The 288358-nt window shown below is 35.4% G+C and overlaps 3 protein-coding genes across 19 annotated transcripts; 2 read left to right on the forward strand and 1 right to left on the reverse strand.

Moving 5' to 3' along the window:
* Positions 1–20154: 20154 nt before the first annotated feature.
* On the forward strand, positions 20155–172569 carry LOC149085162 (uncharacterized). 17 transcript variants are annotated; one of them, XM_089233018.1, is made up of 18 exons: positions 20155–20482; positions 52151–52273; positions 90143–90802; positions 94302–94577; positions 104744–104818; positions 105442–105534; positions 109839–109928; positions 111559–111660; positions 115244–115374; positions 119413–119516; positions 120202–120240; positions 121393–121464; positions 145927–146083; positions 147112–147232; positions 148361–148709; positions 149768–150552; positions 163415–163551; positions 171199–172569. In XM_089233018.1, the coding sequence occupies exons 3-18, from the start codon at positions 90149–90151 to the stop codon at positions 171422–171424; spliced, it is 3411 nt and encodes a 1136-aa protein (XP_089089144.1). In that variant the 5' UTR covers positions 20155–20482; positions 52151–52273; positions 90143–90148; the 3' UTR covers positions 171425–172569. The 17 variants fall into 17 exon arrangements, with proteins under 17 accessions (XP_089089144.1, XP_089089143.1, XP_089089148.1 ...); XM_089233017.1 differs by lacking the exon at positions 20155–20482 and adding an exon at positions 42109–42304; XM_089233030.1 differs by lacking the exon at positions 20155–20482 and adding an exon at positions 42115–42304 and having other exon boundaries at positions 90143–90193.
* Positions 172570–176348: 3779 nt separating this feature from the next.
* Positions 176349–217319, reverse strand: sud1 (Prolyl 3-hydroxylase sud1). The gene is made up of 12 exons (XM_089233031.1): positions 217021–217319; positions 216580–216728; positions 208695–208741; positions 200483–200583; positions 197260–197373; positions 196239–196330; positions 195831–195965; positions 195501–195611; positions 183300–183379; positions 181679–182400; positions 177411–177469; positions 176349–176652 (listed from the first exon to the last, which is right to left on the reverse strand). The coding sequence occupies exons 1-12, from the start codon at positions 217184–217186 to the stop codon at positions 176494–176496; spliced, it is 1935 nt and encodes a 644-aa protein (XP_089089157.1). The 5' UTR covers positions 217187–217319; the 3' UTR covers positions 176349–176493.
* Positions 217320–251436: 34117 nt separating this feature from the next.
* LOC149085164 (transcription factor RFX4-like) lies at positions 251437–283612 on the forward strand. Its single transcript, XM_089233889.1, has 19 exons — positions 251437–251496; positions 254608–254674; positions 257290–257413; positions 257640–257701; positions 258844–258921; positions 264868–264898; positions 264994–265092; positions 266481–266558; positions 266773–266936; positions 267058–267158; positions 267685–267897; positions 269016–269110; positions 269745–269862; positions 274029–274172; positions 274308–274478; positions 274955–275009; positions 276732–276831; positions 280090–280166; positions 283459–283612. The coding sequence occupies exons 1-19, from the start codon at positions 251448–251450 to the stop codon at positions 283610–283612; spliced, it is 1980 nt and encodes a 659-aa protein (XP_089090015.1). The 5' UTR covers positions 251437–251447.
* The last annotated feature ends 4746 nt before the right edge of the window (positions 283613–288358 follow it).

Genomic DNA, 288358 nt, shown 5'->3' on the forward strand with positions numbered 1-288358 from the left:
TGCTTTGACGGACCAGAAAAGGAAATCCTAGGAGAACATGTCGGCCGACGTCGGGCTCGCGATTCAATGAACGTCTGGAGACATGACTAATTTGTGAGAGAAGCCGCCGAAAGAGAACAGACAAAACAAGGCTTCCTTGTCTCGGTGGCCACCACGCATGTGGCCTACCGAATAACATCGGTAGTAAAAAAGGTGTCTTAAGAGCGGGACACGCCACTCATTTCCGCGTCGATCCTAAATGGGCTAGGCGAAAGAGCTATGCAAATTATGCACCATAACAATGTGGTCAACTGTTCTCTTTGTGAAGCCAAGTCGAGAAGAAAAAAAACTTCACACATGTTGGCCATTACCACAAGTACCACTAGAACCGATTCGTTGATCCTACGAGATATATTTCTTTCAAAAAAAGTTGATCGCTCATCATGTTTGAATGTACAAAATTATTATACAGGGTGTTTCACGAAGATTGTCCGAAAGTTAAAAAACTTCCATTAGGTGATACATAGCCACCTTAATAAAATGATAATTGAGGAAATGTAAATATTAAAATTTTGAAATACAGCCTTATAAAGTGTGTCATGACCACCTCTAAAGCTTCGAAAAGTCGATTTTTCAATAATGCCTTCGAAAAATACTTCCCTTGATTGCAAAGCAAATGCAAAAAATTTCGTGTTAGCAGGTTAATTGTTTTTTCAAAACAAAAGAAAATAAATGAATGAAAGTGTAAAAGTATTCCAGAAACAAACTTTGAACGTGTCTTTCTTAGATCGAATTTCTGAAGGTTTTGCTGCTTGTCCATAAGATTTGAAAAAAAAAAACTATCCCATCAAAAATCCTGAAATTTTGTAGGGATGTTTCTTCGACTTGTGTTAGTGAAATGTGGATACAAAATCATTTGTTAACATTTTATGAATTTTAAAAGTAGGAATAAAATAAATTTCAAAAATTAAAGTTCAACGTTCTTTAAAAAATGCTTCCCATCGATCAATCGCTAAATCGAGGTCCATTTTATTAACACATGAGGAATAAATATTCGTACAAAATTTTTCAGCAGTTTGCTTCTTGGTTATGTTTACATTGTTATTCATTTCTTTTATTTTGAAAGAACTAATTAAATAATTAACGTAAAATTTTTTGCATTTCATTTGTAATTAAAGAAAATATTTTTCGAAGTCACTTTGACGAATCGACTTTTCAATCCTCAGAAGTCGTAACACTCCTTAATCGAAAAATTTCAATTAGTAAAATTCATGTATTTCGTTAATATATCGAAAGAAATTCACCCAATAAAAATTGGAAAAAAAATTATGTCGAGATATTGGTGATTAAAATTCTTGATTTTCGCCACTTTTTGAAATCTTAAATATTTTAGGTACTTTCTTATTTTTGCACGTAAAAAGTAGAAAAAAAATCAATAATTTCAATCACTGACATCTCGACGAATTTTTTATTGAAATATTATGGGGTATATTTTTCTTAGTACAATATAAAGAGAGGATAATTTTTATATTTATCTTTTAGCTTTTTTTTGATTTAGAATTTTTATTCCTTTCGGACACGCTTCGTGAAACACCCAATATAATTCAAATATGTGAAAGAAATTAATTACTACAGTTCATATTCAATTAAAATCAAAATATACCGAATATACCGTGTCTGAGGATTCAGTTCAGGAATGGAAGATGAAAATACATATATATTTCTCTACAGCTTACTCTAATTACTGTTCGTGTGTGGTGACTCAGACGTAACTCAGACGTAATGGATGAATAACGTGTGGCCTTTCTTTGAAGAAATAATATAAGAGACTCTCTCTCTCTCTCTCTCAAAAGGTAGTAACCATTTCAAAAGAAATCTGAAGAGGTCAAAAAACGTTTAGTTGCTATTCTTCCCTGTGTTCTGATATATATTTCTTTTCTTGTTGGAAGATGAAGAATCTTAAGATCTTTTTTTTAAGAATAGGAAATGTTTATTAGATTATTTTGGAATGTCTCTCTCAACGCAGCTTTTCTCTAATAAAAAACCATAATCATTTGAAATCGTTTTGGAGTCTTTAAGAACCGGTTCCTACGGATTTTTGTATGAAAGACATTTTTGTTGTTATTATTTCACTCAGACTTTATCTTTTCTTCGACTATTTCCTAATTTATATAACTTTCGCATCAATTATTAATACAGACATCCACGAATAAAAAAGAAGACGGAACTTATAAATAACATTTCAAGGTTCATTTACATGTTTTAAGTGTAATGACCTAGAGATCAGAAAAAAGTGCAGCTTAGAGAAGAGATTTGGAAATGTAAATTTCACACACAAAAAAAAAAAGATTGCCTTTGAAAACAATGATAATATTTCTTTATCGAAAACTAGAGTGAAGCCAATCATCCTCTGAGATCGATTTATTGAAGAGCCATCGAACGCATTTAAGATAATCTTTCAAGGAGCATGTATACAACAATAATGTCGGAATGTAAGCTATCAATCAGACGGAAATTGGGATGGTCGCATCATATCAGTGATTCTAAGGGTCACTTTCACACTTCGGTAGTGACTGATACACTAAAAATTGTGTCTGTCAATTATCCTTTAATTGAGTGTCGTGAAATGTTAACAGCAAAGGGATGTCAAAACATGACCTAGTATTGAATTCTTGAACTGACACTTGAATTCTTTCTAAGTGTTATTGTAATTTTGTTATAACATATGCACAAGGATGTCCGTTAAATGACTACAAATTTGAAAGTGAAATAGCGGTCAGCAATCCTTCGCTTTACACGTTTTCGCTTCACGCGATTTCACTATAATGCGATTTTGAAAAGTCAATTTTAGAAATTATGACCAGCAAAATTTTTGGTCTGTAGTTTGATTTTAATCCTGAAAATAAACTGTTAAATTAGAGGTATGACATTATTAAAATGACCAAATCCGTTAGACTTTTTTATGTAACTGAGACAAATATGGAAAGAACGTTCGAATCCATATCACCAGATCTCACTAATGAGCATCTTTTGGTAACACATCGACAATGCCATCAAAATTTTAATCGAAGAAAACGATCTTAATGAATCTAAGATTGTCATATTTGCGAGGGATATTCTCAGAACTCTCTAGCTTTGCTCCCAAAGTTTTTATAAAGAGACGAAAAATGCTGTTTGTCAGCTGAATCTCGACTGCTGTCATTAAAAAAGTTATCAATCTATCATATCAGACTCTTCAAGAAAGAAAACATCCACATTCACACTAGAATTAATCAGAAGTAGTAGAGACAAAGAATTAAAAAGTATTAATTAAATTTATTCATATAACCTAAATTCATGAGATTTATTTATAATTTTGAATAATTAATTCATTCGAAAAACATTATTTTGCTTCTGTGAAAGTTGGGTTTACTTTCTTCTCATCCTTCTTGAAGAAACCTCCACCTATCTCTATCTCTTACCCATGTTAAATTCAACTCACTTTACACGATTTCAAATTACGTGATCATTTTGAGGAACCAATTAATCGCGTAAAGCGAAGGACGCCTGTATACTGTTTTCTGTGGAACCAGTAAGTTTAACTTTGTGAAATTTCTAAATTCGTTACATTTTTGACGATAGATGGAGCTGTAGGTGATCTTTCGTGCAGATAGAGATACAGTAGGTTAGTAGTTCTTAACCAGGGGTCTTTGGAGAGGTTTCAGAAGTTTCGTGAGCTTGGATGAGAAAACAAATGACTTGTTTTTTCATTATTATGCGCTGCATATTATTCCGTAAAGATGTCCGTAGCTTTCGTCTAATTGTCACAAAAGTCCGTGGAACACAAAAGGTCAAGAACCCTTGCAGTAGGCCTATTACAAATAGTGGCAGTTTGTTCCCTTTCTGTCAGTGGTGTCTCAATGAATGGGGCAACGGGATCCGAGCCCAGAGCTTTAAATTTTTATCAATTCTGATCTTTTTTCTCATCAATTCTGAAATTTTGTTTACTCAATTCAGAAATAATTTCTTTACTCACAATTATGAAATTATTTTCTTATCCAATTTTGAAGCTATTTTTTCACTTAATTCAGAAATTATTTTTTCAGTCAATTTTGAAATTATTTCCTTACTTAATTATGAAATAATTTCTTTAACTAATTTGAAATTTCCATTAATTGTTAAACTATTTCTTTTATTAATTCAGATTTAACATTTATTCTCAAAAATTTTCTTTCATTTATTCTCAAAAATTTTCTTTCATTTATTCTTAAAAATTTTCTTTCATTTATTCTTAAAAATTTTCTTTCATTAATTCTAAAAACTTCTTTCACTAATTCTCAAAAACATTCATTAATTCTCCAAAAATTCATTAATTTTCAAAAGTTTCTTTCATTAAATTCTCGAAAGTTTCTTTCATTAAATTCTCGAAAGTTTCTTTCATTAAATTCTCGAAAGTTTCTTTCATTAAATTCTCGAAAGTTTCTTTCATTAAATTCTCGAAAGTTTCTTTCATTAAATTCTCGAAAGTTTCTTTCATTAAATTCTCAAAAACATTCATTAATTCTCAAAAACATTCATTAATTCTCAAAAACATTCATTAATTCTCAAAAACATTCATTAATTCTCAAAAACATTCATTAATTCTCCAAAAATTCATTAATTTTCAAAAGTTTCTTTCATTAAATTCTCGAAAGTTTCTTTCATTAAATTCTCGAAAGTTTTTTTCATTAAATTCTCGAAAGTTTCTTTCATTAAATTCTCGAAAGTTTCTTACATTAAATTCTCGAAAGTTTCTTTCATTAAATTCTCGAAAGTTTCTTTCATTAATTCTCAAAAACATTCATTAATTCTCAAAAACATTCATTAATTCTCAAAAACATTCATTAATTCTCAAAAACATTCATTAATTCTCAAAAACATTCATTAATTCTCAAAAACATTCATTAATTCTCCAAAAATTCATTAATTTTCAAAAGTTTCTTTCATTAAATTCTCGAAAGTTTCTTTCATTAAATTCTCGAAAGTTTCTTTCATTAAATTCTCGAAAGTTTCTTTCATTAAATTCTCGAAAGTTTCTTTCATTAAATTCTCGAAAGTTTATTTCATTAAATTCTTGAAAGTTTCATTAAATTCTTGAAAGTTCCATTAAATTCTCGAAAGTTTCATTAAATTCTCGAAAATTTCTTTCATTTAATTCTCAAAACTTTCTTTCATTATAATGAAAAAATTTCTCAAAACTTTCTCTCTTAATTCCTAATTTCCGTCTATTTTTGTTTAGTATGCAAGTATTGTATTTATTTCAGAATTTTTGCATAAATGTATACAGCACGCGCGTTGGATGCTTATTTTCCCAGAAAACAAATATGTACCTAAAATTCGGATTAAGATACAATAAAATCCTTCAAAAAATGTTTTGTGCCCCTCAATTCGTTAAGAAGACCCTGCCTACTTCCTGTAGGATGACTTGAAAGACAAAGTCTACCATCAAAATTCACATACTATCCGGGAATAGAAACATTACATCTGTAATGCATATATCACATTTCTTGTCGAAATATTGTCACAGGTATCAGTGAATTTTGTACGTGATTACGACATGTAATTGCTAAAAATGGTAGATATTATGGCTGGGAGTCGGTTAAAATTTTTAACTGGTTAATCAAAAAATTTTAATCGATTAATTGAATAATTTTAATAGAAAATTTTCAAATCCTAACTAAGGTGTGTTCTAGAATGATAAAGCCAATATATATATAATTCAATATTCAATAACTAATAGAATTTATTTTCTTAAAGTGAAAATTCTTTTTTTATTGGAAAACCCTGAGTACAAAGGAACAAAACAATAGTGATAATTCAATTTAGAATCCGCATTTTCTGTAAAAAAAAGTCGAACAATGAAATCAATTCTTGTTCCAAAATAATAAAGCCACTCCAACAAACTCAAATTCAATTATATTTTTCCTTTGCTCTTTAAAATGCCAAACACTCGTCCAGGAATCGATTCTACAAGTTTTTGGTAACGCTGCAGTGGAATATCTTGCGACACTTTGAAGATCATCCGTTCAAGTTCGGAAACATTGTTGTATTACTTACCATTCTCATATACTTTACGTGTGCCACTGTAGTTCAAACGTTTTCTATTGGATTGAGATCTGAAGAACATGTGGAACAAACCATCACCATTTGCAAGAAACCACTCCCAGGTCGAATTTCCATTGCGACGGGATGCATTATCCTGTTGAAATTGAGTTGTGGGGCCATTTTGAAATTCAAAACAGGGAATTAGAGGCTGATTCAACAGCTCCTGATATGTCTGAGCATTCAGGCCGGTCGTCCACTGGAAACTACAACGAGCTTGAACAATTCGCGGAATCTACGTTTGTTGTAGATTCCAGTGGACGACCGGCCTCAGACATGCTGATACAACAGGTAACTGCACTTTTTCACCAGAGTTGAACATAGTCCATATGGTAAAACTTCCGCCTTTTTGTTGACACTTAAGGTAGCTTAGTTCTTCCTTTCTGATATCATACCGCAATAATTTTCAATCATCTGGACCGTCCAAATTAAACTTTTTTTCATCACTACAAATTACATCATACCACTTCGCCGCTCACACCAGATATTTCGTCCAACGAAGTCTTTCCTGTTTGTGATGCAAGATTTAGACACATTTTCACGACAGAAAATAATGCTATTTGTCTTAAAATTGTGGAAGAGTTACTTGGCGTCGAATCACACTTTTATGATGTTTTGTCAACACAAAAGGACGACCTTCGGCCTTTCTGGTGCCCCATAAAGTCCCTTCAATTTCAAACAATTAGAATCGTTTAAATCAGTTATTTTCAGTTAGTCACTGATTTCGAAAATACTTTCGATCTTCATACTGTTACTCGTTTCCCTAGAAATTGCACCCAAATGGTACTGAGGAAGGGGAAAGCTGATGTTTTTCGAATATGAAAACTGCTGTTCATAGTGATAACAATAAATTTTGTAGAAAGATGAAAACCAACGATTATAACCCAAAATAGGAGAATTAAGACACCAAACAGAGCTATTTCGAGGCTAATATAGCCCCTTCTTCATTCTGTTGAAATTTTTAATTTTTGTCTTGTTTTTCTCAAACTTGCATCAAACTCAGTTGAAACTAATCATGACCAGTTTTTGTTGAATCTAGTTGTATTTACCCCATGTCAAAATTTTATCATAATATCGATAGAAATATTTGAAAATATGGTCACATATCTGAGATGTTGTATGTAGGAACAGAATTCAAGACATCTATCGGTTTTGTCAAACAAATAAAGTTAAACAAAAGAATTTCGATGGAAATTTTAATCGGATTGAATCGTTTAACTCAACTAAAATTTGCTAAAATTATCAACTACGATTAAGAATATCGATTTACCTGCCCGATTAATCGATTAATCAGACCAGTCCTAGTGGATACTTGAAAATATTATATAATTTATTGCTCCGTCAGACTGTAGCATCATCTTTTGAGCGAAATTTGCAACAAATCTAGAAATTCGGCACGATCTAAAATTTACTACCACCCCCAATAAAATGCAGCAAACGGTGCGTTTCTGTCGCTAACAGTTTTTCCGTTATTTGCCTTACAAACTGCGTAGTCATCATTTTACAGATTTTTTTTCCTGTTTATATGCATTGTGATTCTCAACTCATAGTACAAACTCCGAGAGGTGATAGAACAGACTAAGACAAACATTTTTGGTCACAAGTAATGCGTTTAGGCTCCAAGAACCACTATTGAATTAAAGTGCTTTAAGGTAAAACAACATAAGGGAATTGGGACAAATTCTTCATTTACAAGGCATTTCTTTCCCAGTAGAGGCCACTTTTTTGGTTGACATGCTTTTTTAGCTCTATATATATATAAACGTTAGGACTTTAATAGTCTCTCAACACAGACTCAAAGTCCTGTGTAAGCTTCAAAGTCATCTGTAATGAATGCCTTCATTACAGGTTATTTGATTCCCACGTACGCTTATATTCAGGATAAAGATTTACATATGTACCAGGGCCGTAACTAGGATTTTTGCCGCCCCCCCCAACTTTAAAATTCGATAATTTCGTAATGGTGTTCTTTGTTCCCACCTAAAACTGCCGCACCTAAATTTTTCCGCCCGGGGCAGTTGCCCCCCCCCTCTTTAGTTACGGCCCTGATATGTACAGTGTGATTCATAGAGAAGAATACAGTTCCCAGTTATTGTAAAACAGTAACAGTTGAAGACACGGATCTTGTGGATCTTATAACTGCCACGAAGCTGGGCTGGGAGAGATCTCGGCAACGGGATAAGTCCAGTGGAAAAGTTCTGTGGATCTTATAAATCGCCATCCTCGATTGGCATCATGATTGTATCAATAAAATACTAACTTACTATCAGAGGCGCCGACATGACGAAAACATTAGAGGGGCTGGAAGTTGCTGGTCGTCCCGTATATACGGAACTCAAGCGTGTGCGCAGGAGTAGGAAGGTGCATTGCATTGTTTCTTCAGAAATTATTGGGGGGGGGGGCACAGCCCCTTTACAAAATTTATTAGAGAAGGGCCTCAAATGGCCTCAGCCCCTAGGTTCCGGTGCCTATATGCTTACTATACTATACAGTATATATTTCCAGTTGTAAAACAGTAACAGTTGAAGACATGGACCACAACTTCCTTTCAAACCGAGCAAAACCAACACCATCTATAGCAGAAGGCTTCCGCGCGAAGCTCGTGACGTCGCTGAAGGAGGTCATCTCCCCTATTGCCACTGGCTATAGCAGGCTCACGCATGCGCCATCTTTATTCTTTTTTGTAGTATATCCATCACGAGCTTCGCGCGGAGGTCTTCTGCTATAGATGGTGTTGGCACAACTCAGGTCTATCGCTATGGGCAATTTAATACCTAGCGAGTTGTTTCGGAAGTGTAAGTGTATGTACCTAACAGTCTGAGTGCGTATCTAGTGTTGTGTCGGATTTTTCAGTGCTTGCCATCTATATTTCAGAAGTGTAATGATTGAATATTTGTGTCGTTTGTAGGCCCGTTGCTCTCTGTGCCCAGACTTTTTAAAAGGGAAATCGGCTCGCATCGAAGCTGGGAACCACAGAAAATCAACTTCAGCCGACCACCACTGTGGCGACGGTGGGGTTCGAACCCGTGTCCTCGTAATGCGATCTCGTCACTATGATCACTGCACCACCACCACAGTGGCACGGATCACAACTGCAATCCGTTAGGTAGATGTATTCATAATGTTTGTAGCCCATGTGCCAATATGGACGGTGAACAGCGCATTGCGTACCCTCGTTCACGTCGGAGCGCGATCCGCAAGCAGTCAGTAGGCCTACATCAAAGACATTAACTCATTCATGCTCATTATGTTTCAACTGCGTTTTCTTCTTCTGCGCGATGATCGGTACTTCGCTCCACATGGATCAAGCTCCTTGACGACTCAAACCTCACTCCGTTGAAAGTTGTTCTGCAGTCTTCTGCTCTGTTTTGAGCCGCTATTAGTTTTTTTCGGAGCGGCACGCCGCGGTGTAGCGCTGCGAGTGTGGACAAGGCCAGGGGAGGCTTAAGCGAAGGTGCAAGGGGTGCGGTGCACCCAGGTGGCAAGTTATAAATGGCGGCAGCTTAAGCTTTAGTTAGAAACCAAACTTTTTAAAAAATTCTAATACTAAAAATGTACATGACCAGAAGGCCGATTTATGATTTAGCTGATTATGGGCTACTAAAATTTTTCCGTCCTTCTCTCATCCTAGTTTAATTTTCTTGACCATTTATTTCTTAAATCTGCCGTGCTATAGGTCACTCAGTACAGGCCTATGTTTGCGTAGGTTTCTCAGTTACTTTCATAGGCGGAGATAGACTTAGAAGTCTGAGTGGCATGGTCATTATTGCTGGGGGGCACGATGATGATGATGTCAATTCATCTATACATATATGCATTAGATCAGTCGACTTCACCTTTGCTGTTGGGGGGCATGCCCCCCCCCCCCCGTATCTCCGCCCATGGTTACTTTTTCGTCACTTTCCCTCTTCACCTGGGGGCCCTTGCTCTCTCTAGGTCACTCATTTTGTCGCTCACCGATCTGGGCCCTTGTTCTCTTGGTCATTTTTGGTCACTCACAATGCTTGCAAACTTTCTAGGTCACTCATTTGGTGGCATGACGACAAGGGGTATTACTGTATAATCGCCTTGATCAAGTTTGACAAGGACGTGTTGACAACTGACGTGACGTGATTTCACGTCATGTCAGAGACGTTGTGAATTCTGACGTGACGTAATTATCACGTCAAGTCAGTATAGTGTGTTTTTTCGTTCATACTATCGTGTCAGAATATACATGCAATAAGTGTTTGTTAGCTACATCATTTCAAGCATTCGAGTAGATGAAAAGTGTTATTTCCCCTCTCTCACCCTATCCTTTCTAAATAGGAACATAAAAAATGATGGCCGCAACACAAGCTTCAATGGAACCTTCGACAAAATTTAAAAAAAAAGCAGCATGCACGCATAGTCTAACTCGTTCCCAACGATATCTAGGAAACCTTTCGCGCTGGTTAAATTTCCTCACACATGCCCTAGATTCAAATTTTCTACTCATCTAAAACTCAATAATGCCCTGGTAGAAGAAAAGATAGATCTTCGTAAAGTTGGCAAGAAATATATTACGAAACTGCAAGGAACTATAAACTGCTACGTACAATGCACAGATTCTGTCCGCTCTTGTTCAATATGAGGTTTATTAAGGTTTCTCGGAGCTTTTCCTTTGTATGAAAGGCGATACTGTTTGCATAACGACGATAGACAGCGTTTGAGAGTAAAATGAGTCTCCGTTCTTGTTGTCATCAACCGTTGGAGTGGCGTGAGAATGATCCGGTCGTGACTAACACCGGCGGGCCCTTAAAGAATGCACATTGATTTCCAAGGCCAAATGCTCCGATTCTACCAATTAACTTTTGTTTCTCGAGCACGAAAAAGTTAATTGAAATAAACTTAAGAGAGATCATGTTCAGTTGCATGAAGAAGAACAATGCGATGGATACACACTGTATATAAATGCATGTTTATGTGCGTTTGAGACTATGGCGTTCATTCTTTGAGCTTCATGAAGTTTGAACAGTAGATAAATCAGAGGAATAATTGGAAATGATGAAATATTCGAGTCTACAGATAGCTCGGTCATTTTAGGTGTGAACAGATCAATAGAGGACCCCGTTATGCATTTTGCTTTCCCGAAAATTCTGAAAATTTGTCGGAGTTGCATGTTTTAGTTGTTGACGTGTCTTTGTATAATATTGAAATGAGCATTTTATGGTAACACGAATGAAGTGGGAAATCTACCTAGATGTCTATTCCAGCTTCTATCGTAATCGATGTATTTCGAATATTTTCGCATATAATATTCACACATTGATCGTAAGTTCATTTTTCGGCACTTGATGTTATTGTTACTTTTTATTTTGAAGGTAATGTTTATGAAACTTTTATTAATTTTAACATTTCTAAAGTCTGTAGTGATGATTCTTCACATGAATCAACAGTTCAGTGGTTTTACCAAGCCAAGTCTAAGATTTACAGCGCAGGGACGCCGGAACATATATGCTCATGTTGCTAAAGCAACACCAATCATTTGAATGGTATTGCTCAGCAACCCCAATCATCATTCCAATATAGCTCATTCCCCCCCCCCCCACCCCCCAGTTCGGGCGATGGGAAATTTACCAAAAACGGGCCATTTTTGTTGAATGTGTGGCGTATGGTCTTCATACATATCCAAGTGAACAATTTGTTCATTACTCGAGCAATATTTTTGACTTCCGGCGTCCCTGTTTACAGGTCTACAATATGGGTATCGCTGTGAATGACTGTCTTAAAGGTAGAAATGTAATATAACCCGAAATTGACCACCAGTATTTGGTGACACAAAAGTTTCGGACAGGTATTCAGTATGCGACATGCTTCTGGAACGCAACGAAAATGACACATTTTTCTTTGGTCACCCAAAACAAATTCCATAAGATAGATTAAGATATTTTATCTTATTCACCGTACTCTGATCAGACATCGCAACATCTCTTTTCCATTTGTTTCACTCTCGTCAAAATTATCTTTGTAGAAAATGACAAGGTAACGTAATGCTGTCTGAAGGCCGCTACACACTACTCTGACGTGACGTGGTCCCACGTCACATCAGGGACGTTGTGAATTCTGATTCATGGAAATTCTGTGACGGGGGGATTCCCACTCCACATAATTTCTTAATTGAGCTTTTTATCTCAAAACCAATAAATTCTACGAGGACGGAATTTTGAAAGTGATAGAAAAATAACGAAATATTTTACTATATAAAAAAATTGAGCGTATAAAGGCCGAAACACACTACACTGACATGACGTAGTTTCACGTCATGTCAGAATTCATAACGTCTCTGACGTGACGTGATAATCGCGTCCCGTCAGTGCAGTATATTTCGGCCTTTAAGGTTATAATGAAATTTGTGGTGATGCTAGTGCTGGTGGATGTCTGGTTGTTATTTCGGAAACATACAGAGTCATGACTCCTTTTCTTTTTTTAGTTATTTAATAGAAGACATATAAGATAGAGAGATTTTTAGCACATGTTCGGTCGACAGTTGGAGCCAGACTGAACTCCAATACAAGAACACACTAGATAATGCCTTGCTAGTGAGTGGCATAAAAAACATAATAAAAATATAAAAATTGTGCAAGACAAGTAGCGCCACAAATTCATAATGAATAATTAATGTGAATACACACGTGATTGTTCGATTTGAAAAAAATGTATACGTGTAAAGGTGATAAAATTGCAACGATAATATTTGTTGCCGAAGCAGTTGCAATTCTGAAATACAAGTCCAATCTAGACATATTTTAAAATTGCCTGAAATTTTTCGAGTTGAATGTCCCACGACATTCAGTGTTTAACAAAGTTTTATTGTTAAACCTCTTTTCATTGAAAAGATATTCGAGTCTCAGCTCCAACTATTGAGTTCTTCTGTCCATATCACAATAAACGCTGATTTGTAACTTGAAATAGGATAGCTGTTAATTAGCCTGAAAGGTCCAAGTTCAAAACGTGGATCGAAATATGACGCTCGATCACCCGAATGAAACATTTTCCAGATAGAATGTGAAGTTTAGCTGAGTTGGAAAATTCGTGAATAGTTTTCAAGTTAGTGTGATTAAAACAGTCTAAATTCTCTGTGTATAGATTGCCACTTTTCTCGTTTGTTTAGTCTACGATCAGAGGCCGAGAATATAGTATTTTGTTACTGAAAAATACCGTGAATTTTCCCTCGCTATAAAACACTCACCCATTGGAAAATCTCTTCAAGAGTTGTACTCATTACAAGCACTTGGAAATGGGGATTTTCCTTAGAGTTAATCCAGAGGGGAGAGAAAAAAAATAAAAATTTACGAGCTAAAACTCTTATCAGTGAAAGAAGCGGAGCCATCGTGACCTTTTAAACTAAGTAAAAAAAAAAAATCCGAACACAGCCTCCACGATGCGGCATGGGATAGGCTTTTAGTAAAATTGCGCGCAGGTCGCAAGCAGAGAAATATACACGTACGTAGACTGAAGAATACGTAATACACTGCATACAGACAGAGCATAGAGAGAATAGGTGTTATGGTAAAAAAGAAAGGGCGTCGGAGGAATAGAAAAGAAAAAGGCAGGTACGAAATCTCTTCCCCTTGCTGTCACAATCGTCTAGAATAGATTGATATGAGGCGAGCAATCGTGTTCACTGAGGATGAAGGAGAGAATGTATCATCAGATGGTGGAAAAAGAGAGAGAGATATGCGTATGAATGCGTGTGTGTGTGTAGGATGGTTTCGGAAAGCCAGAGAAATTCAGCAGAACTGCTGTCATCCGCCCGCCATCCTCGATCAGACATGACGTCATCCTGCTGGTCCCAACTGGCAGTAATTCTTTTTCCTCTACCCGTGAATTCGAACGACCGCGACCCCGTGGCTTTATATGGAGCACAGGGTAGGGGGGGGGGGGGCTTTCTATTTTTTTTCTTCTTCTGTTACAACACTAACATACGGATTTTTAACTCGTGTAGGAATTAATATCTAGTATGAACTTTGGACTATCCGAGACGTTTTATTGAGCGTGTCGTATATTGGTTAATCAGATGATACAATTACAGTAAAAGCCCGTTATAACGAGTACGTCGAATAATGAGAGTTTTACGAGTAATTCGCAAGTGATTGTCAAAGAGCTGATGTTAAAAATACAAAAAATATCCCCGCTTATAGCGAGTTATCTATGAATGAAAATCAGAACACGATCGCTATAACGACAGCGGAAATTCCAGAAAAGCATGTTTTCCTTTCGCTTTCTTTAAGAATTATACATAAAATGGACAAGAAAGTGGTATTTTTTTAAAAAATCTCTTCATAGGTATATGAATAGTGGTGAGTCTGTTTTCTCAGTCACCTCGCTGGGCATTTTGCCTGTTCTGGTGTTGTATTTGTATTTGTATTTGTATAAATGGGGAATGTCAATACCTCCCCATAGATACGACCACATGCTGTATCTTATCTTCTTGTTTTCTATATAGGAGGTAGAACAACGTACCATTTTATCTGTGAGTGTGTTGGTTGGGCAAGTGGGGCACCTTTAGTTCTGACATCGTTATTATTTCCCTTGGAAAATCCTTCCCACCCCCTTCTCTCTCTCCTTTCTTGGAATCTTCTAAAACTGGACACAGGGCAAATAGGTCTTAAATCATTTTATAGTGCAACGAATACTCCAGTTGCAGAAACTGCTGCATTCCACAAAGTGCAAAATTTTATTATGCAATCAACATTGTACATGCATAAGCAGTCAACTTTAGATACATATTTCATCGATAATAAAAGGTAAATGTATCTGGTTTCTTCTACCCCCCCCCCCCATGTTACCCCAGTGCAAAAGAAATTGTTTTTCATGAGAAGTCCGTTATAACGACAATTTTCCCTCTGATCGTGAACTATCAGAGGACTTTTGTATCAGAGGAACTATCAGAGGACTTTTGTATCAGAGGAACTATCAGAGGACTTTTGTATCAGAGGAACTATCAGAGGACTTTTGTATCAGAGGAACTATCAGAGGACTTTTGTATCAGAGGAACTATCAGAGGACTTTTGTATCAGAGGAACTATCAGAGGACTTTTGTATCAGAGGAACTATCAGAGGACTTTTGTATCAGAGGAACTATCAGAGGACTTTTGTATCAGAGGAACTATCAGAGGACTTTTGTATCAGAGGAACTATCAGAGGACTTTTGTATCAGAGGAACTATCAGAGGACTTTTGTATCAGAGGAACTATCAGAGGACTTTTGTATCAGAGGAACTATCAGAGGACTTTTGTATCAGAGGAACTATCAGAGGACTTTTGTATCAGAGGAACTATCAGAGGACTTTTGTATCAGAGGAACTATCAGAGGACTTTTGTATCAGAGGACTTTTGTATCAGAGGAACTATCAGAGGACTTTTGTATCAGAGGACTTTTGTATCAGAGGAACTATCAGAGGACTTTTGTATCAGAGGAACTATCAGAGGACTTTTGCTTCAAGAGGAACTATCAGAGGACTTTTGCTTCAAGAGGAACTATCAGAGGACTTTTGCTTCAAGAGGAACTATCAGAGGACTTTTGCTTCAAGAGGAACTATCTAACGGACTTTTACTGTATATTGACGGGGCGGCTCGAAAGAAAACTCTACCCGTGCGGGACCTATTTCTGATGCCCCCGATCTCGTATTTTTGGTCAACAAAGCTTTTTTTTTGCCCTTTTCACTCGGATTCGGTACCCCTCTTAGAGCGGCTCCCCGTGTGGCTACACGTATCACACCGGCCAAGAGCAGCCTCTGTACATTAGTTAGCTACAGTTCCCACGACTGTAACCAGACCTGTTGAACTAGGCGTTGGTATGATAACATTATGCTATAATAGTGTTCCCTTAACCTGTGTTGCACGTACTTCCGGACGGTATATGATTGGTCATTTATGTAGTACATTAAAAGTAATCCGTTACGATAAAAAAAAAAATGAAATAATGAAAAATGTAAAATTAGTTATTGTTAAACATGCAAGGTGATGTCCCGTGTGGGAAGGAAACATAGCATGGAAGGTTGGAAATCATTGTGCTATAAGATTGCTTTGTACAGACTGTCCCAAATTGTTTGCACAGCAGATATCTCTGCATTTAGAAACATACTTTCAACTACAAAAAATTTTCAAATCACTTGCAGTTACTTGAAATCTCAAAATTTGTTTGAGGGATCGTATACATAAAAAATTAAGAAATTAACTTTTTATACAGTCTCCCAGTGTGCTCAAAAATCCATTTGAAAGGGGAATCCGGAAATTTCGCCCATGACATCTCCTCCAGTGCATTTCGCCCCCGGACGTTTCGCCTGCCCTGAGCGTATGAATGACGAAGTGACTGACTGCGTGAGTGACCGTATGATTGACCACTGTATGCCTATAGGGGCGGGACAGCAATATATGATTGATTGATTGACCGTATGATTGACCATGTGCGTGAGTTGCCGTATGAGTGACTGAGTATTTAATTGACTGTATGAGTGAGTAAGTGACCAAGTGATTGCATGAGTGACCAGGTGAGTGATTGTATGATTGACAGAATAACCATATGAATGATGAAGCGAATGACCTTATGAGTGACTGAATAAGTGATCAAGTTGGTGACCGCATGAGTGACCAAGTGCGTGGGGCCGTATGAGTGACCGTTTTTATGATCAATTGTTGGCCGTTTGAGTGACCACACTCACTTGGTCTCTCATAAGGTCACATGCTGTCGCTCACTCATATGGACACGTATCCAGTCATTTGTTCACCCCCCCCCCGTTCAATTGGTTCTTCATACGGTCACTCACGCATTCACTTGGTCACTGACACGGTCAGGGCAGGCGAAATTTCAGTGGCGGAATGTCCGGGGCGAATTGTACCAGGGGTGAAATTTCCGTAAACCGTCTAAAAGTTGTCGCCCTGTGCAAAAAATTCTACGTTTTCAACTGCAATATTCGTTGAGATATTCAAATTTCAAATTCAAAGTCAATTCTAAAGATATTCCGATAATTCAAAAATAGGAGAAAAAGTGGGAAGGAACATCATAAAATAAGTTTGTCCGTTAGTTTATGCTGTTCTTTCCCAACTTTGCACCGATTTTTTAATTCAACTATCTCAGTGAATATTGTACTTAGAAACGTGGATTTTTTGTTGGCCTCAGAAGAGACAGGACAACAACTTTCTAATTGGGTTTTGAGCACACGAGTACTGTATAAAAAGTTAATTCCTTTATTTTTTTTACGTATACGACATATACCCCCCTCAAACAAATTTTACGATTTTAAGTAACTGCACATCATTTAAAAACTTTTTTTGTAATTGCAAGCATGTTTCTAAAGTCAACGGTTACAGAGGTACCTGCTGGACAAACAATTTGGGACACCCTGTAAGTACAGGTAACGATCGGACATGGACTGCAGATAACGCAGGGCATTCGTTCTTATTACCTTGTGGAATTTTCGGTTGGTTTCTGTCGCTGAGATATTCTGTCAAAATAAACATAACCTCGATAATTTCAAGCAGGACTGGACTCGAATAGGTGCGAAAGATGCGGCCATGTATTGGTTGACCAAATTTTAGTTACTCTAAACCGGATCAAAATGCATTTACTACGTATATCGTTTTGACTTCAACTGTGCTTAACACAAAGCCATAGCCAGTTCCTATCCCTCAAAGTTTGGGCCATGGTTAAACATGATTTTTTGGGGTCCCCATAGCAGTCTTTGATACAGAGGTGTAAGCGGAGGAGAAGGGCATGGAAGGCCTTTGACCCCCCCCCCCCGCCGCTGTTGTGGTCGAGGGGTCATAGTGACGGACTCGCATAGTTTTGTAAAAATTAAAATATAAAAAGAAAGTGCCAATTTTGGGGCCCCATTTGCCCATGCAAGAAACAGGTACAGGCAAATATGAAATTATATCAATTTCTAGATATTGAAAATTAAGTCTTACACCTTATTAGCAAACACACATACAGACAGAGACCCCCCCCCCCCCCCAGGACAGTAGTCTTGAACCTTTCTCGAGTGGAGAGCACTGTCTGTAACCATCATCAAACGAAGAACCCCCTTACGGCAACTTTGTGACACACGTATACCTAAAATCTGCATTCACTTGCAATCCTTGAATACGATTTTTAAAGGGTGTTCAATTGAAGCGTTGATCAAGTGCTCGCGAGCACGAAATCAGGAATAAGCATTGAGCACTCTTAGCTCTTCGGGCAGCACCATGGTGCTCGCGAGCAACTGGTTGAAAATGGCTGCCCTAAGGCCTAGGCGTTTTTGATGCACACCAATGTCAAGACTCATGTGTGTGTGTCTTACATTTATCTTCCAGTAAATGGTCAAAAATTAAAATAAAAAAATAGTTGAAAAACCCGGTCAAAATATGCCAAATCCCTATCAACCTCTTCCTTGTGGAAAACCATGAATAAGCAATTTTTTAACCCCGGTGCTGTTTGCAATAATCGTTTATAAATTTAAAAATATAAAAAATATTTACAGGGTGCATAGGTAACAGCACGCACGTCATTTTACTGGCGAACCGAGGAACCTAGAGGCATACTTCCAGTTAGAGGAAATATCCAAATAACGCGTAGAACTCAGATACGGCATTCGTATTACAAAGGATTTTATAGTTATTAAAAAAACTTTTTATACAGTCCCCGTGTGCCCAAAAACCCAATTGGAAAGTTGTTGCCCTGTTTCTGCTGATGCCAGCAAAAAGTTGCCCGTTTCTAAGTGCAATATTCACTGAAATATTCCAACTAGAAAGACACAGAGGAAAGTTGGGGAAAAATATCATTTAATGCAGGAAAACCGTTTTACCCGTATTTTAAATGCTATTTTTTCCAAACTTTCCTCCGTTTTCGAATTCGAATATCTCCCTGTATATTGCACTTAGAAACGTGCATTTTTTTTTTTGATGGCATCAAGAGATAAATGGCAACAACTTTCTAATTGGGTTTTTGAGCACAGGGTGCCCATGTAAAAAGCAAACATATTTGTTGTTTTAGTAACTATACAACTTGCAACATATCTGAGTACTAGCGTTATTTGGATACTTTTTCTAATTGGAAGTACGTATGTCTCTTGGATGAACGATCCACCATTAAAATACCATACGCCCTGTTACCTATGCACCCCGTATAGTTCCATCAATACCATCGTAGAACGTAATTCCCGCTTTCAATATCAATTCAACTTGAAAATGGAACGTATGAAAAACTAAATTGTTTTTCATTAAGAATTTTTAAATATTTAAGGACGGTTTTTGTTTATACGTCATTAGAATGCATAGTGAATGAATGTTATTTTGTGACTCATGAATATCATGATTACATGCCTACACGGGACTTTTTTTTTTGGCTTACGTTTCCCACATTAGACGAATTTACATAAGATTGCAATATTCAATTAGTATTCAACGACCGACATCGAATAACTGTGATTGCAACAACCCTTTAAGAAGTAACAAACAAATAAATAAAATGAGAAGAACAAATTTATCGCGTTTTTATTAAGATTGGCTCTTCACAGCGTGCCATGATATAAATTGGGCGGCGCGTTTTTCTTTTTTCCCGCCCATGATGCACATGTCTAAATTTATTTATATTCCACTTTTATACACGCATAAATACATATTTATAACGAGAAAAAAAAATTCTATACAATCCCAATAAAATCCTTAAAAAAATCTAATTTATCAATCATCCACGGATCACCGAAATATCTAATCAATCAAATCTAACAGCAGAGGGGTTTTATTCTATCAGATCTCATTATTTTAGAACTAAACGGAGACAATTACGTGTTCACTTTATTTCTTCATTATTACCCGCACCGAATGTTAAAAATGCTGTTTTTTTTCATTTATGGTACAATAACGAGCTTTTCAGATGCGGTACATAATACCGTACAAATATATTAATAGAACAAAGAAAAGTGTTAAAGAGTAAAAAATAACACTAAATAACCATTATTGTGTGCATGTTGAGCCTCGAATATAGTAGGCGTGGTTGTGATGGCTGGAGATAAGATGATTTCCTCTTAAATCATAAATTCTTTTTCTTATTTTTAGTCTTCATAAGAGGCTACCGGTTCCATTGTGGCAACCCGGATTCGTCGCCATCAAACCAGGGTTGAGAGTTTCTCTGGTTATTGTTAAAAATGATTCTCTCTCTCAGACTAGCATTAACACTTTTGTTACTTGAGCTGGTGTCGCTTTGACTGCGGGTTGCACTATTATTTGTTTGTTCTTTTCTATATGTATATGATACATCGATTTATTTAATGGTAGTGTTTGAAGTGTTTTTGATGAGTGTATTGACTCCTCGCGTGAATCAAATTGATCTATAAAATTTATTCGAAGCAATTTATTTGTACATATTACGATTGGATTTGAAGGTGAGTTTTTGAAATGAAAATTTGTGTGATTTATTTATAATTGATCTTAAAATAATTACTAGCATAAAAATTAATAAAACTGAGAATTATTATGATTAAAATTAGTATATTTGAGGATGGAAACCGCAAAGAAAATTTAGTTTCGGTATTGTCATTTTATATATAAAATGATGACAATATGTAATTTTTTTTCCTTCCCTCAGACTAGTATTAACACACGCTTTAGCTACTTCAGCTGGTGTCGCTTCGACTGTAGGTTGCACTATTATTTGTTTGTTCTTTTCTTATATGTATATATGTGCATAATACATCAATTTATTTAATGGTAGTGTTTGAAGTGTTTTTGATGAGTCCATTGACTCCTCGCGTGAATCGAATTGATCTATAAAATTTCTTCGAAGCAATGTATTTGTATGACGGCTGGATTTGAAGGTGAGTTTTTGAAATAAAAATTTTTGTGATTTATTTATTGATCTTAAAATATTTATTAGTGTAAAAATTAATAAAATTGAAAGAGAGATGATTATTATTTTTTATGATTAAAATTATCATATCCGAGGATGGAAACCGTAAAGAAAATTTAGTTTCGGTGTCATTTTAATATGTATTTTTTTTATTAGTTTCTAATAACTCATCAATTTTGGAATATATCCATGAGTCCATTATTATTATTTCTCTCGTTTAACTGCTCTGGAATTCTACGAGTCATTTCTACGTCATTAACCAAAAAAATATTCTCGATAGAACGCATTAATTTCTTTTAGTGCATTTGCCGGAACCTCATTAAAAATTTAGTACCGATTAAGGATTTCGTTAGGGCTTCTTTTTTTGACATGATGTTAATGATGATTATATGGCGCATGTGTACCAGTCATATGTCGATAATGACCGTGAATTCCGTTATTACTATTGGATTTTCAGAGGGTACTTTCACACCTCGTTTGTAAAATACGATATATATTGCATTTTCGCTGTCAAATTACTAACCGGCAATGCTAAATTGAAATTTAGTCTTTATTTTATGTAACGTGCAGTCAAAATGTCGAAACCATATTCTATAAATACTTTAAATTATGAAATAGTTAAATTTTAGTCTATCTACAGGGTGATCCAAAAGTCACAAGTCTTTTGAAAACTTAATAACTTTTCAACTATGTATAATGAGAAGATACGGTTTTCACAGATATGCTTAGAAACATCTAGGATTTTATTTTCCACAATAAAAAAAAATTCGGAATAGTTACATATTTTTTCAACTGGTGGCACTGCAGTTTAACTAATGAAGCTTTTCTCGCAAAGATGACATGTCTACAGATCAAGATGTATCGAACTTTTGAACAGAAACGTTTCTCACAGCAAAATCTTAATGTGGAAAAAAAAATCGTAAAGAAATGAAGCTTCAAGTGAAATATGGTGGGAAAAAAGTGTAAGTGCTTTTTAAGAATGAAGCAGAACTGCCCATAGAGCCAGGGTCGTCTTAAAATATGCGCCCACCCGGACACAGCCCGGGGCCTTGAGAGCATAGGAAAGCCCACGATAATGAGATTTGATACTTTTTTTAAAAATAAGTATATGTACAGGTACTCCCAGCCAGATGGGTTCCCCTAATGCTTCTAAAACGGCCCTGAATAGAACCAGGGCCATCTTTTCATATGGACCTATCCAGGAATGGCTTCGAGCCTGATGTTAATGGGGGGGGGGGTCCCACATGATGAGGTCTGGTACCATGATTTGTGGAAGTAAATAAAACGTAATGTGTTGCTTCCAGCTAAAAAGTAAGGGACTCCAGAACATCTTTTTGGCAGAGAGTCCATGGTGTTGAGACGCTCTGCATAGAATTCCTGATGAAAAAAAACCCTCACTGAATCAGGAGTCGGCCTTACTCATGGAATTTTTCTTCAAAATGAATTTGCTCATGAAATCAATTCAATAAGTAAGAAAGGTAGCGCTCCTTAATGGGGGAGGGAAACATGGATAAGACAAAGGGGGCCGAGGGGAAAAAAATATGGTCCAAAGCCATGGGCGAGAAAAGGATTAAGAAACACTGATACATCATAATTTCTCTTCAAAATATGATGTTATTGAAATCATTTTTGAGCAAAAAAAAAAATTCACTGCGTGTAGAATATTGCACTGTCGTGTCGTGTTTCTGTATTATGTTGATTCTATATGGACAATCGGGCTTCGTTTCATTGTGAGCCTGAACAAAACGTGATTCACTATTGTATCGGGCTCGCTTCAGTTGTTTGCTTTTGTCACCATTGCTATAGATAGCAATGTTTTACTCTTGGAAGTCTCGCGTTTTCCATGTTTCAGAGTTGAACCGAACACAAGGCTCACACCAATGCGAACTTTCACCTCGGTCATTTGTTATGAACTCTTTTAATTCTCTGTTATCATCCGCGCAACACTCGGACTCTTTTTCTTTTTTCTTTTACAGATTAAATAGATATGATTTTTCGTCAGTTTATCTCGACAATTCTAATATTCTGATTCCGTTCGGCGTGAACTGAACAAAAAGAAAACATACTGTTCCTCATTCGTGACAAGGCTCAGAGAGTCTCTTCAAGACTCAACATCATGAATCGCTGAAGTTCATAAGAAAATGAATTACTTATGACTTGCGAGACGTGGAGTCACAGTGGTTGCAGTTGACGCATATTTTTAGTCATTCTACGTACTAGCTCCCTAAAAATTGCGTAATTCAGTTTTTTTTATGATGGTGTCTCGACAGCGTTAAAGGAAAAAAAAAAGTTTTATTGCTTGGTGAATGGCCCTGAATTGAGAAATGTTTGACAGTAGTAAGAATATGGTAACAATAATATGAAACATGTGAACTGTGAACTTTATGGCCACACTGTATGGAATAAATGCAAATAGCTTATAGCAATAAATCAATTTACAGGCTGAATATTATTTTGTACTGATGAGAGGCTCAACTAGAAGATCAATGGTGTGGGTCAGAAACAAAGGGATACAAGTGAGCGAAATTAAGTTTCGAGAAAATTACCTTCAAAGATATTGTAAGATTAGAAATTTTATATAGCAGATAAACGAGTGGCTGTTGGAAAGCAGCAATAATATATAATGGGTCTGTCCCCGTCTGCCAATAGTCAAATGTTGGGTAAAGCACACTTAAAAATTATCTTCAAGCACTTAAAAAAATTACTTCTGTTATATTTATGGATAATATTCAAATTAAACAAAATTAGATCGTTTGACTTCAGTTGCAGTGTCATTATACGTTCGTTTCGTTCTGCGATTCGAGTGTGAGTGATATCGAATCAATCAGTCATGAAATACTTAAGTTAGTTATTGACGGTCGGTGCAAAGTTAGATATACAATTTCATCGTTGAAGGCTTGGCACTAACAGAACAAAAAGCGAAGAGTATAAAATTGATAATAATAATGAATAACGGGATTTGTGTTCATGATGTCTTGAGAATAGTTATGCTTCAGCGCCCCTTTTCGTTAATCCAACTGAACGTCTATGTACGAAAATTTACGACTTATATACTGAGTGAGTCTTATGGTCCGGAAAATACGGCATTTTATTTCCATATAAATTTGACGTTAAGAAGCGTATGCAAATTGAATTGCTCTTATATTCTATATTTCGTGATAGTTGATCGTTATTTCTCTTATAAACGATGGTAATAAATTCTTTTTTCTTTGCTCCAGCTAACGCTGAGAATGTTTCTCATAATATTAAGGATTCTTGTAGTTTTTCAGTACACTTAAAATCACGGGAGTGCCATTTATGAGTTCACAAAAGTTTCTTTTACCTCGCTTATTGCGATCGTTATATTGGTCAGCGTCTTTAATAAAACACTATTTGACGACTGTTTGGCATTTTGGGAGGCCAACGAATTTTTATTGTCAAAAAGAAGTTGTTTTTTTTTGCAATATTCTAAAAGAAAAATTGCAAAAAAAGCTTTCATTGAATTATTTTTTGTGCTATCGCTCACAGTGTAGATAGTGTTATGGATTTTTTTTACATTTTTCTACTGTTGTGAGATTCAATTCTCTTCTGTGCTCTTGTAGAGTTATTATCTAACTAATTTAATTCAGTGAACGAATCTATTCAAAACGACAACCAAACTCCTGTCGTTTGAACTGCTCCGAGGAATCCGTAAAAAGGGCTCAATATTTTGGCTTTGATGGTGAAGAAAATCTGTCAGTTTCACAATTTCTGTGAATTGTGTATTTATGACGCTTTCTTTTATTTGTAGTGAAAAAAACTACAACATTTACATGCTCAACTTGGCACACGAATGAAGTGTGGAGACTTGAGTAATCCCTGATTTCTCAAAAGATGCGTTCATTTTTCGTTTCAAACGAAAGCCTGCCTGTCTCTGAAACAGCCATTTCAGGAAATTTACGTATTATTGAAGGTGAAGCAATCGGTTGAATCTAGTATGACCTCTCGTGTGTTCTTCATTTGCTATATAGAGTTGTATGAGTTGGATTGAACCACCCAGGCTTAACCAAAAAGGTACGATCAAGGACGGCACATCATCGTCGTAATAAAAAGGTTATAGTAGTTTTTATGGTCTTTTACCCGCAGCGTGCGATAGGTGATCTGATCATTCCGTATTATATATATTCTTTCATTTTATTTTTATTTTTCGTGGATGTTTTTTTTTGGAATATTGCGCCATCCTCTACCTGAAGCTGAGGAATAGCCTTCTTTGGATATAATAAACACTCTGGCTAGGGTTGTTGCTAGATTTTTTTTTTCTTTTCCTTTTAGGCCGATCGTTGAGACTAGAGCTTGCTGAAATGCGAAGGAAAAAAAATGAAATTGGTTGACCTTAACCGAAAGTGAGAGAGAGAAGGATAACCTCTTTTTTTTATATATTGAACCTTCTCGCTTAGAATTTGAGCAGTATTGAACATATAGGGAGCATAAACGATTCTATTGGAGATTTCCGAGTTTATCGCAACATGTTGATGCTTAGAACGTGATGAATTTCTGAGATCGAAGTGTGATCCGTGCGATATGCCAACAACAATCGGGATCAGTGTATTGATCTTGTAACAGTTTCAAATTATATACGATATAGCACAAAAATTGGACGTTGAACTTTCATAGCGAAACTATACAGTTTTTGTATAATTTCATAAAACGTAAAGTAAGATACTCTTGCGGTAGATGTTTGTGGTGCATGTTTTATTGTCACATTTTCCGTTCAATTGTGCAGTATACGGGTTTGTGTATTGAAAATGATCACTGAAACGAATGTTCAATCTAGTGTTGACAATTTAGCGCAATTAAAAGCACTTATACGAGAAGAAAGATTGCGTATCAGTTGACTGCTTAAGTATCAACTTGACGTGACTGTTGAACCACTGTCATTAGGCCCGAGGTCTTTACAAGGCAAGATTACAGTCAATTGCATTTTTTTTTTTCGTCTTGTCATATAACGGACTGGCCATATTCAAAGATAGTAGTAAAGGCATGCATTACAGGAGATAAGGTATGGACATTATTCTATTTTTTTTTCCACTTTCTCTTGCAAATTCTCCTATCTGTAACAACCCTAAGCACTGATTTTTCTTCACAGTTTCTTTGAGATTTCTGATGGAGCCAACAGAAAGTATTTTTTTTATTCTCGGGAGGGATATTGTTTGGAACTAAGTATTTATTCAGTTATGAGGGAGCTGATGTCAGAAAAGAAAGACAGAAATGTTCCAGACTTCTTTGGTAAAACAGCTGTCGCCACTTTCCAGACATAAATGGTTGGAAGTGACAAATGCCGTGTGTATGGGAGAGATGGCGAGTTGCTTTTTTGCTCTCCTTTCCTTTCTTTTTCTAAAAAAAATTCCTAGAAGACAAAATTTTCTCAAAAGAACGACTTTACTAGAGTATTGTCTTGATATCTATGCATTTCTTGGCGGAACAAAAAAATTTATATTTTAGGCATTTAAAAATATCAATTTAAGAAGAAAAACTCTGATATTATACAAACTTTGATATCATACATTCATGAATTTGTCTGGAGAATAATATTAGTTTTTTTCTTCAGAATACATTTTTCAACGTCTATCAAAGAAAGATTCCATAACAGGCCAATTTGAACATGATTTGAAAATTTGGAGAAATAAACGAGGTACCGAAAGTTTTTTTTTTTTCCTTTTGGAATATACAGTATCTTCTAATCTTAAGCTGGTTGTTTTTCCAACTCGACACCTAAGGACGAAAGCTCAGATAGTGGTTATAGTCTCTAGACGCCACTAATAAGATCTCCTAAGCCTATTTGCTTTTTACTTTCTATCGACCCCATGCTGACAGCTTGTTATCTTCCTATATTTTTTCGCCTCCTAGACGACATACTGAAGCTTTCGAACTGTTAGCCGTTGATGGTTTATGGCGTTTGAAGCTTCAATTTTATCAGTCTTTTTCGTTTGATGTGTTTTCGTACTTTGATGAGTCGAGTTTATCGTTCTTATTTTTGATCGGAAGACATCGAAATCGACTGAAATGTGATTCATTTCTGTCAGTGCCTTCAGATTGTCTATAATCGAAAGGAAAACTGACTTTTCGTATCCTTTTTCTGCATCTACGCCTGAACATTTGATGCAGGGGTGTAATTAAGTTCGTAATTATTCAAGATAAATGTATATGCACAGCTTTCCAAATTTTTTAACGGGCAACACCTACCTGAACAACGAGGCTTAACTTAAACAAAGAAAAGAAAGGTTCAAAAATAACATTTACTTTTCGGTGTGTGATATCATAGTGTTGATTATGCCTGGCGGGAACGGAAATCGCAAAGCTCTTCTTCATTCACCATCCTCTACCTTGACCGTTTGGTGGCTTTGCCGCCATTGACCTTCGCGATGTTGATGATGATATAAAACCGGAAATCTACGGCCGAATAGCATAGAAATGTAGAAAGAGTAGGAGTTGTCGCCGTCCATCGTCTTAAGGAGAAGATTTGGGTGGAAATAAATGTTAAAAAGAATCGTAAGAAAAAGGGAAAGAGCAATGAACATGTGGAAGACACATTTGAATATAAACGATAGGAACCAACAACGCGCTTTCGAGAATCACTCTTCTTTTCATTATTGAAAATGGAACTGCTAGAGTTCTAGTCTAAAAAAAATTATTGATTTCCATTGACATTGTATTCATTGTTTGTATTAGCGTGAAAGTCTAATATTTTTTTCACAAGTTTTTAGAAAGACCATAGCCAGACCATTCTTGTGGTATATAGAGAAAAATGGGGTTTATAATGGCCAAATTTCAGTATGCTATGTTTTTGAAATATTTCTTTCACATCTGAATGACTAAAATCAAGATGTTGTCATTAATGACATGAAATGAATCATTCCTGATTAAGAGAAAAAGAAAAGTGAAAACCAGTTTTTCATCCTGAATAGTAAATTTGATGTTGTTTTTTTAGTTTGAATGATTTTGAAATACTAAAAATTTCTTTACATTGGTGAAGATACTGCTAATTTATATACCTTGAACATTGTACTTTTTCATAAATCTCAGTTAAATTTTCTTTTCATAAAAATGTGCTGTTAAATTTCAAAAACATAGATTTCTAGCCTTTGGGGTCTGATGGGACATATAATAATGATTTAGGAAAGGTGTTTCTGGTTTACTTGGTGTATTGTTTTTTAGATTTTCAACAAGCTGTAGGCTATATAATGTATGTATAATATTATATATATTATATAATATTAAAAAAAAATAAGGGAGGAATATTTGTCATCACTCCGAGACCAATCCCTAACAAAGTGTTTCCTCTCAAGCACAAGGCAACGAAGTTTCACCATAGCTTAACAACAATTAAAACTATGACTTTTTCAATTTAATATAATTTGGTCTTAGACATAAAAACTGAAAAAATTATCTTAAAATGATATTTCATAGTGTTTATTCGGTTTTTTGTGGGTCTATTTTTCCTATCCCATTAGACCACAAGGTTGGGGTTTAATAGGACAAAAAAGGTTGATGTATGAAATTGATCATCACTGCAAAAGCAAGTGAAATTATTTGTTTTTAATATTTTCATTAATTTTTGTCAATAAAATAAAAAAATAAATTTAAATTTGTTTATTTCTCTTTGAAAAAACGAAAAACTAAAATTTATCCTATTAGTCCCCACTTTTCTCTACCCTAAAAAGTTTAAGACCTCGTTGGAAAATTCGGACCGATACCACAAATCACCAGCAGTGACATTCCTTTGAAGTGATGAGTCAAAAGAGCAGTTGATTTTTGAATTGATGGTGAATATGATTAATGAATCCTTGTGTAAGGATTCGTGTTTTCCCGCCATTTGCCTTTGTCATTGGTTTTCTTCCTTATTGTGTTAGCATCGGGTAAATTCTTTCTATTTCTTTGCAGTTTTTCTATGTCAAGACTGTTTTCGATCGACAAATATTTCGAGATACAACGAATTTGATACATTCGTTCTCATTCACTCGCCAACACATCTAATGTCGGTGATTGTGTAGATATCGTAGTTTGTTTTGACTCAGGGTCTGGTGGAGCTTTCAAGAGATATACGTACTATAACATGGAAATCTCGATGAGGAACTTCTAGAAACTTGGATCTGCTGGTCACTTGGGACGAATCGAGAGTCCATTCATCGACACCTATGCGTATCCTTATTAAGTAGTCGAATTACTGCGCAACGAAGCGTGATCAGCTGCCCCGTGGCTTGTTGCTGTATATGTGAATACCCTCTATTTCACCCGCTTTTTTTTTCAAACATGTTGTATACAATGGCGGCACGTCGTTGATGCTTCAAAGGATCTTTTATTTTCTCCCATCAATTAAGGAACCTGAGCACGTACTTAAATAGTCAAGATATGGAGGATATGTGTATACATTCGTATCTTCGAGACAGCAGAGTAGAATATTTTAAAAGGAAACCCCTTTCATCGTTGATTTTTATTTTTTATTCACGTTCAACGTTAACGATGCATGAGAACATAAATTCGATTAAGCAACTGCGAAGGACAACGGACCAGGCATCAATTAGACATTTTAGGCAATCGTCCGATCACTACATAACATACAACTACATAAAATATTGGTACATGATATTTCGACTGTATTTTCGAAAATCTTAATAAAAGATTAGGGTAAGATGTCATAGACACAACCGCAAGTTTTAACGTGAATATGTTTTTTATGCCTTGAATTGCGTGGTAGGTACTGACACAATGAAATTATGTCATTATCATCGGCTTTGTCTTCGGAATAGCTAACGAACGATACTAATGTCATCTATTTTCATTGTGAACTGCTCGAGATATAGCGAAAAACTATTTGTTACGAATCAGAGCAGCAAGTCTGGTGCCTAGACGGGAAGAGATATTAAAACCGGAGTTACATCATTGAATGCACCTTTGCAATATGCACCTGATGATACCATTGCTTTTGACATGCGTTGCGTATTTTTTGAGATATAGCGTAAAACAATTTGTTATGAATCAGGGCAACGGGCCTGGTGCCCAGATAAAAAAGATATTGAAACCGAAGTGATATCGTTAAATGCACCTTTGCAATGTGCATCTGACGATACCATTGCTTTTGACTTGCAATAGGTACTTCTTGAGATGTGAGCGTTTAAAGAATTTCATCACACAACTTTTTGCGAATGCTCCTAGTATCATCAGATGATTTAAAAGACGCATTCACGTCAAAATCATACGGCTAATCAATCAAGATGGAACTAATAGAAATTAATGAGAAGGATATGCTTATTTAGAAAAGTTTTATCACGAATAGAAAAAAACCCCCACCAAATATGGCTGTTCCTATATGGTGACCCTATTCAAAAAAAGAACATAAGCTTTTAATTTCAGATTTTAACACTATCCCATCCCACATAATTTACTTCAGCCGCTTGTTGATAATCAGCTGTATTATGTTACTCATACTATAGCTAACCACGATAACCGAAACGGAACCACAATTTCTAGGAACAACATTTCCTGAAGTAGAGAAACGGAAATGCTTATTGATACTCATTTCAAATTGTTATGGAAATGATATTGATGTGTGTGTATGTATGTAGTCATCATATTTCTAAGAAAATAGAAGGACCATGAGAAGGGCGAAAGATATTCCACGATTACTCAGTTTATATAAATTCGATACGTTCGTCGAAACGATATTTCTTTTTTTCTGGTAATCATATCAGGAGCTGATCAGCTGACAGACAAATAAGTGGGTGTATCGGTTGTTACTCCAACAGTCTCGGTATGTTCCGTTACGAAGACGAATCTTTAGCGTCTCGGGAGCAATCTTAGTGTATTCTTATCTATAGAAGAAGCAATAGTCTTATCTGATTCACGCATCATCGTGTCAAAAGCGGCCGCCTGTGAACATTACTGTTTAGCTGGTTTCCAATAAGAAAAAAAACTTCGGTTGTAAAAAGTGATTTTTTATTCCCAAAGCAGTTCTCGATTCAGTTTTCTCGAGTTCGTGCTGGAGTCTCAGAAATAATCACAAAAATTTCAAGGACCGAGATATTTTCTTCTGAAATGAAATTGTCATAAAAAGAACATCTTCCACATAAAAGTGTTTCATATACACTCGAACTTGTTAATTCGAAGTCCAAAGTCATTAGAAAAAGTTCAAATTATCCAAAATTCGAATTATCTCATTAATCTATCCTGCATTTGTACAATGACTACAAATTGCAACTTAATCATTAGCATTCACATAAGATAATAATTATCGATTATTAAAATTTTTCATCATCAGTTACGAAACTGTTTCCCAAATTTTAATAATTTATAATTATAATAATTGATCTTAGCTGCTCCCATTGATCTGGAATCAGCATCACTGCAGAATTTCTCGACCATACTCAAAGCTTGATTTACGGAAACAGTTCATGATCATCCGTTATGAAACTTTTTCCCAAAGTTTGCTTATCATTCTTATGCTATTAAATAAATATACTTTCATAACGTATTACAATCTGAACTTTCCGACACATTCTTACTCTTAATGACGACAAAAAGATTCAGATTTTGAATGTTACACCTTGATCATCCGTTGAAAAGCATTATCGGTATTAAGTGGTAACAAAACCTCGATGCACTTCCAGCTGAACAATGTTAAAATGGGCATTAAATTATCAAAGAAAGAGTGGAGAGAAAAACAAATTTTTATACGTTTATTTGTCTTCAAAAATTTGTTGTTTAATAACTTGATCGAGAGAAGCCAAGTCTGGATTCTTGTAGAATTTTTTCAAATTAAATTTGCCCAACAAATTCGGGATTTTTTTCCCTCCAGTTAAAAGTTCGAATTACGCAAGAAATTTTAACATTAAATTACATAGAAAACTCAAGGGATGTTCGTAAATGTTCGAATTAACCCAGTTCTACCGTATTTCAGCGTCTGCCCTTGTAGATGTAGTTTTCGAGAAAGCCAATATAAAGCACAGTTTCTTTATTAATCTCTTTCTAGATCTCTTTTCTTATTTTCAAGCAAATAAAAACCAGACAGAAATATTATTTATCTGTCTCCTTCCAGAAATCCGACATGCCGTCAAACTCACATATATCAATACTTTAACTGTGCATGATCTAAAGTTGCATTTTTTTTAATGGAAGTCGTGTGTAATAGAAAAGAAATTCTTCAAAGACCATCATCACCATCATTGGGATGTGTGTGTGTACGAGATGGACCTTTAACTATCAGTCGATTAAACAAAGCATCCTTTGAGATGCGGTCGTTGGCTGTCATATAGTCCTTATCCAGCAGCGGTATTTAATTTCCATTTCGTGGGAAGCCATATTTTCTATCGCCAGCAGCTGCAACAGAAAGTTATTTGCAACACACACACACACACACACGCTAAATTCTTTTAATGGCTACTCGTATAAGTTAGTTCGACCCTCTCTCTGCCTACTCCCATCCTTCTTAGTTACTGGTTTGGAAATTTGACGGAATACAAATGCTGCTATTTATGCAAATTTGACAATTTACAGTTTTATTACTGATCGTTTCTTTCAAAGAGGAAAGAAAGTTGCTTTCAAAAAAAAACATTGTTCAAAGCCCTCGATGATGTTGAGATGGAGCATGGACTTGATTCATCGGGTAGAGAAATACAATTGATGCGCCGCTTAATGTGATTACATTGAAACTCGGGGGTTTTGATAATAATAACCAGTTGATAATTATATTTCCGAAATAATTCCTGGTCACAAGTTTGAAGACCATACGTCCCGTCTGATTGAATAGGACGTATGGTCAGTGTACTTGAGGCCGGAAAATGGGACAACACTATTTTTCTTTCCCAAATAACTCGTTGCAAAATGTTATTTACAAATACAAATACAAGGCCACAACAGGCAAAATGCCCTACGAGGTGGCTGAGAAAAAGATGGCCATAACAAATATGGATGTCATATATTTCTAAAATCTTCAATCGTTCCGTTGAATTTTTCTCCCCCTTTAAGATAAAACTCTGCGTTTGTTGTTTTATTCAGTCACTGTGAGGAGTTAGAATATAACTTTCTAATGTGTATCCCGAATTCCAGTAGTTTTTATAACGTACGGTACGTTCCATGGATCCCGAGAAAGTCTTTCAGGCGAAAATTGTGAATCTGGGCAACTAAAAGAAGTAACCAAGAACTAAAGAAAAGGACTTTTGGAATCATCAAAGATTTGTTTCACTTTTGGAAGGCCATTGCAAAAGCAGCTTCACAGTATATGAATCATAGTGAATACTACGGCCCAATTACATTAAGTACGGAAATGTTTATCAACAAGGGAGAGGAGAGGATACTTTCTAGCTTCCTATATAGTTTTTCAGGCTGATAATGATAACTTACAGGGAAAAAATTAAAATGGTGAAACCTTAGCTTTTCGAAAAGCACGAAAAAGAATTTCCGACGAAAAAAAAAGGTAACATAAATCGAACTCCCGACGATAATTATAAACGAATTTTTTCCCATGTTATGGTATTGGGCCGTTCCGTTCGTTGCAAAAGTGATAACCAATGCCCGGATGTTGTTGATCTTTAAATGTCCTGAAAAATTACCATAAAAAATGGCCCAAAAACTCCAAAAAATGCACTAAAAATAAAAAAAAAATGCCTTAAAAACTAAAAGAAAAATTCCCCAAAATGTCAAAAAATGCTATTAAAATAACTCAACAAATTTCTTCAGAAACTGAGCCAGTCATACATAAACTGGAGGTAAAAAAAAGATCTTATAGTGTCTATTGAACTTCACCATCGTTCTCAACAATAAAATTTCATTGAAAATTGCCAAAGGGATTTTTCAAATAAACAATTCGTAAGTTAGGAAATCGGGAGGTTCGGGAGGAAATCGGGAGGAAATTAGGAGTGTGTTAGGAAATCTACAAGACAAAATAGAAATTTCTGAAAAGACAGGATAAACTTTCTCTCGACATCAACGGATGTTATTGGGGATATTTGGGGGCAGGGGATCTTATCTACTTACACAGTATTAATTTCTCTTTTAATTTCAAAACTTTTAGACCAGTGTTTCCCAAAGTGGGCAATATCGTCCCCTGGTGGGCGATAGAATGGTTCAGGGGGCGATAAAAGCTACGGGTATAACATAGGATCCTATGGGTTCGCTTGAGTTGGGGAGCGATGAGACAAAAAATTCCTGAAGAAGGGGGTGATGGAACAAAAGGTTTGGAAAACTGTTTTAGACGTTCCCGTGAAGACATCAAACATTTTTCCACAGGGAATATTTATATATAAATCTGCTTTTTTCACATTATTTTTCAAGTTTCATGATAGCAAATTGGCCTACCCCTTTTAGCACACTGACTTTATTGATAACATCAATAAGCTCCATACTTTTCTGCAAAGACTGAATGATGGAAACCAGAATGTTGAAGATTGATCTTATGTACGTCATCAGTTTGATGATCTTATGTTAAGTTCAAAGCTTACGAAATCTTACTGCATGCAGCATTTTTACGGATCGAAATCGTTCAACACAAATTTGCAGATTTCAAAATTCCCCCTGAAGTACATGCAAGTACTATACTATGCTCCCTTTCATAATGAAAATTCTTCTCTCTCTCTCTCTCTCTCAACATCCCATATATGACCAGAATTGCTTGAATTCACTTTCATTTATTGTTTGGTTAAGTGTGGCCAGTCCTTGAAATTTTTACTGAATACTAAATTAACCTGAAATTGATTCTATACATTTTGTTTGTCATCTATAAAGGGAGATAAAAATTAATTGATGAAAGTAATGCATTTTTTTTGTTTAAAAAAATTTTAGCCCACTTTTTATTTCGAAAAAAATTTCAAAAGTAAAAACATATCCTAAAAATGTCTTAAAACCTGAAAAAATGCCTTGAAGAGTAGAAATAATGGTAAATGCACAAAAATGCAAATGCGATCAACATCCGGGCTCTGGTGATAACAATACCCGAATGATAGCATTATCCATGATTTTAATGAGCGGCGTCGACTGTAAAAGAAAAGGGAAGAGCTATCGAACCAAAATGTGGTCCATAAAGGTTAGACATGCGCTTTCCTCAGCAGCAGAGATTCGGTTTTCAAATCGATCTCTGATGGCATGTGTATCCTGTCTCAAAGGCATCAAGAACTTGCTTGATGCCTTTTCTTGAAGAATCTTACAAGAAAAAAGGAATATATGACGCGAAAACAACAATATTTCATTTTATTCAGCTTCCCTATCGAGTCTCCAAATCGAATTTCTTATTTCTCTTACCGACGATATCAGTTCTAAAACACGCTCTAGTATTATTAACTTATCTGAGAGATAGATCATCACTAATAATACTACTGCATTAACACGGGATTGGAAAATGTGTCGGAAAATTAGAATTTAAATAATATTTCTGTCTTTTTTTTTCAATTAATTTAATATTTTATAAATCTAATAATATTTTGATTCGCGATTTGAATTTTTTTGAAGTTTTCGAACTGTGAATGAAAAATGAAGAGGGAGAATGAGATGTCAAGTACACATAATGAATGTTGGGAAAGAAAATCTCATTCGACCGAAATGGTGTCATCTATAATAATGTTCAATTTCCCGGATAAGATTGTACGTACTCAAGTATGGCTCTTGGGCCATGTGAGTAGGAGGGGCACCAAATCCGAGTTGAAAGGGCAAAAACGCTTTATCGACTAAAACCGTGGTCACACAGGGGCGATATATGCCGGAAACTGTGGGCTGATGCTATTTGAACCCCCGCAATAAATTTTCCGATGGAGCTTAGCTCCCTCCCCAATAATAAATGAATATAGTACGTACAATACAAAACACTTCTCCTCGTCCTACGCACGGGCTTCAGTCCCGTATATGCGGGACGATTAGCAACTTTCAGCCCCTGGGGCGGATACAGGGATATGCATGGCCCCCACAAGGGGGAGGCTGACAGGGCTCCAGCCCTGGGGCCCGGGACGATTTTCATCATTTTTTTTGTTTTTTCACGCCATAAATTCACTATAAAGGGGCCCATGAAAAGTCTGGTCTGGGGGCCCGCCAAAAGTCCCATCCTAGGGGCCCTGCTCTAGGATGTGGGGGCCATGGGGATATGCATTGGGAGGGGCGATTCATTGTGTATGTTTGTTACATCGTCCGTTATTTTACGGGATAAATGAATTTTTACTCATATCATTCGGCTCATGGGAAAGTCAATCGCTCTCATTGCCTCCCTCAATGCTGTCTTCATGTCGGCGCTTGTGGGGGGGGGGGGGGGGAAGGTAAAAATATGTCTAGCACATGGGTAGAGAGATTTTCCTTGAGCCACCTCTGTACGTATTAACGTGTTTTTTTGTTACCAAGGGCGCGGTAGCCCAGGTGGATAAGATACTCGCCTAATGTACCACAGGATGTTTAGAGGTGTAGCGAGTTCGATACCCGGGGTTCGTCCTTTTCAGAAACTTTCCTGACGCAGGGGTACATAAGAACCGGTGACATGACCACAGAAAAAGATTGCTACCGCAAAGAGCCCCATGCCGAGGGGTTAGCGCACCAACCTCTCACTGAGTAAAAAAAAAGGTGCCGTTCGGAATCGGCAATAAATTGTAGGTCCCGGTCTAATTAGCCCTCGTGTGCAGAAAATGACCGTGGTGTGACAAAAATGATCGAATTAACAGAAGGGTTACAAACTTTTCAGCGTGAAAGAAGCAGCGACTGAGTGTGCTAGATAACTTTCACACAAGAAAATGCGGGGGCGCGGTAGCCCACGTCGATAAGATACTCGCCTAAAGTACCAAAAAATGTTTACAGGTGTTCGATACCCGGCGAGTTCGATACCTGGTTCGTCCTTGTCAGAAAACTTTCCTGACACAGGAGTACAACAAAAACGGTGACTTGACCGCTGCAAAAAATTGCTACGGTGGGGAATCCCCCATCGAGGGGTTAGCGCACCAACCTCTCGATGAGTATAAAAGTTGTTTAAAGTGTAAAAACAGTTTAAGCCTGCCGTTCGGAATCGGCAATAAATTGTAGGTCCCGGTCTAAAAAAAAATTAGCCCTCGTGTGCAGAAAATGACCGTGGTGCGATAAAAATGATCAATGATCAAGAAAATGCGAAATTGAGCAGTGGCGTCCAGAGGCATATTTATGGTTTTGCTTCCTGTGGGATACACAAATTTTGCCATTCTTCTCTTATTCTAGTCTAATTTTCTTGACCACTCATTTCTCAAATTTGCCGTTATAACCTGGTCACCCCCCCCCCCTCTCTAAATACGCCTCTGTCTCGAAGTTACCTTTTTCGTCACTCACATGCTTGCACATTTGCTTGACCACTTTTTGGTCCCATTTTGGTCGATGTTCTCCCACCTGGTCCCTCATCTCTAGGTCACTCTCACTCCCTTGCTTACGCACTCTCTAGGTCACCCATGCTCACATACTCTCTAAGTCATTCTTTTGATCGCCCACATGCCTACACACTGTTTTTTTCACTCACTTGCTTGCAAACACGCTAGGTCTCTCTTTTGACAGTTCACTGACCTAGTCCCTCGCTCTCCAGCAGCAGCGGATTCATGGTTTTACCGTCTGTGAGCCAAAGAAATTTTGCCACCCTTCGCCCATTCTACTCATTTTCCTGACCACTCATTCTTCGAATTTGCCGCCCTTTGCTATAGCCCACCAATTCGCCCTGTAAGTTACGCCTATGTTAGCGTCTAGACGTTTGGGCTAACGGGTCCTCGTCCCAAGGTCCCGAGAAAAAAACAAAGCATCCCAGATATAACTATCTGGATGCTCTATCTAGGAGGCTTTGGTAGAAGCCCCATTATTGAAAACTTTTATTCATTCTTTGTTTTTCTCAACAACTTTTATATATTTCTGTTTTTTTTATATAATATTCATTTTATTTTATTATTAACCATTTGATTCAGTGTTCCACAGTAAAAAGCTATTTTTTGCAGAAAGTGAAAAGAGCTCCCAAAATATGATATTGAGTGAAGTAACCTGATGAAGAGACCCCTGATATTGAGTGCAGCAAAACAAATACTTTTCAAATATTAAAAATTTTCGCAAAGTTTTTGGGATGCGAATCTTGTATAAATTGATGGGATTGTTTTGTACTTGAAATAAGTTTTCTAGTTTTCGTTGCAGAAAAATGTTTCTCGTAATGCACGTGTGTTTTTTTCTGTGCAATGTAAAGTCATTCTTTACATTTTTTACATGCAAAATATCCTAACTAACGAATAGAGTTTTTCGTGCTGCAAATAAACCGTTTATAATAATGAAAAGATTCAGTCATCTGAATAATTTCTCGCATTTTCCCTTTTTTCTCAAGTTTGAAGCTAATAAAATATATTTTCCCGATTAAATTTTTTTATGAATACGTTAAAACTCTCTGACTCTCTTTCTCTTCATCATGTTCTTAACTGTGTTTTTAAATCGTAAACAAAAAAAATTATAGTAATTTAAATAATTACGGATTAGTTTTCAAAAATTGAAATTAGATTGAAAATTGTCACAACGGCCTAGCCAGATGACTGGTGAAGAAGTCCAGAAGCCGCTTACAGGGGGAAATATAACAAGATGAAACAAATTTTCATTTTTATACAGTCAGACCTCGGTATAACGTCACCCCTGTGATCGTTAAAAATGATACACGTTATGCCAGAGGTGCCGACGTGAAGAAAACATTGAGGGGGCTGAATGTTGCCAGTCGTTCCGTATATACGGGACTCACGCCTATACGCGGGAGTATGGCTCCCACAAGGGTGGGGCTGAGAGCACTCCAGTCCTGGGTCCCGGGACAATTACCATCATTTCTTTTGTTTTTTCATGCTATAAATTCACTATAGAAGGGCCCCGAAAAGTCTTTCTTGCGGCCTGCCAAAGATCTCAGCCTAGGGGCCCGTGCTCCAAGATGTGGGCCATGCGCAGGAGAGGGAGGGGGAACTTATCATTCTACATTCATTAATTTATTGGGGGCCGAAATAGCCTCAGCCCCCTGATTTCGGCACCTATGCGTTATTACAAGGTCTGATTCTACTTAGAGGCACGAGTTACAATTGGAAAAAAGTAGGTAGTTTTCGATGAAATTTGCAAAATGTCGATGCAGTTCTTCTTGCACATTGCATCCACAACATTTTTCACAAATTCTTCTGCCTTTCTTGTACCACATGAAATCTTCTTGACCGAACTGTGGAGCAATAGGAAATGGCTCCTATTATATAAATCTTTTTTATAGTTCATGCTTGGATGTCAGTATCGAATTGCATTTGACCGGTTAATACACAGGGGTAATATAAAAATTCTTGTCAAACACTTTTCAATGGATTTCTAATGCAAAAATTGTCTGCTTTCGTAGTCTCTTTTGCATGTAATCATGCCCCCCTACATCTTACAGCAGGACTCTTTGGCTGAATCTTTTAAGGGGCCCCCGATGAGACTTTTCACAGGCCCTTCTATAGTTAATTTATAGCGTGAAAAGACAAAAAATGATGAGAATTGTCCCGGGTCCCACGGCTAGAATCTCGTCAGCTCCGCCGTTGTGGGGGCTCATGCATGTAATGGTGGAATTTCAGTCGTTTTTAGCTCTTCATTAGGCTAGTGCTTGTAAGTTAGGCAATTTGTATAGCTAGTAGCACCTTTGTTTCTTCAACACATGCCCAACAGTACACTAAGGAACAGGCATAGCGATGATTACCGACATGGACGGAGATACGTTGGAGACGACACATGGTGGCAAGGCACCCCCCCCCCCAATAACGGAGCTGGCTGATCTAATGTATATGCATATACAGGCAGGCAGTCCCAAATTGTTTGCACAGCGGATATCTCTGTAACCATTGACTTTTGAAACATACTTTCAAGTTTAGTTATTTAAAACCACAAAATTTGTTTGAGCGGTCGTATACATGAAAAAATAAAAGAAATTAACTTTTAATATAGTCCCCGTGTGCTCAAAAACCGAATTAGAAAGTTGTTGCCCTGACTTTCAGAAACAGCTCTAAATGCGGATAAACCGTTTTACCCGCATTTAATGCTGTTTTTTTTTCTCCAAAATTTCCTTCGTTTTTCGAATTCGAATATCTCAGTGAATATTGCACTTGGAAACGTGGAGTTGTTTTTTTTTGTTGGCCTCAGAAGAGACAGAGCAACAACTTTCTTATTCGGTTTTTGAGCACACGGGACTATAAAAAGTTATTTTCTTTATTTTTCATATATACGACCCCTCAAACAAATTTTGAGGTTTTAAGTAACTGCATGCATGTCATTAGAAAACTTTTTCTAAGTGAAAGTATGTTTTTCGAAAGTCAATGGTTAGAGATATCCGCTGTGCAAACAATTCGGGACAGCCTGTATATGAGCCAGGTTCGGATCTTTGGCGGGACCCCAAGCCAGACTTTCACGGGCCCTTCTATAATGAATTTATAGCATGGAAAAAAAAGGTAATTGTCCCTGGTCCCAGGGCTGGAGCCTTGTCAGCTCCACCCTTGTGAAGGACATACCAACTCTCATCACTCAAACGAAACAACACCAGGGCCGTCTTACGAGCATCATGTGCCGCCGGGCCAAGTGATTTTTCTGAGCCTCTTACCTGGTAAATTCTCGAAAATTTCAATCGGTTCTCATTCCTGTGAGGCCCCATTCTCTTGAGGCCCCCCGGGTCATGCCCGGGTTGCCCCATGCATTAAGATGGCATTGAATAACATTAACGCTTTCTGCTAACTAGACGTCATTTTACTTCCTCACCAAAAAAGGGGCATAAACGACACTCTAGCATATTATATATATATATCACCGATTGTTAAAATTTAAAATTTGTAAATTTTTCTTAATATTCATATGTTAATGATCATACCGTGTTTTTATCTTTGAAAAATATCTAATTTTAAAAGCGGATGATTCTTTCTGAATCAATCACTCTATACACTCATCTATTGAAAAATTTACGGCAATTATCGATTGTAAAACGTACGGTATTATTTATAGATCAATATGGAAGCCGGGAAAATCAGAAAAAAATAAATTTTAAATACACCTTTTTTGTAAAATTTTAAATACACTGTTGCGGTACAGCCGATTTTTTTTATTAACGGAGATTCAACCGTATTTTTTACGGTTATACATGATCCTCTTCAAGAGCAGTCCCTTCCCTAGGGGTGTGCGATAGGTGCGGCCGCACTGTGCTCCCGTGGTTTGGGGGGGGGGGCGCCCGCACTTTCAGAAAAAGAAGTAGAAAAATATACATATACAGGGAGTCGTGTGAGAGTTGCTAATCCGGCCTCTATCTCAACAACCGTCCATCGTAGAGGTATACTTTTAATTTGAAAAATGCTCAAAAGGCGTTCAAAAAATTACCGTGTACCAGTTTTGAGAGCGAAAACACAGTGTGTCACAAAATGATAAATCTAAATTTTTATCGTCCCCCTATCTTCTAACTTACAATTAGAAAGTTGTTGCTCTGTCTTTCTTGAGGCCAACCAAACAAATTCTGAGTTTCTAAGTGCAGTATTCGCTGAGATATTCGAATTCAAAAATCGGAGAAAAGTTGGGATAGGAACGCCCCCTCCAATGGTTGTGCCCCCCTCCAAAGGTCGATCCTGCGTACGCCCCTGTTGGTGATGGATATTTTTTGCCGCATCCTTCAGTGCCGTCTTAAGGCATGGGCCCACCCCGGCACGATCCGGGGGCCTCACAAAAATGAGTTCGGATTGAAATTTTCAAGAATTTGTTTGGTAGGGCCTCAGAAAAATCAATTGGCCCGGGTGCCCATGATTACTCTTAAGACGGCCCTGGCATTCTTGTATATTCTGTGATAATGCATGAATCTCTCTGGATGTCCAATTCTCGTCCCAATCGGGGCTAAAGAGCCCCGAAACTATTCTCGCACCGGGCCCCCGCGTCCGATAAGGGCGGCCCTGTTCTCTCTCCCACCGCCACCCCGGATAAACGAGAGAGGTTCTACTGTATATATTTTTTTTAAAGTTCCGATCACACATTCGTGTCAACTCCCATCTCCCAACCGGATGCCAAGCCTATGCGTCACACACATTTTGCTCTTGCTTTCTTCCTCACACACACACGCGGGATGCTTGCTCATCCATCCCTTCTTTCGGGATAACGTTGTTTTCATTCGGGAACACTAGATGGCGCTGCAATCGGAATGGTTACTTCCCCTCCTCATCATTCGAGGAAGATTTCTGTTCTAAAAACTTATTTTTGTTGTCGGGTTTGGTATCTTCATGTGGGGGAAACGCCAGCCGCAAAACCAGACAAGGAAAGGCTAACGAACGATAGACACAGCAGCTTGTTGGTTGCTCCTTCATCATTATTATACTAGTATTATTATTACTCTCGTTTATCCGGTGATTGTTGCCGAAAATCTAGGAAAAAAAAGGTAAGAGGATCCAAATTCCGTATTATTATTGTTATTACTTATCATTGTTGTGATGATCATTTCTATAAATAATCGTGTAGGCTCGTGAGTAGCCCTGATCATTGTAAAGCCGGTGATATAAGCGCGCCCATTTAAATATACATGTTATTATAGTCATGTTTATCATGTCAATGTTCTAGTGGATAACGATTGATTGATTCGACATGGTTGTTGATCGTCGATGTTATCCGTCATCGATCCCATTGCCCTTGGTCACCACGTTTGTGTTTATGGTATCGGGTTCGAATCCAGGATTGTTTCCGGAATTAGCTGTAATGGATGTTTTGGTTTCGCCCGTTTTTTTTTAATTATGAAATTTTTTTTTAATTTATTTTGTTCAATAATAATCTTTGATCCAAGTCTGATAGTTGAATCTTAAGGGTTCTCCATAGATCGACATTGTACATTTTTTTCAATTTTTTTTCATTGTGAAGTTACTATAAAATCTATATAAGGAGCCCTCTAAAAGCAGGGATTGTTTCTCGCATGGACAAACAGGGTCCCAAAATTTAAGAGCTTGGTCTGCATATTTACTTTATCTTGTTTAACTTCGAATGTAGAAGTGAATATCCTGATGAAGCAAAGCAAGCTAGTCATAGCATACTTCAGAATTTGTTTTAATAGTAATTATATACATAATAATATGTATACCCTCAAAAGCATATTAAGGTCGATTGAGGCCTGGGCGAGAAGAAAATTTGGACTCCTTATTTAGAAAAAAAAGTAAAGTTGTGGTTTGTCGGGGCCCAGGGCGTACTCCCGTTGGGCCCGTTATTAATTCCGCCTCTGCATACCCTGTAACTCAAAGAACACTCTAGTCTATATGAAGAGGCCCAATAATTCATGTTTGCCCATGGCCTCCACATCGTGGAACAGGACCCCTAGGCTGAGACTTTTGGCGTACCCCTCTATATTGAATTTATAGCGTGGAAAAACAAAAAATGTATATAAATCCCTGGCCCCAGAACTAGAACCGTGTCAGACACACCCTTGGGGGGGGGGCGCCATGGCCCGAACTTATGAGATACGGGCCCTATGTATGTTCTAACCTGGCGGCCACTCATGAATGTGGGGATTGTTGATACCCATATAGAAATAATTAATGATTTATTTTTTTTGAAGAATTAATTGTTTTGCATTCTTTTATCTGTTTTTTATCCCGTTTTTTTAAAGCTTTGAACGTCACGATTATATTCTCACAAAATAGATTTGTCACGTCAATGAAATATCTTCTCGGACATTGACCCATCGAAACTATATATGCGAAAGTGCTTCAAACCGTGAAAGGATTTACAGACAATTTTATGATTCCACATTATATTCACCATCTGAATAGATGACTCCTAACCAGATCATGGCCATGCTTGAAACTGTGAGTGTATGTGTTGTGAACCTAACGTGAAGTTTGTTTCTGTGTAATGTTTCCTACATTGCTGCTATCTATATTTCGAACTGTGAATGAAATTAATGACTGAAAATTGTACCGTTGTGGTCCTGTTGCTCTCTGGCGAAGACTGAAAAGTTTTGAACTGAAACAGTGTGGGTTCTTCTCTCGAACACCCATAATTTTGTTTTTCTCTGCCAATGCTCTCTCCGTTAGAGGGATGGACTCGGAGGCGGAATAGACTTGAAGGTCTGGAGAGGAGCACGATGATGTCAATTCACATATATGTATTAGATCAGTCTGCTCCACCATTGATGCTGGGGGGGGGGACGCAATGCCCTCATGCTCCCCGTATGTCCGCCTAGACTGACGTCACGATGACATGCAAACAAATGTGGCATCTGACATTACAGATCCTTCACTCACAACTTACAGATCTATATCGACTTCATCATTTCACTCAAAATTAAGTATCCGAAGTTCATTGCGGTGACCATTAGGCAATCGGATGTCCGAAAGTAAAAAAATGTTTGATTTCTATATCTTTCGCACCTCAAATAGATTATGGTTAGCTTCGGGTTTTGTTCGTAGCCAAGAGACTATGAATAAACGGTCTCTTTCCAATACATATTAGTACCATTGAATGAGCTATTTTTCAAGTTGCCGTTATTATTATCGGTTAGGGCTGAATGCAAGACTTGAATAAGTAGTTCCTGTCAAGGATGGTTGATTTCTGTATGTGTGTCTGGAGCAGTTTCGATCGCATCTTTATCGTTTTACAGTAATTAGCCAATTCAGTCATGGAAATGGAGGTAGAAATGAAAAGAAAAAGATCAGTTTAGCATGGTTGCGCATGAGTTACCATCTGTCTGTTACCTTTCTTTTATTAGTTGTGTGCGAATCATCGTGTTCTGTTTCAATGGGTCAGTCTCAACGCATTACACTTTTTTTCTCCTGTCCATTCGATTGTTGCAACAATAGTCGGAACGAGTTTTAGAGATGTGTCTTATCGTTGTCCCACGCGGTTACTGCCCACTCTTTTACATAATGTCTTACGTCTTTATACGTCGGATTTATAACCTGTGTATATAAGAGTTGGGGGACAATGATGAACGAAGATAGAAGGGATGTTAAGGACATTTTAATATTTCGTCAATTGTGGAATTAAATTCTGAGCAATTTAATTCGAATCGATCTAACCAGTTAGAATACATAAACCAATGACACATTTGATCATTTTTGTCGCCCCACGGAACACGAAAGAAAATTAGAAGCAAAGTACACAACGAATTAGCTGGAAATAATAAAAAAAATATATATAGTTATGAATGATATCTTTCATCGGGACTTGACAAATCGAAAATAAAGTTAGGTGCCAGTCAAATAGAAGGTAAGCTAGTTCACTTGTTTACGTCTCTGCTACAAAAAGCAATTCTCTGCGATTCTACAACGCGGAATCAACAACCGATACTGCTGTCTACTTGTTGAGCATCTAGATTTGCGGTGTATAACTACTAAAGGTTATTAACTCATGGTCCATCCCATTGAGGAATTATCAACTCTTCGATCCATAGGTGTAAACTTGTATCCGGCCCATGGCTCGGCCAATATTTGCCATTTCGATAATACCTATAGAAATACAGTGATACCTCGGCTTACGAATGTTTTGCTAACGAATATTTTTTCGTGATTTTTCTGCCTCGGCTAACGGAAATTTTCGTTTATATGGATACACACTCGCTAACATGTAAAAGCCGCGTCGTGAGCATAATTTTCGCACTAATCATCATCAGAATTACTGTCACTTGGGAATGACGTTCCTACGTCACAGAATCCCCTCGAATCATAATTCACTACGGCACTGAAGTCACGTGGTCTCACGTTACGTCAGAGTAGTGTGTAGCCGCCTTTACTCATGTCCATCTCGAAATCCTTCTGAAAGTTTTTGCAACATTTCATGTAGAATAAAAGATTCAGCTAATAGAAAATGCATTAAAAAAAAAAAGAAGAAAAAAAAGAGTCCATGTTTTCAAAGCATGCATTCTTTCAGTGCAAGACTCTTCGCATCAAACTGAATAGTATGGGCATTTTAGGAGCTCATCTTTTCAATCTGCATGTATCAGACACAGAAATGAGCTGACCAAATTCCAAATGTATGAGGACACCTACGAAATCGATTGGGATGTGTTTACACCCAGCTTTAGTAGACTAAAGATGGTTGTGTACATTAGTGTAAAATAAAAATATCTTCAATATTTCATCTTGTAAATTCTCATTTATCTAATTCGCCTTCGGTCAGTTTTTGTCTTTTTTTTTATAATGCTCTTTAGTGTTTTAAAACCTTATCTTTAAATTTTTGGCAGTGCCTGGTACGAATTAAACTATTTTCCATAGAAATCTATGAGAAATCATGTTTCAGGTAATGATTCCGGCTAACGGTTAGCCGAGATATCACTGTGTATGGGGTTTTAGCCCTCCTAATATATTCCTAATAACTTGACGCGTTTATGCTTCGATCCCATTGAAAATCTTTAACAGTCGATGTTTTACGAATAATATTCGTACATGCAAACAAATGCATACGAATCGATTCATGCTGCAGCTGCCCCGAAAACATGAACGAATCGTGTCAGTATCGAATATTTAGTTCGTATAAAAAGCAGAACTAACGACAGCATCATTGAACTGTGTTCGATTCGTTCCTGCTGCATAGTAAAGAGGGTTTTTGTTCCAGTGACTGTATGTTCGGCATTCGATCTGGAGCAAGGACAGTGAGTGCCTCCGGCATCTGCCACCCAAAGGCATTGGAATCTCTGTCTGTTTCACTTTTCTTCTTCACTCTTTGTTTCTTTTGGAAGGTTAGACCATAAGAAAAGAAAAGATCGCGCGCACAAAAGAACAGACAGGAAAAAAACATTTTCTTACTTGTTTGTTCAAAGTGAATGATGGAGTTGTTGAGAACAGCCATCACAGGCAGTCGTGAAAAAGCTGATCTCTGGTTACTGATCCGAGAGATTCTTTTTTGGTGGTGTGCCTTGAACATATATATCGTCCGATGAAGAACTCTTCGTATTTTAAATACAGTAATATGTGAGAGAAGAGAAATAGCTTTCATGGCCATTAACTCAAGTCCCATAAAAAACTATTTTACTACGTGTTGAGGAATGTACTCTAAATTTACTAACAATGACTAGACATCACATTCAATTAACTTACCAACTCGAAGTACGTACCTACCCTCTGAATAACTATTGACTCGTAAATCTGTCTAATCGTGGGTATTGAGTCAAGGCTCTGTTTGTTTTTCTTTTTCGGTAGTTTCAATAGGCATAAGTTTTGACTTTTGTATCAAGACTATGGTCTACCTGCGCTAGGTATGCGTTCGATAAAGTTATGTCTTCGATTTTGCATCTTCCAATTATTTCTCGGCATTGACCTCATTCATGTGTACACACATTTTTTATTTACATCCACAAGAAGCTGGTTCTTAGTTTTTTTTCTTCTCTTCTAAAGGTCTATTCGCTTTGAAATTTTTTTTCCGATGTTAGTGATTTTAAGCACAGAATATACAGTCTACGGAGAACTGGGAGCAATTATAACAGAAATTTATTTTAAATCGCCCTCGAGCACTTTTAAACAATTTGTGAGGTGCTTGATGGTAATAAAGGGTGGGCAAAAAGTCCGTAGAAACTTTAAAAATGAATAAAAACCGGAAAAATAACCGAAATAAAAAACGGTTTGCAGGGCCTAGCATCGCTAGGTCACCGGAATTTTTTTAAGACGGGAAAAAAATAACTCAAAAAGCAGCCGATAGGTAACGCTGGTACGAGCGACTTCGGTGGAAATATGCAAATGAGACGGTTTTAAGAACTTGCGCTCATAATCCACAAGCAGTTCACCGTTGTAAACCGTGTATGTGGACCTGCTGAACTCTGCCGTTGCTGGATTTGTGACTCGCCTGCAATGTGTTATCCCCTGTATTGGTGGTCATGAGCATAATTACTTTATCATTTATTACATACTGCTGTAATAAACGATTTGGAGGCATTCTGTTCGTTAATTTGCGTATCTTTTCTTTGACTTGTGTACGTCAGCGCCACCATCAGCTGTTTTTTTTTCCTGTCTTAAAAAAATTCCCGTGACCTAGCGGTGCTAACCCTGCAAACTGTTTTTATTTCGGTTATTTTTCCGGTTTTTATGAATTTTTAAAGTTTCTACGGACTTTTTGCCCACTCTGTATATTCAATTTTCTGTTTTTTATTTTATTTTGAACGGAATTTTCTTATGCTGTGTAGTTATTTATTTGGAAACATTACCTAATTTGTGTTTGCTTGGAGGATACGTAGTTTCGCGCCATCTCGCCATATTGTGCCGGAAGTGTCATTCGGAAAATCATTGTTATGATACGTTTGCATTTCTTCCCATTATTCCACAACTTTAAATCGTTAATCACGACGTGCAGTTTTAAATGCTTTTCCAACTGCATTCATTGTAGTTTCACTCTGTATAGAATTTTGTCTGTGACGTAGGTTTCTGTACAACATTTCACTGGTTGGTTTTATGGCCAGGTATGCTATATTCACTACGCATGTGCGAGCACAGACCCGTCATTTGGGAGGGGAGGTCGGGGGATACGACTGCCCCCCACCCGGCATTGCAAAGTGCTGTAGAAATGTACAAAAAAGGTTAAATGTATATGCATGTACTGTGTGAGTATATGTTCTTTGCCCCCTCCCCCAGGAAAATGTTGAAATAACGGGCCTGTGCATCGAATTTTTTTGTCAGAAATTTCATGTGACTAGGTCTCTAGAGCCCCCCTCCCCCCAATTTTTGTTCACTAAGGAGGAAAAAAAAAGATTTATTTGTCCGAAATGTGGCTCTTAATTCCCTTAAAAAATTGTCAATTCTGGTGATTCATTATTATAATTTAGTTAAAGCTTACGAAATTGACTTTCCGGACAAAGAGTATATATTTTTTATACTTCAATTTCAATTGAAAGTTTGCTTAGTTGAATGACTTTTTTAAATTAAGTTCTCGTGAAAATGCCTGTTAATTTGTCGAGATATGTTTCGTTGAGGATTTTGACCTGGAGGTATATGGCCAAGAAGTAAACTTTTTTAAACGATTTTTTTCAAATTTTCCGTTGAGGATATACCGTGGATCATTATTTTTTTTCTTTTAACGCATAGGCGGAGATAGACGTGAAAGTCTGGGGGCGGATGATGATGTAAATTCATATATATGCATATACATTAGATCAGTCGGCTCCATTTTGACGCTGGGAGGGGGTGCCCTCCATGCCTCCACCATGTCTCCGTCCAAGTTTTAACAATACTTCAAAGTATTTTTAAATTTTTCTGTTTTTCAGAAGTTGTCATACAGGCTTTAGTAAAAATTATTGAAACTTAGCATGGCCATATTACCCTCACTTATTTTATTTATACCTAATTTTTTTTTTTTTTTTTATGGTTCAACTGACAAAATACACGATGAGTCTTCTGGATACATCTTCTGTTGGAAGCTGTAACGCTTGTGATGACTTGATTTTTTCTCAATAGTGTTTCATAATTTTTTGCACTAATTGCAATAGTGATCTAAGCTTATTCAGTCGAATGGTTTTCAAATTATGGATTTTTTTTCAGGCACTTTCAACCTGTTGCTCATTTGAAGATCCTAAGCGTGCTTCTCTTAAGTGTGAGCTCTTAAGAGAATCCTTGCGCCCAATTTCCTATTCGCGAGTAATTGATTGGGATCTCAATAGTACAACTCCATTCGAGTTTCATTCAAATATTAGTGTTATGATGATTTGAGTTTGAGAAATGTTAGGCTTACCGTTTTGGTGCTCTTTTGATAGACGGTGCTCGCGACTCGTAAAAGGTTGAAGACCGAAGACCCCGTAGTAAAATTTGCTCAGGATGGATATTTGAAGATTCTACAATACGAATAAGAAAAATATTTTCTTTTTAGATAGAGATCATTATCACGTTCTATCACTAGTCCCGGTCAGTGACGACCGGCTATGACAGCCCCTTCATGCACCACAATTGTGAACACTCCATGCTTTGCTCAAGAGCATGTCGGGTGGTGGCATCCCACATTCACGCCTAATCCCAACTAAAAATCACTTTCTGTTCTTTTCTTTCGGTTCTTTTTTTTTTACAATGGCAGGCGTCTAACAAAAGAAAAACATCAACAACAGCACAATCGGATAAGGATGCCATTACAAGTAGTTAATTCACCATCATTTGGTCGGCCCCCACCTACTGGCTTTTTTTAATATATTTTATCATCTGTCTTTATCCTTCACCACCATGCACAAGAAAGAATAATAATACATAATAAAAGAAGAATCTCTTCGTTCTGCCTGCATGGATTTTACCGGCTTCTTGCCTTTCGAAGCATGTCCAATCCGCTAGATGCACTCGATGTGTTGTTTGTGTGTGTTCCTTTTGCGCGAGTTTCTGTAATCCTGGAAGGATGAAAGATGTAACGTTTTTTTCTCTTTTGCGTCACTTATCCGGATCGGAAAAAAACCATCATTTGAGCTGTTAGATTTTGCGCTTCTTTTGGAATATCATCAAAAATACGAAGACTTTTGCAGGTAGGTCTGGAGTTGGTTTATTAGACCGTAACATTCCTGGCATTTATTTGGTTCAAAACCAGCGCAAGTTCGAGAAAAAAAAGAGTATTGTAAATTTAGGGTATTTTTTCTGAAAGCATCTACTTTAAAGAAGTAGCCGTGCGTGGCTTAAAAAATCGATTTGACTACAAATCTTAGTTTTTCTTAATTAATGCTTTTTGGGGGGGGGGGGTTCTACCTCGCTAGTATTGTTTAGATGCCCGTTTTTTGAATTGCAATGACTTTTTTAAGTCAATATTAATTATATCTAGATATTTTTCAGAAACAAAATGGTGTTCTAAAACAGTGTTTTTCAATTAGCTCTTAGACCTACCCTAGAACCATTTGATCATACACCAGGGGAATCAAGCACTATCTGGGTTCATTGTATTTCTCTCCTAATTTCTGCTAATTTCTAAACACATTCCGGTGGCCACCATTCCAAAACCACGGTTCTACAATCATAAATGTATCAGGAATAAAATTATTCTAGCCCAGACATACTTATGTGCTTTTAATTAGTGACGTGAGAAATTCTTCTACCTTTACGATGTATCTATGTCTCAAGAATGCTGATTATGTTCTTCGACAACATAAATACAGTTAGTTGTCCTTGGGTTTCGTTGATGCACACTCGTCTTCTGCAAAATGACACCGTAAATTGAAAAAGAAGTCAGCCAGCGTCATGCCCTTCCCTTTCTGCGACAATTCTGTGATCACTCCCAAAAACGCAGTTAATCATTTCGAGTGCATAATGCTGCCTATGTCTATTTTCTCTTCTCTTTTTTTTGTTGCTTCTGTAACTTAACCGAATCCAGTCCAGTCTTATAAGAACTCATTCACCCAGTAGGGAAAGTTAATGAGGAAGTGTTTTTCTGTACATGTCACTTTTGCGTTTAATGGAGAGCTGATTTTTATTTTTTAATAATAGGATCTCCTCCTCCTTCTAACTTGGAGAAATTTTACGTTTAGAAACCATCTGTGTGCCCCAGTTTAAGTAAGAAGGTTTCGGAATGGAAGAAACCACATGAAACAAGTGTCATCCATAACCTCAGCTAGTCCCATCCAATTACCCCGCTGTATGAGGATTTACTGATCCTTAGTATACAGGCAGTATGAGACGTAAATTAGGCATGTCTACTCGAATTTTGAACTTCCCTAGCCACGTCAGATCAGAACTGCTCTGTAGCTCATCCGACACTTTCTTGTATACCAAGCGTAACTCCTAATCTCTGTGCCCTTGTCTGTTTTTTTTTTCCGATGTGAGATAAGCCGATAGAGGCATTGGAAAAGATACCGTCACTTTTACTGACGGTTGTGGGGCAGGGCCCACCCATTCAGTAAACAGAGGTCATCCCTTGTTAAATCCGGAAACTTTTTAAAGACCCAGTTCATTTTAATGTCGTGCCTTTGAAAGAAGATTTGGCGGGTGCCGCTTTTCGAAGTGTCTGCTGTTTTTTTTCCATTCAATGTTTATTCTGAACTTATAATTCGAGCAGATATGGCCAAGGTCTTTGCTCTTACTTACCTCGTTCAGAGAATATCTTTGATATATAAGTTTTTTATGACAAAACAATCCATCCAAATTTCAATATAGTATTTATTATGTTTTCGGAAAAAAACCCTTAATTAAAAAAAAATTTAAAAAAAACCTAAAAAAACTGAATATCTTTGGGTAGTTCTTAACAGATGGTGTTGATCAAAATGCAACTAATAATTCTCCTTTTTCTTTTAGGATACTCTAACGAAATTATTTCCGTTGATTATTTTTGTCTCAATAGGATTTTTTTTTAATTCTTATAGGTTTTGTTTTTGCCGAGAGATTTGACTTTTACGATACCGAAGACTACAATTTCCAAACTACGATTGACATAGCCAGAAAAGGCTAAAAAAATTGGCAATTAACTCTGGATTGAATTTGAGTGGGTGAGTCAGTTATTTTTATGAACTTACCCGTTAAATTATTCGTCTTTTAACGAAACTGGAGATCTTCATTGTGGTTCTTCCATTAATTAAAAGGAGGATCAAAGTATAAATACGTGTATAGTTTCATTCTTTACCTTATGTTGTTTTGATGCATTACGATATTTTTTTTCATGTTAACAGCTTATTATTTTTATTTTTTGTTCTGCACGTGTCAATAGACATGAAAGGGGATATGAAATTACACTTTCTCTCCCCTCCGTACAAATATCAAAATATTGTATTACAGTGTGGAAGGAATCCTTATATAAATAGCTCTTAGTTTTTCACTCATTTTACTTTTCGTTGCTCTTTTGGACTGAAAGTCAAATATCTATATGAGTGATAAAACACACGTATAGCTGACTTCGTGAGGACTTTATGTTCGAAGCTCATGCCAGGTCAAACATAAATATTTTCACACAAGAAGAACGCAGTTGTCGATGTTTGTTTTCAACCCTTTTAGAAAAGTCTGACTGTAGGAAGCTCGACGACTGAAAACGCGAGACTGTGTAATGTTTATAAGTTTTTTTTATAAATATCAAACTCATTGCGAAATTTAACAGATCTGGCACAGTTTCTCAGTCTTACGTTTGAATTTTTCACCTTTTTCCTTATTCTTACATTTTTTATTTTTACCCTCTACTCTGTGTCCATCTGCAATCCACCCACATTTACAGAGATTGTGGAAGCTGTCTCTACCAGTTTCTGGAAGTGATGCTTGGCTCACGTTTCTGGAAAGGGGGGGGGGGAAAGCTCTAAAAATATAAGCTCCTGGTTTTGCTCTCATGTGGTTATTGTTCTTTTACCTAAATGCTATGGAGAACCATTCGTCTTTTTTACCGATACGACGTAGGATGCCAGCTTTTCAACGAGAGCATGAAAACTTTTTACACGTGGTGTTCGTTTATTGCAGAGTTTCCAATTCGTGAGGTAAGAACCGTTTAGAAACTGGCATTTTACAGAAGAATAAATCGTGTCCTATGCATATATTAGCACCATGCTGGATATCAATGCATAACTAATTTCTTGATCGCTAGATATACAGTATCTCAAGAAATCCTGTCCATAGATTTTGTTACTTCACTGTTGTTATGTAAGTTGGGGAATGGAATTTCATCAGTTTTTAAATATTGCATTTTTTTCGGCGTATAAGATGGGCTTTTTATTTTTTTGCAAGTTGGTTTGAGAAATAAAAATACTCCTGGGCAGTGGGGGGGGGGGTATGCAAGATAGACATTTGTGTGAAGCACAGAGATTCAGTTTCAAAGGAATTTTGAGTTACTAACCCTAAAAAGAATTTCAGATTAACAGAAATTGATTGAGATAGCAAGTATATGAAGCAGCAGGGCCGTAGCTAGCAATTCCTGTGCCCTGTGCAAGAATTTGAATTTAAGCCCCTTATGCCCTTCCAAGTGGGCCCTGTGCGGGTGCGCCTGTTGCATCTGCCTATTTACGGCCCTGTGAAGTAGATCTTAGGATCACCGATTTGATAATTGTCATTGACTAGCCGAGTGTACATTTTTCCGCGGTGATCAAAAAAGCGAATAGTATCCTCGGTTTCATTCTTAAAAATGTGTCTTCGCATTCTCCTAAAGTGATGATTCTACTTTTCAGAGGCTTAATTCATCCTGGAGTGCCGAGGAAGGTTTTTGATACTACCCACAGAAGGTCATACACTTGGTTGTGGGATGCAGAGAAGAGCCACCGCGCTTTTGTTGGTACACTGGGCTTGAGTTATGAAGAGAGATTTTACTTTCTGACTATGTGTTTACATTGGCAGAACGCAGGTATAAGAGGGGATATGATTGTAGTTTTAAAAATTTTCAACGGAATGGATAGGGTAGATGTAAGTTATTGATACACCGTCAATCAAGTGTTTCGACAAGGGGACATTAGTATCGATTTGGAAGGGACAACTCCAGGTTGTAGTGTCGAAGGGAATTTTTCTCCAACAGGGTTGTGAATAAATGGAACAGCTTCCCTCCGAGGGTCTTGAATTTTACCACAATTGGCACATTTAAAAATAAATACGATACTTATAATGGGATGAATTGAAAAGCTACTTTAGATTAGACGAACATAATTTTTTTATGGGCAGTTTATTTTATCGTAATCAGTAATTTTTATTAGTTTTTTCCGTGCACCATCTAATACACGGCAAATACGATCTCATTCCGTTTTATTCAATCATTTTCTATATCAGAGCTATGAGCTACAATAACTTGTCCTGAATTTAGTCCTTGCCTGAATTCCTTTTTGAGTCACTGTAAAATGTTTTTTTCTCCAAGCAGATGAACGAAATCTTGGAGAAACCGAGAAAACCGGTTCTCTTTTGAATAACGTTTCACTAACCACAAAAATATGCTCAGGAAGAAATGTGTTGCTCATTGGAAGCCTTAAGATTTGTACTTGCTCTTTTTTCCCCAACATTTTATAACGTAAAAATCTGCGTAAAGTTGATGGTGATATCGAAGGTTCTCATCGAAGCACTCAACTCGCGCTGATTGCCACCATCAGATGAACTTTTTTTGGATTTCACCGTGGTCCGAATCGGCCGTTCGTGATTTGAGACTATTTATATCAAACTTTCTTTCCATGCTGACCGATTCAGCTCACGTCGGTCCATTGATAACAGCATTAGCAGTCTGAACAGCAAATCGACAAAAGATGTGAGAAAGAACACTGGCAAGATGAATAATTTCCCTAATCTCTTTGGTGTCAATGTTTTTTTCCCCTTCCACTTCATTCTTTTGAATGAAGAATTTTGTTCCGCTAGAATTTTATTATTTATTATTTCTTCTGATTGTAAAATGTTTGCTGTGGTGGCTTATCTGGCTTTGTTTCCTTAAAACTTGTTTTTCTTTTATGATTCGTCTAATTCCTTGGATAACATGCGTGAAAGGAAAAAAAACAACTTTCCAACTGATAAACGGGAGCGTGTGCCCGTGTGTTTATCTTTATCTGTTTATTTTCTTAGGCATACCTTTTAGCAGGGTTGGAAATATTTGATTGACAACTCAAGAGAAGGTGTGGCACTTGAGTAATTTTTAGTAAAGAGTTATCTGAGTGATGCTCTTTACTGTTGTGTTTGCGATGGTTGATGTTGTCTTGGTTACTGTTTCGAGATTCAAGCGGTTTCATGGAGATCCAAGCTGTTCGATGTGCAGGTTGATGTACTGCCTGAAATTCTGCATAAGAGCTAAATAACTTGTCGTCTATTTCAACCTATGTTAGAATGAATTCTATCAAGTTTCACATAAGAAAGTCACACATTTTGCTATTTGTATAGTCATTATGACTGGCACCTACCGGTGTAGAAACTATATCTGTTGATTAGACTGTATAGTAGAACACTTGTTTGAAATGTTTCGCTCTGTTTTTAACCCAATGAATTTTAGTATCGCTTCCAAAATATTTCCATGACTTTAAAAACCTTCTCATGCGCACCAAAACTTATATCGCAAAATTCGCATGCAAGCCACTAGTTGAAACTTTTGCTCTTCATACGGTTTAATACGAGTCTTTCTTTTTTTATGGAGTTGCCATCATAGACTAGGCCATTAAGCGCAATCTGTAGACGGAGTTATTTCCTATAATGTTTACGAAATACCGCATTCAAGTCTCCGCTGCAATTTCAACTTTTTACACATATACTTCGAATATATCATTATGTGTAGGTGTATGGAAATTTACGCACACATGCGCATTATCGATGTGTTTTTCGGAAAACATCGTCAGTAGCGTTCGTTAGCTTTACTCCCCCATGTACCTTTCCACCCATGTTTTAGAATTAGTCTATTTCGAGATGTTAACGAGGCGTTTGGCACGAAGCTCTGCCAAAGAAAGTACGTCCACGGTCCCAAAGTTTCACCGAGACGCATCTTTCATCACCATTTCAGCTTCTAATTAAATAGCAGGTTTATGAAATGTCCATAGTTAGAATAAACAAGATTCTAAACTAACTGTTTGTCGGTCATATATTCTTCTATGCTTGTCTAATTGATTTTCAATCGCGTGAAATATAATAATTATGTGTAGGCCTATACCAGAGTTATGGCATGAGACATGCTAATCCTTTTTTCCTCGAGAATATGGGATTGGTGAAACTTCTAAAGCGTATAAAAATAGAAGGATACACTGAATTGTTACTCTTAAGGCCAGTCGTCCACTGGAAGTTACCACGAGCGAAAACAAGTCGCGTGTATGCACAAGACTACTATAGCGGTCATGCGCATACACGCGACTTGTTTTCGCTTGTGGTAGCTCCCAGTGACCTTAAAGGTATGAAAACTTTTGGTCACGTTCACTGAGGATTGATAGGGAAATGCAAAAAAAAAAAAAAAAAATCATAGACAAAATATTCTTTTACTTACATGGTATTAGTCGCACAGTACAATAAGAAAAGACGCACATGGACCATATGAACCCCCAAAGTACAGGGTGTTCCAAAAGAATCATCCGATTTCAAAAAATCGTGACTGTTCAGCTTTTAATCCGTTTTGATCGAATAATGTATAGATAGAAAAAAAGGAAATCTCGAGTTTCACGCAGTTGCCGAAAGGTAGCGCTAACGCTCTTCCTTCGGCCACCACTTCCGTGTTTGTCAAGATGGCGACTGCGCAACAGAAATCGTTTTGTGTCCTAAGCTTCGAGAAGTGTGAGTCCGTGACAACTGTTCATCGTCAACAATACCCTGGTGTTGAACTTCCTACCGCTCAGAGCATTAGGCTATGGTATAAACAATTCCGGGACACGGGTTGTCTGTGTAAAGGGAAATCCCCCGGCCGTCTCCGCATGTCAGGCAAAAATGTGGAGCGCATCTGACAGTTTCGCACGTAGTCCATAGAAATCCACTCGCAGTGGATGCAAACATGCTCACAAAAGTTTGGGACGAATTTGACTACCGTATAGACATATGCCGTGCATCCCAAGGTGGACATATTGAGCACCTTTAATTCGGTTTGTAAAAAAACTTTGATCAGCCACATTAATCTTAAGTGTCTGTTCAATATTTTTCGTAATATACGCATTTCAAATCGGGTGATTCTTTTTGAAACACCCTGTATCATTCCAGATGGTTCAATACAAACATACTGCCAATGATGTCACAGATATCGAATACTCATTCTCACTTTTTTACGGTTATGGCAATGTCCTCTCAAGACCAACATTTTCTCCCGTGGTACACTAATACAGTGGTTGTCAACCTTTCGGTCCTCACTGACCTAATATATGATTTTTTTAAGAAACTTCTATTAAATAATTTAATAACTCCATTTCACTGACATGAAATATCACTTCATATAGAATTTTCTTGTCTATCCTGTGCTGGTGACACGAAGACGAATTAGAATTTTATGGGAACACATAATGAGCATAAAAATTGCTAGTAATATCCGAATTTCTCCACAAACCACCGTGTGGTGACCGCTGCACTTATATACTGTACGCTCGTTTTTTTTATTTTGAAATTTCGCGCATTCCCAATGAAAAAAAAGTTGCCATGACGTACTTCAATTTTTCTGAGAATATTATAATTCAATGTATTTGACTTTGGAATGTTTTCTTTTTCAAATTGAAATGGAAGTTGACTGATTTAAACTTAACTGTTGCCAAACTTTTTGTGAATCTTTCTGTAAATGGCACAAAGTAATACCGTGTAGGTTTTGGAATCCGTACCTACAGAGGGATATAGACTTGGTTGAAGAGGTGCAGAGAAGAGTTACGCGTGCACTTATGGGCTCACAAGGCTTGAGCTATGAAAAAGACGATTGCTTGAATATGTTTACATCGGTGGAACGCAGGTGTCGGGGGGTGGGGAGATATGATCGAAGTGCTTATAATTTTCAACGGGATCTATAGGATGGAGACCATGAATTATTAATATTAACCCTTACAGTGACAATCCCGAGATATCTTGTCAAACTTGATCTGCTTTATTTCTGTCGCCCGAGATATTTCATCTAAAAACGCAATGAAGCTGTTTTCGCAATAAAACATATTTTTCACCCCCTCCAACCAATCAACTGCCAGTGGGAGGAGTCGGCTCTTTTTCAAGGTTAGATAAGGAGTGAGAAAAAGAGAGAAAGAAATATGCGCTCAGTATTTTAAATAATACAAAAAGATTTTTTCCCCCCAAAAAAGTATTTCTTTTCCTAGAAAAAGCCGCAACACATCATGGCAGGTGTTTTTGTATCACAGGGAGGGAAATAGAAGCGATGGGTGGAGTAAATTTTCTTCTTGTTGTTGGGGGGGGGGGAGCAGTTATCTGCTCGCAATCGGAAAAATTCTTCTTAAAATACGTGGCAATTTGGGAACGTTTCGCAATTTCAAATGTGGCAATTATAAAATGCGAATCAGGAAAATTTTAAAAACCGCTTAAAGAGTTAATGCACCGTCAATCAACTGCTTCGACAAGGGGACACCAGTATCGTTTAGTAAGGGACAATTCCAGGTTGTGGTGTCACAGGGAGTTTTTAACTAATAGGGTTGTTAATAAATAGAATAGCCAGTGCCGTAACCAGCCATTCCTGTGCCTTGTGCAAGAATTCGCATTTAGGCCCTTTCTGGGCCCTGTGCGGGTGCACATGTTGCACCTGTCTAGTTACGGCACTGGGAATAGCTTACCTCCGGGGTTGTTAATTCTAACGCAATTGACACGTTTAAAAAAATACAATAGACATAGTGGAATAAATTGAGAAGCTATCCATTTACTTAGATAAGACAACCATAATCTTTTTTATGGGCAGTGTATTATATATATTATTAATTATTTTTTTAATTCTGGTCATACATATGCTTTTGTATCGGGTATTTTCATAATATTTGACATCCATATTTATTATGGTCATAATTGTTCAGCCACCTCGTTGGACAATTTGCCTGTTGTGGCCTTTGTATTTGTATATATTACTACCAAAGCACGGAATTGGTGGTTGGTCAATTGGTTTTCGCGAAGTGGCCAATTTCTTTGTAAATTGAGCCGGCTAGTGTCCGAATTTTGGGCTTTGATCAGCCAAGTTTGAAAAGTGGCCGAAGACCCCCCTTGGCCAAAATCCGATAACAAAAGATATGATTGGGGGTCATCGCCAAGTTGGCGTATTTTTTAATGATAATTATGTCCACGTTAGCCACGGCAACCCATCAAACCACGGTCACGATGCTGTAATCATTTTATTTTTTTTTCAAAATTTGAAAGAAAAAATGTGTGTATTATTATTTTTACAATAATATAGACCGGACCGTCTTACATCAGCACTTCGTGAATTGCCCGTTCAAAGCCCGAATCATTTCTGAAAATCGGACTTCAGCCAGAACTCTTGACGAATTCAGTCTTTGGCAGTAACTTAGACATTTTTCTTTTTGTTCTAATGAATGGTTTTAGCTCCGCTGCCGAAACTGCCAAATGTTTGTAAGGATGGATATACGCAAAATCGTATATATTTATGGATTTAAAAGCTGTTCAAGTTCAGGATAAGTTACAGCCATCCAACTTCCCAAATAATGAGGTTTATTTTTAAAATAAATGGACTGCTAGGATATTATTTATACTGTTCACATTATTTAGCTTGTTTGGCGAGTTAATATCTCTAAGAGAATCTCGTGTTCTGTACATTGTCCTGTCAAAAAATTTCCCGGGAATATTTTTTTTCTTCCATGCGGAAGCAATGGAGTTGGCACACGAACCTCACAGGATCAATAAGTCTGGATCCAAATTAGAGATGGGACGAATATATTCGCTGCTATTCGGTATTCGGCCGAATATGTGTGTAAATCTAAACACAACAAACTAATTTTAAAAAAATGATATTAATTGGAATTTTTCGCATATATTAAAAATTGACTATATTTTATTTTAAGTGGTGTATACTTATCCCTTTTCTGTGCAAGAGGTTATATCAGGGTGAATGTCTAAGGTAACTGAAAATAGAATCCTACTGCAATAATGTGGAAGTGAGCATGAATTTCATAAGTTCACTAACTGAAGGATGTACCTAGACAAGAAATGTATTGAGCTACTGAGGCAAAGAACATCTAGAGTGTGAAAGGTCGTAAATTTTATGATGCATTAATACTTGAGAGTAAATAATGGTTGGCATTTTCTCAATTAGATGTAAAATTGTAGTGTTGAAAAAAAAAATTGATAATGTAAGCACAGTGATGTACCTCGGCTTACGAATTTTTTGGCTAACGAAGATTTTTTCGTAATTTTTTCCTCTAACGGATACGGATTCAGCTAACGAACATTTTCGATAATATAAATGGGACAAATATAAATTGACACTAACATAAAATAGCCACGTCGTGAGCTGAATTTTCGCACCAATCATCAGAATTACTGTCGCTAGAGCCCGATAAACTCATGTCCACCTCGGAATCTTTTTACAGATGTACCTACACTTCCCTTTCTGAAATTCTTTGAACCATTTCGTGTAAAACGAAAGATTCAGCTAATAGAAAATGCTTTGAAAAAACAAGGAGCCTATGTTTTCAGAGCAAGCGTTCAGTGCAAGACTCTTAGCATCAAGCTGAACAATCATAACATTCTATTATCTTTTCTATCTCACACAGAAATGAACCGACCAAATCACAAATGGATGGAGACACTTATGAACTCGATTGGGTTGTGTCAACACGAGCTTCAGTACACTAAAACTGGTGTTGATTGTGTACATAATGTGAAATAAAAAAGATCTCTTTTCGGTATCTCATCCTTCTGTAGATTTTCATTTATCCAATTTTGTTCATTTCAAGGCTGTTCATTTCAGCCTTCAATCAGTTTGTCTTTTTTATAGCATTCTTGGTGTTTTAAAAAAAAACTTATCTTTAAATTTTGGGTAGAAGCAACTGGAACGAATCAGACGATTTTCCCTATAAACTTAAGGGAAATCACGTTTCGACTAACGAACGTGATTCCGGAACGAATTATCTTCGTTAGCCGAGATATTACTATAATATTAAAATACAATGCAATGAAATTATCTTTCAGTTAACAGTTTTTTAATATTTATTTGAAAAAACCTGTTGTGGCCTGTTGTGTTAATATTTTGCCTGTTGTGGCGTTGTATTTGTATAATAAATTACATGATTAAAATTCAGTATCAATCATTTGAAATTACCAATAATTTTATTTTCAATTAAAAACGCCAATTTTATTTATAATTGGAATGAATTTTAAAAAATTAATATTCGGCAAAATCATTCATCCCATCTCTAATTCAAGTCCAGTCGGGCACAAATATATTTATTTTGTTGTTTGGAATCGGCTCAGAACTAAACTGTAGGTCACGGTCTAGTTATCCACCCGGGGTGTGGAAAATGAGCATAGTACGAAAAAGTGTAAAGCGAAATATTATATTTGTTTCACTTTTTATGTCTAACAAAACTGAAAACATGTCTTATGAGCATCGTTTTGTGTAAGTTTTGTTTCATGGCCAGGATTTTATCACAGTGTGTTCCTTCTTTTTAACAATGTTCCCGTTTAAAAATCAACTACTAGCGTTTTCTTTCTTAAATACAAAACTACAACAGGAAAAATGCCCAACAAGGTGGTTGAGAAAAAGATGCCCATAAACACTACGTTATGATTATCGTGGTTTTTTCCCTCAAAATTTAGCAACATTTTCTAATTAAAACAGATAAACAACGCAACCATTGAAATATGAATTCCCATTCTAAAAACCCAAAAGGACTGATAACATACCGTACCAAATCTTAAAATATTCCCCGGAACATGTGAAAACTTCTGAGATAAAGTTGCATATCTAGAGAAAAGGTGAGAAGCTTTTCCCTCATTTATTTTCTATAGACTTTACTAGAATTTTTCAAGAATTAATCGTATCGAAAATTTGCCCAGATTGCAACGCCCTTAATTATAATAATTACGATGTCTTATTTTTACACATCATGTCAGTCAAATAAAATAACAAAAAATGCTAAACGAGGATTCGAGAACATTTTAGCATCGTATGAAAACAGTTTCATAACTTGGGTTTCTTCAATTTTGCTTTGGGATGGGGTGCGGATATACATACTTTCTATGCTCGGTCGTGCACCCGAAAATAGGGTAAACGTCAAGAAGATATTTCACAGTGATGTTTTTAAAAATGAAGCGGGGCGCTGTCATCGACGCTAAATCGGGCTCATGTGTGGTGTGTTGCTGCAACAGGAGTTGGAAACTCTTGCTTCCACTCTGTGTGTGCTATTTCCTTTGTTTGCCAAGACATCTTCACTCTGTGCTTTTCTGGATTGCATCTTCCTTGCGACAGCTGCAGGTATTGTACATCATCAATTATCCAATATCATAATCTGGTTGATGTTCGTTTCCACTCGAGTCCACGAGATTGTCCTTCTGGATGTGGACGCAGTTCTTAGCTTGATCAATCAAGCATCCAACTGTAAACATCAGTTGCTAAGATCCAACTGAAGCGCTAGGCTTTTAATTGGGTTACGTAATCTGTCTCGTCTCTTGAGTTTCTTTTTCTTTTCGATTTTGAACTCACTGATTCATTCAGACTTTTCATTTCCTACTAGCTATCCTTATTTTATTTTTTTGCTAATAATTTTTATCACTTATCAGAATTTTATAACGAGTAATTCCATTATTTCATGCTATTTCAATTCTTCAATGATTAGTTACCCCGAAAAAATTATCACTATATTCAAACTAGATGTCAACCTTATTGGTTGATATAAATGTTGACCATTGAAAGAACTTGCATTTCTTATTCAATGGCACACGAAATAGAGGCATCTACTATAGTTTGTATCCCGATTTCAAAATATTTTCTCATCAATTCATCCGACTGAAAAATGTAAGATAGGTAACATTCGGTGCGCTCGTTGCTTATGTAGTATCAATACTATCATTTGATGTAGTATTGATGATAAATTTAGTAGAAACAATGTCATAAATTCTAGGAAGAGAAGATACAAACTTCTATAATATATTTGTTTTTTTTTTTTGGAATATTATTGAATAAGTACAGCTTTTAAAATATTTGACAACAAGGTGAGAAATGAAATTCAGAATTTATTTTGATTCAAAGTGCTTTTCATAAATGTTGCAGTGATAGAGAGCAATGGTTGTGGTTTAGAACCCCGTAGAAAATAGTCACTTAACCACAACCCGAGACCTTCGAAAAGGTAAGTGCTGTGAAGTTCAATGCTTTGGAAGGCATGCGCACGACCATTGGCGTTCATTAAGAAACGAGCTCGTCCGATTTTGTGCTCATTAAATTCTCGTCATTATTATTGCAAGAATAACCTTTATCATTTTTAAGCAATTCGAAAAAAAAGAAAAGCAGCGAATCGCTCATTTCAGTAAATTACAACGAGAAGCATTGAAATATTCAATTGAGTGCTACGACGTTCATTTTCAAAACCCATAATTTATAGTTCTCTTTATATCCGAATGAAGTAAGTTGTGTATATTTTCATGATAGGTATATCGATGCACACTAGTTTTTAAAAAGAAGTACGCTTTTCAATCAAAAATATTTCAAACTGCGTGATTACTGACCGAATAAATAATCGAGACCATGAATAATAGACCAAGTTTCGCTGCAAAAGGTAAGACTTCCATACGTTTCTCTATTGATGCTCAACTTCATTAGTCTAGGTCTTGATTCCGAACATTCGTGGTGGTATATATCGTAGTTCATGTCTTCTTGATGGCAGTTTACTAAATTATTTTTTTCCTTCCGTGAACTTCCACATGCATCCTTTGATGGTCAGTTCGTTGCCAGTTGAATTTCCTTCTAATGGTTCTGATGTATACTTGTGAGGTCTATGAAGAGATGAGTTAATGATCACACACAGATTCGGGCTGTTGATGAAATGGAATAGCACCATCATTGTAAACTATCGTCACAGACGAGTCTGATGGAAAGATATTTCGCACAATAGAGATGAATTCTTATTGAATGGTTAGGGTGGTTCGTTTTTCTTTATTTTAGTTCTTTGCTTCGACGATTTCATTAGATCTTTTTCGAGAATTTTATATCTTATGAATTTTCAAACTACGAGTAAGCCCACCTTCTCTCTTTTTGTTACTTTTATCGATTCAAGAGCAAAAGATAAATGAGAATTATATTAAGGGGTTTCAAACATCCTGATTGCGAGGAAAAAAGGTAAATAAAAAACTAAGACATAGAATATACATTTTGCAAAGAAGATACGGAATTAAATTTTAGCTATTCATTTATATTGTATTTAGTGACTCCAAGTATTGTAATCACTAGTGTGAAATTCCCGTAAAAGAAAACTAAAATTTATATTTCATTTTGTCATTGGAAAATATGTTGTCATTCTTGTTTCATTGCGTCGATTTGGGAAACATGAGTACATGCGTATAGCCTTGTTGTTCCTGGTACGAGGCAGTTTTTCAAAACATGGTTATTCATTAAGGTTTTCTGGAATGGTTCATGAATTAAAAAATTATGTATTAATGAATTTCGTTGAATTTACTCTTTGTATGGTAAAAGAAAACGTGAAATTATAGTACTCTTTAAGTAAATTGAAACAAACCCATTGACGTTTGCAGACGAGAGTATTTTTCATTCTATAGAAATGCAAACAAATGTTCATCATATGAATACTGAAGTTTATAAAACAAGTGAGTCATAAAAATTGTTTGGAGAAATAACTATGCTAAATACTGAAGCTGGAACTTCTGTACAGTATAAACAATTCTTAGTTTATGTCTCATTATTACATAAATACAATCTTCACAAGATGCAAATAAAATTATTAAGAATTATAGGCCAATGGGAATAAAATTTGTTGTCATGATTTTACACAAGACCGTTAAGTGTTTGTTGGTGTGTAACGTTTCTCGAAAATTCATTTGCCTGCGATTGTGCGATGTCGTAATGACTACGTACACGAACTTGGAAACGCACCAAAGTTTTACTCTAACATGAAGCCCATCTCAGTTGCATATTTAGTGGTTTATGTTGAGATACTTTTAAAAGACAATGCATCATCCTGTTTCTGATCAATTGTTGCATTCCAGAAAAAAAAAATTGTTTATGCTGGAGTTTAGTTCCGATAGATCAAGTCATAACTTCGAAAACGGTTTTTGTGTCGCTAATAACAAATGTGTTTCACTGCGTAGGAGCTTGACATCTTCTATTGTGACTGCTTACAGTGATTAGTATCATTACTTATTTTATGCCTAGTGGGATTGATGCCAAAAAGTTTTTGAAAACACTTTCAAAGAAAGGTAGTGTCATAGTTCTTAAATTTGATTGATTCAATCATTTTGCAGGCGATTCAAATTACACGAGATGCTGAAATCAATAGCAACATCGTTTACTATGACATACAGTGTATATTATTTTCTTATATTTATCATTTAGCATGATTTGTCTCCCGTCTTAACCCTCAGAGCGCTCCCATCATCCACACATGGTGAGCGTAGTAGCCTGCTCAATCATCCTGTGATGATTATAAATTGTTTTTTTTTAAGATGAAATTCTTTAAATGACGTAAAGATGGTGGCTTAGCATATATATTTTAGTTTTTTTAAATGCTTTTGTACTATTTCTCTATTCTCTAACAGGTTTGTTTGTACTATATGGAAGGGTGTACATGGAATATATATAGTAGTGGTAGAGTGTGATTTTTGGTTCCAAACCAGATTTTGCGTTTGTGTCGCCCCCTTTTCGATTAAATTGAATTTACAACGTGTGAGTTTAATCGCCATCTATTTTTCACAAAAGAAAACTGAAAAAAAGGTTTTTCACGCTCCCGCAGTGAGAGAAGCATTTTTTGTGAATTACCGCAGCCAAAGGGTTAAATACGCATCGCTTATGTTAAAAAGACACTATAAATAACATAGAAATAATCATGTTTTCATTTTTTTTGTGCTTGAAAATCACGTCGGTCAAGCGTAACTCCTGTTGTAACTTACGAAATGTTGTCATGCAAATAATTATTGCACGATGAAAATAGTGGTTACCATTGCCTAGTTCCAGGTAGCTCGGACTTTTGAGAAGGAGGTTTTTTTTTTCTTTTTTTTGTGTCGAACTAAGAACTTATGCAGGATAAATTATACAGATGACGTTTTAGTTTTCAAATTCTAACTCTTTATCACTTTTGTAGTTCCACAAAATTCGCTTCACTTACGCGTTATGGCGTGGTAAAGTAGACGCGGTAACTATGTAACACATGGTATATTAGAATTATATATTTTTTTTGTCCTGGATGTTTATGTTGATATCCAACTGTGTCTGTTTCTGCTGATGGTGTAGTCTCGAGTTTGAGTCAGCAACCATCATTTCCTGTGATTTTGCATCTTGTTGATTGCAAGAACGGAAATAAGTTTTTCTTTTCCTTCCAGCATATCCGCTTTTCTCTTTCCTTTTGCTTGGTTTTCCCGTTTATTTGCTTCAATTTTTGCTGTTTCTTTTTAAAATGTCTGCTAAAAAATGTTTTTTTTCCAAACTTTAGTTCCCCCTTCCCGTCGTCATCACATTTGCTCACGTTCACAGTTGACCACAAAGCTTCTTCTGTCTTCCGGTTCTTTTCTTTTACCAAGTCATGTTATCCATCTTTTGGGATCGTATTTCGATCTTTTGTTAATCTTTCATAACACGAATCATTTCCCGAGCTCTAGTAGAAACTTATTTAAGTCGTTCTAATGACACAGATCTGAATCGTATACTGTTACATAAGGTGGAATTGTTTTAAATGAGACAGATGTGATAACAATCGCAGAACCTTGAAATCTAAGGAATTATCGGAACTATTATCGGTATTCTACTGGACACAATATCACGTTTTTGTGTTTTTCATTCCCAGATAAGACTATAGAAAATTAAAACTTCATAGAGTTAACGGATCGATAACATTATCAGTTTTTGTTCGTAACTTACACATGTAAGAAAATTATATTTCCCAAAGCAAAATATGCCGAAATCTACGACGTGAGTCGCAGAACAATCAGTGTTTCTGCAGAACAATCTTAAAGAAAAAGTATAAAATGCAATTATGAGAATTTTTACCGCAGAACATTCCCAGTCTGCTGACAGTTCGTTGCAGAACAATGCAAAACAGTCTGCTTTGGGGACTGTATTAAACGTAGCAATAAACCGTTTTCAATGGAGAAGACGGTATTCCGTTTGTAGTTGTGTATGCCGTATTGTCTCGAAATGAACGTCATATGAATGGATTCAATGCCTTCTTCAACGAACGATGGAATTTATTTTCCATATAATGTGTGTATTATATGCCGTATTTGTCGGTGGTTGAGACACACCCTGTTTTGCAGACCTATGTTTCAAGAAAACATTGCGTCTTGTACGCAAGCAAGTACGGTGTTTTATTTTATAAGTAATGTTTGTTAGGAACAATCAGAAGTGAAATTATCAGTTTCCCCATGCGGAAAAATTTGATAAAATATTGATTCAAATATGGTTCACCCCATAATGACGTATTGAAAAGAAATTTACAAAAATTAATTGAAATTGGTGCTGTTGACATATTTGTAATTGCAAGAATACATCAACACAGCAATTTAGTTAGTGTTTTTTTTTAATTGGCTAAAATGGTTGATTAAGGGTAAAATATATAGTTCGCCTTGATGTCAATGTTATGTGTAAACAGATACAATCTTGCAGGGCCGTCATTTCAACTTTTTCCAGGGGGGGCAAAGAACACGTACTCAATGTATGTATGTATATATATATATATATTTGTATTTGTGTGTATATATATATATATATACACCATTTTTAGTGTATTTTCAAAAGTCGGGGGGGGGGCAACGGCCTGTCTTTCCCCCCCCCCCCCACAAATGACGGGCCTGGAATCTTGCTTAGCCAAGTTGCATCCATCAATTTGGTGCTATTTTGAGAGCTGCTGAATTTTACGGGTTCCAAAAAATGACGCCGCCAAGAATTCAATTCTTTCTAGATACAGCTATATAAGTACAATACTTTTTTTTGTATTTTGCACTGAAATGATACTAAAAGATGTATAGAGATCTAAGATCTCTTACTTATATGCACCGGTTCAAAGGAACCAACCTATTTTAAATTAATGTCCCCCATGTATGTAAAGTATGCTGTTATTTGCTATTTTTATTTTGTTTTTTATTGTGCGTTTTTCCTTCCCCGCAATGCAAGTGCAACCAGCCCTTTGTGGATGTAAATAAATAAACAAGGAAAAAGACGCATAACTGAAAGAGGTGTATAAGTGAATAGCATTATTTACCTATATCTTTGACCGGGAGTGCAGAAAATCATCTCATCATTGAGAGAAATGAAAAAGAAGTGAGATGGTGTTTTTTAGTGAGAGTTCACTGTACTGTCTATGTATCAAAAAATATTGAGAAAAGAAATTGGTATAATGGATTTTTTTTTTACCATGTACATTATTTGTCAAATATACACCGAACCCTGGAGGGTTAAGGCGTAAAAGCTATGAAAAAAGAAACACGTAAGTCATAGCCAATAATACTCTATTCTTTTTTTATATATAAGTTCAATTTATAATATCCTCGGCCTCTGCGGACACAGTACGTAACTAAGTTACACTGATTTTTGATAAGATAAAATTAGAAGCTTATAACGCGGCTAAAGATGCCGCGTTATAAGCTTTGCCAGTGATTTAGAAACGAAATCCTAAAGCTTTTTTGGGTGACATCTTCTATTTTTGAAAACGGTTGATGATTTCATACGTGAAATCGAACGTTATTGCTAGTTATAAAAAAAATATTCTCTTTCAAAAGTTACCAGAAATTGCATTCAAAGCGTGGCGTTCGTTTGCACATATTTAGGGAACTCTAGATTTTTCTAAAAGGACTGGGTTGCAGCTTCAAGGAAATATTTTATCAAGTCAACGATATCAAAATAACAGTTTTATTTGATTTAATAAATTATACAAGTAGTAAGAGCATTAGTTTTGTGGTTAAAATTCTCAATTAAAGAAAGTATTTACAAAATTTTGTTCCCAATTAACTAATATTCATACATATTTTGTATGTAAAACCGTACCCCCCGCGACTTACAGGAATTCATCTTACATGGTCGGTCTTACGGCACCTAGAAAGGATGGCGGACTCATCGTCCTCTGTCTTAGAACAAAAAAACTGGTTTTGCCGCTCCGAGTAACGTTTAATCGATAAAAAAAAAAAGCAGGATAGGGATAGAGAATTGGTTATAGCAGTGTTTGTCAACCTTTCTGAAAACAAGGACCAATAAAATGTCCGGAACAATTTGACGGATCTTTTGTGTCCCGTATTACGGGACAATCCTGTAATTTTCGTTGTTTCGATTTTTTTTATACATCCCCAATTTTTCAACTCTACTTATTTGAATTTGTAATATTTGCTAAAGTCATGAATACACACACAGTTTTCATAATATAAATTATATTATAATTATTTCAAAAAATTATAAATATTCATCTCGCATATTTGTCAGGTTTTACGTTTTGACCTCAATTTTTTTTTTTTTTTTTTTTTTCTTCTTCTCTGCTAATGTTTTTGACGCCGGTTGGCGATGCCCCGTATATTTTACGGATTATTATTTAAGATCCCAGTTTACCGAATTTTATTTTTCTCAATGAAATATGGTCATCAGATCATTTGAATATTTTCTTCGTGAAATACATTTCTGTTTGCTGCGATTTGTAGTATCCCTTTATTTCCACGCCCTTCGGCAATTTTAGCAGTAATTATCAAATTGCATTTAAAGCAATAAATTGCAATTTTTGGCAAAATTTAGTGATATCACGTATTTAGGACCGCAATTTTCCGCATTCTCCTGATGTATGGTGAACCTAAGTATGAAGGTATAACTTTTTATTTGAACCCATATGGATATCCGTAATATCAATTACACACAACGGGTGAATAATTTTATCATGTTTTCCTGTGGACCACCTATGCCATCGTCGCCGACCACGGGTTAAGAAACATTGGGCTATAGCGATTACACTGACGTCACCGTAGTTTTCGGAATGTTTTTCTTGAATGTTGTATATAGAATTTACTCCATGTCCACGCATGTTGATGGAATTGGCTTGTGGAGTGTGATGTGCTGGATTTGTTCATGCGTTGGAAAGCGTTGGTGAGGAAATACGATTATCCTTTTTAAGTTGATTCATCTGTCACGCCAGGTTGCATGCAATGTTAAGAAAGAGTTATCGCCTCAGAGAAAGAGGTATATTTCCCCCCATAGAATTTCTGGAAGCATCTCTTCCTCCCACTTCAAGCGGTTCCGTTAATAGAAACCATTATTTCTCTCTGGAGCATCGTTGACGAAACGAAGTGAGAATAAAAAAAAAATAACATGGCAGAGTGCAGGGAAATACTTCAGGGGCCTCTGACTTCACCGTTGAAAAACCGTATGTTATTTTGAGGGTTTTTAAAGCGCTTTGAAAAAACAACTGGAAAGTACTCGATCACTTCTTTAGTTAGTCACCTGTCACCGTTTGACAGACACGTTCATTAGTTATAACAGTTTATGACAGAGTTCACAACATTTTAACCTTCTTCTGACCGATACGCCCAAAATTCTTCTTAAAAAACGCTGCTTGTATTGTAGTATTATAATATATTCCGAATGAGTGTATAAAAGTGAAACAAAATAATGTATGTCAACTGACAGTAAAAATATTCAAAAATGCAGGCCTAAGAAAAACCTTAAATAATTTTTATTGGAGACAACATAACTTTCAGATATGACTATTGATACAAATCAACTTCAACATAAAATTTGTAAAAAGTCAAACAGAGAAGTGAAAAGTGTTATAACAAAAGAAAATTTATATTAAAAAAAAAAAAAAAAGAACGTCAACACACACATGGTGGATAAATAAAGACAAGGTTACGATAAGGTTGGCGGATAGATAAACACTTCAACTGATAACATGTTGAACAGTAAAGATAAACAATAGGAAAAATGCAAAGATTGGTAAAAGCAAGTGATAAAATAGAGCTCGTGAATTTCAAAGACAGGCAAAAGGGTTATTTCGGAATTAAATATAAAAATATATTTATTTCATTGCAAGAACAGGGATAGAAAAATCGAAAAAAAAAATTTAAGCGTCAGCCAAAAATTTTTTAAACATGGGTCCCTACGCTGGGTTTTTTTAAGGCCCCCAGGCCAGACTTTTCACGGGCCCATCTGTCTGCCCATAGTGAATCTATAGCGGAAAAAAAATGAAGAGTATCGTTCTCCACAGCACCAAGGCTGGAACCCTGTTAGCCCAATACCTCCTAGATACTACGTCTAAGCTATACTCCTAAGCTATCTAGTAGGTATTGGTTAGCCCTACCCTTGTGGGGCCGATCTTTTTTTTCTTCGAAAAAAACGATGCAAAATAATTTTTCGACTTTTCAGTGACTTACCGTAATTTCCTGTTTTTTAACAATGGCATAAATTCTGAAAATATTGTGCTGTCTTCGGATTCAAATTTAGTAATCAATATCTTGAGCACCAATTCCAATTTTTCTGATCCTCATGTCTATCTGGCTTCTGAGATTTGTCAAACTCTGATATATGTATGTGATATATATGTATATCTGATATACATATTTTTTTGTCTGTTGTGGCGTTGTATTTGTATGTAAATTTTTAATAGGACGCCCATGTTAGGAAATCGGAGTAGTCTCGTAAAGATTCACTACAATCTGAACATTGATGAGTTGGTTTTTCAATTAAAAAAATTAAGGTTGTGTGGGGATCGATGAAATTTTTTAACTGATTAATCAAAACTTTTTTATCGATTAATCAACTGATTAATTGAATTTCAATCGAATATTTTCAAATGTCACCCATTTATAACAAATGTATTAACGGTATTATGTTTATTGATGCTGTGGAAATAATTTTATTCATTTCGCGCACCTTTCCGCTAGATGTAAACAAATATAGGAATAGATTGAGAAATTAGGGGCACCCGCTTGAAGCAATGTAATATTATGATCATATTTGTCTAATCCTGGAATTTATTCACTTTAATCTTGTCATTTTTTTAGAAAATCAGTTAATTTAGGTTAGTCACTGATTTCAAAATTACTTTCGATCTTTATATTGTTGCTGGTTTTTCCCTTAGAAGCTGTAGAAAGTACAGCTTGGAGGGGGGGGGGTGTTCCTCGAATGTAATCAGTAGGCTTATTGATTGTTTCTTTCAAGTTTTGTAAAAGATCCTTTATAAAACTTTTATAGTGTAATCCCGGCTTTATATATTAAATTCCTATACACACAACATCTCAAATTAGTGATATCCTATTAGATATACCCCTCAATGGTACTGAGTTGACTTGTATTTGCTAAAAAATTTGATCGAAATAATGATTCAAAGATGGTCACTAATTTGAAATGATGTGTATAGGAATTTAATATATAATGCCTGGATTACACTATAAAAGTTTTATAAAGGATCTTTTACAAAACTTGAAAAAAACAATAAGCCTACTGGTTGCATTCTTCAAGTTTTGTAAAATATATTTTATCAAACTTTTATCATGTAATCCCGGCTAAGACATTAATCGGTTTTGTCATATAAATCAAGTTAATCTTGCAAACCTTTAATGAAATTTTAAATCGAACTCTGAGATCGAGTCGATTGACTCAACTAAAATTTTTGACTGCGATTAACAAATGATGATTAATCGGACCTGCCCTAATAAAAAAATTAATGAATTTATAAAATTAAACAAAAAGATGCCGACTTCTAGATAGTGAAAGTAAATGTGGATTGTTTTGTGTATAAAAGAACGAACGTAACATCAAGAGAAATTCGGGCAACTGGGTTTTTGACCCAAATTTCTAACGTCCGCCCGCCAGATTTGCTGTTGCTGCTGTCTGACCCAATTGCTATTCTACGTTTGTTACTTTATCTGACTTATACACTTGCGTATGAATGCTTTCCAAACTCTGCCCGATTTAGACGCGGGGGTTTGCTGCTGCTACTGCTGTTAGGCATATGCCTTTGGATGCTTTCCATTCAAACATCTCTTTCTCTCGCTCTTTTTCTTACTTCCTTTTTGCCTTTTTTCCTCTATTTCCCGCTTTCTGGTTTTTTCCCTGGTACACCCAGTAGTAAACGTTTTTGCATGTACTATCACCTATTGTGGTATCTTCTGTCACCACTATGTGTCACTATTGCTAGAAAAGTTTTGGTTTTTAATGACCTTGATCCTGATTAGTTGATTTAATGAGCGCTCTTTACAGCTGCTACCTCCACTCATGCGTTAGCCTGACATTTGTCTCCGATCTCATTAATATACTCGGTAACACAAAGATCTCAATGCCTGCTGTAAAAATAAAAAGGAAACAACAAAACTTAACTGAAATAAGCCATTGTGTTTGTCTCTATTTGACATTTCACACACAATACTTCGTTTCAAATGGATTATCTACAGTGATAAATTTTGTTGCTTGGTGATACGTTATTCCGATAATTTTAGATTAAATTGGGAACATGGAATGTGTTGTGATCGAGAGTTACACTTGATTTGCATTAATTTTTTTCCCTCGGCATTACCTGCACTAACATATTTATAAAATCCTATATTCCATCTGTAATTAGTATCGACCTCAGGCTGTTCTAACGCCTCGAGGGACGATATCGCCCGAAAGAAATGCTTCCAGCTTCAGACATTTAAGGGCCACATAGCATGTCGTCCCACCGTTCTGGAATAAGGCACCTATAAGGTAGAGAAGAAACTCATCCTCCTCCATCTTTGAAGAAAAACTGATTTGCTGCTCTAAGTGACGTCAAATCGTTGAAAAAAGCGTAGGATTAGGAACAGCGATTGACTATAGCGGTAATACTGACGTCACACTTTCACTCAAAAATGGCGGTTAGCTCAGCGGGTATTTCTAGGAGATCCCAAGACAGACGGTAAACATTTATTGATGTACATGATCTGCAAAGATGAATAATAACGGTCGAAAGTGGCTTCTAGATGCATCAGTGAACCTGACAATAGCACAATAGCATTTCTTAGACAATAGTACTGCTATATCACCAGCTTGTATTCTCACAGCAATGATTAGAGTCTAGTTTTCGGAGATTTTATCCCGTATATACGACAGCAACCATCCATTCTACGCAACATAGAATGTGACTAATCTAAGAAGTCGTTTGTACCCCTAAGCAACATCGTTAACATGGATTCAATGCCTCTCCGTCTACTTGGGAGAGCCACACACAACAGGGTTCAGTCATGGCCGTTCTCATAGCATTATGAACCTTTACCTCGCTCAAAGGAAAAGTCAACCAATTTACATAGTAACTTTCTGAAATTAGTAGTATCAGATCTTATTACCATGGATTTCCTATGCATCTGATGCCGTGACCTGATAGACTCACACGTTTAGAAGCCCTGGGTTCGCTTCGCTGTCAGGTAGCTTTTTAGTTCATTTAACCCTTTAAGCGGCAATTAGAAATTACCAAACCCTCCTTCAAAATGTCATACCATTTTTAATGAAATAGGCTTTCCTCCGATTTTCAGCAGGTTTAAACTGAGGAGTATAGGGAAAAGTTTTCCTTTGAGAAATCAACTTTATAAACTATCTGAGCTTGTCAATGCTAAAATAAGAGGCTTTTATGAAAATGAGATGTCTCGTCAATGCCGCTTAAAGAGTTTAAATAAACAGTGAATTGTGCCCAACTGTAGTGTGTCAATCGGTCTTTGCGAACATTCTCGGTTGGCTTTGTAGTCATTCTCCAATCCAGTTATACATTAGTCGCCGATGCCAATTTTTTAGTCGCCAAAGGGACCTGGTGCCTGGGATTAGTCAGCCTTGATTTAGACCGGGGGGGGGGGGGGTTTACAAACTTGTTCGAGTCACGAACACCATCTATGCCTATCGTCAATCAGAGGAACAGAGGAAGAGCACCCATAATAAAATTCTTCGTATACAAAAAACTTGGTGTTGCCATTTGATATTTTCGAAATTTTCTCACTGTAACCGTAACTGTTAGAGTGACACTGTTGTTTCCCATATCATTCTTGAGCGCATACATCAAAATACCTTATGCCAAAATTTCATTCAGTTTCTGTGAATGGTATGATAGTTAGGGGCCCATATGTCGGGATAGTTTTTTTATAATCACCCTGTATATTATTTTCAGCATAATTATAAACAAAACTTGAGAAAAATATTTATGTATGAGACTAGCAAATTCGAAAAGTTGAGCCATGATCATTAAAAAGAGTTCTGTATATATGTTTCATGACGTCAGTTTTGAATTTAGTTCTAGTTGAAATTATAACAAATAATCGTACTGAAATTATGAATTTTGACGAAAAATATAATGATTCAAGCGAAAGAAAATATCAAAAAACTTACACATATTAAGCATATTCCAATTAAAATCAGACCCACCATAGCAGCTAGCCATCTGTAAAAATTTCATTTTATTAAAATTTATTAAATTAAAAAAATTCTTGAATTTAGAGTTCTTTCATTATTTTTATATTTAAATTACACTTTGAAAAAAGAAGGAAGGATATTTTATAAATAAAATTGAAGCCTTCCAGAGTACCTGCCCATTTTATGCCCCAAGGGTCCAAATACGTTTGTTCCAATAAGGTACGAAATGCTAGGTGGTAAAAATGCAACGCCTTGTTGCCATTTGGTAGCATCCATTGTATCCATCATCCAAAGTGGGAGAGATGGCTCTAGTACAGCAATAACAATGTTAGAGAAACATATTGAACCTGTAAGCGGATTTTTCGTTTAAAAAACATGAAATTTGCTTGCTAACTTCATTAACTGAAACTTTTTACGATAAAAAAAGCTACGATTTAAATTAAGAATCGTTTAAAAAATGTGAAACAATATTCTTTACAAAATCTTTAAAAATATAGTTACAATTTTTCCAGCAATTAGCTTAATCAAAGGAGAATCTTAAGGGAGACATTTATATGATTATGACATATCGTTCCCCCATGCTAGAGGCATGAATGTGCAATGTCCTTACAAAAAAAAGAACGAGGGGAAATGACTTTTGAATTTTTACTCTACCATAGAATGTTTACTCTATGGAAGTTATTTTCCTAAAATGTTTTGTAACATGTGTTCCAATAGGGATACGCATTCGCGTTTCAGGCAAAACTTAGATAGCAGAATAAGGTATACAACCAGCTGATTAAAAAAAAAGTGAAAATTCGCTCATTCATACTTCTAGCAAGAGGGGACGCTATGTATTAAGCATCGTAACGTTCAACTCGTTTTTCGATTCACGAAAACGAAAAGTTCCCCCTACAATCAAATGATATTTTAGATCTGTTCTACATTTTTTTCTTTCATTTTTTTTTCTAATCAACATAGGCTCAAACATCAACTAGATAAAACCAATTCAGGTATATCAGCATTAAAATCACCGGCGGTAGATAGGCTAAAAGTGAGGACAACCAATAAGGACAGAGAAGCAGCATAAAATAAAGCATTTTATTGTGTTTCACAAATTTTCCACATGACCTTGTGGAGGATTAATCAGGCTGGGATCTCAGCCGAAGAAACGGTGTGACGAATGAAACGAACATTAATGCTGTGGTGCTCGGCAAAGTCCTTTTTACTTTTTCCTTGCCTAGCTCCGGGGATTTTCGTGCTACAGGTGCCATTCCAACGCTATTTAGTGTTTTTCAGTATGGAGATCGCATTCCAATACGAAAAACTTGGTGTTGCCATTTGATATTTTCGAAATTTTCTCACTGTAACCGTAACTGTTAGAGTGACACTGTTGTTTTCCATATCATTCTTGAGCGCATACTTCAAAATACCTTATGCCAAAATTTCATTCAGTTTCTGTGAATGGTATGATAGTTAAAGGCACATATGTCGGGATAGTTTTTTTATAATCACCCCGTATATTCAAAATACAGTAGGCCTACAGGCATCCCTCGCTTTATGCGATTAATTGGTTCCACAAAATAATCGCGTAAAGCGAGTTGAATTTAGCATGGGTAATACAGAGATTTCTTCAGAAGGATAAGAAAAATTAAACCCAATTTCCAACAGAATTTTTTTTTTTTTTGAATGAATTAATTATTCAAACTTATAAATAAATCTCGGAATTTAGGTTATATGAATAAATTTAACTAACACTTTTTACTTCTGTGTTCGCTTCTTGTGATTGATTCTAGTGTGAGAGTGTATAGATGTTTTCTTTCATGAAGAGCCTGATATGATATATAGGCTGATAATTTTTTTAATGAAAGCAGTCGATGTTCAGCTGACAAACAGCATTCTTTGTCTCTTTATAAAAACTTTAGAAGTAAAGCTAGAACATTCTGAATATTCCTTGCAAGTATGAAAATTCTAGATTCATCAGGATCGTTTTTTTTGATTAAAATTCTGATGGCATTGTCGATATGTTTACCAAAAGTGAGATCCAGTGAGATGGATTTGAGCGTTTCTTCCATATTTGTGTTATCTACATAAAAAAAATCCAACGGATTTGGTCATTTTAATAATTTCATACCTGTAGTTTGCATACCCGTTTTCAGGATTAAAATCAAACTACAGTCCAAATTTTGCGGGTCGCAAATTCTGAAAATCGTGTCATAGTGAAATCGCGTAAAGCGAGGGTTACCTGTATATACACCGGAACATAGAGTGTTAATGTTCACAAGAAACCCATAAGTCATATTCAAAAGTACTCTATTTATTTTGCTATAAGTTTAATTCCAAATATTCGCACTCTCCTCGTTTTCAACAGGCATTCCATACGAGGGCCTTAAAACAACGTCCACGTGAATAGGAATGATTTACTAGACGCCTATCCATTTCACGAGGCTTTTACTATAAAATTCCACTCACGTGTTACTATCTGCTAGTTCATTGCCAATACAGCAAAGAGCAGATTTGCTCTCTCTCGCTCTCGTTGCAGCGAGTAATATTTATGCTTTCAACTCATTTTCAATGATTTAAATGTATTTTTCCACAACGAGCTGAAAATTATTCTCGTTGATTTTTTTTTTTTTTTTAACGTATTGTGAGTGTGAGGGACGCGAACGCTGATTGGTTCGATGCGAATGGCTATTCCCAGACCAGAGATGTGGACTCGGCCCGTTTATCTGTGATATCTAGTGCGCGGCTGCGCTGGCGCATTACAGGTACGGGGGGAAGACTGCGGATGCGGTTGCCAAGGGATACTGTGGATGTGGATGTAATCCGGACGTGCTCTTTCTCTACGTCCCGAACATTCGATACGATTTTTGTAAAAGTGTGTGTGCGTGTGTGCGCGAGAGTGAGCGCTTAAATCTCTTCTCATAGACGTCTTTTTTTCCCGTTATCATTACTTTTTTGTTATTGTTGTTGTTTTTGCTATTCGAATTCATCCTGGGAAAAAAATACTTAGAAAGCAGAAAAAAGTAAGATATATATAAGGTAACGTATGATTTTTTACCCCCAATTTTATTCCGTCTCTTCAGGTTTAAATGTGCGAAAAGTGGGATCGTGTCAACGGGGATTTATGATCTTATATGAAGGGCTTTTTCGGGAGGAAGCGTCTGTGGCACATTCTCACCACGAGTTGAAGTTTCGATCGTTTCATTCTCTTCCTTATTGTCAGCAGTTGTTTTGTATTGGATTTTCTTCTATGTGTATTTCTTAAACATGCTATCGTGTATAGATTTTCTCTTTGACATTTGCATAATTGATATCTCGCGTATGCTGTATTTCGTGAGATACAAACTAAACGGGGAAAAAAACTGAAAATTGATTATGAAATGAATGACAATAGGTTTTTTTTGTAAGTTAAGAGGTCTCCCATCTTTTGACATGATGAAAATTATGTTCTATGGAAGAAATATCATTAAAAATATTATTTATCCATTGGTTTATTTCAAATTTGGCACACATATATTTGATTGTATGTGCTATCCTATGCCAGTACGAAGTTTTACATATCTCCTATACTCAATATTTTGCAAATTTTCAAAGAAAAAAATTAATACCTTGAGCAACTGATAAAATAGCATGACATCACACCGTAATTGGAAAGAGAAAATTGAGTCAAAACAAAGAAAACTGGTTCAGTTCATAAAAGGATGAAAACGATTGGAATTTTACTGACTCAATCATATTTAAAATTAAACTTTAAAACTGAGATCTTCAAAAAAACTTTCAAAAGGTTTTTTAAATGGATCTCAAATCTTTTTTTCATTTTATGAACTGAACAGTTTTCTTTATTTTGATTTTGTTTTTTCAATTACATTGATGTCATGCTGTTTTATCATACACGCAAGTTGTTAATAATGCGGGTTTTTTAAAAAAAATTGGAAATATGAAATAAGTATTACAGATATGTAAAACATTTTATTAACATACGGACAGCATCTTCAATCAAAAATATGTGTATACCAAATTTAAAATTAATTGATGGTCAAACAATATTTTCAATGGTGTTTCTGCTAGAGCAGCGGTTCTCAACTTTTTTGACCTCGCGGAGCCCTTTTCATTGGGTCGAGGAGCCTTTTTTTGTGAATAATTTTTATGGTGGTATCCTGTATACCTTTTTATTTATTTATTTATCAAATTTACTGATTTATTTTATTTTCCTCGAGCACGGGTTGAGAACGGCTGTGCTAGAGCATAATTTTACCATTTTATCCACTTAAATGTGAATAGTTATTTAATTTAAAATGTGTCTATTGATTCTAATGAATGTTTGTTTTTTTCCCTCCGATTCTTTAATATTTATCAGATGTATGAATATAAAAATTATTTTCATAAATTTTATAAAATGCTGATATTTGTTCAGAAAGACGTGTTATATAAAGTTTTAAGATACTGAAAATCCTATGTTTTTATATATTTATATATTAACGTTACAGTTACAATAGCAATTGATGCACAGGAAATATGAGTTTTCTCTTCATTAAAAATAAAATTGAGTCAAATAATGAGTGATTTAAATGTTTGAATGAATTAAAATCAGGTTTTGATAAATGAAAAAACAATTTAGGCGCCAACAAAATTTCATGGGCACCAAAATTTTTTTTCCCGACAAAATTGATCCAAGATAATGTTCTGTTTAGTTTGTGTGCTAGCTTTTCCATGCTAGCAAACATAATTTCGGATAAGTTTGTGCTGTCCTCAGACTTCAGTTCAGTTATCATACATAAAAAATATTAGGTGCCAATTTCAATTTTTCAGTCACCATGGCGATCTGGCACTTGTTTTAAATGCCCTTATTTAATTGGTTAAATGATTCAAATTATTAAATGGTTAAATGATTCAAATTATTAAATGGTTAAATGATTCAAGTTATTAAATGGTTAAATGATTCAAGTTATTAAATGGTTAAATGATTCAAATTATTAAATGGTTAAATGATTCAAATTATTAAATGGTTCAAATTATTAAATGATTGAAATCAGGGTTGCCCAATCTCCGGCCCGTGGAAGAAATTCCTAAAAAAGTAATACGCGATAGGTACACCAGTTTCTAGCCCCGAGCGGTAACCATATCGCATATCCGGCTTGTAGACTGAAAAGGTTGTGCATCCATGGTTTAAATGATTATGATGAATGATTTAAAAATGAATTATATTGAAACAAGCCGTATAATTTTTTTGAAGCACTAATAAAATTGTTGTTTTAAAAGCTTGTAGCGCTTGAGAACTACAAAATATTTTTTAAAATACAAACAGGAACGTAAGGAAAAAAATCAGAACGATGTACTGAAAATACTGTAGGAAAAGATACTAACTGAAACAATAGGAGTGCCTTTTCCTTTTTTTCTTCACGCTTTATCTTTCTCATTAGTAACAAATGTTCATTGGTTAGTAATTTTCGTGGTTCTGCGTATCGAAACAACTTGGATTTCACAAAAGACTTAATTTCTTTGTTATAAATGTCCTCACAGGGGTGCATTTGTCTATATCTGTTTCAAACATTTGACATCCTTATTCTACGGCACAAATGCCGTAAAATAAAGATATAATGTAAAGAAAAAGAGTAAAATCAGTTTCATGTAAATTGCTGGTTTTCAGTAGAACACTGATTTCTCAGAAAATTCATTTTATGGACAAGATTTTGTTCCTTGCGTTGGTTATATTCTGTTACTGGCAATAGTCGTCTCCTTGTTGAGAGAGGATGGTGCCTGCAGAGAGAAACAGAGAACACGTCTTCTGTTTGAGATAACGCCTACGTCAGTATTTCTAAGTTAAAGATCTGGCAACCAAACAAGTTGTTAGAGACACTTTTCTTGAAGGAAAAACAGTGCGAAAAAATATGAAATGAAAAAAAAAACTTTCGGTCGTGGACTGACGCCCTCTCCGTTTTTTTTTTTTTCCCCACATTGTTTCGTATTTTTTTATTTCCTTCTGCGTGTTTCTTTTCATTTGTGGCTCGTATTTCATATTCATGGAGTTAGAAAAAAGTCAGACTAGTAATATTAAGTTCAGTTTTATCCATAAATCCAGATTTTATATTTCTCATTCATAAGACACGACGTCTTTATTTATTGTGTGTTTATATGTTTTACTTTTTTTCCTGTAGAATGTATATTAAAGATTCACAGAATTACTTTCAACACTAGTCAGTGTAAGTTACCGTCAGCAAACCTCACAAATTTCAATTTGTTTTGACGTTTCGTGAATCACGAGCAAGTGATGTTAACATGACATCCGCGCCTTTCTTTTTTTTCCCCAATTCAATCAGATTTCTTCGATTGTTAAGAGAGTTCAAGGATGCCTTTTATTTTCTCACTACTGGTTTCCTTTCATTTGATTTCATAGTACGTACTGAAAAGAGGCCGCAGCAGATCACACTTACAATCACGTTGGGAAACGACAGCTTGAAATCAGTTTGCGAGGGAACGCTAAAAATACATCTTTCATCCGGGACAACATGATCAAAGTACAACATTTAAATCATGTCTTTGTAGTAACAGGATTTGATTGCTCCTTAAGAAGTGCACAGTCCCTACATCGGATCATTCAATTAAAATAATTCAAAATTTAAAGTGGTCTTTTATTTTATAAATTTTCGTGCCATTATTTCTAAAGTTCACAGAGCCGATTTTAAATTTTGTTTTTTTAGAAGGGATTGCATTGAGATCCTATTTCTTTTGGCATTCGGGTTCTTGAACTCGTAGCCCAGCATCCCTGCAGTTTATAAAAGTCGATTGTAAAAAATCCTAACTACATGTCGGTATGTTATTTTACTGGCTATTTAACAAACTGTACTTTTCTCCCTAGACTCTTCGCTAATTATTGCCAGAGGAATTTGTTTTTTTCCCTCGCATTGAAATTTGCATGCATCCTCGCATTTGATTGTATATAAATTATTATATTTGTATAACACGTGAACTACTTTCTCTTTCTTACTTTGCTCTTCAACAGAGACATTTAATAATAACACAGATATACAGGGTGAAGATTTAAGTCCGTTTCCACTCAACTCGTAAACCGTTTTCTATAGAAACATCCTTTGAATTAGAAAATGTATTTAAATAACGTGGTCATTGTAGATGTGTCATTTATTTTACTAATTGCCGTGTACGGTACCTAGATACAAAATTCAATTTTTTACACGGGGTCCTCCCGTTCTCCAACTTCCAACTAAAAAAAAGTTCATTTCCTGTCTCGCCTGAGCCCAACAAAACATTTCCATGTTTCCAAGTGCAATATTCGTTGAGATATTTGAATTCATAAATTGCTGAAAATGAGGGGAAGAACTACATAAAGCATAAAATAACAGACAATCTCATTCTAAGCTTTATATGCTGTTCTTTTTTTCCTAGATGCATACTTCCAATTAGAAAAAGTATCCAAATCGCGTGTGGTACTCAGATATGTCATTCGTGTTACAAGGAGTTGTGTAGTAATTAAATTAAAAAAATTAACTCTTTATACTGTCCCCATGTGCTCAAAAACCCAATTAGAAAGTTGTTGCCGTGTCCCTTCTGATGCCAGCTAAAAAAATTCCACGTTTGTAAGTGCAATATTCACTGTGATATGCGAATTCGATAAACGCAGGAAAGTTGGGAAAAACAGCGTTAAATACTACGGGTAAACCGTTTTATCCGCATTTCACGCTGTTTTCTCCCAACTTTCCTCTTTTTTTTCGAATTCGCTTATCTCGGTGAATATAGCACTTAGAAACATGGAATTTTTTCTGTTGGCATCAAGAAAGACAGGGCAACAACTTTTTAATTGGGTTCTTGAGCACAGGGTGTCCGTATAAAAAGTTAACATTTTTATTTTAATAACTATACAACCCCTTGCAACATGAATGACATATCTGAGTACTACACGTTATTTGGATACTTTTTCTAATTGGAAGTATGCCTCCCGGCTAACAGTTCACCAGTAAAATGTCATACGCCCTATACACCCCTGTGTGTGTGCGTGCTAGTTACTGCCAAAGAATGAAATTGGCCGATTCGCGAATTGGCCAATTTCGTTAAGGGAGTTGGTGCATGCAAATTTTCCAAAAAACACATTTTTCAATTTTTAAATACTATGAAATTTTCTCCGTCTAACTGTGTTGAAGTTTTTGTTCTACGTGCACTAAAAATATTTTAAACATTTTTTAATACAAACTGCTGGCAGGCATTATAGCATTATATACACATGCTAATGTCTTTCACTAAAATGCTTTGTTTTTGTTAGATAAGGAACATTTTTTCGAACACCACTCATTCAAATGTGCGTCTCAACACTATAGTGTTTTATACTTTAACACGGGCTTTTAAGATTTTAATTGTTGGTTATTTTTTTATCGAATTTAAACTCCAACAACATGCAACTTTTTCAGACATCATCAAAATTTACCCAAATTTTGTGCCACAAAATTTTTTAAAATTTTAATAAAAAAAATCCATCCTCGTGTTAAAGTATGTAACTCTATAGTGTTGAGAGATACACAAAGTTTCAAGACATTTGAATGAGTGGTGTTCGAAAAAATGTTCCTTATCTAACAAAAAAACTTAGCTGTGAGAAAAATGCATTTTAGTGAAAGACATTAGCATGTGTAATGCTTGCCAGCAGTTTATATTTAAAAAAAATTTAAATATTTTTAGTACAGGTAGAACAAAAACTTGAACACAGACGCAGAAAATTCCATAGTGTTTAAAAATTGGAAAATGTGTTTTTTGGAAAATTTGCTTGCACCAACCCCCTTAAATATTGACCCGGTCAATGGCTGGATAATTCGCGAAGTGGCCGGTGATCTCTGGCATCATCGTCAAGTTGGCGCATTTTTCCGTGATAGTTATGTCCACGTTAGTTATGACAACCCATCAAACCGGTCACGATACGGTAATCAATTTTTTTCTCCAAAATTTGGGAGAAAAAACTGTTTATATAATTATTTTTATAATTTTTCTCTCGTCACAATGGAGCTAATCCTTCACAGCTGCTATATATTATATATATACATGTGTATCACACGTTGGCGATTAAAAAAATGGATTTGGCTACTACCGGGCCGTCTTGCATCGAGCTTTGGCAGCATCTTCTATAGCAGAAAGCCGCTACGCGAAGCTCGTGACGTCACTGAAGTTGTCCATTTCACCTAAGGCGACTGTATATTTGCCCTTATATAGTGGCTGTAATTTCACCTATAGCCATTGCATATACTGCAAAACAAGGTAAAGATTTCGCATACGTCGGATTGCTGTATTCAATGGCTACAGATGAAATGGACGACTTCAATGACGTCAAAGCTTCACGCAGAGGCTTTCTGCTATAGAAGGTGTTTGCTTTGACCAGAGATCTCCGGCCATTTCTCAAAATGGCTGGCCGAAGTCCGAATCGATTCTGCAATTCGGACTTTGACCAAAATTCTTGGCCAATTCGCTAATTGGTCGCACTTCGGGCTTTGTCAGTAAAATGCCAATAGCATAGTGGCCAAGTCTCCCGAATTTCGACTCTATCTCCCGGACTCCCGAAAAATTCTTTTATCTCCCGAATTTCACCCGTGACTGTGAAAAATCCCTACATTTAGGGAAAAAAATTATTCCCCAAAATTCACCCAAAAAAAACAAAAAAACCAAACTGCTGCTTCATAAGCGTTGTGCAAATTGTCACATTTCGTCAAATCACAAAAAATATTTCATTTTTTGGGGGAAAACACAAAATTCAACAAGCGTCAATCCGGCCTTTCGAAATCCAAAATTGGCACGATCGCGTGTCTGCTTTATGCGTACTTCCCGTTTCGGGCCCGACGGAGATTTTTTGGTTGGCGAGATTTGATTTTTGAGAGGTAATTTAACCCAAGGACTTCAACCAGCACCTCCTAGAGATAGAAGACCTCCGCACGGGTTGCCAAGTTCATCTGTAACGTCATTAAGACTACCTAGCAAGTTTGCCACATTTTGAACCCCAACATCCTATTCCGTTTCTTATTTTGGAGTAGAATCTTCCTTATTGGCTCACAAATACCGCATGGTGGTTGGATATGAGGCATAGAAATCGCCAATTCTGAGCCCGATCATTTCCTTTCCGTACAACGATGCTACCGGCACGAGCAGGGAATTTTTTTTCCTGAATATTCTGAGGAAAAATGAACTACTTGCATACATCACGAGCAGCGTGCGAAGACCTTCTATCTCTAGGAGGTGCAGATTCAACTCGCTTTTGAAAGTGCTGTTTTGGAAGGGGAGGCCGTACTTCGATTTTGCATAACAAACATTTCAATCAATTTTTTTATCGCATTAGGCACAGTTCGACGCATGCAAGGCAATTTGTATTTTTTCTGAATTATACAGGGTTTTTTTTTCACGTAAAAACTAAAAGTAATCATCTTTTTTTGACGAATGGTAAGAGAAAGAAGCCTTCTTGTGCAAGCTTTCAGGCCTTCTATCTGTACGAGGTGCTGCTTTAACCTACTATGATTAGTGATGGGTGTCACGGTTTTTGCAACGGGAAAATATCCCTAAAATTTCCCTTCTACTAAAGAAAAATTCCAAAAATGATTTAAAAGTTCCCGTTTACATTTATTTGTATACGGAATTCGGATCCGTGCGAAAACCTCCCGAATTCTCATTCTCCAAAGTTGCCAGCTATGAAATAGTAAAAAAATGGGGTTTTTAGTCTTTTTACAGCATCGTGACTGCGGTTTGATGGGTTGCCATAACTAACGCGGACAATTATCACGAAAAAATACGCCAACTTGACGGTGATCCCGAATTATGTCTTTTGTGATCGGACTTTGGCCGGAGATCACCGGCACTTCGCGAACTGGCCGGCCAATGTCTGAATTTTGAACATAGGCTGGGTCAATATTCAACGAAATTGGCCCATTCGCAAAGTGGCCGATTTCGGACTTTGGCGGTGATATATATATATATATATATACATACATACATACACTGGGATATTTTTAGTTTCTCAAAGTCATGGGGAAAAAATCGTTTGCATTTTTTAGGTTTCCTGCGAGGATTTTCTCTACTGTCTGTCATATCTACTATTATTTCTTCATTTTTTGTACTCTATCCTCAATCCATCAACATAACACCATTAGTATCAGGTTTATATAAATTGGTTTTTTCCCCATTATTTGACGAGAATTCTTCGTCGTAACGTCGTTAATTAAATCAAATCCATTTATACTCATTAGCCCATATCTTGTTAAGCTCTTCGCTTGATTATTATCTTTGTAGAAAATAAGAGTTTTTTCTGTATTTGTTCATTCATTTTTATCACTTTCATTCGCCGCTTTAACAATCTTATGGATTAAGAGATTGTATTTTTTCGGCCCGAAAAATACTGAGAAATTGAATTTTCTGGATGTTATGCCAAAACGAATATTTGGAAAGGAAATTGATTTGTCGGTATTGGTTAGCGCGCTTGCCCGGTCGGTATGCAAGGGGACCCGGCTTCGATTCCCGAACACAAACCACTTTTATTTCCAAATATTCGTTTCGGCATAACATCCAGAAAATTCAATTTTTCAATCTTATGGATCACTTAATTATTTATATGTACTGTTCATTTAATTATTACTATTTCGTAATTAAAACGCATCGCAAAATTAGCAATCACAGTATCAGTTACCAGTTTTCGTCTTGATTAATCATCACTAGAAATTTTTCTTCTTCCTTTAGTTTATTCGAAACTATTTATATTTTAGTTCTTGTAGTTTATTAGTTACTGCGTTTTTATGTCATTGAAATAATAATGTTCGTCTTTTTCACCTCAGTCGAAATATGTTACGTCCCGTATCATCCTCTCTCTCTCTGTGGAATTTTATAATACGAACCCATTTCACTCCAGAACTTTTTAATTTAAACTAAAATCATGTGTAATTTCTATTAAAGATGGGACGGATAGTGATTTAGCCGAATACCGAATATTCGGTTAATGTTTTGGCCGAATACCAATTTTCTTAAAATTCATCACAATTATAACTACAACTGGTATTTTTAATTGAAAATTTTTACTGATTGAAAATTAATTTTAATTACGCGATTAATTATTTGAATAAATATTAATAAACTGGCAATTGAAAAATTGTTGCCATGATACTGACAATCAAATTTAACAATTTTATTCCGATATCGTATTTTAAAGAATCAATTATTTTTCAAAACTTCTTACAATTTTACATCCAATTAAGAAAATATCGACCATTATTTACGCTCCACTAGTAATGTATCATAAAATTTGACTTCATTTTCTTGTTTTCCTTCGTCAGATGCATGCTCTATGCCCCTTTCGCCTTTTTCAGTAGCATAATACAGTGATACCTCGGCTAATGAAGATAATTCCTTACAAAATCACATTCGTTATCCGAAACGCGATTTTCCATAGTACTATGGAAAATAGTTTAATTTGTTCTAGGAATTGCCCAAAATTTCAAAGTAACTTCTGTACACGAAGTAGCAAAATATTAATCTGGGTCAAGTGACAGTTACTGATTCTACTCATATTGTGATTGGGCACGAAAATTTAGTTCACGATGAGGCTGTTTTACGAGAGCTGATGCATCCATATCAACTAAAATGTCTGTTAGCTGAATCAGGGGCTCTACCATCCCCCCATGCTTATAAAAGGATATCTGAAAGAATTTGACGTCTAGTGCTCGGGATTACTATGGGTGTACATTCTGAGAGCCGCATGCGCATTAGAGACAAATAGATGTTCGAAAATTGGTAAAGGCTATCAGCAACTGTTGAGCAGTTCGTACGACGACGGCACAGAATCGAAGGTAAACGAAAGGTTCTTTGTTCGAATCTCACTCGAAACTAATTTTTTTCACCCTCTTTATTTCTTAGGATGATTCTTTGTGTTTTCCTCCGAATACACGGAGGGAAAACGATGCTTATTTAAGAAGTGGAGGAAACCATTGACTGATATTCGCATTACGGTATTTTACACTCACGATAGCGTTACGTTTGTGAAAAATTCATTTTTTTATTTATTTTTGAAAAAAATAATTACAACACAATCACAACCTCAAATGCTTTCATTTTGCAATGCGAAAAGTAATATAACGTGTGTTGGGCGGCTGGCTGATAAGCCATCCCCTGCAGCAAGCGGATCATGACCCCACACGCCTCCGGGAATTTCGGGACGTTTAATAACAGCTTTGAATGCAGTGAAAAATAAAAACATAATCATTCAAAAAATTGAGGATGTAAGGTTAAACGGGGAAAAAATAGCGTTACGAGTGGTATTCGAACCCTGAACCTTTTGGTTGCCCTCGATTCTATGTCGTCGTACCAACTGCTCAACAGTTGCTGCTAGCCGACCGTAATTAAATATATCAGCTCGCGAACATCTATTTGTCTCTAATGCGCATGCTCTCTCAGAATGGACACCTATAGTAATAGCTAGTGCTAGACGTCAGTTTCTCTCGGATATCCTTTTATAAGCATGGGGGGGGGGGATGGTAGGGCCCTCGTATCCGTAAGCCAAAGCAGAAAAACATCGAAAAAAATCTTTGTATGACAAAGAATTCGTAAGCGGAGGTTTTCATTAGCTGAGGTATCACTGTATCTTGCCTAGATACATCCTTCAGTGGTGAACTTGAATTGTGTAATTCATGGTCACTTTCACCCGATTCCTGTTGGATTCTATTTTCAGTTTCATGTTTTCCCTATCCTAGAAATTCACCCTAACATCTCTTTCGCGGAGGAAATATACACCACACAATAAAATATAATCAAATTAAATTTTTTAATTTACATGAAAAATTCTGATTAATATCATTTTTTAAAATCAGTTTGATGCACTTAGATTTACACAAATATTCTGCCGAATACCTAAGCAACATTCATCCGAACCGAATATTCTGCAAAAGAGCCAAATACCGAATATTCTGCAAAAGAGCCAAATACCGAATATTCTGCAAAAGAGCCAAATACCGAATATATCATATGAATGATATCATTTGTTTTTCATGGTAGAGAGTACCAAATGTTTTTCACTTCCAATAAAAACCGGAAAGAGTAAGGAATCGATGTTATTCCCTGTGTAACGAAATTTCTGTGCTTGAAGTGAAGCAAGCAAATAATCAAGAAAACAAGATAAAAGTTGATGATTTGACAAATTGAAGATGCTTAATTATTGATTGACCTGTAGATAGAGAAAACGGAGTCTTTTGTCTCAATTTTTTGAGATTTCTCTTTTTCGTCGGCAGAAGGCGACGCAATTTTTCTCCAACATTTCATAATAAGATCATGAATATTACTTTTCACTGTTTTTGTATGTTGTAACGGCTCTTACTTTTAAAAACTTACTCGTATTTTAAAACTCGTTATTCACAAATATTAATCATATTAATGTAATAATGTACTCTTTCTCCTCTGCTAATTATGGAACTAAAATTCAGTTTGAATAAATTGTTTTTCCCCCTCTCAGTGAGTTGAGAAACAAACTAAATGAAAACATTTCTCGTTACAGATTGCCATGTCACACTCTAATTCGTTAGTGGACCTTGGTGAAGGTACAACTGTAAGTAATAATTCTCCACAGTCTCCTACTACTGGCACCTTGCTTGAAAACCCCATAACTCTGGATTTTGATCCCATGAGCTTCAAACTAGAGGATTCCCCACTAACATCTCCTTCAGATAATAGCCGTGAACTGGGTGATGCATTAAGTCCTTCTCAAAATGTCGACGTTGTTGATTTCTTTGACCCTTTCTGCCCTGTTAAAGAAGAGAGTCCAACAGACTATTACCCAACAGTTATGATTGATCAAACTGAGTTGATGCCTGACCACTCACCAGAGCTTCCACAAGAGTATAGTTTCACAACGTATGAAGTTTTTACAGAGCCGGCTGGGGCCAATCAGGATAGTGAGGTATATGAAGAAAAAAGTTCACCAGTTCTTGGTGAACAAGAAGAGCAAAGTCCAACTGTAGATCTGTTGTCTAGTTCACCTTGTCCAGATGATTCTTTGGTAATGCAGGATCCCAAAATTGAAGTTAATGATGAAGTACTTCAAGATGATAATACACAAGCTTTCTCGGTTGAGGAATCTGAATTGATAGAAAAAGAGCATGTTGTAGAACAGGATGAAGTGTTTCAGCATGAGGAATGTGTTGCTCCAGATGGTGATGTAAGTTTAACTAAACCTAATCATTAAATTATAAATTCCAACCAGATATGTCCAACTACTTTATTTTTTAAGATTTCCTCTAATTGAGTAGCATTGAGATGCGATGCGCAACAATCGGTGAGAACATGAGGGTTACGTAACTTCTAGTTTACGTGTAGAGGAATCAATATTCCGAGGTTGGGAGAACTGAAATCTATTCGGATTATGCATAATTTTAGAACTTAAGTACTATGCTGAATATGAAAAATCAAATATGAACCTAATTCTCATAGGAATGATTTTCAATGATCTGTGACAGGATATCAAAAATGAGATTTCAGATGATTTAGGAAAGATGATAAAAGGAAATTATCATTTGATTCTGGTTAAAAAATAAATAAACGGAATAAAAAGATTTCTGCTGATAGTCTCGGATTACTGTTATTCTACCGTATTTCATTTTCCATTCAGAAAAGTTTATATTTTCCACTTTTATTATAAATAAAAAAGTGGAAAATCACAAAATTAACACATTTCAAGTTAAACTTTAGTCTATCATTTTGTAGATGATCAATATATTATCAGTGTAAATGCTTGTTGACGCACTTGTTGGACATACCTGATTGTAAATTTGAAATTTTAATTTCATTTGCATGTGAGTAGTTTTAGAGCTAATGTTTTTTTTTTAACATGAAAGCGCGCGCGCGCAAAAAATATATCCATTTCACCTCTGGTTTTCACTAAAATGAAAAAATTTTAAGATTTCAGCTGCTAATTGTGTGTGCAATCCTCTGTGTGAGAGCATGTGTGTGTGGACGCATTATACTAATAATATTATTTTTGCAAGATTTTCGAATTATCCGTGTTCTGTAGTAAACTTTTTCCTGACAGCATGACTTGTGGTTATACACTTTATAATTCTTTTCAGGGAATATAAGAATGGGTAATTTTGTTTATATATCTAAGTTGTTTTTTTCCTATATCAACCTATTGTAAATTATTAGGAATTCCAATTTTTAGTGCTTGTATTAATTTTTAAATGCATTTTTATAAACAAAATCTGTGAAAACAAACAAATTGAATGAAAATTGTAGCAATTTTTTTTAATCACTTCCGAAATTCATTGAAGCTAAAAACTTCAGTAGGGGAGAATGGGGCAAGACGGGATAGTAGAGCTTTTGATTCACTTAGCACTGCAATCGAGCTGACAACACTAGTACTAGTGGAAGAGGTGGAGAAGAAGCTCTTGTGTAAGCAACAGCCATTTTGATTGAGTCCTTTGGCCAGTGCAAAATTTTCTCGAAGAAGTAATCTAATTTCTCTTGGATAGTTTGTTTGCGTCACATGGTGCTGAATAAGGTTAATTTATACTTATTTATAACTTCATAAATACAAGTAAAAAGTGTAGTCCTTAGTGATTAATTTACATGATAAATGCTCTGGGTAAAAACCTAATCAACAACGAGCATTAATTGGATTGGCATTAACACGGGAGTGGGGCAAGACGGAATTTTTTCTATGGGGCATGATAGGATAGTATAACCTATCTTGCCACTCTTGCTAAGCCTTCCTTTTTTCTTTGCAGATTAACAGATAGTTCAGACGTATATAAAAGGAAGACTGAATTGGGGAGGGGGTGGGATCTGAAATCGAAGAAAAATACAATTGAATCTTTTATTACAGGGGTAAACGGGATAGTCTACAAAAACGCAGCTGACTCTCTTCAAGTTCCACAGGCAACATTTGAAAGAGGGAACACTCACTTATGAACAATCAGGAAAAACTGAAGAAATTTTTACTATATCTACTAGTGGTACTGTATAAACAGGTCTTTACTGTTGGAGGAAGAAAATTTTTGTTATGTAGCTAAAAAGCTATGCGTATTAAAAAATGGAGGGAAGATTATTTGGATTCGCATCTTATTACCTGAGAGTGCTTGCTTATCAGTAGGCAGATAAACTGGCTGGAAAAATACACCTTTCTAAGACAAAAAGAGTTACCTAGCCGTTAGCCCATAAAAGCTAGCTGTTTGGGTTCAGATCCAGACATTCCCAGTTAAGTTTGAGGAAATCGGAAGCCACACAAGTGGGGCAAGGGTAACAGCATTTAATAAAGAAAATATCACCAAGTTTTATGATTTTTCAGCCCGAGCTGTCAACGAATACAAATTTACTGCTGACAAATATCTATAACTGTGATGAGACTGGGGTAACCAACCGTAATACCTAAGCATAGGTCAAACATACTGTCTCTGAAAGGTAGGAAACAAGTAGGCGTGTTGTCATCTGCTGAAAGGCAGAAGAGTTGTACCTTTACTGAGTTTGTAATCAGTCTACTGAGAGCTGGATTCAGTGTTGGAAGAGTAAACGATGGGCTCATTGCACACATGTGCAAATGAAGATAAAAATGAGGAATCTGTTCATCTTAAATCATTAAGCCAATACCCAGAGACGGATTTATCGGTGGGCGCACCCGGGGCCCCGAATTCTAAAGTGCCCCGAAAAACCCATACTTCACACTTTTTCTAATTTAAGGAACCCAATATTTTTTTTACTCCCGGGGCCAAGACGTCATCATGCCCCACCAGTGATCCCATGGTGGGGCACGATGAAGTTTTGTTTTTCAACCGAAAAATTGTTTTTTAATTAATTAAACTATTAAATTAATTAATTAAATTAACAAAATTTTGTTTTTTTATATCATTGTAAGCATTAGTAATTTACAATAAAATGGGTTTTTTTTCTTAAAAATTTCCAAGCGTAATTGATTTTACAAACTCAAACGCACTATGTGCCCCGTCTTGCCCCACTCTCCCCTACCGTGCAGGAAAAAAAATGTCTTATTTATCATTAATAATTCTTATTTATCATTATTTCTATATCTTCCACCGGATGGCCGAGTGGTTAATGTTCCAGTATTTTCTCCTTTCCAAGTTCTGAGATTAAACTTAATACTGAGACAGATATCTTTAATTAAAATCGTTGTTCATATTTTAGGTCTTACGAGCAAAATGTGCCGTTGATGCGAAATATGAAATAAAATTCTTTAATCATTTTTTTAAACTGAATTCATCAGATATTTATTGCTCTATCGTCGTTATGCATAATAAGTCTATCAAATAATTTTTTTTTAATTTTTTATAAATTAAAAAAATTTCATTTGACAAAAGAAAAATTGCGTCGATGCATTTTGTGATGCAATATTTTGCATTGCTCAATCGATACAGGCTCCAAATTTCAAGGCTCACGTTGATAAATCTTCCTCAACCAAAGAAAGACACCAAATTTTTGAAGACTTCATTGAAGAGCATTGTAAAATATAGATACATATAAAATAGAAACTGTAATAGCTGAATTTTCTGTTTTCCTTCTGGACAGGCTCGAGCAGTTTATATTAATCCTTCATTTTTTAAGAATTTACATGCATTAGATTAATGTCAAAAATCGTAGTTCGAACTGCTAATGCGTTCTGCTTTGGTACAATTTATTATCAGAATTGTTCACTTAATATTTTTCTTCAGTTTTCAAGAAAAACAAAAACTAGCTCCGTATCCTCGTCGATATCTTCAAGAAGTGAACGCAGTGAAAAGAAAACACGAAAAACATCTTCAACATCTTCAGAGAATAGTTTCCGAGAAGAGGATAGTAAGAGCTCTTTCAAATCGAACAAACAAGAAGAGAAAATGGTTCAAAACAATGAAATGTCTGAAAAGAAGATTTCAGAAAAGTCGTCACCAAAATCTGGGAAAATTTTTTATCACACCCACAACGGCATTGATAAAACAGCTGGTATGAAGGTATGTAGTACTTTTCATTTCGAAAACTTACGTAGTTTATACTTTGGTGCCGATTTTTTAGAATAAAATATTGTTTCCGAAACAACCATTTACTTATTTATTGTTTTTGTGAATAAAAATTCAGGTAACATATGCTTATGATGCTAACCCCTATTTTGAGAAACGTTTAGCAACCACTCAAACACTGGTCGGCCCTTTATACCGAAACCCTATTCTTCATTGAAAGTTCAGCATGTTATTTGCGAATTCACAAATATCTGTGAATTTTTTCGTAATGAACTTTGATATAAAACTGACTATAGTAAATAGAAGTTTCGAATGATATGTCCAGTTGTTATTTGCTATGTGAAAATTAAGCAAATCGAGAGCTAGTTAAAAATTCTTAGTTGCGAGTCTTATTGTTGAATAAAAATGTTTCGAAGAACTGATTAAAGGAATTTTTTGGTTGGTTAGACTAGCTTTGGCATGGCGAGAGGATAGGGAAATTCTCAACCCTGTTACGTTGTTGAGACTCTTGAGGCAAGCGAATTTTGATTAATTAAACACGTAGAGTGTTCCACAGAAAAGAAATTGGTTGTCTCTTGCCTGTAGAAATAATTCTAAAACATGAAACACCTATGCAGAAACCCATCTCAGAGCTGTGACATCCCCTTATAATCAGGACATCACGGCCAAATGGCAACGTGTAGTGACAGCAGCAACTATCACAGCAGTTGAAAAGTCGATATTCTTTAGTAATTTTGTTAAACGTAGTAATAGAGCTACAGCCTTGATCAGTTTGTCACTGCACTTAAGGTTGCCGCCGGAGTTACTCGAGATGTGGAAGAGATGCCGTAAGATATTTAAAATGTTATCTCATTCGCAAGGGTGCCGCAAATGGATTAAATTTCAGAATCCCTTAACTTACATGCTGGAATATGAATAAAATTCAATCAAGCCAACAACGCTATTGAGTTATTGTTTTATTAGAACAACACGCTTTTACCGTGCTGTAAGATTAAATTGACAAATTTTACTTTATGTACCGTATCGACTTGCACGTGTTTGTAGGAGTCGGTGATGGTGGAAAGGGAGTATCGGGAACAAATCTTTATTCATTTGCGTGGCAGTAAAACGCATCAATAGGCACCCAATCTCCTCAGCAGGACAATTACGCTACAATCTCGCCTACCTGAAGCATCGCTGATGGATGCGTATCCTGAGAAGAAAAGGTATCGCTTGCATTTGATGAACAGCATATTTTTCGGACTTGACACCATTCAAAACTTTCAGGTATCCTTCAACCTATGGTATACTAAAAGCTGTTTTTGTCTTAAACTGTGCCCCCCTTGCTGTAGTGCAATCAGAGCCAACTTAGCCAGTCATCTGGCCAGTTAATTTCTCGGTGTGCTACTCGCAGTGCCTTTTTTTATACAGATGCGTGTGCATTTTTCTTTTTTGGAAGTTTGAAGCTAATAAAATGTTTTTGATTGAATTTTTTTATGAATACATTAGAGTTTAGCATGTTCTTTGCTGTATGTTGAAATAAGTAACAATAATAATTGAAGTGATTACTAAATTAGTATTCAAAATAGAAATATTGAGGTCTTAATTGCAATCAATGGGTTGCTTGATGGTTAGCAAATAATGCTGAAGGATGACCTAGGAGGTGGCAGCAGCTGTATGACGAATTACAGTAGAACCTGGATTATCCGTTCGTGGATTAACCGGGAAGCGAATTAACCGTGCTACGAAAATTTCATGTTCAGCTCTTACCTATCCGTGTTGTTGTTGGGTTTTTTTTTTTTAAATTGCTTGTATAAGATTTTGTGAAGGTTTTTGTGATGAAAACAAACATTTCCATTTCGTAGAACTGCTGGATTTCTTCATTCTTTTACAGAACTGCCCTCCTCCTCCTCCTCCCTTATTCTCAGAGCTGAACTCCCATGTTAACGCTTTGAAACGGCAGCCCCAGAACCAGACATTGTCCTGGGGCGATCGGCACTTGAAGATTTACAGCCGATTACAGGAAATTCCGAGAAGTTAGTCGAAATGTATTGCTTTATTTGCAACTGAAAGATAAGGCACAAGAATAGTGTAACTTTTGATGCAGTCACGTGACTTGTTTGTGCCATTCTTGCAGTACATTTTGTAATACTGTGCAGAATGGCTGACAGGAAAAGGATAAACGTGTTTTTCGGTTATCCGTGATCACTTTCCCCAACATTTGCTCGGATAATCGAGGTTCTACTGTATTTCTGCCATCAATGAAACACAGCATATTTGTAGTGTGGCTATCCTTCAATAAGTGTAATTTTTTTTTCCATGGATAATATGAATATATACAGGGCGTTCATAATTTAAAAAACCTATTTTAAAGTAGCCTACAGATGAAAACAGTCATCAGAAAATTGTGAAATTTTGTGGAGGACTTCATGAAGTGATGGGAATTTGTTTTGGGGGGGGGGAATTATTTGCACATTTCGCCACCAGAGGGCGTTTTTATTAAGAAATGACACATTTAGGCAAACGTTTACAATTTTAACAATTGTTAAACACTTTTACAATTGTTACTGCAACAAAACATGTTCCACTTGATGACCATCATTTTCAGATACCATGTGAAATCGCAAGATGGCATGTTCCACAACTGACCGAAGTGTGTGCGGGGAAATATTCAGCACGTGGCGTGAAATGCTGCCTTTAAGGTCAGTTGAAGTTCTTGGATTGTCACAACTTACCAGACGTTTCAAATGCCCCCAAAGCCAAAAATCGCAGGGATTAAGGTCCGGGGATCGGGGGGGGGGCATAGATTAGGGAAGTGCCGGCTGATGACACGTTCTTCTGTAAAATGTGTTTTGAAAACATTCTTAACACACACTGCAATGTGTGGAAGAGCTCCGTCTTGCATAAAGATTTTGTCTGCAAGGTAGTGACGTGCTTGCAGAGCCGGAACAATTTCATTCTGTAACAGCAATGCATATCGCTTCCCGGTGATCGAACATGTCACCGGACCTGTAGAACGTAACTCCTCGTAGAAGTAGGGACCGAGAATAAATGATGCAATAAATCCACACCATACCGTCACTTTTGGTGAATGCAACGGAACCTCTAAGATAGCGTGTGGATTTTCTGGTTCCCAAAGTCGGCAGTTGTGAGTATTGATTGCACCATCCAAGTGAAAATGCGCTTCGTCTGTCCAGAGGATATTCCAAGGCCATTCTGAATCGACCTCAATGCGAGCTAGAAACTGCAGTGAGATCCAGAGTCGAACGTCATAATCATGTGGAAGCAACCACTGCACAAATGAAAGTTTGTACGGATTATATCGGAGGATATTCCGCGTGATCTTATGGACAGTTGAACGTGGTCTATCCAATGCCTGTGCTACATGCCTGACACTAGTGCTACCACGAGAATTTGAAGCTCTGTCCTCTTCCATCTGAAGCGAAACCTCCGGTACTACTGCGTCTATAGAAACGAGTTTCCTTCCTCTTCCACGACAAACAGCCAACGATCCTGTGGTTACAAATTTCGTTATCATACTCCGAAGGTTTTTAACATTCATTGAACCTTTTCGAATCATCTTCCAAGTCCGATATTTCCGTAGAGCAGTTACTGCGGAATTGTTTTGGTAAAACAAAATTTGACCAAAAAAGCGCGATCTCGTAAACTTGTCGTCATTGAGAGCAGCAAACACATTCAGAAACAAGATATCAGTGAATGTTTCTAGGTTTTACAACAGCTGCTGCGTGGCATCACAAATTTACATGTTTACTACAGGTATTCAAAGTGAAACGCCTTCTGGTGGTAAACAAATTCCCATTACTTCATGAAGTCCTCCACAAAATTTAACACTTTACTGATGACTGGTTTCGCCTGTAGGCTACTTTAAAATAGGGTCTTTTAATTATGGATGCCCTGTACAGCGGATAGTCACGTTAATATTCACTTTTTCAAATTTTGTTATTTTAAATCTTTTTTTTTTTACTCCCGGTGGTTTATTAACCTTGCTTTTCGATGATACGTGTTCATTTTCCCCACCATTAGCCGGGATAATCGAGGTTTTACTGTATTCCGTCAAATCCACGAAATATAGGCCGGAAATTAGCGGGGCGGCATATGCCACCGTAGCCAGAGAACATGGGCGGAGATACGGGAGGGGGGCGTGGGGGTATCCAACGCCCTCCCAGCGTCAAAGTTAAAGCCAACTGATCTAATGTATTTTCGTAGATATGAATTTAAATCATCACCGTGCCCTCCCCCCAGACTTTCAAGTCTATCTCCGCCTATGCGAGAGAGATATGACTGGTTAAAAGAGAGTATCGTGAGTTTCTGGGAAAGTCATGTCCAGCAGGTCCCTATCTGGCTATAATTAACAGCAGGCCAGTTTATATACTCCCTCTTAAACTATAGTACCAGACACCATAATATATATACACTGGTGTAAGAAATTAAGAGAATTTGCAGACTTGGTCGATTATCTCTAGAACTACTGTACCGATTTTAATGAAATTTGATATGTACATACATTGATAAAATACAAAACAAATAACCATTCAATAATTGTGTGTAATACACACGCATGATCGTGCGTAACACTCGTTGGAGTCGGAAGGTATGAAACAGCAGTTGCAGAATGAACAAAAAAATGGGTTAATAGGGGGTATGGTCCCCTCTTACAGATATACAGGTCTCGCAGCGTGATTTCATACTTGAAATAAGGCAGTTTATCATTTCCTGTGGCAATTGGTCCCACTCGTTCAGCAACGTTGTTTTCATTCCCTGGATGGTTCCGGAGGGGGGTTGCGAGTTGCAATTGCCCTCCCCAGACATGCTCTATAGGGTTAAGGTCTAGAGATCTGGCTGGCCAATCCAGCGAATATCCTCACTCTCTAGAAAATCGTCGAGCAGAAGAGCTCTATGTGGCCTCGCGTTATCGTCCATTAAAATGAACTCAGGGCCAACTGCACCCCTGAAAAGGCGAACATAGGGCTCCAAGACCTCATTCCTATACCTCACACCAGTCACAGTGCCTCTTTCAAAGACATGGAGAGGTGTGCGGCCATCCAACAGGATGCCTGCCCAGACCATTAAACCTCCTCCGCCATAATGGTCGATTTCGCGGACATTGGAGGGTAGGTAGCGGGTCCCTGGTTCTCTCCATATGAACGTACGGCGAGAATCGGTGCTTAGGCTGAACCGGGACTCATCAGTGAAGAGAACGGTCGCCCATTGATCCATACTCCAATCTCTATGCTCTCTGCACCATGATAAACGGATTCTCCTGTCCGTAGAAGTGAGCGGGACGCAAACAGCAGGTCTTTTTGCAAACAACACTCTCTCATGAAGTCTTTTGGAAACAGTCACCCTTGATACACGAGTTCCTGTGGCTGCATACAGGTCACGAGAGAGCTGAGAAGCTGTAGCACTCCTGTTACGCCTCGCTATAATCGACATATGGGGATCTTCTCTGGCTGTCGTGGCTCTTGGACGACCTTGCCCAGGCTTTCTCTCGATGGATCCGGTATCCTGGAACTGTTTCCATAAGTTACACACGACGCTGGGCGTTAAATTGAACTCTCTACAAATCTGGACTTGAGATTGGCCTCCCCACAATTCGCCACCTCATTCCATCATCTAAACGTTGGTGGTTACTCATTTTTACTGTTACAATTTGAAATTAACCGATTGCTGCAAAATAACACCAAGAAATTCGCCGAGGTATGCTAGCGAACGAAATGCGTCTTAACTTACGCGCGCTTATAAAGCATGTTTCTGTACTGGCTCCGCCTACACAAACGTGTACGCTTACGTATTTGACGTACAAGATTTGCATTTTTGTCTAGAAGCAGTGGTTTTACATTCAGTTCAGTTCTTTTCATAAAATTCGATAAAATATGCAAATTCTCTTAATTTATTTCACCAGTGTATGATGAGGTCACCGGGTGGGCACATGCGTTAAGTGAAAGCAAATTGCTACTCTACGGGAATACCTAGATATATTTTCTTTAACATTAATTGTGTAAATTATTTTTTTATTTTAATATGTTCATGTATCTTTATTTACTATATTCTGGTGAAGTTCGAAGCCAATCACACTTTTTAAACTTTGCGGAATTACTGCCGCGTTCTGAATTCTTAGAGGACGATGTATGTGTGCGTATAGCGTATTTCTCGGAATAAGTGCCGCATTTCTTTGCCTGATGCGCCGCATACGTTGATTTTGAAAAAGACAATTTCAAAGAAAGTAATAAAAATGAATCCGAAAATACTAATGACCGTTACCTGATCGATATTAAATAATAAATTAATTGAGTGGCATTCAAAGTAATTATTCAGAACTGTTTTTTGCCGAAGCTCTCCCATAAATATTATATCCATTTGTGAAATTAAAGTTCATTGTGAAAGGGTTTGTGCCGCATACACCGATCAAATACTTATTTTTCTTACCAAGATGCTGAGGGAAAGTCTTTTTCACTCGATTATTTGCATGAACCACAACAAGACTCATCCTTAATGTAAGAAATATTTTTGTTAGATGCATCTGTTTAGTTGAAGGACGTTATAGCCGCCTGGCACGCAGTCACCAAACCATCCTTCTTCGGGGAAAGTTTTCTTTCGAATCCTAGCTTGGGACATTGTTCGGAAACGGTATAGATCCCGGTCACAGATTGGCCATCATACCAGTGCCGTCTTAATGCATGGGCTGACCCAGGCACCTCAAGAGAAGAGCCTCAGGAAAATCAGAAGTAGTTGCATTTTTCGAGAATTTGCCATGTAGGGCATCAGAAAAATCACTTGGCCCGGGGGCCTATGATGCTCTTAAGACGGCCCTGCGTCGTACTGGTGAGATAAAATGAACGAAATTTTACATATACAGTGAAATCTCACTGCAATGATTAATCCCTTTAGGGGCCATTCAAGTATTACGTAAGCATATTTTCAGCCATTTTTGACCCCTCCCCTTGTCAGCGAAAGTCTGCAAAACACTGACCCCCTCCCCACCTGTCAGCAAAATTTTGTCAGCAGCTTAGAATATTTCATATCTTCAAAAAGGGGTGGTTGATGACGTAAGCAACCTTAAAAACCCCCCCTTGTCATCAAAAGTCAGCAAATCCGAACCCCCCCCCCCCCCCGATGCTGACGTAATACTTGAATGACCCCTTATAACGATATTTTTTCAAATCGTATTTGGAATCGCCAATAGTCTAATGTTAAAGTCCTTTATACCTGATACATAGGACTTTACTACGATAAACCCCTCTATAATAATATTTTTTGAAGAGACTTCAAAAGTGCTACAACAATATTTTTTACATTTCAGGATTACACTATTTATTTATTCAATATTGCTTTTCCAAGGCCTATGAAGCTGAAGTTATAAAAAACTGGAAGTGTCGATATGAAAATGGCCATGAAGGATTTTGAAAGGAAAGTTAATCGAGAGATATGTCTACGAGTGGAAAGCAGTTGGATATTGAGTTTGCACTTGATTTCAGTAACGGAGATGGAAGATGACCAACAGTTTAAAATTAAGCGGGCGGATTTATTTTGAATCAATTCTAATTTGTCTATATAGGAGAGAGTATGGGGTCCCAGATTTCACAGGCATGAGAGTACAGGAAGGATATAGGTTTGAAAGCAGAGATGTCTGGTGTGATGGGTGGAGTTTTTAAGGTTTTGACAAAGAAAAAAAAAAGAGTTTTTGGAAACACTTATGAAAGACGTAATCAACATGGAGGTTCCAATGGAGGTCGGCAGAAATAATTATACCCAGATATTTGTAATAGGAAACCTCATCGATTAGAGAATTATTGATAGAGTAAGAAGAATCGAGAGGGAAAAAGTTTGATAAAAGATCTTTTACAAAACTTGAAAAAAAAACCAATAAGCCTATTGGTTACAATGTGACGATACATCTAATGCTGGCATTACACTACAAAATTCTCAAAGGGAAATTGTGATGGAACATTGCATACAATCTCCCATTTTGGAAACAATGCACCTAAAGGTCTGTCAGATGGCGTAGTTGTGAGTTCCTATAAAAAGTGATGTACAAATGGTAAATGGTATATAACATGGAGCGTTTCTCCTCCGGGGTGCATTGATGATGCAGGATACAGATGACTATTGGGCATTGTTATTCATGAATGCAAGGGCTCATCTGGGCACCTACTATCCAGGCAATTTTATTATTATTTACATTTTAACTAGTTAGGTTAGGGGACATTAGAAGTGGGGCCCAAATGTATTACTAAACAATAAAACGTTATCCTGTCATTTAGTAACGGTAAATAGTCCCCATCTTCACACGCACACACAATTCAGTTGTTTTCCTCTGTAAAACTGCACAACTGCCACTTGTACAAAGGTAATTTTCCTACCCATTTAGTGCTCTTATTCCTATTCTGTTCCACATGTGTGGTTCCTGCATTTCATCTCCTTATCGCACTCCATTATTTTATATCCCATCTCCCCCACACTGTTTACAACAACTTTCCTTCTTGTAGAACCTGGCTAAATGGCCAAACCCCCAACATCTGGAGCATTGAAGAGGCTTTACATACTCCTTCATGGCATATCATAACCAATCACAATTTATTACTCTCTTCATTGTCAGACTCTAAGGTAAGGTAATTAGATGTATAAATATATTTCGTCTGGATGTTAATTTGTCCCAAGTTCTCTTCTGCTCTGGAAGAAAATCAACTTTGGCAAATCACGCAATATTGGATCACATGTAGAGCTGAATGCAATATCAAGATTTTCCAGCTGTGGCGATGGTGCAGGCCGTACTGTTGGATGCAGGGACCCCAGGACAAGGGTCATGAATTTACTATTTTGTACACTTAATTAGCATATCTACAACTATCAAACTGCACATGCACCTCATAAACATTCCTCTGAAGAACTTCTAACAAATTGGTGCATGATATGGATTGATCTGTGATTTTGATAGCTATGCACCCTATGTATAAAAATACTAACAGCACACACCGCAAATTATTGGCAAACAGTTTATCCTAGAGGCATACTTCCAATTAGAAAAAGTATCTAAGTAACATATAGACCACAGATATGGGGTGGATCAAATGAAAAGTGAATATTTGTTATAATTTGGTTTATTTTTGTATGAGTGTGACAAAACTTTGTGTAGAGGTAAGGAACCCCTACTGCAGAATAGATTTGCCCCTGGTGGTCGTGCTGAATCACGTAATATGTGCTGGCGGTCGGCCGGCAGTATTGTTCAACAGGCAATCTGTTTTGCATCTGTGACTGCGGAATTGTTGCGAGTAAAAAAGAGCAAAGTGGTGTTATCATCAGTTTTTAATGACAGAAGGAGTTGCCAGTTTGTGAAGTGCTCAGAATAGGTCAGAGGCTTTGAAGATGATGTCACTCTCTACTATACATGCAATGGTCTTAACAACTGGCTGATGCAAAGATCAATTCAGGAAAGAAAATTCAATAGCCTCTGCAGGGAAGCAAACCCACATCCTATCACTTACTGGGTGAGCACATTAGACCACTACACACGCTACCAATGCAATGAGTCTCTTTCCTTACTGCTCATGTGCACTGTTAGACTTTGGCCTGAGTTAGGTGTGATGTAGGTGTACAGTCTCATTCAGTGCACACAAACTCTAAGGAAAGAGACTCATTGCCTTTGTAGCATAGTGGTCTAGCGTGCTCACCTGACAAAGTGCACATGGGTTTGATTTCCTGCAGAGGCAGTTGAATTTTCTTTCCTGAATTTCTTTTCATCAGCCAGTTGTTAAAACCTTCATAGGTCAGACCACTCATGTTCTAAAGTCAGCCATGATTTAATTAAACACATACATTTACTTCTATTACAAGAACGTTATACTGACATTTTTTAAAACACATCTGACTGGCTATCAATTACAAAGAAATCTTATGCATAATGAAAAAAAGTTGAAATATTTCGATTTTTTATATAAAACATTTCATTAGAAAATATTTTTAGCTGTCAATTCAAGATGTTTTGGTTTTGTTTCCTAATGTTACATTTCAATAGTTTTTTGTCACTATGATTGGCTCTGCTTGGACATTAGTCTTTATTTTATACTTATGATTGAACTTTTATGTTGCACTGAACTTAACATGGTGAACTGAACATAACTTCAACATTGTGATTATTTCTCAATCATATTACAATTTTTCAGAATGGAATTGATCATTCTATTGATGATTCATTGATTGAGAAGACTTCATCTGACTGTCCATCTGTTACAGAACTCGTAAGTCTTCCTTTTTCTTATGTGTTTTCTGCTGTATTATGCAATTAAGATTTTCACCTCACTTACACAGATTGAGATACATCTACCTTGTCTTGAGTAAATTTTGCTCTCTATTGTGCTTATTTTTTTAAAAAAGTTCACATAGAGGTTTTTGCTGTGCGAAACTTTTCTTGTCCTGTTCACTTCATTTTTCAATTAAGTTAATTTTTCATGTCTACGAATCGCTTTACTTTCAATCAAAATAACGATGAATAACTAAGAGTATTGCAGCAAACTATTCTGAGTTTTCTTTTTTCAGATTCTCTAAACTTTTAATTCAAACTGGAAAATTTTTCAAATTTACACTTAAGTGTATAAGAATTTAGAGATTCTAACTTGTATGGAAAAACTCTGTTAATGACATAATTCAAAACATTTTTACCCCCATCAACAAAGTTGGGACCCTCTGTACTCGGAATGAAACTTCTTTTGACTGTTACTTGACACTTATTTATTCATTTCAGTCAGACACTTTTCACTCTCTATTATATATTGCATGAACCTGTATTTTCTCTTGTGTGTGTCAAGTTCTTCTAACTGCATGTAAAATGCATGAGGTTTGCTATTTCTAATTTTGCATGTAGAGGTCAACATATGTGCAACAAACTGCTCAAGAAAAGCCATCTATACCACCTTCAAAAGAAATAATAGAAACTGGCATTGATGTTAAATCACTGGTAAGTTTCAAATGAACAATATATATATATATTCACATTCCATATTCAAATCATCATACAAAAATTATAATTCAACCTGATATGCAACATCAAGCCGGGTTATAATAATATGGAATTCAATGTATGAAATATTCTTCAATTATGAAATACATAATACATACAGAGTAATTATATAACCAGGCTTGGGAATGAGGGAAATTTTTTTTGTGATAATTGGTTATGATATTTTCTGAATATAGCAACACTTTTGGGGGGTGCAGTGTTTCCCACAAATTATTGAAGAAAAAACTTTTTTAATTAGAGTAAAATTCTCTTACTCTACACATGTAAAGTGGAATTTTCTGCTACAGTTCACTGTCCTGAAGTCATGCAAAACAAGTCATTTGTACCTATGTGTAGTACTATCTTTTGTATTACCACCTATCCAGAAAGGTAGTGGAATGAGTGAAAACAGATCTGATATGATCAGGAAAACCAAATTAAATGATATGAAGTTTTCTCTGTCATAGCTATACTCTGGAATGATAGATCAAATGTGCCAAGTTCTGCTCGGTGAAAGCCGGAAAGGGATAAAATAATGAACAATAATACAAATTTTTACCCCCACAATGAAAATCACTATTACTTTTTTAAAATGATTCTTCACTTGTAATTAAATAAATTATCTCAACAAGTTTTAAAGATCAAAAAGCCAAAAAAGTACATATTCTTATATTTTCAGTCAAAAAATATGAAGAATCAGCTAGCAAATATTTCATGAAACACACTTGGATTGTTTGAAAACAAAAAAAATTATTTTTACATAAAAAATATTAATATGACTGCATACTTCTTTGAATTTAATTCTAATCTAATGGATTTCAATTTTTTTTCTTTTATAAAAATTCATTTATTGAACTACATAAGTAGATTTAAAAAATCATATTTCCATGTCATATTTTCTGAGGTGGAATTTGATATACAATGAAATCTTGCTACAACAATACTCAAACAAGGATAGATCCATCTGCAATGATAATTTTACGAATTTTGTTTGAAATTGCCTTTAGTCTAATATTGAACTCAATTCAATGATATTCTTTACAGGGGCAAATCCTTCCATTACAATATTTTTAGGATATTTCAAAACTGTTACAACAATATTCTTCTCATAATCACTTAAAAAATCACCTTAAATATATTTTTAAGTTACTCACCAGTGTTTGTTTTTTCAAGGATGTTTAATAACATCTGTATATTTTTACAATTTATACCATCAAAAGTGTTGATGAAGTTGCCTTGAAGCTACTTTCTGTGTAGTCTGTGTCTTTGAAGGTTGGAACAACTAACTGAATTTTATTCATCATCTAATCAAATAGAATTTTTTGCCGCAAAAAAAAACCCTTTTTAATGCATTTTATTGTGGTACTAATAATGTCAATTAAGAAAAAATGGCAACAACAGCATGAATTTGGTGGCGCCTGATGATAATGCTACCTCTCAATAAATGGCAGCTGTTCTGTAACAATATTTTATTGGTCTGCAGAGTATTGTTATGTCACAAGGTTTCACTTTGTATCTTGATTGAAAAACTTTTTTTTTAATCTCTTTTTGAAAAACTTGATGGAAAATCTCTTCTTTTTTTTTCAATTTTTTTTTCCACTGAGAAATGACATTCTATTTATTTTTGTTGCATTTCTTAAATACAAACACAAAATCTACAACAGACAAATTGTCCAATGAGGTCGCTGAAAAAAAGATGCTCATAAAAAATATGGATGTCAAATATAGCTAAACTACAGCAACCTAAAATAAGATCGTATATCATGAAAAAAACTTAATTAATATAATTAAATATATATATACACACTGCCCACAAAAAATACTATGGTTGTCTTATCTAAGTATGGATAACTTCTCGACTTTAATCTTTTTTATGGGATGCATTTTTAAATATGATGCATTCCACCCACAGTTTTCAGTATGATTGATTTCAATATTGATGGTTTCCTTCAGAATCATCAAGTATTTTGATGATTCTGAAATATATTTTACGCACGTCTCCCTCACTTTATGCAGTTTCACTTTACACGATTTCACTATAACACAATTTTAAAAAGTTGATTTTAGGAATTGCAATTGCAAAATTTTGCTTGGAGTTTAACTTTAATCCAAAAATGGGTTTGCGAATTGTATATGTATAACATGTATGACAAAATGCATTGGCTTTGATGTAGCAGAGATAAATATAAGAGAAATTTTTAGATACAACTCACCTGTTTGGTAACGCATTGACAATGGCATGAGAAATTTAATCAAAAATAGCAATTCCTGTGGAACTGGAATTTGCATATTTGCGAGAAATATGCAGAATTCTCTGGCTTTGCTACGAAAGTTTTTATAAGGAGACAGAAAATGCTGCTTGTCAGCCAAATCTTGACAGTTTCATTAAAAAGAGTTACCAACCTATCATACTAGGCTCTTTCCAGGAATGAAAACATACGCACTCATCAGAATCAATCAGAAGTAGTGAAGACAGAAAAAGTATTAATTTAATTCATTCATATCGCCTAAATTCACAGGATTTATTCACAAGTTTGAATAATTCATTTAAAAAAAATCCTTTGCTGTTGGGTTCAATTTTTTTAATTTGTGTGAAGAAAACCAACCCCTGTCCCTATCTGTCCTATGTTAAATTTAACTCTCTTGACGCGATTTTGTCTTACATGACAGTTTTGCAGAACCAATTAATCACATAAAGTGAGGGATGCCTGTATATATGAATATGTATGAAAAATATTTTTTTTACTTTATGACAATGTTTTTCAAACTTTCTGAACCAAAGAACCAGTAAAATATTTAAAAAAATTTGATAGACCACTAGCTTATAGTATGTTCTTTTATTTGAACCTATATGAATTCATTCAATTCGAATTGAATATCAATTCCTTTTGCAGACCACCTGTCTAATCTTTGTGGACCATAGATTGAGAAACCCTGCTCTACGATGAAAAATGTTTCTTAAAAAAACCATTTTAACATAGTTTCCTGCAGTTTTTTCAAATAATCTTATAAAACTCTACTAATAATCAAGAGTTTTGCAAAAAAGAAAAGTAATAATTAAAGTTATTATTGCTCAATTTTACACCAGAAAGTTGACTGTTAGTTGTGAAATGAAAAATACTGCAAGTCATTGTGGTACCAAAGTTTCCTGAGAAAGGCATTAGAACTACTTGAGCAACAATTTTGAGAACATTTTAATTTCTGAAACTACAAGTGCTCCTGTTTATCACTTCAGGGTGAGGACTTCACAATGAAAATAATAATAGAAAATTTCCTCAACTAGAAATTTTTCCACATTGGAAATAAAATTGACTCTTCAAATGAGATTTTTCAACTGGCAGAACATCTTGAGCAGGATTCAAGGGGTCTGTAAACTTGTCTCCAATAAAAAAAGAATTGATGTGAGTAGCACTGTAAATTAGCTAAAATATTGTTCTCTGGAGTTACTAAAGTGCTAAACTTACATTGAAAGAATGCAGGTGTCAGCGGGACATGACTGAAGTGTTTAAATTTTTCAACAGGAGGGATTTTATGGACCATGAATTATTAATATGCCGGGGACACCAGTATCGATTGGTAAGGGAAAACTCCAGGTTGTGTGGTGTCGCAGGGAATTTTTTTCTAATAAGGTTGTGAATAAATGGAATAGCTTACTCTTGGGGGTAGTGAATTTTAATACAATTGGCATGTTTAAAAAGAAATATAATAAACATAACTGTCCATACTTATCTAGGACAACCATAAATATTTTTTATGGGCAGTGTATTATATTTTATCATGTATGTATATATAGTTTTAGTTTTTATAATAGCACTTTTAATTAGGTTGCTGTATTTTAGTAATATATGACATCCATATTTCTTATGGGCATCTTATTTTTTAACCACCTTGTTGGGCACTTTGCCTGTTATGGCCTTGTATTTGTATAAATATTTGAAAAAATTGCCTGTTTTATCCATACAATTTCTCATAAATGTAACAAAATTAACTCTCACAAATTATTTGCACTATTTCTTTGACAACTGACCTTGCACGAACTCTCTTAACCCATTCGTATGTTTGCACCTGTAAAAACTATGATGGCTGTTTCAAATATGGGAAGTTTTCTTCCGTACTTATTAGAAATTTTTTCATAGGAACTTTTTGTAGTATGAGAAAACCTCAAAGAATTGATCACCAATTTTAAACTGCTTGTTTTTTGTTCTAGTACTAATCATGATAGTTAAACTAATATTTATTGCATGATTAAATATGTGCTGTAGAAATCAAGTTACTCAAGGCATGCCGATGAAGAGCGTGACATTTCTCCTAACAGAGAATCTATTAGTACAGGAGTTGACATCAGAGCTCTAGTGAGTGCCAGGTTAAAGTAATCTATTCATAAAATTGTGATTTTTTTTTTTTTCCTCTTCATGTCTAGTTCTGTATTCTGTATTTTCCAACAGAAATACTAACTCTTATTTTTTTAACAAATATCTATGTAATGAAAAGAAAATGTGTGATTGTTTTAACCCTAGATAACTAAACTTAAATCAGTGTTACTCAGTAGTCTATTAGATGAATATTTAGTTATCTAGGGTTAATGGGCTTTCATGAAAATTCACCTTTAGTTTTGTAATTTTTTTAATTTTTGTGTATTATTAATGTAGAGAGTTATGAAACTAAATGAAAATAATGTAATCGACTGACAGTCCTACACATATACAGTGTATTTCATGAAAAGCGTCAAAACTGGATATAAATTTAGTTTATTCCAAAATTAATGTAAAATATATATTACAAATTTTAAAAACAAAAAAATTCAGTTGCAATAGTATCCCTCAATAAAGGCAGCAACAATAGTTTTGGTAAAATGGTTTATGAATGTTCAAGGTGGAGGAGTGGTGTGTTCTCACAGAATAAAATACATGATTGAATAAATGTATTTACGAAGATATTTTTGCAAAACTTGAAAAATGTATATAAAGCACATCAAGTGTGTTACAGTGCATAGCACCACTACATCACAAAACTTTATGCATTTATTGATATGTTACTATTTTTTTATAAAGCTCCAGTAATACATCCTTATTTTTTGTGAATGAAGGGACTGTAGCAACCACACCTTTTTTCTACCCATATCTGCTTTTGTCTTTTACTTTTAAACTCTACACCACCCAGGCTCTGTTGACATTTGTCAATTTCAGCCATAAAATAAAAATTAGAGGGTTAGTCTGCAAGCTATGAGGAGAGATTTGTACTCCCAAAGATTCTATACCAAAGTGGTGAATCAATGTAAATTGAAGTCTGACATCCAGTTATTTGTACAGAAAGATGGAAGGGAAAAAAATGAGAAGCATTCTGAAAAACTTTTTGCCTAAAAGATATAACATTTTGCTAGTGGTTTTGATAATCACACTGTTAAAATTCAAGTTAATTTCCATCGGGCCTATAAACTTTCATATTGAAAGTGATGTAAGCCCATAGAGTTACACGACCCACCCTGGAGGGTATACACTATTATATGAGGATTGATGTATGCAGCAACAATCCAGCCCAGCTCGAGAGGCTAAGTAAATCATTGCTTGCGATTTAAGGTCTAAAAAATAAAAAAATCAAATTACTAGTGTGACTCATAACTATGTGATTTTATCTGGTCTATTAGGTCATTAGTGTGACTAGCACTAAAACCTCATGCAAGTGACACTTGTAGGTATTTTCAAGTTATAGGTAAAATTTGCAAACTGACTATTGAATGTGAACTAATGGTACTTTTCTTTGATTATATGAAAATATAGTAATTTATTTCACCACAATAATCTAATAGAGAAAGTATGTTTATTTTTATTTGAAGTATTTTTATATCATTATAAATATTTTAAAATTTGCAAGTGGTTCAAAAAATGTTTCACAAAATTACACTATTAGTTACAATTAAAGAAAAAATTATCATTCTTGTATTATTCCTCACAGCATTATATCATATATACTTTCTCATTTCAGAAATCTAGTTTCACAAAAACAGATGAAGATCATCAAAGCAGTTTTCAAGAAGAAGTCAAGCCTTCAATTGACCGTGCGAAAGTGCAAAGGACTTTCAGTCAGGTATTTGTTTTTTTATTCTTCCAGAGAAAAAAAATTTCTGCATTTTATAATGCATTTTTTTTTTTCAAAAACAGTGTGAATATTTCAGTTTGTCCCACATGAATACATGACCAGATGGGATTGAAATTTAAAGACACAAATTATTATAATTTTTTTATTTCAAAGTGAAAATTTTGATCATTTCAATGCTTTATATAGTTATCAGTTTTATTTAATTTTGATTGATTGATGAATTTTTTTATATGTACATATATTGAGAGAAAGGATAGTGTTATGTTATTATATTTGGATTACATTTATATATATATATATATGCCAATAAAATTTTAAATTTATCGTTAAGTGAGGGAAAAGGAGGGAGATGAAGGGAAATGGGTATATCCAAACTATTCAGGTTCACTGAAATCGTAAAATATCAAAGAAACCACATTAAAAATCAAATAAAACGATGACACAGTAAGACATACCAGACAACAGTTATTAAAATACTACTCGTTCATTTAATCTATCATCCAAATTACTTAGTTAGGGGGCCCCATTGATCATATTTTTAAAACATCAAATGGACGTATTCAAAACTTGTATCACATTCACAACATATTCGCTTAAATGAGAAAGGTAAACCCAACGATAGGTCACAATCTAGATTGTAGAGATCACAAGTCTTGGGGTTTCTGAGGGGCTGCTGATATTCAACAACGGTTGATAGTCCCACAGTAGCAGAATTCCCAGTGGATGAGAACCAAAAACGTTAACATATGTGCGAGTTGACTTGTGCAGGATGAGCCTATGCCCAAGCCAAAATGGAATTGTCCAGGCACTGAAAGAGTGTCAGAGGATGTAGAGATTGGGGTTGGACACAAAGATATTCATCATTGTAGAATCCCTTCACTTATAGGAGTTTGGCTTTTTCGTTCCCACAGGCATCACATAACTGAAGAGCTGATCCAGATTGTAGAAGACTCTCATCACCGTGGGTCTTTTTCCCAGCAAGGGTATCGACATGAATCAAATAGACACAATCACTTAGTGGAAGAACATGATCTTGCTGTCGAAGACCACATACTAGAAGAACATGATCTCGTTATTTTCCATAGTTGACTTCGGGGGGGGGGGGGAGGTATAGTTGGTTAGAACATATACAATTTTCTATTCATACATATTGTATGGGACTTTAATAAAAAATCTTTGAGTAGCCAGAATGTGCTAATGAATTGTTGGGGCCAGATGCGCAGATTTACAGGAATAGTATTGCTGAGGGTATCATCCCAAGGGATTAGAAGCTTGCTAATGTGGTTCTGATATTTAAAAAGATTAGCAGAGAAGTTGTGCCCACAATTATCGTGCAATTAGTTTGACTAGCTCTCTCTCAAAAATTTTGGAAATTATTATTAAAAGGCAATTAGTGAAGTGAATAGACGAGGATGCATTGTCTGATAATCAGCATGGGTTCAGAAAGGGGAAGTCATGTATAACCAACTTTCTCTGCTTCTATGATCACATGACTAAGGCTTTGGGTAAGGGCAAAAATGGTGATGTTATTTATTTCGATTTCTAGAATTCATTCGATCTGGTCCAACATGGTAAACACTCTTGAAACGTTCACACGAGACTGGGATTAAAGGCAACTTGTGTGTGTGTGTGCTGAATTGGATAGAATCATGGTTAAGAGATAGGTCACAACGGGTTATGGTAAACAGGGAATTTTCTGTTTGGACAGGTGTCACAAGTGGAGTACCTCAAGGAAGTGTCCTTGGCCCCATACACTTTTCACTTTTTATTGATAAGCTTGATCAGAGTCTCGATGGGATTGTTAGCAAATTCAAAGATGACATGAAGCTGATAAGGGTCATCGAGAATCAATGCAATAAGGAGTTGCTCCAGACTTACTTAAACAGGATTCCAGCATGGGCCAATCAATGGAGTGTGACGTTTAGCATTAACAAGTGCATGGTCACTCATTTTGGTTTGAACAACCCATGTATTCATTTACAAGTTAAATGCTGTCACTATCCATGCTACAACTAAGGTCCACGGATGATGTCTTCATTCATCTTCACATCAGCCAGCTCTTGAAAACCTTTGTATGCAACTATGGTCACCTATTTGGAAATTCTCATTGATGAGCGGCTTAGGTTTCCTGAACATTGTTTAGTGTTGACCAAAAAAAGTGAATAGAATGCTTGGTTTGATTTTCAGACATGTCTCTTTGCGTTCTAAAGTCATTCTTCCTGCTTTTCCGAGGCTTAGTTTGTCATGAACTAAAATATGCTGTAATGTTTTGGAGACTATACCTACAGAGGGACATAGATTTGGTTTAGTGGGGGCAGGGAACAGCTACACATGCCCTTGTTGGCATACAGGGCTTGAGTTATAAAATTAAACTTCATTTTTTGAATGTGTTTACATTGGAGGAGAAAACAGGTGTGTGGGGGGGGGATATGATAGAAATGTTAATAATTTTCAACAGGATGAATAGGATGGACCATGAATTGTTAATAAGCCATCAATTGACTGGATTGACAAGGGGACACCAGTATTGATTGGTAAGTGTCCGAGTAGTGTGGTGGTATGATGCGCATCTACCACCATGAAGGTTGTTGCCATCACGGTCCTAGGTTCTAACCCAGGGAAGAATATAGATATTTTTCCTAATGAGCTTGAGGCGACTACTGATGGATGGCACCTTCATTTTCAACCCAACTCATTAATGACTGTAAAATGCAATATAGCCAGAATTGTTGTTTGGTGAAGTAGTGAGTATCAATTGGTAAGGGATAATTCCAGCTTGTGGTGTGACAAGGAATTTTTCTCTAATCGGGTTATTAATAAATGGAATAGCTTAACCCTGGGGGTGATAAATTCTAACACAATTGGCATGTTTAAAAAGAAATACAATAAACATGTTGGAGTAAATTGAGTACAAAGATTAAATCAAGTATTATTTATTTTTATTTTTTAAGTCCTGCATTTATGACATGTTTTCTCATAGTTTCCTCATTTAATTCAATTTTACCGATTAGTAGAAAAATTAGTTACAAAGTGTGGAATTATGTGCATATAATTGATATAATATTTCTTCAGGACAACTATACAACATGCATAAAATCACCATGATGAAACAAAAAATAAAATTCAATTAAAAAAACTGGCAAGTTTATATACCAATTTCAAACAAAAGTTTATCCTCTTCGCTCTCTACTTCAGTTTCAATAGTTTTAAATTGTTTTTAATGATTCTTTTTAAGCTGAGACCTGAGGTACACATATGTGTACCTAATTAAAATGGTCCTAGTAAAGATATCGAGTCAAATTAATTGATTAATTTTTAGAAAAAAATTCTTTTTAAAAGGCATTTGGCATTTTGACATACAATAAACAAATCAATTTCTTTTTGATAGTCAGCTTTTGCTAAAGTGTGAAGAGATTACATATCACATTGCTTGCTTAAAATAAAGTAGAATTGTTAATAAAAGGTGCTGCACTTTTTTTCTCTAATTATTTTTCCCCTGTATCATTCATCTTATGCTTAATGTGAATATTGTTGATAATTCTTGAAATTATGAGCAAGCATTCTTTTTCAGACTGCGCCTGATGATTCATGTTTGTGTAAAATTTGTTCAAAACATGTTTATCAAATGGAAAAAATGAAAGCTGAAAGAAATGTTTTCCATAAAAACTGCTTCCGCTGCAAGGAATGCAATAAATTACTGAAGTGAGTTTTGGCATTCACCTTATCATGCATCTATCTTATTTCCATTAATCAGTAAATTAATTCGAAATCCATTTCTGAAAGAAATGAAGAAAATCGGGGACAAAAATATTTTATATGCATAAAATATAAAACACTGTATGCATAATAATACATAATTTTTACATTTGTTTCTTGAATGCCCATATAATTTCTGTTTATATAGCGTCAAAAGAATTGTAGTGTCACACACGCTGAAGCCACATGATTTCAACCAAGTCCATTTTAAAATCATAGTGAAATGTCTTCTGTTGTTTTTGATTATGCCATTTTGCCAATCTTTCATCATCATTCTATCTCAATAATGCTAATAAATTTATAAATGCTCATGAATTTGAACACACACACAAAATAGTTTTGTCACATCTCTTATATCAAGTAATGTCATTTTCACAAAATATAGCTAAGATATGCCATTACATTTTTGCCTGTAGTTTTTGAAGTTTGTTCGCCATGGAATTCAGTATTTTTTACTGTAGAGAAATGCTTTCCAAAGTGGGCAACCGTCTAGACGGAGATGGAACATGCCTGGGGGTGATAATAGTTATGGATACAATATAGGATCCCATGGGATCATTGAAGGAGGGAGGAGGTGATGAGAAAAATTTTTCTGAGTAGTAGGGGTGGGCTATGAACAAAAAAGTTTGGGATTTGGGAAACCAGAGATGCTGTTCAACTCTAATTTATCTGGGTCCTGGGATACATGTTATTGGAGACATCGGAGTGTGAAAGTGGTTCCCTCTCAAAAAAATTAAAGTATAGTCCCCCAATCATTTATTGGTATCTCTGTGAATCAAATAAATAATTCCTTTTTAAAAACATGTTCAATCCAAAGGTTCATTAAGAAAAAGGTTAATTTTTGCCAGCTTATAACTAGGTTCTTTCCCTTTCATTGTCTACTGGTAGAGAAAGCTTGCAAAAAAATCCACTGATGGATTTTCCATTTCCAAAAACCATAGCTCTTTCAATAATATGTAGGTTTTGATTAAATTCATAAAACGAATGATTCTGATGATTATCTTCTGTGATTCATATAAATCCTTGTAAAGCAATTTCTAGGTGCAATGGTTTTCTTTTCAAAGGTTTTTAACAGCTGGCTGATGTGAAGATATGCGGATTTAAAATCTGATGCATGCATATTTGTGTTGATCATCCTGGCAACAGTTTTTTTTCAAGAGGATAGGCCTTTCAAAGTTTGAAAACCTTAAAAAATTGTATTTAGCTGATTACCACTACACATTTGCGGATTCCAAACCACCAAAGGAGAAACCTGTGGAGGACATGGGAGTCTGTGGTAACCCCCTCAAGAAGATACACAGTATTTTAAAAAAAAAAAAAATTTTTTGGAGTATCCTCATGCCCTCCAAAGTTTGATTCTGTCTACACCCCCGATTTTCGCATTATGAAACAGTCATGACCACATAGCAGCTAGATGACAGAACTGTGGGTATTTAAGCTAGAGCTTTTTACAAATTTGGTTCTTTTTTCCCCCAATGTGATCTCAAATATTTTTAATTTGAACAGACGTTCTGATTTTTTGCAATTTTTCCAGAAAGGCGCATTCCAATCTTGTGGGAGCAAAGCAAATTTATGCCATATAGACACTGTCTTTGAATGCCAGTAGATAGCCGCAAAAGTACCATAATTTCCAGTATGTAACCTGTAGAAAAAAAGACTCTCCGAAATTGGAAAATTTGGTATATGGACCCTCATTCAGGGATGCAACTACATATTTCGTCAGCTTATATTATTCAGTAACCCACAGCTTATATTAATACAATACAGTACAGTACTTCAAAGTAATAAAACTACTTTTCACGGTCACACACACAATCATGATATACAATGTGCGGTAGAAGGCGAGGAAAAAAGAGAAAAAAATTTGGAAGGTTTTATCGTCTCTGAAGTTTTTTTTCTTGGAGCTAGGAAATAACATGTCCTGTGGAACACATGAACTAAATTTTTGTCCTTTTCCAAAAATCGGGGTATTTGATGTGTTATAGCATGTCAGCGGCATCTCTGGAAACTATGCTGTAGAGCAGGGGTTCTCAACAGTCCTTGGGTCTCCTTGTGCACTCGCCTGGGGCTCCGCTGCCGCTCGAGGAAACTGAAAAGAATCAGTAAAATTAAAAAAAATAGTTATAAATATTTTTAAATAGTAAAAATAAGCCAGTAACTTTGATGAATAATTTAAAAAATGGTCTATGGGGCTCCGCCATACAATTTTTTACTTGAAAGGGCTCTGCGAGTCAAAAAGGTTGAGAACCACTGCTGTAATGTTATGTTGTTGTATGAAGTCTTATTGAAGAGAAGCTCACATTTGTGATATAAGGCTGGGAAACCTATTTGGACATCATCATCATCCTGAGGAGGAATAACTCGTAGTATAGAATTTGACAAGCATTTACAGTGCAATCATTCGGATCAAACTCTGATCCTCTAGTGAAAAAATACTCTTATCACTTTGTGAAGCCATAAACTTGGCCACATGGTTACATAACATTGTTCCATATAGAAGTGACAGTACCCTGAATAAGTTAGGAAAAAAATGATTGATGTATGTCCCCATTTACATTTTCAATATATTTTTTTACTCCAAGTCTAACCCGTTTGTTGTTCCTACAAGGGGGAGGGGCAAATTTTCTTTTGCAAATTATACTTTATAAAACAGTTTGATAAAATTTACCTATTGGAATTTTTATTTGAGCTAAAAAAAATATATATATATAGTAAGATTTGGTTCTCACTTGAAGCAGAATGTTTTAAATCAAGTATGTATGATATGTCAAATGTAGCTTCCTGGTGAATCCAACTTTGCTCAAAAAAACATTTTATAGAAGCTGAAAACATGGGCGGAGATACGGTGGGGGGGGGGGGAGGCATTTGGAGCATTGCCCCCCCCCCTCCAGCATCAAAGGTGGAGACTACTGATCTAATGTATATGCGTATATATGAATTGACATAATCATCATCGGGCCCCCAGACTCTCACGTTTATCTCCGCCTATGGCTGGAATCTGCATGGTTATGTTAATTTGATTTTTTTTTTCCTTCATGCATGAAATTCTGATGTAACAATACTCTGTGAGCAAAGAAAAAACATCATTGCAGGGAGAATATTGTTATGTCAAGAGGCAGCATTATCAAAACACGCCACCAAATTTATGATAGTGTTGACATCTATACTGAATCGGCATTGTTAGTACCACCCAAAAATATATTTATGAGCATATTTATTTGCCATACAAAATTATAATTAATTAGTTAACTAATAAAATTCAGTTATATCAGTGTTTACTCCTGTTATGGGGTTTATAGCATTATACTTCTGTGTACTGCATACAAAGTAACAACTGAAAACTTTGTTAACACTGGGTGATCAGTGTGTGCAAAATATGGATGACTGTTATTAGACAGACTTGGAAGAACAAAAACAGATGATGAATAAAAATATATATTGAAAGTGATTTTGAGCAATATATAAAAAATTATTGTTTTAGCGGTTTCAAAATCTTTTCAGAAAATATTTTTATAAAGGGATTTATGGTAATATAAAGGATATTTTGTATCAAGAGGAGTTTAACATTGAACTATAGGCAATTCAAAACAAGATTTGAGAAATATTCTTTGTAGAGGAATAAACATTTGTATCAAGTGTTGATGCAGTGATGTTCACTGTGAAGGCCTATATGTTTTCAGAAGTGAATGACAATCGAATGTGTCCTTATTTGGTAAAAAAAATAAATGGTTAAATCGGTTGAACTTGCAGAGAATTTTCATTTCATGTGTTGCACAGAAAGTTCTCTTCAGTTGTAAATATAATTCATTTATACTTAGAAACATATAAATGACTAGTTATCACTGATATACATTTTTCGTTAATGATAGGTTACATTATATGGTTGTATACATGATTTACTGTCATTTTAGTTACATTCAATGTCGTACTGTGATCATATTGTTTATGCTATTGTGAAAATTGCATTATTTTTCTTTTTTCCAGTGTTGATACTTACCAATCCAATGAAGGTGATATTTATTGCAGACCACATTTCAAACAGCTTTTTCAACCAAAAGCCCGGTTTGATGGGGAAGATTTAGCACCTAGTGAGATTTTTTTTCCTTTAGAGGTTCTATAAAATGTTTTAAAGCATGAAAAATGCATGCACACGAATACTGAAATTAATTTGTATAGTATCTTTTTTATTTTATAGTATTTTTTCAACCTTTTTAAAACATTAATTAAATACTTTGCATTTTTTACTGGTATATTGTATGAAAAAAAACTCTCATGTATTTTTAAATGAAACTATCTTCTAAGAATATTCTAAATTTTACATTTTATTTAAAAGAAAGTTTTAATAGCAAAGTTATCACTTGAGAAAGGTATATGAATTTTATATAAAATATATTATTTCATAGAATGACTGACCTAGATCTCAAAGAAAATGTTTGTTAAGAAACTTTCATCTTTTCAAAAGGCTTGAAACTGTTCTGGAAGAGATGCTGATATTTTATTTATTGCTTTTCTTTTCCTATAAACTTGGATATTTTTTAACATCATACCTGTTATTTGTTCTATTCCATGATATGTAAGGCATTTCCTTTTCCTGTATAGCATAATTTTTGCATGAATGGGTAGATTCCTTATTTAAAATATTTACCTTTCTAGAATGAAAATAGACTTAACTCTCAGAGAAGTGTTCATGCTATTAACAGATTATTGTATTTTAGTGTGATGCATCAAAATGTATGCCTTGTCTTGATTTTAATGGCTGTCTTTTTTTGCAAGCTGCTACTGTTCATGCAGATGATCTTGATAGTGAAGAAGGTATGCAACAAAGCTCTCATTAATGTTTTAACATGCTGAATGTTTTGTGCTTGTTTGTACCTCTGTGTTCAAAGATTGAGGTATTCTCATGCTTAACTTTTACTAATTGATATGTACTGGCACAAACTGCTTTACATTTCTTTAATTTGTTAAAAGTACTTTTTTTTATACTAAAAATGGAAAAATGTCTGAAAAATATGTTTCCAACTGCAATTTTATATTTTTCTTTAAATATATAACATCTTTTGGATTAAACTTGGGGATGGGGAAGAACATATTTCTTTTGTTTTTACTCTGCTGGTTTTTCATCATCGTTACTGCAGTATACATATCAAATGTTTTTTTTTAAAGTTAGCCATATGTTATGACAGTGATGACCAACCTTTTCCTTACTCATGCCAATAATTTATCATCATTGTTGTCTTTTAGGATTATCAGTTGTCCTGTATATAAAAAAATTGTGCTAACTTTTAGGAGAATTTCCCAACATCTCAAGAAAATTTATTGAATTTGAAAAATATTAATTTTTTCCCTTATTTTCTCTATTGGGCATTTTGTATGAATTGGTATTTTTGAAGTATTAAATATTGTCACTGATTCATAGTATAGGCTTGAAACTTTTCAATAGGGCTATTATATACCAAATAAGCATCAGATAATCATAATTTTTAACACAAAAATTTTTGTAATGAAAATTTCTTTATCTTCAAGTATTTTTCACCACTTTGAAAATTTTTGTGACAAACCTTCATGTGCTATTCTTATTACCATGGGGAACAATGAGTTTGATGCAGGTTGGTCTCTTCATTGCTATAAGAACAAATATGCTAAATAATTGCTGTGTAGTTGATATTATCAATTCATTAATCCTCTGAATGGGAATTTTTTAAAATGCAGTTGCAAGCAGCATCATAATATGGTAATTAAGACATCTGCTTGTTTTTTTCTCATGCTATCAAATATTTCTTACAGTTAATGTCACTTTTAAAAATATTTCAAGTATAATAATATTTTTGAATAGCTCCAGTGCTTTTATTAGTCAGAGTGTAATTCTTAAAAGATTTTTTTATTTTTTTATTTTATTATTTTATTATCTATATTATCACGAAACTTGTATGATCTAACAGAAAAAAATTTTCCCCACGTTTGCAGGAAAACAAAGAAGGAATGAATTAATTATCCGAGAAAACACCCCAGCAGAACTACCACCAGATGTTGTACGATGTAAGTATGTTTAGTTTCTTATTGTATTTTAATGCATATACATCATCAGACCTCTGTATAACTTCTATCACTATTAATTAATGCCACCCTGCTTATAGCATCAGTTTTCAAAGGTCCTTTCCATCATAATTAGGAAATTAGCCTTATTGTTATTGAGTCACCTTGCATTCAAAGTCATTTTTATTCTGTTTCAAGGGGTGCGATTATACCTAGGTATGACTATTAGGTTGTTTAACATAAAATGTTTGATTTGATAGGAAAATTTGCAACAACAACAACTGGGGAAACTGAATTCTATTAAAATTACCACCATTAGATGCCCCATCACTTATCAGCAAATTTTTATTCAATTTCCTTTTGACAAGTATAAATTATCTATCAAGTGCTGTTGTTTAAATTTCATCTCATCTGATTGTATAGAGAAGGCTTTGAGTAGGCAAACTTTAATTTTAATAACCCTTTATATATCCAGAAAGGAATTTTTCCTCTATTAACATTTTTAACCCTTCCAATGTTTTTTTTTTTCTTACTCCTTTCAATGAAATATATTTTTTGTTCTCTAAAGCAAGATTCACCAAAAGTAGAAACCATGTTCTTTAGGAAATGGGGAAAAAGAGATTATTCTAGTTCGATTATTTTTTAATATATGCTTGCAAGTACAGGATATAACTGGACAATGTGGTGTATAGAGATTGGGAGACATGCATGAGGAAACATCCATCATTAGAGTGGGTAGTGATTTTTGGGTGAGGAAGAGTTCTTGAAGTCTCTTGATTTCAGGTATAAGATAATCACTTATTGCACACCAAAGGATGTTCAAAGATTTCGGGAGTTTATTACCTGAGGGATCCTTATCAGAATCTTTCCTGGCACCGAGGCACAACAGAAACGGCAATAAAATAGCCACAGAACACATTGCTACCACAGGAAGTCCCTTGTCTAGAGGGATTAGCACACTAACCTCTCAGTGGATGAGATGTATGAAAGAAAAAAATGCTGAATGCTGCTGTTCAGATTCAGCAATGAACTGCAGATCCCAGTCTGATCAGCCACCATATACAGAAAATGACCGTGGTGCAACAGAAATTATTCTCCCAACCAACAACCATTTCAGAGCTTAAACCAGCTCTGTCTTATTAAATTTGTTGCGCATGCAGCTCATTAATACCATCATTAAGAACATGAACTGTTGCCTTGTTTTTGTGTCTATGAGAAGTAATTACATTCTCCTTACTAAATTTCAGTACAGCATTGTTCTTTTTGTTTTTCACCAATAACAGCAGTCCCATGGAACTTACAGTTCATATAACCTTTATTTGTAAAATAAAAGTGTTGTGCTCTGACTTTTTTTTTTTGGTGTGGCATTTTCTATTATTCATACATCTTATGCACATGCAGAAGCATTAAGTTATTAGAAATATTATGATATCTTGAAAATACAATAGAGCCCTGTTTACCTGCAGAGTACTGAATTTGGGGTCAGCTTGGATAAACGAGATCTACTGCCAATTGAGACACCTCAATGATAATGAGATGTAACCACTAAGCTCTGTAAACAAAGTTTTGCAATGCTTTCCTGAAACCTTAAAATACAGGTTAATTATAAAAGTAGGGGGAAGAAAAAGGATAATTATGAGAGATTTAGTCACCATTTTTAATCATGGGGACTCACTCTGGCAACTGGACTTGGAATTGTTTTTCTGTTTAATTTACAGACGCTATGGTGTCACCTAAAATAATAAATTAGAGTATTTCCCAAGGCACCCCAGTTTACGGTAATTATAATAATGAAATACCATGTAAATTATTGGGAGTGTTATTTTTCTTCTAATTAAAGACAACAAAAATAAGACACTGTTTTTCAAACAGTTAGTATATAACAAATTATCTAGCCTGGTACTTTGAAGTACCGTCAATAGAAAGGGGGTTAACATGTCAAGAAATGAAGATTGTTTTACTATGTAGGACTTATAGGACCCAGGGACCATATAAAGAAGTTAAATTTTGTAACTTTTTCAGAATTTGCTTTTTTTACTTCAACAGCTTCTAGAATGAATGATAGATTACCACATTTTAAAAAATTTTGTAGTTAAAAGCTTCCTCTAAGACTAAATAGTTCAGGAATCAGCTATTTGGCTATGACCAAGAGTGGTCACACAGTATATAAATAATCATATCTCTAACAGCTGTTGATAGCAAAAGAAAAAAACAATAATGAATACTACAAATTATTTAGCCATGGTCTTTTTTTTTCCCCTCCCTTACAGTCTGGTAAGTTCTATCTATTCATGAAACATTATCTGTGATAATGTATGCCAATAAACTTTCCCATGTTGTGTAGTACCATGCTCTCTATTTTTTGCTTCCAAATACTTGCCAACTACTACGGAATGTCTGTAGTTTCTATGGATTTCTACCATAAAATACAGAATTAGAATTATGGTGAATTGCAGAATAACTACAGAAGTCTTTCTTTTTTTTTTTTTTTCAAAAGTATTTGTTTTTGATTGGAGATTTCTCTGAATTTTATTATTCCATCAAGTATAAAATGATGTTACGCAAAGACTTCTTCAAAGAATGAATATTGAGCTGAATTTGAAATGAAATAAAGCAACCTTGTTGTTGGTAGCCATTGTAAAGGTTTGCTTCGTTTGGCTGTCTGCATATCCACAAGTTGAATCCCCAGGTGGGCCTCTATATGGAAAATGTTTTAATTGCTGAATTGAAAGAAAAAAATTGAATGCAGAAAAAGTTTAATAATTTATATCAAGTTTCTTCATGACATTTTTCATAGATAAGTTTCTACAAAGAAAGTGGAAGAGGGATTTAGATGACAAAGCAGTGATAGCATTCTGTTCCCAAAAATTGAAGAACTTTCATTGATTTTGTGAGGAATATTCACGACAAACAGGCCCAAACAGGCCCGACAAAAGGCTACTTTAAATGTTCATTAGAGCTGGATGAATGCCTGATATGGTCAAGTTGAAGAAAATAAGGAAATTGATTTCAATTTTTAAAACAGTCATGAGGGGGAAAAAATTGAGGTGGTCCCCTTCCCATCAGTGAACATTGCCACTGCCACTACAGAGTGGCTTGGTCCCAAGGTTGGCAGTGTGGGCATGTATGTTTTTCATCAAATATTATATAATAAACTAAAGTGTTTTCCATTATTTCAGGTGATATTTTATAATTTTTTTATCTGTTTTCTGAGATTAATTTCACAAGATAATGCTACACGCACAATTTTTATTCATACTAGAACTGATACAGATAAGGAAAATGCATTAAAATATTATTTTCATCTCATACTTACATTTGTAAGGTATCTGATACGTCTTCCATATTACTGAATATTGGGAACAAGCACTTTTTAAAAACTTAATTACTACAGCATTTATTCAAAATGAAAGAAAACAACACTTTTTTTATTATTATTAAAATACGGGGCAAATCAACGAAATATCAACAAAATTTGGTATGAACATAGAGGCAACAACTTATACCATACAACAATTGAAAGTACTCACTCATGATCATGAGTAATGTCCATAAGAGCGGAAATGTCCAAAATTGTTGTTGCAAGATGACACTCAAAATAAGGCTTGATAGAATGTATGATCACCTCTAACAAACCACAAGTTGTACAGTTAGTCATCATACAGTTACTGTTATGAGAGAGGCTTTTGCCAGAAGGCCTGCTGCTTGCTTCCACTGGAGAGAGAGAAGCTACTGTAACCAATAACAAGTTGCATGTATGTGACTTGTTATTGCTCATAGTAGCTTCCAGTAGATGACCAGCCTAACAAGATAGCTCATAAATCCCTGTGGAAGCTCCACTCACTTTTGCATCAAAGCGGTTCCAAGATGTTTCTTTAGAGTGGTTGGAGTTTTTTACTTCCAAACGCATCCTAGACGTATTCATTTGCAATTTAATCTAAAATTCTCACTGGCAAATCCATGCACTAAGTATGAGAAGTAGCAGGAAAATAAAATGAAGCAGTAAATTTATAGAAAATAAAAAAATGCCTTAGGGGGACTCCATCAAATTGATTCTAAAAAGATCCATGAGTCAAAAAAATTGTGACTCACTGCTTTGATGGCATTCGTCCAGCAGTTGAGCTCTATGTAGACGAGCATTGTGACTGTTGTCATGCATAAAAATGAACTGAGAGCCAACTGTGCACCTGTAAATTTGCTTATAGGGCTTTACAATATCTTCTCTATGTGTCCAATGGATCAGGAAGTCTCTGTCAATCACATGGAGCGATGATGTGTCTACCCAGATCATGAAATTTTCGCCACCATAGCGAATACATTTTCCTGATGTTGAAGGGATGATATCAGGTCTAATTTCCCTTAAGATCAAGGTATGCAAGAATCAGGTCTTTGCTGAATGTAGACTCATCTGTCACTGAAGATCAGATTCCCAAACTTTTTTTATCCATTGCCTCCCACCTCTTCAGAATTTTTTTTTCAATCATCGCTCTCAACTCATAGGATTCTATGTTATACACGTAGCTTCTACTGTCCCTTGGACCATTCCATCGCCCCCCTCTTTTGGAAACACTGCCAAACATAATTTGGATCCACTGAAGTTGGGTTCAAAACAAATGCTACCTTCACCACATCAGACAAGTTTCCTTGTATCAGGGAGTGAGCGGGAAGCAAGTAGTAGGTTTTCTGGCAAAAGCCCCTCTCATAAAGATTTCAGAAACAGTAACTCTTGAAACTACTATTCAAGAACATATGCAAGGACTGTGTGGTTGTAGCAGTCCTCTGGCTATGATACAGTCCATGCCACTTAATGTGATCACACAGAGACTCAGGTGGGCTTCTTATACCAATAACTGAATGATAACTACATCCGAAAAAATCCTGTTTGCAGTGACCATACATCCTGTTTGATGAAATGGGATAAATGGTGAAAGGGTATTGGTAAAACGTGACAACTGTTTTTCTTTCCCACATAATTGGTGGCAAAATGTTCAATCATTTTGGTTTTTTTTAAATTCTAAAACAGGACTACTTTTTTCCCTTTAAAAGCTAAAATCTTGCATTTTTTTATTCAGCCATTGTGAAGTGTTGGAATGAAACTGTCTAATGTATATCATGAATTACTTTTTCAAATACACAATACATTCCATAGATTGAGAAATTTGAATTTGATCAACCGAAAGAAACTGATCAAGAACTGAAGGAAAGGGCTGTTTTTGTCATTAATTTGCCTTTACCATAGGAACGCTAATGCAAAAGCAGCTCAACACGTATATGGATCAGAGCAAATATTGCAGACCGATCAAGACATCAAGTATGGAAATGTTTGTCAACAAGGGAGGGGGAAAGAACATCTCTTCTAGCCTCTTACATAGTCTTGCAGTCTGATAAAGATAACATACAGGGAAAAAATAAGTTTGGTTAAACTTTAGCTTCAGAATGCGCAAAAAAAAATTCATTGGGGAAAAAAGATGTTATTTGAAGTCCTGATAACTACAGACAAATTTTTCCTGTGTTATGATATTAGCCCGTTCTAGTCTTTGGAAAAGTAATAACAATACCCAAATGATAACATTATCCATGATTTTAATAAAAAGCATTGACTTTTATTTCAAATACTTTTTGTTACATAGAGAATCAATCGTAATATAACAACAGTCATGATTATAGTGTAGCTATAGTTGTAGTAAACATACACACTGTCACTGTCATCAGGGCCGCAATTAGGGGGAACAGGTGGGTCTGGTGCTCCGGGCGCTGAACCAAAAGGGGGCGCCGAATTCCCCTTTAACTGCTTCTACATTACAAGGGCGCCAAAATGCTGTCTTGCCCCAGATGACAACGTATCTAGTTTCGGCCCTGACTGTCATAACACATAATAGGGACGTATTTATTCAATACCCTGAAGCGGTTCTTTGTTAGGCTATTCTTGGTCCACTAGAGCAAAGGGAGCAGTGGAAGACGAATGTTTGGTATCCACTGGAATAATGTATTCATCGCTCTATGGGCGAGTCCATTCCTATTGCACGCGTTCTCATACTGGCTTTCTTTCAGGTGAACCAGTATACAGTGATATATCAGCTAACGAAGATGATTCGTTCCGGAATCATGTTTGTTAGACTAAATCTTCGTTATCCGAAACACGATTTTTAATAGGTTTCTATGGAAAATCGTTTTATTCATTCCAGGCACTGTCCATAATTTAAAGATAAGTCTTTTAAAATACCATGGAGCACTATAAAAAGGCAAAAACTGCTCGAAGGCTGAAATGAACAGCTTCAGAATTGGCTAAATGAGAGTGTATAATACTTCATCTTACGTATAATACTAAAGTGCTAAATACTTCATCTCCTTACAGGGAGATGAGGTACTGGATAGATCGTTAAATGATCTTCAATACCAGCTAGGGCCGTCTTAAGAGCATCATGTGCCCCCGGGCCAAGTGGTTTTTCTAAAGCCCTACCTGGAAAATTCTCGAAAAATTCAACTACTCGTTTATCGGAGGCCCCTCTTCTCTTGAGGCCTCCGGGTGAGCCCATGCGTTAAGACTGCGCTGACACAAATAGTGTCAACACCAGCTTCAGTACACTAAAGCTGGTGTTGACACCATTTGTGTCCCCATTCATTTGTGATTTGGTCAGCACATTTCTTTGTCAGATACAGGCGGATGGGAAAGATAAGCTTTTGGAATATCCAGACTGTTTTCAATTTGACGCTAATAAGAATCTTGCACTGAAATAACACGTGCTATGAAAGCATGGGCTCCATGTTTTTTAGTGCATTATCTAGTAGCTAATTCCTTCATTCACATGGAATGATTCAAACTTTCAGAAAGAGAAGTGGAGATAGATTTTGGGAAAAGATTATGATATGGACATGAGTTGGTTAACTGGGCTCATGTGACAGTGATTCTGTTGATTGACAATAAAATTCAGATCACGATCAAGGCCGTCTTAAGAGCGCCATGGGGCCCCGGACCAAGGGATTTTTCTGAGGTCCTACCAGGCAAATTTACATGTATGCTGCACAAAAATTTCAACCATACCTCATTTTTGTGAGGCCCCTCTTCGCTTGAGGCCCCCAGACCATGCCCGGGTGGGCCCATACGTTAAGACGGCACTGCTCACGATGCTACTGTATTATGTTAGCGCGTGCATACATATCAACGATAATATTCGCCGAACCCGTATTCGTTAACTGAGACAGAAAAATCACAAAAAATCTTCGTTAGTTGAAAAATTCGTAAGCCGATGCACGATTGTACATTCATTCATTCAAAACGAGCACAACTCCGGTTTACCGCCATAATTACTTAATTGAATTGTGCCGGAAGTATGTGTGTCCTCAGGCCGCAACTAGATGATTGGTTAACCGGGGCAAGTGCGGATTTTGGCACCATCTTGTAATGTTGGAAGAGAGGTTTGAGAATAAAATTTGCGCCCCTTTTGGTCCAGCGCCCGGGGCACGAGACCCGCCTGCTCCCCCTAGTTGCAGCCCTGTGTGTCCTAATAGTCTGAGTGCGTATCTAGTGCTGTTTGAATTTTCAGTGCTGCCATCTATGAGTGAAGTACAATGAGATAGAATATTTGTGTACCGTTCTAGGCCTGTTGCTCTCTGTGGTGAGACTTTTTAACGGGGAGATCGGCTAGCATTCACGCCTCGATATTGAGAACCACAGAAAACCAACCTCAGCCGACCACAAATCAGTATAGTGATACCTTGACTAACATGTGCCTTGCCAATAGTTAGTGTTGCTAAAAGTTAGTGTTGGTTATGTTTATAGTGTGAAGTAAAAAGATCTTCGGTATTTCATCTTCCTAATAATTCTCATTTATCCAATTGGAAGTTGTTCATTTCAGCCTTTGGTCAGTTTTTGTCTTTTTTGTAGCACTCCTTGGTATTTCGAAAAACTTATCTTTAAATGCTGGGCAGTACCTGGAAAGCATTAAAAGATTTTTTATAGAAACCTGTAGGAAATCGCATTTCGGTTAATCAACGTGATTCCGGGACGATTTATCTTCGTTAGCCAAGGTATCGCTGTAAAGGAGTGTACGACAGATGTACTCGCACCGAGTTTCCACACTCGTGGAAATAAGAATGAATATATAAAATCATAATTTTGTGATCGTAAAAAAAAGCTGGGCTTCAATTGGGAAAATGATCATGAAAATCTAAATGATATAAAGCAGTGATTTCCGACCAGTGTTCCGCAAGACCTTTTTTGAGGTTTCACGAAATTAAACATCACACGGAACCCTTAAAAATCTTAGAGCTCAGCGAACTTTAAAAGAAAAAAAAAAACTTTCTTGTTACTGATACTCGCGTAAAGCTGTTCTTTATTGGGAATTTTGAGGATTATGTCGTTTGGAAAATTTCAGACCATTCGGGTGACTGAAATACTGAAAAAAGTAATCCCAGTAGTTTTCCTCTCTTGGCCTTGTCGGTCACGATGGAAATAATTCAAGATAGGCATTGTACTGCAATATGTTTCTTTAAATTACTCTCCATGTTAAAAGTGAAAGCATATGGAAATATTCCCATCACTTTATATGAGGGAACGCACTGAAAATTTTGTTTGAGACTCCATACCCTAGATGACATAACGGTACTTTCACTGATGAATCAAAGAATAATATTCAAAATTACTTTTGATTTCGGTGAACAGCCTCATAATCCTCAAGGGTTCAACGGAACAGCTTCATACCTAATAAGAGTCCCGCGAGAGCTTTATGTTGTAAACCTCTGATATAAGGAAAGGCAGCGAGCTTTATGCACTGTATATTCGTACAGGGGCGGCTCGAGCTCCCCTGCCGCCCCAAAGACAACCCTGTTGGGAGGCTGAAATTGCTTTATCCTCGGGTACTCTGAAATAAACCAGATTTTTTTTTTTATCCGTCCAAAGTCACATGCAATTGTTTACCGAATAAAATGCTCTTAACCACAACTCCCATTTTTAAAGAAATCTGTCCTGTTTTTTGGTACAGGGTTCTTAACTGTGCCAGATAACTTTTTACGTATTACGGCGAGGGGGTTCGGGTGCTCTAGGCCCAGGGCAAGTTAGAACCCAAATTCTTTCTTTGCCTTTATTTGACCGCTCCTGAAAATGCGGGGTGGGGGCAAGTGTACATTTTGATGCACCAACCCAAAATGCACCTCGTGATAGTCTATTATTGTTTCTGATATCATGGGCCCCAGACCGTGTCTGTTCCCTTAAGTTAACATCTTCGTTATCAAGGAATGGCTCAAAAGAGCAATAGCGCTGGTGTGTTGTGAATTTATATTATTGAAAATTAAAAAAATAATAATTATGTGCCTAAAAAAAGCCTAGGCTGCCGCCCAGGTGCATAGATACTTGGAGCAAGTATCGACACCCGGAGCAAGTCGTAATTTTAGCGCCCCTTGCATGTAGAAGTAGTAGTCAAAGGGGAAATTCGGCGCCCATTCTGGTCCAGCGCCCGGGGCACCAGACCCGCCTTCTTCACCCTAGTTGCAGCCTTGATCGCACTCATTGGGCATTTGCTTCAGCCACTCCTGTATTCGTACTGCGAAATAACTCCACGATTATTTCCGCACTGGGTCCAGTTTCTAGTAAGTGCGGCCCTGACCAATCGGGTGTGACTGGCGTAAGCTTATCCTATGTGGGGGGGGGGGGAGAACGTACCTCTTAAGTGATGGATGAGAAGGGCCTTAACACGTTGATGTTAGATCATCCGTACTTTGACTATGACCACAGTATACCCTCAGTGGCGGATTCCTAATTGCGCTCGAATGCTTTCCGCCAGGTCTGGTCTCAGTGAGTCTAGCAGACAGTCAACTGCCAACTCCCAAAATATGTATAATTATGTTATAATAGTGGTTCTCAAAGTGTGCGTCGCAGCTCCCTGAGCTGAGGCGTCGCCGAATTTTGTCTTGGCCATCGCAGCGAGTTTAGGATTGTATTGATGCCTGCCAAAGTAAAGATTACTCACGCGACCGTCTGAGAGCATCGCGAGTACAATTTATGAATGTTGGGACGCATTGGTGTACGTGGTGGGGGGGGGGGTTCTAATCCCCCCTCAAGCCGAAATTATAGTGTTATTTTGCAGGAAAAACGTAACCCCCCCCCCCTCCCGAGAAAATTCTGCGTACGCCTATGTTAGGACGAGCTGGTAAATGATCACCGAGGCAGGTAAATGTCGTCCAAGTATTGCCAAATAGCCACTATATAGTAAATTATGACAGTCATCATTTTCATGTTCAATAAAATTATGGCAGATGGAAAACGATGGCTGAGTAAGGGCACTGGTTAATTAAGGCTTAGAGAAAGTAGCCACCGTTAAATGATGATCAGGGTAAGGGAATGGAATATTTACGGGGGACTTAGAGGGGTGTAGCCCAGGGTGGCATGTTTAGATGGGTGGCAAATTTGAGAAATGGGTGACCAAGAAAATTAATAGAATTAGAGAAGGGCGCGACAAAATTTGTATAAACCTCAATAAATCCGCCTCTGCCCAAACAGTAAGGGACTAGGTTAGCGAGTGACTTAGAGAGTTTGCAAGCACGTGAAAGATCAAAAGAGTGACCCATGAGCAACCGGATCAGTGAGTGACCCATAGCGTTGCAAGTGTGTGAATGACCGAAAGAGACGACCAAGAAAGTGTGAAAGCATGTGAATGACCAAAAGAGTGATCTAGAGCGTGTGGCAAGCTTGTGAATGACCAAAAGAGTGATCTAGAGCGTGTGGCAAGCTTGTGAATGACCAAAAGAATGACCCAGAGCATGTGTAAATGATCAAAAGAGTTACCTATAAAGCATAGCTGCCAAGTCTCCCGAATTTTAGCTTCATCGCTCGACCTCCCGAAAAGTTCTTAAATCTCCCGAATTTTTACAAAAATCACAAAAAATCCCTAATTGTCCCTAAAAATTCCCTACTTCGTTAGCAAAAATCCCCGCTTATGAAAACAATCCCTAAAAAATTTCTTGTGGGGCATCAAGCCTCTTTTTTTTCCCTTTCGAAATGACGTCACACGTCGTAAATGGAGAAATTCCCTTTTTAAGGAAGTTTTACAAACTCTCTGATGGTAACAAGGAATTTGTTTGTCTTATCGTGCAGGGAAATGGCTTAGCAGCCAATAGTCCTGGATAATAATTGAAGATTATAGTGACGTGCATGTGGTCAAAATTTCTTTTGTTGAAGTTACGTACGTGCGATATAGCAAAACATGAATACTGATAACTTATCAGTGATAAGCAAAAACATTTAATCAATTTTAAAGATACTTATTCCGATGAATTTTTAATTTCATCAAACGTTCCAGAAGAGGGCCGACTTTTCCTTTTTGTACAAGTTGTGTTACGGACATAAACATCAGTCATGGAAAGACTGCCATCATCACTCATGTGAAATGAAAAAAAAACATCAAGCAAGTGTCACAAGAAGTCAAGTGTTCTTCAAAAATTGACGGTTTTCTCCATCTTCCGATGATTTTGGGGTCATTCGCGCAGAATGTCTGTTCTGAACACAATATTTATTTTCACATCATTGAAGTTTTGGCCTCAAATTTCACTTGTTTTTCGCGTAGGAATTTTATTCAAAAGGGTTTAACTTCCATGTGTGTAAAATCCCTATTTTAATTTGACTTCAGTTTTTGAGTAGGGATTTTATTCCCTACGTTTTAACTTTTATGTTTGGAAAATCCCTATTTTATTTGGAAAAATACCTTTCGTATTTATTAGGGAGTGGTTTTAGCATGAAATGTACGGGTGTGCGCGGAAATCTCTCGAATTTTCATTTTCAAAAGTTGGCAGCTATGCTATAAAGCAAGAAACCATGTCAGTGAGTGATCAAACAGTGTACAAAGCATGTGAGTGACAAAAAGAGACTTATGGCCGTATTCACTGACAGAATTTAAACTACAATCACAGGTTAAAGGATTAGAGATCGACACACGGATTGGTAAAAATCCTGAATTTAACCAATCTGTGCTGATCTCCAATCCTTTCACCTGCGATTGTAGTTTAAATTCTGTTGTGGTGAATACGGGCGTTAGAGACACAGGTGTACTTGTAGCAGCAGTTGGGGTGGGGGGCGAAGCGTATTATAGCACCGGTTGGCGAATTCGAAGAAAGATTAGTCAAGAAAATTGAGAATTTAGTACTAGAATAGGAGAAGGGCGGCAAAATTCATGTAGCCCCCAGCCGGAAAAACAATAAATCCGCCTCTGGGGCAAAGGAGTCGGTAAATAGTCGCCAGGAAAAGCGAGCCGCAGGGGTCAAAATTTTGAGAACCACTGTGTTTATAAAGTACAGTAATAAATTCTACTTCATTTTTTAGATTTCAAGATTTAGATATTAAGATTTAAATTTGTTCATAAAAACTCAGAGTACACCTGGCCAAAAAAATTGGCACACAATTAAGGCCGTCTTAAAAACATCCTGGGCCCTTCAATTTCTTACCCGGTGTGACATGTTTGCTTTGGAAAATTTTAACCAGATCTCGTTTTCACGAAGCCACCTTTGCACTTGGAGTTCCCGGGCCCATGCGTTAAGACGGCACTGCACACCGGTTGCGGAACGGAACCCTGTTTTAATCTGATGATGCTATAAGGGTTTCTTTCATCATTCGTAGAGAAATTCATTTTCTTTTTTTCCTCCTCTCTTCTGTAGAATTATGAAACAGCATGCCATATAAACCAAAATACACATACCTAGGTACAATATGCGAAAAGAGAAATATGCTAGAGCTCGATTTTTCCAAATAAAAGTGCTTCATCGTCTATGAGAAACGAGTGTGTCATAAAGTTTATAGGTAAACTTTGCACGCGAAAAAATAATCATTTCATATCATCCGCAATTCACCGAGGTTGAGAATATTTTATTTCACATACTCGTACCATAACAAACCGAATTTTCCAAGAACATCCATTATTACGAGTATTTTAATGTCTGGGTTTTTCGACCTACATTTGCCAGTCACGCGATGGACGTACCCAAAGCTACAGAAAGTCTGATCGATTGCGTGCTCATTTACAATTCGTTGCCGGAGAGTCTGGCTTGTCCAGACGATCGGATTGTGATATTTGGAACGCTTATGATTCAGCCTTTATCTCATCCATGATTAATTCCGAATTTTTTTTATGCCGATGTATGATAATTTTGTGGATTTCCCTAAAAATTTTAAAACGAAGAGGGCTATTGTGTAATTATCACTGTATATATTATGTATTTCCCCCCCTTATTCTAAATTATAATTTTTTTATGCTAATATTTATTAGAACAAATATTTGGTGTGTATAACTTATTCTCAGACTTTCTTGAAATTTCGATAGCAATTAATGAAAAATTGAATAATTATTTAATCTTGGAAGTATGTAATTTGGAATATGCAATTGTGTACCATACAGAGAGCTATTGAATTCCATTTCGGTAAATCCTTCTCCACAGAAGTGAAATGAGTATCATCTAGGTCATAGTTTCCTAAACTTTTTGTTACATCGCTCCCTTCTTCAGAGAAATGTTTTCTCTCATCGTCCCCCAACTCAAGCAAACCTATAGGATCCCATGTTATACTCGTAGCTTCTATCGCCCCTCGGACCTTTTCATCGCCCACTTTGAGAAACACTGATATAGGTTATTTCGCTGTGATCTGAAGAGGTTGTAATCAAAGGAGCAAGGTCTGGTGATTATGCTGGATACGATAATTTTTTTTAGTCGTATTCAATACCGTTTTTGCTATGAGTGCGTGCGGACCGACCGTCCTTCCCTTTCCAGTATTAGACCTTGTATAGTTAGCAGTGTTACTCCATTCTGCTGTGTTGGTCGAGTGGTCATAGTGGCGGACTCGTGTCGCGAGGTTCCGGGTTCGAACCCCACAGTGTTGGTTGGCTGAAGTTGGTTTTCTGTGGTTCCCAACTTCAAGGCACGAATGCGAGCCGATCTCTCCTTTAAAAAGTCTCGCCACAGAAAGCAACAGGCCTACAAACAGTACAACTATAATTCAATCATAACACATAACTCACTCCACTTCTGAAATATAGAAGGCAGCACTGAAAAAAATATAACACTACATACGTACTCAGACTAATAGGTACACACACAGTTGCACTTCCGGCACAACTCTAAGACGACTTTTTTTGCGAAGATGACGGTGCTTCCCCAACCAAACTCCGAGAATAATAAAAAAAAAACGAAGGAAGAGAAATACTCTTGTTTTTTCTATTATTTATACTGAACGCATATTCTTATACTATCCCATAGGGAAGGGGGAAAAAGTTATGTTTCGAACCAGAGGCACTGACATGAAGAAAACATTGGGAGGAGGGGGGCTGAAAACTGCCAGTTATCCAATACATACGGGAGCATTGTATGTTCATTATTTTTTTTTCAGGGGTTGGAAGGCTCAAACAGCCTCAGTGCCCAGGTTTCGGCGTCTTTTTTATATGTTTCTAACACCTCTCCTGTTATCAAAACGTGAACAATAGCTGACTCCACCCACTGACTGTGGATCGACAGGTTGGAGGATGGAAAACATGTTCTCTTACGAAAAGCATCGTTACAAACGTATTTTGGCTCATCATTGCCAAAATAAGATTTTAAGGAGGCGAGATATCTCGTAATTGCCACTGAGAGGATTGAGAAATCATTAATACGTTAGGGAATACACAGAGAAACATTTTCCAGCATGCAACCAATTCGATAGAAATTTCTCAGACGAACGAAGTGCATGTGCGATTTATAGTAGTAGAGTAGGTTTCGGTTTAAAAAGTATTTGATGACTACACAAGTAGAATAGCGAACATAATTGCTGATTTCCACTTCCAAATGAATGAACACCACACACCAAACATAATACTAATCATAGCTACACACACGCTGATTCATTTATAACTGATGTTCAATTATTAAACTGTATATGATGTTCTTACTTTCTTTTCCTGTTAGAATCATCAGCCATGTAGTACAATTCATACCTTGCATTACTTATCCCATAACAAACTGCTATTGACCCATTTCTTACTATTCGTTCAGTAGCAGAGGTGTGACTTGTAGGTGTCATTGCAGCTGTTATTGCTGACATATAACTGACATTTAGATTCCAGGTGTTCCAACATAGCTTCACGGTCAAAGCTCGAATTTTGCGAGATAGCTTCTCTGTACATTCTTTAAACTAAAAAATATCAAGCTGAAAATGATTTCCGATTGGATTATATGCATATGATGTCTAGTTGCTTGAAAAAGTATTGACAAGACGAGGTCATAGAATGTTTTTTCACCGAACGATGTGGTCGGCAAAATACAATTTCGAAGTTGATTGTACAAAAATATGCATGATACCAACTTTCTGCTTTTTTACAAGGTTGAGCAAGTCCGATAGTTTTATTTTTTCTTTGATGAGTGATGCGAATTAGCCTCAGTGTGACACAGCATTGTGGAAATAACGAAAGCGAATCGAGTACGGTCAAAGACTCCTAGATACCTACTACCTATTATAGTCTATTTAGGAGGCTTTGATACGGTTCAGATTATCTGCAATTTTATACGTTTGTGGCAACCATGTGAACAACACGAAAATTTTGAATAAACTGAAGAGCCAAAAAAACTGGTACAGGCATGCGTATGCAAATAAAGAGATATGGAACCAATCAGAGTTCGGCGCTGCGGTCGGCAACACCTATATCGGTTACTGCTGCTACAATGGCAGGTTATCGAGATTTAAGTGAGTTTGAACGTGGTGTTACAGTCGGCGCACGAGAGATGGGACATAGCATCTCCGAGGTAGCGATGAAATTTGGATTTTCACGTACGACCATTTCACGAGTGTACCGTGAATATCGGGAATCCGGTAAAAAATTAAATCTACGACATCGCTGCGGCCGGAAAAAGATCATGCAAGAACGGGACTGACAAGAATCATTAAACGTGACAGACGTGCAACCCTTCCTGCAGATTTCAATGCTGGGCCATCAACAAGTGTCAGCGTGCGAACCATTCAACGAAACATCATCGATATGGGCTTTCGGAGACGAAGGCTCACTCGTGTACCCTTGATGACTGCACGACACAAAGCTTTACGCCTCGCCTGGGCCCGACAACGCCGACATTGGACTGTTGAGGACTGGAAACACGTTGCCTGGTCTGACGAGTCTCGGTTCCAATTGCTTCGAGCTGATGGACGGGTATGGAGACAACCTCATGAATCCATGGACCCTACATGTCAACAGGGGACTGTTCAAGCTGGGACCCCTGATACAAATACAACGCCACAACAGGCAAATTGCCCAACGAGGTGGCTGACTTAAGACCATCATGGATCCCCGAGCCATTTTTTGGAGGCCCTACCTACTACTACACCACACATGCACCCCCCCCCCCCCGCGGAACCCCCCAACGAACCGGTACATGCGGGAATGTGCGTGTACGTGTAGTGCAACCTGACGTAAAGTTTGTTTCTGTGTAATGCTTGTTATGTGTAGTGCTGTCATCTGCCCCCAGTTTTTCTAACTATGAGTGAAGTGTTATGGTTGAATGATTTACCGTTGTAGGACTGTTGCTCTCTGTGGCGAGACTTTTTAACGGGGAGATCGGCTCGCATTTGCGCCTTGAAGTTGGGAACCACAGAAAACCAACTTCAGCCGACCACCACTGTGGGGTTCGAACCCGGATCCTCGCATCACGAGTCCGGCACTATAACCACTCGACCACCACAGCGTACGTCTAGATACGACTCTGACAGGTACGTAAGCATCCTGTCTGATCACCTGCACCCATTCATGTCCATTGTGCATTCCGACGGACTTGGACAATCTCAGCAGGACAATGCGACACCCCACACGTCCAGAATTGCTACAAAGTGGCTCCAGGAACACTCTTCTGTCTTTAGACACTTCCGCTGGTCACCTAAATATTCAGACATGAACATTATCGAACATATCTGGGATGCCTTGCAACGTGCTGTTCAGAAGAGATCTCCACCCCCTCTTACTCCTACGGATTTATGGACAGCCCTGCAGGATTCATGGTGTCAATTACCTCCAGCACTACTTCAGACATTAGTCGAGTCCATGCCACGTCGTGTTGCGGCACTTCTGCGTGCTCGCGGGGGCCCTACACGATATTAGGCAGGTTACCAGTTTTTTTGGCTCTTCAGTGTATCTTGCGGTGACTCTGTTCGTTGCACTTTTCCGTTACTCTAGAAGTGTCACGAGACACCGGTTCAGAATCACGGCCCTATTACTAACGTTCGATATAATTCTATCTTCCGAATTTCCCGGGACGCACTTACCCTATCTTCACAACATTTGGAAATATCTGCTTTAACAATTAAATACGTGCACAAAGTAAGCTAGAATTTGCTATACAGTCTGTTTGAAATTCCAGCATTGTTTTGTTCACTCAATTTTTCCAATCAGTTATGAAGAGATTTCACCAATACCGTATAAAAACATTATGAGAGCGTAAAGGGACTATAGCAAACTCTCTTTGCGGTCCAGAAGTTTTTTGGCATTTCGTTGGTGAGGTTCGTACTTAATAGTGCCTTCCCCGCAATGTGAGGAAGGCCCCTGGAAGTTTGTCCCTTTGCAGTTTTTGTATAGCTTGTGAGTTTTGCTAAGAGACGAATTCATAGGGGCCTTTGTAACAATGAAGTACCGTTGCTGATGACCTATGTCGAGTCCACCTTGAGGATTACAACACGTATTGCTAGAAAAGGTTATTGCAGATATGTCCTATAGTAGAGAGAAATGAGTATATAAGACAAAGAGTACAGGGTGTCCGGATCAAATGTTCCTATTTTTAAGCAGTTCCTATACTTTACAAGAAGTTGGAAACGGGCTGCTCGGGAAGAAAGTTCTACCCGTGCGGGACGTTTTTTGTCGCTCGACCACGTTTCTTTGGTCACCAAATTTTTTTTTGCCTATAAACTTGGATTTGGTCACTCTCCTAGACATTACCTCCTAGAGCGGCGGCCATACGCATCGCACGGCTCAAGAGCCACCTCTGGTTGGAAAGGATGAGAAAAGTGTATAAGTTGATAGCAACACTCAAAGTTTTCGTAAAAAAAATTAGTTCACTTCCACATGCGTTACTTCTGTTGCCCGGATGAAAAATGACCCAATGGGCATATCACACGAAATCGCTTACCTTACATTCATTTTGAGATTGTTTCTTTTGCACTTCAAAAATTGCATAGGGATTTTCTAAGCCTCAAATTCGGCATTAGTACCTTGTTGCACATTGGATGTTGCCTTATTTAAAAAAATTATCCCGGAGTGGAAATCAGGTTCACTGACAATGTGAGGAGCTAACACATCCAAAAACAATTTGCACCTTCTCTTATGGTGACACCATTTTTTGTAGTTTTCTCCTTTGTTTGCTCGTAACAATTACAGGGTACGTAATAACGCTTTCAGAAAATTTTTCGTTAAAATTCGCGAAAGTTGGACAGCCAAATTTTTCTAATGTCGTCACCCTACGTGACATTAATGATTTTTAATCGCTGTTTGAAATTAGAGACATTTAATCGGGATACCCTGTATTACAGGGTGTTTCAAAAAGAATCATCCGATTTGAAATGCGTATATTACGAAAAATATTGAACGTAGAAACTTAAGATTAATTTTATATTACATAGCTAATCATAAATGTTTTTTTTACAAACCAAATTAGAGGTGCTCAATATGTCCACCTTGGGATGCACCGCATATGTCTATACGGTAGTCAAATTCGTCCCAAACTTTTGTGAGCATGTTTACATCCACTGCGAGTGGATTTCTGTGTACTACGTGCGAAACTGTTGTATGCGCTCCACATTTTTGTCTGACATGCGAAGACGGGCAGGGGATTTCCCTTGACACAGACAACCCGAGTCTCGGAATTGTTTATACCATCGCCTAATGCTTTGAGCGGTAGGAAGTTCAACACCAGAGTATTGTCGACGGAAAGCACGATGAACAGTTGTTATGGACTCACACTTCGCGAAGCTTAGAACACAAAACGATTTCTGTTGTGCAGTCGCTATCTTGACAAACACTGAAGTGGCGGCCGAAGGAAGAGCGTTAGTGCCTTTGCTACCTGTCGGCAACTGCGTGAAACTCGAGATTTTCCTCTTTCTACCTATACATTATTCGATCAAAACGGATTAAAAGCTGAATAGTTACGATTTTAAATCGGATGATTCTTCCCTGAAATGGATGAAACACCCTGTACTTTGGGGGTTCATATGGTCCATGTGCGTCTTTTCTTATTGTACTGTGAAGATGTCTGATGCAGACACTTTTCAAGCCTCTACATCAGACCAATTTATTGATGATCTGATATGTATATATATAAATTACGTAGCATTAGGCGGGTTTCTCCAATATAGCCAAAATATGAGTAGAATTTTTGGTGTGCCTATCAAGATGCTGAATTTATTTGATGATCAGTGTTATTAAGAAGATACAAGACGTTAAAATCATGAAAATAAAGGTTCCTGTTTCTTTTTTAACATTAAAAAAATAAAAAATGGCGAAACATGCGTAAAATATTCTAAAACAAACCGCATCAAAATTCGTTTGTTAGTTTGTTTTCTATTCCGATTTTTATACGGTTGCCAAGAAAATAATATCTTCATTTCTCCATGTTTGTTTTTCGTCACAAAACTGATATTCAAAATGTCCCTTGTGCAACAAATTTCGTTCAATTTACTCCAAATTTGGCATACTTGTTTCTCTTATGATTAGTGATAACTTAGCATCCATTTATAAATCCATTGATATTTGCTGCATGAAAAAATGGTTTAATTGTTAAAAAAGCCAACAAAATTGACGTTTTTAGTACCATTTTCATTTTAGTTTCTATTTTTTTTCTTACATACTCGTTGGAAAAGTCTCAAAATGCAGGCTTATAAATGTTTGTGTGTGTCTGGAAGCAAAATATGAATGTGGATTTCGTCAAAATAGGAAACCCGGGTCGAATTTCGTTTTATTAAAAAATTTAAAGTTGGGACATTTAAATTTATTTTAAATATAAAAATTTTCCAAATTTGATTAGATACATAAAAATGCACATTTACTGGGGTTTTTTTTTTTTAATGTTATTTATTTACCAATTGCTCTTGAAAGCCTTCCAAGGCTCAGTATGTATTTAGGCTATTTTTAAATAGCCCTTAAACACATTGGCAGAAAATATTAAAGAAATATAATTTTTCATTTTGGACGTCCCTTGTCCCCTTAAAGCAAAAGTGGGGCCAACACTTTCGAAAACGTTTTGGGGAATGCGGGTCACTTCATTGATTTAGAAACGCTTCGCGAACCACTTGAGTTATCTGGAAATTTTCCGCGAGTCACTCAGGTGATCTGAAATGTGGTAAAAGCCACTTGAGTTATATATAAAAATGCAACGGGCCGCTTAAGTGCTCCCGAAGCATACCGCTGGCGCCGGCCAGCCCACTGAAGTGAACTGGAGATGTGCTGCTGCCTGCGGGTCGCTCAATTGATCTGCATATATGGTGTTGGCAGCTTAAATAATCTGCAAATGTGTGTGTCGTGAGCCACTGAAGTAGTTTGGAAATGTGCCATGGGCCACTTAAGTGATTTAATAATCTTTCGTGGGCCACTTGAGTGGTTTGGAAATGTGCCATGGGCCACTTAAGTGATTTAATAATCTTTCGTGGGCCACTTGAGTGGTTTGGCTATTTGCCGCAGGTCACTTCAGATGATTCCGAGGCCAGCGGATCATGGATTGAGCATGTATGCCTTAATCCTTTCAGACCCGATCATTCGTTTTTTGGAATTTTCTCTCAAAATGTTTTTGATACTTAAAAAATGTATTAAAAACGCGAGTATCTTATCGACCTGGGCTACCGCGCCACTCGATAATATACTCGCTTAAAGTACCAAAGGATGTTTAAAGTTGTCGCGAATTCGGACTCGGTTCGTCATTTTCAGAAACTTTCCTGACGCAGTGGTAAAACAGAAACGGCGACATGACCACAAAAAAGATTGCTACCGCAGGGAGTCCGACACCGACCTCACGATAAGTTTAAAAAAAAAAAAAAACTGCTGTTCGGAATCGGCAATAAATTGTAGGTCCCGGTTACGTTTTTCATCTCACTTTTCGCGAAGACACTTTCTCCTGGAAGTGCCCCTGAAAACTTTCAAGTGTTGCCCCCTAAAGTTCATATTCACCCTATTCCAACTCAAAACTTACACAATCCAAGTCAGGGCTTATCTCCCTGAGGTCAAAAGAAAAAAATTCTACAGTGAGAAAAAGTAACCCACACATTAGTGGCACCATGGTCTGAAAGGGTTAAAGAAACACAATTCTAAAGTAGAGCAACTGGCTTTGCGTTCTGTGTGTGTTTGTTGTGTTATTTTTGCTTTATCCCTCGTTCTTGACCGTGAAAAAAAAAAATTTTTTTTTTCCTCGTGCGGCAAAATTGAATCAACGCTGAAGTTACTAAAGATAGGTTTTGGTGAGAAATTCTCAGCTCGAACGATATTCATTCATAGAAAAATGTGCGACGACGATGCTGAGTGTCCGATCGATATTTGGCAAGAGAAGTTGACGCATGCGCTTTTTCTGAAATTGTACCTGAAGGGTCAATGACATTGAATGCGTGCGCCACTGACCTGCACTTGGCTTTGATCTCTCTCTCTCTCTTCAAAAAAGAAAGACTTTCTATAGTCATAAAATATTCTTGGTCCAAACAAGTGATAGGGCAGTCGTAAGTATCTACCGTGGCGCATCTCTCTCTGTCTCGCTGCTCTCTTATTTTAACATTTTTTTTCTCCACTTGCTTATGCTGTATATAATGCACTCTTTTTTTTCTCAACTCCACGTGAGCCGTATATTAAGTTTTCTTTCCCCTTTTTAATAAAAGCACCTATGCATAGTTAGATTCCTAACAAATCTTTCATGGTATGACTAAATGGTTGAGGCATTAGCATCCGATTTCATGGGGCCCACTCGGATTCTTGTTTGAAAACAAAAGTTGGTGAAAGGGTTGCGTGCTATCAGATAAATGCAATCGGGTCGAAACTTCAGTCTGAGATTAATTAAGATCTTATTCACGACTCGAGACAACGCAGTGCCTGTCTCCTTTGTATAACAGTAAGTAGCCTATACAATAGGTATCCGGCATCGAATTCTTTGTGTTCGTATGATTTCCATAGTCATCGGGATCCACTGTGTATGAATTTTCTTCTCGACAATGATAAATTCATGAAATATTCCGAGAATTCTTTGCTCATATCTTTGATGCATATCTCGTGTTGTCTTTAAAAGAATGTTTTAGAGTGAATTTTTTTTTTCCGAATGAGCAAGCTCAGCTGTTTTCTGTATGTGAATTTTTTTTTAAATAACGCGATCTTCACGTATTCTCAAGAGACCCATAAAATCTGTCCAGGGAATTCGTTAGTGTTAGTAGACATACATGCCTGAACCGGGATTCGAGCCCAGACCTGCACAGCCAAGGCTAGCGCGCTAACCACTCTACTGCCAGGTGGCCAGATAGGTGTTTAGATAGCTTTGTCGTCTATTTTTCAAACTAGTGACAGGGAGCCGCGGCTGGCAAAAGTTTGATAAACACTTTTGTAGCTGATACGAGAACTAAGATCAGTCAAATTTAGCAGTCGGCTTTATTGCGGATCTTGTTACCAAGTTAAACCTTAGATATTATTTTTGGCTTGGTTAATGAATGACTGATTTATTCGTGTTTCAACTACGTTTTTTTCCCACAGTTATCTGAGGACGGAACCAACCAGTAGGCTATCTAGCAAATCAAGCCTTTTTTTTATGTGTTAGTCCAAGGTTCAAGAAGTAGGAGATTAAGCTTTCGGGTAAAAAAAAAAAAAAACCGTTTTGCGGAGAAAGAAGAATAAGCTACACTAACTCCTCAATCAGTGAACGATGTCCAAACAAAATTCGAAGATATTACTGTAGATTCAGAATTAGGGTCGTACTTTCGTGCTGCTGTTGTTGTTGAGGATGGACAATATGCTCAGCGTCTAGAAATTGGTAAAGAAGGAAATCACCTTTCACACAGCAGTAGCAGATGCTAGTGAAATGTCTTTTAACTGTGTGTGTGTGTTGGTGGGGGAAGAGTGTTTGTTTTGTGTATTTCAGCTGTCGTTTTGTGCCAGTCGAGTCCATCTTTCTGGGGAAAAAAGGGGGTTTACGGGGTAAATAATCGGAGGGGGAAAAATTTCTTCACAAGGTTGGGTTCGTCTTTCTCTCTCTCTAGTGATGTTTTCTAGTGGTTCACGTTAGCGACGCTGTGGAAAAGGGTCGGCGTCTGGAACTGATACCGTTAGTTCTCGTTTCCGCGAGTGAAATCGATCGAACTTGGCTGATCGTCAAACGTGAGTCGCGCCGCGCCCAGCAGCATTCTTTCTCTGGTTCGTTCATACTCCTCTTGTCTCTCCAGTCAGACCGACCCGAGCTAGTTTCACAGAATTCGTCTGGTGCTGCGGGATCCACTTCCCCTCCCCCATCGGAGTCTTCCTCAGATAGTATATCGTGAGATATGGAAAACGAACTGGTGGAGTGTCACGCTTCTTCAGAGCTTGCAGTTCTCTCTTCCCCCGAGGTGACAGACGTGCTGGGCCTCTCTGAGGATACTTTTTTTGAACAAGACTTGAGAGACGGTCACGTTGAGATCAGCACGGATCTATCACAATCCCTTGCTTCGGATGATGGTTCGGAGGTGAACCCTGTTAGCACTGATAAGGAAGATGAAGATCGAGCAGTGACGGGCTCCTCTACTTTCTCCATCCAGTGGTACAAACAGTTGCAAAGTTTTCCTACTAATCGGAAGAATAGTGAGCTTGAATGGCTGAGTGAGGCTCGAGGTAGCATTTTTTTTCCCCTTTAAGATAGTTTTTTTTCTCGCTCTTGAAGTATTAAAAATAATATAATTTATGTATAAAGCGAATTAATTTAGCTGTCTTGTGCCTAAAATGGTTGTGCTGGGGCAAACATGATAAAAAATAAATAAATAAATAAATGCAAATTCATTTAGGAAGCAGGTATTTTAGAGTAACAACAAGTTTTCGATAAATTCATGAAAGAGAAAATTCATTAAAAAGTCCCCCCCCCCCCGAATTTTTACGTTTACGTTGTATGTACAGGGTGCCTAAAAAGTCTTTTAGGTCTGGTTATGGATATTGAAAAATGGTGAATTTTGGTTTTTAAATATTTTTGTTATGGTGTAGCTATCGTTGAATGACTTTCCTGGAATTTTTTTTAAAATGTGCATTTGTTAATTATATATATATTTTGGAAGTTAATTTAGACAAATTTTGAACATTCAAAAATTCAAATCTAATAAAAAATTGTTGAATTTGAAGTTTTAGAATGATGAAGGTTTTGAAAATGAATTTGAGGCTTATCATAAAAAATGCATCAATCAAAACACATCTAGGTAGGTCATTGCAAAATAATGATTGTGCAAAGTTTTTTCGAGGGATTTTTTAAAATAACTTTCAATGCGTTGTTTTATTTCATTAATAGCTGACTCTAAACCTGACCATGGCCTTGAAAGTCTTCCAGTGAATTTGAGTAATTTGAAATCGAAATTTGAACAGTACAGAGAGGAGCATCACTTGCCTTCCACTACTGATGTTTGTACTTTACAGCGTTCAGCTAGTGTAATGGCGAGATTAGCCAAGTATGTAGCTTCTATGTTTCAATTTTACTTGATAGGATTAAAATTAAGTATCCATTTTTAATTTTTTTTTTTTTTAGCAACAGTTAGAATTCAATAACAACCCAGTTCATTTCATTATTTTACCATTAAAACTTATCTCTGTGCAAGTAAAAAGTAATTGAGTAATAATTAAGTTAAATGAAAACTCTGAAACAAAAATTATTTTGAAAATCCAGAAACTATTTTGCAAAATATCACCTGAACCTTTCATTATAATTATAAGGTTTCTTTTTCTTTCAAGTCACCACATTTCATATGAGGAGTCAAATCATTCATTTGTGCATGAAACGTTTTTGTTAGGTGGGTTCTATATTTTGTCAGCTTTGTGATTATCAAATAACTGCCCACCATAATAATAAGTGTAGCACTCCCACAACCTAATACTTTGAAGGAAAAAAATCTTCAACCGCCTTGCTGTGAAACTTGCTAGGCCAACCCCCCCCCCTTCCCGGCTCTAGAAAATACACTAGAAATGGTGTGTGTGTATATATATACACTGAAAAATGTACATGCATTGAGTATTTCTTTGCGCCCCCCATCCTGGAAAAAGTTGAAATGACGGCCCTGCCTTTGTCTGTGTATTGATGTTATGGCCAATACCTGAAGTCTGGTTATTTCACACTAAGAGGCCTGCCACTTCACACATTATCCAGATTTTGAACATTGACCGTAACATATTCTGTATATCAAAGCAATACATTTCATCTTTTTTTAAAATTGATTTTATTGCCTCTGAAAATGAGTTATTTCCAATGATATTCTCCCTCTACGATGATGAATGTACAATATACCATGAAGTAATTGTAGCAGATTCTATTATTTGAAGTAATATCAGCTGTGATAGAAATATGTGTGTTGAATTTTTTAAAGCTATTTTATTCTCTTGAGTGGAATTAGCAATTAGTTGCTTTTAGTTTGCACAGGATAAAGTTGCTTGCTATAATAAAATATATCAAAATATGAAGGCATAACATAATTTTTGATTATAGGTATCAGTCTGCAATCGCAGGAGAAAATAATGAAAATGGTGATGTGTCTGAATCTGAAAGTGATGATGGAGTTGAAAATGAAGACCCTTCAATAATCAAACCAACAAAGCACAAAGAAAAGGTATTAGAAAATTATCTTTCTACAGCATTTTTATATACAGGGTGTATAGCTAATGGCACACACCAGAAATTACTGGCAAACCATTGATCCTAGAGACATAATTCCAACTAGAAAAAGCACCCTAATAACACATGGACCTTAACTATGTCATTCGTACTGCAAAGGGTTGTATAATTATTAAAATAAGAAAATTAACTTTTTATACAGGCACCCTGTGCTCAAAAACCCAATTAGAAAGTTGTTGCCCTGTCTCCTGAGGATAAGAAAAAAAATTACAAATTTCAAAGTGTTCTAAGTCCATGTTCTATGTGGGTAAAGCACATTTTAATAAATTTATTTTCTTCGTTTTTTTTAATTTAAATATCTCGTATTGCACTTAGAAATGTGATGTTTTGTTTTTTTGGCTTCAAGAGAGACAGGGCAACAACTTTCTAATTCTTTCTTTTTTTTATGAATGAGTGGGACAATTATGGGTGGATGTAATAATCATATGAATCATGCCCCCCCTCCCCACATACATCTCTGACCTGAGGTCCCTAGGTTCCAGCAGCACCTATGAGACATATAAAGAGAATTAGGAAGAAAAAAAATCTAAAATTTTCTGGGCATTTTTGTTATTGAGCTGGTTTTGTTATTTGATTGGAAATTGTTGTCAAATGCAAAAGTAGCTGAATCATTCAATATTCCAAAGAGTAAGCCTACTTTGTTTACCGTAATTAAAAACAATGCATTAAATTATGAAAGCAGAAGAGTTGGTGTTTCTTTGTTCGCGTAGTCTATCACAGGAAGGGAAATTGCAACAGTTAGAAAAAGCAGAGAAGCTAAATTTTATGACTTTTTGAACATGTTCGATATAACGACCTCCCAATATAACTTCCGTTTTCCATGGAAAAAGGTGTAACGAGCGCTGAGAGACTGGTATCTTCCTTGTTTAAGATAAAAAAACTAACTAAATTAATGTCATCCTCAATTTGATTATTTAAAACAAGTTTTTGTAATTTTTCGAAAAATTTAATATTTTTTTCAATGGGATAATAACTTTTGCTTGTTGATACTTTTAATTTTATTTGTTTTGGTAATGAAGGCATCAAATGTCACTTTTTTTGTTTCTATATATTTATCTTCTAGGTTGTTTTCAGTGGGATGTCTAGCTTGAAAACTCAGTGGGAGACAGGCTCAGTAACTACATCTAAAGAAGAAAAAAATGAAGAAAAAAAGGAGGAACTTAATAAATTAAGACAGAGGATGTGCCTTGGAAGATCAGAATCCATGAAGGCAGTTTATGAAAAAGCTTGTCAAGATTCTTCTAAAGCCAATGTTATTCGCCCAGAACCTGTTGATTTAGGGAGAGACATCAAAGCAACCCGATTAAAAGAAAAATTTGAAAAAGGAGATCTTGTAAGCGAAGTTGATGAAGAAAAAATGGAAAAAGTGCGTAAAGAAAAAGAAGAAGAACTGAGTGTTTTCACCGAACCAGGTAAGTTTTTGTGATTTCTTTTGTTCCTTAGCTAGGCTTCAATATATTGAATAACTTATATACTAAATTTCTCCATAAATTTCTTTTGAGCTCCATATATTTTTAGATACAGGCATCCCTCTCTTTACACAATTAATTTCAATTATCTTATCTACATCCTCAAATTCAATAGATTTAATCTTAATAACAAAGCTATCTCTTTAATTTTCAAGTTCATTTTTAGATTTTACATTATTAGAATCAAACTTTGGGCCAAATTTCACAGGTTTACAGTGTTTAAATGAACTTTTCAAGATAGTGTTATAGTAAAAACGCGTGAAGTGAGACAGTGTAAAGCAAGGGATACCAAGAGATTCATTGCCTCATCCAAGGGATACCTGTATAGTATATATTTTAGTTTCCATATATAGAAATTCTTCACAAACCGTAGTTTTGTTGAGTTTTTCATGTAACTGAATGGTTGATAAACAAGTGTTTGTTTTGAAAAATTTTAAAATTGCATAATTGCCCATTTAAAAACGCTTATTTTAAAATTTAAGTTCTCGTATAGAACGATTGCTCAGACTGGAGCATTTTTATGAGTATTTACTTGACCTTTTTCCTACTCTAATGCCCCAAAGCAGAATGTGCCGAAATGTGCGACGTACGTCGCAGAACAATCTGGAAGAATTTTAAGAATAGTGTAGAAAAACGCTATTATGTATATGCGAATTTTTACCGCAGAACATTTTCGGTCAGCTGAGGGCTTGTTGCAGAACATCACAAAACATTCTGCTTTTGGGCTCTAATGGTTAGCATCATCAGGGAGATGGTTGCAAGTCCTAAAATAATAGGAAAAATGACTATTTGTGATTGCAACTTGTATTTGCAGCTTGTTTCAAGAACTAAAAACATCTAGCTGATGCCAACCACTAGAGTTGAGGAAACATTAAGGAAATACTAAAACATATAACAGTCTCATTAGTCTTGAAGGACTGACATTAGTGTTCTTCAACAGGGCTGATAGTGTTGAAATTTAATTTTTTTCCTTCAGTTAATAATTTTTTTTTTTCTCCTAGTCATGGCAACTGATGCTAAAAAACTGTTCAAACAGATTGATGCCACTGTTAAAACAACTGCCATATCACCTACTAAAACTGCATATTCTGATAAGGAAAACCATCATGGAACAGCCAATTCACAATCAATAGTCAACACAGAGGTTGTTAAATGTAGTGAGCCAACAGCTAAAGATGAAATACATGTAGACACAACAGATTTGTCACAGAGGTTCAAATTTTTTGAAAATTATTCTGAAGCACCAATGGAAAAGAAACGGTTTGAAATGACTCCACCACGTGAACCAGCCAAAGAATCATCTCCAGAAACAAATGATGTTATTATGGATCCTAATATTGTACGAGCTGTTGATAACTATGATGATATTCCAACCACAGACACTGCTAAGCGTATGCTTGATAAATTTAAAGCACTAGAGAAAGAAACACCCTCTGTTCCTGCAGGTCCAAAGCCTTTGAAACGTATTACTCCTCCTAGAGAATATACAAAGGAAGATAACCACGAATCATCACCTGAACCAGAAAGGGATCCTAATATTATTCGAGCCAGTTATAAAACTGAAGATCACATTGTTGTAGAAGCTGATAAAGCTAAAAGCCTGAAAGCTATGTTTGAAAATTGGGATACTGAATTAAGGGATACTAGGAAAAGTGATGATGAACTTGATGAAGATTATCTTCCACAAGTAGATACTACTAAAACTTTGAGAGCAAAATTTGAAGCTATCAAAGAAGATACTTTAAAAACAGCAGAGAAGCCAAAGGCTAAAGTCAACCGTTTTGTGGTAAGCATTTACTGTTTCATATTCATGCAGCATTTCACTTTAATTTTTATTTGCTAGTTTTTGCTGTGGTATACTTTGCATGAGCATGCTAATAACTATTTTAAATTGAAATATGTGATTATATATTCTGTTTTAAATGACTGTTACTATCAAACTCAATATCACATAAAACGTACGCTATATAGGGTGAAAAAATATGTTAATGCTGGTTTTTAATTTTATAGTTAAGCATATCTTACAGAAATTTAATGGGGAAAACCTAATGAATTGCAAATTTTTAATCAAATTTGATAGTAATTAAAAACATACAGCAAAAAAAATTGCTTGCAAATTTTATTAAATTTATATACAGTTTTAAATAAGTTTGATTTATTAATTTGTGAACTACACTACAACTTCAAGAAAGGTGTTACAACTTGGGATGTTAGGATTTCATTTTTCTCTCACTCTCTCCCACCATTGAAGGGATTTTACAATAAAAGTATTGTCCCTTTGTTGTGATTTCTGTTATTTGTATAAGTACACATATTTTACACATGAAATATATATCTCTCAATTTTGACTAGGTGTTCAAAATATATCTATGCAAAATGCATTTATAACTTTTGGACAAAAGTGTATTTCCCACATGGCCTCCACATCCTGGAGCCAGGCCCCTAGACCAGACTTTTTATGGGCCCTTCTATTGTGAATTTATAGCATGAAAAAAATGATGGTAATTGTCTGGACCCTAGGGCTGAAGCCCTGTCAGCCCGCCCTTGTGGGAGCCATGGTTTCTAGAATTCACACTCAAAAGTATTTTAGAGTTGACGGTTTGATACATATATGGTTTGATGCCATATACGCTACAATATCTAACTCTTTCACTGGGTTATGTTATTGGCTATTCCCATGATTTAATTTTTTTTAGCAGTTTATTGAGACTGTGGACATCATGGGCGGAGATATGGGAAGAGGGGGAGGTAGAGCGCCAATGACTGTGAGTCGACTGATTTAATGTATATGCACATATTTGAATTGATGTTATCATTATCCTTGAAATTCATACCTGTGGATTAATACGCAGGAAATTATGGTAATAAATATACACTGACAGGGAATCTCCACTACAGATTCTGATTTAGATTTATCAAGTCAATTTAACAAAAAATTTTATATCATTATCTGAGCCTATCTTAGAGATGAATTTTTTGCAGTTTTGAAGAACATACCCAAATATGTGGGTAAGCTTAATGTATCAAACCACGAAGTAACATTTTTGATATGAATGCACTGTTGGTAAATTTGAAAACTTATTCCAAATATGTCGCACAATCTGTTGATATTTGATTTCTTGTTGTAACGCTACCATTTAGGCCCCGCCGGAAATGGTCAGTCGTATCATTATTGTCATCTGTCTGATGAAATTATTTTGGAAAGATAAAAATAGAATCCAGGAAGTAACGTTCATCATTACATTGTGTTGCATTTTGCAACATCTTAAGTATATATTTGCAGAGTATGAAAATTTTTAAATCAAGAATGTCATTACATGTGTGTGTGTGTATATATACACTGAAAAACCGAAAACATCTGCCTAATATCGTGTAGGGCCCCAGCGAGCACGCACAAATGCCGCAACACGACGTGGCATGGACTCGACTAATGTCTGAAGTAGTGCTGGAGGTAATTGACACCATGAATCCTGCAGGGCTGTCCATAAATCCGTAGGAGTAAGAGGGGGTGGAGATCTCTTCTGAACAGCACGTTGCAAGGCATCACAGATATGTTCAATAATGTTCATGTCTGGATATTTAGGTGGCCAGCGGAAGTGTCTAAAGACAGAAGAGTGTTCCTGGAGCCACTTTGTAGCAATTCTGGACGTGTTGGGGGTCGCATTGTCCTGCTGAAATTGTCCAAGTCTGTCGGAATGCACAATGGACATGAATGGGTGCAGGTGATCGGACAGGATGCTTACGTACCTGTCACCTGTCAGAGTCGTATCTAGACGTATCAGGGGTCCCATATCACGCCAACTGCACACACCCCATACCATCACAGAGCCTCCACCAGCTTGAACAGTCCCCTGTTGACATGTAGGGTCCATGGATTCAAGAGGTTGTCTCCATACCCGTACATGTCCATCAGCTCGAAGCAATTGGAACCGAGACTCGTCAGACCAGGCAACGTATTTCCAGTCCTCGACAGTCCAATGTCGGCGTTGTCGGGCCCAGGCGAGGCATAAAGCTTTGTGTCGTGCAGTCATCAAGGGTACACGAGTGGGCCTTCGGCTCCGAAAGCCCATATCGATGATGTTTCGTTGAATGGTTCGCACGCTGACACTTGTTGATGGCCCAGCATTGAAATCTGCAGCAATTTGCGGAATGGTTGCACGTCTGTCACGTTTAATGATTCTCGTCAGTCATCGTTGGTCCTGTTCTTGCATGATCTTTTTCCGGCCGCAGCGATGTCGTAGATTTAATTTTTTACCAGATTCCCGATATTCACGGTACACTCGTGAAATGGCCGTACGTGAAAATCCAAATTTCATCGCTACCTCAGAGATGCTAAGTCCCATCTCTCACCGACTATAAGCCGACTTAAGCCGACTATAACACCACGTGCAAACTCACTTAAATCTCGATAACCTGCCATTGTAGCAGCAGTAACCGATCTAACACCTATGCCAGACATTTGTTGTGTTATATAGGCGTTGCCGACCGCAGCGCCGTACTCTGATTGGTTCCATATCTCTTTATTTGCATACGCATGCCTGTACCAGTTTTTTTGGCTCTTCAGTTTTTATATATACATATATATAATGACATTCTTGATTTAAAAATTTTCATTTAATAAAGGAATTTTGTTACAAAGGAATTCCAGGTTTTAGTATTGTTCCTATGTTAACATATCTGGGAGATTAGAAAAGTGTTTGCTAAAACAAAATTTTCGCTATAATGGTATTCTTTAAAACAGGATTTGACTGTATATATATAACAATCTTAATGATAATCATCATTAAGATTGTTAAAAAATTGGTACTTCAAACTTTAGAGAATATTCTATGAATATACACAGAAATATGAACACAGATGTGAGAAGTAGAAAAAAACAAAGTAAGACTAGAATTAATTAGAGATTCAGCATATGTGTTGTAAAGGGGTGGAAATCACATCACCCATACTGACAACCAAATAAACGAAGTTCAAATTTATGATCAAATAATATTTTAAAATAATATGTTCTATATCATCATCAACCATTTTCTTCTCCTAAATTTTTCCATTTTGCTGTCTGATGCTTTAGTCCTCCAGTTACTCCAGCCACTTTTCTGATCTCGTCGATCCATCTTGCATGGGGACGCCTTCTTGGACGTTTAACACCACGGTGGTACCAATCTAGAATACTTATAGTCCATCTGTTATCCTGTCTTCTTGCAATATGTCCAGCTCATTTCCATTTTAGACGTTTGATTCTTTCCATGATATCATAGACCTTTGATGCCTAGCATACATCTTTCCATGCTCCCTTGTGTTGTCTTGTAGCCTTTGTATCGTCTTGCTTGTGAGTGTCCATGTTTCAGCTCCATAAGTCAGTGCTTGTAGCACACACTGGTTAAACATTTTTCTTTTCAGGCATAATGGCATGTGGCTCTTCAGAATTAGTTTTTCCAAAAGTGCTCCATCCAATCCTAATCCTTCTGTTTATTTTATTAGTGATTCCGTTGTCCATGGTAATTTCTTGTCCCAGGTATACATAGCTTTCTACTTCTATCTCTGTGTTGTTGAGCAAGATTGTCCTCTTCAACACAAAGGGGTTAAACAACTTTATTTTTTTGCAAATTCATTTTCAAGCCCACCTGAATACTTGCCTTCACCAGTTCTTGTATCATTTCTTCTAGTTTGTCTGGGTTACTGCTGATAACAACAATGTCGTCTGCAAAATGCAAATGGTTGAGAAATTCTCCATTTATTTTAATTCCTTTCTGATCCTAATCTTTCTTATTTTCTAAATTTTTCTGAATACTTCTAAAATTTCAGCAGTAAAGAGTTTTGGCGAGATAAGTATCACCCTGTCTGACTCCTTTCCCAAGTTTAATCTTTGCTTTTCCTTTATCCAAACGAATCATTGCAGTTGCTTTGTTATATATTTTCTTGATGATATTGATGTAAGTTTTCTCCCCAATTACATCTAGAGTTTTAACAGCAGATGTGAAGATAGAGTCAAACGCTTTCTCAAAATCAATGAAGGCATACACAATGGTAATTCATATTACTTGTGTCTCTCTATGAGTTCCGTAATTGTTTGGATGTGATCCATTGTACTGAATCCACTTCGAAATCCTGTTTGTTCTTTTGGTTGAGCTTCATCCAATTTGGATTCAAGCCTATATGTCAGCACTTCGGTGAAGATTTTTCAAATTACTGATAAGACTGGTCGATAATTCTTGATTCCTCTTTTTCACCGTTTTTGTAAAGAATCACCAAAAAGAGTGAAAAAGAGAATATCAAGAATTATCTATATATATATACATATAACTGAATCTGAAATAGCAAACAGAAACACAAGTAATTACATAAAATTATTTGTGGTTGATGAGGAAACAATAATTAGATAATCAATTTATGACTGCAAAATATAACAGGTAGAAAATAGTTTCACAGGGAGTGATTGCTGTGAGATTCAAATACTATGTGTGGCTAATATGATTTATACGATTGGCATGGGTCAATTTCTTCTCCAGTGTACTTGTCAATTTATTGCCGATTTATTACTCCTGATTTTTCCCTGCCACTTCTTTGGTCCATTCATTCCATTCCATGCATTATTTTTCTTCATTATTTCAAAGTTATATTATTCTTTGTGTTATATAAAAGTATATTTGTTTTTCACCTTTTTGTTATCATTTGTTATGTTAAAATAGGAAAGTTCCATTGATAAAGATTACATTGTTTTCAAGGGTGTATGGGTACTCATGTAATCAAGTTTGTTTATTAATCAATTTAAGTTTTCAAATTCATTTTTTAATTCAGTTAAACATGCACTGTCAGGTTGATCCTGTATAGTACAAGTAGAAAACAGGTCACTTTACTGATATAGGTTGGAGGGTCAGAGTCCAAAATAATGTTCTGCACCCCCCCCCCTTCCTGAAATAACAGTTTCCCCATCAGAAAGAAATTTCTGGATACTCCCCTCGGGTTGCCCGGCTGGTCCTATGCATTAAAGCAATCCTGCCGAGGGTAACGAAAGGTTTTCCAGAGCCATTGAATATAAATTTAAATTATATTTTTAGTCTATGTCCAAAGCAGATGTCTCCTATTGATCTGTGAACTCAGAAAACAGGATAATTTAATTGTTAATTAGATCAGGGCCTGAGCCCAGGGTTCTTTCTCTAAATTATTGATTTCAAAAATTCTGAATTTTAAATAAATATAAAATTATTTTTTCTAAAGATTCTTTCATTAATTCTAAAAAAGGTTTTTTATTTTATTTATTTTTATTTTTTAAGTATTTTCAAAATAACTTGAATGATTAGTTTGGGGCCTCTTGTTGAGACATCCCGCTTGAGAATTGCACTTCCTTGCAAGTTGCACCAATAGCAAATCGCTTGCTCTACAATCTCGTCATCCATTGAGGGCAAGAAAGAAGGACTTCCGTGGAAATAGGGTTACTATAAAGTTTTGCGATGTTGAAGAGAGAGGAAAGAAAACAGAACTTGTTTGAATTTATTCCACTGGTGCTTGGACGTAATATTATGCCCGTGATCATAAAGAGGTTAATATTAATGAATTGAGATGAATTCTATTCCAGATTCACATCAAAACATACAGTCTATAACACACTGACTATAATCCGTTTCAAAAAGTTCCATTAAAAGATACCAAAATAGCAAAAATACCCAAAGTTCTGAAAAGAAAGCTTATTTGTTATATAGATCAAGATTTTTATTGATATTTCTAATTTAAACCTAATTAATAAAACAGTAATCAACTTGAATTGATCATGATACATGGTATTTTTTTAATCTCAATTTTTTTCAAACTTATTTTATTGTTGTAATAAGTAATAACAAGTATGTTTTTGCAGAAATGCTGATTCACAGATATTAGTATAGAGAAATATTTTCCATGGTTTTTCTTCCTTTTTTAGATATACAGTTAGTGCTTGTTATAACAAACATGTGTTACACCGTCCCATTAAATGATTAGTGCAATAAGTCCCAAATGTTTGTCTATTCATGGTATGTTATTTTTCATCCAAAATAATACAAAGCTTTAAATCCATTACAACATTCAAATTAAGCTCTGCCTCATCTTTTCTTAAAAATATGTCTTTAAGTGTGCTTGGCCTTCAATATTGGTATAATCTACTTGTTTTATCGGGAGAGAGACAGCAGAATGTCTGTCTATAGTTGACTGTAATCTCTCCTTCCAAGGTTTTGACCTTGATATAAGGAAGGATATGTCGTCTCACAGGCATTCATAAGGTATCGCTTTACAACAGCTTACATTGCAAAAAATTAAATAATGCAATATGTCGTACTGAATATGGTAAGCTCTTAACACTACTAGAACGATGGAGCGGTCATTTTGACCGCAGTTGGAAATTTTGTTTCTCATCCATATTTTAAATACACTATGAATGTAGTTTTTAGGAAATAAAATTATTATTATTTTTTTCTCTCCTAAAAATCTAGTATAGTATAGAATCGCCCATGCTTTGTCACATTTCAGGCATAAGCAAACATACAGGGATACATTTCAAAAAAAAGATTTCCTAAAACACTAATTTGTAAAAGGTGGTAGAATGCATTCAAATAATCTGTCTTTACATGTATATAACACAACTATTTTGACATCATTATACAATTATATGAAAAATGATAAAATTGTTTGCCTGTTGCAACTTGAAAACAAAAGCAACAGAATTACGAAAGTACCAAAGGATGTTTAGAAGTGTCGCGAGTTCGATATCCGGGTACAACAGAAACGGCGACAGGACCACAGAAAAAATTGCTACCGCAGGGAGTCCCCCATCGAGGGGTTAGCGTGCCAACCTCTTGATGAATATAAAAAACAACCTGCCATTCGGAATCGGCAATAAATTGTAGGTCCTGGTCTAATTAGCCCTCGTGTGCAGAAAATGACCGTGGTGCGACAAAAATGATTGAACAGAATTACGATGACAACACCTCATTCTTTCTACTAATAAATTGAGTATTAGCTTCAAATGTAAAATCTCTTGACTGCTCGAGCTGGGATGGGGGTGGAACCCTAAGGATTCAGGTCACTTGATCCCCAAGAATTTTTTGTGAAGCATGCCCTCAATAATTCATGAATATACAAAGCAATACACATACCCTCCCCTACCTCGCATGTTTTATCGAATTCCTTATATACGAAAAGTCTGGCATCCCTAGTAACCGTTCATTGTTTTGCCTTATTGGAACCCCCGAGTTGGAGGGGGTGTCACTTGATTGTCGTGGAGCAACTTACATTCTGAAATTTTTAAATCAATGAAGAATACAGAATATTAATTCGAGAAAATATTAACATAATATTTTTCATGGGATTGGGCCCCCTTTCCCAAAAAAACACTCGCACAACATTATTTAAAAACAGGCAACCCTATTTCTTATGGCACTTTGTTTAACCTGAAAATATATTAACATTTACAGCAGTATCACAAATTTTTGCAACAGTGGTAAAAAAGACAGCTTCGGTAGTTCGAGTGTTAAAGAGATAAATTTTATGATTTTTTTTATTTTTTAAACTTGGATATAGCGACCATTCGATAAAATGTCCTTTTCCTAGGGCTTATAATAAGGGCTGTCTCATGGCATGTTGAAATCGGTACCAGCTGATGTCATCACCCTGACAGAATCGGTTAATTGTTATTGGCACCCTCGTATTTCAAAGTTGTGCTTAAGTTGAAAAGTAATAGAGCAGTGGCTTCACACACTCCTGATCTGAGACCACGCCTACTGAGACGAGCAACTTCAAAGGGATGAGACTGCTCTTACTATACATAGCCCTGCCTTTTCCATGTAATGCAGGAAATCATTATAAAAGCATTGACTGTATATATACATTGCAGTAATCAATAATTGAAATAGTGCTAAACTAGATTTAAAAAAAGTTTTATCACTGAAATCAATATTTACTGAGTGAAAATCTTCTAGTAATAAAGTAATTTTCATTAATTTACTTTTGAATACAAATATAACTGGTATTCCAGTGAAAAAATATACATAATTTAGCTATTTTACCGCACCAATTCTGGTCATATATCACCATACAACAATTTCCAACTGGTGGAGTTGGGTGGGAAATGAAGGCTCCATCCATCGGTGGTCGCCCCAGGTTCAGTAGGTAAAGAACTTGCTTCTGACGTTCTATGCCTGGATTCGAACCCATGGACTTCGATGGTAACCTTCATAGTGAAAGATGAGCATCTTACCACTGTGCCACTTGGGGGCTGCACATAATTTAGCTGGCTCCTTTAATGATTAGTAGCAAAGATTGAGAATTGTGCTTCTTACTGAAGGCAGAAATGAGTTTACTAAATGTAAACAATATGGGCAATAAACACACAATAATAGGCAGCTGCATGCAACATTGCTCAAAAAATTTTGAATACACTTGGAATTTTTTTTGCTAGAAAGTCTGCGATTTAGTGCAACTACTCCATGTTATTTTTTCTCTTTATGAGAGTGTAAAACAAAGGAAATTTTTTTTTTCTGTCGGAGACTATACATGAAAATCTAGTTAATGGGTTGTCATGAAAAAGATAAAATAAAAGTTATAACTGATCTAGTAGTTTCTGTCTTTCATTTAATAATTTTTTTATTTCAATATCCCGATTTAACTATTTTGTTCAACATGGTTTGTAAGAAAGAATTAAAATTAACTACTCTCACACTTAGTACCTTGACTGACATAATTTTGTTTCTGCTTTTTAAAATATTTTTTGACATTATTTTAAAGAAAGACTAATTTTTTCTTGCTGGTGTTCTATTTTTTTAATTAGCTAACTTAATTTGGTTTTGAACTTGTTTTTGAATATTTTTTTTTTTCAAAAATAAATAAGTAATAATAGTTACAGATACAAATGAATGCATTTTGAAAAGGCTTGTTAAAATTCACTGCTAACATGCATGGGCTTACAACTTTGAGCTGCGTGCTTGTCTAATAGCTCCACGTTAATTGGATTGGTCGAAATGAAGACTTTGCATGGCAAGAACTAACCATTCATTACATGATGAGAACATTCATATTTTTCTTTACTTTCCTTAGTAAAGAAAGGAGATTGCAGTTTTTGGTGTTATTTCTGAAGATCACCTATATGAAGGAACGAAAAGTTGTGGAAGTCACAGACATTTGCTGCTTCAAAGTCTATTGTTATATCATGCTGGTTATTGTTGTAACAAAATAGTTATCAAACTGGGTTATATATACATGGTAACATTGGCCATGTTTTGATTACAGAAAAAAAGTAGCAGAGTTCAATGTGCCTTGATGTGGCTATCCAGCATAAACATCTTAATAAGAATAATGATGAAACTCGAATGTGCAATAGCAATGTTTCCATTGTTCAAAGATGGAACACCAAAAGCAGTGTGTTCATAAACATTTCGACTTTCTTAATGCTTTGCTTTACAAAAGAAAACTGTATTTAATTTTAATAAAAGCTATGAAACTGGTTTTTTTTCTCTGTCATTGGAAATAAGTGGGATGTCGAACAGATTCCATTAATAAAATATTCATTTGATAATAACTGTAGTAGATGTCATTCATCCAGCAAAGAGATGTTATGTTGATTATGCTAGTCATCTGGATGACTAATGGTATAACTTTAATTTATGCGCTGTTCAGCTTTGATTTGCTGTTCAGGGTTTTTAATAAACTACAAAAAAAATTTTCAGATCAACTTACGATAAATTGGATGTACAATCTGTTGAAGAACAGAGAAATGTATAAATGCTTAGCATTACAAATAGTCTTTTAAAATATTCCTCAGTTTTAAGGGCTCAGGTTGATAAAATAAAAAGCCTAACTATTTAGTTAGGATTTTAAGAATAGAACCTCAGAATATGTAATGGAAATGTTTTGAAAAAGTAGTTTTACAATTGGATAAAAATTAAATTGTAATGAGTGAAATGTGTGTGTGTTTGGAGCCCAAATATAGAGATTATACTATACTCTTGAGCTCAAACGAATCTTCTGTGAAAAGCCAAGTTAAACCTAAAATTTATTGACACAAAAATTTGTTTTTTACTTTGAAACAAACCATATTATTTAACAAGTTGTTGAAAAATTTTATTTATTTCTTGGTATTTATCATCCAGCGTTTCAATTTTAATACCAATTCATCCATAAACCATGAAGTGATATAAACATATTTGTCTTTAAGAAAAAAAAAATTTAATATTCTAAATTTTAATTGAAAATAGACAAGTCATTTTTTCACTTGAATTGTTCAGGATAGTTCTATTTTCATAATTTTTTTTCAAAATAATTTTTTATCAAGTAGTAATTCATTGTTTGATCAGTATCATCGCTAATCAAATGGGTGTAATGAGAAAGTTTATTGCAAACAAGCTTTGCTTTCATTCATCTCACCTGGATTCAAACCCAGACCAGTTAAACCTGAAATTGGTACACTAACTACTTAGCCACTGGGCAGCTTCATTCTTTGACATTCACAATAAGGATACTGTATATACTATTTAAGTATTCTTATTTTGTTGAACACTCATCTTCATAACCATCAAATGATGAACAAAACTGTCAGAATAAGTGACCATGATTTGATGTGGATGAGATGAGACTTGCTTATTTATATAGGGCATGGGGTTATTGAAAAATATGTTCAGTATATATACACATGAAATGTTGATGCATTAAAAATTGATTGGAGGGAAAAATACTAGTTTTTAAATAAGTTTTATTTTCAGTGTAGTTGCTTCCTGTGTATTAGAAAAAGCATAGCTACATTAATAAGTAATGTAATTTGGAATCTTGTTTAATTTTTCTTTGTATTTATAAAAAACACACTGATACATTGATGTTCGATGTATGCAGTTTAGTTTTCATCTACACAATACTAATGCAATATTTTTATTGTATGTAGTCATTTTAAAGATTTTTAAATGAATAGAATAATTTGTTTTAATTTTTCAAAAAATGAAATGGTGCTTCGGGTTGGTGTGGTCAAATTCCTGTATAGTATTAAAGCTTTATAGTTCAAGTAATTTTATGTTTCAAATTATTGCCTGAAATGGAAATCTATGCCAATAGGTTACCACAAATAACAGCTATAATTTATTTTTTAAAATAACAAATGTGTTTTTTAAAATATTTGCTATTAAAAACTTTTCGCAGTTTTTCATATTGCAATACTTTTCTACATTAAATCTCTCTTTATATTAATTTTTATGGATGATGTGTCTTTGCAAATGATACTTATGAGTAAGTAATGTCATTTTTTCCCCTTGAATCCTACTGGATTTTTTTATTTAAAAAAATTAATTTTAATACTTTTGGTTTTCAGACTGTATGAGCTGAGGTTAGACATTTCTTAACTTTACCTAAATATTTTAGAACTGGTATCGTCTAGGTAACATCATAATCAAGCGTTAACGCTTGAATTTGATTTCATTCCTTGCAAGTTAGAACTTTATTTTTAGGAAGAAAATCTAGAAGGGTGAAGAAAATAGAATTCAGGTATTTTTTCTATTCCCAAGGTCACATTTGATAGTTTTTTCTCAATATTTTCAGTATTCATGTTACATCCCAAACTATTTTTTAGGGTACATATTTTAAAAGTCTTATTTGAAATTTATGATTTTTTAAATTTTAATGTAATGGTTATTTTATATAATTAAAATTGTGATGCTATTTGAAATATGTGTAGTATATATATATAGATTTGTCACTCACCCACATTCAATTTCATTCTTTTAATCGTCTGCTTTCCATCCGATCCCCGCTGAGAATTGCTATAAAATTGAAATATTAGCTTAGTCAGCTGAAATAAACAATTTGAACCTCCATTGCTAATGTAATTGCTGAATTTAGTTACATTGGCATTTGATAATTATTCTCAATCAACTAAGAAAAGAAATAATATTATTAAGTAATTCAAATTTTTACAATTAAAATTGTTTTACTGTTGAAAGAAATATGTATTTGCTTTTCTAATTTCAATAAATTTTTATGTGTATACTAGCAGTAATACTTTTGGCTGCCCAGGTTGTCTCTATATACTTGGAATGAAAAATAACAAACCAGTGTAAATAGATAAACATGGTGAAAAAAATGCATTGTCTGGGAGCTTATGGAAATGTAAATTATTTATCAAAGTAAACATTACAAAGTTCATTGTTGGAAAGGTGTTTTTTACCTTTGCAGACATTTGTCTTGCTCAGACAAAGTTTTAAAGTATCCTATCGCAATCTCATAGATTATGTCTGGTACGTATGTGAAATTTGATAGATAGATTAAAAAGACCGCATATTTTTATTCAGAACATACACAAGTACACACTGGCAGAAAATCAATTTTATATATATATATATATATCTGTATGCCAAAAGTAGAGGGCACTATGTCCATTTTCATCAATATTGGGAGAACACTAAAAATTTGCAGTACTTTTGTTACACTACACATAGGACAACAAGTTCTATTCCAAGAAATAACAGATATTACACAATTTATAAAACAGGCGAGCTCCATAGAAAAATATACTGCAGACAGTTTTGCCATAACACTGAACCTGGTGAAAATTTGGATTATTTTTATCCGAGATGAATGGTTGAAATTGTTAGCTTTCTATATATAATATGAATTTATATTTGTGTTTTTCTCTTCCATTTTAGCAAGAGTATTCAGGAACATCTGCTGAACTATGTAGCATATGCAGCAAAAAAGTCTATCCAATGGAGAAAATGGAAACAAGTGGAATGAGATTGCACAAAAATTGCTTCAGATGTGCTCACTGTAGCTGCATGCTCAGGTATATAGGAATTCAAATTTTTACCTTCACAATGATAAAAGAAATGTATTCTACTGTAACATTTTTCTATTATATTTTCTTTAAAAGTCAAGTGCTATTTATTTTTTTGATAACCTTAATTCTGCTGCTTTGAGTATTCACTGTATTACATAGCCAGTTGGCATGAAAACTTGGAAAGCTGAACTCAATGATAAGGAAGTGGGTGAGCAAATAGGTCTGGGTTATAAAAATGGTTCAAGCAGGAATGCATTTATTTTGCCTTTCAATATCAGCTCTAACCTAAAGCTCGATTCAACTCAATTATTACAGCTTGTAGGTGCACAAAATACTCAGTTACGAAAAGTTAAATTTTGGTTATATGTGTTCTTCATCTTGTTGTAACCACAATTGTTTCATACACGAATAGGGCTTACTACATTTCTTGAAATATCTGCTACACACTTATAACCTTTCAAAAACATAATTTTAGAGCTTATAGTGGTTATTTGCCTTTATAAACGCAGGGCCTGGTGTATTGTTGATGTCCTTGCCTGGAAGGTGAAAATGATGAATTTAGTTACTATTCTTTGTAATTTTGTCTTAACTTTTTTGCACTGCACATTGCCAAACTTTCCCTCATAATTAATGGAACTACATCCCCACCCCCTCCTGCTGAATCCTTTTTCCTATGTTGCCATTAGTCTCCCAACCAAATTTGGTGTCATTTCTGTTGTTGGATCGAGCTACAAATGACTGAGTAGTGCCAGTTTCATTACAAACATTGTGCATGTTGGATACACCAGAATCTATCTGCTGATGAGGGGGAAAAATACAAGAATATGAGATCTGTGTATGAGGATAAATCCTGTCCTGGACAGGGTTGCAATATAGTATCGCACCATTGTTGTACCTAGAAGAAACTACTTTTATTATATCAGCTGAAATTCGCTCACACAAAAAGTACATAGTGTACCACTGTAATTTCCTACATACAACCACAGCCTCCTAGACTGAGATTAGTCTAATAGGCTTTGGTACAACCTGTGGGCTATCAAAGAAAAAAAATTTTGGATATAAACAAAAACATGGTGGACAACCTGTCAACCATTGAGCATAAGCAGCAATGGGCACTTACAGATGTATGATTGCAGATGTACGATTCAAATTTAAAAAATGCTCAAAATGCTTTAAAAACTTACCCTTTACCAGTTTTGATAGAAAATACAATGCATCACACACACAAAATAAAAATCTAAATTTTTATACGGTCCCAGTCCTCTAACTTCCAATTAAAAAGTTGTTGCCATTTCTTCTGAGCTCCCCCCCCCCCCAAAAAAAATCCTTTGTTTTAACTGCAGTATTCAGTGAGATATTGGAATTCAAAAATCTGAGAAAGTTCAAAAAGAACTGCATAAAAATGAGAGAAAGGAGCATTGTTTGTTAGTTTATGCTGTTCTTTCCTAACTTTTCTCTGTTTTTTGAATTTGAATATGTCAGTGAATATTGCACTTGAAAACATAGGACTTTTTTTGTTGGGCTCAGAAGACAAAGCAACAACTTTCTAATTAGAAATTAGAGGAGGGGGGGAACCATATAAAAGTTGTTTTTTATTTTTTTATTTTGTGACACGTTGTCTTTTCACATTCAAAATTTGAACAAGGTAAGTTTTTAACACGTTTTGAGTATTTTTTAAATTGGAATCTTACCTCCACAATGAACTGTTCATGAGATAATGGCCACATTAGTACTTACAGGACACCCTGTATACAGTTGGACCCCGATTTAATGAACTCTAATTCAACTAATCTCTTGATTTAACAATTTTTTTTTTGAAATTCTGGTGTGAACAGGTCAAACCCCTATTTAACGAATAGAAAACCTTGATATAATGAATATTTTCTGAACTATCCAAAATTTTTTCTTATTTCTCGTCACCCAAAACCACATTCTGAAGATTTGACTTCCCAAGAATCGACCTTCAGCCTTTTTTCAGAGACAAACAGAAAAAAAGGGGGAGAAAGAATCTGTTCCCTTTTGAGCAAAAGAAACAATAAAGCCATTCAGAATATACATGGGAAGGTTTCAGCAATCGGTGTAACACCAATACCATAAAACATTTAACTGTCCACATGTTTAGATACCAGTAAAAAAATAGTTACTTAAAATTTGTGCTCTGTTTTTACAAGCAAAGAATGGCTGGTCATCTGAATATAAGACGTTTTTCGATTAGGGGAAAAATGACCATTTCGACAGAATTTGATAATGTTGGATGTATCAAACAAACTTCTACTATGCATTAACTTTATTCTTAAGTTTATATATATATTTTTAATTGTTGTCAGAAATAACTTCTAACAGCAACTCCCAAAGTAAGTAACTGTTAAAATTAGCTGTTTTGAGTGTTTATGCTCCTGATCAATATGACCGATTTAACAATTTCAGGAATAAAATTTATTTCTTTCAATTTGTTAAATTGGAGTTCAACTGTATGTGTGCTGACATTTTGTCCATGCGTATAAATGAAAATCTAACAATATGGAGGTGGAACCTCAGCTCAAACTCAGTTGGTCAAACCATTACAGATCACTCCACTAATTGTGCATATCACAGAATAATTTCATTTTTAAGAAGTATAGTACCTTATTTCATTGGGGGGAATACAGGACATCACCATTTTTTGTGAAAAAGTTACAAAACATAGGAAAAATTCCCACTGTAAAATTACCATTGGGTGAGAAATAAAGGGGAATTTTTTCACTTTTTTCTCAAGTCTTATCTCATACTTTGAGAACTTGTAGTTGAGACTTGAGATTAGACTTGGCTAAGTCATGTCAGACGATTCTATTTGTTTCTTTCAAGTAAAGCAATAGCTCATTAGTGACTGAGCTTTCACGTTTGGCTTCTCCTTTTAGAAAAGACTAGTATCTTAAAATGACAATGAATTGAAATGTATTTTACAAAAGAAAGTTGAGCCTATATATGTTAGATGAATATGTATAGTCATAATTATCGTAATGTCACTTTCATCATAGATTTCAGTAATGCATAAAAATTCAAGTAATCTTTGTCCAAAAGCTTTGAAAAATGGGATAAAATTTATTAAAAAAAAAGTTGGAACAGGCCAGAACCATGTCTCATGTGGGAATCCCAGGTATGCTATACTCATGCTACACATTGACCACTCATAAACGGATCCCTATGTTTAAGAACAAAAGAGACGGTGTTCACAGAACTGTACTGCAAAAATGAGAAGGGTGGTGATAGTACATGTCAAGAAAAAAAATTTTTGCGATGGAACCTAGGGCGCTACAAATGAGTTTTATTTTCAGCTCATGTCAACGTGGAATTTTAGTCACTGACACACAAAAAAGAGAGGAAAATAAAATCCAAAGTAACCATAGAGTAGAGAGGGTGAAAAGTTCCTCACATATGATAAAAAAACTGTTTTCCTCCGTAATTGCCTGTGACTAGAAAGCAGAAATTTTCCTGTCTCTCCTCATGATGTAAGCAAGGTTGCCATATTTTGGTGACTTCCAAGGTGGTATTATATGCATGTATCCCCCGATTATGTGGGTTATGACCAAGTTTCATCGTAAAAATTGTTTCTCTTGGCATACACTATCACCTCTCATTTCGGCGGTAGACTTTTGTGATACCCTGTACATCAATGGCAACTGTAAGTAACGATTTTAGGTACAACTAATGAAATCCTATTATTGAACTTGATTTGTGATTGTTTTTTGCATTGTTTGAAATTTTTATGAAATAATATTTTATAGCAAATTGTAAAAATTCCAACCACAATGAGGCAGGCTGATGTTATGAACTGGAGTAAGAGAAATTTTGAGCATTTCTTATAGTCATTGCAACTTAAAATTTCTACACCATGTATTGCACATTTTCAAGTAGACTAAATCCTGTTAATAGAAAATTCAGAGGAATTCAAGTATTACGTCAGCATCATGGAGGGCTGATTTCTATCTTTTGATAACTGGGGGGGGGGGGGGATTCAAATGATACTTACGTCACCAACCACCCTTTATGAAAATATGGAAATAATCTTTGATACCTTTTTCACTCGGAAAACCAAAATGAGTCAATGAGAAAAACCTTTCCCTAGTTTGTAGGCACCTGAAGTAGACTGCCTCCCCCATTCTGTGTTGGGGGAAAGGGGTATCGGCTGAACTTTTTGTGTTCCCTCAGGGGCAAAAACATTTCATTCTGTTGAAATTCAAGTTACCATCCCACCCCATCAAAAAGCATTTTAAATTAACAGAAATTGATTAAAATAGCATATATAAAGGCATTTTCTTTCGATATTTTTTTTTTCTTCTAATTCTTGGTTGGTGGAGCACGAGCCTTTCTATGCCCCTTACCCATGCATACACCTCTGTTACCATTGATTGAATAACACATCTCTGGACTTCAGAGAAACCATGATGAAGACGACGAGAACTCAATGCTCGGTACTTTGCACTAACTAGCGAACAGCAATCAATCTATACCACTCCATTAACTAATTCTCAAAACTAAAAACACAAGCTAAAAATATATACAAATACAAATACAAATACAAATACAACGCCACAACAGGCAAATTGCCCAACGAGGTGGCTGATCCCCGAGCCCCTACCTACTACTGCTACACCACACATGCAACCCCCCCCCCCCCGCGGAAGCCCCCAACGAATCGGTAGGTGCGGGAATGTGCGTGTACGTGTAGTGCAACCTGACGTAAAGTTTTGTTTCTGTGTAATGCTTGTTATGTGTAGTGCTGTCATCTGCCCCCAGTTTTACTAACTATGAGTGAAGTGTTATGGTTGAATGATTTACCGTTGTAGGACTGTTGCTCTCTGTGGCGAGACTTTTTAACGGGGAGATCGGCTCGCATTTGCGCCTTGAAGTTGGGAACCACAGAAAACCAACTTCAGCCGACCACCACTGTGGGGTTCGAACCCGGATCCTCGCATCACGAGTCCGGCACTATAACCACTCGACCACCACAGCGGCAATATAATCTCTGTTCAATCTGTAATTATGTGAAAAATGATCCCATAGCTAAAAAAAACATACATAGCTAAGTTCACTGCAGCAGTTGCGGACAGTGGTGGTCGGACTCACTATGTACCTATATTTTTGAAGGGCAATCTCAATCAGGGGCTTACGCAGGATCAATTATGCAGGAGGGTGCAAAAACATTAGAGGGCCCCAAGAAATTTCTTAAAGAGAAATTTTGAGTTATTAGCCTTCAAATAGCATTAAAATTAAAAAAATAATTATAATAACATATAAAAAGTGTAACATTTTCTTTCAATGTTTTAATTTTTAAAAATTGTCTTGGAGCGATGGCGCGAGCCCCCTGTTGTATAGACAGATTTGCATACAAATTGCCTGAAGTTATAACGGGCTGTATCCACATGGAAATTGTGCCACTGAAATAGTCTTTCATGCATATTTGTGATTGAAATTATGGTTTTTGTCATTTTTTTTCCATTCCACGAAATATGAAGGATTGAATTGATTAGGCAAACGCAAAATAATCTAAACTTCCTATCTAAAAAGAAAGTCACAAGCTTTGAAACTTTGTGTCTGAATATGATGACTTGTGCTTTTTCCAACTAATTTTTCATAGTTTGAAGGGAATATATTTTGACACTGTTCATTCTGGAGTGACATTTTCACCTTCAAGGAAAATAACATCCTTTAATAGGTGGATGCATCATTATTGTATGCTAAAATATTCACTTCATTTCTTACCTTGGATCAGAACAATGGAGAAAAAAACCCAGATCACAATGCTTCCTACCGAGGCTTTTACTGCACAGTAGTTGTGGTAAAATGTTATGAAATTTTTTTTCCTTAGGCAGTGTACTATATGAAATTAATTCTTCACTGAAACATGCTACACAGAACAATAGTGCACACAAAAATGTTGGTTATTTTCCTCAATTGGAGAATCTAAATTTCTAAATTTTTCTAAATTCAGAATTATTCTTTTCAGATTCTAAATTTTTTTTAAATATTACTTTGACTAAGTACGAATTAACTCCTTTTTTTTCTTTTTCAATTCTAAGCCAACCAGGAAAGTACGCAGGATCGACCTTCAAAGGAGATTTGGGAGGGAAGTAAAAGGAATTTCTTTCAGAGAAATTTTGACTTACTAACCTATAAAACACATTTTAAATTATCAGAAATTGGTTAAGATAGCATATAAAGGTATTTTCCTTTGATATTGATTTTTTTATGCAAAAATATTTAAAATTTTTGGTCTTGGATGGTGCACGCCGCCTTTCCCCTGCATCCCCTCTTGCATAGGCCTCTGTTCTGAGCACCTTGATAATTAATGCAGAAATTAAAAACTCTTACTCTGAACTCAAGCCGAGCAGCCATAGGTCTGAAACACTTCCAACTAGCCTACTCTTTTATTTCCAGAGTTTTTTCTCAAATATATCCTTGAGTTAATTTTTTTTCCCAGATTGGTATTTTTAGTATCAATTTCAAAATTGCTGGTGACAGTTCTATTCGGGTAGCATCGATTTTTTTGATAGTGAATGAAATGGTGTCAATAGTACAGTATATTGTGTCTGATGTAATATTTCATTAGAAAGCAAAAAAAAAAAAAAATCATTCTAAAACAAACTAAAGATAGGATGAATATTCGGCTTCGATTTGATATTCGGCTGAATAATGCATAGGTATTTGAAAAAAACATTTAGCAATTCAAAAACATTCAACATTTCAGCATGGTAGAATGTCGAATGTTTCAAATTAATGTCCTACTAGTTGAACTTCAACAATGCAATGTGGATGCAGCCCCCATACAACTCCTATCCGCTTGAGGAATGAAGTAAAGGAAAGTTGGGGGTATAGAAAGAAAAAGGTCTTGGTTTTGCATAAATGTCCCCAAATTTCACTTAGCTCCCTATGTCCTTCCACCCCATACATACGTCTCTGATCTCAATTTGTAGTAGGAGGGCGGGGCAGAGCTGACAAAATTTTGCTGACAGGGGGGTCAAAAATTGTCAAAAAATCTGCTGGATCCTGCTCAACCGTGATAAAGGGATCGAAGATATCAACCAAATTTTTTCACACTTGTTGATGTAACAGGATACCTTTTCTATGCAGTTGATTATGGTCACTATAATTTCAGTTTTTTTTACCTACCTTCTGTATATCAGCATTGTATAGTGGGCACCCTGTATATTGCCTCCTGGTATAGAAATTGGCCACTTTTGATCTCTATATGCAATGCAGTAGACTTCCCATAATCTGACACTTATTGAGCCAGATGTATCTAGGATAATCGAATGGTCTGAATAACCCAGATAGCATATTATTAGTGACATTTCTTCAAGTGTACAAAGTACAAACATTAAACTAGTGTTAACATTAAAATGGTTTTTAAAATATTTTTTCCTATAGTAGTATAGTTATTCGAGTAAAACCTAAATAAAAAATTATTTAAGGGAAAAATAATCTGTAACTACCTTTTTTCATTAAGTACTTTTTCATATATACCAGATTTTTTCAATTTTGATTTTTTTATTTTATTTTACATACCAGTGTACTAGGGTGAGCACCGCATAACTGAGTGTTGACTGTATACGCATATAATTAGGAATCTGACTGTATTTAGAAAATTAATTATCATCATTGTGTGCCTTCTAGGTTGGAAAACTACACTACTAGTGCTGGGAAATTGTATTGCACTCCACATTTCAAACAGCTGTTCATATCTAGGGGAAATTATGATGAAGGCTTTGGTCGTGAACAGCACAAAGAAAAATGGAATAGAAGTTGTAATAATACTCCCACTCCCAGAGACTTACAAGAAAGTTGTGATGTTGTTGATTACACTAATGGGGATGTTCAGTGCCTAGAGCAGACTGCATGAATACTCACCTGGTATTTCTGAACTGCAGTCACTATCATTCGTCACTTAGAATCTGTATGAGAGGTGTTTTGAATACATTTCAGCCCAAAATTTTATTTACTGTGTGTAAAGTATTTATAATAATGTCATATGTATTGTTAAATGGCTTTTTTTATTACAGCTTTTACATTTGATTTCTAAAGTTTGCCAATTTTTTTTATGAATTTTTATAAGTGGCTGAAAGCATCCGTGCAATGGTAGAGTGATTGTGAAAAACTGATCATTCGTTTGACAAAGTCACTTTTTAAAAGTCTGATTTTTTAGACATTTGGTATCGTGATTCATTGTGCTTGATGTGGAATTTAGACTGTTCTTGAACAAAATCTGAGCGCTGAATCCATGGTGCTTAGTTGTAAGATAAATATTTCTTTTATTGGTATTTAGATTACATAATAATTGTTTGTTATCGTGTGTTGTAAGATGAGCCTCTAACTAATGATGCAGTCAAAACATAGTGTTATCCCCAGCTTCCAATTTAACTTTTGTTGCATCTGATAAGAATATAGAGAAATGCTAGGTATATATACTTTCATTTTGGTACTTAACATGTGAGAGAATGTTGCAAGTCATTCATTCCTATTTTACTTCTTGCAGTTTGGGAAAAAAAAGTCATTCTACGTAACGTTAAATGTAAAAGGTGCTTGTTATCGTTGTACACATTGGAAATGCATTTTTTTAATTGCACAATTTTGCCATGTATAAATGTTGTATTATATGTTCAAAGCATTTCGTTTTGGGCTAGTTTCTTCTGAATGTAAATGATGTACATTTTTAGTATAAATTTTTTTTATGTATATAAAATGTATAAATTCTTTTTATTTCTCATATATTGCAATTTTCTTTACAGATATTTGATTGATAATAAACAAATCCTGTCATTTCAGTGCTGCTCTATCTTCAATGTGTTGCATTCTCAGAGCAGTTTCTTCATATTTGAATCATGTCCATTTTGTTTATTTTTTTTAATATAAAATTTAAATTTTATTCAAAGAGTGACATGACACTTCGGCTGTAAACCAAGTCCAAGCATTTTGTGATGATATTTAATACAAGAGTTTCATTGTAATAAATGTTTAAATCCGGTAATAAATATGAATGTTTGTTGAGTCCTTTTTTTTAAATAAATGTGCCATCGATATCTAAAGTGGATATATATTATAGGAGAAAGCTTGCATATTAGGCTTGGCGCACACTGGTAAGACAGCTTCAGACAAGCTTAGTCATTTTTGTTCACATTGATTTGTATGACACAACATTGCAATTTGTCTGACTAACCGGTGTGCATTGGGCCATACAAATCAATGTTAACAACAATGGCTAAGCTTGTCTACAGCTGTCATGTCTAATCCATGTGCACCCAGCCCTATTTATAATAATTTTGAGTTTAATGTACAGACAGTATAAAATTTGATAGTTGATTACATTATCAGTAATTACCCTTAATAGTATATATCACCATTTCCACATCCGATCAGATACATGAAACAGTTTACTACCATTTAATTTTCTTGTCAATGGACATGTGTTAAAAGTAATACAATATCCATTCTAAGTTGATAATAGTTAACTTTTTAAGAGACTCTGTAGCTCAAGGTTGAGATACTCGCCTACTGTACCAAAGGATATTTAGAGAAGCATTATGCTTTCTATAAAAAACCTGATTTGTTCTTATATCAGAATCTTTCTTGACACAGTTATAGTATAACAGAAACACTAATAAGAGGACCATGTTACTAAAATTGTGGGAAATTCCTCCACCAAGGGGTTAGCATACCAACCTCTCAGCAAGACATGGAAAATAATAAATAAAATGCTGTCGTTTGGAATTGCGATGATCTTAAGTCGTATATTGTTTGAATTGTGTCCTGCTTAGTAAATTATTTATTTGCGAAGATTGATTGAAAATTGCAGATCAATATACGATAAAACTCATTGCATAGGTTTGATTAATTATAGTACTTCTATTAGAATTTTTTTTTAAGATATATATAACAAAAACATAACCAAAAAGCCCTGTTCAGTGTTCCAGGCAAGAGATGATCTGTTTTGCAATAACCTTTTATAAAATATATACATCTTCACAACTGCACCCATATAAAATTTGCTTATTATTTATATCTATTTTTTTTTTAGAAATTCAATATGAAGTAGTGGGCTAACCAAAAACCTTGGCCTAGGGTCCACTTCAGGATGAGGGGGTGTTGCTTTAGTATCATTAATCTTATAATCTTCGGGGGAAAATAAAATGTCAGGAAATTCAGAAACACTAATAATCTACACACCATGGCACTTAATTTTTATGAAAATTTTAGAGGTTAGAGCAGATACACAATGTCACACTCTGTTGTTCATACAAAGTACGAAAAACTGGATACTAAGCAAAGGTAGATGAAGTTTGGGAAAGAAAATTCACAAGCTTCTGTGGGGAATTAAACCATCAACCTCTCATGACCTTGGTGATTGCTCTACCATTAAGCTACAGAGGACAGACATTTTCTTTCCTTAGAGCAGTGTTTCTCAACCGCCAGGCCGCGGCCCAGTACCGGGCCCTAATACTAGTCACACTGGGCCACGAGTGTGATTCAGTTTCATTTTCTCATTAATTTCTTGTTAGTTGTGTGTGCATGATCGGACCTTCCACTTACGCAAAAGAGATTTACCGGGCCGCGGGCTTCCAAAGATTGAGAGGGTATGTACAGCCTCCTGACTCAGCTAGTAGACCTGACTTAACGAAAACAGTCCCCCAGACGGTGACATAGAGACAATGTGGTTATCTGGCTTACATTTTTTTCTGGATGGATCTTATGAAAAAAAAAAAATTAACTTTGTTAGCTGGCTAACTTTTCATGAATTTCAACTTATATCATTTAGCTAATAAAAGCAGGTCTGCACGCTGAAGAAATACATCACAGAAACATATTTCAGCTGAACTTATAAAACTTAAAGTTGTAATATACAGTATAGTGGCACAAATACTTTTCACAAAACTTAAAATTGTTAAAACCATGAGCACGAAAACCCATGTCATTATCAGCTGGTTACACATTGACGACAAAAAAATTGGGAAAAAGGATATAAAATAAAAAAGTTGACTGGAATTCAAAAGCACATCCCATTTCTGTGGGGGGTGGAGATAAGCTTGAGAACCTTTGTTCTCTCTTTAAAGAGTTAGTGGATTAAGCAAAAAGTAATTTATATATATATAAAGTAAATGGTATGTTTTGTGCTGACAAACTAATGTCACATTCAGGACCAAAAGCAGTTGCACGAATGGTAATAACTTTGAAATTTGTACTTTGTATTATATCCATAGTTTATGGAGTTCAATATATGGAATTTGTGCTAACAGCGATTTCAGTGAAGTGGTCATTTCCTATCAGCAGAAAGAATTGAAACCAATTATATGTTGATATTACAGCCCTACTGTACAGGATGTTGCCATTTATACTATCCCACACATCAATACCTACTTTTTATTAAATCTTGATTTTTCTTGTTTCAAGTAAATGTATAGTTGTTTAAAATTAAATGCAAATGAGAATTTCTTGCTCGAATACAGAATAAATTTTTGAACATTTGTATGTTCTATTTAAGGTTTCTAAATTCCCAAAATTTTGGAGCCATTGGGAACAGGAAATCATATTTATATGACTAGGTTTGGCATTGATTATTGTCTATACTTTTTAAATGTTAAAATATTTCATTTATGCAACTATAAAACTTCAATTAAACAATGTTCACTTTGACTCAAATCCCAAATTTTCACAAAAGTGTCATTTCACTTAATTTTTTTTCCCTTGGTAGCATAAATAGAAAACTATGAATATATTGATACAGACATTGAAATGCAGTAAACACAAAAAAGTTTGGAAGTCCTTACTTTAAAGCAATGTTTCCCATGGTGAACAATATTGCCACCCTGGGGGAGGGCGATGGGTATAAATAATTGGTTAGCCTGTGTCTGGGGCGATAAGGGAAAAAAATCTGAAAAGGTGGTGATGGAAACTGCTTTAAAAAGTGTGAATTGGACACTCATTGCTGTGTGCAAAATATATATATTCCAATTAGTCATTCACAGTTAAATTAGTTGCACAACAAAATTACTTATAACTAATAAAATAAACTATCATTTTTTAATGTACAAAGTACAAAACTTCAAAAAGATGTATTTTAAACAAAAATTTTACCAACTCCCCCAACAGCAGGGGTTGTACAACCATGTACCAAATGCAGCTGGCAAAGTGGGTTTCACCCGACCTGCAAGCAGGACCATTTTAACAGCACAATAGGCCCTGCGACCAAGCAATGTGCTGAGATCCCTAGAAGTTGGGCACAGTTGGTAGCAATTGCCATGCAAGGCACCAAGAAGCTTTTTGGCGTGCCCATGCATCAAGACAGTCCTACATGAAAAAATCATACCTAAAATATTATCTCAGTCTCCCATTACACCAGTTTTTCAAACGGTACTAAAATGATGCAAAAATCCAAAACTTTTAGTTCATTTAACAATGCAACAAATGTTCAAAAATTAATTCATAGGTTTATATATTTATTTTCCCCTGAGAGACGTTTTTTCTCTCAAACCCTTAAAAAAAGAAACTGTTACAAAGGAAAAATTGAACAACTACCGCCTGCACAGAATAACAGTACCATTACATTGTGGTAAATAAGTATATTCATGAATTTCACAGCCATCAAAAAATAATAATAATGTATTTTCAGCCTTACTGCTAAAGTATTGAGATATCTTCACTACAAAAACTTCAATGTTGCAAAAATATTTCAGATGTCAGTTTATATGTTGCCCAATTGTAAAATTTACCCATAAGAAAAAAAAAAAGTGATGATAATTTTTTCCATAAATGTAAATAAACAAATGCAATAGTCCTATAGATATATGTGTTAATTATTTTCTGTTCACCTTGGAAGCAAATATATAAAAACACAACTAAGCAATTAGCGATTGCATCAATTCTTGTATATGTTCAATCATAAAAATATATATATTTTTGCTCATCTACATTAACAGCTCAGGAAAATCGTTCAAAATATGATGTGAAAATATCGTAGAATGCTGCCTCAGATGTTTGTTGTAGAATTCTGTTATTGACATATTTGACAAATTGATGTGACTCTGTATCAGCGTATACAAGGGCTAAGGTGTTGCAGCTGGGTTCCACTCGAAGTAACTGTAAAAAACAATGCATGCATGTATTGAATACAAATTGAAAAAATACATGTTACGTGGCTATAATTTATTCATAATTTATAAGCAGTTGTTTATGTAATTTGAATAATTTTAAGATTAGATTAAGAAATTTAAAATGCAATGGCATTTCCATTTGCGAGTATAATTTGTTCAATGAATGTGCTCATATGAAGCCCTTTCATATTGAAATAAATTTTTCCTGATAAAATAATGGAAACTCAGATGATTTCTTTCACAATTGAATTGAATTGGATGATTGTTCCACATTGCATCAACTTGGCAATACAATAGGTTAAGAACCACAGTTAGTGGATAACCATAATACATGCAATATACTGGGGGGGGGGGGTGGCAACCGGTTGCGGTGTTGCTTGGTAAGGCAATATCTGCAAGTACTGTGTGCCAAAGGCTTCACATATAAAAGGAACTGTACGCCTGTGAGTAGCACATGTTTGTGTTGCAACTAACTGTCCAATCCAGAGGGGCACGTGGTGTCATTATGTTATACAAGCCACTGTGTGCTTAACTTTTTGAAGCCAGTGTAATAATACTGAAAGTGAAAAGTTTATTCTGGAAAAACATTTATTTGCAACAACATCTGAATTCTTATCACATGGGTCACTACTGATATCAAGCAATGTGAGTTGATAAGTCATGTATTACTGTGTGTATCAAATTAATTTTGAAAATTTTATATGAATCATCAAGTTATTTAGTATATAAAAAAGTACTACTAACCTCTTCTCCATCATCTGAAGCAACATATGCTATGTAACCTCCACAGTCTTCATTCCATTCTAGAATTTAAAAGATATGAGCATTCGCTTAATAAGGACAAAATGTTTTATCCAGCTGTAACATTTATTTCACTGAAAGGCGAGATGATTGAATGATAAATTTTATTATACCTACAATAGAACTGAAAGAATTTATTTAAGCACAAAAATAAAATTAAAAATCTTCAGGAGAATCATTGATCATGACTAATGTAATGCATCCTTTTCACGGTTGATAACAAAAAAGAAGGAAACATATAAATATATGAGAAATTATAGCTATAGAGTTATTCAAAAGCCTTTTAAATTTTAGGCTAGATAAGATTATATTCCTTTTTCAGACGAAGCACAGTATATATATGTAAAACAACTGACCCTAACACTAGAGTATGACTGACTGACTGACCATAACACTAAAATATCTAGTACATTCCAGTAGAACAACCTAGTACAGTCTGGCTTTGGTACAATGTCATCCCCCCTTCCCTTGGGGACTGAATAAAATGACTTCTCAAGCGAGGGGACTTGATAAAGAGTAAGTCAAATTTGCTAATTATGCTAGCAGGGACCTCTAAAAACTGATGGTGAGGTTATAAGAGATATATGTTTTTTAGAGGTCTTACAGTATTGGATATCCAGTAGAGTTTCACATTTTTATTTAGTCCAGTGATTCCCAACGTGGGCGTTAATGCCCCTGGGAGCGATGGAATGTTCCAGGGGGGTGGTAGAAGCTATGGGTATAACATAGGATTCTATGGGTTAAATTGCATTGGGGAGGCGATGAGAGAAAATAATTTCTGAAGAAGGGGGTGATGGGACAAAAAAGGTTGGGAAACTATGATTTAGTCCTACACTATATAGCCATGAGTCAGTATTCACTTTGCAGTTAGACATGTTTTCGAATTTCTAGAAAAATATTCGAAAAATTGTTTTGAAATTTCGGCATTCAGGTATAATGTTTAAACTCACACTTTTCGGTGAAGATTCAGTCAATTTATGAGACCAACGAGAAAAAAAAAATTAACTGAAAAAGATGTTTTTGACCAACTATAGCTGCAAATATGGTTTGTAACTTTCACAAATCATTTTACTTGTTGTGCAATGTTTTGTCTTCCTTTTTTTGAAAAGAGCATGTATATTCACAGAGATATTAACTTTTTTTTTAAGAATTCAAATTTTCTTCTCATGTTAATTGCTTGCTTATAGCATGTTAAGTTTTGAACCAATTTCATGAAACTTACAGAAATCTTAACGACACACATAATTTTTAAATTCAAAATGAGACAATTTGAAGAGATGTGAGCATTAAAACAAAACAAATTTTAAGTTTGTATAGATTTTATTATTATTGTAATTATGTATAGTCAAACCCTGATTTAACGGCACCATCCAGCCTAAAGATATTATTGCGTTATATCAGATCTTGGCCAGAATAGTGTTTCAGAGAAGCACTATTACATAAATTCACATGTTTATTATGAAGTACTGTATCTTAATGACTTATTAGTGTTACTCCATGAATAAAATAACCTATTTCATACATTTTCATTCAATCTTAAGTTGAAAAAAATTGGTAAAACTGTAAACACTGTAAAATTACTTGAATATTTCTGTATATAAAACTTCTCAGAAACACACACCTACGACTGAAATTATTGTAATTCTGCATAAATTTAGCGACACATTTTATAAGTGCTATAACACAAAATAAACAAAGGGAAATAATGACTGCATTTTGCTTTGAGTCCACATTAGTTTTTTATTAAAAAGAACTCTTTTCAACATGATTGAATAGAGCAAATCGATGAAGATGATTTCTTAATGACCAGGGTCACAACTGGGGGGAGGGGTAGCAGGTGGGTCTGATGCTCCAGGCACTGGACCAGTGGGGGTGCAAATTTTATCCTTAAACCTCTCCTTCAACATTACAAAGGCACGTCAAAATGTATGCTTGCCCCCACCTGACCGAGCATCTAGTTGTGCTCCTGATAACGACTACTCATACCACTCAAAATGTGAAAGCTAATTTAAGAAAGCTTTTCCATGCCACTTCTGATACCATACGAGCCACTTATGGCATGGGCGATGCAGGTTAATCACCCCTGATATAGAGTAACTTATATAAAAATTATAGATGAATATACTGTGAAAATTCAGAAAGATATCAATGACACAGTGAGCTATTTTCTGAAAGTAGCTAGATCAGCGTTTCTCAACCTTTTCTGACTCACTCTGAGCCCTTTTTAATATATAATTTCTAAGGCAGAGCCCTTTTTAGTATATAACTTATATGGTGAAACCCTTCAGATATCTTTTTTTATTTATTAATCAAATTTACTGATTTATTTCACTTTCCTCAAGCTACTGAGGAGCCCTTGGGGCTCTGCGGAGCACCGGTTGAGTACTGCTGAGCTAGATGAGGGGTTTTTCTCCAAATTATAATTTTGATAATTTTTTGTTATTTGATTTTACTTAAGAAGCCCCAGTACAATGCAAATAAGGGGAGACACGTGTTTGATGCTACATAAAAGAGAGAAAAGAGTGCTTGAGCATATAAAACACATATTTGCTGTCAAAGTCAAAATAATCTGTATCTAGTTAAAAAATCTTTATATAGTGACACAAGTGAAAAAATAATCTTTTATGACTAAAATTGACTGAGTTGTATCTAATTAAAACTTAGGTACCACCTTTTTTTGCTAAGAAATGAAAGTTATACATAAAATTACTTTAGAAACACATGATTACAACTAATTTAATTTATTCATTAGAAAAACCCCAATAACTTCTAATGTTGTGTGTTTAAATGAAATCTGAAGAAAATTAAATTGGTAATAAGATCATTTTAGTCACACCACAGTAACTTTCTGCACACGAGGGCTAATTAGACCAGGACCTACAGTTTATTGCAAATTCTGAACGGCAGCCTCTTTATACTCACTGAGAGGTTGGTGCGCTAACTTCTCTGTGTGAGTCTCCCTGTGGTAGCAATTTTTTTCTGTGGACAATGTCACTGTTTCTGTTATACCGGCGCATCGTAAATTACTTATTACAAGAAATATGATTTAAAAGTAGCAATAAAAGATGATTATGTGTATCACACTAACAAATTTGAAAAACCACATACATTTACAACTAGTTTCTAACCTTCACTCCACACCAATACCAGCATATATACCCAAAATGTAATGGTGATTGAACCGGAGAATAAACATTGAGGCGTAACTTTACCTGCCCCAGCACCTGAGATATCACCTCACAGCACGCATTGGTGTGAGATTGGCAGTGAATGTATTAAGAAGTTGTCTTTTGAGAATTTATTGCTTTTATCCCTTAAGTATCAGATTCAAATACTCTATACAGCAAACTGCCCCACAACTATAGTTTAACTTGCACTAAACATCAAAATACTTAATACTTTTTAAGAAATTTTACAATCGATTTCAAACAATGAATACAGTGATACCTCGGCTAATGAAGATAATTCTTTCCAGAATCGCATTCGTTAGCAGAAAAATGGTTTCCCATAAATTTCTATGCAAAATTGTTTAATTTGTTACAAGTATTGCTCAAAATGTAGAGATAAGTTCTTTTAAAACACCAAGGAACACTATAAAAAGACAAAACTGACCTAAAGCTTAAACAAACAGCGTCAAAATTGGATTAGAATTTACAGGAAGATGAGATACTGAAGATTTTGTTATTTTACACTATGTACACGATCTATGTGTCAATACAACCCAGTCGAGTTTGAAGTGTCCCCATCCATTTGCGATTTGGCCAGCTCATTTCTGCATCTGAAACATGTAAGTACACCTAGAAATATTCAGTTTGATGGTAAGAGTTTTGCACTGGAAAAATGCGTGCTTTGAAAACATAGGTTTTTTTTCAATGCATTTTCTATTATCTGAATCTCTCATTTTACATGAAATGGTTCAAAAACTTTCAGAAAGAGAAATGGACATTAGTTTAGTGAACTCGAAAGACTAATTCTGAAGATGATTGGCGCTTAAATTCAGCTCACGATGTGGCTGTATTATGTTAGCGTGTGTATCCATATCAATGAAAATGTTTATTAGCTGTATCTGCAATCGTTAGCTGAAGCAGAAAAATTATGAAAAAAATCTATTAGTCGAGGCATCACTGTAATGAGTTATGTATACATGAATCCATTCTGCACATCAAAAGATAAAAAATAACAATAAAAATAATTTTTTAGAAGCTTATTACCTTTACAGCAAAAGTGTATGAAGGAATCCAGACTAGCTTCAGAAATAGAATAATCATGTAATAAAGTATAACAGCCGTTTTTCCATTTTCGAACAGCATTGGTGATATCAGCCATTTTTGCTTTGCGTTTTTTTTCGGATTTAGAAATGTTCGAACATTCTGATGCCTGGATGGCATTCATACCTGGATTCTGATAGTTGTTTCCAATTTTTTCAATGTTTTTCCCTTTTATCACATTTTTATTGCTAAAGAAATCCATGCTAGAGCTGATAAATGTTTCTAAACACTTTTTATCCTGACAATCAACTGAGCATCTGTTACCCTTCTCTTCCACTTTCTCACAATTAGATGACTTCCCATTCATATTGTTTTTTTCATCTAATTTTTCTTTATTGTCACCAATACTCACAATTTCTTGCTTACATGGAGTGCTTTTATCATTACCAGTAAAATCTGACTTATTGCATGTCTCTTCACCTACATGAATATTGAAATCATTTGCAGCCCAGTCTTCAACACTGTTACTCTCATCTTCACCACTGTTACTTTCATCATCACTACTGTTACTTTCATCATTACCACTGCTACACGATTCATCAATCGCATTTTCATGCAATGTTAATCCAGTTATGTTAGATAAAATTGCACACATAGCTTCTGATCTAATTAGTTTCAAAAATTCTTTGACAACTGGTGGGAAAGCTGTTCCCTCTTCATAATGTCTGGAATAAAATATATAATTATTAATTAAAAATATTTCAAAAAGACAATATAATAACTAAAGAACATCTTAACCAACTGACAGTTCATGAGTCTGATAAAAATCTACTAATGAAGGTTCTGGGTGTTGTTATAAAAACTATTTATAAAATGCTTTATTTCTTGAATAAAGGACATTTGTAAATGGTACTACTCATTTTTTTCTGCTTCTTTCTCATATGAACAGCTAGATATCAGGCTTCACTTCATGCAATTATGCATTTTTGTGCAGGACCAAAACTTTCAACGATTTATTACAGTATTTTTCAGTATATATTGCCCTTTGGGGTAATGTGCTTACATCCCTCACAGGACAGAGCCTGGGCTTCATCCAGTCTTACAGTATATAGACTGCAATAGAGAAATCATTCTATAAAATTGAGAAATTTAATTTATAGCCTTTGTTCATAGTCACAATTAGATACTTGGTCAGTCAGACTAAGTATGTATTTTGGGGTCCCTGTGTAATGTTGGAAAAGCGGTTAAGGGATTAATTTAGAGCTCCAGCCATCAGATCCCTCTAGTTGTGGCCCTGGCCTCAGATAATTAGTATCATTTGTTTCTACAACTTTTACAGGGCAGACTTAGGTGAATATGCAATAAATTATCGATTCAAAGAAAAATTATATATATATATATAGTTTAAAAAAACCTGTTTGGGGGCAAAATTATCAAAAATAATTAAAAAATAAAATATTTTTGGTTTGACATTTTCCGTCCTGATTCTGAATGGAGAAAACTACATTGCCTTTGAAAAAAGTTTGGGAGCTTTTAGGTTAGGCAATTAAAAAAAAACAAGATCACACCCTAATTTTAACATCATCAGTTAGTAGGGATACCATTACAAATCTACACCAATTACCTCTTATTTGGTGAGCCCACTGTCTTCCAAATTGTTTGGCTAGATTTAAGAGCTTCAGACACTTCATTATATCTTGTATCCTGAGAATAATGAAAAAAGAAATAACCTTAAAAAATTAGGAAAGACAGGGACTCCCTCAGTCTTCATGAGGGAATCATCTTACACACACACAAGAGGCACTATCTTACTTTTTCTACATAATTATAAAAGTAAAGAAAAAAGAAATACGGTCAGACCTGCTTATAGCAAAGTTGAAGAAGGCAGCACAAAAATACTTGTTAACCCTTTAAGCGGTTTTTAACATTTTCCTTATCTACATTATAACTGCCACATTGAAAATAAAAGTGTGCTAAGATCCCAAGATATTTCGGGATGACTGAAATAAAGCAGATCAAGGTTGACAAGATACCTCAGGATTGCCGCTGTAAGGGTTAAACAAGAACTTTGTTATAAACAATGTCAGCTTGAAAAAGGATGTGCTTGGTTATAACATAACATGGCCATCCATACTACCTGTGGCAAAAAGTATTCAGTCATGTAACAAAAACAAATACAAAGGTCAGAACAGACAAAATGCCCAATGAGGTGGCTGAAAAAAGGTACCCATAAAAAATATGGATGTCAAATACATATCTAAAACACTTGCACACACACACACAATGATACATTTAAAACACAAAGAAAAAAAAATATTTTTCTCTCAGTGAAAATTTTTGGAGGAAACAATCATTTTTTCGATTAGACATTATGAAGTAGCAACACACAGGAAGGGAGCGGGCTGCCCTGACCATGGAATACTTTCAGAGCTTAATAGCAATTTTAAAAAATGATAGTATAAGGAAATCCCTAAACTTTTCTGTCTTCTCTCAAATGAATAGCACAAATCCAGTCATAGTGAAATTGCAAGAAGAAGCATGTAAATTGTTTTTGTTAATTTTATTTTTCTCACTTAGCTAGTCATCCTTTCAGTCAATGGAGGCAGAAAAAAAAATCATTCCACTTTTTTTAATTAGTTTTTTTGTGTGGATCAAATGTCATTCAGGAGAATACGTGCCAATGTAGGTAAAACTTTGATTGGAGTCGCTCCCCTCCTGGCTACGCCACTGGTAAACGAACAGTTTATGAACTTCATTTGTTCTTGAATTCCATTTGCAAACCAAATTGTTCATAAACCAAAACGATTTCTCCCATAGCAATCAATGTGCTGTATTCTTCTACATTAGCTGGCATGACATGAAAATCAGAGGACACAGTTTTTTGAATGTTGATATCTGGTCCATTCCTGGCATCCCAGGAAAAGCGAGGTTCAATAAGGATTATATGATTTATTCAGAAGATGATATATCAATCTATACTGAATAAATGAATAAATACATAAATTGGAATGAAATTATCGTTTTCACAACAGTAAACATGCTTTGTCCAGGATTTGATAATGATACTGAAAACTGAGCATTTATTTATCGCCAGCCTAATATGAAATATAAATTCTGTACTGTGTTTTGCACTGATTTTTTTTTACACATTTGGGAATTCAAGAAACGTGCTGTCTTTTTTTTATCACCACATGTTTATCAATGCAATTCTTAAATTTTTTGCTGCTTTTCTGTTTATTCAAATCTTCAAACTTCAAAGTGTATTCAAACACTTCATCAAATAAAACAAAAATACTTCGCTATATACTAATTTTTCCATTTACCTCATCTAATCTACAAGAACAAATATACTTAGCAATAAACTGAGATTAATGGTAGCTGAAGTAAACGTAGAATCTCTAACGTAGCTCATTAAACACAAAGGAAGACACAAAGCCCTCGATGTTTCCCAACATGCCGGCTAATATGGGTTAATTCATTTTACAGGGTAAAATAAATTAACCTTTTTCTGCAACCACGCAGATTTATAGTGTGAACTTTACCATCAGTAATTCAAGTATTGTAACAGTAATACTTTACAACCTTCACATACATAATCTAAAACCAATGGGAATAATTAAACTAATACTGAAAAAATAACAATATGAGAGAAATGAAATAGAAATGACGCCACACCACAAGCTTGTATCTGCTTTAGTTAATAGAGTCAAGTTTGCTTATGACATACCCCAGGGCTTAAACTCAAAAAATTAGAAAGAGTAGGACAGGGGAGAGTACCTCTTTAGACAACATAATCATAGCATAATAAAAAAAATCCCTGAAAAAAAACATTTTTTTTGAAAAATTTTTAAATTAATTTTTTTTTAAAGTACTATTTCAGTATCCTGTAAGATTGACTCGAGCCAAAGCAAAATGACAGAAATGACTTGGTTACAAAAACAATTTTTTGCCAAAATACGGTATAATATCAACCACACATAATTGTTTTCTCTCTCTCCTCACAATATATATTATTCTTTTTTTGGAGTCTTCCACGGTCCAGTCTGTCAACTCTCTTCGACAATGCACACAGCAAATTATAAAGACGTAAATTTTTTAAGAATGACGCTTTTTCTAGACAGTGTTTCTCAACCGCCCGGCCGCGAGAATATATTCATTACCCTTTCATTTTTCAAAGCATTTCAACGAATAACTAATTGGTTTATTTCACTCTATTATGGCACATATTATTTTAATTTTTCAGTCTAAAAATCATACAAGGGGAAAGATGAAAACCCCACCTAGAGTTCCAGAACAAAGGCTTCCAGCCGCAATTATAGGATCCCTCTTTCCCCTTATCACACTGAAAACCCTTTGTTTTGTTGCTAGACCCAAAGAAAGGGAAACATGTCTCTGATCCTCCCCTTGAAACTAGTATTTTTAATTGTATTTTTTTTTTATTTTCGTATTTTTGAGTATCCGTCTTCATGAGACCCAAACAATACAGCAGGGGTTGGGAGCGTTTTTCCATACTCTCCGTGCCCTTTCCTCAAAAAATATGCTATTGGTTCAGGGCTCTCTGTTGACAACCAGATGACCCTGTTGTTTGCGTGTTCATGGTTTGCCGTTGTCTGCACCACAGAAAATGTCCTGAAGACAATCATGCCATGAGAAAACTCGGTATCCCACGTTCCTTGGAGACTGGAAAAACATCGGTGATAATCGCCATTGACCAAGCCACATAACTTCAAAGGGGAATAATTGTGAGTGGTTAGGAATTTCCGGGCAATAGAAAACCCCCTTCAACCATTGGATCCATTATTTATGGCCAATGGTAAAAACTTCCAGCAGTCATTATAACGATTTAGTATGTGTTCTCAGAAACGAATGAAGTATTTTACATATGCGTGGCAAATGTCAGCAAGTAATCAGTGAAACACCTGCTGCACACAGAAAATAGTGTGTTTTGAATAGGTCATCATGGTGCACATAACTACTGGTGATAACTCGAATACTGTTTTCTTTGCAAAAATGCTGTGAATTACGTTGCGAGAGTTTTCGTTTTGATTTCTTTTCCAGTGTGAATAGGTTCACAAATCTAAATTTTTGTTAAAAAATAGAGAAAAGTTTAAGTTTTAGAGTAGAAAAACTGCGATCAAAGTTTTGAAATTTATCAAGTTACACATAAGCATCTATCGTGAATATACCAAAAAGAGTGTTTCGCCCAAAACTGAACAATTTTCTGCTCTTCAGTGGACTTTTTTTTATGGTGAGTTACAATATATACATTTTTATTTTACATCATTACCTTCTTTCTAGCTGAGATTAAATACGAAGAGTTTGATCGTAAAATATATTTTACACTAATTAAGTTATTAAAATAGTGCTAATAAATAAGTGCTGCGTCGATGTCAGCACAAAAAAAATTCCATTGCCCACTATGAATGAAAACTTCGTATTTTTACAGACTATGCGAAATTAATCTATAAAATTGAATATTAAGATGTTTCGATTGATTTGTGACCAACTGAATTTTTTAATGAGGTAGAGGCGCCGAAATGAAGAACACATTGAGGGGGCTGAAAGTTGCCTTTTGTCCTGTATATATGGGATCAAACCCCTATGCAGGAGAGGGAGTGGATCGTTGCATTATATATTGATTATTGGTGGCTCAGCCACCTCGTAAAATATATTGGGGCACTCAAACAGCCTCGGTACCCAGGTTCCGGTGCCTAAGCAATGAGGATGTTTACTGCAGTTGCTGATGAAACACTTCATTTATGTTTGTCTGCACGTTATTAATACATTACCGAAAAAAAAAATGTTGCATCACTCCATATGATAATAATGGATTCAATTCATTAAACAGGTTTTAATTAATTAAAATTGTTAAAATTAATTAATCAACTAATTAAAAGGGTTTAAATTAATCAACTAATTAAAAGGGTTTAAATTTATTCAATTAAAAAGAGGTGTTTAATTAATTAATCGATTAAATGAGTTTTTAATTAATTAATTAATTAGTGTGCAATCAAAAGGTAATTGGTTGTTTAATTATTAACTTATGAACGAGTAAGCTATTCCAGACCGGGCCGTAGACTCATAAGGAATTTGATTTACCGGGCCGCAGTTCCAAAAAGGTTGAAAACCATTGTTCTAGATCACTTCCAAAAGCACTGTGAAAAATGTGTAAATTACAATGAGGTCTGATATAAATAAGTAAAGGTAGACCAGATGGTTTTACTGCATTGTGCATCCCTTTTTTTTTAAAGGGATTTGTTTAAATTTTAGCTCTCAATGCACCAGTGTAATCACTTTTGACAAATGAAGATTTCCATTCCTAGCTCTTTGCTGAGCATTGCAAATATTGTTTATGCCTCTGCATGGCTGTAAAAATACAGAAGACAACTGAATGTTTTTGGGATCATCAGAGTCACAAAATCTAGAATAGGCCTATGTATCCAACTGCTTTGTAATGCAAACTGTTGTTTCACCTATACACAAAAGGTGCACCATAATTTTGAATGATGAATGTTAGTTACTGTCCAGCATCATGAAGTAGTAAATACAAAATTCCTTTTTTTCAACCAGACAGAAGTTTTTAATCACTACTCTACTTGTTGAACCCTCAAACTAAGCAAATGAAAAATTAATAAACCATCAAATGGTCCACATACACCCATGGCCCCCACATCCTGTAGCGGGGCCCCTAGGCTGGGATTTTTTGCAGGCCCCTCCGTCAGACTTTTAACGGGTCCCTTCTGTAGCTAATTTATAACGTGAAAAAGCAAAAAATGATGATAATCGTCCTGGGCCCTGTCAGCCCCCCTATGTGGGGGGGGGGGGGCATGCATACACCCCCCCAAATAAACTAAAAAACCATACAATTTATGCTTTGGCAGAATCATTAATTTCAATTTACTACATTTACATTATTTAGCATTATATCGATGATTCCTTCTTCAATTAAAATCAATTATACAAATTTTGTTGATAGGTTTTAGTAGGAAAAGTAGGACAAAAACTAAAAAGTAGGGCATTTTATCAAAAAGTAGGATGAGTGGGAGCCCTGCATACCCCCTTGGCGATTCGAGAAATGTATGTTATAAGCAAGGTCTTGAAATCAGCTTATATAGCACTTGTATGTATGCATGAAGTGCATAATTGAGATTGTCCTGGACAAAATAAGCTTATGCAGCACTTGAATTTAATATAGAATGAATATAGTTTTTGGTTGATATCTCTTGAGAAATTTTGAAAATTTATCGGAGTATAGTTACTTACAGGATATGAAGAACATGCATTCATTTTTTTCTTAATTTAATTAATTACACCGATATCATGAGTTTGTGCTAATGGGTATTTTTTTAATTAAAAAATTTGTCAGTATTTATACAATAAATTAAAAAAATAGAAAAGCAACTAATGATGTCCATGAATATTACTTGTCATCAATCAACATGCAGTTTTTCAATAGGTACAGCAGGGTATTTCAACCAGTGTGGTGCGACAACTTTTTAAAAAATATACTAAATTATTTCTAAAGCAGTCCCAAAAACATTGTAAGTATTGTAAACACATAAGTATTTCATAACTTATAATTATGTTTCAAGAATTCTAGTCCTTTTTTACAATTCAGCAACAAATTGTTTTGTCTGAGTTAGTAATTAAATCATTAAAACTATATTTTTTAAAATCTCAATTCAAGTGTGCTGTGAAAGTTCAACCTTAGCTTTGAGTGTGCCACAGGATGAGAAAGGTTGAAAAACCTTGAGGTAGAGGTTTGATGCTGTTAAAACAGTGCAGATTTCTGCTTTTACTGATCAAAAAAAATTTTTATTACCGCCATTCACCAAAGGATCCAAAAGCAACAGAAAAATTAAAAAACATTCAATTCAAGAGCATATTCCATTCAGTTTTCAATGAAAGACACTGTAAAATTGTTATTTAAAAAAATTCTTCTCTGTTGCAATAGTTATATTTGTTACTAACAGATGGCACTTTTTAGCTGTAGAGCATTGCTATTTTGACAATCAATTTTTTGCTATAGTTGGACTTGCTTATAATGAACATGGATATCAGAAATTTTCACATGAAACAAAGTTTTTCCGTGTCCCGTGAATTTGTTTATCTGTGCTATTTTAATTGCTTGTAACAAACACAGATTTCAGTAAAGTACATAACAAATTTTTGATTGATTTTCAAACATACATTTCACAAATTTCTTTGTGATCTATATATATAAATTAAGATGTCCTGACTGATTGATTCATCATCGCTGAGCCGAAACCAATGAAGTGTTATTTGGTCTGTTTGGTTATTTGGTTGGGGGGGGGGGGGCTCAAATGGTCTCAGTCCCTAGGTTCCGGTGCCTATGGTCAAAGCCTCCTAGAAGTACAAGCCATAATGTATCACTCCACCAAGGTTGTGACGTCACAATCCGGGTCCTTAGCATGGCTGTTTTGGATGTTTTTAACAAAGCATACCATGTGCATTTATAGTCATATTTTTATTGAAATTATTCAAGTTTTTATATTTATTTTAATATTTACCTGTTATTGATGCTTTTAGATTTGTGGTAATACATTAGCCAGAAAAATTTCGTTTAAATTATTGTAAAAGGAGCTGAGAACTTTGATAACCATCTGACAACTGACTTCTAAAACAAAAGGATACGTACATAATTCAGTCAATATATCTGAAATATTTATTTCTGTCGACTTTATATTGCATAATTAATTGGAAAGTAGATATGTTCGCTGCTGTTTTGTGTCAAAATTTTATTTCCTTCTGTATTGAGACCAGTTTTTTTATCCACTTGTTCAATTATTGGAGCACATTTTTCAGATCTAATAAAAATTTTTTTTAATATTGAGTAAATCAAATTTCTCACGTCTGTAATTAATTAAAAATACAAATATTAATGTGCTGAGTGATATGAAATCTAATGAAGGGATAGTCTACTTTTTAAATAAATAATAAAATATTTTGCAAATTTATATAACTTACATTTTAAACCATTAAATTTAAATGTGTGTCATCTTGTGTTAGCATTCTTATACAATTCAGAATATTTTATTTTATTATTGAGAATAATTATTCATTCAATTTTGTTGCCTATATGCTGCACATTGGTGTATGCAAAAGGGGGGGGGGGGTCCCCCCCCAGCCAAGATTATAGCGTTATTTTGCAGGAAAAGGCGTAACCCCCCCCCCCCCAAGAAGAAAAAAAACGCTGGATATTATAAATACTACACCTGTAACATTTTACATTTTCTTGTAGGTGTTTTGGTGCTGCTGTGTTTTTAGCTGTAGTTCAAATTGTAACGGGAAGTGAAAGACTGAATGGAACCCTTGTCGTACTGAGGAAAGAAATCCAATTTTAGCACCCCTAATGTGATAATCCTTGCTGGATAACCATCATGTTTGACAACGAAGTTACCAATTAAGAGTCACCAGAAGAAAGAAATAATGAAATCAATGGGGCAAACAAGAAAAGCAGTATAAAGAGTGTCACTGTCTTGCACGATAATCATCTTGTACCAGAGTCTTCTTACGAGTGGTTCCTAGGAAAAGACCCAAAGTGTACTTCATGGTAAAATAAGTGAAACTTTATCCTTTCTGCATGAATAGTTGGAACTGAGTTTTATGGAAGCTGCTCGCTATTCCCCACAAATGATATTATGGACATCAATATTTTATTTCAACAATCCAGCTGCATACCGCCTTGTGAGGAATTCAAATAAACTGATTATATACCTCATGCATATTACTTCAAGTATTGCTATAAAATGTAGATGTCCTAGAGTATGGTACAGAACTGAAATGTGAAATATCTAGCAGGAAAATGTTGTGAACTTCTTGAAATCAAACAAGTTAGCTGGCTTGATAATGCCCAAAATTTATGTTAAGCTATGAACATTTTATAAGAAAGTTTCAATTAAAAAAGTGGCTATCAATTTAACATCAATACAAGGTAATGGACAATATTCAAAGGTATTTGTGATTGTGGTAAGTCTCTGTCATGATTGTATCAAAATAATATCTAAAGTATTCCTGAATAATTACACAAAAACTAAAAATGATAACTTTAACGCCAAGTCTTCAATTGAAAGAAACTTGCTGCTATTAAACAATCTTAATTACTGAATATTTTTTTTAATTTGAAGTATTTTTGAAAAAGTACAAAGGTGAGTGCATTTTGATTAGACGCGTCTTTTTAATTTTGAAACGTGATATTAAAAAAACCATGGATCCCATTAAATATTTTCAACTCAAATTCTGAAAATAAAATGTTATTTATGTGTTCATAATTCACAATTTAAAATTAGAAACTAAAATTTATTTATGGAAATTTTATAAATGAGTGGAATAAGAGTAAGACTTTTCATAATGTGTAATATTGCAAGAGTATGTATACTTGTAATTATCCGATCAAAATTTTGAAATGTTATGTTTCGAAGTTCCCCTCTCATACATTAATAAATTTGAACATTTACAAAAATTTTATGATAATGTTTAGAGGAGCAACCAATTTACCTTTGATTGCTCCCCTGGATTGATAACATGAATGTAGTTCAGAGAATAAAAAATATTTTAATAACATTGTTGTGGTTTTTTTGTGTGTGTGTGCACTGCCTGTGTATCCTTTTATTTTAAATGCAAATTCTAATAAGTTATATTATATAAATAAAAAAGTAAAGTCGCTGAACAGTCAAATATATTGCCTGATTTTTCAAAAATATTTGCTTGGGAGCAAAAAACATTTAGAAATACTTGTTGGCAGAGAATTTGAAACCTCTATATTTTTTTTTATTTAATTCATTAATTTAATATTTAGTTTTCATATACCATACTAGGTAAAAATTGTAATAAAAAAATGAAAATTCATCACACATGAATTTTTCCTTCCAATAGTAAAAAAATACATGTTTGTTGCTAGTTTTAAATGCTTTGTGTACGCGGTAGGTCCCAGGTTGTGGCATCATGAAGGTATGTTTCAGGCTTTTATCTGGGAGGCTTTGCTATGGTCCACAATCACATCAAAGAAAAAAACAAAAACTGATTGAGACACATGTTTTTGTTGATGTATTTAATTACGACAGATTTTAACCCCTAGAATGCTAATGAAAATAAAAACTAACTATAAGAACTAACTATACATCTACATTCCTGAGACATATAGTTAGTATTCTAGGGTAAATTACATTTTCAATCTTTATTAAATTTTTTTTAAATCTACTCATTTTAAGAATGCTTATATTATTGAAAAATGATATTGTGCATGTAAAATGTTATGCTTAAATGCTTAATTTTTTGAAGCTGGTACAGATATAAACAAAGTTTGCATATATATAATGAATAGTTTTACTGTTTTTTCATATTTCATTATGAGCGGGTCCGACTGTATTATAAAAATTCCTACGGCTCTGTGAAAAAAATCAAGATATCAGCTGCACAAAATTTATGTTGAGCAAATAAAGTCAGTTTTTGGCATCATTTTCCCACGTTTTTATTTGCATGGTATATTATATCTGAATTATTTTCTAGATTAAGGGAGGTTTTTGGTATGATATATTCGTGTATGTTTTAAGCAAAGTATGTAATAACAGAGGTTAAAATACACTCATTGCCATAAAAATTTGCATACCAAGAAATAATTGTGGGATCGAAACGAAAGTTGGCCTGAAGGTACATGTTGGGCAGACATGCAAATGATTAGAAATGCAGCGTGATTACGCATTGCGTAATGCCACTAGAGGGCATTGAACTTCGTTCTCCTTGGAGTATAAAACAGGTAAGCAGAGCTTGCTGGAGTGTATTTAATCGTTTGCAAAGGAAATGCTGAGGTAGACATGCCGTTACGCCGTCGTCGAAGACCATATGAGCAGTTGTCAGAGTTCGATAGGGGAAGAATCATCGGGATAATGGAAGCTGGGTGGTCAGCTCAGCGAGTAGCTTGTCAACTAGGCCGTTCTGATTTTACTGTGAAAAGGTGCTGGGACCAGTGGACAGAAGAGACGTCATTTACACGGCGACCAGGTTCAGGACGCCCTCGACAGACTAGTCGTCAAGAAGACTGTCACATCATCCGAAACGCACGCGTAGAGCCAACTGCCTCATTTGCCGCTATCCAGACACAGGCAGCAGCTTCACTACAGCCCCTGTGTCTTCCCGAACCATCGCAAGGCGCCTGGCTGAAGGACATCTGGTATCGCGGCGCCCATTACGTGTGCTGCCAATGACACCCACCCACCAACGCCTTCAGCAGTGATGACAATCGTGCTCGTGTGTGGAGGCCCCGTGGTGAACGCTTCGATTCTGCCTTCGCTTTACAGCGACACACCGCTCCCACAGCTGGTGTCATGGTATGGGGTGCCATTGCTTACGATACATGGTCACCCCTAATATTGATCCATGGCACAATGACAGCCCAGCGGTATGTCCATAACATCCTTCAGCCACATGTGTTGCCACTCATGGCAGGGCTCCCAGTAGTCATTTTTCAACAAGACAATGCTATGCCACACACAGCAAGGATGTCACAAGACTGCCTCCGCCACATTACCACCCTTCCCTGGCCTGCTCTATCCCCAGATTTGTCACCAATCGAGCATATCTGGGATCATTTGGGATGGCAAGTTGGACACCCTACGAGGTTGGTCGAACTAGAGGCGCATTTACAGCAACTGTGGAACGAGATGTCTCAGGACATCATACGGAACTTGTATGCCCCAATACCTGCTCGTATCGCATCGTGCATTCACGCAAGAGGGGGTCCAACAGAGTGCTAAAACTTCTGTTCATCTGTACTTTTTTCTGCAATAAATGATCCTTTTCTTGGATTTTCTAATCACTTACTTATATCAACGTAGTACTTACATGTGTAAAATTTCGTTTCATTTTGACGACTTCTTCTGGGTGCGCAAATTTTTATGGCAATGAGTGTATATGGAAGTGAATCGGGATTACAAAACTGTATGCTATATTGTGTGTGACAAAAAACAAGTGAAATGTTGAATAGATTAAATTCATTGAGTCTAAGCCCTACCAGCGTGAAAGGTAAACTGACACCCTCTAAATTTGAGAGGAGTATTTTATACATGGCTAAAACATTCATTGGATACAGGTAAATTGGTTATAGAAACTTCTACAACATTAGGAAACAAAATAATACAAATGAGAATAATTAAATGAAAAATGTCCATTCCATCTGGGAAAAGCTGGGCTCAAACCTGTGACCTCTAGACTATGAGAATAGCAGCTTAACCGGCTGCACAGACACAAGCTTTCTAGCTGGCAATATCCATGGCATATGTTACAAGTGTACTTCGACTGTATCTTTAATCTCATTGTCACAGCCCTCAAAATCTCTGCTTGCAACATAATCTGGTCAAAATATATTTGCTGAATTCATGGTTTTGTAAATCACTTGTTGCAAAGCTTTATTGATAAGAAGTATGCAATGTATGATATTAAAACAAGCTTCGAAGTCAGTGAATTTTAATTCTATGATATTATTGCAAGACAATTACTTAGGAGATTTTTCTGGTTTACAGTTCCATAAAGTTTCAAATGAGCTGCTGATCCATGGGCTGGATAAGAAGAGCCATATTTGGGAGTAAGAACTTTACTCTGATGAAATATAATTCTTCGATCAACTATTCTAGAAAAAATAAATAATAACAGCCAAGTGACAGTAGATTTCTAGAATTATATGATGTTTCCTTCTCAAGATTTAGTCCGTCTTGCATGTGTGTAAACCGAATCTTTCTTTTGTTCTTTAACCGAGAGGGTTCACTGTATATATTTAATTCACATGTACATTTACACAATAAAAACTTACAAGAAGAAAATTTGGTAGCTGAATTTGTGATGTTGCTGTGAATTTTTTCCTTATCTGAATCTGTACAACTGGTTTTAGGTAATCAGGATTGATCCAAGATGCAATATCTTCCTGAAAATAATAGTCAAACTTTTACTAAACAGGCATACAAATTCTGAAAAATGCAGGAAAAAAATAGATACTTCCACTGTGGAGAAATTAATATTCTTACAACTAAAACTGAAAAGTTTTGCACTACATGTAAAAACTAAAATAAAATTTTCAAGTTATAATAGCATAATAGCAAAAAAAAAAAAATATATATATATATATATATATATATATATATACATGGAAAAGAGTAGCAGGTTGAAATATCCTTGTATCTGATGGTATTGAAGTACACCTTCCAGCAAATTTATTGGTAATACCATGAAACCAACCACTTATTGTTATTCTGCGTTTGTCTTTTAGAACTTCAGCAACCTGTAAAATATTTTAGTAGCTATTTCATTTCTGGAAATGTAATACTACACTTATTTTTAAGAATTATGTTAATATTAATAGAAAAAAAAGCTTGGCAAAAGAAAGGGAACTCTAGAAAACAGTCACACACACAAAAAAAGTGTCCAATTTCATGCAATATGAACCAAATCTTATGAGTTTCATTATGGTTATTTAATTATGTTTGTTTATAATTTGCCAATTCACAAGGTTGGTGTAATGTGCAATATTATAATATTTATAAAGATCAATTACCTGATGGAAAGAATAAGAACTGACTTCAAAAAAGACAAATTTGTTATAACCTGGAACAACTGATTCTGATATGTCAGTAGGATACCCATTCTCTATTAAAGAAAATACAAAAGGTTTTAAAAATAGAAAAATATATCTGCTAAAAGCTTCTTTATTAATGATTTGCAAGCAGTTTTCGGGCTATTAGGCCATGGTCTAATTCTTCTTGTGCAAATTCTTCAGTCATTGTATCCATTTGGCAACTTCCTTCCCGTAGAGGTGTTTGAAGTATTGTATGAGGCTTTCATGGCCGGCGTTCAATGACCTGTAAGTGGTTTCCGGGTTGTTGGGGCATGGTCTAATAGCCCAGAAACAGTTGATGTAATTTTGAGCATCAGAAATATTGAACAGAATCATAATGATCAAAAATGCTTTTGTCTAAAGCTAACAAACATGTCTGCGATTGAATAATCTCAATACGTTTGCGTGTACCCAAAATTCCAAAACTAACACGGCTATACACGTTTCGGCACTATATGAAGTTAGTAGCAGAAACAAAGAAGAAAGGAAAATAATGATTGTAATATAATAATTGATAAATATTGATTTATTGATTGATTGTAATATAATAATTGATAAATATTGATTTATTGATTGATTGTAATATAATAATTGATAAATATTGATTTATTGATTGATTGTAATATAATAATTGATAAATATTGATTTATTGATTGATTGTAATATAATAATTGATAAATATTGATTTAATGATTGATTGTAATATAATAATTGAAAAATATTGATATTATAATAAATGATAAATATTGTTCCCGCTATAAGGAGTTTCAATATTTTTTTTTCTTCTTCGTTTCTGCTACTGATGAAAAAACTTCATATAGTTCCAAAACGCATATAGCCGTGTTCGTTTTGGAATTTTGGGTACACGCAAACGTCGATTATTCAATCGTATTATCAAACCCAAAAGCTAATTCATTTCTAAACATTTCTGCATCTTTGGAAATTGATTAACAAAATTTACCTGAATTAAACAAATCTAGTGTTCCGCCATCATCTTTATTCCAATTTTCACATAAATAATAGATGAAAGCAACACTTCTGCCTTCCAATAGATCATCATGACATAATAATACATCTGTATAAAAAAAAATATTATAATAAACAAGTCAAAACTTAGTGAAAGTAAACATCTTTAGAAAAAGCAACCACAACATTGCAATCATAATTTAAAAACAAATCATTTTACTGTTGAATGACAAGTTAAAATTTCTTTCAAAACCCTAAACCCTTTACAAAGTTTTTCTTTCCCATGCTGACGTTTTGTGTGTATGTATGAATACATGTTAAATATATGTGCTTTACATCAGTGTCAACTGAAAAAATAATTTTTAAGAGTAATTTTTCACTCCAAAATTTAAAGGGGTATTTTTTGTAAGACGAGGGGGAATTAGCATATGGGGGTAGAGGTTTGCAACCCCCACCCGAGCCAAGATTATACTGTTATTTTGCAGAAAAAACATTAAAAACCCTTGTCAGAATTTAAAAAAAATTATACTTCCTCCCCTTGAGAAAATCTTAAGTACGCCTATGAGGGGGCATTTTTTTTTCTTTTTTAATGAAAAACACAGAATTAACTTGATTTCAAATTACCTAAAATTTGAAGGAGTAAAATTGAATTTGGATGTGTGAATCATGCATTTAGATGTGTATTGGCAAACACTGTATTATATGTGGCTTATACACTGAAGAGCCAAAAAAACGTTTACACTTGCTTAATATCGTGTAGGGCCCTCGCGAGCCCGCAGAAGTGCCGCAACACGACGTGGCATGGACTCGACTAATGTCTGAAGTAGTGCTGGAGGTAATTGACACCATGAATCCTGCAGGGCTGTCCATAAATCCGTAGGAGTAAGAGGGGGTGGAGATCTCTTCTGAACAGCACGTTGCAAGGCATCCCAGATATGTTCAATAATGTTCATGTCTGGGGATTTTGGTGGCCAGCGGAAGTGTCTAAAGTCAGTAGAGTGTTCCTGGAGCCACTTTGTACAAATTTTGGACGTGTGGGGTGTCGCATTGTCCTGCTGAAATTGTCCAAGTCCGTCTGAATGCACAATGGACATGAATGGGTGCAGGTGATCAGACAGGATGCTTACGTACCTGTCACCTGTCAGAGTCGTATCTAGACGTATCCGGGGTCCCATATCACACCAACTGCACACGCCCCATACCATCACAGAGCCTCCACCAGATTGAACAGTCCCCTGTTGACATGTAGGGTCCATGGATTCATGAGGTTGTCTCCATACCCGTCCATCAGCTCGAAGCAATTGGAACCGAGACTCGTCAGACCAGGCAACGTGTTTCCAGTCCTCAACAGTCCAATGTCGGTGTTGTCGGGGTAGTGCAGTCATCAAGGGTACACGAGTGGGCCTTCGGCTCCGAAAATGGTCGTACGTGAAAATCCAAATTTCATCGCTATGTCCCATCTCTCGTGCGCAGACTATAACACGACGTTCAAACTCACTTAAATCTCGATAACCTGCCATTGTAGCAGCAGTAACCGATCTAACAACTATGCCAAACACTTGTGTTATATAGGCGTTGCCTACCGCAGCGCCCTACTCTGATTGGTTCCATATCTCTTTATTTGCATACGCATGCCTGTACCAGTTGTTTTGGCTCTTCAGTTTACATCAAAACTTTGACATTAGCCCTTATAGTGGCAAAGCTAGATGCAAGATAAGACTAACCCAATTCGTTTTATTTTGCAAATCCCAAAATATCTTGGGTTCTTAAAAATCTTATTTCAGCAATCCTGAGCCCAGCTAGTGTTGAAGTTGTTTTCACATTTGAACATGCTTTCCATCCCCCAGCCTGTCAATCAACTGTCAGTGAGTGAAGTCTGCTTTGTCAAATAATAACAAAATAAAAAAAACAATCAGTCTAGTAACAAAAGGAAAGAGAGGGAAAATGTATTTTCCTTTTTGTTTGTTAATTTAAGAGATTCACCTTTACACACAGCTATGGCTAAGTTACATATCGCTGGAGTGCATGCAAAATGTCATGTCAAAATTCAATTTTTTTATGCCACTAAATGTTTCTTTTCACGTGGTTCCATGCTCTGTAAGAATGCATAGCTGCCAACTTTTGAAAATGGAAATTAGGGAGATTTTCGCGCGGACCCGTATTTTATAATAAAAAAAACCACTCCCTAATAAATACAAAAGGATTTTATTTTTCAAATAAAATAGGAATTTTACACACAGGGAAGTTAAGCCCTTGGGAATAAAATCCCTACGCAAAAAACAAGTGAAATTGGAGGCCAAAATCATTGGAAGATGAAGGAAAAAAGCGTCAATTTTTGAAGAATGCTGACTTTTTGTGACACTTGCTTGATGTTTTTTTGATTTCATATGGGTGATGATGTCAGTCTTTATACACCATGACCGATGTTTATGTCCTTAACACAACTTATACAAAAAGAAAAAGTCTGTCTTTTTCTGGACCGTTTGATGAAAGGAAGTTCATCGGAATAAGTATCTTTAAAATTCATTAAGTTTTTTTTGCTTATCAGTATTCATGTTTTGTTATCGCACGTACGTAACTTCAACAAAAGAGGAAGTTTTGACCACATGCGTGTCACTATAATCTTCAATTATTATCCAGGACTATTGGCTGCGAAGCTATATATCCCTGCACAATAAGACAACTTTTCTTGGGTTTGTAAAACTTCCTTAAAAAGGGAATTTCGCACTATTCCCCCATTTACGATATGTGACGTCATTTCGAAAGGAGAAAAAAACAGAGGCAAAAGACTTTTTGCCCCACAAGAAATTCCTCAGGGATTGTTTTCAGAAGCGGGGATTCTTTTTAAATAAAGTAGGGAATTTTTAGGGATTTTTTGTGATTTTCTTAAAAATTTGGGAGATTCAAGAACTTTTTGGGAGGTTGAGAGATGAAGCTAAAATTCAGGAGACTTGGCAACTATGAGAATGTCATGTTTCTTACCGATGGAACACTAGCTATGGCGTTTTCTCAAATAGTCTTATGTATTGAAATCAGTTAGCTATTGGTTTTTTTTTGTCTCCCAAAACGTGCAGTTTTTACATATGGCATTTTGCACATATACCAACAATATTTTAATCTTCAAGAATATTTTGTATGTCTTGTTCATAAATATCACATTGAGTGCATTATGATGAAAAGATGAAAGTACATCAGAAATGCTAAATTATTTCACTAACCAGTATAATCATAAAATGCACATGTTATGTCCACTTCATCAGTCAATGATATTTTTGTGATTTCTGAGACTAGCGAGAGACATTCACCATAGAGCAAGTTCCTAGAAAGCATATGAAAAGGGTGTCATATTTTCTCATTCAATAAACAAAAATGATATTTTAATGAAATTTCATCACCTTAATAGAAAATTTAGGTTAAATCCAATCCAGTACATTCTTTGATCATACTTGAACCTTTGAGAAAAGATCATAATCAAAATTTTTGGATGTAAAAACCTTCTCTTCATAATACTTATCATTTAAAAGGTTGAAACTGTATTTCAGATATATAACCCATAAATTGAAAAATTATTTTCTCAAAGTACTATTAACAATAAATTATGTGTCATAAAGCCCACAATTAGTCATTGCCATTCCAACTGCATGACAAACTGCAAAGAGGAAGTCTTGCTTGCCCAGTTGAGCATAGAACACAGTCACCTCACACAATCATACCCTCTGTGACACGAGAGTCAACCCAAATGAACCACATTGTTAAAGTCCATTGCTCGTGTTTTTACATGCTCACATCATTGGCATCATTTCACAACTGCTTTTGGTCAGTCATCTTTCACTTCATGACATTTTATCTAATCACTGCGATGCATCTCACATCTTTAAATCATCAAAGCTATTGGTTTTTATAACAAGTTGTAGTTTCTTACAATCTACGACATTGTTTTACACATCATTTTTTTTTATCTCATACATACATTTATTTTCCTGACATTACAAAAACAAACTTTATCTTATTTTTATTCGGTAATTTGTTTTGGCACAGTTTGACCTAATTGGTCCTTATGCCAATAAAACCAAAATCCAATCCAATCAAAGTAGGCTACTATTTCATTCAATGAATTGAGTCTGGCTAGTTATTACATAGGTTTACAGAATTATTTATAATAGTTGGTGATTTATTCCATACAGTATTCCATGAAACATAGTCATAATTCATTGCCAGGGCCTAAGGAGATACGTCAGTAGGTAGGAATAAAAAGATGAGTCGGTCACCTCAGTGTAGAATGTTTAAAAGAGGTGGCATTTCTGTTGCCATTGGTTGTCATGTTTTTTAATTAATTTAATGGCAGTATGTCTCATGACTGTATAATTTACAAAGTTAAGAAAGCAAAAATTACATTTTGATATTAGATTTCACTTTAGATGTTAGTGCAACAAAGTCATTCAATCCACACAAACGTTCTTTATTCAAATTTTAACTAAAGAGAATATTTTTTTGCGGTTCATTAAATGTCTTCTTAGTTTTTTGGAATCTTGATTTGGACCTGCAAAGTACCTTAGTGCAGTTATATATAACACAATATTTCCTCACCTATACTGTACCCATAGCATAAGCGGAGATAGACTTGAAGTTCTGGATAGTCATGGCCATGATGATGTCTACACATATATATAGATGGTCATCTGCACACATCTTTAATATTGGACAGGCACATTGCTTCCCCCATGACCCCCCATATCTTCATCCATGATCCGTAGCTACCTATAGCTCCTATATTACCACCTCCTTGGTATGTTCCATCTCCCACTTTGGGAAATACTGGTTTAAATCATATTTAACAAAATATATGATTGTTACATTGATTTGAAGAGTTAACCAGTGTGTTTATTGATTAAAAGGAATCCCTCTTTCTTGTCAAATATTTGGGAAATTAATGATAAACTATACTATAGTGCTGGAACGTATCAACCTTGGCCCATACAGCATGGTTGAAAACATTTGCCATAAAAAAAGAAGTGTGACAGACCAGGGTTGACACTTTATCGTTGATGGTTTTTACCACATCTTGGTAAAAACATATTTTTCCTGTGGTTTTTACCGCCCAGGGAAAATCCATGGTTTTTACCACCTTCAAATTACCTATTTTTCACAAAAAAAACCTCACAGCCTCGCTCCTCTATTATATTGCCAGAAAGAAAGGGGGAAAAAAATATAAAAAATGTAATAAGGTGGCAGTCAATCTTTTCCTCACCTGTGCCATCATCAAAACCACAAATCATATTTATGCATTTTTTTTTAACATAAAAATCTTAAAACATACTAATGTTTTAATTTACCTCATTTAACCCTATCTACCATATTATGAAAAATGAAATAATTATCATGTAAATTTTCTGGTAGGTCATTTTAGTTCTAATTAAAACCTATAAAAAAATAATTAAAAAAGTTGTTTAAGTGCACAACCAATTAATTAACCTGGTATTTTAAAGTACAGTCCGCACTATAAGCTTGCAGTAAAAATAGAAAATACCAATTTTCTATTTTTATTGCAAGCATTATGAATAATTGTTGTATCATTGTTGAATAATATTCAGTTGCATAAACATTTATTTGTTTTACCACAAAGAAAACCGTAATGTCTTATACATTTGTTAGGGAACACTTTGTGGGGTGTAATGCTGTAATGCAGTAAACACTTTTACAGGGGCAAAACATCTAACTGAATTTTATTAATTAACATATTTAAAAAGCTAGTTGTCCCACACTTGTGCTGGCTGTCATCTAGTAATTATAAGTTATACAGCCTTTGTACTTCAAGATACTAACACCCAACAACATATGAAAGGATGTTACATGGGTTAAAAAATAAAGTGGTACTTGACTCTTTTTACAGTGGGTTTTTTTCCCTCAAAGTAGACTCGTCCAAGTTTTGACTACTCTTTTTCCACTCTCTTTACTCTTTTTCTCCTCACCCTTCTAAGCAACTTAGACTTGTTTTCAAGTTTCTGCCTCTGACGAGATCTTTGATTCCTTCAAAAATACAAAACATACCCATACTCCCATCTGGGCTGTCTTGGACTTTAAAGAGTTAAAAGTACCATTAGAGTAGTCAAACGGTTAAAGTCGCCATCCTGTATATACCAGATCAGGGGCCTGTCCAGCCAAAATTTGGGTCCATTTTCTGAAACCCTTCACAAACGTCCGGATCTAAAAACAGACCCTTCACAAAATAAAAATGAATTAAACCATAAATTTGGCATTTCATTGCTTTTGTGATAGATTAACTAGATTATTTCCCTTCCCTTGAAATTACATATTTGTTACAAAATTAATGATCCTTTTCACAAAAATAGGATCTTACAAAAGTCTGGACAGACCCCTGAGGATTGTTCCATGTGTAAAAAATTTTTCCCAGTGTCCTGGTATATATATATATTTTAATGTAATTAAAAAATATCAATCACATTTTTCCTTTTGATTTTATACCTTTAGTTTTTTAGATTTCAATACTGTTAACTTACTGATTCATTGACGTGTCAATCAGACAAATTTCGACATACGAGAGAGCTAATTAGATAAAAACCCACAGAGTTTATTGCTGATTTCAAATGAAAGCAGTCAAAACTCTTTTTCATGTCTTCACAGAGGAGTTGGTAAGCTAACCCCTGGGTGAGAAGAGGGGTACTTCCTGTAGTTTTTACATATGTTGAAGTTTTTACATACTCCTGTTTGCAATGTTCATCAGAACTCTGAATCCCTAATAGCAAAATAATCTTTTAAGAAATAAATGATGCCTTAAAGGAATTCCCCATGAAATAAAGTGAAGCAAAGAAAAACAAATGGTTTGATGCTTTCTTCACTGCTAAAAGAAAAACCTATATGAATTCACCAATATAATTATTATTAAAGGTATATACATTACCTTAGTCTACTATATGAGAGAGAGATCTCATTTACTATAGTGAAAGGTAATATTGATAGGCCTATAGTCTATAATTTAGAAATGCAAATGCTTTGAAGGGGGGCCACAGAAATAATTCTTACTCTTCAAGTGCTTTGGAAAATACCATTTTGGCATTGTAAACTGCCTAAAGATCAAAGATCATTAATAAAGTTTGGTATGGGGTCACCAAGAGTGAACGACAACTAGTCCTGAATTTGACTGAGAGAAAACTAGTTTGATTGCATTCTCTTTGAGAGGTTTTTTTTTTTCATGAACAGGAAATGGCAACTGTTGAACAAATGACTGTTTTTTTGGGGAAGACTATGGGACAAGAGGTAAATGAGGATAATACTCAAGAGCTAATGAAAAAACATGGGTCAGGAGCTGATCTCCAATGAACTGATGAATCATGGGCTATGGAGGGGATCTCGTCTGAGGAAGAGTAGAAAAATACAGAGGAATTCCTCACTTCAAATGAGATTGAGTAAATATAGAAAATATAAAAAACAGTGAAAATTTTGAAGATAAGTATGACTTATATACAGTAGAACTTGGTTAATTCAAAGCTCAGGGGGGACAGCAAAAAGTTCAAATTATACAAAATTTGAATTATCCAATGCTTTAATACAGGATAACTATACTTTTACAAAAAAATTAAAAACCCTCAATTAAAAATGTTTTGAATAATATCTTTTACTATGCCTGTATAAAACGTAAACAATCACAAAAGCTTTTTCACTTGTAATTTTAATTTTCAATGCACTTAACCTGGGAGAACTCACTATGTTTGCTAGTGCATGAGAACTCATGCGTGAGATCCTTACTCTCACTTGAAGCACACTGATTATCAAGATGGCTGTGCCTAGCCACTACCAGCTAGACAAGAGTGGAAATTCCGACCTTTTTTAGTTTTGAGTGGGAAGTGAAATATTTCATGCCGTGAAAGAAAATCTGATGCAGCAAGTTCTCCCGAGTTAAACATTGAGCAAAATCTTAAAGTTGATTTAAGGAATGAAGGATGTGATTTTTGAGCTTCAACAGCATTATTTTTTTCAATGTGTCTGCAGCTTCTGCAAGTGTTGGAGTAGGTACCTCTGCTGCTTGCTTATGTTCGTTTTCATCCTCCTCATGGGAATATTCAATGTGACTTTATTCCCTACTTCACCAATGTACACATCCACAAGTCTACCAGGTTTTTTTTTCCAAGAGTTAAATTATGGGTATCGACCTTGTTTGGACATGGTGGAAAATATTGCTGAGCTACAATTGGTATTCCCCAGAATCAACAAACAATAATGCTAGAGAGACATTAATCTCCAACACATTTTACCAAGCAAGTGACTGCAATTTCAAACATTCTGTCTAAGTAGAGATTGCTGCTCACACACATACAAACTTTCATATTTCCTGAGTAGTAGCTCTTGCATCTGCTCTTGGCAGGTGTTAATCCAAGAACCGGTAAAACTACAGCTGCTCACGGAAAGACAAAAGCAAGTGTGTGGAACTGGTAACGAAAATGTTGCTTTTTACTGTTAAAAGCTACAACAAAAAACTTAAGATTTTGTTGATTGTAATTTTTTCAATGACGGCTACATGTTAAAGATCAGTAAACCACAGAATAAAGAAAAGGATGACCAAACTTTAGCCAGAAATTATGAAAAAATAGACATTTTGCAAATGGCATATCTAAATCAAATTTCGATAATACAAAATAAGATGAAAAAAGATTGAATCAAACAGGTAATTTTAACATTAAATTGAATAGAAAACTCAAGGCGAATTCTTAAAATTCAAATTATCCAAAAATTCAAATTAACCAAGTTTGCCTGTATTATAATTCTCCATAACTATTATTCATATAAATTTCTTTACATGAAATGTGAAGTAATAATACAATAATTTAATATACATCAATCAGCACTTTATCTTTGATAAGAATCATGGCTGGTGTGAGGAGATAAGGCAGTGAAAGAAATTATTTGAGCTTTCATTATTTCCTATATGCGAGCTTGCAATGATGTATAAGTGCTTTGGATTACTAGTTTTTGTACTATCATTAAATGATTGTTTTCAAAACAGCATATTCTTCAGAAGCGCTTTCAAAGTCACATTTCACAGTTGAACCTCTCGATAATGGACACCCATCAGACTGAAAGTTTTGTCCTCTAATGAGGAGTGTCCATTAATGGATAGTAAAATACATTGAGCCCCGTCGATGTAATTCAAAGAAGTGTCTTTGTTAGGAGGTTCCACTGTAGAATGATTGCGTTACTTATGCTACTCTCAAGAGAGTAGTAAGGTTTTTTTCCTTGGTTAGGTGAAACCGTCTGAAATCTAGGGATGGCATAGAAATTTCTAATTTTTCAGACTTAAACCATCTCCAATTTTAATTAGGAGAGAGGGTAACATTTCCATTAATTTTCTTTCAAAATGGAACATTTCCAAAATTTAAATGTAAATAACTTCCTTGAATGTTGATCACAAAAGATAATATTTAAATATTTTTATATACCACTATTTAAATATTATTATATTCCGTATGCTGCTACCTGTTCAGCTATTTCCCACTTTTGTAAAGCAACCCGTTCCGGAGAAAAAACATTTTCTACTTCTACTGTAAATTTAGTCCCTTTTGAAAATAAGCTCCTCAAATGAAATTGAGCGTCATTTTCAGGTTCTACAATAACAGTTTAAGTCAGTTTTTATCATCTAAATATATTTGATTTCGTTAGCAATTTTTCAAGTTTTTGTTCACAATTTTTTTCATGTTTAACCTTTTAAATGGTTTTTAAAATCTTCCTGATCTGCAGTGTATCATAACTACCACGGTGTAAATCACTAAACCTTCTAGAAATTGCCACCTATTTTCAAGAAGAATATTTTTTCCTGATTGCATGTACTAATAAAGGCTTTACCCCCCCCCCCCAAAACACAAAATAATAATAATAAACAAATAAAAGAAAAAACCCTGTAGTTTTCTGTTATTAACGCTGTACACATAATCATATACTACCTCGAAGGAAAAGGAGAAACATCCTCTCCCTTCATTTTTCTTGTTATCCTTCATTCACAACATCCTTTCCTCTGTTATCAGACTTTCAATAAAAGCTGACTCTGCCCACTGGCAGTTAATTGATAGGACAGGGGGGAAGGAAAACATATTACCAGACAAAGCTCTCTGTACAAAGCTAGCTGGGCTCAAGATTGCCAAAAAGAGAGGGTTTTCAAAAGATAAGATATCTTTTGGGATTGCAGCTGTAAAGGTTAAGTTGATAGTTTTTAATAAAAGATTTATATTAATACAGCTGAACATCTGATTTATTCTATAATTTTTCCCCAAACAATAAGATAAGCATTTGTGATTACAGTCAAACCTCTCTTTACAAAGGTTTTTAACAGCTGGCTGATGCGAAGATATATTTTGGAAAGAGAGAAAATTCAACTGCCCCTACGGGGAATCAAACCCACATTCTCTCACTTTCTGGGTGAATGCCCTAGACCGCTAGACTACAGAGGCAACGAATATCTCAATCTTTCCTTGGAGCTAGTTAAAAACCTTTGTATGGATAGCGAAGAGTGACATCATCCTCAAAAACCTCTCTTTCTCAAAAACTCTATTTCTTGAAAAACTCTATCTCAAAAAAATGAAAAAATCATTGCATTTTCTGTACTAAATCAATGAATTTTTACTTCTGTCTCGAAGTAATTTCCAAAAAACTCTCTATCTCGAAGGCCAAGCCCAATGATAGTAAAAAGAAAATATGAAAATTCCTTTTCTTTCGTGCAAAAAATTCCTTTTCTTGCTTTTCTCCGGAGGTGAAAAAAAATGATAAGAAAGGATAATTTTTATTACATCCCATTGTGTTGACAGATCTTGTCAATCATATGTGGATACTGTGATTGAGGGAAGGGTGGATGGCTTGTTCAGCTTGGCAAAAAGTCAGCCAAGAGATAATTCAAAGTTGCTTCAATAACACTACGGGTTTCCAATCAATCAGCTCAGTGATGAAACTGGCGAACCACTCAAATTTACACGAATCTCAGAAGAATGTTGAAAATAGAATTTCAGAATATTAGGGCATTACTAAAAAAACATGTTAAATTTATGTATTTGCATATAGTGGGATTGAACATTTATTGCATAACTTAACCAATGATAATTTCATCAATATGTAAGTAAGTAATATAAGTAAAATATAGTATGGTAGTTTTTAGTTTATAATCAACTGAATTTTTTGACATTTTTGACGTGCTTTTCCTCTTTCTTATAAAAAAAAAACCCTCTATTTCTCGAAAACTCTTCTATCTCAAAATTTTTCGGCCCTGTCCGATTTGAGATAGAGAGGTTTGATCGTATATGGGTGATTTTTTTTGTCGTGGATCTCACAGATCCGATGCTACCAGTGGAGTGTTAAGCAAAAGAAAATACTGATGCACACATATGGAAAAAATAATAATATATCCAATCATTATAAAAAAAATGTACTTACCTTAAAGCATTGATATGAGAGCTACGAGATCTGGTCAAATCTCCTGACTATATATATGAAGAAATTGATATAAAGACATAACAAAAGATATAATTGACATATAATTATGATATAGTAGACTTTAATTATTTCAAATTAAACTGTTTCAAAAGTATGCACAAAACCTTTTAGATGTACAATGAAAACTTGCTACAATGATAAGTTGATACACGACAAAATGATAAATCCTTCTGCAACAGCATTTTTTTAAAATCTTGTACACTGGTGTGCAAAAATTAAGGATGAAAATGAAAAATTGAGGTCGAGTACTCTTTACGGATGAAAGCAGATTTAGTCTGATTACACATTCTGGATGCATATACATCTGCAGAGGGCAAGGAACACACAATAATCCCTCCAACATCATCAAAAGAAACCCGTTTGGAAGTGGCGGAGGTCTTGTTTGGGGAGGTATTATGCTTGGTACCCATACATCTTCTAAAGTGTTTCAGTCACTGATGCCCATATTGTACAGAGGTTCTCCTTCCTCACGTGCATCTTTTTAGAGGTGCTATGGGCAGGGCCGTCTTAAGAGTATCATGGGCCCCGGGTCAAGTGATTTTTCTGAGGACCCTCTTCTCTTGAGGTGCCCAGGTAGGCCCATGCGTTAAAACAGCACTGGCTATGGGTCCTCAGTTCCTCTTCATGTGGACGACAACGCTATACCTCATCGTACAGTGGCTACTTCACCAAACACCAACTCTGGCCATATCGCTATATTGCAATTTACTGCCATTAGTGAGATGAGTTGGAAGCGCTGTCTATCGGTGGTCGCCTCAAGTTCGTTAGGGAAAACATCTTATCTATATCCTCCCTTGGGTTCGAACCCGGGACCCTGACTACAACCTTCACGATGGTAGACAAGCATCTTACCACCACGGCACTCGGGCAAACTCATCTCCGCCTCTACCGGGAGTCGAACCCGGGTCGTACAGTGGCTGTCGCAGAGCTGTTGGAGTGAAGATATTCAGCACATCTATTGGCCGGCAAGGTTCCGGATCAAAATCCAATCAAACATGTGTGGGACACTCTAGGGAGACGCTTGGCAGCACGTCACCAGCTGCCAGAAATGATTCTGGAGCTGCGATTGGTGCTACAACAGGAATGGGCAGCAATGCCTCAACAGCTCGCTAACGATCTTGAACTCAGCATGGGCAGATGATGTAAATCCTACATAGCAGTCAGGGGTGATCATATCCTCCTACTAAAGGCTGGATTGTCTTTGCCAGTCACTTATCACATGACATTTTTGTCTTCTGTCCAATTGTGCTTAAAGAATAAAAAATCAAAATCCGAAGAATAAAAAATCCTTTGGATTTCTTTTTTGGAAAGTTTTGTTTACTTTTCTCATGTTATTGCACGTTGGGATCTTATGATATTATTTGTGTTGATTTGGAACACTTTTGCACAACGTTACATTATAAAAACTGCTGCATCCTAAATTTTTGCACAACAGTGTAATTCAAGCTTAATCTAATTTTAAACTTTTCTTGATATAAGGATTTTACTATGAAAAATGAATATATATAACTATACTTTTTAAGAAACTTTGAATTTAGTGTAACTATATTTTTTACATCTTACTTAACCCTCTCAGTGGCATCGACAATATATTTTGCTTCCTTAAAAGCATCTTATTTTAGCATTGACAAACCCAGATGATTTGTCAAATTGATTTCTCAGTAGAACATTTTTCTCCCTTACAGTTACTTTGCACCTTCTGAAAATTGGAAGAAAGCCTATTGCATTAAAAAAAGTATGACATTTTATAGGGGATTTCTCGAAGTCACAGAAACAGTAAAAAAATCACTTTCAACTTTTTTGAACTTCTCACTATTTTTAGTTCTTCTGAGGGTGGGTGAAACACCTTCAAACTGTTTGCGATTTAGAGACCTTTTTTCTTGTCCATAATTGAATAGGAAATTTTTGTTGAAAAATTTTCCTCCTTAACTCTTTAAGCGGTTTTTAATATTTTCCTGATCCGCATTATAACTGTCAGCGTGTTGAGAACCTAAGATATTTCAGGGTGACCAAAATAAAGCAGATCAAGTTTGACAAGATATCTCAGGATTGCAGCTGTAAGGGTTAAACTAACATTGATTGAAAAAAAGAATAACATTTCGGGTCTGCGCTATTTTGACTATGTTTGTCCCTGTGGACTGAGGGTTTTTGACACTTTCATGATTTTTTTTTAAATACTTTTAGAATATATATATCTTAACAGTTTTTTTTAGCTAGAAATTTAAGACTCTTTTCTTTCATAATATAGCAATTATTTAAAGGTACTAATGATTAATATTTAATGAAAAATAATTAGAAAAAGGATGTTTTAGAGTTTTAAAAAGTTCCGCATAAGAAAACAATTTTTTTAACATAAAATTGCAAACAATTCTGAATAAAAACTTACCCAAATGTTGTATCTAAAAATAGTTTTTACTTAAAAAAATATATCATCTTATAAAATTTGCTTTGGCATGGTACACTTCAAAACACACATTTACGCACAGAGCAACACCACAAGGTTCGCAATAAGTTCGAGTTTCTTTCCTCAATCTTTTTCCAGTTTCTACATTTGATTTGCTCTGTTGCTCTTTTTCATCATCTAAAGGTCCAAAATGATGCTCCTTTTGACTTTTTCTGAGCATAGTGACCCTCTTTCATGTTGACAGATATACTGCGATAAATTCGAAATTTTTGTGCTGCTCTCAGCTTGCAATTTAGTAACTACACAAAGAAAATTTTAGGCACCAATACCAATTTTTTAGTTTCCATGGTGACTTGGCACCTGGGATTTGTCCAGCAGTGTTTTAAACACCAGTACTGTTAAAGAAACTATAGAAGAAGACGTTTCAAGCTAAAGTTTGGTATCAGTGGCGTCGGAGCCGGGGGTGCTGTGGGTGCTTGAGCACCCACACTCTCTTGTAGAACGGGGCAGAGCACCCACAGAATTGATGCAGGAATAAAAACCTCCTATATAGATTTCTGATTTTTTTTCCCGTTAATATCGAACACGAAAAAATTAAAGGAAAAACTGCCTGTTTTTCCTCTCTGAGTCTTGAATCTTGCTGGAGTCCCCGCTGCCATCACAACTGATAAGAGCCATTAGGCGCCCATACAGCAAATATTTTACTGTAGTATTCCCCCCCCCCCCGCTTTCTCACATTCCTGCTTGTGTCCGTTTTCCCTGTTTTGCCTAAGGGATGGAGGGTATCCAGATGCATATGTTTTGGTGTTGCGTCAGAACCGGGTAGGGGGGGGGATGCTGCTGCTGCTGTTTGAGCACCCACAGTGTTTTGCAGTAAACAAAAACCTAACAAAAAATGAAAAATCATTTTTTCTTCATCCTATACCTCTTGTTCTGTCTGTTGCTCTACTTATCCAGTGGTTATTCCTACAGCTTCAGGCACCTAGGATGGATATTTTTGGAGCCCACACCCGCTTTTTTTTACGATTCTGTCCCAGCAGGCAGGGGCGCAACTAGGGGGAAGCAGGCGAGTCTGGTGCCCTGAATGCTGAACCAGGAGGGGCGTCGAATTCATTCTTTAACTGCTTCCTCTTTTTAGAACCACTGATATCTAAATTTGTTTATATACGTAAAAAAACTTCGTTACAATAATGTATAGCAAAAGAGTCTATATTGGGCAGGAGCAGCTCGCTAACAGGGTTTCAGTCCAGGGCCCGGGACAATTCTCCTACCATTTTTTGTTTTGCATATTGCAAATTAACTATAGAAGGGCACATGAAAAGTTTAGTCTGAGGCTCTGCTGCGGAAGGATACAGGAAATATCTTCCGAAAAATCTTGCGGTACTAACCTTAAAAATTAGCATTTTAAGATGAAAGAATTTAATGAAAATATCATATATGGGCATTTTCTCTATATACCAATATGATATTTTAATTAAATTTTCTTAAATATTTTTAATTTTTTTCAGTTATCTATTTCTGATCACATGGAGGCCCAGTCTTCGTTCCTTCCTGCGCACACTTCTGGAGCAATGGTTCCATTTGGAGCAATATTTTTGTTTGGAAATCAAACAGTGCTGAGTACAGCCACGGTTCGTACTTGAAAGGAGTGTGCCACGAGATCGGCCAAGACAGGGTGCCGCTGTATACAGTATTTCCATGGTAGAATTGGCGGCTCGTGGTGGGAAATTTGGGGGGAGAAGTGCCAAAACAAATTTTCATTCTTGGTAGGAGTCCTGTTAGGCCCCCCCCCCCATCAGTTGAGGGTATGATTTTTAGATCTCTGTTTGAAGGTGGCCCTGCACATGATCACGTGGGCTCGAAAATTTTTTATTTTGGTTCTTCCGAAGGATTTCAGGAGGGTCAGTGATCTTGGTTGAGGAAACGATTCACTTTTTATTCTTTTATTATATACCGAATATTATTCTTTAAAGGGGAATACATCTGTGACCATCACATGGGTTCCGTGTGACAGAAGGAAGACCCCTTTCTCAAACCGATAGAAATCTCGCTGTTTTTTCATTTTCCATTTTGTTGAAGCAGACCAGACCTGACCTAGGCAGTTGCGAAAGGTGTGATCCCACCTGGTCGCAAAATTTAGGGGGGATCGCAATTTTCGTAAAAGAAATCCTTTTCTTCTGATATGGGAAACATGATTTTTTTTCTTTCCTGAAACTTACATTTCGTGGGAGAAGAAACAGCTTCCAGTTTCAAACCCTGATAACATCAAAAAGTGCTCGTGGCTATTACAATTAGTGAAGGAATTCCAAAGAGCATATGCAAAGCCGGGGTGTTTCAGTTTGACCGACATCCCCTTGGGTGCCAGAAAGCGGAAGTAGCAGCGGATATATTTGTGTGAGGTGGAGGTAACTCCAAGGAAGGAAAGAAGATTTTGAAACCATTGATATTCCTCTTTTTTTTTTCGGAAGTTCTTTTATTTTCCCCAACGCTAAAAATGTTATTAAACGATCAGTGAAGTTTGCCGACAACCAGCTGTAGAAGCTTGTGAGAAGATTTTTTTGGTTGTCTGATTTTGCCAATAGCCAATTCTTTAATGTGATTGGATGTTATTAGCATAGTTGTGCCTACAGCAATGGCATTGCACTAATTGCCTTAGTCGTCGTCTTCTTTTTTTTGCATGTTAGATAGCGAGTAAAAGTACAGTACTACCTATGTTTACTGCTGGCCACAATGATTGCCACACATCAATATCGATGGCTCAGCGCGGTGCCCCTAGTAGCCGCGATGCACACTTTGAGAACCATTGGTGTAAACAGTGAAGATGAAGTACAAACATAATTACTCTATCGAAGATCTAGGCGTTTCATACTTGGATTTTCCAACAGGCGAATTCACTAGATAGTGGCGATTCATATAATTTGTTGTGAAGCGAAACTTATCAGCGATATCTTTGTAGATTTTTCGTACAGGAACTGTTTCTCATAGGATTTTGTTTCGAAACTTAATGGCAGAGTGTTATTTCTCTTAATTACCGGACTTGAATCGATAGATTTACAATTGAAACTTTCGTGCTTGAGTGTGTAAGAAAAGTTTTTCTTCGATGAAAATACATCAAGGTGAGTTTGTGTATTCTAGTTTTCATCATTAATCCTATTATTTGAAAAATAAGCGGTAATTGTTGTTCCCCCCTCCCTCATAGGATTGTAGAAAAAATTTATAACCAGTGCTCTGGCATGACTAAATACTAATTCAATTGGTTATGATTAGTGCCCCAATAAATTTGGTTGGTACTTGCCAAATTATTTGAAATTTAATTTACTCTCGATGGCTCGACAGTCTACTTAAAAAGACCCTATTTTTAGTTGACCTCTTCACAGTCAACACTTTCAGGTTTTAATTATTGTATGTTATTCCGAAAGTATCCATCTACCTTAACCAATCAGGTGGTCACGACGGCATACGCCGTCGCCCCAATATTTTACCGAATTATTTCAATTTTTGAAAATTAATTTGTAATTATTTAAATTCTCATAATTTTTGGGTTGGTGATTTAAAAAAATGAGGAAGTCAGTTTAAATGTATTCATAAAAAATTTTAATCAGGAAAATTCATTTTATTAGCTTCAAACTTTTAATAAGGAGAAAAAGGAGAAATTAATTGGTTACACCTGACTGGTTAATTACCTTACCCTATCATAATTTCATGCAAGTAAGCATGCATTGAAAGCATTTTGTATAAATTCAAAGATTTACGTAATAAAATATTTTCATAGATTAGGCTCGTAGCAAAAATAATTATAAAGAAAAAAACCATGACTTGTTTATATAAGAATCCAATAATGAATTATTAGAAATTATTACTAAAGTATCTTATCACGGGAAATAAAAAAAAAAAATAATTTATTAAGTAGGGCCTACTGGAGCAGAAGAGTAAATAGATAATGAGAGATATCCCTGTTTATATGCTGCTACAATATGTCTCTTGGGCTGTGCCACCAGCACAGAGCACTGCTATAAGGAAAAGTACTAAATCAGGAGTAAAGAGGAATATAATTACAGAAAAGTTTAGAGAAAGAAAGAATGTGTTTCTCTCGTGTCTGTAAAAACACTCGAACTATAGTGCATTAATCTCTCAGAGAAAACTAATTTTTTCTGTATTTTATCTAGCTAGGAAAACAGTTGCAAATTACCGGGATCGATTCACTGATGCAGCTTATATGCCAAAGTGACGGTAACAAATGTTGTCTCGCATGGTGAGACTTTTGTCCCGAGGCTCAAGTCGCCCATGATATACAGAATTTACACAAAAACGTATATATTTGTGTTTTTTTTTAATATTCATTTTTACAAAAATATGTTTTCAATTTTTGATATCCTTCAGGGGGGGCGCCCCCTCCAGCGAACGCCTGTGTGAGCACCCACTGGTCAAAAATACTTCCGAGGCCCCTGTTTGGTATGGTATGTTGGAAGTGGAAAGTACATATCACTACTGGCTTATCTGGAATGGGGTTATGTTGGAGCTAAACCCTGACTAGCCAAGATTATGTCGTTCCCTCCCCCCAAGAAAATCCAGCATATGCCATAAAGATCACTATACTGTACTTCCAGTGCTGATACCGGGGGAAAGGGGGACACACACTTTGTTTCAACTCTGTAAACAATTTGTGGTAGTTGGATTTTTGTTCACATAAGGGGCCATTCCAGTATTACGTAAGCAGATTTTCAGCCATTTTTGACCCCCCCCCCCTTTGTCTGCAGCTCTCTGATTAACAGAAAACATTATTTAGGACAATTTTTCTTGAGCAAAATATCATGCTTAAGAAATTGAGCTGGCGCCTAAATATTTTTTCAATTTGTCAAGGTCTGACCTGAGGTTTCTTGTCCTCTGCTCTCTTTTATTTGGAGGACTGTGCTGCTTAGACGACTTTACAATAATAAAAATTGGTTTTTAATCCAGTCATGATTCAAAAACAATAAAAAAATTTCCAAACTATAATCTCCTTTCTCCCTATTTTTCTTAATTCAGGGCTTGACAAATCAGGAAAAAATCTAGGCACCAATAAATATTTTCAGAGCCAAGTGTATCGCTTTTGCCCGAGCTAGTAATTCACACACAGAAAATTTCAGATGACACTACCAATTTTTTGTTGCCATGCCGATGTGGGATTTGTTAAGCCCTGCCTTAATTTTAACCAGGATTCTATTTCTGGCGAGTTCCTGTCGTGGGAAAATTATCTCTTCGGATTTATGAAATTTTTTAAAAAATATTGAATATTTTTCACATTGAGTTGACATTGGGAAATAATAGTAAAAAAAATATGTTCATTTAATATAAACTTGCAAATGAGACGACCGTTTAAGTTAAAATGGTAATTGTTATTTCCACCAAAATAACAGTTCACTTATTCTCAACAGCACTTACTTGTTTGAACTGATACAAGTCTGTTTCCTTTGCTGTCATTTCCAATTGACCCAAGTCATCTCTTAAGTGATTTATAAATTCTATTGAATTGATGAAATTAGGCAAAACGCAACAATGAAAAGGCTCAGAAATAATTTTTGAACCATTGTCTAAAAAGAAATTTCAAACACATCGTCATGATTTTTTAAATTAAAAAAAATGAAATATATATATATATAAAGAAATTAATTCATATTTCAAACATGAAAATTATGATTTTCATGAATCTATGAAATAAAGGACACAACAATCAATAAAAAAAACAATATTGTAAAAATAAAGTGAATTTCACTAGCCAGTAGCCTACGTCATTTGCAACATTTATGATTGGAATTCTTGATGTAATTAGTTATTTCATCTCACCACATGGTGTTGGGGGCAAATTCGACAAACTGATCTTACCTAATGTTTTGTTTTCGTTTTTCGAAAAACTTTCTTTAACATCAGTAATAAAACTTGGTTGTTTGTATGGTTCTGAAACCGAAACATTCAAGCATTTACAAGATCCTTTAAATTTTTTATTGTTCAGAGTTTTGTTATTGATAAGTCGTTTCCCTTTTTTTGGCATGGTTGAATATATTACTTCTACTGATCACCCCCCACAAAAAAGAAATGATCACGTAAAAATTTATTCACACAAAAATTACTTGCACGTGTTGTTCGGTAGCTTAAACTGTAAACATTATGACTTGACTTGACTCGATTTTACTACATTACGATTCTTTTCGTAGATTTCATACTCACCATCACTTAAGGGGTCATTCAAGTATTACGTCAACGTCGATTGGGGGATAGGGTTTTGGGTTTCCTGACTTTTACTGACGAGGAAGAGAGAGTTTGAATGATGCTTACGTCATCAACCACCCTTTACAAAAATATGAAATGTTCTTAATAGCATCTTACTTGGTGTGCCAAAAACGAGAAAAATCTTTCGCTAGTCTGTGGGTACTTGAACTAACATCATACCTTGATAAGTCCTCTACAGAGCCACCTCAGTGATCTCTAAATGTTCCGCGGATCCCTCAAGTGACCTGGAAATGTTCCGCGGATCCCTCAAATGATCTGGAAATGTTCCGCGGATCCTTCAAGTGGACTGAAAATATGTCGGAGCCGCTCAAGTGCTCTAGAAATGTCTCTAGGGCCGCTTAAGTTCTCAGGAACTGCGCCGCGCGTCACTCAAGTGATCCTTAATTTATGCCGCGGATCACTTAAGTAATCTGGGAATGCGCTGAAGGGTAACTTGAGTGATGTAAAACTGCACTGGGCGCCGCTTAAGTGCTCCAAAACCATGCCCCATGTCATTCAAAAAATCTCTAAATGTGCCAAGGACCACGCTTAAGTGTTCTGAAACTATGTCACGGGTCACTTAAGCGATCGATCTGTAAATGTGCCACTCGGTTCATTTTTTCTAAATTAGGTTTGAGCTGGGGGCACACATCGGATAACCCCGAGGGCCACAGTTGGTTCATGGTCCATGGGTTTAGCATATATGGCTTAGAATGGCTCGCAATGAATTTCTTAAAAAGAAATTTTGAGTTCTTAGCCTTCAAATAGCATTGAAATTTACAGAAATTGATTATAATAACATGTAAAAGTATTTTCTTCCGAAATTTAAATTAAAAAAATTTTTTTTGCATCAATGCATCAAAAAATAAATTTTTGATAGTCTGGGAGGGGCCATGAGCTCCCCTACGCAACCCCCCCCCCCCGCGCGTACGTCTTTGATCCCAATATGTGTTATCAGGTAGGGGGCAGAGCTGACGAAATTTTGCTGACAAAGGGAGGAGGGGGTCAGAGTTTTGCTGATAAGGGGGAGGAAGTCAAAATGGTCAAAAATGACAAAAAAATCGGCTGACGTAATACTTGAACGGCCCCTAAGTTTATCAGACGTCCTACTTTCTGACGCCATTTTAAACGTCCTTCTCCATTTTGGGCGGGCATTACACTACAGAAGTTTGATAAAAGTTTATTTATAAAACTTGAAAAATGCAGCCAATTAGCGCATCGGTAACCAACATTCGCCTCTTTGGTTGTTTTCTTCAAGTTTTGTAAAAGATCAAACTTTTATAGAGTAACCCCGGCTTTGGAAAATTCCTCCTTTGGCCTCCTTTTCAGGTTTCCGGAATTGTTTTTCTTTTTTTCCCAGGGAAAAGTTTTTTTTTCATGACACACACACATGAAAGCATACAAACAGGAAACATAATGAAAAAATAAGACCGGGGGATTACACTACAAAAGTTTGATAAAAGACCTTTTACAAAACTTGAAGAAAACGACCAATAAGCGTATCGGTTATATTGATTACATTTCTAAACCTTTTATTTTGTAATCCTGGCCTTAGGCCGGTATTACACTGTAAAATTTTGATAAAATCCCTTTCATAAAACTAGAAAAATCTAACCAATAAGGTTATTGGCTACATTCTAGAAAATGCAGCCGGTGACCTTATTGGCTGCAAGTTTTATAAAAGGGATTTTATCAAAATTTTACAGTGTAATACCCGCCTTAGACAAAGACACACACCAAGGAATATATACAGATTATACAAATTGAACACACATAAAAATGGTATCTCCATTTTTAATATATATATAATAATAAATAATAAATCCATGCATAATATCCCAAGTAGCACAAAGATATACATCTATTTCGTAAAATTTCAATTTCCAATATTGATCTATATCGGGCCACGATATTGTTCTGGCTAGAAAAGGCAGAGATAAATAGATCCATATCGTGAATGCACAATATATGCAATATACTTCAACTTTTGGACAATAGATGGCGTTTCAGAAGAAATAAAAACTAAAAAGTTGCGTAGTTTGAACCAATGCACCCTAAACTCCTCCCATCTCAGACATCATGTCTTACAAGCCCACCACAACAGCTCAGCCTAAAGGATGCTATTATAACATTAATTCACAAGTAACGGTTTTTTACTTCTATTTCCAATCGTCAAATTTATTCATTTTCATGTACACACAAAAATTACAAAAGAAAAAATGTGAGACATACATGTATTTATTATCTAGAGGCAGATAATTGAAAAAATTATATAATGCAAAAAACACAAGAGAGACAAATTAATGTATTAAAATTGATGTATTGTGTAATATATTAATTATTTACTTAAAATTATTAATTTATATAATAGAACAAAAAATACAAAATAAAAAATACGTAACACAAAAAAGTTAAAATTCTCAAAGTATGGTAAAAATAAACAAACATCTGAAAGAAATAATAGTAATAAATAATTTTAAGAAAAACACACGTATACAACAAAAACAAGAGCAAATTTTTTTTAATTAAAAATTATGGGCAATTATAAAGTAACAATTAAAGTTACGGTGGATAAGTTCTTGCTCTCCTCCAAAAATACCAACATCTACGATGCAAAACATACACAGTAAGGATTCAATCATAATTGATGAAATGATAGTGATATATCAACATAATTTACTCTATTAAAATCAAAATTGCATATGAACAATTGTTAATTCAAACGTTTTTAATTTCCATTCAAACAAAAAATTTTCCCCAAATTTTCATTTGAAGACAATATTTTTATTTGAAGGCACACAATATGTTGATATATCAGCATATTGTGTATCTGATATATATAAACTGAGGAGCCAAAAAAACTTTTACACCTGCCTAATATCGTGTAGGGCCCTCGCGAGCCCGCAGAAGTGCCGCAACACGACGTGGCATGGACTCGACTAATGTCTGAAGTAGTGCTGGAGGTAATTGACACCATGAATCCTGCAGGGCTGTCCATAAATCCGTAGGAGTAAGAGGGGGTGGAGATCTCTTCTGAACAGCACGTTGCAAGGCATCCCAGATATGTTCAATAATGTTCATGTCTGGGGATTTTGGTGGCCAGCGGAAGTGTCTAAAGTCAGAAGAGTGTTCCTGGAGCCACTTTGTACCAATTTTGGACGTGTGGGGTGTCGCATTGTCCTGCTGAAATTGTCCAAGTCCGTCGGAATGCACAATGGACATGAATGGGTGCAGGTGATCAGACAGGATGCTTACGTACCTGTCACCTGTCAGAGTCGTATCTAGACGTATCAGGGGTCCCATATCACGCCAACTGCACACACCCCATACCATCACAGAGCCTCCACCAGCTTGAACAGTCCCCTGTTGACATGTAGGGTCCATGGATTCATGAGGTTGTCTCCATACCCGTACACGTCCATCAGCTCGAAGCAATTGGAACCGAGACTCGTCAGACCAGGCAACGTGTTTCCAGTCCTCAACAGTCCAACGTCGGTGTTGTCGGGCCCAGGCGAGGCGTAAAGCTTTGTGTCGTGCAGTCATCAAGGGTACACGAGTGGGCCTTCGGCTCCGAAAGCCCATATCGATGATGTTTCGTTGAATGGTTCACACGCTGACACTTGTTGATGGCCCAGCATTGAAATCTGCAGCAATTTGCGTAAGGATTGCACGCCTGTCACGTTTAATGATTCTCGTCAGTCGTCGTTGGTCCCGTTCTTGCATGATCTTTTTCCGGCCGCAGCGATGTCGTAGATTTAATTTTTTACCGGATTCCCGATATTCACGGTACACTCGTGAAATGGTCGTACGTGAAAATCCAAATTTCATCGTTACCTCGGAGATGCTATGTCCCATCTCTCGTGCGCCGACTATAACACCACGTTCAAACTCACTGAAATCTCGATAACCTGCCATTGTAGCAGCAGTAACCGATCTAACAACTATGCCAGACACTTATTGTGTTATATAGGTGTTGCCTACCGCAGCGCCGTACTCTGATTGGTTCCATATCTCTTTATTTGCATACGCATGCCTGTACCAGTTTTTTTGGCTTCTCAGTGTATTTGTCAGATCCATGATATAGATCTATGTTTCCTAAGACAGATCTATATCAGGTCTATATCGTGAATTTGATATAGATCTTTGTCAGGTCCACGATATATATCTATGTATTTCAAACTATATGAAAATAATTTATTGTCCGAAATTGTTGTCCTTCAAAGTAAAGATTATTCACATGGAATCAAATAGATATTCGACTGAAAAATTAATTACTTGATCAATTGATATCATAAATAATTTACACCATATAGGACAAGATCGTTCTATATTATAGTTATGACATCTGATATTCCTCGGACATTTCGATATATAATGATATGATCGAGATATATACTATGTCGTTGTGCTACTGGGGTATGTGGTTCTAAGGGACAAGTTTCTTTTCTCTCTGAAACATATATATCTCTTGTTTCCCTCCCCCACACATTTTTTCACACTTTGACCAATCGCCGTCAAAATTTCCAGAATACTAGAACCTATAAGTTGGCTTCAAGCAGGGCAGATGCTGTTTTAACCGCGGCCCAGCATGCTCCGGGATAATATGAAAAAGACAGTCCAAAAATCAACTCTGGAAGAACAAAACCACAACATCAATTTTAAGAATAGTGCCATTGTTTGCTCACCAACATCTAATATCATACACTGAAGTGGGGAGGGAGGGGAGTGTTACCTCTTTCAATCAGAAATAAAAAAAAATAGGATTTAATCTGGAACCACCCGAATATGTTCCAGCCCTGTGGTGTTAAACGTCCGAGAAGGCGTCCCCAGGCAAGATGGATTGACGAGATCAGGAAAAATTTAGAGGAGACCTTCATCTAGCAGTGGATTGAAAATGGTTGTTGTTGATGATGATGATGATATATATATATATATATATATAACCATTGATTTTCTTCAACTTTTTTATTCATCTTTTGATTTTATGTGCTATCCTACGCTGGTATAAAGTTTTACATATCTTAGATACTTAATTTTTTGTAAATTTCCCCACAAATGCATTAAAAACAGCTTGCGCATGATAAAATATTATGACATCAATGTTATTGAATAAAAATTCTAATTGAAGTACGCCTCTAGGGCAAACAGTTCACCAGTAAAATGTGGCAAGACGAATTGTGGAATCAACTTGCATATTATCAAAACTAACTGTTACCCGTGGCTTCGCTCGCGTGAATTTTGTAAATTGAAAATTTCTCGGTGATGATTTCTCCCACATATAATTTAAACCTTTTATGACCCCCCCCTTGGGGATAGAATTTTCAGAAATCCCATCTTAGTGAATCTTGTATATTATAAAACATAATACTGACCAAACTTAACATTAATAGCTTCTTCGGTTTGGGCTCATCGATGATTGCCTTTTATCACTTTTGAACCCACCTCACACTTATGATCCCCTTATATGTTGAATTTTGAAAAATCCCTTTTCTTAATGGGTCTCTAAATTACAACATAAAACTACCAACCAAATTTCATATTTATAGCTTCAGCGGTTTGGACTTGGCATGATTTCCCCATATAACCCTTGAACCCTCCATATGACACCCCTTGGGTGTCTAATTTTGGAAAACCTCTTCTTAGTGAGTTCTTACATCATGAAATATGAAACTAGTGATCAAATATCATATTTATAGCTTCAGTGGTTTCGCATCGGCGATGATGAATCAGTCACTCAGGACATGTTTTTATATACAGGGTGCATAGCAAGCAGCTGGTATGTCATTTTACCGGGAACCGTTAATCCTAGAGGCATATTTCCAATTAGAAAAAGTTTCCAAATAGTACTCAGATATATCATTCATGTTTCCAGTGGTTGTATAGTTATTAAAATAAAAAAACTTAGCATTTTATATAGTCCCATGTGTCCCAAAACTCAATTAAATAGTTGTTGCCCTGCTCCCCAACAAAAAGAAATCCACGTTTCTAAGTGCAATATTGACCGAGATATTCGAATTTGAAAAATGGAGGAAATTTGGGAAAAACAACAGCGTTAAGGATAAAACAGTTTTTCTGCATTTAGAGTTATTCTTTCCCAAATTTCCTCCGTTTTTCGAATTCGAATATTTCAGTGAATATTACACTTTGAAACGTGGATTTTTTTTGTTGGCATCAGGAAAGGTAGGGCAGCAACTTTCTAATTGGATTTGGGGGCACACGGGGACTGTATAAAAAATTAATTTTTATATTTTAATAACTATACAACCTTTTGAAGCATGTGAATGACATATTTGGAAACTTTTTCTAATTGGAAGTATACCTCTAGGATTAACGGTTCGCCAGTAAAATGGCATACCTCCTGTTTGCTATGTTCATCCTGTATATATAGATTATATTTTCCTTCAAAGATGGCAATAAATCAATTGATAATAAAAAAGAACTATGGTTTGTACATACAATCATCGCTGTCTGTGCATCTTTTGTGTAATTTTTTCAGAACTAAGAAACTTCGTTCCACCGATTCAGCTTTCGAAGGTCTTGATACGATCAATTTTGCCTGTCTAAATACTTCTTTAAATAGCTAGTTCTAAATTTTCTTCCCTTATGAAATTAATCAAAATATGGAATGATTTGCCGTAAAAAAGCAAGTGGTTCCGTAAAACCCGCTCATTTTTGAGCCCATGCAAATTTAAAAGAATCAAATAAACTTGTCCTAAATCATTTAAAAGTGATTGAGGAAAATAAATAGTCCTTTTGAGACAAGTTTTCAAATTTCTGGGTTTAACAGTTGGAAAAAAAAGCTAAATTTTTAAAAAAAGAGAACTGATGGGATTTAAATGTGTCATTGAATGATCGATAATGGCATAGGCGTAAAGTTATTGGAAATATGGGAGGGCCCAAAAATATTTGATTTTCTGAAGCGGATTAACAGGAGACATGAATCTGAAATTGTTAAGGAGTAAAAAGTGAATGTAGCCTAGCACATACTTAGGTGGCAAAAAAATGAGGATGAACGAAGACTGTATGGATTCTCTGATTAAGACAACAAGGTAAATAATGAGTTAAAAGAGCAGTTAAATACATAATGTCTGGAAAATTGAAAGCGTGAGAAAAAAGAATTTAGGAATAGGATTATATGTATAAGAGTTGCTAGAGATGATAGAAAATTGCCAAGAGCGCACAAGAAATTGATATTTTCTCACCTTTCTTAAAAAAAGGAAAGAAAAGAAAACTCAATGAAATAGAACAAATACAGTAATACCCGAAGTTACGCGATAGGTGAGACGAAACCGACGATATACGTGTAAGTCGGATTCACGTAAGTCGGGGAATATTCATACGAAAATTCGTATAAATGTTAGTTATTATTGATTATTTGTTATATTGACTTTCTTTGTAAAAAATGGAAGATTACTTGGTATTCAATTGTGGATGATTTCGGATTCAATTTGTTAATCACCGGAAAGATTTCATCTTTATGTACTGTAGAAACTAGACGTAACCCCTTCTCTGTTCCGATAGGAATATAAGACCGTCACCGTGTGCATTTTTATATACTGTAGCCTATCAAAAATCAACGTAGTTTCATTTCATATGATGTTCTGATCGAATAAAACACTTCTTTATTTGAAAAATATCACTTTAATCTCTGTTATCTAACAATATTCCCGTAATTATGCTTGAATTTCTTAAATGTGAATTTTTCACAGAAAATCGCGTAACTGCGTGATCGCACAACTCGGGATAGCATAAAAGTCATTGTATTACAGCAGCGGTTCTCAACCTTTTTTGATTCGCGGAGCCCTTTTAAGTTAAAAAATTCTATAATGGAGCCCCGTAGGCCAATTTTTTAATTATTCATCAAAGTTATTGATTCATTTTTACTACTTAAAAATATTTTTAATTATTTTTTTAAATTTTACTGTCGAAGAACGCACAAAAAATAAATTGTTTATATATATGCAATGTATTGATTCACAATTTCTGTAAAGATAACGAAATCGCAATTGAGCAATACAAAAATTTATTTTTTTCAGCATCGGCTTCTCTGCACAGATTATTTTATTGCAATGAAGACTATTTTACAGACTTTTTCCTTTCTTCAAAATATAGTCCCAAATCATCTCTCTCACATATGTTTTATTAGTTATATAAATCTTAGTTATCAGAGGCAGCTCAAGGAAGTGTTTTAAAGTAATGAAAGCATGTCCGTGACACCCTTATAGTGTGCTCACGGGCATTATCACGCCAAAAAATACCTGTAGGGCATAGAGAGGCAAAACATGTGGCTGTAGGATATCCGAAAAAATTCAACCCAGCAAGCACAAGATTGAAGCGGCTGACCGGAGGGCCTACAGACACGAACATTGAATCACGGGTGATGGGCAAAGTAAGATCGAATGTCGATAAGCTACGTGCTTTAGACATTAGGGCTTGCGGTGCCCGTTACTTGTGCTTCTACCAACACCTACTCAACTTCACTTCATAACGGAACTGGATCGTTGCAGAATAAACCCGGTTGTGTTCAGTGACTAATCTAGGTTCAGTTTGGGAACTGAAGATAGCAATGTTCCTGACTGGAGACTCCAGTTAGCGCTTCAATTTTGCCCTTGCTGTATTGAATTTTTTTCGGATATTCGACAGTCACATGTGTTGCCTCTCTATGCCCTGCAGGTATTTTCCGGCATGATAATGCCCGACCACGCCCTATAAAGATGCCATGAGCATGCCTTCGCTAGTTTGACACACTTCTTTGACCTGTCCATCACCAGATTTACTGCCTTATGTGAGGGACCATGTGGCTGTATTTTGAAGAAAAGTAAAAATTCTATAATAGTCTTCGCTGTAATAAAACATCCTATAAGGAGAATCCAATACTAAAAAATTAAATTAAAACACATAATAATAATCATCGTCATCATCAATCATTTGTTTCCCAGAGGGAAGAGCTTAGACAACTTTGCCAATTACACTGACAACAAGGAATGCTGCCTGCATTTCAACTATTCAGTGACTACTTCACTTAGCATTACTTAATGATCACCAAGGTAGTTCCTTCTAGGGATAGAGAGGCAGGGCCATCGTCCTACATAGTGAAGTGGAGTTTCGTCTTCTCCACACGCAGGACAGATAGACAAATCTGTATAGTTACAGTTGTGCAGATGTTTCGCATAACCTGCGAATCTGTTTCCTATTCAGTGAAATATGTTTTTGGCAATATTAGGTTGGATTCCCACGGCCAATTTGACCTGTCTGCAGCCCTGCCTTTAGTTCCATTGCCGATAATGTTTATTTTCTACCTACACACAGTATTGTTTGACATCTCTATTTATGCAATTAAAAAAAACCAACGTTTTAAAACAAATAATGAAGGATTTTATACGTTGCAGCACTTCTTTCCTGGATTTGAAACAGGAATGACGTATCTAATCACGTCGTATGTGCCGTCAGTTTCAATGTTCAATAGTGTGCATATCGCATAAATTTTAAAATATTACAACATTTATCAAAATAGGAATTAAAACTATAACATTAATAAAGTTTATAGATAATAAAAGAATAACGAATTTTTGAACTTTATAAAGCGTTTAGTATTCAACTTACTGTATTATGGTTAAATACATAGGGGAAAATTTACGATTTATACCAGCATTTCTTTAATTTACACTAATTAGAACAAATGTTAAAGTAGTTAGAATTTCTTTACAACACAATTAATGCACATTAATTTTATATGTACATGACACATTTAATTTTAGTGATGTGAATTTTTTATCAGTAGTTCATGGTACAAATATGAGGTGATCTCGAACTCAGGGCCGAATTTTGGCTTTAGGGGTCCTCGGCAGGACAAAACAGACATTAGAGAGCCTTCTCAACTGGGGAAAAAATGTCTGGTTTATCAACAAGATATTTTGTTTAAATATGAAGCCCCAAACTAATGAAGGGTAACATGCAGAAATAAGGTCTAGCTTGAACAGTCCCCAACGCTTCAAAAACTTCTGTCCTTTCAGTCGGTAAATGAACTTCATCAGTGTTACTTTCTTTATTTCAGTTGTTTCGTTTTGGTATATAAGGCTTTTACGATCACTTTTGAACAACATATAGCAGTGTTGCTATCGAGATTTTTCTTCAAAGGAAGCCATAGAAATCATGTTCCGCTCTCTAAAGTTTTTCCATAATGACGAGTTAACCGAAATTTACGACGAGTAAACGGGGATTTGATAACATTTTCATCTATGAAAGCCTAGACGGGACCGAAGAAAAATGACAACTTAATCGGAGTGACGACTTATTAGGGTGACGTCTTACCGAGGTTTTACCGGATTCGCACTTTTGCTTGAGATATAATTGCCGAGTTTTGCAGCAAAGCCACAAATTTTTTTTTTCATTGATTTTCTTTTGTACCAGAAAAAACCACACAAATGATGTATCATTATTTTTTAAAAATGTTATAATTGAAAATATATAAAATGGTGGCAGAAAAAAAATATTTTTTTTCTCACTTAGGCAAATGATGTTTGAGTAAATTTCAAAAATAAAAGTTTTAATGCTCTATCGTGGAGAAAGCATGAAAAATCCCTTCTTGATAAAATATCAATAATATATTAAATGGTTGTTCGAGCAAACCGTTTTGCGTAGGAATGCACATGCATACCGTGTAAAATATTCATAACGGATACCACGAGTGAGAAATATTTTGCATTTAATCAGTGAATGTTACAGATTTTTCAAGAACTTTTTTCCGACTAAAAAAAATCTACGTCTCGCTACTAAAGATAATATTTGGAACAACCCTTGCGACAGACGCACATAACACAGTTTTATTCACCAATATATTTCCTTGAGAATCGTTACAGGCATACTTAGGTTATTGGAATTTTGTAGGCGGTGTAGGAACATATATATATACATATGCAAAAACAAGAATAAAAGAGATGATCGTAAAGGCGATGGCGATAAAAAAAAATTCACAAGCAAAACTTCACGGTTTCATCCCACCTGGAAATCATTCTATTGCCTATCCATTGATATGAATAATGCTACTCTGAATAAAAATTCGCGAGCTATGGATTTTTCACACTCTAAAGGAGTAAGGTGGAGAAGAGTGAATTCTTTACCTTTTGATGCAATTTACATCCAACTTTATGGAATTTCGAATAGATAAAAAAAAAAAAGAAAAGAAAGTAAAATATATAAAAAAGGGGGAAACTGATCACAAATATTTGTGGCCCATCTCATACTTAAGAAAGAGACTTAAAATGAAAAGTAGAGTGGAGGGATTGAAGGTGGAGTCAAAATGAAAAATACCTGGGATACCTGCGTTTTAACAACAGCAACTATGCAGCAGCCGCCCCACCACTGTCGTGGTAAGTTCTTTGGTGAAAATTTCTACCCTGAGAATTTTTTTTCAGACATTTTTTTTTTCAAACTCGGTTTTTTTTTCTCTCGAAATTTTTTTTTTACTTCACTTCATTCGACTGGAAATCTTGAATATCTCTCTAGTCAGGAAAAACAATTTGTCGACATGTTTTTGTGACTTTTTTTTGTTGTTGTTGTTGTTGCTATTTCTGGTTTATTTATTTATTTATTTTTTCATTCCTATGGAATTTGTTCATGAGGTACATTATCATTTGGAGAAATATTTTAGCAAATTTGTCTGAATATGTAACAAAAATAGAAAAGAATAAATAACACTGATAACAGGATATTATTGAAAATTAATGTGATTATCGATTTTTTTGTGTGTTTTTAACTGTATCATAATTTCGAAGTGAAATGTGATTATTGTTTTAATCACGCAGAGAGAAATTTAGTATGAATTTATTTATTGAGTTTTTCTTAATTTAACCCTAATTAAATTAGGATTTAAAAAATGTGAGCTACTGTCACTTCTATCTTTGAAAAGTACGTCTAGCATGCAACTATGTGAAAATTGTCATAATTGGGCAACTTGTAACAGTAGCGTATAAATTATCCATTCTTTTATTTTATTTTATTTCTTTTCAATTCAATGTGTAATATTTGAATGTTTAAAAAAAAATTTGCTCGATTTTAACATACGGGGTTTTTCACTGGAAGTGTTCAAAAGGTATATAGATATTAAAGTTCATTTTTAAAATTCAAGTAAAAAAAAGAAAAATGATCAGTAAATAGAGTAAAACTGTATTCCGTGATAGCTGAAACACACAAAAATTATTATTGGGGGAAATACTACAAAAACTAAATTTATAGATGGCCCACAGTAAGAAAAAAGTAAAAATTTGGCTTAACCTTATTACTGAATAGTACACTTTCTTCTTCTGGAATGCTTTTGAAATCCCTAATTGATATTCACGTGTAGAATTTCACCAATAAAATTTCCGTTAGCAACTCCAATCCTCTCTACAGATATGTCGATTCCTCCTTCTACCCTGAGCCGTATCTTAACAATTCTAATAACAAGACCTACATATCAGCCATTTTGCAGGCCCGATGTAATTTTGTACTAGGTTGCAGCCGTTTCAACCACTACTGCCTCCTCTGTGACGGGTGATGTCCCACAGATTTTTTACATTTATTTTGCACCTGCCCTATGTTGATCGCCCTACGTGATCACCTTTTTGATACTTCTTACCCCCCCCCCTTCCCTTTCCGATTTAATCAGTTTCTTGAATACAAATACAAATACAACGCCACAACAGGCAAATTGCCCAACGAGGTGGCTGACCTAAGAACATCATGGATCCCAGAGCCCTACCTACTACTGCTACAACACCCATGCACCCCCGCGGAACCCCCAACGAATCGGTACATGCGGGAATGTGCGTGTACGTGTAGTGAAACCTGACGTGAAGTTTTTTTTTGTTTCTCTGTAATGCTTGTTATGCGTAGTGCTGCCATCTGCCACCAGTTTTTCTAACTATGAGTGAAGCGTTATGATTGAATGATTTATCGTTGTAGGACTGTTGCTCTCTGTGGCGAGACTTTTTAACGGGGAGATCGGCTCGCATTTGCGCCTTGAAGTTGGGAACCACAGAAAACCAACTTCAGCCGACCACCACTGTGGGGTTCGAACCTGGATCCTCGCATCGCGAGTCCGTCACTATAACCACTCGACCACCACATCGGCAACACCTAGCCAGGTCGGGTTTGCGATTTTATCAATTCTGTAAAAATACGCATTGGCAACTCTCATATGTAAATTATGCTTGCTTTGTTCTTTTAATTGTATATATTTGATGATTTGATGTTTCCTCTCAACAATGTCCTTAACGTGTGCATATCTCAACTCACCCCCCCCCCCTTTTCTGCCGTTTAATGTAATTTTTGTGTTTGCTCACGGGCTTCGGCCTAAAGCAGGAATAAAATATTATTATTATTTCTATGGAATTTGTTCATGATGTACATTATGATGCGGATAAATATTCCAGCAAATTTGTGTGAATAGGTTAAAAAAATAAAAAAGGAATAAATAACACTGATAATTTGATGATTGAAAATTAATGTGATTTTCCTTTTTTGTGTTTTTAATACTGTATTAATATTTCGAAGTGAAATGTGATTATTGCTTTAATCACGCAGAGAGAAATTTAGTATATATTTATTTATTAAGTTTTTTTCAGTATTTAACCTCAATTAAATTAGGTTTTAAAAAATGTTAGAAATAACCTCTATCATGCAGCTATGTGAAATTAATCATAATTGGGCAACTTGTAACAAAAGCGTAGAAAATATCTATATTCTTTTATTTTATTTTATTTCTTTTCAATTCAATGTGTAATATTTAAATGTTTTAAAAACATTCCTCCATTTTTTACATACGGGATGTTTTACTGTAAGTGTACGAAAGGTATATAAATAATAAGGTTCATTTTAAAATTCAAGTAAAAAAAAAGAAGAACGATCAGCAAAAAAGAGTAAAATTGTCTTGTGGTAGTTGAAACACTCAAAATATTAATATTGAGGATTATTAAATTTATTATTATTATTAAATTATATTATTAAAGTTTTTAGATGGCCCACAGTCAAAAAAAAAAAAATTCGCTTATCTATTATATAAAAATAAATTCACACTTAACAACTGAATAAACATTTGCTGATAAATTAGTGATTAAAACTTTTGATCTTTAAGATGTCTTGAAATTTTTTCAGACTTATTTTATAACGTAAAAAGTGGTAAAAATCAATTTCAATCACTAATACCTCAGTGAAATTTCATTCAATTTTCACGGAGTAATTTTTTTGGTATGACAGAGACGGTCACAAATTTTATTAATTGATAGTTTTTGATTGGAAACAGCATAAAAATTTTAATTTTTATATTTTTCATAATAATCATTTTTGGGATCTCTAATCATCGCAGGAAAATTCTTTTCTTTTCCTGATAACTTTTCATATTTTATTTGCATTTTAAAACAAACCATAGAATGCTTATTCCTTTCGGACACTTTTTTGTGAAACACCCTGCATACATGTATATAATTTTTAACAAGCTTGTTTGTGTGAAGAGTTTCCGATACATTACTAGAATCAATCTTCGTTTCATGTTATACATGAACCTCAATCTTACATCGATTTCAAATGAGAAGAAAAGTTTCTCCAAATAAAATGCCACTGCTAAAAAATACAAATTTATTTCTTAAACCTCAAAAATGTGATTTTTAACAACGCATTCAGTGATATTGATTTGTATCCAGCGAAACAACAATTATATTTTCAATAAAAAAATACTTTAACGAGTGATATTTGCATATGTAAACCGATACGGAAATTCAATAGATTCTTTGCATTTTCTCTCGTTTCTCACTAGAAATTTCTTTATCCAAATATAAAAATTTTAGAAAGGATTGTGTCAAAATTGATAATGAGTTATTGTGAATCTACTATAAGGATATTTTGATCTGAAAATACAGTAAAAGTCCGTTATAACGATACGGCTTATAACGAAAATATCGCTGTAGCGAGTTATTTGCAAGTGATTGTCAAATAGCTAATGTTAAAGATACAAGAAATATTCGGTTACAACGAATTGAAAATTAGGAAGCATTCGCTATAACGTCAAAAGACTTCTCAAAAATGCTAGTTTTTCCTTCTCTATCTTCAAGCATTAAACACGATGACTCTTATTTCTCATAGCGCATGCTCCACGTAAAAATTACTCTGAGGTATTTCGAACCAAGAATGGACACAGAAAAGTCAAATTGTTTTAACCCCCCCTCTCTTCCTGTTTTTGAGCTTCCCCACTTCCTAACTCATTACATGGGTTATGAGATGATTTCATTCGACTTTAGTCTCTTCCAGTGACTGAGAGACCACGGCACCAGAATTTGCTGTTTAACGTCATTTCCGAAAAACTAAAAAAACTCGCACTAAAAAACTTTCCGATTTGCTAAAAATGCTGACGAGTTCATACAGCCATGGAAGTGAGCAGCGATATATTAATTAAGAATTTTAATTGTCCGGCTGGTTGACTTAATCGCTTTGATAATACGAAAAATCTATGCACAAATGCCTTAGAACTGCTCTGAGACCAAAAATTCAATTTCATGACTAGAGTTCTGTTCGTTCGTTTATATTAGAACGAAGACATTTCAATGCAGATAAAGTGGCATTTTCTGCAATACTATAACTTGACAGAGCAAAAAAAGGAAATTCTCTGATAACGAGAAGCCCGTAGAAACAACTTTTCTTGTGATTGCGAACTGTCGTTATAATGGAGTTTTATTGTACTATCTAATGAAACCTTAAACAGCTAGTATTTGGTTACCCCTTGAATATAAAGGCTCTCTCTCTTTTAATTAAAACTCATGCTAGGCATTATAGATTTGAGCGTTGGTTTCATCACAAATGCTTAAAGAAAACACTATAACTCCGTCGAGTCGTACTTAAGGTCAGCAACAGTTACCGTGGATTATAATATCACCTGCTCGCTAAAGTCGAGTTTGCAACAATTTAGCCATTGGCTAAAAGCAAGCAATCCAATCGCCTACAACCCGAGAAAGGCAAATTTGCCTCCCTTCTATTCATTCTCCTTCAATTCATTTCTGCATGCCGAATTTTATCTGCGCGGTGGGTTACCACTGTACAACTGAGGGTAAGTTTGCGGGGGTATTTCTGCTTACTGTAGCAAAGGAGGTTGTTAAATCAGATCTAGAAGAGGACGGGGAAAGGCGAATACGTATAAATATAATTCGTTGGATAGAGGTTTGGAGGAATGGAAAGAGGCGAAGCCCTCTCTTTAGCCCATGGAAAAGGGGAATTTCGACGATGGTGCACGTGCTAGCGCCAATTAAGTCTTCATCACCGGCTCGGTTCGACAGCCAAGCTGCTCCAGCAATATATATCCCTCCTTCCAACTATCTCTCTCTCTCTAGTACGAGAGAATAGAATGAAAGAGAGAGGGAAGAGCTGCGAAGAGAAGCTGGTATTTAATAAATCCGGCCGCCGACAGCGCAAATTAAAGCAAGTATCCCATAATTAAGCGAAACGTGTATAGCGAACAGAGAGAATATATAACCCTGCACCACTGGCCATTCATCTCGATGAGCAGATACGGAATTGGGACCAAGAGAGAAAGAGAACGAGAGAGAATCCATTGGACGTTTTACGGCAATATTACTTTGGGGAGAGAGCAACTTCGTGTACCGTTTCACTGTTGCACTTGAAAGTTGAAGGCGGATTTCTCCTGGTTCTGAAGTAGGATAAAGAGGCTAAAGAGATGGGAAAGAGAAGCACAGGCCATAGGATAATGTATCTCTCTCTCGTAAGAGGTTGCAGGCAGCTCGAGTGTATAGTAAGCGGCGCAGGAGGTGGAATTCTATTCATTGCAAACACCCGTGGAAAAGTGGAAATTATGGGAAACGAAAATCCGTTTGAAATGCTAGGCACTGTTCGTTAAGCGCGATATATACGCTTTTCGACATTCGCAACGCGTATTAAAACAGAATGGCTCGAAACGAGAATATTTTCGCGATGCTTCAACGAAGCTAATGGGATCCTCTGCTTATATATATTCATTGAAACGTATGGCCTTGGAGACGGGGCTGAGTTCAAAGTTATTGGTTGGGCTAAACACATTCATTCTCTGTTTGACCAAATAATCTACCAAAAATGTTAATGTCCAGGGAGAGTTCGCTGGAGGCTTCTGAAATTTACGTGAGTGGAATTTCGATAAGAGATTTGTCGAAAATTGAAGATAATCTGAGATATTAGTTCGATATTTATTCAGTATTGAAATCTTGAATAATATTTTATATTTACTATTGTAGTTTAAAAATTCAAGATATGCCATTTAAATATATCTACTATATACTTATTAGACCAAGATCTACAGTTTCGAACAGTTTTTCTACAGTTTCCATTTCGAACAGCTCAGTAAAAGCATTTATGGCCGAACCGAAATTCATTCGAGAATACCAGAATTTTTTTTTTTGGATCTCGTAGATTAATATTAATAATTTATTGATAACAATGTTAATAAAGCAGCTCTACCACCCCAACCCACCCTCCTAAAGCAGGCCCTTAGCCTGGAATTTTAGGTGACCCCACTATATTTTCTATAAAATTTGCGCTATAAAGATAATAAAAAAAACTTTTATCTTTCGACTCTCAAACTAGAGTTGTGTCAGCCGCATTCTGTGTTGTGAATATTTATTATGAAATATAAGTCATTATATAAGCCACGAATATTAAGTATCAAGTTGATATAAGTTATCTAACGACGAAAGGGTCCCAAAGTGACGTCTTCAAAAAGTTTTGAAAAAATTATCCCTCATTCTATTCATTCAAATATGTACAAAAATATGAAAAATCCGGTGGAATTATTATGGGCCACAAAAAAAAATGCAAATATTGATATTTTTAACGCCAATACTAATTTATTTATACGGTAGAATCTCTCGATAACGCACACCAAGAGAACGAAAGTTTTGTGCGCTGATGGGGAGTGTCTGTTAATATATAGCGAATACATTGAGGCCTTGTTTCACTGACATCAACAGTGTCCGTTAACGGAAAGCGTCCATTATGGAGATTTCATTGTAGTTCATAAAATAGCGCATTGTATAACATTATAACGATGAGAATCCCAATTTAAAATAAAGCATATTATCGTAATATGCGAGAAAAATACGGTATACGAAAACGGACTATTAACTGACTAAAAGACACCTCGTTTATAACGACAAAATTTCGGGGAATTTTCGATGTCATTATAACTGAGTTTGTTTCTATTTTAACAAATTTCCTTTTTGTTTTTTGGTTTAAAATCCTCAAGTGAGCGGTATGTCCTTATCGATAGATTTATAACATAACTATAAAGTCCAATTCACTTTCTATATTCAGGTTATGGGATATAAAGAGGGTGAAATGAGGGGGGAAGGGCACGTCAAAGAGGGTGAGAGAAAGCACATCCCACCTCTTTCCTATTTAAGAGCGGATACTACATGAACCTCGGCTAGTTCGAATGCCGATCAAAACATTTGATCCCTCTAATCCGCATTTGATGAGCGTTAAAACCCGGCCCTATTCGAGGGTTTCGACTGGATCACATTCTACTGCCACGCGCCCCGAGAATTTACCAGATTGAACTGATTAGTGCGCGCAGTAGCACGGAAAGACATTCAATACAACAACAACACGATGTCACATTTTCTAGACGAAAGACCGAGAGGGGAAGGCCAATATTATATATTGAAGACGACGTTCTCACTCTTTATAATGGTGTATTGGAAAACCATCGGTTTGCTGATGTGGAAGATGTTCAGATTTTTTTTACGTGCTCTCATCAATTCAGTCCTTTTACATCCTATTTATTTTCCCGTGTAAAATTTGACGGTTATTCCGGCCGAAAAAAAAGTGCACAAAAAAAACATAGATAAGTTTTATATATAGTACATTCGAGTAACATGGAATAGTCGGGTAATATTGAATACTAGATTTTCTTCTGCCTTCAAGTATGGCCTCCAAGTGGAGAGAGAACAGTGATAAACAACTTCAAAATGCTCCCATGATGCTATAGAGCAGAGGTCTTCAACCTTTTTTTAGTCGCGAGCACTGCCTGTACCCATCATTAAAAGAAGAGCACCCTTACGCAGGGCCGTCTTAAGAGCATCATGGGCTCCCGGGCCAAGTGGTTTTTCTGAGGCCCTACCTGGTAAATTCTAGAAAATTTCAACCGGATCTCATTTTTGTGAGGACCCTCTTCTCTTGAGGTCCCCTGGCAGTGCCCGGATGGGTCCATGCGTTAAGATGGCACTAACCTTACGGCAAGTTTAACATACGAATGCATGAAATAATGATTTCAGTCCTTGAGTGCAATGTTTCCAAGGTGTTTAATTGGAACGTTAATCAAATACTCGCGAGAACGAAATCGGACACGAGCATCGAGCACTCTGGGTACTTCAGGGAGCAACTGGTTGAAGATGCCTGTGCTATAGAGCAAGGGTGCTCAACCTTTAGGAAAGTGCGACCCACTTCATTGGTTTGAAGACGTGTAGCGGGCCACAAGTGGTCTGGAACTGTGCCGCAGGTCACTAAAGTAATCTGTAAATACAAGGCTGGTCACTTCAGTGATCTGGGAATGTGCTGGGGTTAACACAAGTAATCTTTAAATGTTCCGCGGGCCACTTCAATGATGTGAGACTGCACCGCGAGTCGCTTAAGTGATCTGTAAATATGCTGCGAGTCGCTTAATTGATCTGTGACTGTGCCGCAGATCAGTAAAGTGATCTCTAAATATGCCGCGGGTCATTTAAGTGACCTGCAAATGTACCACATTGTTCACTTCCACAAAATTAGGTCTGAGGTCGCGGGCCACATAAGATGATCCAGAGGGACACATTTGGCCCGCGGGACATAGGTTGAGCATGTACGCTATAGAGTCAGTATCACTCGGTTGCCACCATCATTACAGCTGGTATAGGAGAATATTTGTTTTCCACTTCCCGAAATTTACTTAGGCAAGTTTTCAGAAAGTGTTTGATTAGTATTGAAAAAATGTGCCCAATATAATTTGAAACTGAGCTCAATGTACATCACGAGTGTTCTATTTTATTGTGCCATGCTCATTTCTAGCTAGCAATTCTCTCTCGGTTAGATAGAACGCCATTTTTTCACACAGATGGTTTCTCGGGAAATATGGAATGCTACAAGTATTATCTGAGCTGGGCTGGAATATCTCTTCAAGATAGAAAGTTTAGTGAGATAGAAGAGGAAAAGGGTCTAGAAATAATGTGTCCTGTTCTCTATGGGCCCACATTGACTGTTTTGAGGCAGAATAGGAAGATTGCAATTTTGACTCTTGTAAATAGACTATGACACCGCCCATCATTAACTACAAAACAAACGATGAATTTTTTTTTTTTCATTGTCATCTCGTTTTTTTGATCAAAAATTCAAACTAATTTTCTTCATTTTGAACCTCCTATTTCATATTTCCCGACTATTGCATATTACACCACGAAAATGATTTATAAAATGAATTTTTTCTTAGTTATAATGTTTATTTTTAAATACGATAAATTTGTTAATGCAAAGACAAGAAACCAAATTTATATAGAAGTACAGCCTTCAGGTTTCTACGATGTTTCAAATTGGAATAATCGAAAAAATAAAAGTGGTATTCCATATTACCCGAATGTACTATTTCCACCTATCATGGCTCAATTTATACACGCACGAATACTGTATATGTTACGGTAAATCTAATAAATCGGTTATATTATGCATAATTGTCAATCGTCGTGGTAAGTTTGATAAATTTATCAATTTTACCGGCGATTATGCATAATACTCGAGTGTCGTTGGTAAATTTGATAAATGCTAAAAAAATTATACGTAATGATAATTTGATAAAATGATACGTAATACCGGGGTAGGAGCGTAAAATTTGTTGAATACGAATTTGTTATATTGAGATACGATTGTAGAATTTGTCAAATAGCGGTTATTTATATTGAGGTTCGATTGTAGAATTCGTTAAATAGGAATTTGTTATGTTGGGATCTGATTGTATAAGCAGGAAAACTTCAAAAAATTCGTTAAATCAAAGAATTTGTTTAATGAAAGTTCGTTATATCGGGGTAAGATCCATAAAATTTGTTAAATGAGAGTTCGTTATATTGAGGTCCGATTTCAGAATTCGTCAAATGAGAGTTCGTTATATTGAGGTCCGATTTCAGAATTCGTCAAATGAGAGTTCGTTATATTGAGGTCCGATTTCAGAATTCGTCAAATAAGAGTTATTTATTGGATGTTCAAAAAAATTCGTTAAATCAGAGTTCATTATATTCGGTTCAAATTCTGGCTCACGAGTAGGGTCATCTAAATAATAAATCTTCTCACTGCAATGGGGTCGATTCATCATATTTACCATTACGAAATGGCGATTATGTATAATAACCGGAAAATGTGATGAAATTTAGTCTAATTTATTATGTTTACCAATGACGCTTGAGTATTATGCCGGCAAAAGTGCTAAATTTAGGGAATTTATCAAACTTAGCAAAATGGTTGGTGATTATCTATAATAAACGGTTATTATGCATAATAACCGGATTTATCACATTTACCGTAACACATACATTCAAACTCGGTTATAACGACATCAAAGATTTCTCGTAATTTTGTCGTTATAACTGAGGTTGACGTTCTCAAGACCATTTTTTCAACGAGAAATATAATATATATATTTATACAATGTATAAAGTTATTACTTCATTGCGAGTGGGATGACCATATTTTATCAAGAAAAGTAAGGAAAACTGGTATCATAAATATTGGACATCGCTAATTCTCACCAATTATAGTCGAAATTACAAAATACAGTATTATTCTACTTATGAACAACCCTTGGCGAAAAATATAGCGATAAAACAAATGTGCAGTGATTTCACATACATATATTTTACCGGGAGAAAAATTGAAAAATGGCAAATATATAAGATGAATATTTATAGTCATATTCATTATAGCATAATTTATAAATTATTCAAACAAATTTCAGCCCCGATTCAAGAAATAAAGTAAGCTTCGTTGTAAAAAAATCGACAAAAACGGGACATTTTCATGAGAAAAATCGGAAAGGGCAAAATTACGAGAAAATTCGATAATGTCCCGTAATGAGCAAGTTGGAGTGTCAAACATGTAATATATTTTTTCTCAACATCAATAGAACAATAAACATTTCATAGATAGATAAAACATTTTACGTGTATAATTGGAATGTGATAATTGCATAATGCATTTGTCAAACTTCCAAGGTTTGAAATTATAAAAGTTTGTATTCATAAAAAAAAGTTTATATTCATCTTCGGCCGGGATTACACTATAAAAGTTTCATAATAGTTCATTTTCAAGTTTAATAAAACAATTTTTATCAAACTTTTACAGTGTAATACCGGCCTTCTGCATAACGAGATTCCTAAATTCTCCCTTCCATTTTTGAAAATTATTTATTTCTAACAAAAATGCTTTCCACATACGAAACGTTTTTCTTTGATATTTTTGAAAATATATTCTACTGGTGTCGTGTGTCGTGATATTGACTTGTGAAAAATCACGAACTTTATTGCATTCGAATTCGTACATTTATTTCAAAAAAAAAAAAAAAATCTTCAAAAAAACCACGATTTCAAATTCTTTCTCCTCTTACGTATTTATTGCTTTCACAGTCTGACGTGAAAAAGGAGAGGTTCCCAAAAAAATTCAGCATCATCACTTCAAACAGTTACTGATGATTATCGAAAATCGTACGCCAATTATTGAAAACAAATCAAGTGATGGTCTGATAAAGGAAAAAATGATTTGGACGAACGAATAACTAAAATTATCAATACAATACTGGATTTTTAACAATTTATGTAGACTCGACTGTATATATACAGTATTAATAATCTTGGAATCGCACTTAATTGAGCAAAGAAAGCCCTATAAAAATAAACTAGAAATTATTAATACAGAGAATCTCTGTAAGTGGATTCCTGATGTGAGCGGATAATTTTTTCTCTTTCTAGTCCGGTCCCCCCGCCCGCGCATCCAAAAGCCCTTTCTATGGGTTAATATAAGAAAATAAATATAAGTGAAATCTCTCACTCTGAAATCTTCAAACACAATATAAATTACGCTTCTGAATTAGTACTGAATTTTTCCATACATTTTTTTGGTCTCTTGTTTGCAAAACATGTGCATAAAGGGTGTTCGTAGTAGAAATGTTATGTGTATAAAAAAAGCTTAAAACCATACATAAAACAAATAGCTTATAAAATGTTTGTATAATTTGATAGTTTTCCTTTACTTCGGTATCTGGTGAAGGAAAAACTGTACTGTGTATGTACATAATAATCGTATAGCCAGCCATGCGGAGTGAGGATGATTGCGGGAGATGTCTCTCTCTCTCTCATGACGGGCATTTACGTTCGATCTCCTGTAATTGTGGATCTAGAATCATTGATCATTTTTGTCGCACCACGGTCATTTTATGCTCACGAGGGCTAATTAGACCGGGACCTACAATTTATTGCCGATTCCGAACGGCAGGCTTGTTTTTTATACTCATCGAGAGGTTGGTGCACTAACCCCTCGATGGCGGACTCCCTGCGGTAGCAATTTCTTCTGCGGTCATGTCGCCGTTTTTGCTGTACCCCTGTGTCAGGAACGTTTTCTGACAAGGATCTAGAATCATGCATAAAAATAATGAAATACTTCCATTTGACCATAGGATTTCTAGAAACAAAGTATTTTTAAACCTAGAAGAATAATACCGCGATTACATATCGTCCCCCGCATGCCAGAAGCAGGAATGTGCAAGTTTTTATTTTTCTTTTATCAGGTTGTTGGATACCTTATTTTGATGCATAAGTTTTACTTGAAATGCGAATGTGTATCCCTATTGAAACACATGTTACAAAACATTTTAGGAAAATAACTTCTATAGTAACATGGATTCAAATGTCATTTCCAACGGGTTTTTTTTTCAAGAACATCGCATTCTAGTGCTTCTGGCATGAGGGGGGGACGATATGTATATTATAAAAGTATCTATACAAAATATACATAAAATATTTTGATATTCATTAATTTGTTATTCTGTTTCTTAAATGAAATAAATTCCAAACATTTTAGTGCTTGTACATGAAAGTACGTATGGTATATGAAAGAAAACAAAAATCTTTGGGACTGTAAAGTGTTTCAGATCACCTAATTGTTTTTGCATTTTATTTTGATTCATTACTATTAACGCTACTTGCCAGCAGTTAGGGTTAAAACTTTATAATATAGCTTTTGACTCCAGTGGCGTCGGAGCCGGGGATGCTGTGGGTGCTCGAGCAACCACGGTAATTTATGGCATGGGTCTGAGCACCCACTGAACCGATTCAGGAATCCAAATTCCTTGCGTAAAGATAAAGACGAGCACCCACACTCAAGTTCCAAACACTTACGACGCCCCTGTTCAGCTCCGTAAAAAAAAAAAAAAAAAAAAAATCAATATAACAATATTTGTATATTGTTTGAATCAGTACAGATTATTTCAACAATTTAAGAATTTATTAATAATGTATCGAAGAAAAAGTAGAATGGAATATATTTCAATATAATATCTTTCCGAAATGGAATAATGTTTGTGAAAACACTGTCTCATTACGTATTAAGTACAAAAACACATGAAAGAGGATATTCACATGAACCGATTCCTTTTCGGATAATATTCTTATATTTGACGACCTAAATAAATATTTTTACAAAACTCTGCATGTGTGTGTGTGTGTTTGACGTCTTTAATAAGATTCTGAAACAAAATTTCACATTCCACCATAAAATAGACAATAAAAAGAAATCTGCTCATTTATTCACCTCGCTGCAGTCTACAAAATGAAGATTATAATCTTCTTAGTATTTTTGAATTCAAAACTTTTAAGAAGTAAAAAGCAAGAACATATATAAGTTTAAAAAAACAACAACTTTCAGCCATTCTTTAAGCTTGTCATGTATATAGTGTAAGCGAAAAGAGCTAACTTCTCGCAGTATTTTGCTAAAAGCATTTACGGCAATTATCGTTCTTTGCATTATTTTCGGCAGATTAGAATTCCCGAATAAACAATGAAATAAGAAACGACGCCGAAAAGAGAATATATAAAATAGAAAAAGAATTTTTTTCTTAAAAAATGAAGTGAAGGGTTAAAATTCAAGAGAGAGGGAGAGAGAGAGAGAGAGTTTGCTCTCTGGTTCTCTTTTTCATTTAGTTCTTGCGAAGGCGCATCCACGTAAAAGACAGTGAAACTGTGCCTTAGGAATGAAAGAAGGTAGGAAAAGGAAGGTAAAGAAGCCATCATGCGAGGTCTAATGGATCGTTGCACAAAGTCCAAGCTTCTGTCGATTTCATTCGCTTCACCGAATCCATTTCTGAAAAGAGCGGACAACTCAGGCAAAAGGAAATCACAATAAATTGCGTAAAGCGAAGAAAATTTCACTATAAAGACAAACATAAAAAAAAGGACACATCCACTTTTTTTGTTTTTATATTGTATGTACACTCGTCGTGTCTCCGGTCCCCTTCCATCTATTATTTCTTCGGGTTTTCTCATGATTCTTTGTTAAAGCTGCCCTGTCGTGCTGCCTGGTGAAGCACAAAAATTCCCAGCAAAAATTCTTTTTTTTTTTTTTTACATTTTATTTTTATACTTCGGTTTTCAAAAAAGTTACATTTTCACAAAATAAAATAATACTCAGTAAGTACCGTTTTATTTCAGCTTAATGACTATTCGAGGTTGAATGAGAATATAATGACTATCGAATAACTTTTAAGAGAGAGAGATTTATACTACGTATATAACGAACCTAAGTTTTTATTGAACACATATTTTAACATGGGTTGAAAATAAAAATACGATTTCAAGATTCTTTCTTATATCGAATTAATTGTGTTGAATACTCTCTCTCTGTTTCGAGATCGAAATTTATTTCCGTATGTCAAGGTTTATACGTCATTTTTTTTTTTGAGTTTGAATAGTTGATTAATATTATTCAAAGACATCGAATGTCAAGAACTTGATGCGGTAGTTCCTCAGCTAAATAATTGAAAAATGACTTTTTTTAAATTCATTTAATTTTGATTTAACCTAAATTTCATAGATAGTTTGAAATGATACAGTGAAACGTCTATATAACGATAGTCTGGTGACCAAGGAAAATATCGTTGTAGATGGATTATCGTTATATCGAAAGACAGCATTTTAACATTAGACTAGACATTTCCATATAGTATTTGAAAAAATAACATCGTAAAAAGATTTATCGTTTCAGTGTTATTCTTTCATTGTATTCATTTCGTGCAGATTTGATTTCAAGCTCATGTTATAGATGTCGCTGATATAAAACTTGGAATGAAGTCTCTAAATCTAGAAGACATAAATAATATTTATTTTCAAGGCTTTTTCATAATCACGCGAGGCAACCGAAAATTATTCGATATTTCTTGAAGATTAATTAACAAATTTCACCGTTTTGACAAGTACTTAGTAATCCGGAAGTGTTCGCCATCGGCTAATGAACATTAGAGAGGTTTCGCAACACATGTTCCTCTAAAAAAACTGCATTCTAGTTAAATATTTTCAAAAAGTTGAATTTGTTCAAAAAGCCGTCAAATAGGCATTTCTTGTGTATGCGGTTTACTATTTCAGCGAAAAATGTGTTACACAAAATATTTTTTCGAACAAAATTTAGTGCTCAAACATCTTAAATACTCCAAAGAATTCGCATTACATGACCACAAGATCTGATGAAATTAATTACTGATTAAGTTGAAAGTTGTTTGACTAGAAAATAATGGCTTCAGTTGTGTTGTTCATGTGTTTTTCTAACCTTTAAAGGGCTCTCAACTACAGTGAAAATATTTTTGACTCTATGTGAGGAGTTAGAAAATATCGAAATAAATTAATGCCGTAATGAACGGTGATGATATATCACGTGAATGCTCATTCAAAATTTTTAAAAGGGATCAGTCAATCAGTAAAGTTAATTTTCAGTTTAAATTTCATTATGATTTTGAGAATTCAAAAAAATTCTATATACTTATATAATAATAATATATGTTTCTCTAAAACCAAAATAATTTGATCATTTTTGTCGCACCACGGTCATTTTCTGCACGCGAGGGCTAATTAGACCGGGACCTACAATTTATTGCCGATTCCGAACGGCAGGCTTGTTTTTTATACTCATCGAGAGGTTGGTGCACTAACCCGTCGATGGGGGACTCCCTGCGGTAGCGATTTTTGCTGCGGTCAAGTCGCCGTTTTTTGTTGTACCCCTGTGTCAGGAAAGTTTTCTGACAAGGACGAACTGGGTATCGAACTCGCGACACCTCTAAACATCCTTCGGTACTTTAGGCGAGCATCTTATCGACCGGGCTACCGCGCCCCAAAAATAAAACCAAAATAAAAAAATTTGTGTGTGTGTGTGTGTGTGTATAACTTTTTCATTTTTTACGTAAACGTCCATCAAAGACAAATGATCACGTAGTGTTACATTGAAAATTCAACATAATCACATTGTTAAAATAGCATGATTTATACAGAAAACTATCGCAATTAAATGTGCCACGAGCTTGATTATGTGGAAACATTTCGCAAAAAAGAAAAGAAAACTTCTGAATTGCAAATAACATTTCTATCATGTGTTAATTTTTTTTTAGACTAATGTTTTTTAGTTGTAGCGATTAAAGAAATTTCTTTAATTTTAAATCTAAATTTCTAAAATTGCTAGACTTTGGTGGTTTTGTACATATTTTATATGTATTAACTGTTTGAGGAGGAATGTATAAAAGTTCTATCTCTGCTATAAATCATCTCTATGATAGTTATTGACGCGATATATTACGAACATATAACAGTTTGTCACAACAGTGTATCATAAATACAATTTAATTATACGTCATTTTTATTTGCTGTAAAAAGTATTGCTATTCATGTATAAGAAACCTGATTGGTATCCAAGAGTGAATACTAAAGAAGTACAATGATATCACAGTATTTTTACCACATACCATTACCAAAAAAAAAGACATTTGGATATTTATTAGTCATTTTATATGTTTAAGAAGGCTACGAAAGATCGCATACTGCAAATAACAGAAGTTGTGCTGTTCGTTTCATTTGATGGTTAACAATCCTGTAAATTTAGAAGGAAAAAAAAATATGTATATATACACACACACACAATATTTGGTGTAAGAAAAGATATTTGCAATGTACAACACGTCAAAGTCTAGAATATCACATGAAATTACTAGTGAACTTGGCAAATTCGAACATGATTAATTCGAATTTAAGGAATTCCCCTCGAGTTTATAATTCAATTTAATGTTGAAAATACCTGTTTATCAAGGAAACAGATATTTTCTGGATATTATGCCGAGGTGAACTCGGAAAGAAATGTCATGTGGTCTCCAGATGATGGAAAAAAAACTTTTCTTTTCCCGAGTTCAACTCGGCATAATATCCAGAAAATATCTGTTTCCTTGATTTTTTTTTGCTGAGAAAAAAGCCGTATATCTCTCATTACCTGTTTAATTCGAATTTTTTCCTAATGTTTTGGATAACTCGAAGTTTGATTCAGATATCTCAGTTGGTTCAAATGTCTCTTTTCTCAGAATTCCTGACGAACTTTCAGTCATCTTTTTCATTATTCTGTGGTTTACTGATCTTTTCCAGAATAAACATGTAGCTTACATGAAAAAGTTATAACCAACAAAATCTGAACTTTTTTTTTTGTTTCGGCTATAAGAAGCAATGACTTCGTTACCAGTTTCACAAACTGGTTTTTCCGCTGCAGCTGGTGTTTTACCGGATCCTGGATGACTTCTTCACAACTGCCAATGGCAGATGCAAATGCTACTACTGCAGCCTACTAGGTACGAAAGTTTGTATATGCTGTAATCTTTGGTAGCTGGAGTGCTGAAATCACTGTTTATTGTCTTGTAAAATGTGTTGAAGATTCATGCATTATTATTCGTTTATTTTGGAACATGAAATGTCACTTAGTAATATTTTTTTCCATATCCAAACGAGGTTCATACGTTTGTTCAACAAGCACCTTCAGAAAAAAAAAGAAATTTTGGTTGACTTACAGATACGGACATTGGCGAAGACGTAAAGAATATAAAGTCACATTCAATATTACAAATACATGTACAAATAAAAATACAAAGGCCACAACAGGCAAAATTCCCAACGAGGTGGCTAAAAAAAAGAAGCCCATAAAAAATATGGATGTCGAATAAATATTTAAACTGTATCAAAAATACAGCAACCCAATAAGAGCAATAAAAAACCAATAATTGTGATAAAATATAAATATACCGCCCATAAAAAATTATGGTTGTCTCCATTGGCGTACGCAAAAGGGGGGGGGGGGCTTGAGCCAAGACTATAGTGTTATTTTGCAGGAAAAAACATAACCCCCCCCCCAAAAGGAAAAAAAATCTGAAACCCCCCTTCGAGAAAATTGTTAACCAATACGTTAATCGTATTTCTTTTTAAACGTGTCAATTGTGTAAGAATTCACGACACCCGGAGGTAAGCTGTTCCATTTATTCACAACCTTATCAGAGAAAAACTCTCTGCTACACACAACTTAGAATTGTTCCTTACCAACCAAAACCGGTGTCCCTTGTCGAAGCAGTTGTTTGACGGTGTATTAATAACTCATGGTCCATTTTATCCGAACCGTTGAAAATTTCAAACACTTCAATCATATCCCCCCGACATCTGCACTCTTCCAATGTAAACATTTTCAAAAAAATCAAGTCTCTCAAGCTCAGTGTGCCATCAAGAGCACGGGTAGCTCTTCTCTGCACCCCTTCGACCAAGTCAATGGCCGATATAAGTATGATCTCCGAAACTTGACGGCATACTCCAATCCAGGATGAACTAGGCCTCGGGAAAGCTGAAGAATGACATTAGGGTAGAGCGAAGAGACCTTTTTTTGAAAATGAAACAGAGCATTCTATTCGTTTTTTTTTTACCACCGCCGAACAATGTTCAGAAAATCTAAGCCGCTCATCAATAAGTATATCCAGATCGGTGATTCTAGTTGCATCCGGAATAATGACACCATTCAACTCGTAAGTGAAACGTGAGTTGTTCGAACCAAAGTGAGTGACCATGCACTTGTCAACGCTGCACGTCAAGCTCTATTGATTTGCCCATGCTGCAATCCTGTTTAGGTGTGTCTGGAGCTGGTCTGAAAAACGTTATAAATGGGAGAGAGAGCGAGAGAGAGAAATCCACCGTATATGCATTTTTATATATAATGCATACATTTTTAATATGTATATATATATACACATTTTTATAAGTTTTATTGTAAGTGATCATTCAATACATTTTTATGATTAAGATTTTTTTGATTTTTTGCGAAAGTATAGTTATCCTATATTGATGAATTGGATTATTCGAATTTTGGATAATTCAAAATTTTTTGCTCCTTGAACTTCGAAACAGCCAAGTTTACCAAGTTCGACTGTAGTATGATTTGGTGTACATGACTGCAGCTTTTGTCGTAGAATATACTTTTGCATATTGCCAAAAAATTTGTGCTTAATTCATCAGATTGGGTCATGGAAGAATTTTATCCCTTTGAGTCGAAAAGTGTTTTTGTCTATTTTTTTTCTATTGTTTGTTCAATACCTTCAATTAGAATGTGAATACAGCTGGTCCCACTTGTAACGTTCCCACTTAGAACGTTTTCCCGCTTAGTACGACTTATTTTCGTGGTAACAACTCTAACAAATTCTCATGAAGATTTCCCATTTAAAGCATTTTCTCGCTTACAACGTTTTTTCATTGACGATTTTTTGAAAAACGTTATAAGCGGGATCCACCGTATATCATCCATCAATAACCTTTTCCGCATTCATTCGCAATGCTCATGAAATGATATTTATTTTATTAAGAAAAATGTTTTCACTTTTAGAGCGTTTAGAGAAGAGCCGAAGTTTTAAAAGCCGAAGTAATTTAAAGTCAGCCAATCAAAAGGTAGAGTTTTAAGAGACACGCCCACAAAGGAAGAATGACAGCCAATAATAGCGTCACAAGAAGAGGGGAAGAACCTCCTCCTGTTGGTGAAAAGGCGGGAATAAATCCGCCAATATATATATATGGATGGTAGAGAGATCCTCCTTTTTTGTCAGCTGTTGATATCGAAGCGGCAATCTTGAGACAGGGCCGCACCGCAATCACCACAGTAACCATTATATCGCCGAGAAACGAACGCGAATAAGCTTAAACGATCCCCAATGTTGTTTTAAGGTTATAAAAGGCTAATTAATTTCCTAATTATCTCGAGAGAACAGCAAAAAAAAAGAGGAGGGGAAAAGTGTGTCGCTCGGGTGACGAAGTCATTGCCAGCCTAATTGTAAAGACAAAAAAAAAAAAAATAACACATACCATAAGAAAGATACTTCTTTTTCTTCATGGATTCTTCTCCGACATGTGAGTCACAAAAAGTTTATTTACTCATTTATTTTTATTGCTCATCTCTTATTAACTTAATTACCTTATGAAATATTTTTTTTATATAAAAATTAACTGTCAAATAAAAATTTGAAACGTTTTCAATTTTTTTTTCGTTAGTTATTTTATTTGGAGGAGGTAAAAATTATATATAGTTTCGGCTGATATGAGTGTGAATGTATTTTAAAGTTTTTTTCTGTGTAATAACACGTTTTATGCGTTGAAGTTGCATTTAGAGGGCCCATATCGTTGTGTATATCTGGTTCTCAATTTGTCTGGTTTTTTTAGACATTTGAGGTTTTAATAGATTATAAGTATTTTTGGGGCTTAAAGTTTATGTTGAATATTTTATAGATATTTTATTCTTGAACTTTCACTGGATAAAATACTGGCAGAACAGGAAAATTAGTGCATTAACCCTCTACGGTCCGGTGTATATTTGAATATATACGGCAAATAGCAAGATTAATTTTACGTGTTCAGAGATTTATAAACTAGTACCAATTTAAGGGTATTGGAAATAAAATTAAATGTAACAGGTATTTAACTTCGCTAAGCAAGATTTTATGTGTTTATAGATAACAGAAATATAAAGGAAAACTGTATATTTAATCTTTAATTGGCCACTTTAACTAATTAAAAAAATGGCTTTAACTAACTAAATTGCTGTATTTAAGCGTTTTTTTTAAACTAAAAATACGCTAACAGCACCTATTCACATTCGTATTTGTAATATATATATCAATACGTTTTCATGTAGGTGACCCATAGAGGGTTAGAAATAAATCACTTTTTGGGTGAGATAATACACATGAAAAACCAACATAAATAAACCCAAAATATGACTTAATCATATTTTGGGTATATTTGCGTTGTTTCTCATTTATATTATCATAGAGGGTTAAATAAAACATAATTGTATCGGTTTTTTCCCCGTATGGAATGATGCAAGAGAAATTTCTTAAAACCTATAACCATTTAGTGGTGGATATATTATATGATAATCATCAATAATCCCATTGACGGTTTTAAAGTGTTAGTAGCTTTTTAAAATTTAGTACAGAGAAATTACATATATCGCTTAAATTTGCATGTAGTTGATCATTTGATAATCTTTTGTCGATCATTTTCTGCACACGAGGGCTGCAATTAGACCGGGACCTAAAATTTATTTCCGATTCCGAACGGCAGCTTTAGAAATTTTACTTTTTTTATAATCACCGAGAGATTGGTGCGTTAACCCTTCGATGTGGAACTCCCTGCGGTATAGCAATCTTTTTCTGTCACCAAAGTATAATTGTGTTTTATCATAATGTTAGGAAATATATTTTCACTAGGAATTGGCATGTTATTTTTAGTTAAAATATCCTTTTTAAAAGTTTAACGGGGTGTTCGAAATCATTCCTAACTTGCTGCGTTTGATACGTATACATCACCATTGAATGAAATTCGTTTACGTAAAATCGGAAATCAAAATTAGCATTCATATTATTAAATTGTTTCAAACGATCTAACGAGAATTTAGACATTTTTCTTTAACGTGCAAATCGATTTTTCTTTATAATACTAGCTAAAATACATTAGACATTAAATAACAATAATTTATTGTTTTCGGGAAGTGACAAAGAGAATTTTTTGTGGCAGCTGAATAGTTGACGCAATCTCCAGTTACTAAGGTCTGGGTTCAAATCTCGGTGTGAGTTCAGGTGCATTTTGTCGAACCCTTCGGAATGGGCCTTGTGCGATAAATCCTTATGGAAATAGCTCATTTAGGTCCGTAAAATGGTCGTGATGCAATTAAAAATGAGGATAAAAGTTGAGAAATACTAACTACTATATGGCTTGGGGCATATATCCCCAAGGCTATATACTACTAACTACTATATGCCTACATAACCCTGGGGGAAAGAGGGTGCATACACTGAAATATGGATATACGCTTAGGATTTCATTATAGTAAAAAGCATCTAGCACTTGATGAGTCTTATGATGTTGAGTATCTATCCGATTTATATGCAAGAATTGATACTAATATATATATATATAGTATAGTATAGTATAGTATAGTATAGAACCGAGCACGCCCAGGCTCTGTCGCTTAAAATGTATATATATATATCTTATTAAAATTCTATAACGCTGGAATTATACAATAGAAGTTTTAGAGAAGTTCTTTTGTAAAACTTGAAGAATGCAACCAATAAGTGTATCGGTGTATAAGTGTAACCGATACGCTTACTGATTGCATTTTTTAAGTTCTATGAAAGAACTTTTATCAAACGTTTATAGTGTAATCCCGGCCTAGGAAAAGAAAAATTTTGGAAAAGCATAATGTAAAATATATATAGTGTATTCTGAAGTATTTAGTAGAAGTGTTACTGAATCGGAGGCAATTTTAATAGCCTGAAAAATAAAATTTCCGTAATGGTTATATATTAATTAGACGGTGAAGACAGTTGGAATTCAACATCAAGCAGACATTCATCCATTCATTTGCCTATCCCAGGAACCAAAGTTGAGCCTTCATCTCATAGGACAAATCATTTTGATTGTATGGTTAATGGATTATTGCATGTCAATGGAAATTCCATGATTAATAATGGTAAGTAAATTCTGAGATATTATCAGTTTGTTTTGAAAGTGAAATTTAATTATGTTAAGATTTTCAATTTCGAAATCAAACAATCATAAAAATTTACAAACAAAAAAAACCACTCTTATATAAAGTTGAAAACTTCTTATGAATCTGAATCAAGAAAAATATCCGATTAATTATAAACTAGTTTTTGAGACGATTAAATTACAAAGATTTTCATATTATGGTTTCGGATCATCATATTTTCCAATACAGTTTCTCCCAAGATTTATGAGAATGGATAAAACAAATGCCTATGGTGATAAAAAAAAATTGCTAGTGTAAACTTCGAAACTATTCGAGACTGAATTCTAATTCATGAAGTACCGAGCGTCAATGATATACATCAAACACTGCTCTTTCTAGAAAAAACGAATTTGAATGATATTTTCGAGACACTATTGAAAAATCATAAAATAATAACTAGAGATTCCACAAATATAGCAAATGTACACACACAACCGATCAGTGGATTAGAAATCCCCGATGAATTGAATAATGCAGATGAAAAAGTCACGTTTATGAAAATTAACGTGGTCACTTGTTTGAAACACCTACACGAACATGCTGTTTGTGCGTTAGTTTAGAAAAAATGAAAGAACGCTGTCAGCTTCTCAGAGAGAGCACATCCCAAAGTAGAAGCACATTTGAAAAACCTCAAAAAGGCTAGATGTCAAAAGTTTTTAATTGTTGGGCATGTAAAATCGGCAGTAGTTGTTTCAATGGCGTAACTATGGTTCGAGAACAATCACTCAATCTGCCGCCTGGCAGTCAAGGGGTTAGGGAGCTGGCCTTTGACTGTGCGGGGCTGGGTTCGAATCCCGGTTCGTACATGGATGTCTAATAGCCCTAATAAATTCCCTGGACAGATCATACGTATCTTTTGTGAATACGTGAGGATCACGTTATTAAAAAAAAATAGAACGCGTGATCAACGCCTTCTTGTAAAGCTTGTAAGGTGAAAAAAAGAGTTCCACGGTGCAAAAACAACTGACGGACGACCTTAAAGAGGGCCTTGCGTCACCATTTTTACGCTAATAATGCTCTAGGGATCGTGAACCGAAAGAAATAATCTACCGAGTTGCATATGCCTGTGCAGAATTTCAGTGAAGCATGGTGAAAAGCACCTAAAGCAGTTCTCAAACTTTTGTCTTCCGCGTCTCCCTTGCCCTAGTGAACATGTATCCGTGGTTCCCCAGAATAGTCTAATAAAGAACAGTTTCATGGTACTGAATAGGCATACATTAATTAGGACAGCTCACTGTGGTGCCTCTGACAATGGTTGGCGGTGCCCCAAGCAGCCACGGTGTATGCACACTTTGAGAACCACTGGCTTAAAGTGTTACCAGAAATGGCGGAAATGGATGCCAGAAGATGTTTTGCTGGTTTGATCTTGTACACCCGTTATATTTAGAAAGTCGGTTGCCCGCAGAGTACATGAACATTGGTGCGAGACTACTAAACCACACATGCACCTCGTCCATATTCCTCTGCGGAACCTCTAACGAATTGGTACATGCGGGAATTTGCGTGTACGTGTAGTGAAACCTGATGTAAAGTTTGTTTCTGTGTAATGCTTGTTATGTGTAGTGCTGCCATCTGCCACCAGTTTTTCTAACTATGAGTGAAGTGTAATGATTGAATAATTTATCGTAATAACGTAGTATTTTTACTCCACTTTTGATAATGCCCATCAAGCAAGAATGGTTCTCAAGTGATTCCTAAGCATAACGGTGAATTATAACAGCTATTCTAATCATCGTATGAGGTTTGAACATATTTGGAACATAAAAGAAAGACACATGCGAAAGAAGTGGCGCTTTTCTATCAAATCTGCTGAAAATTAAGGCTTGTCTGACGAATACCTAGTCTCTACTTGACTTCAGTAGTCTTCTAGTTTCTACGTGCTCTTCAGTACCTTTTAGAGTCGATTCCTAACTACATATGGGCTAAAGTAGGTCTAACAAAGCATTAAATCATGGTTTTCTAATTCAGGTGAAAGTATGTGAATGGTGACTAATTCAAATCTAACGTTTTAAGAGTGGTTACATCTTCGTATACTGAAACAGGGCTACATAGTAAGAGCTGTTTCATCCCTTTGAAGTCGCGCTTGACACCTTGGCTCAGTGAATGTGGTCTCGGAGCTACTGGGTGATGTCACTGCTCAAACACTCTTTTTAGCAGACGACATCAGCACACGAGACGTGCTGAATCAACATGACTTTTTTGCATTTTAGTTGCTTTTACTGTTTTGAGCGAGTGATCTCTCGTTTATGGTGTTATTTTAGTGTCACAGGTATGTGCATGTGGTATTTTTATAAAATCTTTTTTATAAACTACAAGCTAAGAAATATGGATTAAATACAAGTAATAGTTGGTAAGTAATAATGTTTTTTTATATTATCATTCAAAATAGAAATAATAAATAACTTCAAGCATTTTATATTAAGATATTTTTTTATATCTGCTTGCCAAATTTTTATGTTGCAGTTATATTGGTAATATATATAACGAAGGCAACACTTCTAAAAGCTACACCTAAGTCAAATGAAAACAAAAAGATAATCAAAAATTATATATTAGAAAATTCAAAAGATAATTGAAATTATCTATCTGGAATTGACTTTCAATGAGCCCAATAAAAATAAACTAACGCACGTGATTGGTGATTCAACTGAAAAAAAAATGGGTCCGAAAAAAAATATTTTTAGTGGAAGTTACCTCATAAGAAAATGTAAAATTTCGTAATTGCAAAATTCCAAATGTTTAAATGGTTGCACGCGAAGCAAGTCATTAAATACACAAGTGCTGATGACAATAGTCGAAAAGATAATTTTGAAAATAATTCAGTAAAATGGGCAGTACAGTGATTACAAACTATCTTAATTAACAGGGTAGCGAAGCGGGCGCACTCGGTTCAATGTTTGAGCAGTGACGTCACGTATGACGTCAGCCTGTACCGGCGCATCTTGAAACAGCCCTTATACTGAAAGCCAAATCAACATAAATACCGAATGAATATAAACACATGTATACCCGTATTAAGGTTCATCCTTTAATACTTTCATTTTTGACTAGGAGAATTGAAACACCAACAAATCGGCAGACATCTTAGACCACATTCCACTCCAGCTACGCTTATGTGGTAAGAACTCATACGTTTATTCAGAATTTACTTTTCTTTTTCATTTTCATAGATTATTATCAATTTGCGATTCGAAGAGAAAAGATATTTTTAAATTATGAGTTATATAAAATATTACAACCAATTTCTTGATTGTCATTTTGCCTGTTGCGGCGTTGTATTTGTATTTGAGCAAAATAATATCATTTAATTAAATTTAAATATATCATTTAATTTATGATTAATGAAAGCTTTCAGACATCAAAAAGCTGATTTTTCCATTGAAATCCATAGTATTAGAGTTTACTTTGATTTTTATCTGAAAATCATATTTAGTAAGTCATTTCCAAAACGGATTAAAACACAAATTAGTTTCAATGTCTCACTTGATATAAAACATTCGGAAAGTATTCCAAAGAATATTTCTGTCTTAATATTTTGATAAATTCTAATTTAAAACATTTTTCAAAGCCGAATAACTTATAGATATCTTAATTGACGCCATTCATTTTCAGACTGAAAAAAAAATGTTTTGGACTCCATTATAATTAAAGATTACTATAACATTAAGTTAGAGTTATAATCTCTCTCTCTCTCCTGATTCTTTCAACACAAAATTATAATGTCATCTGTTTCGTTACGCGTGAACGTACTAATCTTTTATCGAACGCAAAAGTAAATTAACATACGCATGGCAATCCATACAAATCTCATAATTATATTCTTATTTTTCACAAACACATAAAAGATATAAAAAAAGGTATTTGAACTCGGAGAGAGAAAGACGCGCGTGAAGAAAGAGAAACAAAAATGTGAAAAATAATTAAGTAAAAATGGGATCCAGGAGCAATTAGTTGATGGATTTTTCGAAGCTGTCGTCGGCCTCATTGCGTTCGTATCTAATTAATTAGAGCATAGTGTTTCGTAAAATACTTTCCCCTTCCAATACCTAATTAAGGCGATTATTGCACAACATCCGTATTGCTTGATTCACTGCGAGATTTAATCATTCTTCCATATACCTGGAGTTTTGTTTTAATTAACATTTCAGTCATGATTTGCCTTTCTGTGAAAAGCACCCCACATTGTCTGGCGACAGTTTTCGATTAGTATTATTATTGTTATCGTGAATTTTTGTTATTTTTGACATTTTTATGAGGATTATTTCCCTCCCCCTTTCATTTGATAAGAAAAAATATGTTTTCGGAAATGTTCTAATTATATATACCGGGTCTCTGCAAATTATTGGAGTGGTTTTAAGATTTTATTGAAGGCACATTACAGTAGAATCTCGATAACTCGACAAGGAGATTACTCGACTACCTCGGTAACTGGGCATTTATTATTCCCGTTGTTGGCACAATACTAAATTCAATAAGGAAAAACCTTTATTGACTCGACACAATGTGACTAAACCCCGCTGGAGTCGATTACAATTTGTACTGTGTTACCCCAAATAATTTTTCACTCAGGCATTGTCCAGTTAATGAATTTTCTCGTCGACGTCGATTTCAACTTTTTCTCGTTCATTGGTCAAAGATTCAGCGAAAGATAGGATCACTTCCCACTGTTTGGAAAAGGAAAATTCGACCTGGGTATACTACAAAAATCACAGATAGGTGTGAATGATATCTGCAATTTGTGAGCGAGTAATGGTTGAGTAAGCAAGATTGAAGCTTTCAAGTTGAAAAAATGAAAGTTTTCCTTACTTTCGAAGATTGTACTGCTTATTCACAAGTAACACATATTTCGGCACGCTGTGCTTTTTTTCACTATAATTCAAGATTATTTGGAAACACCTCATAAGAAACTGAAGATAATTTTTTTTTCTCAATTTATAGATGATGGAATAGAATTGTTCAACTATATATATAAGTATACGTACATGCATAAATGATATTTGAAAATTGTGAGGAAGACATCAAATGAAAACCTCGCTAGCTTTACATCCGCTCAAGTCGACATGTTTGTCGATACTTTTGGGAGATTCCACTTTCCACTGTATTTGACACATGATCACAAAATTTCACAACTGCGTTGAAAAGACTATAAATTTTTTTCTTGGCTTACTACCGTTGTTGAATCGGTAGTTCGTTGGAGAACATAACAACAACTGATGATCATCCTATTGGTAGATTCGGTTCAAAATGTCGGTCTTCAACAACTGCACGAACCATTATATATTTTAACATGTCCAGATACATTTTTATTGTACGTGTATGTTCTTAGAAGAAAAAGAGAAAACTCTTTTTCGCTGTCCGATGCCATCTTACCAATTACAAGACAACTATCGCCCTCTTTTGCGGCAACAAGCAAGAACAAATGAAAATTTGAGAAATATTTTTCATGTAAAATCAATTTATATATCCAATACTTCAACCATAAAAATTATTTACCACTCCAACAATTTTTAGAAACCATGTATACGTATTCATTTTCAATCTTGAGAACATTTGAAAACTTTTTAATTAATTTCTTTGTATTTTTTTCAGTCTCGATTTTTTTCATATTAATTAGGGATTTCAAATTACTTATCATTATTTATTATTTTTGTCCAATATTGTGTCTCTGGTGGGAGAATTTCGCACTTTTACTCTGGGATTATATGCACAGGAATCGGTTTTTTTAATTTTCAGGTTGGAAGAGAATTACGAAATGGCGGAAGGTGTTTGCATCCCTCGGAGTACATTGTATATGCATTACGTGGATTTCTGTGCAAAGAATTTCACGCAACCGGTAAATGCTGCAAGTTTTGGGAAGGTATTACTGTTTCCTCTACAAAAAATACACACGTCAACTTCCTCGATGAGTGAAACCGTGATTAACGTGAATCATGTTTTTCTAGAAGATTATGATTACCTAAAGAGAAGCATTTACATATGATTTTTCATGCATAAATGCTTCTTTACGTTACTAAATACAAAAAAATATGTGCTAGCACATTAAAAATGAGTTATTATAAATAATTTTATTATGGCAATTACAGATAATTAGGCAGCAGTTTCCGCAACTTACGACGAGAAGACTTGGAACAAGAGGTCAATCTAGGTAAGTTTTTTTGAATAATTTTGCAGGAAGTGTAGACAGATATAGAGTTTGATACATCTTGAAAATACTATTTTAAAGTTTTAAAATCTTAATATTTGTTTCCAAGGTTATAAGCATAAGATATAAGTATAAATTTTTAAAATAAATAAGTCTTCGTGAATTATTGAAGAAACGTGGACCATGTTTTTTCCGAGGCTTAGTTCGTCCTTGACTGAAGTATGCTGTAAGGTTGTGGAGACCATACCTTCAGAGGGACATAGATTTGGTTGAAGGGGTGCAGAGAAGAGTTACGCGTGTCTCTTGTGGGATATAAGCACACGAGTTATGAAGAGAGACTTCATTTTCTGAATATGTTCACATTGGATGAATGCAGGTGTCGGGGAGATATGATCGAAGTTTTCAAAATTTTCAACGGGATAGATAGGATGGACCATTAATTATTAGTACACCGTCAATCGACTGCTTTTACAAGGGGACACCAGTATCGATTGGTAAGAGACAATTCTAGGTTATGGTGTCGTAGGGAATTTTTCTGTAATAGGGCTGTTAATAAATGGAATAGCTTACCCCCGGAGGTAGTAAATTCTAACACAATTTTGACACGTTTAAAAACAAATACTATAAACATGTTGGGGTAAATCGAGAAGCTATCCATAGTTACATCATACTTAGAATAATACAACCATAAGTATTCTTTATGGGCATTGTATAATATTTTATCATGTATATTGTTTGTAATTGCATTTTTAATTGGGTTGCTGTGTGTTTTAAATATATGGCATCCATATTTATTATGGGCATCTTTTTCTCAGCCACCTCGTTGGGCAGTTTGCCCGTTGTGGCGTTGTATTTGTATTTGTATGTTACTTTCCATTAGTTTTTACAGGCACTTGTAATTTTATTGATGTTTAAGGATCTCAAGAAAATACAAATACACAAATACAAATACAAATACAACGCCACAACAGGCAAAATGCCCAACGAGGTGGCTGATAAAAAGATGCCCATAAAAATATGGTTGTCATATGTTTCAAAAATACAGCAACCCAATTAAAAATGCAATTAACATATTAAACAGCAATTAAAATATATTAATACGCGCACCCAGTATATTTAGATAAATCTCTAAATTTATTTTTTAGGTATCATTATTATGGAATAGCTATAAGAGAAAATTCTCCGTATTTTCAGTTCACGTTCTCTAAAAAAGGAGCTTCGAGGTAAGAATCTAACTATGAAATTAGTATTCAAACAATTAATATGCACTTATTTTGTTACATCGCCAACACACAGCCACGTGTGAGCACACCAATTTCCCATTATATTTTCGAATTCTATTTCTTGCAGTCGTTGGATTCAGCTTTAAATTGTGAATTTCTTTTATCTGCCATTTTATATACATAAGAGTATATAAAATGGTTGTAATGTGACAAAATTGAATAATCAAGGCTATCAGAACATTAGTTTAACTTTTGTGTGTGTCGGACAAGAGAAAAAGTTGAGTTTGTACGACGGGACTAATAAATTTTAGTGATTAAAATGATACACATTGAAATCTCGACATAGCGATACTCGATATAACGATAAATCCTTCTACAACGATATTTTTTATAATCTTGTTTATAATCGTCCATAGACTAACTCGTAAGAGGACTAAACTCGTCTCGATACTACGATATCCTTTACTACGATAAATCTCTCTGCAACGACATTTTTTAAGGATACTTCAAAACCGTTACAACAGTGGTTCTCAAACTTTTGTCACCCGCGGCTCCCTTGCCCGATTTGTGGTTCCCCTGCAGACTCCCAGAATATTTAGTTTGATACATATTTCCCAAAAAAATGATCACTTCAAAAATCATAAATAGGCACACAAATCAATATTACCAGCACGCCGCGACGCCCCTAGAAGTCGCGACGCACACTTTGAGAAACACTGCTCCACAACGATATTCTATATTTCACTCAAAATGCCCTTCAATATACAGGGTGTTTCAAAAAGAATTACCCGATTTGAAACGCGAATTACGAAAAATATTGAACATAGACACTTAAGATTAGTTTTACATTACATGGCTAATCAAAGTTTTTTCACAAACGAAATTAAAGGTGCTCAATATGTCCACCTTGGGATGCATGGCATATGTCTATACAGCAGTCAAATTCGTCCCAAACATTTGCGAGCATGTTTGCATCCACTGCTTCCACGGCTGCTGTTTTGCGTGTATCTTCAGTTCGGCTAATGTAACTGGAAGGGAAGCACATCAACGTAGTCTTTTATAAACCCCCCACAAGAAGAAATCGCACACTGTGAGATCTGGCGATCATGGAGGCAAGTGATGTTTAACTGAATCATCAGGTCCTGTTAACTGAATCATCTGATCCATCGTTTAGGAATGCGCTTGTTCAAAATTTCTCGAACGTCCAAGCTCCAGTGTGGTGGTGCTCCGTCCTGCTTGAAAATGAAATCATCCGAATCGGTTTCTAACTGTGGGAAAAGCCAATCTTGACAAACACTGAAGTGGCGGCCGAAGGAAGAGCGTTAGCGCTACCATCGGTAACTGCGTGGAACTCGAGAGATTTCCTTCTTTCTACCTATACATTATTCGATCAAAACGGATTAAAAGCTGAATAGTTATGATTTTTTTTAAATCGAATGATTCTTTATGAAACGCAATGTATTTTGGAATTCATCACCAGTGTTTATTTTTTCGAAGGTGTCTATCTATCCTCCGAAAGTGCACAGAACTTGCCGTGAAGCTACTTTCTGTGTATTCTGTGCATTACACAAAAGTTATTGTACGGGAAACGACTTTGCAGGGTGAAACAACTGAATTTTATTCATCAAGTAATCAATTTTTTGCTCGAATAAATACTTATAAATGCATTTTATCGTAGTACTAACAATGGCAATCCAGGAAAGACTCCAACAACAGCATAAATTCGGTAGTGTCTGATGATAATTCTACTTCTCGATAACGATAACCCCTCTACAACGATATTTTTTCATGGTCCGCAGAGTACTGTTATATCGAGGTTTCACTGTATTTGAGGTTTTGATGAGTTCTTTCATGTCATAAATACCTTCATGAGTGGTACTGGGCTTCTTCACTTTGTATATTCAATCCATGCTGTATCATAATCATTCGACAGAGAAAAGGAAATAAAGAATGATTCCTTGTGCAAGGTATATTGAGTCGTAAGTACCATCGTAGGGGGGTATTGAGGAACTCACAGCGCTCAAGAATGAAGTCTCGCAGAGCATCACATTCCTCTCCTCATTTTGCTGTGGATCTGTGACACGAAAGAGGAAATCGAACTATGCGTGGTATCACGCGAGCAATTACAGTGTCATCAGTGAGAAACGCGAGATGGCGGAATACACACATACACGTGTACACCCACTCGCTCTTTCACATACACACCAAATACCGGTCGATGAGAGAAAATCGCCTGAACGAATTCCTTTTGAAGGGAAAAGCACCAGTTACGAAGACATTATATGAACGTGTACACTTGATAAACGCTTCTAGAGAACCAGACCGTTCAAGAAGTTTCGTGAAACAAGGAAATCTGTTCAAGATTCCGGCAGCGATTCAATTTAAAAGACCTGCTTACCATCATTCGTTGCCAGATAATAATCGACTATGTTCCTCGGTACTTCTTCGATCAATCTAATTATACAGGGTGGTCCAGAAGTCCTGACCCCTTCTGAAAACTTAAAAAAAAAAACTATTAAACATACATTTTTCCAACCTTGGAACCAAGAATTTCTGTAGTGGTTAGGCAATTGCAGCACTCTACGACTCCATAATAATTAGAAGATTTTAATTCAAACTAAGAACATCATTTGCATAACAAAATTAATCAACAACTGTAAATGTTAAAACGTTAAAATGACTAGTGAACATCCCGACCTGCAGCGTTAGTGCTAGATGAAGAATCAAGTGAGCAACAAAACAGCATAAAAGTCGTCTTATATACTTTTTAACAACGCTTTAAAATTAGCATATTCAAAGAATCGTGTTCATAAGAAAGTCCGCATCACTGACGTCATAATCCCTTTTTTCACGAAACAGTCTCGCGTCACAATCCTTTTTACAGGTCGGTCCGCTACAGTGGCAATGTTCATTACCGGGCAACGTAATTACGATCCCTACTCTCTTAGTAACACAGGAAGCATTAGCATGCCGGTGATTGGTTACTGCGAGCAAAAACGCTAGCAAGACGTTACGAAAGGCGGAGTTTTGGGCGAAACTGAATTCCGAAGTTCATTGACGAAAAATGAAAGCATTTTGTATTGAATCAGTAAATGATAGCTGGGCCCAGCTTCGCGAACCGTTATTATTGTCTTCTCGATACACGTGAACCGCATTTGATTAAATCAGAAACAAAAAAGTGGAAACATTTTTCAGTAAATGTTCGAATCGAACACACAACCTCCGGTACGTGAGTCGCGTACTATAACCATTACTCCAACTTTGAATGTCGGGCTCCAGCACAATTAAATGTATCTATTGTTAAACGTCGCCAGCAAAAATTTCCCCAGGAGTGACCTAATGGTTCATCACTCATTTCGGCCGATCACGATGCGCTAAATTTTTACAATATAGCTAGAAATGTAGGGATTGTTTATGAGCCACCGGGCACCCTCACCACTGAAAAAAAAAAGATTTTTTTTTTATAAACTTTTATTTAAAAAACATTTTTAAGAAAAAAATTTGGGTTGGGGGGGGGGGGCCCTCACCCAAAAAAATCATTTTTTTCTCATGACTTTTTTTTAAATTCAAATCAATTTTCTTCAACTTTAGAAAAAAATTGTGAATCTGATTCTATATCAAATTAGAATTAATATTTGGCACTGCCCGGGTTTTCTTCATATACTGGGAACATTAAAAACCGACAAATTATTGTTTGGGAACCAAAAGTAACCAAAGTAGACATTCCAAAAGTCATTGTTGCTGGATAGTTTTTTGACGCTATCGGGTATTATTGCTCAACTCTGACGAACTTTTAAAGTAGCCAATCGCTTAAGTTGGGGCCTGTTTGGTTTACATCGAAATTTTTCCAAAAAAATTGTAGGAAATTTTATATTTGTAAATAGAGAACATTCACACACAGAAAATTAATTTTACATATATACACGTCGAGTTTTGTTGTTTCACAGCTCCATCTGTGAGTAAAATTTGTGTGTGAACTTCATTTCATTTATCAAAAAAGAACTCTAGGCCACGATAAGTTATCTTTGAGTAAACCGCACTTTTTTATATCAATTGGTTGATTTGTCATTAATTTGATATTTATTCTTTGGAGATGCGGTCTTGGCGTGACGTCATTTTGTACTCTATAGGATAATGGAACTCAAAGAAATCCTTGAACTAAAAAATGCGAATTCTAAAAAAACCAGACTTCCGTAGTTTTTCACGATTCGCTGTAGTTTCCTATTTTATGGTAGAAATCCGTAGAAACTACGGAAATTCCGTAGTATTAGAATTATTAATTAAGATAGAGACCGACTATTTATGGGTTGAAATCGAATTTTCAAAAATGACTTTCATAATAAAAGAAAGAAATAATGAATTATAGTGTAAACGTTTTTTGGAAGAAAAAACACTTTGAACATGATTTTCTCAGACTGCAGTTTTTGAGCACATCCGTAAGATTAAAAAATGGCTATGCCCCAAAAATTCTGAAATTTGCAGAAATGTCTATTCGATATGTGTTAGTAAAATAGACCTCAAATTTGGATATCTGACCATTATTCGTTAGAATTTCATCAATTTTTAAAGTTTGAAAAAATTTATAAGTTTCACAAATCTAAAAATTCACTCTTTTTTTTAAAAAATACTCCCCATTAGTCAATTTCTAAATTCGAGGTCCATTTTATTAACACATATTGAATAAACATTTCTGCAAAATTTTCAGAATTTTTGGGCACAGTTGTTTTTTTTTAATTTTATTTTATTTACCTTACGGATGAGCTCAAAAACTGTGATCTGGGAAAATCGCGTTCAGTGGTTTTTTTTCCCTTGTATACGTTGAAACTATAATTCATTATTGCTTTCTTTTATAATGGAAGGACAAATTAACCGATTGACACGAAAATTTTGGCATTTTATTTGCAATTGAAATAAATATTTTTTGAAATCATTTTTGAAGAAAAAGTTGAAATTTTATTACTTATCACAAAATTTGTACACGAGCACTTTCAGTGACGCAGAGGATGTCAAGCCTATATCGTCGGTCGGCATTTCAAGCAGAAGTTACCAAGTCCAGTTTTGAGATTTTATCAATTTAAACTTTTGAGATGTTACGAAAAATAGTAAAATTTCTTTTAAAGATTTATAACTCCTACAGTAGATTTACTGATGCTTAGGTAACCGGTTCGTGGCCCATAACTGTCCATATCATGAAATAATTAATTGGAAATTCTGATCAACTGAAGTCCGTCAGAAAATCTTTGTGGACTTGACTTTTGCTTGAACGCCGACGATATAGCATTTTTTTCTTCCATGTTATTTGTAACATGGGTCTTGCAAAGAAATGCTTTACAAGCCGTTTGTCTCTTTTTTTTTTTTTTTATGGACCACAGATTGAGAAACGCTGCTTCAAGTGAATTCCTTTCATTAAACTCGAGTATTTATCACGTACAGGTTGTAACGAATATCGGATATAGCGAACGTTTTCACGTTCTCGTACGACTTCGTTATATCCGGGATCGACTGTATGAGAAGAAAGAATGGGGATGTTAAAAAAAAGCGGGCAAAAAAAAAAAATTGATACAAGAAATAAAACATACAAAAAGAAAGGCGTTGCTATGGTGGTCAGAGATTACCACCACCCATCCAATTGGTATGTGTATTTGTAGAAGACGGGGGGAATGGATAGGATAGTTTTCCTCTCTCCCGTTTTTAGACCAATGGATTCCAAGGAATTACGCATGCTTCCATGAACTCGTGCTTGAGCAGTTTCGCATCATGACACCAGATTAGTAGCCGTATTGACTTCTTACGCGGTTGGTAAAGCGGAAATATTATTGCAGAAACCGTAAAAATCAATTTTTGTACTGTGTCACATTTAGGTGAGCATGTAGTTGTTTTTTTTATTAATAAGTTCTTTTTGGAATTAATAAATATCCGTCTGATAATTGTTATTGTATTTTATAGTTGTGACGCGAGAAAAGATATCATGCGTCAAGTAAGTAAATGAATTTTTTTTGAGACGAAATAAGATTTAAATACAGCATTGAATGATTTTCTTTATATTAAAAACTATAAATGTTTTTTTGTTAGGCTTCAGTTTATACGCCTAGAGCAAAGTGTGGAGCTGTTTTGCCAGAATTTCCATCAGCCAAAGACTTGAACCTACCGCCATCAGCAGATGTCGAAAAGGTTAGAAAATTTTTTGGGAATTCAGTTATAAACTCGGTTATAACAACCTCAGTTGTAACGACACCTAGGCTAAAACGTCAATAATTAATGGTGTGATCTGATTCCCATAGAGAATAATGGTAATGATCATTGCTTATAAATCGTTATATCGCAACGACCTCGGATATAACGATTTATTTCCCATCGTTTTTGTTTCCATTCTTACAGCATTTTCAGGGCTCATCATATTGAGGGAATGTTTTTTTTGTTGTTCTATTGATACCTAACGTTAAAAAAACATTAATTAAATGCTTGACATCCCGAATTGCTAATTGACATTACCCATATACGGGATATTCCCTAATTTTTCCGTAATTTTGCCTTTCCGACTTTTTTTCATAAAAAGTCCCGTTTTTTGCACCGAAGCTTACTTTTACTCATTATCTTTACTCGAATTAGGCGAGAAAGTACTTTGCATAATTGGCAAATTATGTTATAATGGATACGACTGTGAATATTCATCTCATATAGTTGCGATGTTTCAATCCCCCCTCCTCGAGAAATGCTTTTTTAAATCACTCAGACTTTCTGTATCGCTATATTACTCGTCAAATATTATTTGTGAGCAATATTTGGTAATTTTTCAGACAACTAGCAACATTTTTAGAGAGAATTTGCGATGGTCCGTATTAATGATCCTATTTTCCGTATTTTTATCGATCAAATATATAGTCACTCTGATTTTAATGAAAGAACAACTTCATGCACAGTATTTGATTGCATCTCATCATATTGTTTGTCAAAAATGTCTTGAAAACTTTAAACTTCGCTGTAATGACAACTCGCTTATGTCATTATAACCGAGTTTGACTGTATCTAGTACTGTATGTAGGTGGAGTTATGTGAATATGTGTGTGTGTGATTAAACTCAATTAGTCATTACCCAATCAGGTTTTTTTTCCTAAAAAATTAATTCCTTCTTTTTCTGGCTATAGCGATGAATTTATTGCTTCTTGGAAGTAATAAATTGTTATTCATGAATTTTGTGTGCAAGACGTAGGAGGGTTAGGTGTATTAGTGTAAAGGTATAAGTATAGCCTTGATTTGATGCATGAACATGGATGATTTTAAAGGTTGAATATTTTCAGTTCACACAAGTGAAAAATATAAAAACTTTCTATTGAAGACATTGACGAGTCCGTTTTGATAAAATTTCAGTATTTTTTGAGGTTCACTTATAGACATAAAACAACAGAATATCAGAGGAGAGCAAAAATTGTGTTTTTTCCTTAGGTTCGTAATAAATCGGGTTTACTGTACAGTCAGATTTTACTATTTTGCATAATAATACTTTATTAAAATTATTTCAAAGTGTCGAATGCATTGAAATATTTATTTTTGTTTTTTAGGTCACTACTTTCCTCATGATGTATCGCACTCATTGCCAAAGACTCTTGGATACAATCCTACGAGCAAGCTTCGACGAGGTGAAAAATTAATTAATTGATAATTTAAATTTATTAATTTTTTCTAAAAACTCATGTTTTCCTTAGATGAGTTTTATAAAAAGTGTTTCATAAACTTCTTATATGATCAGTTAAGTAAACGCTTTGATCTACTCTTGAAAATGAAGCTTCATTTCACAATTTAATTTGTACAAATTATTCTGAAATTTATTTATGGCTAATTATATATTTTCAGGCCCAGAACTTTGTAATTCATTTTTGGCAAGGTATGCCTACACATTTGGCGTCCATTCTAGATTCGAATATTTTGGTTAATCTTATTGGAGTATGTGACTGCATTCTGTACAGAACGGTGTGTGGATCTCTGCTTCCATCGATGCTCAATACTTTACCGGATAAGTAAGTATAAACTTTGATTGAACTCTTACCACGAATCGTTTGATCGTATTTTTAGCAATCATGATCAAATTGGAATATTTTTTTATGAATAACGTGCATATCTCTGTGCTTGAATTTTCAGTTTAATTAAAGTTGTGAGAAAATTCATTCAAGAGCTCGAAGACTGGTTGAAAGTAGCGATGAGCCACTTACCAGAAAACATCAAACTAGTCAAATTGGAAAGTATGACACAAATTTTTCTCATTCAAGTTGATTCAGTCGCTTTTCGCTCATTTTTAAAATATAGTCTCCATCAAAAAAGTATCATGTCCGAGATTTTTTTATCGGATATCCAGGGTCAATGGGATTAAATTATACTAAACAATGTATATACCTAGATAGCTTATAATGCAATGCATCGACATTGGTTTGATATCTCAAACCGTTATCCGATATTCATTAATCATTTTTTTTCTCCGTTGAGTCATGTTCCAAACCTGCGTCTTGTTCCGAATATGGATAACTACCATTTTTAATTACATTAACTGCGTTGATGTAATACATAATATTGTTGAAGTTTTAGAAACGAGCATCCTCATTGATTCAGAATACGTGACGTGGCTAGGGATGTTTTAGTGATGGTGAACCAAATATCATTTGCTATTACGTAGTCAATTACGAGCTTCATATACTTTCAGTTTTACTTTAGAATTGATCTCATTACCATCAAATTGTAACTGTTTAAAATGTACATACTTTTTGTTTCCAGTGGCAGCACGTTTCGTACGGATGCTTCGCCGACAGATGTCACTGAATCACCTTGCACAGGCATCTCGTATGGTTTTAAACAACCCAGATATAGCCCGACAAATGCTCACAGATTGGCGTCAAGTTGATCTGGACACCATCTGGAGGGAAACGCTGTATAGCACTGAAGACCAAGCTGGAAGCTCCCCAATACCTTGCGAAATATTAAGGAACCGTAAGTACAGAATTCAATTCTTAAAAAATGTACGTTGGTACATACAGTGGATTACCCTGTATTAGCTGGCATATGCCAGGAAATTCGAGTCACAGCTTCTGAAAAATTCTGAGATACATAGACTCTGAGAATCGATTGAATTGGCTGATTTGAATCTTGTCTGTTGTCTGCATTTTAGGATCCTTTTTGTTTTACGAACACTACCCCGGAGATAGTTCGAATTTCCGTTTGCTTTTATTATAATAATCCTTAGTTTAGTGCAAATGCTAGATACTAAGCATATTTCGTTCTTGTAGAATAGATGAGCTAAAGGGAAAAAATTAGCAGACTACTATTATTTTTGTGTTTTTGGATTGTGTTTAAGATTAAAATAAGAGCAGAGCAAAAAATTAAAGAATCCCACGGCAAAAAATGATGTTATAATACAAGTGACAGCATATTTCTTCATTCTCTGAACATGCAAAACACAATATATGTATTTCGTAATTAGGATTCCGATAATTAGGTTAGAGTATATAATTAAATGCTTAATTAATTTTCACTATCGCTATGAAATTCCTGGACGAAATACGTTTGCTGCAGTGGGAGCTATTATTTTATTCCGATTTGCGTATTTATTCAGTGTTTAATAAAGATTAATATCGTTCTTCTGAAGTATCACCTGAACCTTGCTGAACCTCACTTTTCTCGGCATGCCAGAAATGTGTCAGACTCTAACAATAAAAAAAACTAGTATCGCATAGCGATGGTCGGCTGAAGTTGGTTTTCTGTGGTTCCCAACTTCAAGGCGCGAATGCGAGCCGATCTCTTCTTTAGAAAGTCTCGCCACAGAGACCAACAGACCTACAAACAGTACAAATGTAATTAAATCATAACACATCACTCCCTTCACTACTGAAATATAGATGGCAGCACTGAAAAATCAAACACAACGCTACATAAGCACTCCGGCACAACTCACTAGGTAGTAAATTGCCCATAGATGGTGATAGACCTGAGTTGTGCTCGGTGTGAAAGAAAGTATAAACATTTTTACGGAGTGCCGGCTAATGCGGGGTATATACGGTAATTTTATTAGAAACAAACTTTACCGTTTTTTCAAGTGTCTTTCTTTGCAGTAGTGAGAGATTTTGAGTCCCTGCTGGAAGAAGCGGTGTCTATCGATAGTTATGTGGAATGGCTTGAAGCACTGGTCAACAGATTCGTAGTATTGGTAAGATACGAAAACATATAGTAGCGTATATCTAGTGTAATATATTTTACATATATGTATAACATATGTGTATATACAGGGTGCATAGATAACAGGGCGTCTGGTATTTTACTGGTTAACCGTTATCCTAGAGGCCTAGTTCCAGTTAGAAAAAAGTATCCAATATGTTGCATTGTAAGTATGCCTCTGGGATCAACGGTTCGTCAGTAAAATACCATACCTCCTGTTAGCTATGTGCACCCTGTGTATACATATACAGTCGATCCCGCTTATAACGTTCCCATTTAGAACGTTTTACCGCTTAGTAGCGACTTATTTCCGTGGTTCCAACTCTAAGTATATATATATATAAAATTCTAATTTAACATTTCCCGTTTAAAGCGTTTTCCCGCTTACAACGTTTTTTATTACGAGTTTTTGAAATACGTTATAAGTGGGATCCACTGTATATTATACATATATAAAATATATTACTAGATATATGTTATGTATGCATTATTTACAGTATGTATGTAAATAATAAAAATTAAAAGTAAATTGATTTCAGAGTGACTTTTTCCTATCAAAGATTCGCACTACGTAGTGTTTGTCCATTTTTAATAGTATCACTACATTTTTCCTATTGTTCGTTTAGCCATCAGCTCGACGTGGAGCATCATCTCGTAAATTAGCAAGAAGATTTCTGCTGATGTGGTCTGCTTTTGGTTCGAGAGTCATTAGGGATATGACTCTTCACAGCGCAGCAAGTTTTGGTAAATTGATGATCTATTTTTATAAATTTGTTTTAGTATAGTTTTAGTATAAATTTTTTGCATACTTTAATGCACATTATGTGTGTGGAGTACATAAATTGTGCTGTAGCATTTTCAGGAAAAAATGAGACATTCATGGGTTTACATGGTTACATTCATGGGTTAAGGAGAGTTCCTTATAATTTTGTTTTTGGTTGAGCATACAGGGTGGTTAAAATTGTTTGTCCATGGGACTATCTTTGCAACCGTTGAGGGGGTGGTAAACATAAAAAATTAGAAAAGGTAACTTTTTGTACAAGTTAATATTAAGAACTTGCACCCCTAATATACAACCAGTTCACCGTTGTAAACCGTGTATGTGGACCTGCTGCACTCTGCCGTTGCTGGATTTGTGATTCGCCTGCAATGTGTTTTTATCCCCTGTGGTGGTGGTCATGTGGAACACATCCTGCTGTGATAAACGATTTGGAGGCATTCTGTTCGTTAATTTGCGTATCTTTTCATTGACTTGTGTACGTCAGCGTCACCTATCGGCTGTTTTTTTAGTTTTTTTTTCCTGTTTTAAAAAAATTCCCGTTAGCGATGCTAACCCTGCAAACCGTTTTTTATTTCGGTTATCCGATTTTTATACATTTGTCGGACTTTTTGTCCAACCTGTATAAAAACGCCTTGCTAGAAACTAGTTATTTCTCTTTTTTCCTCTATAGTTGTGCTGTACCTGATCATTAGAGCCCGGATAATATGCAAATGCATAAGTGCTCATGCCATTGCATATTATAGCTCTTTTGATAGTTACTCTACATAAAAATGCACAAAATCACTGAAATTCTAGAATAAGTGCATATTTTTAGAATTTTTTTCCCTATTAATCGCATGGTACTAATGTATTTTAAGATTATTTTTATTTTCTTATTCTTCAAATTTAATGAAATTTCTTCAATTTTTTTCAAGAAAATATTTCACCATTGAGAGTATTGTTCATTTTGGGGCACATTTTTAGGCATTTTTAAATGCATATTTTTCCACATCTCTCAATGCATTTTTTTTCATCTTTGTTTCTCATATTTTTCAGTTTTACTGCATATATTTCTGTTTTCTATTTAGGCTTTTTTTCATTTTTGCGATTTTTTTTTCATTTTTTCGCATATTTTTGTTCATTTTCCGCATACTTTTTAATTTTTTTAATGTAGATATTTTCCATTTTAAGCCAAATTTCTGCATTTTCAAAAATCAACGTTTTTTTCGCATTTATTTTCTCTTTAAAAGAAGAACTTCAGCATTTTTAAATGCAACTTTTTTTTTCATTTAACGTATATTTTTCAATATTCTTTATTTATAAAAATTAAGTTTATTTTTTATTTTATGCATATTTCGGTATTTTTTAAGGCATTTTTAGCATTTTTAAGTGCATATTTTAACAATTTTTAAGAACTTTTTTATTTTTTGGCACTTTAAAATGCGTAATTTTTTTTTCATTTTTGTATATACTTTACCATTTTTAGTCCCATACTTTAGCATTATTAGATGGATTTTTCGCATATATTTTTGTTTTCATGTCATATCTCGGCCTTTTTAAGTGATAATTTATATTAACTTTTAATGCATATTTCAGATTTTTTAGCGCATATTTCAGCGTTTTTTAATGCATATTTCAGATTTTTTAGCGCATATTTCAGCGTTTTTTAATGCATATTTTACCACTTTTCAGTGCATATAATCCTGGTTCTACTGATTATGTTGTTTGAATGACGTCACTAACACTCTAGTGTTGTAGGATTTTAAATTCATTCCTAGCCTCTATTGGCGTTCAAAATATTAATATTTACAATTTTTTTGAGCGATCCGTAATAATTCCGCTAGAGTTTTTACATTTTTGCGCATATTTAAATGAGTAAAATCATTAGTAATTTTTTTCAAAACTTTTTAAAGACGCCAGCTTGGAACCATTTCTTTGTAAATGCAATGTTTTCTGAGATATCTGAATTCAGAAAATCTGAGAAAAGTTGTTAAAGAAGCGTTGTCCGCTAGTTTATGCTGTTCTTTTCCACCTTTTCTCCCATTTTTGAATTCAAATATCTCAGTGAATATTGCACTTAGAAACTTGGAATTTTTTGTCGACCTCAGGAGAGACGGGAGAACTTTCAAAATGGGGTTTTTAGCACACGGGAACGGTATAAAAAGTGAATTTCTTATTTTTTTATACATACGACCCCTCAAACAAATTGCAACATTTTAAGAAACCGAATGTCATTTGAAAAGTTTTTTCAGAAAGTACTGCATTATATTAGCATTCATTTATTATTTTGTATAAACGACCAAATGAGAATGTAACAGTTCAAGTTAGACATCAGATGTGTATTGAAAACACTGAAAATCTCTTTTACATTGTGAACTGAAGCGCACACAGAAATCAAACTCAGTATTCAAAATGACTGTAGGAATATATAATTTCTTGACTGAGATCAGTTACTCAAAATTTAACGGTATATAACACGTGTGGCCAATTTATTTCTGTTCGAAGCCCACCATAATAGTCAGCGGAAAATTATCATAGTAATTGTCTTTAATAATAAATGCCAAGAAAGGGGGTGTTCAGTTAAAAATTACACTGCACCATAAAAAATGTCTTCCCGGTGGGCACAATTTAAACCCTTAATTGCTCAACTCTTTTTTTTGGAGCTCTGATACTGGAGCTCTCACAGTTAATGACACGTACATTAACTATGTACTTTTGTTACTAGTATATATATATAGAAGGAACAAAAAATTGTGGCGTGAAAAATCTAGAGATATGAAGATAGAGGTGAAAAAATAGCTATAATAGCTTTTTAAATGACAAAAGTGCTAGTTCTGTTCACTTGTTCATTCGAAAAATATACAACTTGTATACACAAAAGGTATTTATTTGAAGAAAAAATAATAAAGTGAAATAGAACCTATGCAGTGGGTCGTGATCATCCCGACATATACAAAAAATACAGAAATTACAGGGAATTTTTACAAAAATTACAAAAAATGAATTTAAAAATCCAAAATGTAGTCAAAAATCACCGGACATACATTTTTAAGGTACTTCCGGTGATTTTTGACTAATTTTTTTGGATTTTTTAATTTATTTTTTGTAATTTTTGTAAACATTCCCTGTAATTTCTACACTTTTTGTAATTTTGTGTATATTATACTTCATTTTACTTATAAGCTGAAGTTCTGTATATCTTCAAATATTATATTTCTTCAATATATCTTTTATTCATTTTTCATTCCATTTTTTCTGTCCATGTTTTTCAGAAGGCTGTGGTTGGGGAACAAGTGTTGGCATTTTTAGTGCAATCAGGCATAGCCACCCTTCAGAAACGCCTACCCTTTTTCGAACCATGCATGGGGTCCATTCCATCTTGTATTTTTTTTTTCCTTCAAATAAATACCTTTTGTGTGCGTGTGTATGTGTGTGTGTGTCAGGCCCGTCATTTGGGGGGGGGGGCTTTTGAAAATACATCAAAAATGGTATATATATATATATATATATATATATATATATATATATATATATATACAAATATATAGGCCTATATACATATATTGAGTACACGTTCTTTGCCTCCCCCCCCCCTGGAAAAAGTTGAAATGACTGGTGTGTGTATATAGAAAGCCTGAAAATCATTTAAAAAATCTATTTCGAATTATACTGCTAATACAGGGCCTTAAAGAGGCCCTATAAAGCCTCAGAAATCGCCCATAAAGTTAATGTATTGAAGTAATATTGCTTTCCACATATATATAACTACCTTCTTCGTGATTCAAACTATAGTAAGAAGAAGAAAATTCGAGTTGCAAACTTCAAGGTAAAAAAAAAATGCAAACAAAACATTTTAACAAATTAGTGAAATCACAGATACACATGATCTGCAACAAAGAGTTGTTGGCGTTAAATTGGGACACCTGCCAGCAAATTCAAAATACAAAATCGAAAAAAAATTACCTTAGCTTATGGGCAAAGTCAGTTCTGAATTTTTATTTTCAAACTGGCTGAGTAATGAACGTCTGTAAGACCCTTTGCATACGTGCAAACCGACGCATTTAAGGGTTAAACTGAACTCCCTGTATATTTGTATATATTTTAGTACATTTTAACTTTTGGAAATCAAATAATATCTCTTACAAACCAGGATCGTTTCATTTATTGCGGTTGATGTTTGATGATTATATCCTGTTTCTCGTGGAAACTATCCATGCTGATGATCAGCTGAAAGAATTTTTAAGAAATATCTCTGATGACTGTCCACCAAGGTTCACCGACTTGTCTTTTCAAGGTATAAGTAATGTATAAAAGAATATATATATATATAGATCTGCTCTACTTTTATGGCGAAACAAAACATAAGATACGAATTGAATACGGCCATACTTGACGATACTACCTTTTTTTTGCATATTTTTCAATACAGGATATCCAAATCTAACCTGCGGTTTCAACTTGGAATGCCAAAATTATCCGACCGATGCTTCGTTAGACGGTTCTTATGGCTGTGAGACAGAACCTGTATCTTCGACAACGGTTCAAGATGCTCCCTCTTCTTCGATGATAAGTCATCCAGATTACGAACAAGACACGACAGGTCAGTATCAATTAATAATCACTGAAATCGGAATAAATCAACTTTGGAAACTTAAAGTAGGTAACGGAACAAACACATATTTAGTCATATCATTAAAAAGTGAATACTTCAAACACCTCATTCAAATGCACGAGTTTAAATTTCATGAAAAATGACGGTTGAAGAAGACTTATCAATCAATGAGGTAAGTATAATCCTTGTCTATAGTCAAATAAATGAGGTCTATGTTTGGTTATGGTCTTGCTGGAAAGTAATGGAAAATCAACATTTCAGTGGTTTTTTGTTAAATAATCTGTTGTATAGTGTATGAAATGTCAAACTAAAAACAATTTTAATTAAAAATTGCGATATACGCTATACAGTTATACTGTAACGAGCTGTAACGTGATTATTTGATTGACTGATTATTTGATGTTCATTGATTTCAATCAAGTCTTACAATTACTACGTTCAATTTCTTTTCTTTTTCGATGAAGAAGACGATCAGTTATCTGGGACGTGTTCGTGGTTACCTGGTGAATATTACCCTGGGTATGCTTTTATACATATTTACTCTTATTAACTTGTATATTTAGAATGTTTCACGATGGGTGTTCGAAAGAAATAGAAGTCCATGGTTGATTCTAAAATTAAAGTAAAATATACCAAAAAAAATGTATTAGTATGCAATATTAGGCATGAAAAATTTCAAAGAACAATTGAGCTATAAATTTCATCCTCACAAAACGAAAATTGGGGCCAAATATAAAAATTTAAATTATCATATGGTGCTCCCAATCACAAAAATGTCATTCATTAAAATTTGCATCTTTCTCTACTTACACCGAAAGGAATTCAGACAATAACACAACACAGTAGAACCTGAATTATCCGTGCTACGAAAATTTTAGTTTCATGTTTGGCGCTTCTATATCCATGTTGTGTTGGTGGTTTTTTTCATTGGTTACGTGCGATTTTGTGAAGGTGGTAATAAAAACTAACATTTCTATTTGGTAAAATTGCTGGACTTCTTCATTCTTTTACAGAACCTCTCTCCCCATTTTCAGAGTTGAAGTTCCATGTCAAAGCGTTGAAACGGCAGGGGGTACAATGGGTACACATAAGAACCGAACATAGCCCTGGGGTGATGGGCATTTGGAGATTTACAGCCAACCAATTACAGGTGATGCGAGGAAAAAACACATGTATAGGGGTATGTAAGTTGAAATGTATTCCTATTTTTAAAATTTAAAAATTAAAGACAAGGCACACATAAGGATGGTGTAACTTCAGATGCCTAATGGAACTGGCTGGACCAGCACTATTCCCTATGTGTCATTCTAATTGTACATTTTATAACTATGCAGAATGGCTGACACATGGAAAGGATAACCATGTCTTTCGGTTATCCGTGATCACCTTCCTCACCGTTAGCCCAGATAATGGAGGTTCTACTGTATTTCTGTTATCAGTGAATCTCAGTTTATTAGTAGCGTGGCTACGTAACTGTGTAAATGGGAGTAATTTTTTAATTAGATTTTTTCGTACGGGTGACATGAATATATACACTAGATAGTCATTCTAAAACAGATAAAATACATAAATATCCTTTTTGCCATTTTTTGTTGTTTTAAATTATTTTTTTTCACTCCCGGAAGTTTAACCGTGTTTTTCGGTTATCCGTTATCACCTTCCCCACCGTTAGTCCGGATAATCGAGATTCTACTGTATTTGAAAGAACGCTTACACCAAGAAATCGATTATTGAAATTTTTTCTTGATTTTTCTTAACTTTTTTGCGACCATCTCCGTATTTTTTATTCAGACTTAGTTTAGTCCATAAACAGTGGCAATAATCAAGAATTCCAATTACCGATATCTCGACAGATTCTTATTCAAATGTTACGGAATAAATTTCCTTCAAAAAATTATGAGACAAAAACTTTGCAAGCTGGCAGTTTCTTGATTGGGAGCCGTAAAGATATTTTAATTTTTGATTTTTTATACCCCGGGTTTCATTCATATAAATTGCCATGGCTCAATTTCTCACTTTTTGCTGATATTAGCTCATATTTTATTTTAGTTTCAGAATAATCATAGAATTTATCATATTAAGTTCGGGCACTCTTCGTGAACGAAACCGTAAACTCTAACCTCAGAAATAATTAACATAATCATTTCGCCTTAATAAAATCGAACTAAAATAATATTCAAGTCGTTCATGGTAAAAGGTTACGTTTATCATTAATTTTGTAATTTAAAATATTTTTTTTAGCTTGTATCAAGGTGCGACCTGTGAAGCAAGGCGTTCATGGTCATCGACATCAATGAATCGTGGTGAAAATAAGACATACAGCTACCAACAATCCACCCAGGTATATACTGCATAAATGAACTAATCTAGAGTCTTACACAGGGTATCCCATAAATACGTTAATAGTTTAAAAATTCATAAAAATTGAAGGTGGTATACTTGAATGCGGGTTGCGAAAAAGTTACTCTCGAGAAGGGGATTTTTTTTTTGGTTCCAGAAAAAGAAATAGTTGAAATTTTTGTCGATAGATGGTGCTGCACGAGAGGAAATCACTAGAAATATACAAATCAGAGTCTTTTCTTTCTTTCAAACCGAGCACAACTCAGGTCTATCACCATCTATGGGCGATTTACTACCTAGTGAGTTGTGCCGGAAGTGTAACTGCGTGTGTACCTAACAGTCTGAGTGCGTATGAGTGTTGTGTTTGATTTTTCAGTGCTGCCATATATATTTGGTAGTGAAGTGAGTGATGTGTTATGATTAAATTACATTTGTACTATTTGTAGGTCTGTTGGTCTCTGTGGCGAGACATTTTAAAGGAGAGATCGGCTCGCATTCGCGCCTTTGAAGTTGGGAACCACAGAAAAACAACTGTTCGGTTTTCGAGGGCTAAAGCTTTACGAACGTTCCGGATACAGAAGAGATTGAAGAAAGGTTCAGGTCCAATCATTCCTACAGGTCTTTCATGCAGTGACCTTTATCGACAAAAATTTGAACTAATTTTTTTTGCGCCAAAAAAAAAAATTCTTCTCTATGAGAACTTTTTCGCAAACCTCATTAAAATATGTATATATATACAGGGTGCATAGCAAACGGGGCTATGACATTTTAATGGCGAACCGCTGATCCTAGGGGTATACTTCCAATTAGAAAAAGTATCCAAGTAACGTGTAGTACTCAGATATGTCATTCATGTTTCAAGAAGTTTTGTGCAGTTATTAAAATAAAAAAATTAAATTTTTGTGCAGTCCCCGCGTGTCCCAAAACATAATTAAAAAGTTGTTGCCCTGTCTCTCCTGATGCCAACAAAAAAAAAAAATTCCATGTTTCTAAGTGCAATATTCACTGTGATATTCAAGTTCGGAAAACGGAGAAAAGTTGGAAAAAAAACAGCTCTGAAAATGCGGAAAAACCGTTTAACTCACATTTAACGCTGTTTTTACTACTAACTTTTTTTAAATAGCAGTAAATTTTTGCCACTGATCAATATGGTTTCTTGGGAAATCGAAGTAAAGAAACTGCTTTCACAGAATTCTGTAGCTTTGTCTATAAAAGTATTAACCGAAGTAAACAAACTGTTTCTCTCTTCCTTGGCATCTCAAAAGCATTTGCAAGCGTTAATCATGAGATCTTACTTTATAAATCAGCTAACGTTGGTGTTAGAGGTGAAATGCTATAATGGTTCAAGTCCTATCTAAATGAGAGAAAACAGAGTTAAGATAAACACACACACACAACTCTTTCAGTGAATACACAATTATAACAAAAGGACAGGGCTCATTTTAGGTCCGATTCTTTTCATTATTTTAATTAATGATTTTTGTACTCTGGAACTCCTCGGTAAAATAATGACATACCGGATAACTCTGTTATTGTCTATTTCTGTATTGACGTACATTCACTTAAAAGACAGGTTGAACAAGATCTTCTAATAATCAATGATTGGTTCAATATAACGATGTGAAATTGAATCTCCATAAAACTAAATTTATATAATATTAGAGTTTGATTGGACATGACAATTCAGATATAGTACTCAAATCACATCGTACAGATTGCTCAAGAAACGATTGCAACTGTCCTAATCTAAATAGAGTTTTTTCTTGGAAATATCTTGGAATCCAGGTAGACGCAAATTTGAAATGGAAATCTCACGTTGCTATACTAACCAAACCAAACTTTCTCAAACTTTATCCACTCGTGGTGCCTCTTGCCCTAACCGGTGCTTATCCTCGGTAAAATAATGACACTATTGGTGAAGGGAAGGTCCCAGAGCAGTGTAACAAAGAATCTTCGAAAAACCTTTCTCAAGGACGGCGCTTCTAACAAAAGTTGGCGGCGCACAATTGGGCTAAACTGCCTTTTGTTTCCACTCTGCGCATCTCATGCGTTGTCCTTAAGTGATTAGCTGGACTCTCGTATATAAGCGGATACATGCTTTTCCAACGGGGAAGGTGGTTCTCGCCGAGGGTGTGCATGGTGATCTGGGAGGTGACTATATTCGCCCTAATGTGAATGATACAATTTTTCGCGAATGTCCTATCGCCATCTCTTTCCCCCATCTCTGTCTGTCTATGCCAGGGCCGTCTTAAGAGTATCATGGGCCCCCGGGCCAAATGATTTTTCTGAAGCCCTACCAGGCAAATTCTCGAAAATCTCAACCAGATCTCATTTTTGTGAGGCTCCTTTTCTCTTGAGGTCCCGGGCTGTGCCCGGGTAGGCCCATGCCTTAAGACGACACTGGTCTATGCTAATAGTGTACTTGAATTAAAATTGCCGTTTCATGTTTAGAACTATTAATATTGTGCATTATAACATGACTGTGAAAACTGTTTTAACTATGATCATCAATTTCTTTGATTGGTTGTCAGTACGGGTATAATTACCCCTTGACAACTCATATATACAGATACACATTTGTATTTTTTCTCTCTATTTATTCTCTAAATTGCTCTTCAAACCAAGGATCTGTATGTGTAATTGAATTTGAATAAATTTGAAAAAAAAATTGAATACACTTGAAAATTCATTCTTTTTCCCACATTTCCTCCGTTTTTTTAATTCGAATATCTCAGTGAATATTGCACTTAGAAACATGGAATTTTTTTGTTGGCATCAGGAGAGACAGGGCAAAAACTTTTTAAATTGGGTTTTGGGGCACACGGGGAATGTATAAAAAGTAAATTTTTTTATTTTAATAACTGCACAACCCCTTGAAACACGAATGGGATATCTGAGCACTACACGTTATTTGGATACTTTTTCTAATTAGAAGTATACCTCTAGTATCAGCGGTTTGCCAGTGAAATGACATACCCCCTTGTTTGCTATGCACCCTGTATATACCGATACCTTCCAATTTTTATAAATTTTTAAACCACTGTATTTACGAATTTATGGATCATCATGAATTATGTATACTATTAAAATTTAAAGTTCAGAGAATTGGTTGTAAGAATCAGGCCAATATCAAATTTCAAAACTTTATGTAACTGAACATATTCAGTAATTTAATGATAAAAAAACCCATTACTACAATAAAAAAAAAATCTGTTAATGACAATCAACAATGACTTACTAATCAGTGTTTTGTTTTCAGTACCTGATCGTCAGTCAGGAGAGTGCACATGCTAGAATGGAGAAGAATTCGTGTTACAATGGTTCTGAAAATAACGGGTGGGCCAATAATTATTTTTTTTAATCTTTGTTTAATACAAAAATTACATTTTTTTGTAAAATTAAGAATGAATATTCTGATAATATTGATTAAAAATTGGAAAAAAAAAACACATCGGTGAGAAACACGTGCACGACATCGAACATGATGACTCATAAACGTGAGACATCATGAAAACATGAACTTTAATAACCTTTTTAAATTTTAATTTTTAATAGAATATAGATTTTGCGTGAAAAACACATCAATAAGTTTTTCAAAAACATCGATGAATTCGAGCTGGCATTGGTACCTCGGCTTCAGCTGACCACCAGTCAGCAGAGGCGTGTTACAGAAGAGGGGAGGGACTAAGCGGGCTACAGCCCATTGCGGCAAGATCGGTGGTGCGGCGAATTCGAAGAATGAGTGGTAAAGAAAGTTAGTAGAATTGGAGAAGGGTGGCAAAGTTTGTATAGCCCACAAAAGGTATATATATATAAAACCATAAGTCCACTCTTCTTATTTATTTATTATTTTATTTATATTTGAACATCTCAATAGGCTAAGCCCAATTAGAAAAAAATAAAAATACCAAAAATATAATAAAGTAACGAAAATACAAAAGAAAAGTAAAATAATAATAATAATAATTCATCAAATTTAGCCCTTAAAAATTAAATCAAATAAACACGTAATGCAATACATATACAGGATCAGTGCCGTAACTAACCGTTCCTGTGCAAGAATTTGCATTTAATCCCCATCGGGCTCATTCTTGCCCCTCCCCCCCAAGTGGGCCCTGTGCGGGTGCATCTGGTGCACCTGCCCAGTTACAGCACTGTACAGGGTGTCCTGTAAGTGCTATCACGGCGTTTATCTCATCAACCGTCCGTCGTAGAGGTATGATGCCAATTTAAAAAATACCCGTTCACTCGTTCAAAACTTACCCTGTTGCTGTAGCCCTGTAAATTGTCACAAAATAAAAAATCTAAATTTTTATACGGTCCAACTGTGCTCTAACTTCCAATTAAAAAGTTGTTGCCCTGTCTCTCCTGATACTAAGAAAATAATTCCATGTTTCTAAGTGCAATATTCGCTGAGACATTCGAATTCAAAAAACGAAGGAAAGTTGGGAAAGAACAGCGTTAAATGAGGGTAAAACGGGTTTTCCGCATTTAGAGAGCTGTATTTTTTCCCGAATTTCCTCCAATTTTCAAATTTGAATATCTGAGCAAATATTACACTTAGAAATATGGAATTATTTTTGTTGACATCAGGAGAGACAGGGCAACAACCTTCTAATTGGAACACGGGGGAGACCATATAAAAATTTGAATTTTTTATTTTGTGACACACAGTATTTTCACTCTCAAAACTGGTCAAGGGTAATTTTTGAACGCCTGTTGAGGATTTTTTAAACTGTAATTATATATACCTCTACGACGGACGGTTGAAGAGATATAGGCCGTGCTAACACTTACAGGACACCCTGTATATACGTGATGGAAATACAAATTGATAATTCGATACAAGGAAGACAAAGCCACGTATACCCAAAATAAAAAAATTTATAAAAAACCGAAAAATAGATGAATTACACAAAAATAAAAATTAAATGATAATATTTAATTAAGTAAAAACTAAGCAAATTTAATTAATTTACTTTATTATTAATTATAGTAAACAGAAGGAAATTAATATGAAAAGCAAATTAAAACAAGAGAGAGGGAAAAATCATGATGCCAAAGTACTCTTTGAAAAAAACGAAACGTTAACGAGAAATGAGAAAGAGAGCTTAGAGAACGAGAGAGGTCAGTGAATGACCAAACAAGTAATCAGAGTTTGCAAGTATGAGAGTGACCAAAATAGTGTCATAGAGAGCGAGGGACTAGGTCGGTCGACCTCCTCACCGACGCATGCTCTTTAGCGCCCGAGTTGCTAGTGTTAAGATGCTCGTCTACCACCATGAAGGTTGCTGTCAGGGTCCCAGGTTCAAACCCGAGGGAGGGTATAGAAAATTTATGAGTCACCACCCATACATAGATGGGCCTTCATTTCCAACCCATCCCATTAATGGCAGTAAATTGTAATATAGCGATATGGCCAGAGTTAGTGTTTGGTGAAGAAGGTCGGTCTGTGACTAAAAGAGTGACATAGTGTTTGTGGAAGCACGTGAATGACCAAAACAGTGAGTAAACATGTGAGTGACCTAGAGAGCAACGGACCATTTCAGTGAGCGACCAGAAGAGTAACTTAGAGCAGTGGCTCCCTTGCACAATTCATGGATTATCTGCAGCTCCAGAATAGTTTAGTAGATATTTTCACTTATGAAGGAACCACTTCGAAGAGTAAATCAGCACACATATCAATATCTTCAACTCATCGCAACGTCTCTGACCATTGGCGTACGCAAAAGGAGGGGGGGGGGGGGGGTTTAACCCTTCACACATCATCGAGGAGAATGTAGGAAATTTCGATCCTAAATACAAGTTATCACTAAATTTTCCCAAAAATTGAAATTTATTGCCAATTGCTGCTAAAATTGCTGAAGAGTGTGGAAATAAAGGGCTGCTACAAATCGCGGAAAACAAAAATGCATTTTACGAAAAAAAAATTAAATGACCATATATTTCATTGAGGAAAATAAAATAAATTTTTATACGGTCCTCTCTAACTTCCAGTTAAAAATTTGTTGCCCTGTCTCTCCCGAGGCCAACAAAAAAATTCCAAGTCAATATTCGCTGAGATATTCGAATTCAAAATCAAAGAAAAGTTAGGAAAGCAGCGTTGTCCGTTAGTGTTTTGTTGTTCTTTCATAATTTTTCTCCGATTTGAAATTCAAATATCTCATCGAATATTGCACTTAAAGGCATGGATTTTTTTCTGTTGGCCTCGGGAGAGACAGAATTGGACGTAAGTGGCCGGAGGGGGGGGGGCTATAAAAATTTAGATTTCTTTATTTTGTGACACACTGTATTTTTATTCTTAAAACTGGCACAGGGTAATTTTTTATCGCCTTTTGAGCATTTTTTAAATTGGAGTCGCACCTCTACGACGGCCGGTTGATGAGATAAAGGCCGCATTAGCACTTACAGGACACCCTGTATAATACGAATGATAATTGATACAATAGATCAAAAGATTTTTAAGACATAAAATTATCAATTGAGAATTATATAAAATGACTTGAATAGCTTCAGTTTGTGATACATTGTATTAGCAAAATACTAAAAATGATTGCTTAGTTTTTTTTTATTTCTCTTTCAATATTATGCTTATCTATAATCTAAATTTTATCTTTTTTGCATGTAGATATGATTATGGTGCTCATAATAATCATTTTACAATGAATAGTAGACCAGACGAATCGTATGGCTGTATTTCTGAGCCAAGTGCTACTCCATCCGTCATGTACGCAACCACTGGAGCAGTATATCACAGTTATGCAGTTGTAGCTTCACCGTAGTCGCTTCAGAAATGCTTATTGCGAAGTTGAACATGATTATTAAATTAGTTTACTAGTATAATTTTTAGAATTCTGCTGATAACCAATATGTAATAGGAGAAATGGTAAATTGATGATTAAATTTTGTAATTATGATTTCAATATTTGTATGTATACATATAATGTATGTAACATATTTATATATATACTGTACAGTGAAACCTCACTATAACGATCAATCTCTCTCTTCAACGATATTTTTCTAAGTCTTGTTTGGAAATGTCTATTCTAATTTTAAATTAATGCTTCGCGATATAACGATAATCCCTCAACTACCATATTTTTCCTTGGTCCGTAGAATATCGTTATATCGAGGTTTCACTATATATTAGAGGATAGAGGCAAAAACGATACAGTCGAACAACGATTTTACGAAACTGTAAGAAAGCAACCATTTTATTCGTTAAATCGGGGTAAGACTGATCAGGAGCATAAGCACACTCGAAACGGCTAATTTTAAAAGCAAGCTACTTTTTTTTGGGTTGTTATTGCTGACAAAATTTGAAAGAAAAAACAAAAAAAAACAAGAATAAAGTTATTATGACATGAATGTCGCTCTCCACTTGTTAATACAAGATATACAGAAGACTGGATGTTGTGAAGATATTTATTATTTGAGATGTTAATTTTTTAAGGAAGGAAAAAATTATAAATTAAATAATTCTTCTGTATATCTTGTATTAACAAGTGGAGAGCGACATTCATGTCATATATATAGCCATCTGGTGGCTCGTCGTCCATGAGTTATTAGCTGATCGGTTTCACCGTCCATTGCACGGTTCCGTTCGGCATATATACGCTCTAGCGAAGGAAAATCTCTATCTCCTCTGTAGCTTAGTGGTCAGAGCACTCGTCCGGCAATCGAGGGACCCGGTAGAGGCAGAGATGAGTTTTTTCCTTCCTTAAAAAATTAACATCTCAAATAATAAATATCTTCACAGCATCCAGTCTTCTGTATATCTTGTAATAAAGTTATTATATAGGATGCATAAAAAATTGCCTTATACAGGGTGTCACAGTCTTACAAACTTCTAGGAGGTATAGGGTATACCTGGATGACTCGGAATCACTCCTCAATGTATGATCGGAAATGCTTTCATGATGCGCGGTAGCGTGCGCAGTAAACACCAGAAGTGACAGGACTCCACGTAAGTGAATGCACGTTGTAATGATAAATGCACATGTGTTACCCAAAGTGGGCAATATCGTCCCCTGGGGACGATGTAAGGGTTCAGGAGGGTTGTAGAAACTTTGGGTTTTATCATAGGATCCTATAGGTTGGTTCTTGAGTTGTGGGATGGTGAGGAAAAATTTTCTGAAGGGGCTGATGGAAGAAAAAGCAGAAAACCATGTTGTACATCAACAGAAGTAACAGAGATCAAAGGTGGTGTTCAAAGTGTCATCCACGAGCTATAATGCAGGTCTCATATCTTTGGCAAATGAAATTTCGAACACTCTGGAAGATTCCAGGACGTCCCTGCAATTTATGCAATCAGTTCCTCAGCCTTGTCAAGAGGGGCATCATACACCAGTCTTTTGATATCCAGTGTTTGAGTACTCCCAGAAGAAGTAATCAAAGCATGATAGATAAAACCGGGGATGGATCAGGCCAATGCACCAAATGTCTGGAACTCCCGCTCTCGTACAACGTCATCTGCCACGTCAGGAAAGCATTTCCGAACCTGCATTGCTATGTGATTCTCAGTCATATGGGTGAACCCTACCCCCTCCTAGAAGTTTGTAAACCTGGTGCTGAGACACCCTGTAGAAATTTTTTTTGGTACGCGCGTCGAACACTTTTATCAAATTCTCTGTCGAAATTGTCATTTTTTAGCTAACTAAAAAAAGCTTTCTCTTCGAATGACCCGCCATTCTTTGCTTGTCAAGACAGAGCACAAACTTGAAGTAACTTCGGAAAACTGGTAATATTGGAGATGATTTTAGGAAAAAAAGAAATTCAATTCTGTCCTCACGGAAGACTCGAACCATGGTCTCTCGTTTGCCGGACGAGTGCTCTACCCCTAAGCTATGGGAACAGAATATTCCCTCCTTGGAGCATATATATGAAGTAACTTCTGTACTATAAGCAATTGCTGAAATCTAAACATGCGGACATCACAATATTTTATGGTATTGGTGTGCAGTGCACACCAAAATCTCCCTTTTTTTTTGGTTTGTCTCTAGAGAAGAGTTAAAGGTCAAATCCTGGGAAGCCAAAATCTTCGGATTGTGGTTTTGAAAGACGAGAAATATAGGAAAAAATTAAGATAGTTCGAAAATAATTTATATCGAGGATTCTTATTCGTTAAATAGGGGGTTTGAGCTTTATTTTCGTCAGAATGTCAGAAAAAAATCGTTAAATCGGAATTCGTTACATCGGGGTCCGACTGTATTTTAAACATCGATACCTCAATTTCATCGAATTTTACCGACTAATTTGTAGCTTTTGAAGCTGCACATTCTTACTTAAAAGACACATCTTTACTAACACTAGAAAGAATACTTTTTTTAGTATGAACCAAGAACTAAGGAAATATAAAACCCTATCCTGCTAGAGTGATGGTCAGCATTATTAATAAAAAAATTTTAACAGTTAAACCTCGCTACAACGATATTCGTTGTAACAATATTTTTTCCAATCTTGTTTGGAATCGCCTATAGTCGAATGTTAAATTTCTCTAAATACAAGGATATCCTTTACTATGATGAACCCATCTATAACGATAATTTTTCAGGAGATTTTAAAACAGTTACGAGATATTTTTTAATATTTCGCTGGAAAAATACCCTTTTTATTTTTAAACTCGTCACATATTTTAGTTCTTCCGAGGACGTCTAATATAACATCAATAAAGCACCTCCTGATCACCAAAAGTGTTGATAAAGTTTTCGGTATCACTACTTTTTGTGCGATACATCAAAGTGTATTGCGATAAACTTCTTTACAGGAGCACTACATCTAACCGAATTTTGTTTAACAACCAATCAATTAGAAGTTTTCATGGCGAATGAATACTAAAGAGCGCATTTTTTAGTGGTACCAACAACGCCGATTTAGAAAAGATGCCACTAGCAGCAGAAATTTTATGGCACGTGATGTGTGTTGCCTCTCGATACAAAAATAATCCCTCTACAGCGGGTTTTTCTTGGACGGACCACAGAATATCGTTATATCGAGGTTTCACTATTTCTTTCATATAGATTATTTGACTCCGACTCTAACCTAATGACTAAAGATTGCTCACCAATTTTCTAAATGCAGGGTGTTTCTAAACTAATACGACAAACTTCAAAGGAGAGTGATAAAACACAACAAAAACACTTTCACCCTATAGCTGCACATGCATCGAATGGCCACTAGAGAACACCGATTAAGAATCTCTTCAACAATGAGAAACTAAAAGTTGTAGGTTTACCAATAATAAAAGCTCAGCGGCATGGCCGTAGCAGTGGGGGGGGGGGGAGGGATTGAGGGTCTGGAATGAATTGGTGTGTTCCTGAGTTCCTAATAATGTTGTGCGTGCTAAATGTATTTTGGGGTGTCAGAGGCATGTGTGTAAGGTATTTAAAGTGCAATTATCTATCTACCGAATCAGAAGCGATAGTGGCAGGTATATGAATCGATTGAATATCGAGTAAAATACTTTTAGTACTCATCGGATTTACCTGCTTTCTGTGGAGAGACTTTTTGTAGGAATGGCCTGCTCTTGAAGTTGAAAAACCTAAGGCGTTGTGCAGTATATTAAAAAAATATATGGACGAGGTGCGTATGTGGTTTAGTACTGTATAGTAAACTGAAGAGCCAAAAAAACTGGTACAGACATGCGTATGCAAATAAAGAGATATGGAACCAATCAGAGTACGGCGCTGCGGTCAGCAACGCCTATATAACACAACAAGTGTCTGGCATAGTTGTTAGATCGGTTACTGCTGCTACAATGGCAGGTTATCGAGATTTAAGTGAGTTTGAACGTGGTGTTATAGTCGGCGCACGAGAGATGGGACATAGCATCTCCGAGGTAGCGATGAAATTTGGATTTTCACGTACGACCATTTCACGAGTGTACCGCGAATATCGGGAATCCGGTAAAAAATTAAATCTACGACATCGCTGCGGCCGGAAAAAGATCATGCAAGAACGGGACCAACGACGACTGACGAGAATCATTAAACGTGACGGACGTGCAACCCTTCCGCAAATTGCTGCAGATTTCAATGCTGGGCCATCAACAAGTGTCAGCGTGCGAACCATTCAACGAAACATCATCGATATGGGCTTTCGGAGCCGAAGATGTACCCTTGATGACTGCTCGACACAAAGTTTTACGCCTCGCCTGGACCCGACAACACCGACATTCAGGGGCGTAGCCAGAAATTTCGTTCGGGGGGGGGGGACCAAAGTGACAGAACAATGGATTTGGCCATCTTTTTCCGGTCATTTTCTCACATTTCGGGGGGGGGGGACCAGACCCCCAAGTCCCACCCCCCTGGCTACGCCCTTGCCGACATTGGACTGTTGAGGACTGGAAACACGTTGCCTGGTCTGACGAGTCTCGGTTCCAATTGCTTCGAGCTGATGGACGTGTACGGGTATGGAGATAACCTCATGAATCCATGGACCCTACATGTCAACAGGGGACTGTTCAAGCTGGTGGAGGCTCTGTGATGGTATGGGGCGTGTGCAGTTGGCGTGATATGGGACCCCTG

The sequence above is a fragment of the Pholcus phalangioides genome, unplaced genomic scaffold, assembly GCF_987345545.1.
Source record: "Pholcus phalangioides strain wild (caught in Gottingen) unplaced genomic scaffold, Ppha-v1.0 ptg000007l_1, whole genome shotgun sequence".
NCBI classification, from domain to species: Eukaryota; Metazoa; Arthropoda; class Arachnida; order Araneae; family Pholcidae; genus Pholcus; species Pholcus phalangioides.

Bases quoted from the DNA above. Each gene is read 5' to 3' on its own strand.
- LOC149085162 (XM_089233018.1), top strand. From the start codon at position 90,149: ATGTCACACTCTAATTCGTTAGTGGACCTTGGTGAAGGTACAACTGTA. The intron at 146,084-147,111 runs GTATGTAGCTTC...TTTTGATTATAG, and splicing joins GTAATGGCGAGATTAGCCAA to GTATCAGTCTGCAATCGCAG. The intron at 148,710-149,767 runs GTAAGTTTTTGT...TTTTTCTCCTAG, and splicing joins GAGTGTTTTCACCGAACCAG to TCATGGCAACTGATGCTAAA.
- sud1 (XM_089233031.1), bottom strand. From the start codon at position 217,186: ATGCCAAAAAAAGGGAAACGACTTATCAATAACAAAACTCTGAACAAT. The intron at 216,729-217,020 runs GTAAGATCAGTT...ATTTCTTTTTAG, and splicing joins AAACGAAAACAAAACATTAG to ACAATGGTTCAAAAATTATT. The intron at 176,653-177,410 runs GTTAGTAGTACT...TGTTTTTTACAG, and splicing joins CTTCAGATGATGGAGAAGAG to TTACTTCGAGTGGAACCCAG.
- LOC149085164 (XM_089233889.1), top strand. From the start codon at position 251,448: ATGGTTAATGGATTATTGCATGTCAATGGAAATTCCATGATTAATAAT. The intron at 274,173-274,307 runs GTATAAGTAATG...TTTTCAATACAG, and splicing joins CACCGACTTGTCTTTTCAAG to GATATCCAAATCTAACCTGC. The intron at 274,479-274,954 runs GTCAGTATCAAT...TTTTCGATGAAG, and splicing joins TTACGAACAAGACACGACAG to AAGACGATCAGTTATCTGGG.